The 288358-nt window shown below is 44.4% G+C and overlaps 1 protein-coding gene across 4 annotated transcripts; it reads left to right on the forward strand.

Annotated features, from left to right (window-relative positions):
* The first annotated feature begins 20557 nt into the window (after window positions 1-20557).
* On the forward strand, window positions 20558-198012 carry TNC (tenascin C). 4 transcript variants are annotated; one of them, XM_078641997.1, is made up of 25 exons: window positions 20558-20846; window positions 88800-89385; window positions 111952-113265; window positions 117127-117390; window positions 117968-118083; window positions 118808-118961; window positions 127749-128012; window positions 131068-131253; window positions 133537-133626; window positions 133732-133995; window positions 137632-137904; window positions 145865-146137; window positions 147783-148055; window positions 153725-153997; window positions 163788-163910; window positions 167447-167590; window positions 169780-169899; window positions 177118-177261; window positions 179169-179299; window positions 183672-183804; window positions 186381-186532; window positions 187277-187373; window positions 189774-189935; window positions 193702-193865; window positions 195474-197947. In XM_078641997.1, exons 2-25 carry the CDS (start codon window positions 88908-88910, stop codon window positions 195582-195584), a joined length of 5703 nt encoding a protein of 1900 aa, XP_078498123.1. In that variant the 5' UTR covers window positions 20558-20846; window positions 88800-88907; the 3' UTR covers window positions 195585-197947. The 4 variants fall into 4 exon arrangements, with proteins under 4 accessions (XP_078498123.1, XP_078498120.1, XP_078498121.1 ...); XM_078641994.1 differs by lacking the exon at window positions 147783-148055 and having other exon boundaries at window positions 195474-198012; XM_078641995.1 differs by lacking the exons at window positions 137632-137904; window positions 145865-146137; window positions 147783-148055 and having other exon boundaries at window positions 195474-198012.
* Window positions 198013-288358: the final 90346 nt, after the last annotated feature.

Genomic DNA, 288358 nt, shown 5'->3' on the forward strand with positions numbered 1-288358 from the left:
ACTTAATAGTTATAGGCCGCTGTAATGTTATAAAGATGCAGTTTCTGCCCAAGATTTTATATTTATTCCGTACGATTCCTTTATTATTTACTAATAAGTGGTTTAAGGAAATAGAGGGGATTTGGAATCGCTTCATATGGGCCAAGGGCAGAACTCGAAGATCCATAAAGATGCTGGCACTATCTAAAGAACGGGGGGGCCTTGCAGTACCTGACTTTAAGACATATTATTTTGCCTCAGTTCTTCAGTATTGCAAAGGACTTCTCGTGGGAATATGAAAGACATATGGAGGGGTAATGCTGGCATTCCGGATATATATGATCTGCTGGTTTTGGACTCTAATAAGGGACTTCTTACATTCAAGGAGCTAAACTTCTATAAAAGAACGAAGTTCAAGGTGTTGGGTGCGGTCATTTCAGTTTGGTCAATTATCCAGAAGAAAATTAAATTAGGGAGAATGAACTTCTATACCCCTTTATATATGAATAAACTTCTCCCAGATGTATTTCATGATCAAGTGATGAGGCGGTGGGATAATCTCGGGGTCGGAACAATTGGAGACATTATAGATCAATCAGGGTTAATAACATTTGTAAGGGCGCAACAGCTATACAATTTGGATCGAAGAGATTTCTTTAAATACTTACAGATAAGATCAGTCCTGCAGAGAAAACAAGCAGGTAACTGTAAGTTTACTAGGGTAGACTTGATGGAACTTGTTCAAGATGAGGAGGGATGTTCAATCTCTCAACTTTATGGTGCATTATGCCTGTATAACGAGGATGATAGAGTAAAGGTATTTGATAAATGGAGAACTAAATTAAATCTAGTCGGGAATGAGGGTGAAAAATCGCTTAGGTTAGGAAACACTATCTTAAAGGTTGCAAATCTGCAGGCACAATACGACAAGACTTTATATGAACTATATTATACACCGCATAGAATAGCCCGCTGGGGGGGAACGAGTGGGATCCTCTGCCCAAGATGTCAGAATATGGAGGCAGACATGATACACATGTTTGCGGCTTGCACTAAACTAGATCCCTTTAAACAGGCTATGGAAGAATTCTTTAAAGAGGAATTGGAGATTTCTATTAAATTAACTAATGAGATTATGGTCCTGGGGGTGGCAAAGGAGGGGCAGGATGTACCCCATCAAGAATTTTTGTTTATTGCAATGACGCTGAGCCGGCTTTGTATTGCAACGTTATGGAAAGACTCTAATCCTCCTTCGTTTCAACAATGGCTATCAAAATTATTAGCTATCTATACTCTAGAGAAAGCTTTATATGAAAAAAAAGGCTTGAATGCAAAACAGCTTGGGAAACGGATATGGGCCCCGGTTGAAAAATGGAAACTTAAATTAGAGGGGTATTAAAAGTGAATAGACTCATGCTCATTTTGATAGGATTAAAATTGGCAGTGTTAAAATTGCTCAGATCTTTCAACTCTTCTTTCTTGGAAACTGTACTCAAATTATGTTTTGCATCTCGGTTGTTACTTCATGTGACTAAGCTTTAATTGAATTATTTCTGTTGTATTAGATATAGATGTCAAAGTAATTAATTGTTTATACTTTGTTTTTTCTGATGATGAATAATAAAAATATTTAAAAAAAAAAAAAAAGAGGACTGTGCTTGTGGTGCTGTGCTCGAGGAATAGTCATCCCTAATCCCCAGACAGAAGGAGTGACTCCAACAGTCAGTTGAATGATTTCCTATTACAGCTACAGGGCCACAAATGCTGAAGAAGCCTGCCTTGGCGAGTTAGTAGCCAAGATTGTCTCACCGCGTCTGACCTCCAAAGTGCAGCCTATATCCCATTATATCCTATGGAATTTATATTTTGGCGGATGGGTTATCTGTCACCATTGTGTTAGAGCATGGGTACTCTCAAACTTTCTGTCGGGGGCCAAAATTACAGAGTGGTTTGTGGCCGAGGGCTGTACCGGTAGGGGTGGGGTCAGTGGGGGGCGGGGTCAGTGGGGGCAGGCAGATGGGGAGCGGGGCTAAAGTAAAAAAAAAATCAAACCTGGTCCAAAAGAGACAATGCGACAATGCTGTACTTCAAAAGCAGATGTAACTACTAAGAGCACATTTTGATAATACATTTTTATTAGCAGACAATAGCAATCCTAAGAGGCATTGCCAACTTCAACACACTTTGACCCCTATTCCATCAGTCTCTCTCTCTCTCCTCTCTCTGTCAGTCAGTCTCTCTCTCTCTCTTTCAGTCACTCTCACTCTTTCTGTCAGTCTCTCATTCAGTCAGTCTCTCTGTCAGTCAGTTTCTCTCAAAGTCTCTCTGTCAGTCAGTCTCTCTCTGTCAGTCAGTCTCCCTCTCTCTGTCAGTCTGTCTCTCAGTCAGTCAGTCTCTCTCTCTCTGGCAGTCAGTCTCTCTCTCAGTCGGTCAGTCAGTCTCTCTCTCTCTCTCTCTCTCTCAGTCAGTCAGTCTCTCTCTCTAAGTCAGTCTCTCTCTCAGTCAGTCAGTCTCTCTCCCTCTCTCTGTCAGTCAGTCTCTCTCTCGCTCTCTATCAGTAAATCTCTCTCTCAGTCACTCAGTCAGTCTCTCTCTCAGTCAGTCTCTCTCAGTCAGTCAGTCAATTTCTCTCTTAGTCAATCATTCTCTCTCTCGCAGGAAATCTCTCTCTTTCTGTCAGTCAGTCTGTAGTGTAGTTCCTATTTTCCCAATAGGCTCTGCGCATTGGAATAGTACCTACAGCAGTAAAGGCCTAGGCCAGACGTTAACTAGGTCTACTACTGTCGATACTAGACTTAATTTTTGGGTTTGCCAGCTAAGCTCAGAGTTCGCTAGAAACTTTCTCGAATGTTCAAGGAAGGATTAACTCCCCTGATTAGACAAGAAGGGATTTAGTTTCTGACAACCATAGAACATGACAACTTTGCTCTCCCCTAATCAAGAGTCAATCTCAAGAGTCGTGTGAGCACAAGGCAATTATTTTACTCAGTCAGTACGTGCATTCTTAGTCTCATCAGAATGTAGAGAAAAGGAAGAGACGGGCGTGTTCAATAAAAGATGTTATTTATTGATCAGTCTCTTTTCTCGTACAAGAGAAATGGATCGATATTATTGCAATACTTATAGTTAAGTAAAGTGCATACATTAAAAGCAATAGTATAAAATAATACTGTAAAAACATTGATATGGTTTCTGAGCCATATGATGCTTTAAGATGATTAAAATATATTTACATACATATATACATTTGACTAAACGTACTCAACTGGTGTTTCTAAATACGCCTACCCCGTGTACCTGACCTAAGTCTAATACGTGGGCGGGAATAGAAAGTTACAGTTTAAGTTAAGTTTGTTTTTGCCAAGTGAATAACTAAAGAATTCTCTGTGAGGGGTTATTCAGTTCTGTACCTGGAATTTAGGATGGATGAGGAATGGTATCTCTTTCTCTGCTCTCGATATTCCAGGCTGCCTGCGAGGGCTACCCGGAAGCGCCGGTGCTGGGTCTCTCGGTTTGAGATAGCAGCGCGTCTCTCAGCGCGTCAGGAAGGCGGGGCTGCTGCCTGCGGGGTCTGCTTCTGCTCTCGGCTTCGGCAAGTATGGCTGCTCCGTCTTGTCACCACGCGTGTGTTTGCATAGGGCAAGGTCGGCAATATTTATACCTTAAAGGTGCCGGGATTGACGTAAGGATGGACATAGGTACGTCAATAAAGATGTCATACGACTTGCTCGTTAGCACATTCTTTACTAAAGTTCTCTGTGAAATCAAAACAATGGCCGCACGGATTATCCAGGTTGTCATAGGTTTGATTTGTTATGAGAACGTCGTATGCCTTATCAGGGGCTGGAGGAATGTCGCTTGTCTAATTAGATCTCAAGCGTTATGACCTAATCAGATAACACGTTCCTGTGCCGTAGTGTGACTGCGTCAGATAATGGTATCTGCATCATGGGGGATTTCTTGCCTCATGGGCTGGCTGTTAGTTAACTAGCTAGGTAGTTTAACCAGAATAGGGTCAGGAATAGGGGGATTGATTCAGAACCTATAGAAATACACGACACCCACTCCACGCTAACTATGGTCATATCTACTAATCTATGCATAGTATAACATAGTACAACATACTATAGAGTATAGTGTATACCTTACCACCCCAAAATACATAAATGCATTTTGAAATTTTCAAATATACTGAAAAATTGCAGTCATATATATTGTATGCACTTAAGCTATGAATTAAATGCAAAAGTAAACACGCATTGTTATGCATTATTGCTTGTTGGTATATGAGAAATACACATGAAATGGCTCTTAATATGGCTATACAGAAAAAAAGTCGAAACCATTTCATCACATAAAATATATTGTGAACATACCAGCGGGCAGCTAAAGTCTATATAAAGTCTATAAAGTATCTAAAAAATAGAAATCTTAGTTCTCTAGGAATAGTTTCTTACTTTAAGCAGAAGATCAGTGTCCCGGAAAAAAAATATATAGAAAAATATTTTATGGGCTTGCTGAAAAAAATTGCTGTCCGTGAACTGGATTGTAATTGTTCATGTGACTTTATTTTTAAAGTTGAAGGCCGGATTCAGGGAACGCCGTGTGCGAGTTTACTCAAAAGTCTCTATTTCTGTTCCGGAGAGAACATCATATCATTCAGGCTTTCGAAAAAACTGTCAACAGCTTCATGGGAAAGTTCCACTAAGTCGGAAATAGGGGTAACCATGCATTCATGCGCATGATTGTCTGCATTGACATTCTGATTTGCCTTGCTGACAGAAGGTCGTACCTGTTCGATGCTGCTTTCATATTGAACTTCACTACTCCTCAATCGTAGTGGTGAAGATTCCAGGAATGCCGTCATCAGAATTGGCAGCCTTTGAGGGCAGCACAAAGCGTGAACCTTGGTAGGAACCAGCAGTGTATCTGCATCCACCGGCGCATCCGATTGTAGCGTCAGACAGGTGTCTAACACGCATTCTTCTCCGCATAGCAGACACCTTAGTACAGGTAAAACACACCTTTGCCACATTGGTCGAAATGATAGAAACCAAGTCATGTTCAGGTCTCTAAGCCGGGAGAGTCCCAGGATTTTTGATATCCGGTCCCGGTATCCAATGGCTAGGATCGTTTCTTCCATTGTCGTGAGAGTTTGTTCTGTGACATGGGTTGCCATAACGAAAAATAAGGACTAGGAATAGGATTCCTGCAATTAGTCCCAGGATCAAGGGAAGTCCGCCAAAAATCGAATGGACGAAATCTGGAAAAATACCCAGTATGGCTTTGAATGGTGTTAATGCCATCGAAAATACTGTCTTAAATACCTTTGAGACCCCTGTGGTATCAGAAATATTTAAGATTTCGCTCAGGATTTCCGCGAAATGTACGGGGGAATTAGTTGATAATAATGTATGTATCTCTGCAGTCGTCCTTGCGACTTGTAGATCATACGTTTCTTTTGATGACGTGAGCCTTGTAGGCGTCTGAAGAAGCACTGTTTTCATTCTGCTTAAAGTGTCTATTCGAATAGAAGTAATTTTCAAACCGGGCCATGCCCTTGCCTCCCTGTCTGGAAAGGAGCTGGGGAACAAAGAACGTCCACAGCACTTGACCTTCGCCGTCGTAGTGACGAGATAAGGAGTCCCGGGCATAAGACTACAACATCTGCGGTCTACAATAAGAATGTAACTCCCATTATAGAGTCTTTGAAAGAATGGTTCTATTTCAGTTGCAGGTGCGCCTTGCTGGTGACATGAAAGGTTGTATGAATTCCCTTCACAGGCTCCGTGCAAACTAATACCGTTACACAGAAGCGTGCCGCTTAGTGACATAGCACAATTGTTGCCACTAAGAAACACTTTCTGTCCTTTGTTACTGACACATGCATGTGAATAGGGCAGGTTCCAAGTTGTTTTAAGGTACCCCTTTCCCAATTTCTCGTACATGCCAGCCTGTATATATTTTTGGCAGTATTGAAACCTGAAGGTTGAGATTGGAATATTTATGATTCCGTGGATTATCCATTCACTGACAGGTCGTTCTGACATTGTCAACGGTAATCTTTCTAGTTTTTCAATGCTCAAGATTGTATAATCAGCACCCTTCTGCGCCATACCGATTTGTCTATCAGTAAGGTTAAAGATTTGGAATAGTGACGTTGTGTTGATTAAACGCCAAGGCACATAGCCAGAACGCAGATTTTGTAACGTCCAGCCAAGCTGTACAATAGAACGCAATTGTGACTGACCATGTTGTAATAACAGTAAGTCTTGCGATAATATATCGATTGCTGAAGACACAATGCTGTCCAATGAAAAAATTCTGGAGGACAGAGTCATTAACCCATTGTCCACTACAGAAAGTGATTTTTCCAAATTAATACGGTCAATTTCCCGTATTCTTTCTGCTGTTTCAATTTGAGTAACCTTCCAGGCCTCATTGTATGCTACATATACAGAGGCTGCTATGAAACGCTTTTGACGCTGTTTGCGTGGTCCCAGTATGAAATCACGCAAGTCAGCACCATCAGTAAGTAAAGTTAGGTGTTGCTTAATTTCAGGCAGTGTGGAAGACTGTAGCCATTGAAGGCATAATTTACCCACACTGTAGGTTGTTATTATCCCTGGGTGATGTCTTTGGGGATATCTAGGGTCTGGCCTGGTCATTTTGAAACCCTGTGTTTTATTCAGGAATCTATCTTGACAGTTATTTGTATCTGTGGGCCAGATCAACCATTGTTTCCAATCAGGATGTGTTCTGTTTTGGTTAAGTATATGGTTTATGTCTATTTCTTCATCTGTATCAGAGTTATTGCTAAACATTGTTGGCTTTGGAATAGACGGGTTATTTAAATTTTTGATTTTGGCTAAGCCAAGACAGGTGGTTTGTTGAACAGTGTCATTTAAAAATATCATTTGTTCTGGGATCATGCAGGCTCTAAACAAAGCTTCTATACCCTGTACTTGCCATTCTTTTGTACCCCAAACACTTTTCAAATCAACATTTTTGTCCCAATAATCGAATCCAAAAGTATTCATTTTTTCAAAGAATGAATCAGAATAAATCAATTTTGTGTTGGTTATCATGGTTTTGGTCCCTGTATTGTTTGACAATTTATAATAAAATGTTTCAGCATTACTAGTGTTAAAACCTTGAAAGTATGAATATTTGTCATAAACGGTTCTAGAGCTCCCTTTTGGAGGTGTAGCACAATGTTCCCATTGATTAAAATTTAAAACATTTCTAGGTTGTGCAGATTTATGCAAGAAATGGTTACCATAGTGGTTATAGCAATACATACGATCATAATTTGTAGAACCTTGCAAATAATCATGTTTTGTAAATTTAGCAGACATTACTAAGTCAGACATCATATTGTTTATACTTTCAAAGTCCCAATCATCAGCAAATGAGTTTGGTTTTGCAAAGTCACTCAAAGAGATCTTAATTTGGTGTGGATATTTCAGGATCTCGACCGGACCATAAATTTCATAGTCAGTGTTGTCCCAGGCTACCCCACCAGGTATTGGAATTGCTGTGAAGTTGGCTGAAGAAAGTTCTGAAGAAAGTTCTCGTTTCTCGACGTGTGAAGATGTGTGTGGTTTGAGGACCAAGTTGATGTTCTGACTTGCTGTGTCCATTTTAGCATATTTTCCCTCAATGAAGCGTCCCAAAGTAAATACCATGATGAGCCAAAGTATGAGGATAAATGCACCAAAACCCACCCAAAATTCAATCCATGGAGAAATCAGATATGTTTCTTTTAGTTGTTTCAAAAGTTCCTTCGCTTTGTCTTTAAAGGATTTTGATGATGGCTGTGTCTTTTGTTCGTTGAAGCCTTCAGAGGAATCATCGAAGTTGATGAAGTAACCGGATGCAGTTCTGTCAATTGTTCCAATTGGTTCAGGATTTTTGATTTTTGCATTTTCACTTGGTACTTCAGTATAGATTGGTATGTCTCTGCTAAATGTCTTTATTTGGGTTTTCAGAGGTCTTAGTTCTATTGCATTGTTGCATAGTCCTTGTTGTTCTTCTGTAGGCGTTTCGAATGTGATGAGCCTCTTTGTTAGGACCTCTGTACTGGTAGCAAACCTTGGTGTTCTGCTACTTATTGGGAGTCCACTTGGCCTACTGTTTGTTATCGGCCACATGTTGTGGTTTTACCAGGTCGATGGATACAACTCGGTTCTCCTTTTTTCCAGCAAGTGGCGGTAGTACAACTGATCTTGTCCCGTTGACAGACAAGAAAGGAACTGCTTTTCTGTAAGAAGGCCCAAATTCCTTCTTTACCGCGATCTTCTCCCTGACTAGATCCCCGACTTTTGGAATCCAGACAGGTCTTGCTGGGACAGGTGGTGAATCTTCAGTGGTCGTTGGCTGTTGTTTCAACTGTATGTTGCTCAGGTTTTTTCTTGTTTTGTTTAAGTCCTGCAAAATAGCCAAACGGTCTTTGACATCAAAGCTTTTTTCTATTACCACTGAAGTCTGACTATCAAGGTCAGAGATCAACATCCTAGTTCCGAATAATAATTCGTACGGACTGAATCCCTTCAGAGAATTTCTTGGCAAGTTATTTAGACTACGTTGGACACTTATTAGATGTTTGACCCACCCAGCTCCCGAACCTAATATCCTTTCTATTATAGATTGCTTTCTGTCTTGGTTTTTTCTTTACACCATCCCATACCCTCAGGAAGGAAGTGAGAAGATTCCCGCTGGGCTGTGCTCATTTGGCCATTCTTTCCCCCCCCAGGCTGGATTGCCTGAGAAAAAGAAAAAAATGGTCGAACGTAGCATGCTCTTAGCGTATATGCCATTTAGACTCGCAAATCTTGTATAATAGTACGGACGTCAGCCGAGTGCTGTGGATCTACATTATAAGTGGAAACTAGCCTGTATATGTTAATCGCAAGCCATTCTTTTTGCTGGTAATATTATCTGCCTTGATTCGACGAGGTATTAAACTGCTTCTCTCCCCTCTGCGATCTCTGTTGCAGTTTGGGCAGTTTTTTACAAACATGGTGTAGTGCAGGCTCATGCCTGGCCACCAGTACCGTGATTGTAATTCTTCCAGAGAATCTTTTAATTTAAGGTGTCTGTGACCCTCGCCCATGTGTGCGTCTGCGATTAACAACTTTCTCCTGTCCATGTTTGGAATCACTCTATCCCCCACTCCAGGGATTCGAGCAAAAGGGACGGAGTTTGCATCGATTATGTATGTATAATTGAGTGGATAGTTGATCGGTAACGCTGAGCAGTCGCCTTTTGATGACGTTTTCACCGCCAGCAATGTTTCACCGTCAATGTATTTTAATGTACGCTTTTTTCGATCTACGGGAGCCGATTTAGTGGCTGCCGCTGCGGCTGTCTCAGCCAATGAATTCCCCACAACGTGAACGCCATCACGTTGATGACTCAGTGAGTGAGTCACGTGAGTCTTTGGTAGTTCTTTCTTCAAAAGAGCTACTTGTTCCCAGAGAAGTCTCTGCTTTATTGGTGCATCTGTGTCATCTTTGTAACCGTTCTGAATCCATGTCTGCAAATCCTTGTTATATGCTTTGACGCAGAAATATGAATCTGACACTATAAGTGTCGGGAATTCGCGATCCGCATTATCTAGCGCCATTTTCAAAGCTATTATTTCAGTTTGCAGTTCTGAATTAGTTTCTACTGAGTGTGATTTTGTTAATAGAGGTCTTAGTTTACCTCCGCGCCACACTTCTTTTGTAATCTCACATGTGGGATTGTATGTATGTTCTCCCCAAACGGAGGGTTGAGCATGTCCGTCTGTATAGATTACACAGGCGTAATGTCGTAGAGGCAGAATGTCGATTGGCAGAGGATACGTCTTTTCATATTTTAGATTTTCCAATTCTTCTAGTTCTGGATCAAAGTAGTAGTATACTTTGTCCGTTGTGATTGAATTCACCCATTGTATCCATTCCGGATTCAATGTTGTTGTTGGTAAATTACACGGTGTTGTTAGTGCCTCGAAGGCTGATTCAGCTGTTCTGACTGTGATATGTCTACCGTCAGCTATGTCTTTTTCTCTAGCTATTGCGGTTTGAACTGCTTGAACAATTTTTCCTTTGTTGCTGAATCTCTGTTCAGCTTTTGTGTACAAGTGTGATTTGAATGCAATTGGTACCTTTTCTCCCTCATTAGAGGTCAGGTATGTGAATCCGCATCTCCCTGGGATGACTCGGATCACAAGGTTGCGTGTATTATCACGTGTTTCTAATTTTGTCTTAATTAGCATGTCTGTTTGTAAGGATCTCAAAATGTCTGTGTGTGTTTGAGTCCAACTGGATCTTTTAAAATCTGGTTTAATTAGATCGTAAAGGGGTTTGACCCTTTCTGCGTAATTTGCAATGTAAGTTCTTCCGAAATTTAGGAAGCCTAGAATTGACTGTAGGTTTTTTAGTGTTTTAGGAGCTTGGATTACGGCACATTTCTCTAGGAAATTGTCTGCCAGGCTTTTGCCTTCACTTGATAACTCATATCCTAAGAATAGGACTGTCAGATGGGCAATTCTGGATTTTTTGAAGTTGAATTTGTAACCCTCTGCAGCGAAACCAAGTATTATGGTGTTCACTCTTTTCAAGTGAGTCTCCAAGTCATCATCTGTTAAGTAAATGTCATTGACATAAGATAATGCTTCATCATCATATTGTTGTAGTAATTCTGTTACTCTCGCTGAGAATACCCCCGGGCTGTTCTTGTACCCCTGGGCTAACCGACAGAATTGTTTTTGAGTGCCATTTACTGAGAAAGCTGTTAAATATCTGCTCTCTGGTGCTATGTTTTGACAAAAGAATCCGTTGGAGATGTCCAAGGTAGTTTTGTATTTTTTGCGCACTATGTTATTCATTAGTGCAGCACTGTGTGAGTTTTGCACTGCAAAAGTTTTGCAACATGTGTTAAGGTGTCGGTAATCCAAAACTAGACGATATGAATTGTCTGGTTTGGAGACCGGAAACAAAGGATTGTTCATTTGTGAGGTGCAAGTTTCAATCACCCCCTGGTATTCTAGCTGATCTAGTATTTCATTTACTTGTTTTTTAGCTTCTTGCTTAATTGGGTACTGCCTTTGTGCAGTAGGTTGTGATTTTAACTGGATTTTGTGAGGAGGAGAATCCTCATCCCATCCTACATGATTTTTGTATAAAGCAGGTGCTAAGGCCACTGCCCACTTTCTAGCAAGTGTGTATTTTTTATGAATCGGGATTTGATTCGAGAAGGCAGGCATAATTACTTCTTCGCCGTGAGGGCACTCCCTGACAAACTCTGGTGGCCAGTCTTTTTCAGCTAAAAGGATGTCATAACCCTTTGAGAGGTTATCCCAAAATAGTCCCCTTATTTTCCTAGTCTTATCTCCCTCTATACGTAATGTTATCTCATATATTTTGTGGGGCTTGCTAACTCTGGTATCTGCAGTTTTCACTTGAAGGTATTCATTCGTGTCCACTGTCTCCAGATGATTCATAAGGACTTTGCGAGCTATGCTCACCTCTGCTGCGCTGTCTAGCATTGTCTGAGCCCACTCTCCGTTTTTCAGTTGTGTCCTCAGTATTCTCGGCATTGTTAACTACCTTGATACTGGCTACCTTCTTTTTTGGAAATTGTGATTTCTTTTTCAGTTGAGCAGGTTCCTTGTCTTTGGACTTGGCGTGCTCTTCTGATCGTCCTCTTCTTTCCGATTTCTGCGAGGAATTCTGAAAAGATTGAGAGGGACGTGTATCAATGTCTTGATATCTATCAGGTTTTTTAATATTATCCCTATTTCTAAGGTTATATCTATTCCCAGAGGGTTCACTCTGGGGTGACCTTTGTCTCGGGTTCGGAGATTTCTCTCTTCGCCTAGGAGACCTTCCTCTGGACTGGAATTTCTTTTCTTTAGGATTGGATTGTTTGTTCCCATCCCAGTTCTTTTTTTGTGAATTATTATTATTATTAAAAAACATTTTTTCTGGACTTGTAGTCAGTTGCGGTTTTACTGGTATTCCACCTAGACTATCTCTGCCTAGTTCTTCGTAGGATTTTTCTATGATTCTGGCAATTTCAGCTGGTTGGTCTGCTATATCTGTCTCTTTTAACCTCTGGCGGATCGCCACGTTTGCTGCTTCACCTTTTATGTTGGCTAGTAATATAGCCGAGACCTGCTTGAAGTCTTTTAGTAATTTCATACCAAGAGTTAAAGCAGGTTCTGGACCGTATTCATCTTGAATTTGTTTTAGCACATCTGGTATTACCGAAATGGATGGAACACCGTGCGTTTTCGTGTAGATGGAAGCAAAGACTGTACCCCAAGTGTCACAGTCCTCAATGTGTGGTGCGATTCCCATTGGGAGACATATAGTCAGAATCCTGTGTTTTTCTAATGGGGTGGTGTCAGGAAACACCGCCTCTATTTGGGTAATTTTCTGTGCCAACCAGAATGGTATTTGTTCCCGTTTTGCTGGGACTTTACCTAGGCAGGATTGGATGTTCTGTGGTGTAATTTTATTTGTGTTCCCCTGGTGAGGGGTCAGCTGTGGAAGTTTAATCGCTGGCTGAATTGTTGAAGTCCGCATTACATACTGAACTAATTGTCTGTGAATTTTTAGTAGTTGTTTTAGCTGTATTAACAGCTCTGCTGCAGGCATTCTTTCGATGTCTGGATGTGGTGTGTATCCGGCTAGGACCGGCCACGTTGCTCCTGGTCTTCCTAAAGGACCGAGCCTTGTAATGTGATTGTTATGTATTAGTGCGCCATCAAATAAGAGCAAATGCTCTTGGAATTTGAGTGGTACTTCCACCTCCTCGAAAGGAATGTACTCATTAGGAGGTTCCTCTACTTTGTAATAGTGGAAGTACTTTGTTATAGTATTAGCTGCTGGAAAATGTATCCATGTATAGTATACCTCTGTCTGCCGATATTCGTGTGCCTCAATTACGAATATGACTCTAGGTGTCAGTCCATTTTCTATAAGTTTTAAGGTTATAGATCTCCTTTTGGCGACCTGGATGAGTATTATATCCGGGTCTGCTGTTTGCATGGTAGCATCAGCATCTGCTATTTCAGTAGCTAATCTAGTAACCTCTCGTTCTTCATCGCTGTCCATTTTGCTGACAGGATGGGATTATGTTTATTTGCAGATCAGGTTTCTTTATGGAAACAGAGATTAGATGCACAATATTTTGGAACTGTTTTATCCTTCAACGTTGACTAGACCAAGAACCATACATAGGAGTTCCCTCCTGCGAGGTTTTGGAGGATATAATAACCTTTCACCCACTCCAGACGTCTTTGGAGTATTTGGGAAAAGGGGTCTGAGTGAGAAAGCACGACTGAGTTACTCTAAATGTCTTACGTTAGTTTTATCGCCCTTTCCAAACGCGTTGGGCGCCATGTAGTGTAGTTCCTATTTTCCCAATAGGCTCTGCGCATTGGAATAGTACCTACAGCAGTAAAGGCCTAGGCCAGACGTTAACTAGGTCTACTACTGTCGATACTAGACTTAATTTTTGGGTTTGCCAGCTAAGCTCAGAGTTCGCTAGAAACTTTCTCGAATGTTCAAGGAAGGATTAACTCCCCTGATTAGACAAGAAGGGATTTAGTTTCTGACAACCATAGAACATGACAACTTTGCTCTCCCCTAATCAAGAGTCAATCTCAAGAGTCGTGTGAGCACAAGGCAATTATTTTACTCAGTCAGTACGTGCATTCTTAGTCTCATCAGAATGTAGAGAAAAGGAAGAGACGGGCGTGTTCAATAAAAGATGTTATTTATTGATCAGTCTCTTTTCTCGTACAAGAGAAATGGATCGATATTATTGCAATACTTATAGTTAAGTAAAGTGCATACATTAAAAGCAATAGTATAAAATAATACTGTAAAAACATTGATATGGTTTCTGAGCCATATGATGCTTTAAGATGATTAAAATATATTTACATACATATATACATTTGACTAAACGTACTCAACTGGTGTTTCTAAATACGCCTACCCCGTGTACCTGACCTAAGTCTAATACGTGGGCGGGAATAGAAAGTTACAGTTTAAGTTAAGTTTGTTTTTGCCAAGTGAATAACTAAAGAATTCTCTGTGAGGGGTTATTCAGTTCTGTACCTGGAATTTAGGATGGATGAGGAATGGTATCTCTTTCTCTGCTCTCGATATTCCAGGCTGCCTGCGAGGGCTACCCGGAAGCGCCGGTGCTGGGTCTCTCGGTTTGAGATAGCAGCGCGTCTCTCAGCGCGTCAGGAAGGCGGGGCTGCTGCCTGCGGGGTCTGCTTCTGCTCTCGGCTTCGGCAAGTATGGCTGCTCCGTCTTGTCACCACGCGTGTGTTTGCATAGGGCAAGGTCGGCAATATTTATACCTTAAAGGTGCCGGGATTGACGTAAGGATGGACATAGGTACGTCCATAAAGATGTCATACGACTTGCTCGTTAGCACATTCTTTACTAAAGTTCTCTGTGAAATCAAAACAATGGCCGAACGGATTATCCAGGTTGTCATAGGTTTGATTTGTTATGAGAACGTCGTATGCCTTATCAGGGGCTGGAGGAATGTCGCTTGTCTAATTAGATCTCAAGCGTTATGACCTAATCAGATAACACGTTCCTGTGCCGTAGTGTGACTGCGTCAGATAACGGTATCTGCATCATGGGGGATTTCTTGCCTCATGGGCTGGCTATTAGTTAACTAGCTAGGTAGTTTAACCAGAATAGGGTCAGGAATAGGGGGATCGATTCAGAACCTATAGAAATACACGACAAGTCTCGCTCCCAGGCAGTCAGTCTCTTTCTGTCAGTCAGCCTCTCTCTGCCAGTCAGTCTCTCTCTGTCAGTCTCTCTCTCAGTCAGTCAGTCTCTCTCTCTCTCTGTCAATCGCTTTCCCTCTCAGTCAGTCAGTCTCTGTCAGTCAGTCAGTCAGTGTCTCTCTCTCTGTCAGTCTCTCTCTCAGTCAGTCAGTCAGTCTCTCTGTCAGCCAGTCTCTCTCTCAGTCAGTCTCTCTATCTCTGTCAATCTCTCTCTCTCTCAGTCAGTCAGTCTCTCCTAGTCAGTCAGTCTCTCTACCTCAGCCAGTCAGTCTCTCTCTACCTGAGTCAGTCACTCTCTCTCTCTTGGTCAGTCAGTCTCTTGGTCAGTCAGTCTCTCTAAGTCAGTCAGTCTCTCTCTGTGTCAGTCTTGCTCTCTCTCTCTCTCTCCCTGTCAGTCAGTCAGTCTTTCTCTCTCAGTCAGTCTCTCTTTCTCTTAGTCAGTCTCTCTCTCTCAGTCAGTCTCTCTCTCTCAGGCAGTCTCTCAGTCAGTCAGTCTCTCTCTACTCTCTCTCCTCTTTCTCCACTCTCTCTCTCTTGTCTTTCTCTCCCCACTCTCTCTCTCTGGGGGGTCCATGGGTGCATTACCTGCAAGGTGCACGAGCCGACAAAGTAGTCTCTCTCTGTCAGTCAATCTCTCTCTCAGTCAGTCCATCAGTCTCTCTCTCTAGGTCAGTCAGTCTCTCTTAGTCAGTAATTCTCTTTCTCGCAGGCAATCTCTCTTTCTGTCAGTCAGTCTCTCTCTGTCAATCACTCTCTCTGTCAATCTCTTTCCCTCTCAGTCAGTCAGTCTCTGTCAGTCAGTTAGTGTCTCTCTCTCTCTGTCAGTCTCTCTCTCAGTCAGTCAGTCAGTCTCTCTGTCAGCCAGTCTCTCTCTCAGTCAGTCTCTCTCTCTCTGTCAATCTCTCTCTCTCTCAGTCAGTCTCTCTTAGTCAGTCTCTCTATACCTGAGTCAGCCACTCTCTCTCTCTTGGTCAGTCAGTCTCTTGGTCAGTCAGTGTCTCTAAGTCAGTCAGTCTCTCTCTCTGTCAGTCTTGCTCTCTCTCACTCTCTGTCAGTCAGTCAGTCTTTCTCTCTCAGTCAGGCTCTCTCTCTTAGTCAGTCTCTCTCTCAGTCAGTCTCTTTCTCTCTCAGGCAGTCTCTCAGTCAGTCTCTCTCTACTCTCTCTCCTCTCTCTCCACTCTCTCTCTCTCTTGTCTTTCTCTCCCCACTCTCTCTCTCTCTCTCTCTGGGGGGTCCATGGGTACATTACCTGCAAGGTGCACGAGCCGCCAAAGTAGTCTCTCTCTGTCAGTCAATCTCTCTCTCAGTCAGTGTCTCTCTCTAAGTCAGTCAGTCTCTCTTAGTCAGTCATTCTCTCCCTCTCGCAGGCAATCTCTCTTTCTGTCAGTCAGTCTCTCTCCCTGGCAGTCAGTCTCTTTCTGTCAGTCAGTCTCTCTCTGTCAGTCAGTCTCTCTCTGTCAGTCTCTCTCTCTCTTTCAGTGACTCAATGTCTTTCTCTCTGTCAGTCTCTCTCTTAGTCAGTCAGCCTCTCTCTTTCTCTCTCTGTACATCTCACTCTGTCAATCTCTCTCCCTCTCAGTCAGTCTCTGTTAGTCAGTCAGTGTCTCTCTCTATCAGTCTCTCTCTCTCAGTCAGTCAGTCAGTCTGTCTGTCAGCCAGTCTCTCTCTTAGTCAGTCTCTCTCTCTCTGTCAATCTCTCTCTCTCAGTCAATCAGTCTCTCTCAGTCAGTCAGTCTCTCTACCTCAGCCAATCAGTCTCTCTCTACCTGAGTCAGTCACTCTCTCTCTCGGTCAGTCAGTCTCTCTAAGTCAGTCATTCAGTCTCTCTCTCTCTGTCAGTCTCGCTCTCTCTCTCTCTGTCAGTCAGTCAGTCTTTCTCTCTCAGTCAGTCTCTCTCTCTGAGTCAATCTCTCTCTTTCAGTCAGCCTCTCTCTGTCAGTCAGTCTCTCAGTAAGTCAGTCTCTCTCTACTCTCTCTCCTCTCTTTCTCCTCTCTCTCCTCTCTCTCTCTCTTGTCTTTCTCTCCCCGCTCTTTCTCTCTCTCTGGGGGGCCATGGGTACATTACCTGCAAGGTCTGTGGGCCGCCAAGGAAGGCCTGCTGGGCCGCCAGTGGCCCGAGGGCCGTACCATGAGTACCACGGTGTTAGAGTAACCTGTCCGCCAAGATCTAAGTCAGGCCCCAAGTCTTGATGCTCAAAAGTTGCACCTGAGTATGTTGGAGCTGGAAGAGTTGTCAGAGTGCATTTTGGTTGCCTAAGATGGACACTTGCCTCAGTTAAAGGGAACCACAGGTTTTCACTGCAACAGGAGACCAGTAGACCAGGGGCAAATGTTTTTTGGGTGGACTTCACCCAGACTTCGAACGACATTGATTTTTGTGGCCAAAGTTGCTTCACTGTGTTTGTGGACTGAGAAGTGGCCCCAAGAAGACTCCACCTTTGGATGTGTACCATCAGCATCCTTCAGCCTCTTCAGCACACTCCATCCCTTGCATCAGGACCACTCCATTGATGCCCTGGGCAGTTACCCCCAGGTAACTATCTTGCCAAGACTCATTGGCCCCTGTGACTTGCTCCCTGCTGGAGATGGTCACCCAGAGAAGGACGGAGTAGTCGTACACAACTTTGCAAATGTTTTCCAAGTAACCACTAACTACTGTAGCTGTCAATGCTTGTTTGTGATTCGAATGAACAGTGACTTATCATTTGCTTAATTATTTATATCTCACGATTCCTCTGATGAATTGTATTCATTTTGGTGTCTAAAAATTCAAGGATATAAAAGCTAGTTTTATAAATTGGTGTTGAACTTTCATTGTGTCCTATTTGTTTCTTGATCAACTGTTTTAATACTTGTAGATGGTTTGCACTTGTTCCTTCGACAAGCCTGACTGCTTGAAGTCACAGCTACCCAGGGTTGAGCTGAGGTTTTGCAAACGAGCCAAAACGGGTTTGTGAATGTATTACACGGTGAGGTTGTACAACCAATGGTGAGGTTGCACAACTAGATCACATCATAAATCGCTTTCGTCACACTAACCTATTGGATGAGCTGGTGCCAGGTAAATGAGCAGGTAATAAAGGAATAAAATGTCAGGCTGCTTCACAGCACGCAGCCATTGACTATGGGCATTCAGTCTCACCTCTTTCTTTCTCAAGTCTCTCTACTCACTAATTTCATCCCCTTCCCACCTCCCCCCCTGCATACACACACACTCATCACCCACACACACTCATCACCCCCAGCTGAGGGTGGTAACAAGCAATGGACACATATCTTGACTGTGACATCAGTGCACTAACACGTGGAGGAGATGCCAAGCTCCCTGAAGTGGTCGAAGGCACCATGTCAGCACTGTACAAACCCTCAGTGCCAGTCAATAACTGAAGAAGTGCATGTAAGGCAAACGTCTTCAAAGTGAGCAAGACTGTCTACTGAACATATCTCGTTAATATAACCACACTGCGCAGAGGAAGCCTGGATAAGGAAGGAATTTGTATTGCAGTTTTTCCCCAGTGAAAGTGGCTGCGGGGGGGCTGTGCGTCTGTGCCTCATTTTCTGGTTTTACTCTGCCTGGGTCGCTTTTGAAAGCTCGAGTTTGCTTTCCTTAAGGGTCTTCCTGGGCTGTGAGGGGGCTAAGGGGGAGTGGAGGCCGAGGCTCTTTTGATCTCTCTCCTATTCTTGTCAAGTGGTCGCCCCTCTGCATCTAGTAAGCAAAATATGATCACTTAAACTGCAACTACTCCTCTCTGTGGTGCGGGCTACCGACTGACGTCTCCAAGAGCCCCCGTGACCCACCCCGGCTCAGAGGGATGTCCAATAAAAGCAGGGTAGGATGACAGAAGTGTGTTTCACTGCCATATGCATAAGAGGAACTGTGTTTTTAATTATTTCCAGTGCACGCAGTGTATTTTGTTTTATGAATTGGTTCTGCCGTTTATATGCCGCTACTCCATCTTGGGGTGTCAAATGTCACAAGCAAAAATACAGTGAGAGCTCCCACACTGCCTGGCCCTGTGTGTGTATATTTAGTCGCCCAAGATGACATGTGTTTGATCAGACACAGCGCCGGTGGCTAGTGTGAAGCGGCTTGTGGCCTACTTTCCCGAGCAGACTTGACGCACATTATTTACCCCTGAAAGGTCCTGTTTCGTGTGCCACTGAGGGAGAGGAAGGCCCGTTTGACAGGAGGACAAAGGAAATCCGCCTTGGGTGAGTGTTCTGTGCGCGTGTGTGAGTTTGTGTCAAACGTGCATGCGTGTTTGCCTCAGTGCGTGTTTGCATCTGTGCGTGCTTTTTTAGGTGTTTGCATCTGTGTTAGCGTTGAGCGTGTGACTTGTGCCTGAATGTACGCGCGCATGTGTGTGTTTGCTTAGCGTGTTAGTGTGTATGCCTGACTGTGCTTGTGCCTGTGTCTTTGTGTACTTCGTTGTCATCATTTCCTTCTTATGCACTTTTTTTCCTGTAACCTCTGTACGTCATTGCTGTTCGATACAGCGGGTCAGCTAGTAATCTAATGCAAAGACATAGAACTACGAAGATAACCCGGGGGTGTGGTTGTGAAGTCATGGGATTCTAACCACCTGGTTGAACGCCCGATCTTGGCCACCCGCAGCGCCACCCTTTGATGCAGTGCGAGTTCAGCTGCTTGCAGGATCCGTGCATTGTAAGAGGCTGGTGGGCTGCGCTGTACGAGGGCCACCGTCCTTCCCCGAGCACCAAGCAGAGGGGATTCCGCCCCTGGAACAAAGGCTCGGTGCATCGAAGCCGCCTCCTCAGGGATAGTAAGCGCTAGATACAAATACAATTTCTTGCAGGCGCCTACTTAGATAAGGCGTCTTCTAGCAGCGCTCTGGAGCAATATTCAAATGGGAAGGGGTGTTGGCATATAACTAAGCATATTTACTTAGGGGAGAGGGTGTGGTGTAAGGGCCAGAGCTACCGACTCCCGAGCGTGTCTGCTCAACAGAATGTGATTCTGGGCAGATCACTTAATGTATCTAGTCTACAAAAAATGGAATGTGTCCTCGTGTAATGTAACCGGTGCTCATATAAAACGCGGCAATACCTTTGGGTCAACTTCGCGCTATATAAAAATGCAAATAATAATAATAACGTGAAATGTAAACCAATGACGTCAGTCCACAAGTACACTGGTGCTTTGTCCTCCTACTCACTCCGCGTGAGTTCTACACCCTTCCTCCTGTCTTTTTGCTTCACTTTTACTTCGTGGAAAATCAGACCTCCCGTGTTGCACTGAGCTTCCTTCTATAGGGATTAAATGAGTGTAGAACAAAAGGTGAGGTGTGTTAGTGCAACAGCGCTCCCAGCTTCGTGGCACTTGAGGGCGACGATAACTGGTTCACGTTCCTGATTTAAAATTCGTGATTTCAGCACCCATTACGAATAGTGTTCCAGCACCACTACTTTACACTGCCTCAGACAGAATGAAAAGCACGGCAGTCTATTTCCACAGGCACTGGTGCACCAAGCTCCAAAATGTATCCTAATTAATATTGAAAGGACATTACTGTGCAGCAGAGAACAGAAGGCATTCCCTCCGGCTGTGTCACCTCCTTGCAACTGACTCACTTGGGTCTTCCACAGGAACCCGGATTTCTGCAGCCTTACAAGGCCTTCCTTCTGTAAGTGAAACACTTTTGTGTGCCTGTCACTCTCCCCCTCTCCTTCTCCTTCCCTCTCCCTCCTTTCCCTCCCGCCTCCTCCCTCTGTCTCTTACAAGCCGGAGCAGCTCTAACAAGAGGTGGCTCCTCTAATGAAAAGCTGGCCTCTAGGCGTCCCATTACAAGGCAGCCAGGGAGACACGGGGCTCAAAGCGCGGCTATATAAGCCCTGCAGGGGCTGCCGTGCTCACCACACATTGCCTTAACATCAAGCAGCGCCCCTCGCGCTCGCCTCGCGCCCCCAGCCCTCGCGCGCACACCTTCCACTGGGAGGCAGCCGCCCTGAAGGACAGCGTCACCGCCAGCCTCCGCGAGCCAGGTGTGTGATGGAGCCTCGCGACAACAGGAGCTGAGTCGGGTGCACGTGCCAGGTAAGGCAGCGATCCCTGCATTCAATGGAATTGCCATAAGGGGGAGATTACCGAGCAGTTTAAATGTGCTCTATTTAACCGGCAATGTGCATTCAATGGAATTGCCATACGGTGAAGATAACCCAACAGTTTAAGTGTGCACTATTAATTCTAGTTTGCAGGTAGACGCTGCTTTGATCCAGTGAGCAGGTGGAGAGGCAACTAGAGGATAGGTTTTAGGTGGTCCACATTACTTTTGCTTAGTCCTTTTTTCATGTAGTGGTGTATACATTGCCTTTAAGAGTCAGACCACCTATTCACAGAGAGGTGAAGTAATTTGCCCAAGATCACACAGTTTATTCAAGTGGTGATTTTGGGATTATAACTCCCTTCTCTTTGCCTCGCAACCAAAACCTTAGCCACTTTTCATATCTTCTCCTGTTTCGACATCTCCACCCAGACACCTTTCAGCAGAGATGGGTTTAACAGCGCGTGCTTAGCCTGCGACATGAATCTTTTACAGAGCAGCGAGTGAGGTAACAGTAGCCTTGGGTTTCATTGCTCCTAATGAGCTTGTCTGTGTTCGTTACATGCCGGTGAGATGTGTTCCCCCTCCTCCCTTCAAGCATCTTCTGGTGAGGTGTACAGGGGATGCGTTAGCCTGCTATATTGGTCATGTGCCTCGATACCCTGTCTTTGTTGTTCCACGATGGTGTCAGTTCCTTGCACTTATTACTTGCACCTGTTGTTTTTCTTTAAACCTATAAACAAGGATGGGGGTCTATGTGGGTGGGAGGGGGTATTTTAAGTAATTCTTTGCTGCTATTAGAGAACAGCACGAGGCGCTGTCGAGTGACCTCCCTTTAGACAGGTGACAGTCCCCAGGCTCGGGGCTCCGTCTGCACAAACAGCTGCCCTGGCAACGACAAGTGCCACTTCAGCAAAGTGCAGCCGCGCGTCGAGCTCCGTTCAAGTGATGTTTTACTGTAGCCTGCCTGCTTGGCTGGCATACCTTGTATGGCGAGTCCTAGACAAGGGGTGCGGCGCGCAGAGGGGTTCTACCTGGGTCTTTAACGCACATTCACAAGGAGCTCTTAGGCGTCTTTGTTTGCGCTCGTGCGCGTGTGTGTGCACGCGCACTCACTTGCAGTGGACACTAGTATATTCAACTCTGGACCACAATATTTGTATTGGGTTTGAGTGTGCGGGAAGAGAACACGAAAGCTGCTCGTGTGTTAATACACACCCACGAACAATGGGATGGTCACTGGGTGAGCATGCTGGTGTATAGTGTGGTGTGGATGTGCAACTCGTGAGCTCACACTCATTATATGAGCTTTTAGATGCTTATTGTGTGAGCACCCTAATTAACAACGACCAGTGTGTCTCATACACTCAGTACAGACTCTTGAGTATGCACTGTGAGCAGGCACTCGCAATGGGCTATTTGATGGTCTTGGTGTGATTACACACTCGTTAGGTATTGTAGATTCCGAGCTTGTCAATAGACACTCGCTGCATGCCCTTGTATGTTGAGTGTGAACAAACACTCGTATGTGCTCCTGTGCGATCAGCGTGAACATGCAGTCACTACAGACTCGTGGGTGTGCAGGGTGTGAGCTCGCGTCCCGGTTGAGGAGCCTCTCGGGTGATAATGTGACCTCATGCTCGTGGAAACACGGATTTTGTATGTATGAGCGCACACTCTGGGGACACTGGGGAGTCAATGTGTGAGAACACACTCGTTAACAACAGTACATGTGTTTGTTCACACATCAATGACTCTAGGGGGATGTATGTATGCAGTGCTCACCCACAGGGGATTTGGGGGTGCTTTGTGTAAGAGCACGCACACGTGACAGCCACAGAGGAGTTCAGGTGTGAATGGCACGATTCAGGGCGTGTGAGAACGCACACATGAAGGGCATTGGGCTGCTGATTGTGTGAGTACACACTCCCCATGGTAGTTGTGAACTCACCGACTCATACATTGCACCAGGATACTCACTGGATGTGCATTCACTCACGAGAACCTAAGATAGCGCTCATACAACCGCACGCTCGGGGCACGGGGGGTGGGGGGGGCGGAGTGTTCGGTGCAAGTGACCGATGCTAGGCGGGGTTCACCCTCCTGTGAACAAAGGAATTATGATGAGCGCGTGAGCTTATACTCAGAAAGAATACTTCCTGGACGCAAAGCGAGTGAGAACAGCCTCATAGACAACCCCGGAACGCAGGTGTGTGCACAATCAGTCTAGATTTAATGATGGATGAGGGGAGTAGCCCCAGAGTCTCCACCTGTGTCAGCACACATCATTGACCCCTCGAATGATGCTTGGGGTGTGTTATTCTCACACTCACGCAAGATGTGTGTATGTATAGGCATTTATTAAACATCTCACCGTGCCACCGGTGTGAATATAATCTCTCCAACAATACAAGGAACTCCCTTACGAAAAACACAAGATGTGTGGTTCCTGGCACATGCTCTTGTGTAACCAGGGATGGCGAGTGTGTGCCCGTCTTAATCTAAGGCTAGAGCCTATTTAGTGTCAGCCAATGAACGGCTTGCGTCTTCTACCGCCCTGCGGCTGCAACGGATGAACCGTTTACTGCACACTGGTTAATACTCACACGCTTCCGCGTAATTGCTCCCTTCCTCACATTGCTACTAGTATTTCGGGTGGCGACTTGAAAGAATGCTCTGCACAATTATGGCAGGTCACGCACACCGCCTGTGCAGGCACACACTTGTTAAGAGTCCGAAGGCGGCATGCTGTAAGTGCACACACTCTTGAAACGCAAGTGTTGGATGCGTGCTAAAGAAGGATGCTATTATCTGAACCAGACAGAGCGCCATCTGCTTGGGTGAATGCTCGTGAACAGCCTTGGTGCACCAGGTGTGTGGGTCTGTGTGATGTATGTGTATGCCAGCGCGTGCCAACAATAAACATGCAGGGACTGTGTGCAAGCACTTCTGTGCAACCCAGGGAAAGTCAGATGCATGTACACGGACAAGGGGAACATTCTAGATGCGCGGTTGTGTGCGTGAGCACTGAGCACTGCACACAACATATACCTCTCTGGCGTTGCCAGATGTCCCCGCTGGAGGTCTGTGGTGCAGCTGCACACTACAGTAGCGTTGTTTGAACAGATGCGGTCCATCTCCTATGCCAGTGTGCTCTAAAGCGTTTCCTTTGCAAGAGTAACGTGGCACTACACTGTGTGTACCTTACATACTTTGCAACGTCGTCTGTCAGAAGACATTCATCATGTGTGGCACCCGTTCTGAATGATTTGCCAATAATTACAACGTTCTTGCCAACGTTTTATGATTAATAACCGCCCGCCCCTCCCCCACACACAATTACATTCACAGACGCGCGTATTTATTTAAAATGGAAAAAAATGTTTTTACAAGCGAAGCTGCAGCAGTTACTCGGAGCGGAACCCACTGTGTGGCAGGAGGGTCTTAACAAAGGCATGTGTGTGTGCAGCGGGAATTACTTCCAGAAGGCGCCCCCTGTCATGCGCGAAAATAGTACTCTGGGAATGTGCTTAGAGCAGAAACGCATTCCAGCAGGAGCGAGGCGCTAGAGTGCGGAGTGATGTCATTATCAAACGTCCTGTGAGGTGGTTGTAGAGGGGAAATCTTGCACTGCTATTGGGGAAATGAGTTTTAAGTTTTCACGAGGACGAAGCTCTTAAAACAGTCCCTACTTTCCTAGCGAGGAAGGCTGCTAATGTGGAAATATGTGTTTAATACGGCGAGGGCTAAATTACGAGAAACGCTTCCATGTGGCGTGGCAGGGGAGCGGGGTTCTAGCAGAAATTGGTTCCATACGAGCAGACCTTACAGGATGGATTAGTGAACTCTGCAGAGGCGGACTGCAGCGTTGCACCTACATTTACACCTACCGACCAGTGTGAAGAAAAAGCTTTGCCACCAACCGACCGTCCCCCAATGCAATGGGCAGTCGGCGCCAATATCATTTCCGCACCAGTCCGTCAATGTAGATAACTTTTACATTGCTCGAATGACGTAATAGGCCGTGCAGGTTAGACCCCACTGAGCCAACTGGACTCCAGGATACGGGCTATATTTCACAATTTATACCTTTCCCTCACTGCCCTGTTGATACCTTTCCCTCACTGCCCTGTTGATACCTTTCCCTCACTGCCCTGTTGTCTGAAGCCTTCTACTTAGTTTAACCGATCAGCCGTGGAAATATACTGTCTTATGTTGTGTGCTTTCTTGTGTACTACTGCAGGTCACTTCTCTAGTGAACCTTCGTGGAAGTCGAATCGTGCAGAAAAGCGAGTGTGCTCTGCTTAGCCATCGAAGCATCTCCCATCAATACCCACCATTAAACAACAAACCACCTCCACAATAGACATCGCATGCACGTAATCAATAAACCATTTTTAATAACGCTGTCTAGCTGCAACAGTTACAGCAAACACTACAAACTAACCCTGGGCTCCAAGGAGTAGCTGCTGCCCACCCGCAGAGCGCTTTAAACGCATCCCGAGGGGAGGCAAGCGCTATGAAACGATACGAGTGATTCCACTGAGGATGTGCCTCCCCTTTACACCGACGTTGTGTTCAGTTAGTTGAGCTGCAGACAAGGGCTGCCTCAACTCCTCCTCTGTGAAGGCCTCAGACACTGCAGGTCAGAGAGCTCCAGGTTGTAGACTATGCAGATGTGACAGCCTGGCTCAAGGTGTCTAGAAAGTGGTACCCGGAGGCAGAAAGCATCTCAGCACAGAAGATAAACTCAGAGGGTGTGGCTGGGGCGGGAGGAGGGAAGAGACACACAGGGAAGGCGTGGATAGTGTTAGGATGGAATGGTAGGGAAAGAAGGGGCAGAGTGTTGAGGGATGACAAGGATGGGATGTGGATGATGGGATGGGAGTGATGGGTGTGGAAGATGGAGAGCAGACCTGCCAAGGCCGATCCAAGGTTTATCTTGGAGTTTCAGGCATTTAATGCACCCCCTCTATCTCCAGGGTGGGTACTGTTTTAAAGCTGAACCTAATTTGACTGTAGAATGAGGAAACCTAAAAAAACCTCCCAAGCTTGAAACATTATACTTGAAAAGTATTGACAATGGTCGGACGAGAAAAACAGAGATATGAAAGGGCTGTACTTTCTCTTGCTCTGTGAAAAGGCAAAATATTTCAATAGAAAAGTGACTAAATGGTGCCGCCATGGGAATGCTATAGAAAAATCTGCAAGTTAAGCTGCGTTCTTCTCTTCAGGTCAGGTAAATTACATTGACATATCACATCTGTTCGATGTTTGCTTTCTGTGTGGGTGTGCTCCATGTGAAAGGGCACCTGCCTCTCACAGAGAAGTTAGACATTTGCTGAAGTGGGCGGATCCATTGCCCGTGCTAAGGTAGGTGAAAGAATAATGTGATTGACACAATATCGACCAATGGAGCAAGATGTCTAGCACAAAGGCCCTGGACGTATGCCTACTGCACATATACATTTAGGGAAATCTAAAGCTCCTGGCACACGCCAGACCTCATCATATTTTGAATGTCGCCACTGGAGCAATCACCAGCAGGGTCAAGGATTCACGTTTTCAATTTAAGTTATTTCGGCTGCTTGGGTAATGTCACATGGGAGGGCATTATATCTCCAGGGTTCCTAAACATCCGGGTGAGGAATTCAGTAGTGATAACGAAAACAAAGGTCAGAGTTCTCTCCCGGAAATGCTAATGGCTTCTGGCGTCCTATAGAGCCATTGTGAGGCAGCGGGGAATCCCACAAACTCACTCACCGTGTGACCTTGTAATGGGAGGAGGCGAGGCAATAACTCAGGGGCCGTCCTCTTCTGAATGGAGCTTCATAAAGAGTAGATAGTTCGGGCCCCTCCCCTGTCATTAAGCACAAGGCAGGCAGCGTGTGGCTGCGCCTCCCCGGACTCCTCCTTTCATCCGTGCTTTGTGTCCCTGTCACCCTGGAGAACATACGGTTCCGTTCTTTTCTCTCCTGGTGACACCACCCTGCAGGTGGTACCCTTGCTGTCCAACGCCCAAGGCCTAAGGGCGTTGTTGGTGGCAACTGTGTGTATTCGGGAAAGAACACTCTTGGGCCATGCATGAAACGGACACTGTTAACATGCACCACAGCGAGCAAACACAACTCTTTAAACAAGCATTGGCAAAGCCTATCGGTTTCCCCTATGCAAGAACCGTAGGCTTTGCCAATGTCTTTTAGCCATGCTGTACACCAGTGTGGCTGCTGTTCAGCATGACTAAGAGTTAGTAGATTAAGGAAGAGTTGCGTGGAATGGCGAACCTTTTAGTAGAGTGTTGTAGAGTGGAGGGGCAGAGAGTGTTGTGCATTGGAGTGACATAGTGTGCAGTTGCATATAGTGGCATACACTGGGGTGGCATAGAGTAGAGTGAACTGTTGCAGAGTGCATTGCCATAGAGTGTTGCAGAGTCTAGTGGTGTAGAGTGCTGTGGCATTGAGTGTAATACCGATGAATTCAACAGTATATAATGCAGCATCGTAGAATGCAGGGGCGTAGATTAGAAAGGTGCATAGTTGAGTGGAGTGGTGCAGAGTAGAGTAGCATAGGGTAGCGTAGCATAGAGTATATTGGCACAGAGTAGAGTGGTGCAGAGTGCAGTGGCGTAGAGTAGAATAGTGTGGAGTATAGTGGTGTAGAGTGGTGCAGACTGGAGCGAGGTAGAGTTGAGTGATGCAGAGGGCAGTGGTGCAGAGTAGAGTCGAGTGGCATTGAGTGCAGTGGCATAGGGTGTAAAATAGAGTTGAGTGGCATAAAGTACAGTGACATATAGCGGTGTAGAGTAGAGCAGCATAGGGTGCTGCAGAGTAGAGTATAGTGCCTTAGAGTGTAGTAGCATAGAGTGCAGCGGAGTAGTGTAGAGTGAAGCTGTGCAGAGTAGAGTGGCATAGAGGTCAGTGTTAGAGAGTGTAATTTTGCAGAGTAGAGTGGCAAAGTGCAGTGGTGTAGCCTGGGATAGAATTTTGTAGAGAGCAGTGGCGTAGAGCATATTGATGCTGAGTAGAGTGCAGTGGCATCGAGTACAGTGGTGCAGAGTGGAGTAGAGCGGCGTAGAGTGCAGTGGCATAGAGTAGATTGTTTCAGAGCAGAGGGAAGTAGCATAGGGTGGAGTTGTGCAGGGTAGAGTGCAATGGCGTAGAGTGTAATGACACAGAGTAAAGTGGTATAGAGTACAGTGGTATAGAATGCAGTGGTGCAGAGTAGATTGATGTGCCACACAGTGGATTGGCATAGAGTGCACAGGCATAGAGTTGAGTGTTACAGAGTAAAGTGCATTTTCATAGAGTGTATTGACATAGAGTGCAGTGGCATACAGTACAGTGTTACAGAGTGGCGTATAGTACAGGGGTGTAGAGTGGAATTGTGCAGAGTCGATTGATGTGGCCTAGAATGGAGTGGTGTAGATAGCAGAGGCGAAGAGTGCAGTGGTGTAGAGTAGAGTGGCGAAGAGTGCATTGGCATAGAGTAGAGTGGTACAGGGTAGAGTGGTGTGGCATTGAGAGGAGTATGCATGGTTTGGTAGTGCACTGCCATTACAGACAACACATTTACATTTGAAATGACCATTCAATTCGCACAGACATACAGTTTTACTAATAAAACTATGGAGTGGACAAACAAAAATGTTGTGAAATTGCATCATCTAGTGTAATGATTTGTTTTGATCCTATAAAGTATTTGTGTCCAACACACTTCAGAAATAACACTAAATGTGCTTCAATTGTGTTCTGAATTCTGATTTATTCTGAAATGCTTATACAGTTCATTTGAATGTTGTCATGTGCTAGCCAAACCTCTTTCCTAACCTCAGTATCAAGCAAGATTTGTCTCGTAAATCCTCTCACTTTGAAGTCAGAGAAAGAAAAGTAAACAAGCACAATTGAAAGATGCGCTTGACATTTGACTTTGATATTTGAGTGCACAGCAAATGTGACAAGTTCAGAACAAGATGTAAAGGTCTATTTACAGAAAGGGAGTTCGTAGAAGAATACAGTAAACATGGTTTAGGAAATGGGAGGGACGGACTAAATCTGGCGAGTCTAAAGCAAATAAAGCCAGCAAATCGAAAGCCAGAAAATGTTAGTTACTAACCACAAAGCCAATGGTAATCAATGGGCAGGATGCATTCCTAAATCAATTTTCTGAAAGTCCCCAAGATGTAGTTTGCAACCTAATAATGCACAGACTCATATGTAAGTTCTTCAGTTTGGCGAGCTCTGTACACAGGGCAAACACACTCTGAAAGCAAACAGCCAGTTTACCCGCAGTGCTTAATACTACAGTTAGCCCGTTCTAAGGGATCCCAACTTTGCTGTTTCATTCATTTGATGCATAAGGACCCTGGGAGATTTGCCCAGGATCCATCAATTTGTCAACTAGAAAATGTCAAGACTAAAAAGTGAGGTTTCCTGAATCTCCAGGATATCTCTCAGCTGCTAGATCACACATCACCCTGGTCTTAATATCTGTCACTTCTCCTGCATATGAGTCCTGATCCCATCATCTGTAACAAGCCATGATCACACTTCCTGCCCTACTCTACTGACTGCATCTCTGTCACTGAGCCATGCATAGAGCCCCTGATTCAAAGCTTTGGCAACATCACCTGTCTCTAAAACCCAACCATATCACCTGCTGCAAAGGTTGCACTACAGCTCCTGTCCTTGAATAGTGAACAGTGCTTACTTTGCCAAAACCAACTAATTAATAAATAAATAAACACTGGAGGTTTTTTTCATCCTTACTTTCGCCATTTTCACAGTTTCTCCATCGTTCTCCCCCTTCATTCTTCCTTTTATTCCTTTCGGTCTTTTGGTCAGATTCAAAGTCTAATGATGGAAAATAAGTCCTGGTTCTCAACTAGCAACCCCCAGCACAAACGAAGCACTGATTCTGACTGCATCTCATATCCTTGAGTTCTGGACACCCCCCTTTTCATGTGTTGAGCTCTTCTGGGTCTTATTCCTGGCATATGCTGACCTTGAGCTCCAGTTCACTTTCCCATTCCTGAGTCATATCCTCATCTCTGGTTCCATGAGTGCTGCCCACTTCTACTGTTCATGATTCCATCTCCTGCTCATAGCTTCTGACCATATCTACTGTCCATGGGTATTGTCCACCCCCCACGAGTCCTAGGCACGGCTCCTATCTATGGGCATTGAGCACATCTCCTGCACCAAAGCTGTTCCAATATTTCTTTTCCTGAACACATCTGATGATGCAGATACAGGCCACGTAGCATGCCCCGAGTAGTATCACGTGTCAGCTCCTAGAATCCATTTCTTCATGACATGTTCTGATCACCTGCCCACAGTTTTGAATACTTTGCATTTAGAGTCCAACTATTTCCTCTATTATGGATTCACTATGACATCTCCTCTTCCAGATCACTGACTCTGTCTGCGGTCCCAGGGTTTGTCCACATCTCCTGCTTCCCTAGCCCCAAGCCTTGACCATTGCCCCTTACCTAAGATTCTTAACACGTCTACTGTCACAGAGTCCTTTTGACATCTGCTATAAATATACCATGTTCTAAAGAGTCAAGGACACCCTGAAAGTCAGAGGGACCTAGGGTGGAAGTATCTATAACAAAAACAAAGGTCCCTTCCAAAACAAGTGCTATACCAACAAAAAAACACAGAAATGCAATGATGTCTATGTTTGTCAGCTCCAAAATAAACAAGTAATGTCGAGACACTTAAGTGTCTCGACTTTACTTGTTTATTTTGTAGTCTTTATGAGCAATGATACTTTGCAAATGTGGCTTATTGATTTGTTTTGTAGTTTTTAACCACTCAAATGTAATAGGCCCGAGGTTTGGAAATCTCATGATTTCCTTCGTTCTTTCTGTTCACTTATTTTTTCACTCTCATGGTTCATAAATATTGTTTGTTAAATTAAATAATTTCATCTCCATTTGGTGCTTACATTCGTAGACATAATTGTATTTATGTGTTTTACTATTTATATAGCACTTGCTTTGGAAGGGACCTATTTTCTTGTTGTAGATATCAATAAACCATGTCCACATATATTTGGGCCTGTTTCTGAAAACTGTGGACCTTGAGTCCACTGAAGCTTTTTGCCACAGGGCCCTGACATCAACTCACTCCTGTTTCTGAATATTGAGAACATCTACTCTTCTTGGGTCCTGATGTCTCAAAGTCCTGGCCACATCTTATGTCCCATGGTCTTGACCATATCTGCTGCCCTAGGGCCCTGGCCACATTTTCTGCCCTGCAGTCATGATGATATTCCCCACCCTTTAGTCTTAACTACATACCCCTTCTCACAGTCCTTACAATATCTCTTGTCCCAGAGTTCTAATGGTATCTCTGTACTGACCCAATACCACGTCTCATGCCTCCATTTTCTAACCTTATCTCCTGTGCTTGAGTCTTGATGGCATACTTTGCCACTGATCCATGACCGTATACCCTTCACAGAGTCCTGACATACTCTGGCTCTTTCTCCTGCCCACGTATCAGGTTCTCGATTCCTGACCAAAACCTGCATCCCAGAATCCTAATAACATCTACTGTCAATTAATTTTGATCCATGCCCCATCCCAGAGTCTGCACCAAACTGTCAGTCCCAGAGTCTGGAGCACCTCTTCTGTTTATGTGCCCTGTCCCAGAGTACTGACTGATGAATGGATGAATTGCTGGATGGAAGGAAGGGTATGTAGCAATATGTAGATCAGAGGACATATGTAGGGGTTGAATAGATGAATGGATGGATATATATATATATATATATATATATATATATATATATATATATATATATATATATATATATACACACACACACACACACACACACACACACAAACACAACACACACACTCACACACATGGCTTTTTTCTAATCTTTAGCTTAACTTCCTCCCCTGTCTGCTTCTGATAGATCTAGCGCTGGGACGTCTTGTTGCTGGGGCAGCCACGCGCTTTATACATGTAGTTAACATAACATATATATGTCCTTGTTTCTGAGTAAGATCCTGCACTCCACACCCAGTGAGCAGCGGTGGCCCCCTGCTTGCTCCTTCCAGGCTTGCTTACACAGTTACACTCATCATGCTGATTATCTGCCATTACCCGTTAACAGGAAGCCCCGCACTGAGCCTAGCTTCCATGATGGTTCCCAGACATGGTCAAGAGAGAAATAAACAGCAGGGGAAAATGAGACCCCACAGGTTCTCTGAGGAGCAGTTCATTAACTGAGAAAGAGCTGTGATGTGGGGCCTTCCACGGTTCGGCGAGGCTTGCTCCTTGGTGATTATATGAAGCCCATCTGGGTTGCGTTAAAGGTTAACGTGCTGATGCGTGCTGACTCTCCAATACCAATTGACAGTGTGGCGAATATCCACCCCTTTTCCACGACATGAATATAAAGCAACTAAATTGTAAACACTGGACAACAATCAACACAACACAGAGTAATGTTGCACATGCCCAATTGCACACACCTACATCAGCTGCATGCATGAGCAAGGCAATTCTTGTGATAAGTAACTATCTCTATAGTCTACTAATGTTTTCCCTATGACTTCGAGCTCTATGAAGAGAATGCTACTCAGAATACTCCTTAATATTTTTCCCGTCAACACAGTTGACCAAATTCTCCAGTCTCTTATTGTGAGTACTCTCAACACCTTTCTTTACAATGTTGCAAAATATCCTGCACTTGTGTTCCTTCTCGGCCATACTCCCCAGTCAACCTTCTTGTGTAAATCCAATCTCCTCCTCCCCTCTTTTTGTCTGCTAAAATGTTTGCCCCCCCCTCCATTTCTGAAAAAAATCCGTACATGCTTATGCATTCCATTTCCGTGTCTAACTAAGGTAGTACATGCCAGGGCTGGTGGGTGGGGTTGGGGGACACTTTTTCTTAGACTTGGAGGTGTTTGAGGCCCAGAGATAGCTGAAGATAGATCAAGAATGACCCCAAAATAATACATTTTGCAAAAGGAGGGTCCCAAAGAGAAACTGAGATGCTGTTCTGGTGATGATGCTTGAGCTGGAGTGGAGGGCTGAAAGGAATTTCTTCTCCCCACTATTTTAAAAATGGCAGGATGCAGAGAGCTCAAACCTTTGAGAAAAGTTACTAGGGGATGCAGTGGAAGCAGACAGAAAGGGAAATGCTTTTTCATTTAATTTTTTCATATTTTCGTTGAGGGAGTATTGATCCCAGATAAGTGGAACATTCTTTAAGAAACCCACAGATAGAAGGATACATTGACCATTTATTTGTTTTGCAGAGAGTAACATTGACATTTTAAAATCCAGTGCCTTTTCCTCCAACGTAGGATTTTCTTGTGCTTAATGTCTACCCACGTTCCTTCGAATGGTAGGTCTCCTGAGGGTCCCAAGGGTAAAGAATCCCCAAAAATCGATTTTACTAAATGAAGGAACATCCATGCTTGAACATTCCATCCTGTCTTTCGCTTTAGAGAATAGACATTTCCCACAGACCATGCTCAGTTATGGGCACTCTCAATGCCGGCCCTGACGGCAAGCCCTTGAGGGTGGGAGCCAATCGGAATTCATGCTTCTAAAAGAAAAAGAAGTGCAAAGCCTGTAATGCTACACAGTTGTGGGACCTTATGCAGGCTTTCTGTTATCAAACTTCACTAAGTTGTTGATGGAAATTGCGGCAAGAGAATTTATTTTTCTGCTCCCTCCTTACGTCATTCAATCTTGGGCCCCACCGACAGGAGTTTCCTCCCTCTGTCCTCCTTCATGAGGGTCTTTTTTTAATTTCTACAATATTGTTTTATTCCTGTGAACCATCAGTAATGAGGATAAGTTGCATATTCATGTTTACAGCTGGGAACAAATGGAGCCTGTGCTCACGCCATGCGCATTGTGTGTGGGGTAGGATTCCCTTGTGACGCTCAATGGGTTGATTCTTTCAGAGTTGACTCAGCCACCAAGGGCTTCCTCAGGCTCACAAACCACTGATTGTGCATCTGCTTCCACTGGGCCTCCGATGGGGCTAATCTCAGCTCCTGCCAAGTTATGAGAAACCCCGGCCGGAGCGGCGCAACGTGCGAACAGCCTAAGGACCTTTAGGTTTTATTATTTATTCTTGGAAAGCGGGGGTTAGTGCTGCCAAGTATGAATGCAGCCATCCATCACATATCAGTCCTCTGGAGTTCCTTTCTTGGGGGTAGTCAGGCCTTCCTCGAAGGACAAGGCCCCAGATTATAGAATTTGCAAAGAGAATTAAAGGGGATAGATTCCTGGAGACCCGAAATATTTTGAGGGGGGTGCAACGCTGATTTTGCATTTAAGGGTCCTGGTGGTAACCAAACGGTGAACCTCAGGACAAAAAAATCCTAACACTGAAAATCATAAATTATTCAAATCTTACTTTCAAGCCTTTGGCAGCCTACTATTAACACAAGGCTCAGAGAGACTTGTAGGGACCCATTGCTAACAATGCTGCAGTGGCACCTACACATGATGGGCCAGATTATGAGTCTGGAGGTTCATGGACTGCCAGGCTTGGGGGAGCGTGGCGGTGGAGTTCTCCTGACAGCCCTGTTATGAGTCGGGCGGTGGGACTGCCACAGCCCGCCACAGCCGTCAGGGAACTGCCATTCCTTGGCAGTGTTGCTGCAGTCAGGGGACCGCAATATGCTTGGCGGGACCGCCGCGGTACCGCCAAGCATATTACGCGTTTCATCGCCGCTGGCAGTGACATGAAGGCTCCTCCTCCATGAACACTGTGGCGGAGAGGAAGCAAAGGGGGCCCTTTAGGGCCCCCTGGTGCGTCCTCCGCATACGGATGCACACAGGGGGGGCAAAAAATGTTCACCAATGGGTGCATGCGCCCCAGTTCCTGCACGCAATGGACTTTACAGTCCATGCGTGCAGGAACTGTTTTTGGGGTACCTATTACAGTTCCCTTTTTCTGAGGCACTGCCGTAGGAACACCAAAACCCAGCCCGCCAGACAGGAGGAAACTCCTAATCTAGCGGCCGGTCTACCATGACGTTGGTGGTGCGGCGGCGGGGACCTGGCGTACCCTGCCAAAGCTATAATTGGGCCCAATGTCACCAGGGAAAGAACAAAACTATGACAACTCTAAAGGGGCACTGGACAAAAGGTGTAAAACAACTCAAGGAAAGCACAGGAAAAAGCTGTGCCTGGAGCTGAAAGAGTTTAATCTTAGTGGCAAAGGATATCTGAAAAAATAAATTCTTTGATATCACACTAGCGGCATAGCGGATATCTCAGCCACCAAGAAAGAGGATCTCTCGCAAACAAATATGTAACCAGACAGAGGGTCCAAGAATGAGAATATGCTTGTGTAGAACGACAAGCATTAATAATGACAATGATATCTCAAAGTTCTAGTATCATCAAATGAGATGCAAAGCAAGAGACACAGATTTTGGAGCAAGGAATGAGCATTAAGTAGGATGCAGTCCTGTGGACGTGCCCTTTGTTTTACATGAACCCAGTATCAGAGGCAACAGAAGACATGACAAATCATTGAAATATGGTGTTAAAGCACCTGGAAACTTTTAAAAACCTCGTAACAACCTACCATGTTTGTAGAGATGAAAACATATTTTTCAAGAATGCCAGGAAATGAGGTCCATTGATTATGCCTCAGGAGAAAACGAAATTTCCATGATTTAGAAAACTGAATAACTATGCCTATTTGCTATATATTCCTATATTAACTTACCTCTTCAATGCAGCACCAGGTAAGCTGCTAGCGAATATGACACAGAACAGGAAACATCTCTGTCTCCGGCTAAATCCAAAGCAGTTTTGAACAGTCCGATTGTTACTGTAACTATTACTGTTGGACTTAGGAAAGTCTTCTGGGATTCCTATATTTGTTTTGACAGTATTCAGTTGTAGGCTACCTTTGCTGAGACTTGGAAATTCCAAACTTAAGTCTCCAACTCCTGCCCCCCACCTTCCCAGGAAAAAAATGACTGTTCTTCCTGGCAGGAGCTTTTGGATCAGAACCTCTTATCTTTCCTGGGATAAAAGCCACAGTTTTTTCTCTCTGAGATGCCCAGAACATTTGCTTCTTATGACTCTCCCCAAACACTTCAAAGTAAAGCATAAGCATTGTAGCTTCCTGAAGTCTGCAGAAAAACTACAAAACCCACCAGAAGCACAGAACCTCATTTAATGAGCCTCCTGTCTTTTGCCGCCTCCAGTAGAATGGCCCAGGCGCGATTTCCCTGTGTCCTGTGGTTGCACAGTCATAGAGGAGACTGTGGTTCCATGTTTCCTTCCTCTGAGAACGAATGATGGTTGCAACAGACTTATTGTGCTCTGTTGCTGGTGTATCACTTCATATGCCATTGGGTAATAGTTTCGGGTCAGAAGTTGGGAATAGTTGATCCTTGTTTCAAACCTATTCTCAAGTGAGGATACCTGCTGGACCAATCCCGTTGTCCGGGGACTTCTAAAAAGCGGCAACAGCTAGTCATCCATGGCATGTATCTGAAAGACCTTTCCGTGATTAGAAATCCAGAGCATGTCTCCATGTTGCGCAATCAGCCCACCTCATTCCAGATCTTTTCAGCCTGACCATGAACACATGTTTCCCATCTTAAGTCCCAATTTCCCTTTATTCTCAAGTAAAGAGGCTGGAACTGCAGGGCGTGTCTGAAGGGAAAAAGTGCAATGACTCGAAGCGCCAGTGGGGTTTCCTAGGACATTAATCTCAACAGCAGTAAGTTAGCAGATGCCGGAGAAGCCCACATCGCTGCTGTTTCTGTGATTTGCACAGGGCTACTGTTTCATGGATCGTCCCATGCTAATGCCGCCCTAGAGACTGGCTGAGCATTGCTGCTGGATCCATTTCACCCTCTAAATGGAAAAGACATCACCTTGCCCTGTTCTTGACATATTTGAGGCATGCGAGGAGATGCCAGCAATAACTGACAGGAAAAAGTGGTTTCCAAGAAGTTATGGAAGGGCTGAGCTTAAATACTGTGGACAAAATTCTGGTGATTCCTCTCACACTTCATCATTTCATTTTCCATCTCTGAACTTACAAAGAAAGTTATAATACGAAGTACCAAGACAGGGCGGAATCCAGGGCTCAGATCTCACTAAGCCTGCTGGCTTACACATACTTACCAAAATATCGACAAACAGAAATATCGTATCCTTGATACTGTCAACAGAAATACCACCGCAACAGTCAACAATTGAAAATCTACACCAACTGGAAGGATATTTCTGAGAATGTTAGTTAGGAGATGATATTTATGTCAGACAATATTCTGTGTACGGTATTCTGACATGCAACCATATCTTGAATGAATATATGATGATACAACGAATTCCGTTGCAACGCATGCCTTTACCACGCATGCGTTACAACGGAATTCGTTTACCACGGATAAACTTTTCCTCGAATAATTGCGTGGTGACGTCATACGTCGTTAAGAGAAAACGGCATTTTTTTCCGATTTCTCTTTAACGACGCCGACGCCGACGTGACTTATGGTGAGTTGTTTTATTTGGGGGGGAGACCCCCCCAAGCCCCCCTTTTTTTCTTTTTACCTTTACCACATATGCCTTTACTACAAACATCGTAGTAAAGGTATGCGTGGTAAAGGCATTAGTGGTAACCACGCATGCGTTGTACTGCATGCGTGGTTAAAGATTTCGGGGAAACGGCTTCGTTGTAAAGGCCGTTTCCCATCTTGAATGGGGTCAGCTGTATAATATAGAAAGTCTAAAAATGTAAATAACAGGTAAACTGAGTTGGAACCATTCTGTTATTTGAATCTTTTAGACTGTAAGTTAGTTTAACCACTTCTGTAATTTCCTTCTGATTATATTCTTTTAAAATATAGTCAGACTGGGTGAACAGAGTCTCTTTTCTCTCCTGTGACATGTGATAACTTACTCATTCATTGTCCATGAATTCCTTCTTATGCTAATTTGCACCGCTCTAAGGATGTATAATTGATGTGCTGCATTCTGTCAGAACACAAAGTGTTGTGGGGCTCGTAGGTGGACTGTGTGTCCCTCCTATATTCCGCACATGTTGTGATGAGGCAAAGCTCTTCGATTGGAGTTCTGGCCTGATTATAAGAAACACTTTGTGGTGATTGGCCAAAGAGTGAACACGTTCTATTTCTCTCTGTACTCACCAAAGAAAGAGAAGAGGGGCACAAGAAGTCCCTTCCATGGCTGACAGACGATTGATAGACACAGGTTTCATGGGGCGCAAGTTCATTCAGCCACTACTTCATCCAGCCGGTGCTGGTTTCTAATTTGTTGCTCTCATACAAAGGGCCAGTCCTTTGCAGCACAAACCCTGTGAATTGACTAATCTCATGTGAATCTATCCCTCAGTCAACTCATTTTGTGAACTAATGCCTTCCATTATTTGCCTTGTTTTCTTGAGGATAATCTGAGGGATCCAGTAGCCAGGACGAGGAGGTTAAATAATTTGTTGTATCAGTTCTGGCCTTCAACACTAATAGAAAACAATACATTTGACCAATTGACGCAGGAGCTCTTCGAGCTCAAGCAGCGGGAATGATGCAGATGATGATATGGAGTATTCTGGGATGCAGTATGCAGGTTCTGTCAGCATGCAATGGAATCATACCCTACAACTAGCCAACATTCTGTTGCTTTCACAGAATTCAGTGCTTATTAATTTGAGTTTTTAAGCACTAAAAACCACCAAGTTGTAGCCTCAGAGAGCTTTGAGTGAGAAACATCAGTCCAACCATCGCACAACAGACATATAATTGACAATTAGAACCATGCATGCGATAACAAGACTGCAAAGTCTTTAAGAAGAGATGCCAGAGTCTGAGAATTGACCTTGATTTGTCATCAGGCCAGAGAAGAAGCATGACAAGAATGCAGTGAGCAGGTGGATATAGGTTAATTGTCTGTCTCCGTCTGTCTGCGAGAATAGGAACAATTTTAATAACTATTTGAATCTGAGAAAGTTACTTTCCATTCTTAGATGCATTGAGAGGGACTTCCATAGGGATGATACTTACACACGGAAGCCTCTTCCTCCAATATCCTGTGGCAGAATGGACAGTATGCTATGGTTTGCAGAGCTTAATCTTTTAGATGGAAGGTAAGGACCGAACACCTTAGTCAAGTAGTCAGAAAAATAGAGAGAGCTAGCACAATGCCCTATACCACCTTGTTTATGATAATTCAACAGAGAGCTCAAAAGGGGTGGGAGCAGTTGAACTATGGATTCTTAGCCTCTGGCAGTATTTGCAATAGTGCTTTCAATCTTTTTTCATCAACTCATTCCAACTCAGGCACAGAAGTGGGGACCTCACTTCAGATTCCGGAGCACATACCCATTGCACAATCCAAAAGCAACCCCAGACTTGTTTCAATGTCACAATGCTTCACAAGTTGGGTGTAGCTTACAGGGCAGATTTACAAAGGGCTTGTGTTGCCCTTGGACCACACAAAGTGGTGCAAGGCAACAAAAGCCTGTTAGGGGAATTTACTAAGCCACACAAAGCCACCCTGCGTGGCTCTACGTCGCTTAGTAAATCCAGGAAAATGCATGGTTGAGTAATTTGCTGCCTTGAGTTACTCTGCATTGGGAAGGCATTCCATGGGTGGGGCATGGGCATTCCCATGAAGGTATGCTTGCTTAGCTTGAAACTGTGTAAAATGGAGACTTTGTAATGTTTTTAATTAACTGCACAATACATTTTTATCTTTACCTTACCTTACAATGAAGGTATGTAGATGAGGAGTAAAGAATAGTAAACCTATATTTACTTATATATTCTTATCTTGCCAATTGAGTGGTAGTCGATATCAAATAGTCAATATTTTTTCACTTCAATAAATACAACTAGTCGCTATGGCTCACGTCTCCTTCACTTCCCCAGGTATGCAACTCAATAGACTGCTTTCACAGCCTATTTCTAAATAAATAAATGAAGTTTTAGCTGATGGGATGGACCTGTGGCCATGACCTGATGGTAACCTCCTTTAGCTGGGCTGTTGTACATAATGCATGGAACTTGATACTTTCAGATGGTGTTCGGTTTATGTGAGATGCGGCTTCTAAAGACTATTCTTTTGTAAGATGATGCTTTAGCATTCTGTTTCAGTGCAGGGATTCCCACCCTGTCCAATATTAATGACTCAGGTATACATTCAGAATGACAGCAGCACATGGTTATTGGGAGTAGTACACTAATTGATACATGGAAGAGACCTTCCCTCTTCAGTGCTTAATTTGTAAAAAAAATTAATAAATAAGTGCTAACCCCCTCATTAGGAGGCCAATGCATATTGTACCACCCATTGCCCCTGCCAGCATCACCAATGACAGAACCAACACAACTACTAACCATCGCACCCTACAAGTGTGACAATTTAGGCAATTCTAGGCCTCCAAAGTTTAAGAATGATTGGGCAGCAGGTAATAGTCACTTTTAATGTTTACTGAATTAATAAACAACTTTTATGTTCATCGGATATGTAGAAAAACATCGCCACGATGTCACAGACTACCCTGAGTGCTGGTGTTGACAATTATGCGCCGGTGCCCAACACCGGAAAACTCCGGCTCAGAACGAAAGAAGGCTGAGTACGTCTTCAAATTCATGACCTGCAGATCACCATACAATTTCAGCAGTGAGCACTCAACCAGCTAAGTCATCCAGTTGGTTATGTCCAAGGATTGAGCTGAAGTAATGTGTAATAAAAACACATTCACATGCCTAACATGTATGTCGCCACATGTTAATATATATCTTATAAGTCTATTGGTCGTCTCAAGAAAGGTGTAGATGACCTGAGGACGGTAGACATTGGTATCTACAGTGACATCTAAGGCTCCAGTTAAAGTCTGTAGTCGGCTGTAGGTCGTATGCAGACGAGGTGTTGAAGGCTCCAGCTGTAGAGTCTGTCTGTGTAGACGTGAGGGTCACCGCTTCGATTGCCAGTCATGTCACCAGATCCTCTAATCCTTCCGCCCCAGACAGATAGCGCGAATATGATGATAGTGCAAACTGTCTGTTTTGCATGTAGGAATGCAGGTAAGAATGAATATGCAAGGAAAGGACAGTTAAATCAAAATATTTTCAAATAATCACTTGTGGTCATGTAATATATGTAGAGAAACAACCGGTTATTACCTCTAAATATTAAAGTACGTTTAAAAGAGACAAACTGTCAAAAGAAAAAGCAGATAGCACCAGTTACAAGCGAGCACGGAGCTGTCAAAAACCTAGGGAACAGAGGTGTAAATGGCCAGTTGTCACATACAGTTTTATAACTGAAGCTCTTTCACATCTTACCATGAGAAGTTACGAAGACAGAATAGATCTCGGAAACACATGACTCGTATCTGGGCGGCGAAGCCAACGCCCCAGTGTGAACTTGTATGAGTCTTGCTTCATGTATGAAAACACAATGTATTTGTTGTATAGCATTTGGTAGGCCTTTAAACCAAATGCAGTGTTTCATATTAGCTCCTGTTCCTGTTCAGCGTCTTTATCATTCTCCAAAAAGAGGGCTGATCCATGCTCTCATGGCAGCCAATAATTCTTTGATCTGAGTTGGAGCCTAGTCTGATCTCTCCACCCCAGACACTAGACCATAAAACTAAGCCTGGGCAGAGTTCGCGGCGGAGTGCAGTAGATAAATGCCGTTCACTGTGATTTTTAGTGCCAGGTGCTTGTCTGCACTGTGCAATCATCGCAAACGGCACCATTCAAAGAGCAAGTGGGCGCTTCTTCCTTTCTGCAGCTCTTGCAGATTTTTTCTCAAACTGCAGCTTTCTCAACGTGAACGGAAGTTTTCTTAACGCAAGCGGTCGCAAGCTTACACGACCATTCGCAATGAGTAATCTGACCGCCTGCGTTGAGAAATCTCGTCGGGAGGTTGATTTTCCATGATCGTGCTTGCCAACTTGATGTTGACGATCAGAAACAAGGAAAAATCTCACTTGGAGGTGGGTTTTCCTCGCTCGCGCTTGCCAACTTGATGTTGCGAAAGTGAGCAATAGAAAAAAATCTGCATTACGAGGAACTTCGCAAGCTCCGCGTAATGCGGAGTTAGGAAAACTCCTCATATTATGCAAGCAAAGCAGAGTTCACCACCCAGACCTAGATAAAACAGGCTGCTTCGTGCTGTCTCAAGACCAACTTCTTTAAGAGAATGTTCGACTCCGGAATCACGTACTTGGTTTTCGCGTGAAACGCAGCCAATTCTGCTGGCCTTCTGCACTGTTGCACATTTTGGTGTGACTCTTGGGAGTCATTGATGGACTAAATCTAAATACAGCTCAAATAACATAACATAATCAATATAAGATGTTTTTATACTTTTAAAACACATTTTAATGTATTTTTATATAGCATCCACGTTATGGTGTCACCAGCAGCTTAGCAGGTTTAGGGTTCACCCAGTATAGTAACAAAGAGACACACTCACACACACATATAGGTATATAAATATATATATCATAATATATATGTGTATATATTTGTACATCTACACTGCATCTTACTGTAAACAAGATCTTGCTATATTGTAGAGTGTACTTTTCTATGTCGTTTGCATTTTTTTATTTATTCAAACTACAATGGTAGTAACATGATTAATTACACGTAATATTCTTACTTTCACATGTAAAGGACATGACCTATTTGGAAACTGTTGAAAAATAACTTATTTGCATTATATTATTACACATATTGCAACACAACCAATTTGATATGCAGGTCGACCTAATAAGGACGGTTTTCTGTGCCTATTGCAGTCCCATTAAAAATTAACCAACTACAGAAACATCTAATATGCACCTTTCTACACCAACTTCGAAAACATTACATCGGTTTGCCAAATCATGTATCCAGCGTCTTTTATTATGTAGTATTATACATCTCCTCAATGATGTATGTTAAGTCTTTTGTCTATGTTTATGGGTTATGCACTTAGTTCACATTTAAAATTGCGACAGGTAAAATGGCTTTGTTTGACAAAGCTGCACACAGCCGAAACGCGTCACCGGCCTATGATCTGAATAAAGCAGCTTTCAAAACAGCTTCAGAGAGCCGACTTCCCTTTCCTGAATCTGAAGGAGGAGTTATGCTTCCGGACAATGCAGTGTGGCACTTGTATCAATGAGCTGGCACATTTAAAAAAACCTTTTAGTTTGGACTCTATGAAAAGAAACCGAGGGCAAGGAAATAAGAATGGCACAGACTTTGTGGCACAGGAATTTAATGGTGACACATGGCTGTAACATGATGTTCTTGTGGGAGCTTCCCAAATATAGACCTTCGGGTTACCGTTTTGGAAGCATCCCTTTCTGGCATCTCCCACTCAACACCTGTTGTCATTCTCTGCTGCTGTGACTGGCGAAGGAGATTCTGCAACACTGGGCTCAGTTGATGAGAAGGAGTTATCCCAAGAATCCAGTACTCAAAGGGACTTTGCTTCGTTTAGGAAATGTATCTTGCAAGACATGATGGGGATGTTCTCAAGGAAAACCCCACATAAACTAACCTGCTTGGATATAGCCCAGCATCACAACTGTAGAATATTTCCGGAATAAGCCACATGGCATACATGGTTCAGAGCAGCAGAGGCTGTATGCAGTGAAACCACTAGGCCTCCAAGATGGCTAATGGAGAGAACCTTCTCCAATAAAACATCAGACTGCAGTGAGAGAGGGCGGGGCAGAATGAGGGATGTTTTACAAGTCTTATGAAAGGATCACACCTTTGAATATTCAGTACTTGGCAACCATGTGGGAATTTAGGCTTCAGGGCATTCTTTATCCAGGACTTGCATGAACTGGTTTTAAGGATTGAAACTGGCATCTTTGAGAGGTGTTCCCTTCTTGGGGAAACCCTTGTCTATGGCAGACTGACTGCCAGTGAAACAAACATTTGCAAAGCCAAAAGGTTTCGCCTTTGGGATCAATTGGCTTTGTCAAATGTTTTTTCCATGCTGGACTGCATCCCCAAAACAGCGTGGCGCAGCTAAATTAGAAAAAAAAGCCTATGATGCTACGCCTGCATCATTTTGTAAGCACTCGCAGAAAACATTTGTGTTCCTAAAAATATCGCCTGTGTTATTTTCATTTTAATTTGCTTATTAGAGTTGGATAGTCTAAAAAAAGAGCAAAAAATGCACAAACGTGTTTTTTGAAGTGCTGGTGAGGGGAGCAACATGAAGAGCGCGGGAGAGAGGGGAGGACCATGGAGGGTGCAGATGGGGGAAGCAATGCTGGAGGGTGAAAGCAAAATGGAGGAAGGGGGAAAGGCAAAAGGAGAGAAAGGAGGGTGTGAGTAGTGGAAGCTACATGGAGGGCGTGTTATGGGGAGGGGAAGCAATGGCTGAGAAGAGATGGGTGCTTATTTGGGGTAACAATACGAGGGATGTGGCGGAGAAGCAAAGTGTGAGAGAGCAACATAGAGTGGGTGGGGCCGAAGTATACGGATGAGGAAACAATAGGGGAGTACATGAGAGTGCACAAAACATAGATGGGGATGGGAAGAAGTGCATAGGTGACGGAGAGGACTCGAAGGAGTGAAGTACATGAAGAAGACAGCTGGAAACACATGCAAAAAGGGAACTCTCAAAGAGTTATTAGTGCAAAAAAAAGTGCTTAAGCTAGTGATGGAAGCATAGAAGTCAGCCACTCAAAAGAGATGGGAGGGAAAAACACAAGATTGACAATGGGGGACACAAATAAGAAGCATGCAAATTAGAATGATAGGAAAGCCAACGAAAGGTAAGCAGTCGGGGGGCTTCAAGCCCCTACATAGTTTTGATAAATCCACAGTATGTCTTGCAACATACAGCCCAGCATTGTCTAGAAGTTCCACCTAAAAGAGAACACACATGCCATGCAGAGAGGGCCACTCTTTAACAAGATCAAAAAAGTCCTATCCAAACAGTAAAAGAAAAGAGCTCTTATACATGTGTGCATGTGAAAAAGAGAAAAAGAAAATAATAATGCCGGTTTAAAGGTCATATATTATTGGAGGAATTGAAAACAAATGAAAACCAATTAGAAAAACATAAACAAGGGATTACTTTGACACTGGTCACCATCATAGGTTACTAGTGGCCAAATCCAGGTCAGATTTTGAGGATTACCGTTGACTATATGCAAGATTTCCTGTTAGATTCAATGTATCTCCATTAATCTATGGTTAAAAGGAAAGGATGTTGGCCCTGATCCAAGTACTTTATATTTGGACTCTATTGCTCTAAGGTGTACACGCTTTGCCAACAGAAATTCATTAAAGGGAGACTAATAGAATAGACTGCTGATTAATAAATAAATGCATACATTAATAACATAACATGCTCCTTTGCACTTTATGATTAATGGCAACGAGAGCTGCCAAGTCCATCCAATATGCCACGCTCCTCTTTGCTCTTTATAGAAATTAATTTCTGATTTTCTTTTAATTCCAAAATGTTGTTGCTCATTTGTGCATGAAAATGTTATTTTGTAACTCGGGTCATAACTGACATCAATGCAGATGAGAAGAACAGCTGCAAAATTCCAAATTACCATAACATCTTTCCCACCACAGAAGTCTGTATATCATCTGCTCAGCTATCTTATTCTTAATGAAAGAAGGACACATGAAGTCATTCACTCAACTCCAACTTCAAAGAGATCTCAGAATGGGACCTTGACTCAAGAGCTTTAACTGTGACCAGTGTAGGTAATTTGATCCCTTTCTCATCAATGGCCTAAAGAACAATGTCCAGTGTGCCAATGACCTCTGATGACTTGTCGACTGAAGTACAATGCACTGGTCCATCACTAACTACCAATTACATTCTCTTTACTTATGCCCGTTTTTATCCTAAATGCTGAAAAAAAAATGACAGGGCAACTTGAATGATGACAGAAGGAAAGTTAAATAATTTCCAGGATAGCAGCTAGTTTTCCACCATTGTAGAAAAACAAAGGAGGATAATCAGCCCATTGCCAGATGTTGTGACTAGTATAAACGGATGTATGACGTTACAACGCATACTTTTACATCGCATGCCTTTACAACGCGGTTTTTACATCGCATACCATTACAACGCAAGTGCTTTTAGGCGCTGGATAGTGATTTATTTAATTTACTATTCCAACTCCAGTCCGCGTGGATAGTAGGGAAGGTGTTGGATAGTATATTAAATAGATTCCCTATCCTAGAGCGCCCCCAAGTGCTATGCGTTGTAATGGTTTGTGTTGTAAAAGTTGCGTCGTAATGGTAGTGCGTTGTAAAAGTTTCGTTGTAAAGGATGTTTCCCGTATAAACTCATGGCTCCGCAGAATTTGACCGGTGCTGGCAGGCCAAGGGGGCTCCGAGCCGGGATCCCACCCCCTCCAACTCTAACCCAGACCACGACACAACAGAACGAGCTTGCCTTTTGGGTACACAAGGGTTGTCATTTCAAATGTGCTCAAAGTGAGCGGTTAAGATCACCGAAAGGGAAATGCTGAGGCCAAAATGCCCCGTGACTAAATATGTTTCTTGCTTCCGCAATTCAGGTCTGGCATAACTCGCAAATCACTTCACCAACTACTACCTCGCCCGCCTGCAAATTCTCTTGTCAGTCAGAAAGGCAGGGAATTCCAATCCAGATGCCTGTGTGATTGCCACGATCTCCTGCTCCCCAGTTTCAAGAGCAGGAAAGGGTTGGGGATTCACAGTTGCCCCCATCCTAACACCACGGCCCCGTAAACGGGCTGTGCTGCTTCATAGTTACCTCTCCATGTTCTCATAAATGATATGCATCTCGAGATAACACCTCTGGGTGCTCTTCTAAATAATTGTGTACCTGAGGAAAGGAGGAAAAAGTAAGGGGTTTATATACAAGTCCCTTGCACCATCTGTGCATCACTTTTTTTGACGCACCAGTGGCGCAGTGTGCTGGCCCATATTTACAAGGCCATGCAAAGTCAAGCTGCATGTCTTTTCATGGCCTTGTAAATATGGCCCCTTTTCACTCATCTCTTTGTGTGAAAGGGGCGTGACTTGGGTATTGCTTTGGGATGAGTGTCCCCACGCCATACCCAGGGATTCTGCAGCATTCCCAGATTTGCAACATTTTGTATACCTGGGAATGTGTCAGAATCCAACGCCTCTCCAGGGGAGGCGGATGGAGGCGCAACAAGGAGAAATACTTTTATTTCTCCTTGTTTTTTTCCTCTTTCTATGCGTGCTGCATTCTGCAGCACGCATAGAAAGCAGAAAACACCAACAATTATTGTTTTTGTGCAGGATGTGACTTCTTGCACAAACACAATCAACTCTGCTGTTTTAGTGCTAGCACAGGGATACGCCATTTGGCTGTAAATACAGCACATCCTCACGCTTTTAAAATGACGCTGCTGGGCGCCGCAAAATAGCTTGTGGCATCGCACTGTGTCATTTGCTTGTAAATGAGGCCCTAAGTCTAGCTGACATTACATGAATGCCTTATGGGAGTCGGACAGTAGCTTACCTTTCTTTAAGGAAATTCTCTTTTTATTAGCTCACTCTTATACAACCCAGTCCAGCTAAATTAAGGATTCTGGAATCTTTTCGGAAATGTAATCATATGGAGCCATCTTTGACCTTTTATTATAAACTCCAAGATCCTTCAGTTTTCCTGTCAATGACATATGGGGCCTCATTTATAAAAAGTGACGCATCGCTGCGTGAAAACAGCGATGCGTCACTTCTCATTGCGCCCTCCTTGTGACACCAATGATGCGTCATATTTAATGTATGCCGCATCATGTCGCAAGGAGTTACAGATACGTGAGTATTTCTGATGTATCTATGAGCGCAAAAGTGACGCATTGCTGGAGTGTGTCACAAAAGTGACGCAACTCCAGCAATGCGTCCTTTCACATGGGGCAAGCCCCATGTAAAAGGACCTGTGTCAGTCTTACGCCTGCTGTGAGGCAGGCGTAAGATTTTGATGCAACAGCGTCCTAGAAGTGACGCAGTGAAATCTCATAGATTTCACTGCGTCACTCCTACGTGGCTTTTTGCGGGGGAAAGCCCGCCCTGCATACATTATACCTGACGCCGGTAAAATGTAGCGCAGGCGTTTACAAAGTGACGCATCTGCTTAGATGCGTCACTTTGTAAATATGGTGTAAATATGGTGCAACAAAGCACATTTATTACGCTGCTGGTGCGTCACAAAAAGTGACGCGCCGGCAGCGTAAAAGTGACGCACGGCCTCATAAATGAGGCCCATGGTGCCTAGTGCTCAGCGCAAAAAAATATTTTAACAGCTGCGTTTTATAAATGCATTTTCATGTATTTATGAATCCATTCAACCTACCTTAACAAGTATGTACTATATGTGAAGTTGGTGCACAAACACAGAAATGCAGCCAGGCACGTGACAGGCAAGGTGCTGCAAGCCTCCTGACATTGCACAAGTGTTTGAATCCCTGATTCTTGGTTTCCTTACATCAGTCACTAGTCTGTCACTACATGCCTAGAGAGGCTTCCCATGTGTTGAAGAGGGATGCAGGGGGGGGGGGGGGGATAGTGGGTCATGGTGTCAAGAGAGGGTTAATAGGTGCGATAGACTTCTTCAGCGCGCTCTCTCACAGCTCAGCACGTTCATGGACCCCTGGAAATACAATTTCCCATTGACTGTCAGCGTCTTTTGAACCCCGCACATGCTGAGAATCAGCCCCGGCTGTCATTGGGGCTAGCAAAAACCCTTGCGACAGCCCCATAACCGGGGATTTATCATTGTGAGGCACGAGATGTACTTGAGTCGTCAATTTCCCAGTGAAAGTGTAGGACGCCCTGTGTCAGTCTGCCCCTGGCATACGTCAGGCATGACCATTTCTGCTTCATTAGACATTCTGTCCATATTTTAGAATATTTCCTCTCCGAGTCCTGCCCTTTTTTGGTTCCCCTTCTTGCCAGTTTCCTCGCTCGCATGTGCTCGTCTGCGGCCCAAGTTCTCTGCCGAATGCCTGTCAGTCTGGGAGGTTTCGTCGGTGAAACCGCAGGGTGGAAAGTGCCAGCGGTGCAGATGGAAAATCGGTTAGCGCCGGAAGTGCCTCTCAGCCGTTTTCCGTGCGTCTGTCCTCCCCCTGCAGCGCCTCGGCTGCGAGCGGATTCCTCCGCACCGCAGAGCGGGGCTCCCCAGAGTTATGGGGTAGATTCAGTGACCTGCCCGGGAGGGAGCCCGTATTTCTCCTTTTCTTTCAACACGATCCAGTTTCCAGACGTCCAGGCGAGGCAGCGGCCAAGATTCAAGGAGAAAGTTCCTTGCAGGGGGCAGGGCTCTGAAGAATGCCTTTCAAGCTCTGCCTTGTCTGCTGAAAATTCAAAGTTCCGCTTTAATGTGGTAATATTGTTTGGGGACAGAATATGATTTTTGACAAATTACGACACCCCAGACACATACATACATGATTACGCCTATTGGGACCAGCCACATCTGACAGAGGCTACACTCAGCAATGTGTACAGTACACATATCTATATGCACAGTATATTTTGTTTCAGTGTATAAACAGGGCAGGATTTTCTGATTATAGTTTCAAACTAGCCTCCTTTATGGATATGTCGTTTCCTACCAGTCTGTTCTTTTGCTCACCCTCTTTCACTCTCTCCATCCTTTTTATGTCTCCTATGTTATAGTGCTCCGCCTCTCTCGTGCCCTTTCACTGCCTCCCTCACCCTCTCTTTATAACTCTCTCTTTCTCTCCTGTTCTCCCTATTTATTTCTCTCTTTCTCTCTCTTCCTCTTTCCTGATTTGTCTTTCTGTATCTTTTGTCTAGCATAGTCCCTTCCCTTCTTTTCCTTTCCCTTCCTCCACTTGCACTCATACTCTCCTATTTTACCCCTCCTGCCTCGCTTCCTCCCCACTTATACTCTCTCATTTCACCCGTCCTGCCCACCTCCCTCCCTCTCTCCCCCCCACGTACACTCATACTCTCTCATTTGTCCCCCTCTTGTCTCCCTTCCTCCCTCCCCAAGTACACTCATACTCTCTCCCTTTACCCCTCCTGTCTCCCTCCCTCCCTCCCCACGTACACTCATACTCACTCATTTTACCCCCTCCTGTCTCCCTCCCCACGTACACTCATACTCTCATTTTACCCCCTCCTGTCTCCCTCCCCACGTACACTCATACTCTCATTTTACCCCCTCCTTTCTCCCTCCCTCCCTCCCCACGTACACTCATACTCTCTCATTCGACCCTCTCCTGTCTCCGACCCTCCCCACTTACACTCATACTCTCTCATTTTACCCCCTCCTGTCTCCCTCCCTCCCCACGTACACTCATACTCTCTTATTTTACCCCCTCCTGTCTTCCTCCCACCCCACGTACACTCATACTCTCTCATTTTACCCCCTCCTGTCTCCCTCCCCACGTACACTCACACTCTCTCATTTTACCCCCTCCTGTCTCCCTCCCTCCCCACGTACACTCATACTCTCTTATTTTACCCCCTCCTGTCTTCCTCCCACCCCACGTACACTCATACTCTCTCATTTTACCCCCTCCTGTCTCCCTCCCTCCCTCCCCACGTACACTCACACTCTCTCATGTGACCCCCTCCTGTCTCCCTCCCTCCCTCCCCACGTACACTCATACTCTCTCATGTGACCCCCTCCTGTCTCCCTCCCTCCCTCCCCACGTACACTCATACTCTCTCATTTTACCCCCTCCTGTCTCCCTCCCTCCCTCCCCACGTACACTCATACTCTCTCATTTTACCCCCCCTGTCTCCCTCCCCACATACACTCATACTCTCTCATTTTACCCCCTCCTTTCTCCCTCCCTCCCTCCCCACGTACACTATACTCTTTCATTCGACCCTCTCCTGTCTCCTCCCTCCCCACGTACACTCATACTCTGTCATTTGTCCCCCTCTTGTCTTCCTCCCTCCCTCCCCACGTACACTCATACTCTCTTATTTTACCCCCTCCTGTCTTCCTCCCACCCCACGTACACTCATACTCTCTCATTTTACCCCCTCCTGTCTCCCTCCCTCCCTCCCCACGTACACTCACACTCTCTCATGTGACCCCCTCCTGTCTCCCTCCCTCCCCACGTACACTCATACTCTCTCATGTGACCCCCTCCTGTCTCCCTCCCTCCCTCCCCACGTACACTCATACTCTCTCATTTTACCCCCTCCTGTCTCCCTCCCCACGTACACTCATACTCTCTCATTTTACCCCCTCCTGTCTCCCTCCCTCCCTCCCCACGTACACTCATACTCTCTCATTTTACCCCCCCTGTCTCCCTCCCCACATACACTCATACTCTCTCATTTTACCCCTTCCTTTCTCCCTCCCTCCCTCCCCACGTACACTATACTCTTTCATTCGACCCTCTCCTGTCTCCTCCCTCCCCAAGTACACTCATACTCTCTCATTTGTCCCCCTCTGGTCTTCCTCACTCTCTCCCCTCGTACTCTCTCATTTCCCGCCCACCTGCCCCTTCCTTTCCCCGGTCCTTGGCTCCCCGGGTACCAGTTGAGTTTGTTTTCGCAGGGAGCGCGCTCTCCTCTCTGCCTCCGGCAGTGATTGTCCCATCCGAGCCGGGACAGGGCCCAAGAAGCGAGCCCTGTGTACGGCGGAGGTGAGCCGACGCCAGCTCCCCAGTCCACGTGTCACCGCACATTCATGGAAACCATATGGCCGCATTCTCAGCCGTTCGGGAACAAAAACTACTTTTTTGGAAACAGAGATGAGAGCAAGTGACAGGTAGTCTGCCTCAATGGCTCTGTCTTCTTTCACACTTCTTTCCATCCTTCTCTTTATACCTTTGTGCTGGCCGCTTTTCAGTTTTATATTTCTTTCCCCTTTCTCTGGCATTCTTTTTGCCTCACATAATAAGAATATTTCCTGTTTACAGCGCTTAGAAAGCTTAAGTGCCTTCAGCAGGTTATGCGTATTTGTATAGCGCACAATACACGGGGGAGGGCAGGCAGGCGCTTAAAGGCAATTCACATTCCTTAATCCCTGAAAGATAAGGAGGTGAGATGCAGCAAGTGGTAAAAAGAGGCAGCAGTTTGATGACATAAGGCAGATGGAGGCAACGTGGGCTGAGGATAGGCTGCAGAGGAGGTACTGGTGCCAGTGCAGCTGGTGCCACGAGGAGAGGTACAGCAGCACAGACAGGCAGCACAGACACTGTGGCAGCATGGACATGGCAGCTGCAAGGATTTATGATTCAGGCTATCCTTCCAGTACAAAATCTATGCTAGACATCACACACACATCTTTGCACTATGGTGCAAAGGAGTGTGTGAGGCTAGGCAGGCTGTTTGTGCACCAGCACTGGAGAAGAGAGGCTAGCCATGGTTCTGCACAGATCTCCACCTAGCGCAACGCTGTGTAGCTTCTCGCACATTTCCCACTGTGCTCTCACACTAGTCACACTAACATACATTTAACACCTGTACCATCGCACCTTTTCCTCCACCAGCCCGTCACACTGTCATTTTTACCTAATATCGCTCTTTTTCTCCCCTCCTGTTTTTCCTGCTCCTTGTCACACACTCCCGGTCGCCCTTTTCTTCTCACTCTCTCTGACTTTTCTCCCTCTCATCTCTCACTCCAGGGGCGGCTCTAGGTTCATGGTGGAAGGGCGAGATTTTGATCGATACCTTATCACTATTGATCCAAACCTCGATCTGGTCGACTGAACCTTTGTTGCCTGTCTTTGAGGAAGTAAGTGCATCTATTTACCAAGCTAGTTCACCCAATAAAGGACTTCGCTCCCAAAGATCACAAACAACTTCTAGCTTTCAAAAGTTTATTGTAAGGATAGGATAAGCTGCAAATACAGGCATCTCAGAATGAGATTCACGAGATACACAGGTCCAACTACATACATGTGCTCTCTGAAAGCCCTCAGACGAGCAACGGAAATTACTAACACAAGTTCTAAGAATAATAAAGCTATCAGCATTGACGCATATCTCTCCTTCATTTAAGTTGGAGGAAAACGCACAGGTTAGGCTGTCCCTACCCTGCTCTAGATGGTATCCCTACTTAACCAAATCCCAACCTAACAAAGGTGTCAGCAGTGAATGACCCCCAAGGGAAGTCACTCACTCTAAGTCTCTTGGTGAAAACCTATAGTTCTCCAGTCATGACCCCTCTCTGCCTACCCATCCGCTCTCTAAAGGGTCCTCAGGTATCTGCTCTAACTCCACCCAAGGGTGCTGTCCCTAATACAAAACAGTCAACAACATTTGAGACGCCCCTCGCGAGACGCCCCTCACGTGGTGTAGCTTCTGGCTTTTTCCATGCTGCTTTGTGTTGGGCCTCATACGTTGGAGTTGACCTTGCTTCTCAGACTCTTCTCCGGCCCGCTGATACCCCTTAAACATTCCGGAACCCTCCTCCATGTCTGGGCCGTCTACTGAACAGACCTCTATTCATTTTATTTATAATTGGATTCCCCCTTTTCTCTTGCAGACAGACATCTGCAGCCAAGATCCCAACTCTCATAGACTTCCAAAAAGGTTCGCAACATTTCTTGGCCCAGACATGTACGTGTAAACCAACGTTAAAACATTTCAGGCCTACAATATTTCTCATAATGATTATAGCATTCAACTTCTTCATTAATTAAAGCATGTTAATACTCTTATTCTATTATTCAGTAAACACATCTATAAATCATGGCCCATTAATGCAATGACCAAAACATTAGTACAATCTATGTCGTGAAAAGAAACACCTTCCCCTTCCCTTCTAGCTCTGGCCCTGAGGCCTACCACATTCTGCGTTTAACCACATACCATCTTACATTTTAACAGCTACACGACATGGATTCAAGAATAATCACATCTAATAAAATCATATAGTGTCACACATTTCTGTATTAGTTCCACTTCTACTTAAATCTCTACATTAGCTACACATTCAGAATATAATTTCAGATACTATTAGCACTCATGGCATTTCTCCTCATGATTTGTGCTTACTACGGGTAAGTGTGATGCACTCATACATTTAGGTCAGTTTGCGCTCTCTCAGTTCCCCCCTTTGATGACCTCTCGGGGTCATCACTAACATTTAAACTGTAGTTATTGCTAGCATAACTTGTCTCTGCGCTTCCAGAGCCCTCAGACTCCTGTACTGATTATCTTGTATGGCAGCCAATCTCTGCAGCTGCTCTCTTTGGGCCCTTTCTGACCTTTTTGCTCTATACCATTTGAATACCCTCACCAATCCCCACACTATGATCCCACAGATCAATATTATGATGATAGGTTTCAGTATATACCACACAAAGCTTTTGCCTAAGGTGGAAATCCACCCTCCAACTTTACTCATTCCGTGGCCCACCTTTTCCCAGACATTTTCTCTACTCAAGTCTTCGATCTCCTTGTGAATACCAGTTATGTTCCTAATAACTTTCTCAAGGGGCTTTGAATTGTCTGGAATGTAAGTACAACATTCCTGGACCTTCAAAGCCTTACAGACTCCGCCCTCTTTTGCTAGTAGGACATCTAACGCAAGACGGTTCTGAAGAACCATAGCCCTTATCGATTGCATCTCTCCTTCTACCAGCATTAAGGACTGAGCAGTGCTGGCAGACAACCTGTCGACGACTGTTGCCAGTCGTCTAATTTTAACATCATTAAGGATTAGACCCAAAAGAGGGAACATAGCTCCAAAGACATCTCCAACCATTTCTGCATCTCCTACATCTCTCCTTCCCCTCGATGATGTCTTGCCCTCAATGATCTCTAAGTCTTGTGCATGATATATTTTGGGGAAGACAATTGCTAGGTAACATGATCCATACCAGTTGTCAGGTAGTCTCACGTAGGCATTTCTTCCACATACAAAATACACATTTGGAATCACTTGCATTCCCTTCAGGAAATCTTTAGTATAGTACTCTATATTGAAAGCATGTTCACAGTCGACTTCTCCCACGTATACATTTTCATAATACGTTTTGGCTCGGTGAAGACATAGCTTTCCTCTCTGCGTCTTATCTAAAGCTATTGGACCACTACTACCCTTTCTCTTGTGTGCCTTCTCTTCCTCGGTCCAATCAGTTTTCCATTGTCCTGATTTTTTCAAAATCTTTTGTCTCCTGTAACGATCATCCACCTGCCCTATGAACTTCTTCTCGACTTCTGACACTTTGCATGTCAGGTTATTTCTACGGGCATGTGAAGTATCTAAGGTAATCCAAGGAATGAAGAACTTGGCCAATCTGTCTTCACTTTTCCAGTAGTCCCATTTGTTCATCTGCTTATAATTTGGGACTTCTGGCAACACTGAATCATAGTTGGAGAAATAGTATTCAAAACTATCTCTCTCATAAAATATACTAAGCAATAAGCTACATGTAATGCCATATGTCAGCGGGAGGTGATGATATCTAATGCCTTCATCTACAGACGCCGGCAACTGCATGCAGACGTAACAGTCCTTAACCTCCATGGCATCCACGTATTCATATAAGAGTTTAGCATAAGCATTTGACCTAAAGTCTCCTTGGGACTCATCTACGTGTAACCTGCGGGCTTCTGCAGCTAATAACGCTTTCTCTTGAATGTTTTCCCTTTTCTCACCAGCAACAGTAGGTGTAAGCGTTTCTACAGATTTCACATCAGTTACCTTTGCCTCTTCCTCATGTCCCTTTACATAAGAAATTGTTACCACTAAAGCTATTAATATTATCACTCCTACTATTAGTGTACCTATTATACATTTAGCTCTGCGGTTCTGGGTGCCGGCTTCCATTTCGTCAGACAATATAGCTCTCTCTTATCTTGGCACAAAGTTCTTTTCTTCTCGTTCCTTTACAGTCTCTTTTTACTCTTTTTGTCTTTAGAATCCACACAACTGGAAGCTGACAACCTTCTTCGCAAAAGTCCTTTAACAGTTCAATAAAGACAACCCTAGCCCTTCTCCATCAACTCAAGGGAAGTTCCCTAAAATTCTCTGCTCCCTGGGCGCTAGGTAATCTTCTTTTTCTGCTCGCTTTATTTACAAAGTCCTTTTAACAGTCTACTATCAGGTTTGTGCCTGCAGCTTCGATAGCAAAGTTCAGTATTTCCAAACGAAGATTGTGCTCTTCATGTGCTGTTATCGTTGTACCAAAGTCGGGGAATTGCAATTCTGAGAGAAACATGTGTTTTAACTTGCTGAGGCGGGGAGGTCTGGGGAGCATGAATGTTAGTGACCCTTCTTGTTCGACTCCGGGTACCAACAGTCGTATTTCCACGGTGACGATGGGCTCAGAACTGGACACCACCACCGCTCGGATCCTCCCTGTCTCCTGTTTCACAGACATTTGTCGCCAGATATGTCCACTCAGGTGTGGAGTATCTTCTGTTAGGCACACGCACTCTTCTTGACCTTCTTCGGTCCGGTGCTTCAGCGCCCTGAGCACCTTCTTCCGGGTCTGAGTCTTCTGATATCGGAGGAAGGGTTACCTCTGGAGTTGACCTCAGGCTAGAGCTCCTTCTTTGCGGCCAATTAGCTTCTCCACGTGCCCTTCTACTCCTTCTCCTTCTTGTCTGTTCTCGCTCTCTGTCAGACCTGTCAGTGTCTGACTCGTACTCCCAGCTACTTTCTCCTTCTGTAGCGTCGTCTGTTTCGCTGTTGTACTGACCGTCCTCAGCTTGGTCAGACTCGTTCCCTGCTTCCGCTGGCACCTCTACAGCTTGGCTAGCCCCCTCTATGGCTTCTCGGTCCTCTGCTGGACGTCTATCCGAGAGAGGAGCTGTTTCTTCCCGAGGTGCTGGAACCCTTCGCGTATGTGACGCGTGGATCCAATTGGGCAGGCCTCCCACCTTCACAGCCGTGTTCGTGATCAGGATGATCTGGAAGGGCCCACGCCAACGAATATCCAAGCAGCTTCTTCTCACATGTTTTTTCACCAGGACCCAGTCCCCAGGATACAGGTCATGACACGGGCCCTGGCACGATGGAACCTCGGCAGCCTGCACCTGAAGGGACACAGAACGAATGGCGTCAGACAGCCCCTTACAATAGTCTAGGATCATATCATCTGTGATATTTAACAGTGCAGTAGTTGGGACAGATGGCAGCCTCATTGCTCTCCCCATTAACACCTCATGTGGTGACAACCCCGTTCTTCTGTCTGGGGTACTACGAAGGCTCATGAGGACCAATGGCAGGGCGTCAGGCCAACTCAGGGTCGTTGAGGAGCACACTTTTGCAATTCGGGCTTTGATCGTGCCATTGATCTGCTCCACAATTCCTGAGGCTTCTGGTCGGTAACTGCAATGCAACTTCTGATCGATATTCAGAGCTGCACAAATCATCTTCACAAGCTCGCTGTTAAAATGCGTTCCCCTATCTGATTCCAAAAAGGCCGGCACCCCGAAGCGCGGAATGAGTTCCCTAAGCAGTAACTTGGCCACTGTGAGGGTGTCGCACCTACGTGTAGGGTATGCCTCAACCCATCTGGAGAATACACAAACAACCACCAGGACATAGCGGAGGCGGTTGCACCTTGGCATTTCAATGAAATCTATCTGCATTCGATTGAATGGACCTCCAGACCTTCCTATGTGACTCAGTGCAACTGGTGTTCTTTTCCCTACGTTCAGCTGCTGACAGGTCACACAACGCTGGCACACTGCTTCTGCTGCTATTCTAAACTTAGGATTGTACCAAGTCTGTCTAAACACTCTCAGCATAGCATCTCTCCCTAAGTGTACGGGACCATGTATGAGTCTGGCCATTGGACTCACCATCTCATTGGGCAACACTGCTCTGCCGTCTGCTGAGACCCAAAAATGGGACTCACCCATTACACATCCTGCCTTTTCCCATGTTTCTTTTTCAGAATCAGGAGCATTTTCTTGCATGTTTGACAGTTCATCCCAAGTATCAACAGTTTCCAATATCATGGCTAATTCAGTTCTTACATTTATTCCACCCACTTCCACCTCTGTGAAAGAGTACCCTTGTTCCGCGCAATACCGCGCAACTTCATCAGCATATCTATTGCCTTTCGAAACGAAGTCCTCATTTCTGGTATGTGCGGTGCACTTTACAACTGCTATACCTGCTGGGCATTGCAACGCCTCTAACAACAGGCGCACAAACTCTCCATTGCGAATGGGAGAGCCTGAAGAGGTCATGAACCCTCTTTGAGACCATAACTGCCCGTAATCATGAACCACCCCATAACCATATTGGCTGTCGGTGTATATGGTGACTCGAATTTGATTGCTTGCCAAGCAAGCACGTGTCAAGGCAATAATCTCGGCTACCTGAGCGGAGTGTACTCCTTCCAGGCACCCAGCTTCCACAACTCCAGTAATTGTACAAACAGCATAAGCTGCTCTCAACTGCCCAACTTCGTCTCTTACACATGAGCCATCGACAAAGAAAATTTCGTCTGGGTCGGTCAGTGGCTCATCTACGATGTCGGGTCTGGGTTTGGTGCATAGTTCAGTCACATCGAGGCAGTCATGGTCTGTACATTCATCATCATCCTCGATATCATTTGGGAGTGGCATCAAGGTGGCAGGGTTCAAAACAGAGCATCTCTTGAGGGTCACATTCTCTGCAGCAAGAATAACTTGCTCATAGCGCGTGAGCCTGCTGTTGGTCAGATGCTGTGTTTTGGTCCTGGTCATCAACAGTTCAACAGAATGGGGCACGCACACCTCTAACGGGTGCCCCATGACGATATTTTCACATCTCTCAATGCTGACACCCGTTGCAGCAACGGATTTGAGACATCCGGGCAACGCTGCGGCTACTGGGTCTAAAGTAGCCGAAAAATAAGCAACTGGTCTGCGGGCATTCCCATGGATTTGGACTAACACAGACAACGCGCAACCTTCTCTCTCACAACAGTAAAGCAAAAATGGTTTATTGTAATCAGGCATTCCCAATGCCGGAGCACGACACAGGTCCTCTCGCAGCTGTAGGAATGCCATCAAACAGTCTTTGTCCCATGGTACCGGATCGCTCACCTCCTTGTGCGTCAGTTTTTGCAAGGGCTTTGCTTTCAGTGAAAAGTTCGCGATCCACTGTCGGCAATAACCCACCATCCCTAGGAACATCCTGACCTCTCTCTGTGTCTTAGGCGCATTCATTTTCATGATCGCCTCTATCCTGTCTGGTGACACCTTTCGTTTGCCTTTCTCTATTCTGTGTCCCAAGTACTGCACTTCTGTCAGGCAGTACTGCAATTTTCCCGGGGACACCTTGTGCCCATTGGCAGCTAGGTGATTTAACAAAGCAATAGAGTCCTCCCTGCAAGCTTCTTCTGTTTCTGACGCCACGAGGAGGTCGTCTATGTACTGGACCAGAACTGACTTCTGGGGCAGCACTAGACTTTCAAGATTTTTCTTCAAAAGCTGGTTAAAGATCGATGGGCTCTCTGTATACCCCTGAGGAATGCGACACCATGTTAGGACGCGATTTTCCAGCTTAAATGCGAAAAGAAAATGGCTTTCTTCGTCCAGAGGGATCGAAAAGAAAGCCTGACAAAGATCGATCACAGTGAACCACTCAGCTTGGAATGGAATCTGAAACAGTATCACTGATGGGTTCGGTACCACTGGACAACACGAAACGACTATGTTATTAATCTTTCGAAGGTCCTGCACTATCCTGAATTTCCCATTTGGTTTCTGCAGACCCATAATCGGGGAGTTGCATGGACTACCCACGATTTCTTTCAGTATTCCCTGTTTAATCATGGACTCGATCACGGGTTTTATGCCTGCAATCGTTTCTGGAGTCAATTTATATTGGGGTGTTCTTGGGAACTCAGCATGCGGTTTCACTACAATTTTCACTGGGTCCACCCCTTTGACCAATCCTATCTCTTCCCCAGTGAAATCCCATACTTCTGGTGCCACTGTCTCTCTCAAGTCCCAGGGGAGCTCATCTACTGTCAAAGTAGGGTACAGCTCCACGCATATTCTTGAGTTTGCAACTTTGAAGTCTGCGTCATCATCATTGGTCAATACCTCCACTCCCTGAGGTGTACAGTATATAGTACAATTCAATTTACACAACAGGTCTCTCCCTAGCAGACACACAGGACTTGAATCGCAAACCACAAACTGGTGCTCATCGCTGTACTTCCCTATTTTCACCTGTACCGGTTCTGTCAATTGGCTGGTTATTCTCCTGTTTGCGACCCCTACCACTTGTATGGTCTCTCCAGACATGGGCAGGTCTGGAACTGCAGCTGATCTGATCGTGGATCTAGTGGCTCCTGTGTCCACCAGAAATGTCGTAGGGCACCCTGCTACTTCCGCTTCGACATAGGGTCCCCTCTGATCCACCTCCAAGGCTGCCCCGAGGGTGCAGTCTTCTCTTTCCACTCTCTGTCCGGTTAATGGGTCCACATAATAGCACTCTTCTCCTTCTACAAACAGGGGCATTTGTCTATAGGTCTTACCCATAGTCCCTACTCGAGGAGGTTGCGGGAACTGGGCTCGGGGAGGAGCCCCCCCCCCTTTGAGCACCTTTCCCTGGTATGGCGTCACCCCTCTTGTAGGCGCGCTCTGGACCTCGTCCTCCTCTATCTCTTGTTCTCCTATCTCTACATTGTAGGGACACTCGCGTTTCCAATGCCCCACCTCGTTACACTGGTGGCACCTAGTCGTTTTCTTCAAGGCAGCTATGTCTATTCTGGGTCTAAAGGTGGAACTCTCCTCATTGCCCTTGTTCTGACTGTACTGCTTCTTTCCTCCTGTACCTGTTCCTTGCTGCTGTTGCTGCTGTCCCCCCTTTCCTGCTGCCTGCATCTGTACCACCATCAACTTTTCTTTTAGTTTCTTAGCCTTGGAGTCTATCTCATCACAGCAGTACCTGGCATACCTCAGTATTTCGTCTAGGGGTTTACTTTGCCAACAAATCGAGTGTTGCTGAATCATTAAACTAATATCCGGTCTCAGTCCCAGGACGAACTTGGACACGAATTGCCCTATGTCTTTTGGATCCATTACATCCAAGCCGCTATACTGTTTAAACGCCTTCAGCAATCTCTCGTAATATTCGTGGACGGTCTCTTTGGGTTCCTGTCTGGTTCGGTCTATTCTGACCCAATCTATGTCTTGCATTGGCACTTTCTCTTTCAGCCAAGTCATCACTCTCTCGAATTTTGCCATCACAATCTCGGACGGCCCATTAGTCTTAGCATCTCTCTCTGGCTCCGTTGTGGGCCACTCAGCGCTAACCTTGCATGCTGTCCACAGATCTCCTGGTACTACAATGTCAAACAGCGTGTTCAGATCTATCCATAGGACCTTTGAGATTTTTACAAATCTCTCGACTTGCTTGTACCACTCCACTGGGTTTTCCCGCAATTTGGGGAAGGAGGTGGTAAAAGCAGCTAAATCTCCCCTACTCCAAGGGACATGCACATAGTTCCCATTTGCGACTTCACGCAAAGGGTAAGCTTCTATTCCCTGCAGTCCTCCTGGTGTCATACCAAGCGTGCTTCTCCTGACGGTCCCTTTCTTGGACCACCTCTCTTCCCACTTATCTAGAGCCCTCCATGTCCTTATTCCAGTGATCAGTTCCCTTATGTGCGTTTTCAGCCCAATCGTTCTCCTCTCATCTAGGTCTCGATCTGTGTAATGTAGCCTGTGGTTACCCTGTAATGCTTTGGTTCTTGATAGGTCCACCATATATTTGCCTGCTAGTTCGACTAACTTCTCATGGATTGCTCTCGCTTTTCGAGTGATGTCCTTTGCCATATACAGTATTTCATCCTGTTCATACATTTCCATTCTTTCTAAAGGCAGGGTACCATCTATCATGTCATCCAGGTCTGACCTTAAGCTGGCGACATCGAGTCTCTTGGCTTTTATCTCAGCTCGCAATATGTCTTTCGAAGGGGGCTCACTAGTCTCCCTACCATCCCAACTTCGAGCTCTACGTTTGGGCTCGGGAGAGTTAATGAGTGCCTTCCCTTGCTCCCATCTCTCCAGGTCCCATGCTCGGCCATCCGATCTTGGAAGGTGATGGAACACGGGCCTGTTACCCCCACTCTTGCTCTGCCCACTCTCTTCTTCTTCTCTCCTTTCACCGTACTCCTCTCTGTTATTTTCCCTCTGGTCGCTACTCTCCCTTTGCCTAGTATCGCTCAGTATCCGATACGATCCTTCCTGGTTCCCCCTATTCCCTGGGCTGCGCTCATTTCCGTCATCACAGGGACTATGGTGCGACCTCTCACAACTCCCATTCAGTTCTCTGGTGCCGGGCACACAGTGTGGACACTTAAAGCTGTTTCTGTACTCTTGCGCTCTCCTCTCCTCTTCACTGAGTATTGGGCGCGCCACCCTCCCATTCCCGGGGCCCCCGTTTTCCAGGTCTGTTCTACCTCCACTCCGGGCCCAATGGGTGACTCCCCTACTATCTCTCTCTCTACAGTCCCACTCCGGGCTGCTCTCCCCAGCCCCGCAGTGAGTCCGAGCTCTGCTGTCCTGACTTTCCCTTTCAGCTTCTGCAGCTATGATGCTCTTGTGAGCCTCCACTGCCTCATCCCACTTCTTCATGTACTCATTTAGCTCTTGAAAGGATTTTCGTCCAGATCCCCTCAGATCCACTGGCCATCTAGGGCCCCCGGGATCCCCTCCTGGGTCCCCTGCTGTGTGCATCGGGGTGCTCCACTCTCTAGGTATCGGCATCTGACTTGGGGAATTAATCGTATCGTTCCTCCTTGCCGTCCCTGCTCTTTCTCTGTCCTTCCGTACCCGTTCTTCCCCTCTTGCTCTCTCTTGGTCATATATCGATATTATAGGACCTATGGTAACAGGTACCTGTAGTGCATCGGGTAATGCGTAGGATGTGGCGCTCTCCGTTTCCGGCGCTCTTTGTACCACAAACCTCCCGACTACCTGTTGCACCTGACTAGGCTGGGACAGCTCTTTCTTTGCCTCAGGATCCCACTCTGAACTGGGAAGCGGTCCATGCTCTCCTGCATTGCCCCCCTTTTCTCCTTCACTATGCTCGACCTCTCCCCCTGCTCTATTATACGGGGGTGGCCTGTCTGTCAATAATCTGTTTATCAGGCTATCCTCTGTTTTGCTCTCATCATCTTCTTCTAGGGGGCTTTTATTTCCGGGCACCTCTAACACTGGGTACAGTTTATTTACTTCCATGTTATGCACTCTCCATCTTTTAGCATCCGCATCCCACCTGGCATCCTGCACTGCCCTTACCGATCGTTTCACCCTTTCTTGTCGTCTGTTCATATTCTTTTCATGCGCTGCCCTAATCCATGCATCAAGAGCTTCAAACTGGGTCGGTCTAGGCAAGGGTCTCATTGAGGTCATGACTGATTTTAATCGATGTAACACCTCTAATCTGAACGTCCCGTACTTCGGGAACGTCAGTTCCTCATTTCCTTCCGTAATCTTACTCCACTCTGATATCCAAAGGATCGTATGCAACCCAACATTCACTGCCATGTAACGAGCCGGCGTACCCTCCGGCGGGGCTTCTTCCCCTTCTTCCGATCCCCGCTTCTCTTTTTTAAACACCGCTCTCAGCCATTTAAAACACTTCATAATTATGCGCACAATATCCAGCCTCGCTACTCTGTTTACTTCCTGATGACAATCCACCAATCCTGTCGCGGCTTTGCTAACTTGGCCTATCGCAGCGCGGTCTTTCTCCGGTCGGCCAATCACGTCGCGACACTTTCTGACGTCTTTGCTAGCTGGCCTATCACAGCGCGGTCTTTCTCCTGTCGGCCAATCACGTCGCGACACTTCCTGACGTCACTTTTCTCCGCTTCGCAGCAGCACCCCTCCTTTCTCAACTCGTCTCCCGGTCATGCATGCGTCCCATTCATACACCGAAAAATGACTACTTCCGACCAAGCGGTCACTTCCCTCGACTGTACGTCCACAGTCTATATGTAATTGTCAACACAACTGACGAAATGTCTATCGTCTCTCTGATAGGTTGCTTACACACACAGTAACCTCCGACCAGCGTCCGTTACTCACGCACTCACTCTTACGTTCCCCCTATCTCGGTCTTTCGGGTGATCAATGGTACCTCATGACCCCCTTCACACTAGTTAACAATTACTCTGGGTGTCCGATACACCCGAACCACTTAAGCTCTCCTTGAACTTAAGATTTCCACCGGTTGCGCGCGCTCACAACCTGTTCCACAGTCACTCTACAGACATTCAACTCCGCCAGACATTACAACATAGATACAATACAAAAACACCGCAATCTAACACGCATGACCCTTTATACTCACTCTCGACCGATACTGCTGCTTTTTCTGTCTCACGTCATCCGGATCTTCTTCGGCGGGCGGTTCTTCCGATCATCGATTTCTAGGGGCCTTGGGGTAAGCTAACCTGGCCTAGGTCACCGTCCTCAAGAAGGCAACCATCCTCTATAGCTACCAACTGGAAGGGCGAGATTTTGATCGATACCTTATCACTATTGATCCAAACCTCGATCTGGTCGACTGAACCTTTGTTGCCTGTCTTTGAGGAAGTAAGTGCATCTATTTACCAAGCTAGTTCACCCAATAAAGGACTTCGCTCCCAAAGATCACAAACAACTTCTAGCTTTCAAAAGTTTATTGTAAGGATAGGATAAGCTGCAAATACAGGCATCTCAGAATGAGATTCACGAGATACACAGGTCCAACTACATACATGTGCTCTCTGAAAGCCCTCAGACGAGCAACGGAAATTACTAACACAAGTTCTAAGAATAATAAAGCTATCAGCATTGACGCATATCTCTCCTTCATTTAAGTTGGAGGAAAACGCACAGGTTAGGCTGTCCCTACCCTGCTCTAGATGGTATCCCTACTTAACCAAATCCCAACCTAACAAAGGTGTCAGCAGTGAATGACCCCCAAGGGAAGTCACTCACTCTAAGTCTCTTGGTGAAAACCTATAGTTCTCCAGTCATGACCCCTCTCTGCCTACCCATCCGCTCTCTAAAGGGTCCTCAGGTATCTGCTCTAACTCCACCCAAGGGTGCTGTCCCTAATACAAAACAGTCAACAACATTTGAGACGCCCCTCGCGAGACGCCCCTCACGTGGTGTAGCTTCTGGCTTTTTCCATGCTGCTTTGTGTTGGGCCTCATACGTTGGAGTTGACCTTGCTTCTCAGACTCTTCTCCGGCCCGCTGATACCCCTTAAACATTCCGGAACCCTCCTCCATGTCTGGGCCGTCTACTGAACAGACCTCTATTCATTTTATTTATAATTGGATTCCCCCTTTTCTCTTGCAGACAGACATCTGCAGCCAAGATCCCAACTCTCATAGACTTCCAAAAAGGTTCGCAACATTTCTTGGCCCAGACATGTACGTGTAAACCAACGTTAAAACATTTCAGGCCTACAATATTTCTCATAATGATTATAGCATTCAACTTCTTCATTAATTAAAGCATGTTAATACTCTTATTCTATTATTCAGTAAACACATCTATAAATCATGGCCCATTAATGCAATGACCAAAACATTAGTACAATCTATGTCGTGAAAAGAAACACCTTCCCCTTCCCTTCTAGCTCTGGCCCTGAGGCCTACCACATTCTGCGTTTAACCACATACCATCTTACATTTTAACAGCTACACGACATGGATTCAAGAATAATCACATCTAATAAAATCATATAGTGTCACACATTTCTGTATTAGTTCCACTTCTACTTAAATCTCTACATTAGCTACACATTCAGAATATAATTTCAGATACTATTAGCACTCATGGCATTTCTCCTCATGATTTGTGCTTACTACGGGTAAGTGTGATGCACTCATACATTTAGGTCAGTTTGCACTCTCTCAATGGTGGCCCTGGGCAGACAGCGTAGGTAGGGGGGCCCGGAAGAGGGCCCTGGAAGAGGAGGCCCCGGAAGAGGCGTGGAGGCCAGTGAAGAGGAGGGGGGGTCAGGGTGTTTGCAAGTGGGACAGAGCCGGAGGCTGCTAAATCCCTGCCAGGGGCCACCACGCAAATATGTATCCATCCTCAGAGGATTATTATGTTAAGGATATATATTGGCGTGGTGGCCCCTGGGGTTTGGAGGCCCTGTGCAGGTGCACAGCTTGCACATGCCTAAGGCCGCCCCTGCTCACTCACTCCCTTTACCTCTTTCTATATCCTTTCACCCCATTCCTGCTCCTTCGGGCACTCTTATACTCCCTTCCTCTCTCCCTCTCTTCTCTCTCACTCCCCTCCACAGCAGTACAATCTCACATCTTCCTTCTATCCCATTTTCCATCACATGTGTAATTTTACTATCAACTATTCTAGAACATTCACTCACCTCTGTCACTAATGTTTTTGGTACAATATGTGCCTTCTCCGAATAAAACAATGATAGCAACTGCTTTATCCCAGACATAAATTAAAACTGGAATTTAACAGCTCAGAATGTCTCAGTATATCTATTGACTCTGAAGCAGCTGCACCTAGAGAACTATTTTTGTACCAAACTGCAACAAGGAATGAAAAAATAACCCTGTCCAGGGCTTCAAGCAGGCAAATATTAACACCCCTTCAATGTAAAGTACTCCTGGCCTCATTAAGAAAAAGTGTTGCGTTGCTGCAGTAAAACAGCAATGCAACACTTTTCAGTGCACCGTCCTTGCATCACCATGGATGCGCTGTATTTACTGTACGGCGCTCCATGTCGCAAGGATTGACTGATACGGCAGGAATTCTGATGTATCTGTCAGCACAAAAATGACGCATTGCTGGAGTGTGTCTGGAAACAAACGCAACTCCAGCAGTGTGTTGTTCACATGGGGTGAGCCCCATGTGAAGAGGCCTGTGTCACCCCTTATGCTTGCTTCAAGCAGGTGTAAGGATTTGATGTAGTAAGGCCGTAGAAGTGTCGTAGTGAAATCTCATAGATTTCACTGCTACACTTCTTTAAGCCTTTTCTCCGCTAGAATACCCACCATGAATACATTATACTTGATGCAGCTATAATATAGTGCAGGGGTTTACAAAGTGAGGCATATGCCTAGATGAGTCACTTTGTAAATATGGCTAAGTGCAGTGCATTTTTTTCGCCACCGCAGTGTCACAAAAAATGACCCAATGGCGGTGTAAGGGCCTCATAAATAAGGCCCTTCATATTCACTCCGGCTCAAAGCACTTTTTTGAGTTGCCAGTCATAATTTCAGCTCCAAAGTATGTACAACACAAATACCAGTGTCAGAAACACCTAATGCAACACTCTTGACCTGCACTTACTAGATAGACACACACCTTGAAGAGCAGAGCTATCCACCATTAAGCAGTTGACAAGAACTGTCCCCGTCTTTCAATAAGGCTGACATTTATTTTTATGGATTTCAAATGGCAACTATTACGCCGGTATCTTATTTATGACAGCGAACCATTGTTATGGCGTATATTCTGTCAGAGGTGAATTCAAGTCCACCGCAATGCGTAACCATCTATTAATCGAGTAAACGTAGATCCGTGGTGATGGTGCTTGGGACGTAAGACCTCAGAGAATCTTATTGAATATATTCTGTTAAAGAGAAGTCAGCACTTTCAATTTTAGCACCTGGGTATTTGAATTTCTAATGCTAATGGTTGGATTTAATGTATTCTTCAGCCCCATTGATTTATGACGCAGACTGCGAAACATCCCGCAGCTTTAATCATAGATTGGTGGGCTAATCCGCGCTAGCTGGTTGCCATGGTTACTTGGTATGCTTCTAAATATATATTGACATGCTGTTCAGCTTTGGTGCTGTGAGCGTGAAGATGTTGACCATGGAGGGGTACCCTGGTAACCGAAGTGGAGCCTGTGACGAGCTTGGCACGAGTCCACCAGTGGTTGCCATTTGCCCACCGCTTTATGAAAAGTCTTCAGCCCTCTGCCTTCTCAAAGCTTGCAGCCCCAATCTGAGGTCCATAAAGAAGAGAGTGAACAGTATGGAAAACTTTGGTCAGATGTTTCCCAAAATATAAATCTGTTTGGCGAATAGGTGCTTCACTTTGGCGACCCAGTTTTGGCTCTCCTGCCAACAGTGAATATGTATAGAGAGGCAACAGGAAACAAAGGGTAAGAACCATACATTAGAAAAGATCTGAATAATCATCGGAGACCACTTAAAAGTGAGTACCATTCTGCAGAAAACATTAACCGCAGTCTTCCATTGCTGTGAAAGACATCACCAGAGGAACGGATATTGTAAAATAAGATCAGCGAAGGAGCAGTGGAGGAAAGAAGATATGGCACCGAATGCCAAGAACTACAGGGGCGCATCGCTGCAACGTGGCCGAGTTAAAAAAAAAGAAGAGGCGGAAAGATGCCACTTCCCAAGAACCATTGAAAGTTTGAAAAATTGATATGTTAGATAAATGGAAGATCAACAGAGGGGACAAGGAAGGACTTGTCTCAAGTGTTCAAAAGAAAGTGTGCATGCATGCACACGAAAAAGAGCACAGTGCATAAACTGGGGAATCCTTGGCTGGGGTTTGGGAAAAAATAAACGAGTTCCGTGCATAAAATACAGAACTACGAGACTTTAGCCACATAACCTTGCCCTTGAGAATCAATGGAGTGAAAGATAGACATGATGAAGGAAATTCACAGTGAAATGTTAATGGCAAAGAAGGTAGACACTGACCTGATGAACTTTACCATTGTATTCCACTGCAGAGCCTATTCTTGGTTGTTTCTTGTGCCACTTACCAGGGGTTTATGGGCCCAGGCTCCATGAAGATGTCGTAAGAAAGCAAATACTACATTCTATAGCCAATGCCAGTGGTTGTATGACACAACTATGCATGCCTGAACCGCGCATTCCTTAACAACATAGTCGGAACAATTAATGTGTCTTAAGCATGCATTCCATCACCACACAAGTCTTTACAACTACTTGTCGTAGAGAAAGGGCTGGACTTTGGAACAGTATAATTTACTACCCTAATTCCAGCCCGCACAACAGTAGGGAAAGTATTGGACTTTAAAGTCCAATGCCGCTTTACCTAAGCCATGTTGTTGCATGGTAGAGAAATACACGGTAAAGATTAATTCGTTGCTGACTGTGTCGCAAAGGCAACCCGTGGTCCGGCCATCGTAATTGCTGTTTCCAAGGCCAGTGCTAGATCAACAGTGTGATTCCACTTGGCATCTGTTTGGTATGACACTTCATATCTGCTGCACGTGAAGTTTCTATCTCCTGCATCTCTACACGTGTAAAGACATGGACATAGTGTAGACTCTTTCCTATAGGCATAAAACTGTCCGGGTGACTGGAGAAAGGAGCATGTGGTCACAACCCACAGTCGCTTATGCAAAAACACTGCTGGTGTCTGTAGGCAGACTCCTTTACTCATATTGCTAGATTTGCAAGCTCAGAAACATGTATCAAAGCAGGATGATGATTGGTGTTGACCTGGATTTGAGATAATTGTAGTGGTTCTTTAATTAAATCCATTTCTGGAATCACTCACCACTTCAATCTCACAAATAACCAAGAACTCTGACCCTCTCAATCTCTAATCAATAAGTTTGAACCCTGGCCAGAACCTACTGAAGCAGCCTGAACGACAGCTACACTTAGCAGTTGCAAGACACAGCACATACTGTTCACTTCTCAAACTGCAGCTCATAAAGGAAAACATTAAATACATTTGCAAAGATGATATGTGTTCGGGTTCACTCTGTGAACAAAAAGGACAATATATACTGTGAGAATGCAAATCACCACACCGAATATGAAATGTCTCCATTATGCATGTCTATATATTCTTTACTACCTGCTCCGAGTCCTAGCAAGGTAATTGCAGCTTGCACAGCTCTCTAATGAACACAGTGTTGGGTTCTTGCTCTACAAAACTGCAAATTGAAAATAAATAAATACAAATCATTCATAATTTAATGAAAAATAAAATAAATAAACATCCTTGGCACTGGGTGGGAACTATGTCAGTAAATCTATTACTATATGTTCTTGTGCCATAGGGTATAGTGATCTAGCTAATGGAGTATATTCTGAATTAAAGGCAGTGGTGCTGGATCAATTTTCAGAGTAGGGGTGCTGCCTCAATGTTACAACACTGAAGTCATAGGGATTCTGAAAAATCTAAGCATCACAAATATTTCAAATGAGTCACATCCATTCAGTAGGAGAGTAGTAAATGTGTGGTATGTAGCCAGAGGTGCATTCTGGAGCACCCTGTTGCACATATAATACCATAGGATAATGCAGAACTACACCTTCATTTACAGACAGCTCATTTTCCATTGAAATGGACACCGGTAAAACTATAATGCGCACAAGCGATAATGTGCGGAAATCAGGTTTCAGAAAATATTATTTGCATATCACCAAGTAAAGTGTCTTGATTTGTTTTTATCCAATTCAAATCTTTGTTTCTTTCCACTTCAGAATTATACAGAAAAATGTGCTTCATTTGTGCTTTCCAACCTTCTTGTATGTTTAGATATATGTACAGTTAATTTACTGGTTTTTAAATGTTGTGTGTTGTGTGTCAACCTACACTTGATACTCCTTGTACCCTAGTAAGATTGTCAGTTCACTTCACAAAATCCTCTAACTGTGCACTCAGATAAAAAAAAGCAAGCACCAGTCTGTATGAAAGAATAGGCAGCAATGTTTCAGAGGACATAGTCTGACATTTGACCACTTTCTTTGAAGACACAACAAACGTGACAAGAGAAAGACAACATGTAAAGGCACCTTCTGTACTGCAGCATGGTACCCCATTCTTCCACCACCTATGATTAAAGGATATTTCAAGTCCCAGTCATTGGTTCTAGGACCAAGGTGTATCTTTCTATAAGAATATTTTTAATTAATGTTCATACTCAGAAGCAAGGGAAAGGTGGGAACCGACTCCAAATGTACTGCAACGTTATACATTTAGGGCATCAGCATGTAGTATGGAGAGAGAATAGAAGGAGAGGGTTTAAAGGACATCAAAGAGCTCCTTCAATGCAAGGAAAAAAGGCCTGCATGCTCTGGTTGAGTAGTAAAAGACGTCCATTGTTGGTGTGCAATGGACCGCTCAAGCCCTAGGCCTTGTTGCCACTGCACATCCTTTAATTATAAATAATAGCAGCACCTCTGAGTGCCTGAGGGTCTCAAAGTGTCTACATTTGACAAGACATTGTGTAGAGGATAGTAGAGGATAGGGTGCATAGCTAGAAATAAAACGACAAGACAAAGTTTATGTTTACACAGAACAATCTTGAGATTTTTGTTCTTTTCTGCTGAAGTACCATAGTAGGATATATGGAATACAGAAATATGCACCATGAAAGGGGCAATAATCTTTAGCACTGTGTTTGGCTCTACATCCAGAGATTTTAATGTTAGACAGAAGAGTTCAATTTGTTGAAGTTGAAACATATTTCATTTTGCAGAAAAAGACCCTCGCAAATGGATCTGGACATGAGTGTGTGCCCACAATGCCCCTTTATGTGCTTTATCAAAACAAAATTCAGGACACAGAGACTAAGTCATCTAGTACTGTATTGGCAGCTGCAACATTTTGCTCGAAGTGTGGACAGGCAATCAGATCACTCAGTACCAAGGTACGGAACTGACCAATAGTAGAAAAAGCTCCTTCTGCCTATCAGAAGGCCCTATTTTTGTAATGTTTCATTATCGTGGGAATCCTGCTGGACTCCCACATGTTCAACTGTCCGGATATACCTCTGTTTTTCTGTACATTAACCCCTTCATGCCCAACCGAGCCCCTCGTTAAATACTAATCGCTGGAAAAAAGAAGAACAGATTTACACCAAATTACAAAAAGTGTATTAGGAGTTATCTTTTTGCCAAATTTGGTGTAACTCAGCTCAGCCTTATTTTCTGTATCAGAGAGCAAAGTTTCCTAAGAGAACTAACATGGGAAATCACACTTTTTGGACGCCCCCTCCTCATTTTCATGGCCCCTGCTTTACAGATCAGAGCAAAACTGATGTGGATTAACCTTTTTGGAAAGGTTCATGCGGATTTGTTTAACGTGCTAAAGTTAAAAGCAAAACAAAAGACACTCGCCATATAGAAATTCTGACCTAACTATAACTACACAGTGATGATAGCCACTGTGTGATACATGCATTTAGTAAATTCATAAGGCCTTGGATAATGGCAGACCTAACAATACAATCCTGAGAAAGCAGTGATAGCTTAGATCAAGCCAGGCATGTGAGGCACGGTCAAGCTAAACATTTGCTCTCACCTTGCACCCAAACTGCAATGTTCACAGAATGCACATTGTGTCCCAACTTGGCTTTGGTACGCGTGAACGTTGGTGTCAAACAATGTTTCCTTGGTGACATCCTCTGAGGAATGTATAAGGCCTAGGTGTGTTTCTCCCAATGACCTCTAGTACCTAGATTTTGAGAGGGCAGAAGTTGTGTTCAGGTAGGCCAATGGAGAGCTCCAGGTTATGGATGGTGCCAAGTGGAAGATTAGAGCACGTGCTGACCATTGGATAAGCCTGGCATTGTTAGCCTGTCAGGAGGGTAATAAAACTGAGCAGTGAGGTATTTGCATTGGGCATAATAATATAGTCCATGGAATAGATGGAGGGCAAAATGGTGGTCCCCTATTTCACATATCATCACTTAAAGTTTTCCAGTGCATAGGGTGGTTAAAAGTTTCTTGCAACGGCTGGTAATAAAGAGGAGAAAGTAAAATGTATGTTTTTAGTCCTGCACAAAGTCACACTTGAGCAGGAAAACGTTGGAAGTAAAATTGTACAAGTGATCCTAATTTGGCAACAAAGATGTTATAACTCTGGTAAGTAAAGCAATATGCTACTTTTGTCTTGAGCAAGCAGTAATGCGGCCCAGACACATAAAAAAAGCAATGAAAAACAGAGTGCATGCAGTAAGCAGTGCGCCAACATCTTTTTTAAAGTCAATCCCTTCTGAATGTACCATAAACCTCCTAACCATGTGACATTCTAATCGAATCAGTATCCAGGGCTGCTTCTGAGCTTTTGCACCAACACCGCCCATTCATAATTTGTTTCCTCCTATTACCCGACTTACTTCTTAACACCTATTTCCTGCCATAGAGGCCAACATGGCGGAGAGTGCTTTGCCTCCTGGGAATACACAATAGACAGATTGGGAGTTATTTTATCGCGACTACAGGGAATACTATGCTGTAAAGTGGATCTTATGAACTAAGCGGGGACTTCAATCTTAGCCAAGACGAAGATGTCATGAGTTCCTCTATGAAGATGACAGCTTGGCCAGCTGGAGGCGGCATCTCCTGCCTCTCACTGAAGAGCGTGATTGGAAACATTCAGTGTGTCCAATTAGTGACATTTGTTTTGGTCTGATTCGTGCACATTATTCTGCAGGCTGCTGTCCAAACATGTTGCAGTTGGCGGGAGGATGCAGGGCAATTTCCATGCAGCTGAAGGGGATTAGATCCGTCAACCTTTGAGAGATGTAAGTGCTGCCCTGATCCTTCTCCAGCTTCATGCTGCTTTGTGGTGTCATCTTCCGCAAGCCTCCACAATGAGGCTGATCCTGGTCCAGGGGTCTTTCCCCGGGCACTTCTCTCCTCCTTGATTGGTAGATCTGCACACTATTGCTTGAAAAGGACTTAACTCGTCAGCCAGTGCTTGTTGTTCGGTCAGCGTGCCAGCTCTCAGCTTCTTAATGCAACGTTAAGCAGGAACATCAGAAGAAGAGTGGTCATCATTCTCATTTTTAATATTTTCATTGGGCATCTGTAAAGTGATAATACAAATTCTTAGCGTATAACTGCTAAATATCTTTTATTTGTGAGAGAAGTCAGTCACTAACTGTAGAATTTCCCATATTATTCCAAATCCGTCTTACTAAAGGGATGGTTATCTGCACTTTGCAAAGTTTTTGCTTGTTTCGCAAAAGTCAAACATTTAAAGTAAGATCATGAAGATGACATGTGAATGTTCCCAAATTTGCTCACCACTTGTCAAACGTCATAATAGCGCAGTCCATTGAACACTGTGTGACTGCTACTTCTTTGTGTTCTTACCCGAGAGTAGGGCTGGAGGCCAATCGAAATCTGCTAGTGTACAGCTCCTGTAAGAGCCTTAACAAAGAAGCCTTCAATCTGAAACACATGGAGACAAATGAGCAGCTCACTGTAGCTCACCACTGGATGGCTGTATGGATCAACTTTTTGAACAGGGATAAAAGAGAAGACCTCACTGTTTCTCAGCCATTGTTGGTTAAATGGATCAACTTTCCAAACATAATGCATAAATGGCAGCACTTTTATGTGTATAAATAAGATCATGAAGTCCTGTGATGTGTATTAAAACTAATAAAAAGGGGCTGAATACATGTGTGCTAGCAAGCACCTTTAGCATTCTATCAATATAACACCTATTTATTTGTATTTATTTATACCAAGTACATAACCACCTTATTTAGGCTACACCATACACTTTTTTTTGCTTCATTTTATTTTTGTGGTATATTCTTGAAGTACAGTTCGTTTAAAAAAAAGTACCAACTGTGCAAGCCTCCTAGGTGAGGTCAATTGGTTTTGCCAATGCTTGTTCGCTGTATGTGCCAGGGTAAACCACGTAGGGATCTCTCAAGAGTGACCAAGGCATCACATACCAGGACACTGACAGTACAGCAGGGGACCAGGCTCTGGTCATCTGTGCGTGCAAGCAAAGCAACTTGCCCTAGAGGGTCTAAGACTTCTCTCAAAAACATTGGCGCTGCAGCCTGCTCACAAGCAGGATCATCTCCAACTACAGGTGTATCTGAAGGGCCTTTATCTGCTCATGCACTAACGTTGACAGTGTGTGCATAGGTCAGTGCATTTTATTTTTAAAGTGGCACACATTCCTGCATCAATTCGTCATCTGTGGCATCATGGTCCAGTTGTACACATGAACGCCATCCAGAGACATTTTAAGGCATGGGCAAAGTGGACAATTACCCGGGGACCCCAGGTTCGAAGAGGACCCCCGAGAAGTAACATTTCTTTCACTCTCTCAACGCTGTCTATTTCTGTATGTCCACCTTTCTCCTCCCTGTCTACCTCTGTCTCTCAATGCCTATTGTAATACAAAGGATTTTGCGGGACCAGGCAAGGCATAGATTTTGATTTACCACATTTCTGAAAGTTTATTTGGCATCAAGCAAGCTTGAATTAGCCAAACATGGGTAATGAAATTCAAAGTTGTTCCGAACATGGGCCCCCGAAATCTGTCTTGCTGGGGGCCATCCTCCCTTCTAGGATTTTTGGCAGAGGTATCACTTCTGGGGCTGGGCAACATTTTCCCAACATTTTTGATGATATGAAAGATCACAAAACATATTCAAATTAGTCAAGTACAAAATTACTTGATTAATAAATAATACGGCACAGTGTTGCACCTGGTGATGTTTCGATATATGTTTCAATAAGAAAGATGTGTTGAGGAAGAAAAATAAGGTAGGAATGTATGAACGCAGCAGGGAGGAGAACATAAATGAGAGAGACACAGGGACCACCTGGCTAAACATTGTGAATTGTGATATCAGAAAGAGCGATCCCAGGGACTGAGGAGGCTGCACAGTGTCCAGACACATTTTAGCCAGACTTTGTGTTAGTGTTAAAAAGCAGAAAAATTGATGGGTAGGGATTAGGGAAAGGGGGCGAAGGGAGGGAGAGCAATAGAGAAGGATGAAAGAAGAAGACAGAAGGAAGAGGGTGAAGACGCAGAACAGGTAGAGATGGAAGGCCTATGTCGACCTGAAGGCATTCCTTCATGCACGTTTTACATATCTAGGCTGGGTAAGTGGTGGATATTTCAGAAACCTGAAGGTCACGTCATCCGCTGAAGAAAACATTTCCAATTAATGGATCAAGATTATATTTTCCAGAGCTCCTGAATATTTGACTCTCTTTAATCCATGCATAAATGATTCCACCAATATATCCAATTGTCCCTTAATCACAAACTAACAAGGTGTACAAGATATGCTTTTTCAGGCACCATCTTTCCCGCTATCTATACCCGTATTAAAACTTGAGGTGACACTGTGCACGACTCCGCAAACGGCCCCGACCTGTTCAATTCCCTGCACCTCAAAATCTACTTCATTAAAAATACTCCACCTCCTTCTACAAACTTTTCAATAATTATTTCCTCACACATAGGGCACACTTTATCTCTTAGCGCCGTGGTGCACCTTTAAAGAGGTGCACTGTGCGCAAACAGGTAAAGTGCGCCCTATTACAGTGAATGCGCTGCCTCCAGGGCAGCCGCAAACTGCTGCCACCCTGGGGACATTGCAATCAAGTGAAATATGGATGGCTGCTTCAAAGCTGCTCTGTGTTTCACAGAGCAGGCGGCAACCCAATTAGAGATCCCTTTGCCGGTGGCTGCGGTGGGTGACGGACGGTACCCACCTTCAAGGAGATGTCTGAGGGTCCAATGGACCGCCATTCCCCCCCTTCACTAGGTTGCCATCAGCAGAGTGCTGACTGTGCATCACTTTATGTGGCACGCTTTCAGTGCACCTCCTAGCAGCTTTTTTATGCCGTGTCCAAAGTATGGCACAGACTCAGAGGTAAAGGGATTGCCTCATTTGTATGAGGCCAAGCCCCCATACAAATAATTAAACGCCCACTAGAGAAAGCGATGCTGCTACGTATGTGCCTGCACTATCTGTATTACAGAAGGGGCTGCACAAGCGTCTGAAGACCCATTTGTAATACCAAAGTTCCCCGTGGCGTGAAACATTTTCCACAGAACGTTTGCCCATTTTTTCTTGATAAATCTTGATTCGTTCTTCCATTTCCTTGGCATTGAAAACAGACACACTGGGGCCATTGGATTTCAACCACCAAGGTAGCAACCTAGATCCAGGTTTGCGACCTCTTAACAATTCGAAAGGGGAACACCCCGTCACCGAATTGGGTGATGTGCGATATGTGAGCAAGGTGGCACTTAATGCTCTTTTCCAATTCAAATCGTTCCTGACCGCTAACTGAATAGATTCTTTGACCACTCTATTAAAGCGCTCGGTCTGGCCATTGGCTTGAGGATTATAATTGGAAACCCTCTTGTGAGATATGCCATGATCTTTAAAAAATGTTTCAATCTCAAGACTAGTAAACTGCGTTCCATTATCTGATATAACCTCAGAAGGGAGGCCCTCCCGACAGAAAACATTGTTAAGAAAGTCAATGACCTGCCTGGAGGTGATTCTTTCCACAATTTGGACCTCGACGTTCTACTGCGCAGTTGGAATTACAGTGCGCTCGCGTAAGTGGCCTTGAATACCACAACGTTTTCCCAAAGTCAAACGTTTATTCCTTAAGTTCACTTTCCCTTCATTTGAGTAGTCTTTTGTGTTTCCACACTAAAATATCAGCCGCGGGTGCCATCAAGTGCACAGACATAAACCGCCGCTGAGCAGAGACACGCAGAATGCTTGTGCTCGCACAATATTTAAACTGAGGCGAAGGTCCCACACTGCCGCAGGTGCTATCAAGGCACAAGGGGTTTTATTTTAAACCTGCCGCTGGCGCTTTCAGTGCGCATACATGAAATGAAATGTAAAGTCTTACTTTTTTGTCAGAACCGACGTGAATGCTGTTTCCTTTTTGAGCGTGAAGACTCGTTTCCTTCTAGGGTTGCTCCCGCTGTCGCCAGTATGTTGTAAAACATGAAGTATCCACACAAGGTTTAGTCTTCATCTGATAGGTTTATTTGTAGACAAGGAACAGCTTAGACAACCACCAACTGCCCAACAGGACAGTCCAGCTCCAACTGACCCATAACAGCGTATGAACATTCCACATTCTAGAAGCTTGCGTGCTGGGACACACGCAAGCAGCATACAACAGCGGGCACACACGCCTATTGTGCCCCCTGGGAGCTCTCTGTAACACAGCCCCTGATATGTCTCTAAATAACATGAAAGAGAAGCACAGCGCCTAGAGGCAGATTGAACCACAGTGCACACTACATGAATTCTGACCCTCACTCATTCAGGATAGAAAGGACAGCGACCCGCTAAAGATCAAACTAAACGGTAGACTAGAGAAGTGAAGGACAGAGGTGGTAGGTTGAGACAGTGTGGAATATGAGAAAGGAAGGCACAAACCGACACTAAAGAGAAAAGATAAGAAAATAGAGAAAGAGGTCGAGACTAACATTTAGAGAATCGATAGAAAAGGAACAGACGACATTTAAAGGACACGGAGAAAGGAGCCTGCAAGAGAGCAGCAATGCTGACAGGTATCAAAGGAATTGGATGGCCTTAAAGGGAAAAAAGGTTAAAAAAAACAGCAGGTAAAAATGGCAAGTGAATCTGAAGAGACAGGAAGAGAGGGGAGGAGGGTAAGGTTCATTGAGAAATCTCATCATAGCATTGGGAGGAAGAGGAGGAGGTCATGTGTAGATAGTGAGTGGTGCGAGCAAGACTGTCAGAAACGGGGTGAATTAATACTGAGGAACAGAGGGAAAGAGAGAGAGAGAGAATGACTGAGTGAAAGTGTGGCAGAGAGCCAGAAAAAGAGAGTGAGGAAAGGAAGAAAAAGGTGTCAGTGAGAAGTGACAAGGAGAGAGGCAAAATATAGTGGGAGAGAAAACATATGTCATAGTATGTGCTTGCACGCAATTGTTTGTGAAACAGAAACAGAAAACATGGAGAATGAGATATAACGTGGGAGAAAGAGAGCATGAGCAAGGAAGTAATGTGAAATAGAAATGGGTCGAAGACAAAATAGAGAGAGCTGTATGCAATCGAAAGAGAAAAAGAGGTAGTAGGGAAAATAAAAAATGAGTGTGTGAAAAAATGAGGAACATGTGCAAGTAAACTAGTGATGTGTGCATTTGCGGAGATTGAGAGACACAGAGAGGTTGTGTGAGAAACAGAAAAAATAAGAACTATATGACATTTTGGAGAAGTTAGAAGAGTGGAAGAGTAAGAGATAAGAAAGTCAATGGGAGATAAGAAAGACAAAAAGAGGAAAAGAGGGAGTGAGAGATACAGAGAGTAAACGAGAAAGCTACAATACAAGATGGCTAGAAACTGAGGGGAGAAAAACAGAACCAAAGAGAGCAAGTGAGCGAGGGGGGAAACAGAGAGCAAGATAGAAACAGAGAAAAAAGAGGCGAGAAATATAGTGGAAAAGAAACAAACAGAAAAAAGACCGAAGTGAGGAGTTGGTATAGTGAATGTGCACTTGGCTGGAGGCCTGGCCAGTGACAGGTGGGTTCTTTCGGGAGCTAACATGGATGCAAAAATAGAGCTCTTTTCCCTAATTCCTCATCTGTCAACACCCCATGTGTCCCTACTGTGGCCTATTCTCGGCGTGGCCACCTGGTCTCCGTCAAATGTGCCTGCCATCACGTTTTTCAGCTCTGAAATAATACAATGATTGTTCGGTATTTGCATTCCACAAAGGAGGTGTGGAGTTCTGCATTCAAAGCACCACAGATACCCCACAGGAGCAGGAAGAGGGCAGGTGGAGGTGCATCAGTCTTTACTTACTGGAAGCTCCATCATCAATTCAGGGCTCTCCCCATCTGCAGCTGCCCCACCCCTGAGAGCAGCCCCCTGGCTCAGGCTCCCACAGTAGCTGGGCAAACTCGGGGTCACCTTTATCACATGCTACTCAGATGCCTTTCTCCAAAACGCGTCCTTGACATCTGGCGAGGTCCAGGACTCTCGAGCATTCAAAGTTCTCAAGAGTAATAACTAATATAACACAAGAAGGGACACCAATGAAACAGTATAGAATATAACAATGCATCTGGAATGAGTGGACCACCAACAACACAAATAAAATAGCCTAATGGCTAACAAAGTAGTGGATAACCATCTGGGGTTTCCTCTAAGTCGTCAAGTCAACTCTCGTTGTGGTCGGATCAGCTCATATGGAGCTCTAATGTTTGCATAGTGCTTCCTCCCTCTATGTGGGGTCTCGAAACACTTATCAATGCAGGTAGAGGTGCAATTGCCTCTTTTGTTTTTATCGTTTGCATTTAATTCATTGGTATAGTTGTCCTTTTGCTGGGGGTGCTCTGTTGATGATGCAAAGTGCTTGGATTCTGGCTACAGGCAGCCAGTGGAGTTTTTGCAAACTGATCTGCAGAGATTTGACCAGACGTACTTAGAGTCCATGCTCTATAACTTCTCTCCAGTTGAGATATTTAACCAGCTACGAGTCCTATTTTCACCCAGCATCTAAATGCATGAGTATCACTCGTAATGAGTGAGATTTGAGGTATCTGGAGGCTTCCTAGGTTTTTGACTCTGGGGCGACTCATCACTTTTTACAGGCCCATGCCTATTGGACTGTTGGTTACCTGGACATGCCTGCCACCTAAGAGTCGCACAATCACCCAAAAGATAAACTGATGATTTTTCACCAACTTTAGCATTTCACCTGATCCACAAAAATGCTACCAGTGAATTGTGCGTAAATATGTTTGTGATGAACGATGTGATAAAAGCTTATCAAATCAGGAAAAAGTGAATCTTTTAGTGACAAAAGAAATCAAATTTAGAAAAGATAGAACACTTCCGTAATGAAAGTCAACAATCAAAATTCAGTGACAAAAATAAATCAGTGTTCGAGTTGGAAGTGTAAATCATTCTAAAACCTCTATATGGTTTGCACTGTGCTGTTTGGATGGGTTCAGAGAGTTGAGAATGTGTGGAATATTTATTCCCCATTAGTACTTGAAACAGAAGAGATAGTTCTCAGACAACTTGGCCTATAATTACAAAAATAAGGGTTACATGCAAGAAAGTTAGGAATAGCGATTTCCTAATTGTGATTTTTTTGCGAATCGTAATCAGGAAATTGCTATACCTAATATATGAAACTCTTTAGAGTTTCATTAATGATTTGTAGTGGGTCGCAAATAGACCATCCTCATGCATATTAATGAGTTAGGTTGTAGTTAGTGACCCACTACTATTCAATGTCATCAAAGGGATGGTGGCTTGCTGGGGTCATTAGATCACCATGTCTGTGATTGTTGTTAAATAAAGTAGTACATTTTTTTTCTAAATGCAGCCCATTTTCCTTTAGTAGTGGTCTGCAGGGGAACTGCCTGCTCTTAAAAAATATTTATTCAACCATTCTCAAAAGGGAAGAGGTCCCATTTCCAGATGGGTTACCACTAACTGTGAGTTGGTCGTATAGTGTGAATGTTTTGCGACTACATTTCAGTAGCAAAAAGATCGTAGTTACCAATGCGAATCGGTATTTGAAAGGGATGCCCCTTCCAAATACTGATTCGCAAGCTCAAATTGTGATTCAGTAACAGGTTACTGAATCGCAATTTAGGCTTTGTTCATCAGAAAAAAGGCATTTTGGGGTTCTCAAACGTCCTGATTCTGTGAATCAGGCCATTTGCGAATGTAATGTTTCATTCCTCTAGCGCTAAGTTCGGGAGTTCACGCAATTCAATGTCATATTGCGCTACGCATGTGGGCCTTTTCTATGGTAAGTAAATTGTTGCTATGTTTTGTGCTGCTTTGCGTCAGGTGAGCACCTGCACATATCTTTATTAAACACAGTCCTTGGACCTAATCATCAGACAGCAGTTCTCTATCTGGATCCTGCAGCACCATAAACTTAGGCATTTGTAAACAGAACTATCACCTAACATACCCAAATGTCACAATCACAGGGCTTACAAATCACACATAACCATCAGAGATCATGTTGACTTGCCCATCCTTCCCATTCCGCTTTCTTTTGTACTTTTGTATTTTTGTTTTTTCATTTTTTTTTAGGACGGCCCAGCAGTTGCAATATAATATCAGGATATTTATTTCATTATAGTATACTTTAACACTCTTAATATACCATTGGCAGCTATCATCTATCAACGGAAAAGCAAATGTTAACAAAATGGCTGCCACAGTGCGCATGAGCATGTATGTATACATTTACAAGCTGGGTTTTATTTTTGTGCATCATCGATGAGCACTGGCAAAGTCAAAACGTTTGCTAACATCTTTCCAGGACAAGACCTATTTGCTTTGCCAATATTTGTTTCATTTTCCTTCCGTCATTCTATCATTCGTGTGTGTTTAAACTATGTGCTCAGGTTAAAGTAATTGAAAGCAAAAAATGCTCTTTATATGAGTTTTTAAGTAAAGTATTATGCTGTGATATGAGTTAAAATTGAAAAGGATCTATACTATTCCATTATATTATATATCATGGTTATTTTTTCTGATAAGTAATTTTTGGTGTTACCGTAAGGCAGCCACGTTTATGCGGTAGCATGTTTTTTTTCCTTTTTCTTGCGTCTTATCTTTGTGGCATATGCGGTAAATGCAACACCTGCACCACAAAAAAATAATAATAACCATCGAACCATATAAGTGTAATATTTCCCTTTACAGAACAGCCTTCTTTGGGACAGTACGTATGACCTAGGCCGCAGAAACGAGTTCAAAGTGCAAAATAACTATTTTTTTATGTCTTGTGCGAACATTACATTCACTTCTAATCTCATGGCAGGCTGGTGTAGAAAGCTTGGGCCTCATTTATGAGAAATGACGCATCGTTGCGTGAAAGCAGCGATGCGTCACTTCTCAGTGCGCACTCCTTGCGTCATGATTGATGCGTCATATTTATAATATGACGCATCATGTCGCAAGGAGTTACAGATACGTCAGTATGTCTGACGTATCTGTAGGCGCAAAAGTGACGCATTGCTGGAGTGTGTCACAAAAGTGACACAACTTCAGCAATGTGTACTTTCACATGGGCACGTCCCATGTTGTTAGTGCCTGCGTCAGTCTTACGCCAGCCATGAAGCAGGCGTAAGATTTTGACGCATTAGCGGCCAAGAAATGGCGCAGTGAAATCTTATAGATTTCACTGCGTTACTTCCATCACACTTTCTTGTATCAAAACGCGCCCCCTTGCATACATTATACCTGGCGCAGGTATGATGTGGCGCAGGGGTTTACAAAGTGACGCATCTACCTAGGTGCGTCACTTTGTAAATATGGCGCAACAAGGCGCATTTTTTATGCCATTGGTGCGTCACAAAAAGTGACTCCCCGGTGGCGTAAAAGTACCACACAGCCTCATAAATGAGGCCCCAAGGCTTTCCTCCAAATGGCACGGGCCTTTGCCGTCGTGTGCGACGTTCATCCTCCCCGGGTTTGCACATACCTCACAGATGCTTTGCGAGGCCACAGATGGGCCTCTTATCTGATAAAGTCCCAAGCCAGGAATTTCACCTGAGCAGCCCTTCTGAATGGGGGCCCTGACTCCAGAGGCCGCTCAGTTCCTCCCTTTCTAATTAAATGGCAGAGCTCTGACAGGGTTGTCCTCTCCCCAGAGCCCACCCGAATGAACTTCTAGGGTTTGGGTTTCCCAAGCAGACCCTGTGTTCACGGGGTGGCCATGGGGAGGGCCCTGACAGCCTCTTTACTTGTAATTAGCCCAGGAGACGCGCCTTTGTTTCGGTAACTAGCTAAAAATGAAAGAGGGCGGGGCTTGGGGGAGTGCTGCTATGGAAACCTCCTCGTCAACGCTTTGATCGGAGTGAGAGCCGGCAAAAGGCCCTTCTTACCTCCACTACTGCTCTTTATTCGTGCCAGACCCCCGGGAAATGTGCCCTTTGTCGGGGGTGGGGGTCGAAGGAGGGGTACTCTGAACTAGCAGCTCACTTCCATGTTCTCGCTTCTAAAGGCCCCGATGCTGAGATGCAAAGCAACGCTCTGTGGTTTGGTTTGAGGTGCACTTCGCAATTTTTAATGAAGGAGCAGAGGTTAAACCAAGTACAAAGGACACGAAGCAAGGGCCCTCTTCAGCCCTCATTACCAGTGGCCTCTTATTTCCAGTAACATCTGATCATTTTTCCATGGAATTATCGTAAACTGAGAACCTCCTTTAAGTGACGGACAATCCAGCGTAGCAGACATCAGGGGGACGAAGCCAAAACTCAGCTGGAGGCCCGGAAGCCATCCAGGTGCCTATTGAAGGGGTGCACGGTCACAGTGCTTAATCTGTGTTTGTCATTGTCACTTGTATTTGAACACTGGCACTAACCTGCTGGAAGACTGCAAAAAAGGCCATGAGGGTTGCAAAAGGTAGACCACTGGTGCATGCTAGCAGTTTTCAGACAAGCTTAACCTCTTCCATGCTGGTGATGGAACCGCTCCGTCACCAGCCTCGATCGCACTGTGCTGGTGACGGAGCGGTTCCGTCACGGCCCGCTCGGCGCGCCTGCGCGGCACGTTCCATTGAGTGGGCGGGCTCGCTCGGTCACAAGCACAGCGCGCCCGAGGCTTGTGACGGAGCGATTCCGTCACGAGTAAGGGAGCGCCGCGCGACCCCCCTCCCCCCTAGCGCTGTGGCGGAATTGCCGCCGTAGCGAAGGTGTTAATGGGGAATAGGCTTAAAAGAAGGCCACTCTGCAATAGAATCGTCCCTTCTCAGAGAAACACTGGTCATTCATGGACCAAACTGTCGCAGGACTCAACATTTGGCGAGAGATCTGGCTCCTGCGCAAGCACAGGGCATGGGAGCTATACTCCTCCCCCGTAACGGCGACAACTCTGAGAGTCGGGTATGCCACAGCGACTCGCCTTGGTCTCACATCCTCGCCCCCTGATGTCCTCTCTGGTGGATATTCCAGATTTCACTCCGGGGTTTCCTTTCAGTAGACTTTTTCTCCATGCATATTTTCAAGTTCTCTGCTTATATCGATACATTTACCCGACTGAAGTTCTTTCTTCCTTTAGTTTCCCAAGTCTTGGCCCAACGAGACTGAAATATCAATGCATTCTTTGGATAAATAGCCTTTTATTGCTTACTGTTCTGGCTGCCAGCCTCCGGGATGTAGACATTCAGCTGTGTCTACCGTATACAAATGCTAACTTTTTTCTTGGCTACTGTGGACAGGTCTAATATGATATCTTGCCGATGTGAAACGTGAAAACCAAAATAAAAAGATTTATTCCATAAAAGAAGGCAACTGAGCAGAACAGAATCGTGCTACAAAGCTGACCCTCCCACCAGCACCTGTAAGCAGGACAGAAAACTAAGCGCGTAGGTTTAAGGAGAGGGTACCAGAATGCAGTGGTCAGCCCCTCAGTCACACAGCCCTGGTTACAAAAATGGCTTTGAGATGCCAAACGACACTGGTAGTGCCAATGTGCCCGAAATTCCAGTCCAACACTGGCAGGGTTGAAGAGGTTAAAGCACCGAGGAGACACAATGTAGCCTAAACCTGGCTTGAGGCAGTGGGGTGACAGGAACAGGTAGCAAATCAAGCCTGGGCACTAAAGGTGGGTCTTCTTAGAAGCAACATACTGCCAAAAACTGTTTATATGCAACAGAGCGACAGGAACTTTTTGTTCCTTCATCTTTATATGAATGAGGTGGTACTCATGGGGGACCCACATACGTGTGGGCACTTTCAAACGAAATGCCTATAAACTGGGGCTGTTTTCACTCCAGAAAGAGATTCCACGGAGGCAAAGGAGGGATGAATGGTGCAAGTGTTGGTCTAAAAGTTTATCTACTACTTCTGAGAAAAGGATGTCCCTTCAGGTAATGGTGTGTCTTTCATCTCATCTACATTTCCCGCTTTGAGCTGTGATTTTCTATTTGTATTCAATACAATTTGTGTGAACTGTTCCTAGTGAAACTAGAAGTGTAGCCCTCATTCATATAGAGCCAGTGATCTCAACTCCTAAGTAAGCAGGAGTGTGTCCCTGAATTAGAATGAAAACTTTTGATGTAATAAAACATGTTTACAATGCACACCTTTAGCTAGGTAAAATACACAGCAACGTAGTTGGTGAAAATAATGCACATTCCAACATTTGGAGCATGGAAAAGGGAAAATGTGGTCTTACTGTGCATTAAACATCTAGAGGTGCAGAACTGAGAGCCAGGCAGTAATGACACACCCAACAGTATACACCTTTACCAAGTGCAGTACTAACACACAAAATAATTAGTCAAGTGAGGACCTTACTTTGTTCTCAGGAGAAAATAGTCACTCTTCACCTGTTTAATTTTCATAAAATAATGATGTAGGAGAAGGGAGTAGCCAGAAAATTAAAATAGCCCCAGCTTTGAACTAAAGCACTGATGCCACCAAGCAAGTGAATCAAGTGAGCCAAACCCTCGCTAGAACAGCTTCATTGTCTTCTTCCATTCTTTCATCTATCCATTCATTCTTTCACAGTTCCATCCACCTGCTGATGTCCACTATTTCACCTCTGCATTCTGTCATCCATTTATTCTTTGATCCATCAATCACTTTCCCCATTCCATCCTTCCATCCATTCATTCATGCATTCGTTCATCCATCCATCTACACTCATCAATCCAATCTGCCATCAATCATCCATCCATCCATCAACCCATTCATTCATGCAATCTGCAATCCATCCACTCTGCCACCGATTGATACAACCATCCATCCATCCATCCACTTACTCTGTCATCCTTTTATCCTCTCTGCCATCCATCAGTTCATCCACTCTGCCATCCATCATCCATCCATATATCGATCCATCCATCTACCCAGTCTGTCATCCATCCTCCTATCCACCCACTCTGTCATTCATTCTTCCAATCTGGCATCCATCAATCCTTTCTGCAATCCATTCATCCTCCCACCGACTCTGCCATTCATCCACCGATTCATCCACTCTGCCATCCACCCATCCACTCTGCCATCCATTCATCCGCTCTGCCATTCACTCGTCCATCCATCCATCCACCCATCCACTCTGTGATGCCGTTTACACATGCCTCAACTCTGCCATATATCCATCCACTCTGCCATCCATCAATCTTCTCTGCAATCCATTCATCCTCTAACCGATTCTGCCATTCATCCACCGATTCATCCACTCTGCCATTCACCCATCCACTCTGCCATCCATCCATCAGTTCTGCCATTCACTCGCCCATCCATCCATCCATCCATCCATCCATCTACTCTGCCGTCCAGCCATCCATCCACTCTTCCATCCATCAACCCTATCATCCATCCACTCTGTCATCCATCCATCAACTCTGTGATCCATTCACTCATCTTTTCACCCACTCATCCACCCCTTTCTTCTGCAATCCTTTCACCTGTTCTTCACCTTTCCATTCAGTCATACATCCATCCATCCCTTTAGTATGCCATTCTTTCACCTGTCCATTCGCCTTTCATTCACTCATCCTTTCACGCACTCATTCACATTTCGCTGATCCACCCATTCATCCATACATCCTTCTTTTCACCCTTCCTTCCAATATTCCTTCTCTCTTTCCATGTTCTATTTACCAGAGTCGTTTTTCCTCGCTCCTTCTTGCCCTTCTGTTGACGCTATATTCCAGCCTAACAATGAGCCTTTGTCTGCCGAGCTGCAGACAGAAGAGGCTTAAAAAATAGCACCACCCCGCTGTAGCTGCTAAAGCGGGGGCGGTCGTTGACAATGCCCTGATGTAGGTAGGCTTATGGAGCGCTACAGGCTTTTGATAGTGGTGGTGTTTGCATGTCCTGCTCTTCCCCGGGCCACAGCCCTTCCACAGCCCTTCCACGGTTTCCCACCTTCCTGCCGATTCCTTTCAGATACTCTTTACTTCATGTTTAACTTTCCATGTAGTTGCTTATTTAGTTTTTATTCCACCGCGCCTTCCTAGGATGTCATATCATGTGTTTGTTGTACTGAAGTTCCCTACTTGAGATGTGATCTGGTGTCCTTCTCATCGAAGCAGTCATTGCTGCTCTGTCGTAGTGTCGTAAAAAAAGCCCCCCAGCTGCCCCAGCAGTGCGCTGGCCCTACCTACAGGTGGCCCCCTTCAGCACAGTACCCTGGCCTGAGAGCTCCTGAGTGAGTCCGGAGGGGGGGCTCCTCCATGTACTTTGCAGAGGGGATCCCTCAAGTTTCGTTACGCCGACCTCGCCTACCTCTGACATAGGTTCCTTTTAACCAAGGGCCGCTGGTGTCCTTTTCACGGTGGTGGTCACTTTTGGAAAGTTAACTGCAAGGGCTACAACGTTACTACTTCTACTCCTTGAAATAAATGAGTAAATCTGAATCTGGAACTTGAAACCAAAAGATCACTGATGCCTTGTGATCTACATGCCCCTTGTTCTCTCAGCTGGAGGGTAATAATCCAATGATTGCAATTTTGTATCCTCTGTAACAATCCTACAGAATTGTCAATGGTACTTGTGTCTGTGTAATGGTTCGGGCCATCTAACTCTGAGCACCTACTACTCTACTGTATTGTAATGTGTTTATTCCTGTTGTACACACTTCTATCTATTTTACATTCCCTTGGGATTTCTGCTTTACAAAATCATGCAAATATAAAAAATATGTAAATGCCAAAAGGCAGTTTTTAAATAACTACTGCTCTTCACTGCTCAGCATATTTTTTTCTAACTTGTTTTTTATTCAACAATCTCACAGTATGCAATGTAACAGGAAGGCCTACATATCGGATCCACGTAACCATAGCATTACATTCCAGTATAGTCAGTTATAAAATGGAAACGCGCATTACAGTAACCCAACAGTTGAGGCCCTGGCCCTCTGCAGCAGGTGACCCTGGAGGAAATCCCAACCATGTGTGTCAGAGCTATGATACGCATGTTGTGGTGTGAGAGTATGTTGCAGGATCATTGATTTAGCCATGGAAAACGTCAACAAGTCAACAATTAACAATGGTGGCAGCAGCAAACCAGCATATATTCATCCTCCCCAGGACATCCGTCCATGAGAAGGGGATGGGGGGGCAGGGACAATGAAACTGTTCAGCATATATTTGCCCAAATTCGTGTATTACATGATCTTTCTACCAATGCGTCTGTCTTTGGCTTTTTCTCTTCTCTTTGTCCCTCTCTTGCTCCATCAATCTTTCCTTCCCTGTCCACCTTCCTCTTGGTTTACATCTTTCCACTACTATCCATTGGTCTCTTTTATGGTACTTGTTTTTAAAAACAGATGATTTTTTTTTTGTTTCTACAGGAACATCTGCCTTAGGAGGAAAATCAAGATTCTTCCAAGGCCATCCACAAGATATATCTTCCATAGTGAGCTCAAAGGACATTCCACGTGAAGCCCTCTCAGGAAGTCATGGAGACCATGGGACGCTGCTCTCGTGTCCTAGCCTGCCTCACGCTCGCTCTGCTGTGCCACCACGCAGATGGCGGGCTCATTAAAAAGATCATCCGCCAGAAGCGGGAGAGCGGGTTGACCTCAAATGTGACACTGCCAGAGGACAACCAGCCTGTTGTGTTCAATCATGTCTACAACATTAACTTGCCCATGGGGTCCTTGTGTTCGGTGGACTTGGACCCAGAGTCTGGGGGTGCAGGTCAGAAGCCCATTTCAGTGCCAGGGAGCCAACAAGAGGAGCACAGCGTGGATGGGAATAACCAGATAGTCTTTACGCACCGTATCAACATCCCGCGGAGGGCTTGCGGCTGCGCGGCTGCTCCTGATATCAAAGACCTGCTGAGCCGACTAGAGGAGCTCGAGGGGCTGGTGTCCTCTCTACGGGAGCAGTGTACCAGTGGTGCTGGGTGCTGTGGTGGTAGCCTGACAGCTGAAGGTAAGATTAACAAAGAGTCTCATTGCTACCTGTTGGTCAAGGATGGTATTATTATACTTGTGTGTGTGTGTTGTGCTTGTATAGAAAACTTCCTTGTGGTGCTAATATGGCAAAACCAGGAAGTTTTATACAGGGGTAGAAATGACTGGAAGAACTGTTTTTCATTACAACTTTTTTCTTTAAATACATAATAATAATAATATTAATAATAATAATAATAATAAATAATAAGAGCAAATACTTTACAACTATTTTTATCATTCCGACTGTGCCATTTTTTTTGCAGTATAAGCATAATGTTGCAGTGACCTATGTTGAAATGTAATAATTAACTTGTTTCTTGCATCATGTAAACAGTCATATACTTCGAGCAAATATATTAAATCAAACCCGATCAGGGAGGGGCTACTACAGGCGGGGCCTATGCAGGTAAGAGCGGTGGAGCGGGCCGGTGGGAGAAGAGGAAGTCGACAATGATGAGGGAAACTTAAATAAAAAAGTGTTTTTCATTTTGTAAAAAGTTTCCCTTGTCTTCGTCTGTCGACTCCCCCCCATCCAGCCCCTCTACTGCCCACCTCACAGCTCTTACCTGCATGGACCGCACCTGGGCTACTATTCAGTCCCTCCCACTCCAGATTCTGTCTGTTAACACACTCCAACTGCTCTCCCCTAAACACACAATACACCAGTGGCGGCTTCTCCGCTAAGGAGTAGGAGCGTCACCCCACTGCTATTTCAGCAGTGCAAAAAATAAAATTATAATAACAGGATATTATTATAATTTTATTTTTCTATGTGGGAGTCGGGCGTGTCTGTGCTCTGACGTCAGAGCAGGGGAGGAGGGGTTTGCACTCCTCTAAGTGCACATGACGGTTTGGCCAGCCCTAGACCGTCATGCACACTTAGCATGTTCTCCATTCGGCTGTGTTGTGCAGCCCTCTTGAGAACATGCCCAGGCTCCCAAACACTGCCTGAGCATCCAAACAGGATGCTCAGGCCAATCACGATGCTGCTCCTGCAGCGTTGTGATTGGCTGGGCGAGTCCGGAAGCCTGGGTGCTTCTGCTGCTTCCAGCAGACCTTTCTTCCAGGACATAGGAGAGACGTGCGGCGGCGAGAGAAGCAGCATGGTGGAGAAGGTAAGTTAATTAAAACATTTTTTTATCAAACCATTCCCCTCTGCCCTTCCACCCCTGTTCCGAGGCAGCCGCCACTACAATACACTAATGGTCTGTCCGCGCAAGTATCCTCGCTTGTTACCCACAGGCCTCTGGTTAGCACTATCTTACTTTGCTGTTGTTGCTCTTCATCTTCTGGCTTCAGTCTGTATATAGTTGTATCAATCTATATTCCGGGTAAGAGAAGTAGCATCTTAATACCTCATAATAACACTACATTTTAACACAAACAATAAACATCCTTACAGTATACTTTTACCATTCATACATAGCCCCTGATTGCAGCTCGCCTGAATCTGGGTGCCTAGAAGATATTGCTTTAATTAATTCTCCAATAACAGTAGGAGTTCTATTCAGCTTTCTTCATAGGTTGACTGGCGCCTTGCCCCTGATGACGTTTGTCAACCACACTGGAATGGTCTTGCATTAATGTGTTTTTCTGCCATTTTTTACGGATATTTTGCACTAACGCCATAAGTAAATTTTTTTATATAAGAGCATCTAAAAAATGGGTTTATCTGTCCAAGACCATGACCTCAACATGACAATAACTTATACCACAGCCAATCAGTGCCAGGGCATGAGGAGTAATATGTTAGACTGAATAATACCACAACAATTGTTAAAAAAAGGTTTTGCAAATCCAATAGTTATCAGCTCTACGCGATTCATCTCTTAGTTTTGCAAATCGCCTTTAGCATTTGCATGCAATAACATGCATCAAAATATATGGGCACATTTAAAATCTTGCTTTGGGTTTCTTATTGCAAGATCCGACCCCAGACATTCTTCATTGCGCATATTAATGTGTTCATCGTGACGAGTGCTAACAACTACACCTGTACACATGCATTATGACGTGGGCATACAAATGCGCTACGACACTTAGGGGTCATTTTGATTTCCCAGTTTTAAGATGTCAGAAGGCAATAAAATAAATAACATTAGGATGTAGAAAAAGTGAAAATAAGTGCGCGCATGCATAGCAACGGAAGCAAGTCACCTGGTAGCACTAGGAGGGAGAGGTATGTGGACACAATGGACACAATGTCAGGGCACGGGGAGGGGAGGAAAAGAGAGCACCTAGGGTTGAGGGAAAAGGGAGCATGCAGAAAGAATCATCACATGCACTCATTTGGCGATGCAGTGCCGTAACCCATAGTTTACTACCCCCACCCTGCCCCTCCCCTTCCCCACTTCACCGCCCGACAGCACTCCCACGACCGTCTCCTCTGATGTTGAGTATCAATTTACTGCCTCATTTTGAGCTGAACAGTAACATGGCATCCACAAATGATTCTCCACTTTATTTACAGGCAGAGAAGAGATCTGTTTCTGACAATAAAACCACAACTGGCTCATTAGAAACATAATCCTGCCTGACATTCTCTGGATTATGTGGCTTCTAAAGGCCCACTAACATTAAGGCAGTTACTTCAACGCTGTATCCACCATTTCATTTCTGACCCAGAGCACCATTCACATCATGGTAATCCATGCAGAAGAAAACAACCAAAGACACCTACCTACACATCGGGAGACTTCTACCTCCAAGTCCAGACATTCATTCTTCATTTCCTTAAAATAAACCCACACTTTTTTGGGTTTCTCTTCGGAAACTGAAGAAAATACAGGCTGGTCCACCAAACCCAGATGGCATGTTAGGACATCCAACATTGTCAAGTTTTGCTGAAAGTGCCACCACCATGGTAACAGAAGTAGTTTCAGTGAGCAAACTGTTCCAAACATGTAGCGATTCCTAAATATTGTGGGTTAACTGTGGCTGGCATGCTTAGAGCAAAATTAACTATTGAGTCCCCTTGCTCACATAATCATGGTTCATTTCAGAAGTAAAAAGGGGTTAGATCATAGTGTTGTTCAAACTCACATACCACTTCAATATTTTGGATTTGTTGGGAGGAACTCCCTCTGGTAGTCATCCCAGTTTGGGCTCTTGTTCATGGCCTTACACTCGGGTGGCAAGACAAGATCTGTAAAACCTTCGACCTCACTGTGTATGCATCATGCCTAGAGTGAGAATGAAAATTTGCCTCACTGCAAATTGAATCCTCACAGTGTTTCAAGAAGGAGTACCCTTAAGAACAGAGAATGAATACCAGTCTCTGTGATCATTCAGCCATCAGCTGTAAAGGTGCATTGTTGCACCACAGCTGTATCAGCCACATCCAGACATACCCAACCAATGACGTCATTCTCCAATGGAGTCCATCAAACATCAGAAAGGTCATGCTAATCATTTTTACAAGACACTACATCTCCCCCTATGTTAAATAAAAATTTCAAATATTACATATATGCATTATAGTTCCTCGATGAGTCGTTGAGGTGCTCTTACCAATGTCCCAGATCTCGTCATGTGAGGTTGATGAGGCGTACTAGAGAGGCTTACCTCGGGTACAGGCAGAGGCAGGTGTATGAATTGGGCTCTTTGGACTCTCAGGAGAACATCTCTCACTTTGAACATCTAGAGCCGACAAACCTCTAGGCAGGTGCTTGGAATTTGATGAGTCTCTCGTGATGGACTTTCCGGGATGTTGATTGGTCACCATTTGTCCTTTGCTCGTCACAACCCTCAGTGGGTTAACATCAAACAGAGCTTCAGACGTGTGTTTCTGGTTTTTTTTTTTTTTACCAGGACCCGGTCTCCTTCCTTGAAAACTATGTCCCAACCACATTTTAGTTTGTCAGCACAGGTATTTATTTCGGACTTGTGAAAGGAATCTATTGTATGGATGAAGTCAGCATCTGCCGACCTATTAATGGTCCATTGTGGCAATTTTGTTCCTGTGGCTCACCAAAACATCAAGGTGGCACAGCTTTCACCTGTCATGGAATGGGGAGTTGACCTGTAAGCATAAAGGGCTGAAACCAAAGGTGACTTGAGGTCACTTCCTTCTAGTGCAGCACGCTGAACTACTCTCTTTAGGGTACCCATGAGTTGTTCGACAACACCATTTGCCTGTGGCCAGAGAGGTGCAATTTTCTGATGTTTAACATTCATATTAGTGGGAAAGTCCTTACTCTTGGCTATTGAAAGGTGGGCCGTTGTCAGACTTTAGAATGGAGGGAACACCCCATGTTGCAAACATTTAATTTAATTTCTCGATGACTTTGTCAAGTGGCATTGATGATAAGTCTACCACAAAGGGAAACCACGAGTTCTCATCAATGTTTACCATGAGATGATGTCAGTTGTTGAGGGTTCCAAAGAAATCAACTGCAATCTTCTCCCACACTTGCTTCTGAGATCAGAAATAACTCTTGGATGTTGTGTTGCTTTGGGTGATAAGCAGTTATACCAAATGACAGGCCTTTAATTCTCTTTCAATACTTTCATCAAGGTGAGGAAACCACAGTTGGTCTCGGAGAGCTCTCTTAGTGGCAACAATGCCACAATGACTCTTGTGTGCTAGTTCAATGACTTGTTGTCTCAGACTCTTGGGAATGACAATCATCAAATCTTGTAATATAATGCCTTCTTGAATAACAGAAAGTTCCTCTCTCACATTTTTGAACTTTTGACATTCAAAGTCATCCGTAAGAGGTTGAGTATGTTTCCTCTAGGATTGCCGTGCAATGAGGACCTTCAGGGCAAGCATATCTTGATCTTTGTTTGTAGCAACTAGAGTTTGTTCTACAGATGTAACTGCCGGTGTGCTTGACTTGACTTTGAAGTTAATATTTCTCTTAGTCACTTTAGACGCTGTACTGTGCCACTGCAATGGTACTCTTGAAAAATAGTCAGCGGGATTTTGATCTTTTCTTAGACTATGCAGAATAGTGTATTCATACTCTTGCAGTTGCAATATCCACCGCTCGATGCAAGGGTGCATCTTGGCTGTTGGATTTCCAAAAATGCGGAGCAACACCTGGCTAATAGTGACAAGGGTTAAGTGCTTTCCACACAGAAACACATGGAAGTGTTCACAAGCCTGCACTGCAGCTAGACTTTATTTCTCAGGTTGAGAATAAGCATGTTCGGTCTGCGACAGACTCCTGCTCGCATGAGCCACAATGTGTCTTGGAGCATTGTTGTGTCCAGTGTGCTGTGCAAGGATGGCATCCAAGTCCATCGGGATTGCATCTGCCACAATCTCAGTATGTAGTTCTGGATCAAAATAGGCCTTTTCAGTCATGTTCTCAATTGCATGTTTGATTTTCTTAAAGCTATGATCACATTTATGTGAGCACTATTACTGAGAGTTCGGTTTTGTTACATCTCTCAATGGGCACTGACTCTGGCAACATCACAAATGTACCTGGAACAGTAACTGGCCCTGCCAAGGAAAGAGTGCAGCATGGTGTCATCCTGTGGGGGACACATGCATGATAAAGCTTGCACTTTAGTCAGATCTGGTGTCATTCTCTTTTCTGAGAAAATATGCCAGAAGAGTTGGAGTTTTGTTTTGTGAAACTCACACTTTTTTTTGTTTAAAGTGTGACCTGTGTCAGCAAGTAAATGGCTTACTTCTATAAAGACTTTGTCATGTTCCTTTCGAGTGGCTCCAAATATCAGTATATCATCACTGTAATTAAAAGCATGTGTGACAGGCTGTATTATGCTTCAAATGACATCCTGAAAAACTTCTGCAGCTTACGACACCCCATGATGTAGTCTTTTATATCAGAACAAACCAACATGGGTTGAAAAGGTAGCAATGTACCTACAGTTTTCTTCTAGTTCGAGTTGATGATACCCCTTGTTCAGATCGAGGCGGGAAAATACTTTGGTGCCATTCAGCTGGGTAATCATGTCTGCAATGTGGGGACCTAGATTTCATTCTCTCTTGATTGCCTTGTTAGCTTGACACAAAGCAACACAAATATGCATAGCTTCCCCACTTTGGCACTACTGCTATGGGCAAAACCCATGGCAGTAGACCAGTAGAGCGTTCAATGATATCATGCTACAAAAGTGTTTAGAGTTCTTTCTCAACAGCTTCATGTAGATGGAAAGCAATTTGACGATGTCGTTGAGCAACAGGACAAATATCCTTATTAATGTGAAGCTGCATTTTTATTGTCTTAAGCTTTCCTAGTCCATGAAATAATGACGGAAGCTGACTTTCTATTTCTGTATGAGCATTCAAGTTATAATTGATAGAAATCAGTTGCATGTCAGCAGTAGTACTGAAACTGAGTAAGCATGCACTTGACAAAGTACCTTAAAGAATATGAATTGGTGCTTATACTTTCATCTTCCTGTGTCACATGGTTGCTACAAATGATCCTTGACTATGAAATGGTGCAGAAGCAGCCCACATGTATACATCTGTCTTTGACGGTGTGAGACAGGGCACCAGAGACAGTTTGTTGAATTTTTCTGCCAGCATGATGTTTATCAATGCACCACCGTCGTTGTTAAAAGGTATGGAGCAACCATTCACCCGTAGTGTGATCTAAGGGCACTGTCCAAATGAATATGGTTGTTTCACATGGCAATCTCTCATGGACTTGGACTCCTCTCTGCATGCAGCCAAACCTACATGTGCACATCGTTTAGTGGTTGACACCTTTATTGCACTGATATCTTCTTTACTGCAGCTCAATAATGATGTTGAAGAGCCTTTAGAAGACGCCTTTGATGAGGATCGACTTTGTTTAGTTTCCGCTTGCCTCAATTGATTTTACTGTTTGGCCTTGTGGGCATGACTAGAGTGCTTCTGGAATTTTCTGGCATCCATTTGCTCTTCTGGACGCGATATAGTCGGTTTCTCTTTCACTTTGCAAGCCGTTATGTAATGGTTTTCTTTCCTTCAGCCTTTGCATACTTTTCTAATGGCAAGAAAGTAACTTTGCACGGGAAGAAAAATCTACATCAGAAACACATCTTCTTTGTCCTCTGAGACATCACTTTATGGCATTTGACCTTGTGTCTCTGCTTACTTTTCATGTTCAATGTTGATTCGCTTTGGGCAATTTCAGCTTTGATATCAGCAGCTGGTCGATCTGCACATTCCTCTGCTCTCGCAGCTATGATTACCTTCTCTATGCAGAGTGTCTCTCTCAGCTTACTTCATCTGAACGAGTCAGACAGGCAACCATTGATGACTCTGAGACGTGTTGCTTCTTCATCATTGCATTCATTGACCTAGCAATGCTTGATGAGGGTATAGAGTCTTTCAACAAACTCATCCATCATTTCACCAGCTTGCTGCCTGCCTGGTTGAAAATGTACCTTTCATAGTCAATTTTCAGCATTGGATTGAACTTCGTTTCTAATGTCTTCTTACCTTGACCATAGGATATCTCATCAGCTTGGGGTATTTTCTTTATCTCTTCTTTCAATCCGTCACCTGTAACGTTTTTTAATTATTTGATGATATTTTTGTCTTCTGCTTCTAGCGCATCAATGAAATCATCTAATGTGTAAATCCATGCAGTCCACCTGGGGCCAATATTCTGCTTTTTGGCAGTATCAAATGGAAGCAGTGGTTCCAGGAAGGTGGCGGCACCATAGCCAGTGGTGGACCTTACTGGCATTGAGAGCAGGGCCCACTTCAGCGACATCTGCTGCCCACTTGGACCTGCCCCTCCTGTAAGCACTAGCTGGAGTGGCACCATGACTCCACATATGTCAATCATAGACTGCTTCACCTCTACTGAGGCGCACATGGCAATAACAAGCAGTTTGCTGAACCTTAGCAAACTCTCAGGGAGGGCAGTCTTGTTTCTTCGGGGCAAGTATCCCATCCCAGATGTAGCGTCTTCCCCAGCCTCGTAGCATGAAAATGACCACACCACACCTGGAGCTCTGTAGTGCATGTCTTTATTCTTCAGCTTCAATTCTGCAACAGTTAACTGATTGCACTGTGTCATAAACTTTATTACTACACCCAACCGATTATGTTATTCTCCTATGGAGTCCATCAGGGACCAGAGGGTTCCTGCTATTCATATTCACAAGACACTACACCAGGTATGCAAACCTTTCTAATTCTGGGATTGCGTGAAATCGATGGGTAGATGCACAGGAGCGCCCATGCTCCAAAGATGGAATGCCTCCCAGAACGAAATATAACGCAGTGCAGTGCGAGCTGCTGTTTTGCATTACATTTATTTACACAGTCATGTAATGCAGAGCAAATTGCCCTTTGCGTAGTGGCGCAGCTAGGCACTTTGCCGCCCTTGGAGGTCCCTGCCTTTGCCGCCTCGTGCTGATGAGCGGGGGATGCTGGCTCATGTAAGAGCGGGGGCAAGGCTGCTGCCCCCAAAACAGGTGCCGCCTGAGGTGGACTACTCCCCCCTCTTGCTATGCCACTGCTCTTGAATAATTTGTGGCTCATCCTTTGATACCCATCCTTTGTGATTAGTGTTCACTGACATCACCCCCTCCTATTTCCAGGTACGTATCAGAATGGTAATGTCTTCCCCTGATTCGTCCACATCAATTTGCTGTTTCCTGAGTCAATCAAATCAGCTTTTCTCTTTCCAGATATGCTACTGCATTTCTTGTTCCTTAACTTCCTGTTAGTTCTGGTACTTGTCTCCACTCCTTTCACTCTCACACTGCAATACACAAATTCCCAATTCCCTTTCATTGTTGCCGAACCTGATTACCTTGGATGTCATTTAAAAACTGACCAGGAAGGTGAATATAAACTTCAAGGCCAGAATGTGCACTAGAAAAAATAGCAGTTCCTTGAAACGTGTGAAGGTCTATTCTTTTTTATCCCAAATGTTGTCATTAATCCTTTGGGTAGCAGACGACGATAGGATACTTTGGGCATCCACTTCTTAACTGCTCTTTGAAAGAAATGGGGAGAAAGTAATTTTTTTTAACTCATCTTATATTTAGGTGCGTAATATATAGTGCCCACACCGCCAGCGCTCGCTCCACATTGTTTACCATAACACTTACATACCAAGGAAACTCACGAGACATATTTGTGGGAAAGCAGTGGTGCAGGTTTATTTCGCACAACAAGTAGCAGATAAGGTGGGTCATCTTACAGGCGATCCAATGCGGCAGCCCCTCGCTGACCCGCATGCCTAACGAGCCATCTTGCACGGCGAGTCGATGCTCTGACGGTGCAGTACATTATCACTTTATTTCGATCTACTCCCGCCCCCCCTGTCAGGGCGGAGCGATGAGGCACACCCCCGGTCGGTTCAGGCCCCCCGACCGCCCGAAGGACTAACGGGGCGCCGACGCTGTTTCCTGGAACCCCTTCGGCTCCAGGTTCTTGGCTCAGGCACCCCTACTGTGCCAGGCAGAGGTATTGACTGTATCCTTCTGCCGCAGAGGTACCCCTACTGTCCATCTGCTTCCAGATCGCCCTGTGACTCCGCCTGCAACATAAAACAAGACCATTAACAGTTCGCAACTTCGCCTGCCGCTGGGTCAGGGCTAGGGTGGGAACAGCGCAGAGCAGCCCAGGGAACGAGCGCGGCGGGAGAGACCGGGCAGCGTTGCTGTGCTCTCTATAAACCCCCTGGGAACGCCCACCCCGCCAGAGGGCGCCCTCCCATTGGCCGCGCCCTCCCATTGGTCATTAGCGAGGATGGCGGCTCAATAGACTAGCGCGCTGCAGTTCCTCTTGCGCGGCATGTGGTACTAAGACGCTGTCTCGCTCAGCTCCCCTTTGCGTCGCGCGGCCAGCGGCATAGTGCCCACACCGCCAGCGCTCGCTCCACATTGTTTACCATAACACTTACATACCAAGGAAACTCACGAGACATATTTGTGGGAAAGCAGTGGTGCAGGTTTATTTCGCACAACAAGTAGCAGATAAGGTGGGTCATCTTACAGGCGATCCAATGCGGCAGCCCCTCGCTGACCCGCATGCCTAACGAGCCATCTTGCACGGCGAGTCGATGCTCTGACGGTGCAGTACATTATCACTTTATTTCGATCTACTCCCGCCCCCCCTGTCAGGGCGGAGCGATGAGGCACACCCCCGGTCGGTTCAGGCCCCCCGACCGCCCGAAGGACTAACGGGGCGCCGACGCTGTTTCCTGGAACCCCTTCGGCTCCAGGTTCTTGGCTCAGGCACCTCTACTGTGCAAGGCAGAGGTATTGACTGTATCCTTCTGCCGCAGAGGTACCCCTACTGTCCATCTGCTTCCAGATCGCCCTGTACTCCGCCACAGCTCTGGAGGAGGCCCCCGTCGATGACAGAGCCCCCCCACCCACTTAGCTACTTCGCCTCGCTGTTTCGTACCACTTGTACATCCAGGAGGGATATGTTCACCCCCAGTCCAGACAAGCATTCCACCTATCCCCATTGCGTATTTGGGTGGCTCTTAACTCGAGCTCCCTTCGCCTGCCCAACTTCATAGGGGCACTGTCACTCCAGGGTTCTAAGCATTTATGATTACCCCAGTTTGAAATTTAACACTCAGGAATACGCTTTCTTGTTCTTCACAGACATTGTCCCTGTACGGTATGCCGCCTCCAATTGAACTTGGTTTCTCTTGTAACGTGCCCCTTGTCACTTCCCCCTTCTGTAAGGCACAGTTGGCTACCTCATGTATTTTGTTTACCTAGTGGCATTATTTACCCCCGCACGTCACATACGGGATCTATTACAGAGGCATCATTCACCTTGAACCCATCATTCCCGTCGTGACCCCTTGATTTAAGCCTTAAATACTAATCCACCTGGAGAAGTAGATCATCGTGCGCACCCAAGATGCCACAAAATACCAACCGTACTGCAGCTCATTGGAGTATGAAACAAAACAGGATTCGGCTGTCACATCGGCCAAACCTGGGGTACTAAAAAGACCTAATCCTCAAACTATAACCCCACCATGTTTGTCTGTAATTTCACCATGTTTCAATTCGACTTGTCCGACCTCTTTAATTTAGTATTTCAGCCCCAAACCTACCATATTTATAGGGAGATGCTTGCAGTTGACAATTCCTTTCATGCTAATGTTTCAGCATATAGCTAATAGGGGCATAAACTGCTGGGTATTGCTGTAGGTATTTTTAATGTCGACATTTGTGTTGAAGGCATTTTGTGCGTGAAATTACAACCCGATACCAGCAATGGTCTTCAACAAAATATATTGTATCTATTCTGTAAATAAACACAATCACAACAGCAGATTGTTGAAGGACAACAGCAAGATAAGGTGCTTGTATCAGTTCAATAAGTGCTATTTTGTATTCCCCTAGGTCTTAAAATACAACTCTGCGGTAGAATTGCGTACTGCTCCCTTCCTCCACTCTCTTAGGTACTTACAATCAGGCACTCTCTGCTCTAAAAAGTGATGTTCTGAAAGCAACCTGGAAAGAAATGTTCTGCCTGTTAGGTCACCCCCAATTGTCTCTGTGGTACACTGGTGCGGGGGATGGTTCTGGAAGCTCCAGACACCCAACATCTCCCTTTCTTGTGTTTTTCTTAGTCAGCAGACAAGCCAGCTAGGCGCCTGCTGTTGCTATCTTTATTACCTTGATGCCATAAGTTTTACTCTCCGCAAGGCCACTCAGCCCTTCACATTCTGAGAACTCCTTTGAGTCCCTTTTACTTTTAACATTTGTCGTGATTGAGATGTGCTTCATTCGTTTAAGCAACTAAGGTATAATTTCCCCACTTTCATACAAATTTAGTTTATTCGGGGGTTCAATCTAAATTGAAAGTGATCAGAGTCAGCAGACAAGCCAGCTATGCGCCTGCTGTTGCTATCTTTATTACCTTGATGCCATAAGTTTAACTCTCCGCGAAGCCACTCAGCCCTTCATCATTCTGAGAACTCCTTTGAGTCCCTTTTACTTAAGCAATGGTCAGTACCCTTGTTATGTCCAACACACAAAACGGCATAACGGTTATATAGTGATGTATAAAACATCGTTGGGAAGAAGAAACATCGTGCCTTGCTGGCAGATGCCAGGCAAAATATATGCTCAACGCCACCTATACCTTTGCAATAATCAGCAGCACCTGTTTGTTAATTAATAACGTGTTTGGCCTCCAGGCATGCGCCGCGAACGCAGAAGCCAGCCCTCTGATAAATATTCAGGCTTGTGGGTGATACCACTGTGTCAAGCCACGCCAGAGTTAATAAAGCCTGGGCACGAGGGATGTTAGAATGCCGACAAACCACCCCTTTAATTGTCTTGCTCTGGTCCCCCGCGGAACGGTCTAATTGTTTATTAATTAGAGGCTGCCAACACCGGTGAATTTCCTTTGTGGATCGAATGGAGCAGTCAAAACTCTTGACCCCACTACCTGAGCCCCTTCGTAGCGTGCCATTGGAATTCATTACCATCCCATCTAACAGGCGATGCCCTTTGTTACTCAGGCTCTCTAACCGGGCCCTGGCCACCCTAGGGGGCAAATTCATTTGCTGATATTGCATGCTGGTACCAAGTTTGCCCTCCCCGAGCCCCGCGCAAATAACCTCTCGTATATCGAGCAGTCTTCTACAATGTTCATTAGCGCAGTCTTAAAAAGTGCATTAGAGCTGTCTCACTAAATGCTCATTCATGCTAGTATTGCCTGACTCTGACTTAATTACAACAGACATATACTGTTGAGGCAACTGGGCCGTAGATGCAATTATTGTGGATTATTAAACGAGTTGTCAAAAACTTATGGACAGAATTTTGGGTTAACCTTAGCTGAATGCGCCCGGAGGATCCCCACAAAGTATTGGGAATGTGCGTGATGCAAACAGGGCCCACAAGCTGCGTACCCATGCGGACTAAATACTTGGGCTAAGTCATTGTAAATTTAGACTGCTTCTTAATATTCGGTTGGATGTCTCTGGCCTGCAAGCTGCCGACACCATGAGGATGTATAGCCTTCCCCTTGCCATGACCATGGCGAGCTAATGCGGACGCCGCAGAAAGAAATGTGGCATAATGATGCTAGCTGAAAGACAGCAACACGTATGGCTAACCCCAGATGAAATACCAAGTGGTTGCATAAAGCACAACCAACCAACACAGCGCAATCCTGCTCCTGCGCAAAAAACAAAACGGGACACTCATGCTGTAGCAACGCTGCACGGTGAAACTAACGTGTATCCCAGCCCTAGAGGATCCTATTCGAATACGGAAGGCAAACGAGTAGACAGCGACACTGTAAAATTAGTTAAATACATATAATAAAAACGAGGAATCTTAAGTTTAGAGAGTAGGTGGGTTTAATAAAACCTCATCCCATGAACAGCCAAGAGCAACTGACATGGTGAGAATTTTGAGACAAGCATATTCTCAGAACTTAGAATGTGAGTAGAGAACATTGAGCATTAAAGGGGAAGAGGCAAACATCACACATCTCCCTCTTATACAAAAAAGAAAATTAAAACATCAGAGCTCCTTCTTATATAAAAAAACAATTAAAACATCAGAGAAACAACAGAAAGCAGCTTCTCAAATAGAACTCAAACTTAAATATAATCTTTCAAATAAGATGGTGCTTTCCGTGCTCTTAGACTTCTCCTGGAAGGAAACGTAGACCTGTGAGAAGGAAAGTTAGTGCTTAAACGAGTACCAAAACACTGATTGTCATCAAAAGGAGAAACATCAGCATTAACAACAACAATTCGACTCTTATTCCATATTCTACCATCATCAGTTTTGACAGCATTTTTAAAAATCTTGACAACAGACCTAATGTCAGTGTACTTGGACCAAGGTTTACGTCCTACAGGGGTCTTTATTTTTACTAAATCAGCCACCTTGACCTCACATGAAGATACACGTTTCCTGAGATCAAAGTTAGTTTTTCTAACATCTTGTTTGAGAATTTCCTTAGTTCTCCAATCACTAACATCATTATCAACAAGACCCTTGTTAAGACACATCCACCCAGGACACAACAACGTGTTGGGAACCCTCCCTTTGAACAGCTCAAATGGAGACCTGCCAGTTGTAGAGTGGGGAGCAAAACGATAAACATTAATCCTGTCCTGCAAAGTAGACTTCCAATCTAACCCAGAGGAACGAGCAAGTTGTATAGACTCTTTCAGAGTCCTATTAACTCTCTCCACAGCACCATTTGTTTCAGGATGGTAAAGAGAACATCTTTTATGGTTAATATCACATTTCTTCAGAAAGTCAGTAAATATGGAAGAACAAAATTGAGGACCATTGTCAGATAGCAGACTGTTAGGAAAACTTTCCTTATTAAATATAGACTCTAAGAATTTGATGACAGAATTAGAAGTGATTTCCCTGACTGCAGAGACTTCAATCCATCTTGAGTATAAGTCAATTAAGACAATAAGATAAGGGGTATCAGAAACCCCAGAGAGAGGACCGAGAATGTCAATTGCAACCTCATCCCATGGATGAGCAGGTAACGCCCTCTTCACCATTGGCATTTGTCTTGTCTTTAAAATTTTGTCACTAGAGCAGCATTCTGGACATTCACGGACCAATCTCTCAATTTCTAAGTCCATGCCAGGCCACCAGAACTGCATGCGAAGAAACTCTTTAGTCTTGACTATGCCCAAATGACCACAATGAGCATGTGCCAGCAATTTATTCCTTAGTGAATAAGGAGGAACCAGCTTAGTTCCACGAGTTAACAGACCATCACTCACCGATAACTCATCAGCAACCAACAACCAAGGCTTGTCTAAACGAGAATTATTCTTCAAAGAAAGAATAACTTTTGAAATATCTTCATCCTTTTCCAACTCAGATCTCCATTCAGACTCGATAATGGCACCGTCAGTCACCTCACACACGTTTACAATATCTTCTGAATCACACACTTCATCTTGCTCTGAATTTTCATGGTCAACCAACCTAGATAAGCAATCTGCTGATTTATTCGCAACTCCAGGAATATATTCGACTTCAAAATCAAATTCCTGTAAGGAAACAATCCATCTTTTTATCCTAGAAGAGATTGCGTCTAAACCCTTTTTAGAAAAAACCTCCTTTAACGGTTTATGGTCAGATAAAACACAGATTTTTGTCCCCCAGATCAAATTTTTTAACTTTCTTAATGCCCAAAAAATTGCTAAAGACTCCTTTTCTATTACAGAGTAATTCAACTCCGATCCCCTGAGACAACGCGAAGAACAACATATCAAAGAATCTTTTCCATTTTTCTTTTGTACTAAGACTGCACCAAGTCCTTTGTCACTTGCGTCAGTGAACAACATAGTAGGCAGACCAGGGACAAAGGCATGAAGTGACGGTGCCTTATTCAATTCTTTCTTTAAGTTTAAAAACTCTGATTTGCAATCAGGTGACCAATTAAAAACAGAATTTTTTACTGTTAATTTTCTTAAGTTATGTGTTTTCTCTGCAAAATTAAAAATGAATTTTCCATAAAATTCTACCATACCCAAAAAGGAAAGAAGTTCCTCTTTGCAAGTGGGTTCCTTCACTTTATCAATAGTTTCCACTAATTCCATTTTTGGAAAAACTCCATTACATGTGATGCGATGACCCAGATAATTAACCTCTTGTACGCCAAATTTGCACTTCTCCCTTTTTAATGTCATGCCAGCACTTTCTAACCTTTTCAAGACCATAGAAACTCGAGTATCATGTTCATCAGCACTGCCACCATATATTAATAGATTATCTTGGTAGCACTTTACACCAATTAGCCCTCTCAAAATTCTTGACATGATCCTCTGAAAAACTGAGGCCGCAGAAACCAGGCCAAACGGCATTCTTTTGAACTTATAGGTACCCATCGGTGTAATAAAGGCAGTTAAGTCCTGGCATGAATCATCTAATTCTACCTGGTGGTAGGCAGAAGCGAGATCAAGGGTAGTAAAATATCTCGCTCCTTCTAAAGTGCAAATCATTTCATCGATGTTAGGAAGTGGGAACCTATCGACTACCACCTCCTTATTTAATGACCTCAAATCAATGCAAAGGCGAATATCACCTGTGGATTTCTTCGCTATTACAACAGGAGCAAGCCATTCTGTAGCTTCAACTGGGACAATGATGTTGCTATTGATAAGTTTATCTAATTCATCTTGTACTTTAGCCTGTTCTGAGAGGGGAATTCTCCTAACTTTAGCTACAACAGGGATAGCATTATCTTTCAATTTGATCAAATGTTTATACCCACGCAAACATCCTAGCTCATTTTTAAACACCTTTGGAGTTTTATTTGCTAAAGCAACAGATAAATTTACATCACTTGTAGTACTAGGAGAATCAGATATCTCTTGAACTTGAACTTGAGGAGAAGCATTGGGATCAAGTGTGACACCCAACTGTCGTTGATGTAACCAACCTAACAATGCATCTCCTCTTTTTGAAATATATACTTTTCCCACAATTATACGAGATCCCAGTTCAATTTCAGCCAAAAAGTATCCCAACATAGAGATTGGTTTTTCACTATAACCTAAAGGAACAATATCACATTTAAACATTTTTACGTTTCCTGCAAATAAATTATTAAACATTTCCTCATTTATTATAGTTATTTTTGAGCACGAATCAAATTTTAAGTTTATCATGTTATTCTCTACTTTGACCAGAAATGAAGGATGATCCGACTCACCATCATTCACCTCAAAACAAATTGATCTTACATGAGGCTGTGACCATCTTCTCCTAGGATTATCATTGCTTTGTGGCTTTGACCTGCAAAATCTAGCATAGTGACCCCTTTTATTACATATGTTACAAGTTGTTTTCAGAGCAGGACAAATAGGAGAATTAGCCAAATGATTAATTTGACCACATCTAAAACAAGAGAACCTAATATTCGAAGAGTTCATTTGTCTAAATGTTCTTTCATCAGGATTTGTCCCATCAGTTTTTTTAACTTGACAAATCGTTTCATCAACTTTTACTTCTTCTTTAGAGTCAGAAACAGAGGGTTTATCTTTCTCCTTTTTAAGTTCACCAACACATTTCGTCATGTGTTCGACTTGTTTAGCAATCTCAAGTACTTCTTCAAGAGGTGGTTCATCTTTTAACCAAAGTTCTTTTCTTATATCATCATGAGCACACCTTAAAACAAACTGATCACGAATTCTCTCATCAAGTGATTGACCAAAATTGCAAGAGGAAGCAAGTTTCCTTAAGGACGATACATAGTCTTCGACAGACTCATCTTTCTTTTGTTCTCTCAGGCCAAAATGGTATCTTTCCATTATTGTGCTGAGTCTAGGTAAGTAATGTCTATCTAGTTATACTATAGCAATCTCATATTCATTTAGATTTCTTTGTTCCGCAGCTGAAAGGTCAGGTAAATGCTCAAGAACGTCTTGCCCTTCTCCTCCTAGGCAATGTAATAAAAGTGAGTGTTTTCTCTCGGCACTGAGATTTGTTCCACATACTCTTGCATAGTTTGCAAAAATCTTTTTCCACTTTTTCCATTTCACATTCGGTTCACCAGGACTGACCAGAAAGAACGCTGACTGAGTAACATTTTGCATTTTGTGTACTTATATAATTCAATTTCCAGGTAAGTAATAGATACTTTGTTTAATAATGCCAAAAAAAAAAAGTTTTTTTTAAATTTTTTTTATTTTTTTTTAAAGTAGTCTTTCTCTTTTCACTTTCTTATATAACTCCAACCAAGTTTCAGTCTTTATGGTTTAATAGATAATGTAGACTGTTTGTTCAAGTGTTATTTATTCCTTTAGACTGTTTGTTCAAGTGTTATTTATTCCTTTGGCTATGAGATCATAATATTTCACGTTTTGGTAAATTAATTCAGGGAGTAGAATACTTCAATAAAAGAATAATTCTAATTTTAGAATGGTCCTTTGGCTAATGTTCCTTGTATTGTAAGATGTGTTCCAGAAGGATAGATTATTTTTTCTTGTGTTAAACAGAATCTGTTCACACGCTGTATTCCAATGCGCTTATTATGACGTGCAGAAACGCCACGTACTTGCAGAAATGGACCGCTCTGCGCTGGAACGCAACGCAGCTATGATATTGAAGCGCAGCGCACGTTCACCACACGTCAGCGTCTGACGTATATGCGCGTAGATCTGTTTTGAGTGTAGCGCGAGGCAAGTCTAGTGCGAGTAAAGCCGAAGAACGTTGATATTGCGCATTAATCAAAAGAAAGCTTTTCTTTTCGATTTATCGACTCTACTAGAAACCCTTGAGCTCTTTATGCCAATAATAGTCCTCCCGCTCGCCTCACCGCGTTTTTAGTGTGAAAATCAGCCGCTGGGAAGTCGACGCTTCTCTTTTCGTATTTCTGCCGCTGGAGGAGGAAGCGAGGTACTTTTCTTTGTTAAGTTGTTCAGGTTGAGGTGTTCAATCGTCGCCAGTGTAAAATTAGTTAAATGCATATAATAAAAACGAGGAATCTTAAGTTTAGAGAGTAGGTGGGTTTAATAAAACCTCATCCCATGAACAGCCAAGAGCAACTGACATGGTGAGAATTTTGAGACAAGCATATTCTCAGAACTTAGAATGTGAGTAGAGAACATTGAGCATTAAAGGGGAAGAGGCAAACATCACAGACACGTATGACTAACCCCAGATGAAATACCAAGTGGCTGCATAAAGCACAACCAACGAACCTGTGTTTTCTGGTGGCGCGAGGTTTCACCTTAACTTGCCCTTGCCACATGTTATCACAAAGACGCCGCGACCCATTGTCTTTCGGAAAAATTGAGCTACATAAAAAGAACATAGCCATTTTCATCGCCTTGCTCTGAGTGGGCTTTTTCAATGTTCGCCGCAACTTTTAACTAACTATTGCTCTGGAAGCAAAACAGGTACAGATCTGTTTTTCTGTCACTCGATATTTCAACTACCACTTTGAAAAACACCAATTTTTACTGACTCAAAGGAAGAAATAATTTAAATGTCGTCGCTCTTGGATGCACCGTGTAGGTTCATCAAATGCAATAGGAAAAAATACATATTTTTAGCCACCAAAAATTGGCATACAACATTAACGGATGCGCTAGGCGTTTATTGACATATCACTGCAGGAAAGCCTTTGCTAGTAGCGTATGAATACATTGAGGCTGGTTCCTAAAGGATGTATATAGACTTAACCCTGGTTTTCACCTGTAACAAGTGAAAAGTGGAAATTAGTGTAATTCACATCTGCCTCCCAAACAAACCCAGAAACAAGAGTAAGTGCTAGGATCTTACAATAAAAACGTGTTTAAAAGCTTAATTCTGCTGTTTCCAAGCACTTTAAATGACAGATGCTGCTACTACGAAATCTAATTGCACTGCACTTACCAACACCAGAAGGATATGCAGCACAACACGTCCCAGCTTCCCTGTGAATACACCCGTGTCAGATCGGAAACATACCTATGCCAACTCAAATGTAGGCCTCTTTGAACAATGTTCCAAAATACTGCAGCAGTAAAATGCACTAAGGCGGCACCCCAAGCTGATTGCTCGGGGGGGGGATTGTAACGAGGGACTGATACCTGCGATCAATTAAGCGCCAACCTAGTCCCACACCAAACGCTGCACCTCCCGGCACTAACCACACACCCGTAACACCCGACGAACCCTGAATGGATCGCACACCGGAAATTCGCCATTTACCACCAAGACAAGGCTCGAACTCCCTACGTCAATTCTGGAGACCGATGCCCAATCCCCTCCGCCACTGCGTTAACGCCTGAGCAACCTCCAGACAATTTCACACAAGTGGCCCGAAAACGCTATACACTTCTCTCCCGTAGGGACACGGACCACGCAGCTACACTTCCCCGGCGCATCACCGCAGACTCTCACCAGTGTCGATGTATCCAACGAAACCCCACAGCTCCCGCAGACAGTCCCACGAGCAGAGCACCATGAGTGCGTCATGCATCATTACCAAATGCTTTTGCCTGCCACGAAATACCCACCCAGCTCGCAACAGATTTTCCTGTCTAGAATTGTAATGCAACCGACAAAAGTAATTTGAACAAGAGGATAAGAACACTGTTCGCGGGGCGCAGCAAATTGGGGCTAGACGAAAGAGATAGAACACTGTTCACGGGGTGCAGCAAAATGGGGCTAGACTAGCGGACCATCACACATGCGCAGAGGACGCAAAACTGTAACCGAATAGCATCGTCCGTGAAATAAGATATGCATGCATTACTGACTCTCACCATCCAATCTCATTTCAAATGCAGTCAAACGAACGTCTGTCTGTAAACACAACTGCCGGCGGGTACTTCCACTCTTATGTGTGGAGCACAGAAACATGTTGCTCTGAAACGGCTAACATAGCTACAATGGCAGTTCACAGATGCGTGGGACAGCACGTTAAACAAAAGTTTGGTTGCGCCCGTGGTGGTCAACAGTACGGCAGTCAGGGACGTGCGACTCGGGGAGAAGTTGGAAAGTATAACAAACTTGGGTAACTATCCCCTGCCCGACCCCAGACCAGCACCCCAAAGACACACTTCGTGCCGGTCCACAAACATCCCTAAAAACCCGGGCCAAAACAAACGTGCAAACACGAAAATAACATCCGTCCACTCTACCCTCCACGCCTCTTCAGAACAAAGTGCCGATCACAAAAGGCCCGAGGGGCCATCCCCCAACTCACCGCAAAAGACACAACCCGGACCCGGACACACGAAGGCACTCCTTATTCTTCAAGTGCCCTCTAAGCTTTTCCTGCAAAATTGTAAGATTCCAAATCTATAGCGCCGAAGGTAACGAGCATCTGTCTGTTTAATAAAGTGCAATGGATCGATCAGTATGCAAGGTATGTCTTTCTCTTTTAGGTCTGAACCGCATGCTTATAGCCAACTGCGTAGGGCAACACTTTAAAATTGCCAGACTCTCACTTGAGTGCCCTTTTTATTGCTAATTTTAATATGCTATTTGTTCCGCCGTCCTGGACTAGGGAATCTCCTGCTATTCGCCTGAAGGGGCCGCTTCCTGCCATTGAGCGTAATTTACATGTGCCTGGAGTTAAAGTACACGCTCGCCGTCTCAGGCTGGAACCAAAGAAATCATTGAAAGCTGGCCCGCCACGGAGGGCTCACGTTCGGAGTCGAAAAGATTGCTGCATTAGGGCACGGACAATGGCACAGCGACCAAGTTCCGGCTGCCGGAGATCCCCGGGGACCAACTCTACATACCACCACGACGCCATCGGGCTCTCCCCGTCCCCTAGACCAGACAGTAACAAAACGCATACAAAAACCCGAGAAACGACCATCACCTGCATTCTCCACCCGCCGCCCCCAAGAACCGAGTATGCCTGGCGGCCTTGAACTATGTCGACCACATGTCTAGGTCTCGGCTCCCGGTCATGCTGGGCACAGTAAACTACACTCTCCGCCTTTATCAGTGAAAGATTTCCGCAATGCGTGGTCGGTTCAAACGACCCACTGTAACGCTGCTTAACATGTGAGGAGATCGGGTTGGCGCCACAATTCGGCCGCCTCCACCGTTCCTTTGTCTGTGGTGGGCGTACTCTGTTCGCATTCGGGCTTCAGCGGTTGGACCTGCCCTTTATCGAATATGATACCACGTATAACGCACTCAATAGCATAAATAACAAAAGCAAACAAGTCGTGGCCTGTGTGCTGCGGTCGGTGGCAGATAAGCTATCCACCGCAGCGGCACACCACGATTCATCTCACTCCCGCCATGTGGTAGCCACCACTTCCCGCAACCATCCACGCGAACCCAGCGACTGGCCGACACGGTCGCATTTAAACAGAGGAACCAGTTATCTGAAATCGGAACTCCTCAAAGCGAAAGGACGCACACACGTCTACCTAGGTCTGCGCAGGGAACACCGACACAACAAACACTGCCCGGCCCGCTCTCCCTCGGCCTCCTCGACCCAGCAAACCGCCACTCTGCATCGGAACAACGACCCGCGAAAGCCCACAAGCGGGCCCTGATCACCAGCACTAACCGCACACCCGACGAGGCAGACAAACCGACGCCAGACCAGCGATGCAGGCAGGCGCAGGACGGCCACACAGAGGCCGCGCCAGGAACAGCGCCTGAAGAACAACAGCGCAGAGCAGCCCAGGGAACGAGCGCGGCGGGAGAGACCGGGCAGCGTTGCTGTGCTCTCTATAAACCCCCTGGGAACGCCCACCCCGCCAGAGGGCGCCCTCCCATTGGCCGCGCCCTCCCATTGGTCATTAGCGAGGATGGCGGCTCAATAGACTAGCGCGCTGCAGTTCCTCTCGCGCGGCATGTGGTACTAAGACGCTGTCTCGCTCAGCTCCCCTTTGCGTCGCGCGGCCAGCGGCAAATATGGTCCCTTAAGAGCTCGCTACCCTTTCTCCCCCAGTGCATATACCGAAAAGAAGGTCGGGAAAGGGCAGGTGATAAGCAAAATCTGTACTCAACTGCAGGTGAGTAATCTGAGTCACATAGCATGGACATAATTGTAGAGTGAACAAAATATTTGTACTAGAAATCGAAAATGTGTATGATGTTTTAATATTAAACCCAGTAGACACTCTCACCCATTCTCTTCCCAGTAACAGATTGTTATCTATTCCTATTCCTATAGGTGCAGTGGATACAAAGCCTTACTGCAACGGGCGAGGAAATTATAGCACTGAGACCTGCAGCTGCATCTGTGAGCCTGGCTGGACAGGACCCAACTGTTCAGAATCAGAATGCCCAGGCCACTGCCACAACAGAGGCAAATGTGTCAATGGTAAATGTATCTGTGATGAAGGCTTCACTGGTGTTGACTGCAGTGAACTCACTTGCCCCGACGACTGCAACGATCAAGGAAGGTGTGTCAATGGCATCTGCGTATGCTTCGAAGGCTATGGTGGGGAGGACTGCAACCAGGAGATATGCCCAGTTGAATGCAGCGAGTTTGGAAAGTGTGTGAACGGGCAATGTGTCTGCGATGAAGGTTTCACTGGCGAAGACTGCAGTGAGTCGCGCTGCCCCAACAACTGCAACAATCGTGGGCGCTGTGTGGAGGATGAATGCGTCTGCGATGAAGGATTCACAGGAGATGACTGCAGTGAACTGATCTGTCCCAATGACTGCTTCGACCGAGGCCGTTGTGTCAATGGAGTCTGCTTCTGCGACGAGGGCTTCACAGGGGAGGACTGTGGTGAACTGACATGCCCGAACAATTGCAATAATCGTGGTCGCTGTGTGAATGGACTCTGCGTCTGTGATGATGGGTTCCAAGGAGATGACTGCAGTGAATTGCGATGTCCCAATGACTGCAATGACAGTGGCCGATGTGTCGATGGAAAATGTGTGTGCAAAGAAGACTTCATGGGTGAAGACTGTTCTGAATTGAGATGCCCCAATGACTGCAACAACCGCGGTCGATGTGTCAACGGCCAGTGCGTGTGTGACGAAGGCTTTATGGGGGAAGACTGTGGCGATTTAAGGTGCCCTGGTGACTGTGACAACCGTGGCCGATGTGTCAATGGCCAGTGCGTGTGCGATGAAGGCTACCGAGGTGAAGATTGTGGTGAGCTCAGATGCCCAGATGACTGCAACGACCGTGGTGTCTGTGTCAATGGTCAGTGCGTATGCAACGAAGGCTTCATGGGAGAAAACTGTGGTGAACTGCGGTGTCCAAACGACTGCAAGAACCGTGGCCGGTGTGTCAACGGACAGTGCATTTGTGATGACGGCTTCAAAGGTGAAGACTGCAGTGAGCTCCGGTGCCCGGATGACTGTAATGATCGTGGACGCTGTGTCAATGGACAATGCGTGTGCGATGAAGGTTTCACTGGAGAGAACTGTGACTCCTTGGCCTGCTTGAACAACTGCAATGACCGGGGCCTTTGCGTCAATGGCCAATGCGTCTGTGAAGAAGGCTTCTTGGGCGAAGACTGCTCTGAAGGTAGGTAACAGTTACTGTTCATTTCATGTTATTTGTATATTGAGCTACAACCATCATCATTATATACTCTTTTGAAGTGTTTAAGACAGGGAGGGCATCATTGCTTCATCTGGTGCACAGGCCAGTGCAGCAAATGGATAGACTGTTTCTTAGGGAAAGCCCATCCCTTCCTGGAGAAAAGGTTACTGCAATAATGCATGGCAGCGATTGATCGCCGTCTATCAGATATCCTTTCTTAGATAATTCAACTGCATAGATGTTAATGACATGTAATATTATAGTTGCCTATGTGCCTCTTTAACAGAAAGTCAGGATCATAATTCAATCTGACATCACAGAGAGCTCCGCATAGCTGCAATTAACTAAAGATGTAAAGAAATTTAGGAGACTCAGACAGGAACAAACTTTTTCCAAACTTCATTCATATAGTAACCTTTAACTTTCACGGTTAAGTCAATCTCTTTGTTCGCATCTATACCGATAAAGTAGATATTGATGCCTGCCAGGAGGAACCCCTTCCACAAGCACCTGTGGGCCAGAATATCACAGTGACCAGCAACACAATCTAATGAGAGTCCACTGTCAGTCATGGAGGTCACTTCCGGTGCTCTCTTGGCACTTGTCCATACTCACTCAAACCAGGAGGCTAGGTATAAAGAAACCACATAGGAGTAAAACACCTCTTCAATTTTACGAAGTAAACTGATCCGGTGTTACTTTCCAGATGCTTATTTTTACATATTACAAACTAGAAATCAGCTTTTGTATAATACCTGCTAATCAGTGTAGTTACCAGCCTTGCCTCTCAATTCTGGGGAGTGTAATGAGAAGCAAGCCCTGTTGTAAGTGCCACGAGACCTCCCCCAGGTAATTAACACATATTAAACACATTGCACAGCCCCGGCCTTTGGATATTGCAATAAAACAGCACATTCGACTAATAAAATAGCAGAACAGCGCTAGTAAATGACTACAGTTTGGGACAGAGCCAAGACAAAGCTGAACAAAGGGGATCTGTACAGAGCAAACTAACAGAGCTCTGGAAATGATCTGGTGCCTTGATTACACTTTATTGAAATAAACAAAACTGCTGTTCCTCCATCTACAAGTAAGTCAATCAGCTGCTAGAAGATTTTTAAAAACCACATTCATTATTGTTCTCCTGTGGACACAATGATGACGTCCTTGACATGTGGCTGTCAACATAGCTAACATGTTTTCAGATTGTCAGTACCATACCTGTGCTGTTGCAAGTCCGAATATTATGTGGTACATATCGACGTGCCAAAATATTGTAGCTTAAAAACCGAGGATATAACTAGTGTGAAGATCGGCATATGTAGGAAAGCATAGGTAATCTGTTCCTAACTCCTAGTCTGCATATCTTGAACATATACATTGTCGAGACACACATAGGTGTAGTAAAATATAGTAAATATACACTTTCCTTCACAATATTTTATTCCTCTTTTTTTTGGCTATAATGTTTTTCTTATCTTTAGAGTTTTATATAGCGCGAACTAGACCTGGTGGAATCAGAGCGCTTTACATGAGCACCAGTGGCATTACAGACGGACACATTCTTTTTTGTTAGGCACATCGAGATTAAGGGGCAGATTTATGTTAACTGGCGCATCCCCAGGGATGCGCCAGTTAATGTGCGCCACAGTGCGCCACAGCTCCGCCACCCATGGTGCGCCGCATTTACAATGCGGCACACCATGGGGCAAAAACGGCACAGATGCGTGACGCATCTGTGCCGTAAAGGTGGCGCATTGCTGGAGTTGTGTCGCAAGCGCGACGCAGCTCCAGCAAGGCTCGGGGGTGCCCCATCTTTACAATTATGCGTCAAGACCTACGCCTGCTTCAAGCAGGCGCAGGGTTTTGACGCAGCATTGGCCTGAAAGTGACTGAGTGAAATCTCATAGATTTCACTCAGCCACTTTTAGGAGGCGTTCCTGCGCAGGAACGCCCCCCCCCCTGCGCAGGAACGCCTCCTAATGGCGCAGGGCTTTACAACGTGACGCATCTCCTAGATGCGTCACGTTGTAAATAGGGGCCTCATAAATCTGCCCCTTAGTGATTTGCCTTAAATCACAAAATGTTGAGTTTACTTACCAAGATTCGAACCCGGGATCCCCAGCTTCGAGGTCGACAGCCCTAGCCATTAAGCCTCATCCTCTCCCCAAAGTTTTGGCAAGTAGCTGTTTCAAACTGAGTGTTCAGGTAGTGTACCTTCCTATGCTTCAAACACTTAATTACACTAGGTAACGAGCCAGATTTTCATGCTTATGTTGTTGACATGCAGTTCCATTCCACCAGATTTCATGTCGAGGTCTAGTCAAGCCTTAATCTGGCTTCCATGGCAACAGTATTTCTAGTTGTCAGATGGATGAGTACAAGCTGTTCTACATTTAGCATGGAAGAGGGAGATTCCTCCTAAAGGGATTGCAAGTGAGTACTCACACTCTGGCATCTCTTCCACTCACATCGGAAAGTCTCAGACTTGTTTTTATTGTGTTACAATGACAAATGTTTTCCCTCGCAATTGACTTGCTACAAGAAATTAATCATCTGCTCTTGCAATCGGACCTGACTGCTGGCGGTCACAATGGACAATGCATTAATCTTTAGGTGGGTGCACATTCTGCACAGTTGTCCAGAAATTTCCCTTTATTGATGTATCACACCGATTTTAGCCTCAGTGATAGTCCAATTTCGAACCTTGGCTGAGGTGTACAAATACATCCCACAATGCAGCGGAGAGAACAGAGATATACATATATACAAAGATGTGGTGCAGTTCTGCTCTCTCTTTGCATGGCAGCACTTTATTCTGCCATGCACCAACGCAAACACCCTTGCAACATAGTGCAAGGGTGTATGTGTTGTGGTCAGAAAAGTTTTTATGCCAGAAGGGACACCTTCCTGTACATAAATTATGATGAAAGGCAATATCTTCTTTGTATGTGTGCTGCAGAATGCAATGCAAAGGGGCACCCAACCCTTTAGTGGGCACCTGCTTAGCCCATGGCCAATGAATATTTGTTTGATATAGGAAGCTTGGGGCCCCTCATCACATTCTACAGGGGAGGGGTGCATCAATTTGCTTCTGACCACGAGGGTTATTTTGTAATGGTTTGCTTTATTGCACTGTAGTTTCTTTTTGCAATATTGCAATAATTTTTCGACCAATATGAGCCATTTATTGTATTTGGAGCTAGGGAATCAATGTTTATTTTTTCCCAACTTATGTAATTTATTATGCTAGCAAAACTCACTCCAGTACATGCAGCGATTGCCGCAAGCTGTCACTACAGAGTTCAAACAGCTTTCGGGGTTTACAGCTCCATCTAATAAATGAGACAATTAGTCCACAGCTTTCATCACAGTTTTTATTCATCACTGAAAAAAACAATAAAAAATAGAATACTTTTGCAACTTTTCTATATGATCTCAGCTCCGTCTAAACAAACAGCAGTGCTCTATGTCTGGGCACCTACCCTTTGAGCAGCGAATCGAGCCATCAGAGATACCAAGAATATATTGACTTATGTTACCCTCAAGTCACCTGTCCCATCTCATATGCTCAAAGACATTTCAGATAGCCATCCCCCAATATTACCATAAAAAGCATATACCATTTGTTTCCATATTTTGGGAATTTTTGAATAATTCCCTAATAGATGTGATTCAGGTCAGAATGTACTTGTTAGGCCTACTTTGCAAGGCTCAAATTCCATCACTGATACATAACAGCATATAACTTGGTCCCCCATTTGTAGCACCCTCCCCATGCAATTTAATGCCATATTTCAGTTATTACACCTTCTTTCTTTCTGTTATTTTTTCTTTTGTTAGTGTCCCCTCCAAAGGACCTGACAGTGACAGAAGTGACAACACAATCTGTAAATCTGGAGTGGGCGAACGAAATGAAAGTCACAGAATACCTTATCACCTACATCCCCACCAGCCCCGGTGGCCTTGAACTGGACTTCAGGGTGGCAGGAGACCAGACCACTGCCAAAATCCGAGAACTCGAGCCTGGCGTGGAGTATTATGTCCGAGTCTTTGCAATCCTAAGGAATCAGAAGAGTATTCCAGTCAGTGCCCGAGTTGCAACTCGTAAGTAAACATTGGCACTTTTCAAGGGGCGCCAGTTTTCAGACATGCCATGGGGTGGGCTTTGCTTTATTGTGCGGGAAGTGGGCAGTCACTTAGTCATCCAAAGCACCATAATTGATTTGGGGGAAATAATTTTGCAAAAGCACAATCCTTAAGGCAACATTTGGATAAGAATACATTACTCAGAGGGTGCTGTAAGGAGGGGACTGTGGTAAGGCACACATGATACCTACTATAGTACTTTGCTCTCCTTCATCCTCAAAGCACAGCTAGATGTTGAATGAAAGAGAAATAAAAACAAATATAACTCCAAGAGGCTGCAATGAGGTGATTACCACCTACTCTCTGTTAGTATGGCTCATGAACTATTACATAGTGTGTATCAAAATCTTTTACAGGGCTTTAATGCCGTCTATAAATTGTTTGCAGGCTGAATGACTAAGAGACACTTCTTCAAGCATCACTCTAGTGCAGATGTATTTACCCTCTGATCAACAAACACATTGATCTATTAGCAGACAGATTATTTTGAACTTCCCCGACAAATCCACCTGATCCCCTCCATTCTTTATTGCAGATCTGCCAACAACTGATGACTTGAGGTTCAAATCAGTCAAAGAGACATCAGTGGAGGTGGAGTGGGACCCTCTGGACATCTCCTTTGAAACTTGGGATCTCATTATACGTAACACGGTAAGTTCAGCGCCCCCTTTTTTGTTGAGATGGTAAATATGTTCAGGGCAAACACCATCCAAAATGGAAGTATTTATTAGATTTAGAACCAAGGGTGACTTCATTTTCTTTTATTTTATTTTGAGCTGACTGTAATCAGTCCTAAATGCAGCATGGACACAGTTGTTTGTATTGAGTGAACACACTGACCTTCCTGGACCTTGACCATAAGTTAGGAAAAAGGGGTGGTTCTCCCCCCCAAGAAAGAGCTTTTGGGGGGATGGTGCCACATGCTTTAGTTCAGCACTGTATAAGTGCATTGGGATACAATTCATACGTTTGTATATGAAGATGCGAAGAAAGAAACATGAAATGGGCCAGTTATTCAGGTTGTAGTAAAGTTCCAAGCAGCAGAAAGTCATGTACATGCCCCTATTAACATACAATGAAATTGTGTGTTGCTCCATCTATACTCTATTTAGAGCTGAATGAGTCCCTGAACATAGCCTTGTGTGGTCCTTCTTCCCGGGAGAGGAGTGGAGGATTCATCTGTCCCTTGGACAATCCAGCACTGGTTGAGACATGCCTTAAGGGGTAGATGTGTTCTCGATTACAATTTTCAGCATACTATGAAAGGATATCCTTAAAAATAAATATGACAAGAATTGCAAGAGAAGAGGGGCTGCTTATTCTACTATTTGCTTGAAATAGTGCGTGAGCTATTGAAGACTTTCAATCATTTCAGAAAGAAGAGGACGGAGAGATAAGGACAAGCCTGGTAAGGCCAGTGACATCCTATGTGCAACCAGGCTTAGTACCAGGCGCGACCTACAACTTTTCCATCCATGTTGTGAAGAACAACACCCGAGGACCTGGACTTTCCAAACTGACCACCACACGTAAGTGTCTCATATTACACCAGATTGTGCCAATAAGTAGAAACACATTCTGTGTAAGGGTGCCTAACCAGGGTAGCATCTATGTTCTCTAGTATTTCATTTTAAAATGCCCTGAGGTTCATGGAGGTCAAAGCATGTGAGTGGAAATATTAGAGTCATGGGATTAGATGGGAAAAGGAGGAAACGAGGTAGCCAGATTTTGTGATACCTAGTTTTTTTGACAGAGCAGTGCAGAAATGTAAATGTTGACTAAACTTGACTATGGTTGGTCTGAATCAGCCACGGCCCGTGGAAAGAGTTTCGGTGGGGCGGAGAGGCGGGGCGGGGGAGGGGCAGGGTAGGGGGTGCTAAAAACCAGAGTATGGATAATTGAAGGTAAGTAAACAATTTAATAAATAAAATGAATTTCGTAGCGCACCCTGCATCACATTTTGCGATGCAGGGCGCGCTACGAAATTCGTTTTATTAATTAAATTGTTTACTTACCTTCAATTATCCATACTCCGGTTTTTAGCAGTCCCCACCCTGCCCCTCTCCCACCCCGCCCTCTGCCCCACCGAAACACCCTCCACAGGCCGCGACTGGTCTGTATATCAGTCTTCTATCTACTAAGGGACACAGAGTTGGAAATGGCAACCAGGCAACCAATGTTGCAAGTCTGGTGAAAAGCAGGAAAAGACGGGCTCAAGCATATGAAGACAGAAGAAGCTGAACGATGAAATGATGGTTCCAAAAGAGAACAGAAAAGGATAAAGAATTAATCAGTGGTAGATGTCCACAGAAAGGTAGTTGGCAATTGACGACTTGGGGAATGAATGAACATGTAGGAGTGGTCAGAGAGTTGAGGAGACGTTAAAGACAATGTGGACAGAGGATGTATTAACTTGTAATCTTCATGATTATGGAGAGAATGGAGCAAAATAAACATAGAGGCAAGGTGGCTGTGAAGACCACCAGTATTTGAGGTGGATACTTAAGGCTACTTTGGTGTTAGTCAAAATTACAGAAGCATATTGAAAAGAGTTGGAATAAGTGATATGAGAATAAGAAATGGCAAGTCCATTAAAGGCAATAATCATCATGGCTGTAAACATAAATAATGAGATAGAGGTTGTATGGCGATATTTAGTGTAGAGATAATTGGCCCATGACTTTTGAGTGTGGGAATCACTGTTGTAGTGTGGACACCAAGTGGAAAAGTGGAGGAAAATAGAACTGGCTGAATAATCAGGATAAATGATGGTCGCAAGTATAGAAGAATAGAGTCAAGTATTTCAGTACATGTAATTGAAGGCAGGAACAGACATGTAAGGGGATTTAGAAAGTTCAAAAGATGGTGAGTGGATGGATAGAGAATTTGCAGACAACAAACAGTATCATGCAATTTTACTGATATATTTTATTTAATGCATTTTTATAAAGCGCGGACTTTACCCGAAGGTGTCAGATAATGTGGGTTGTACTGTTGAGGATGATATGGACAATCCAAAGTTGGAGAAGAAGAAGGTTCTAAATAAATATGAGAGAACAAAGGTAGAACAGATGGTGGTGTGAAAAGTCTGTCACAAAGCTCAGTACTGATCTGTGGTGACATCTGTGTCGACTTAAAAGTTGCAAGATGAAAACTCTGCAGGAGTCATTCTGCCTTTCATCCTTCTGATGATGTTTAAAGAGAGCACAATGCCATTTGATAGTTCCAAGACCTGTTACTTACAAAAGAGCAACACTCTGGTCGTAAGCACCCTCTAAGTACATGATTTTATTATTATTATTTCATTTATCAATGGATGCTTCCATGGTGGTGAGAAGTGTATCATTGAATACAGCCTCATGCAGGATTTGACAATGTATGAAGTTTTGATTAAATAGTAGAGTGATCTCAGAGGAATTGATAAGTTCTGGTGAACTAAGTTTGGTGATGGTCCTATGAATGAGTGTGTGATTCGCTAATTGACGAATCGTTAGGATAGACAACTGTATGAATTTTAGTCCTTATATAAGTGCAAGGGACAATGTTCACATTTGACGTGGTAAGTGAACGCTTAACCCCTCCCATGCTCATGACGAGCTCAGCTTGTCATGAGCCACGGTGGCCGTGTGCTCATGATGAGCTGAGCTCGTCATGACCGTTGCGCCGCGCCCACGCCGGGATAATTCCCCTGCTGTGTTGGGCGTTCCATTGGAACGGGCGTGGTCGTGACGAGCTCAGCTCGTCATGAGCACACGGCCACCGTGGCTCATGACGAGATGAGCTCGTCATGAGCACCGGGGCGCTGCGCACACCCCTCCTCCCCCTAGCACAGCGGGGGAATTAGCCCTGCAGGCAAGGGGTTAAAGCTTAAGCATCATAAGTTATGCTGAAAACATGTGTAACAAACCTACACCTCTGGGACCGATCTTTTAGCCGACAACTCTCCAGTGCCTTGTTGGACTGCGTCTCCTCCAATGAAATTAGAAGCATACCGAATCATTAACAACATCAGCACCACACAAGGGAACAGCTGCTGATCAAATGTTAAGTGTTAGGATGGGCTTGGGCCGAAGTCGTGCAGAGCTACTGCCATTCGGTCCACAAGTAGGGAAAAGAACCGTTCATGACCATTAGCTTCAGTACTACCACTGATGGTGGCAGCCATCCAGAGCTCTACTGCGCTGTAGGGAAGATCTTCCTAAGTCTTGCAGGGGATTGGCAGGAAGACTGGTTGCACCAGCAGCAGCGTGGCATGTAGTGGGGAGGAGCAAGAAAGCTCCAATGGGGAGATGCTAGCCGACAGTGAAGTGGCTGAGTTAAAGGGAGCATGTGAGATCACTTCTCGCATTAAGAGCTGCCTAGAAGTCAGGTTTCATCACTGAAGGACCCCTTTCCATACAAACATGCACATATGCTGGTTCTTAGGTGGGTTGCTACCCTGTCACCGCACTCCATCACATCAACAAAGAGCTCCTGTTCTATTGGAGGCAGAGCATGGCAATCATTCCCTTTATGGCCTGGCATATCATTCACTGCTGACAGCACCGGAGCTATACATTGTGAAAGACTCATCTGGGCCCTCATTCTATGGCCCTTTGGCACTTGGCTCCTACAGACTAAACAGAGAGATGTCTGCCCCCCTCCCCCTTCCTGGAGACGGCTACAAATCAGCGCCTGGAGGGGGGGGGGGCACACCAGGCAGTCTGCTAAAGCCATATTGCTTTTTTTTGTGGTGGGGGGGGGGGGGGTGCGTGCATTGGCGGGCTTCCTCGCGCATTACCCCCGGCAGCCGCAGACCCTCCCGCCCTCTCCCCCACAGGAGCCTTGGGAGATGAAAACCGATAACTCTGACAGCGCTGACTGCAGGGGGGGGGGGGGGGAGCCGGCCTTGAAAGGTTCATGTTTATCCAGGCAATGAATGTGACCACGTGCCCTCATGGGTGAACGGAGCATATCCTGCCGGTCTTCCTCTCCTCCAGCACCATCCATCTCGCGCCTCTTTCTATAAAGCCAACCTTTCCTCCTTCTCTTTCAGGTTTTCTCCTCTCCCTCAACGTCTCTGACATTTGCTTATTCCATTCTCTCCTGCGTGCAGCCAGCTCCATATCTTCCTTCTTTCACTTACACACCTGGTGCCGCTTTGTGTCCTTCACTTTGGCCGTATTTACACTCTGGCGGATGTTAACCTGGACTCTGTCACCTCAGTGGAGGACCGTCCGTCCCATTCAGACTGCAGAGATCTCTGTGGCATGAAGAGGGCCGTAGTAGCGGCTCCTGGAGGGATGCTGCGGGGCGGTGAGGCGGGGCGGGGGAAGGTCAGGGTGAGGGGTAGTAAACTCCAGCATGTGGCCCATCAGAGTTAGGTAAATAAATAAAACTAATTAAATTGTGCGCACTGTAACGCATTTGGCACTGCAGTGCGCGTAATTTAACTTGTTTCATATAAAGCGCAACTACTCACCCGTGAGGGTCTCAAGGCGCTGATGGGGGAGGGTCTGCGGTTCAGTCAAAGAGGTCCTTCCGGAATGCGGCAGCGATGGTGGTTGCCTGAGGTGCAGCGGCAGGGAGTTCCAGGTCTTCGCAGCAAGGTAGGAGAAGGATCTTCCTCCAGTTGTGGTCTTGCGGATCCGTGGGACGGAGCGGAGATGTCTGGTGGGAGTGCAGGAGGTGTGGCGGTGGTTGAGGTATGCAGGTTCGTCGTTGTGGTGGGCTTTGTAGGCGTACATAGGCAAGAACAATGATAGACATGAACAAGGAAAATGGCGGACATGGGAAAGGAAAATGGTGGACAAGGACAAGGAAAATGGTGGACATCGTTAAGAAGAATGTGCGATCGGTGTTAATATGTTCGGTTCACTGTCACTGTGACCTGGAGGCCCTTTAGCAGGCGGGCCACCGTATCAGTTTTACCCTGGCAGAGGCAGTTGTGCTTCGTCGGTGTATGTTGATGCTGCTTTGCTGAAAAATTCTAAACCCCCAGTCTCTGCCACCTCTCATCATTCAGCTCTTATCCCAATCTCTCCTCGCTTCTCTTACTGATGGGTTTTTACAAATCTTCTCCGTCACTCTGTCACTTCCTTATTTGTCTCCATTCTTCCATGAGCTGATTCTCCCTGCTCAATCTGACCCAACTGTCCAATTCTCTTACATTTATAGACCATCGCTTCAGTTCTTTCTCTTTTCTAATTCACTTTTCTTGATCCATCGCCACCCTCCCATCCACACTTCATGTCACATGAGGGAAACGACTGTGAGGCACTGAAGGCTTGCCTTGAGTGAGGTGCTTTAAAAGACTGTTCTGCACCACTCTTTCTCTTCCCCTCGTTCACATGCTAAGCCTCTGTGTGTGTGCGCATCTTATTGCATCTGTGTACCTCTGGGTGTGTGTTATGCGTACAGACTACTGTGTACATGAGCCTGTGTAGTATGTCTATGTTTGGTGGGTGTCTGTACACCTGTGCATTGCTATGTACGCGTGCAAATGAATGCACTTGTGAATATGCTCTGGTTGTGTTTACACGTGTGTGTGTGTGTGTGTGTGTGAAGGCACGTGTATATGTGCATGCGTCTGTGTGTATGTGTGTGCATTTGCGTCTGTGTGCATGTGTCTGCACTTGTGTTTATACACCTGTGTGTGCACGCATACTTCTGCATTTGTGTGTGCCTTTCGTTGTGTGTGTCTACTTTTTGCCTACATTGTCTGCACCCTAATATTCATTCATTTTAATATAAAGGTAACAGTGCTATTGTCATTTCAGACGTGCCCAACCCTCACTTGTGCACTGAAAGGTGTATCACACACTGACCATATAAGGGTGCAGCAGCTGCGCCAGGAGGCACTTTCATATATCTCATTTACGCGGTGATAGTCATTGTTCGGATGCCCCCGAAAGCAAGAAGGATGGGAATAAGATATAAGAATGATATTTATATGCAGACACACGTATTGTGATGCAGAGGTCAAGAAGCATTGTCCTAGGCAGGTGAATGATAACGACGCACCATCTGTAAGATGTTGCTACGAGATGGAGCTATAAAGTGAGAATAAAAAGCAATGAGGCCACTCAGAGAGGAACACCGACGGGTTTTCTAGGTCCCAGGTGTATGACACACAGATGAACACGTGACACAGCTCAGGGCTCTGCACTTCTTGTCATCTCATACGTGTTGAATGGCTTTTTCCACACGCGTGTGCCTCGAGCTCCTGTCTTAGCTCAGACTTATCAAGCACTCTGACCTCTGCGATGGAAAAGCGATAGATATTTTCAAGGGCAGCTCTGACAGGCAAGGTCAGGCTCGGAATCCTGAGGAGGCCGGGCAGATGTTGCCATAGAAGCCACGCCCCTGCAGAGCGGGCGAACCCGACAGCTGCACAGGGAACAGTGGGGTGTGGGCTCTTCTAAGAGATCCTTTTTAAAAATAAAAAAAATGGGGAACATTTTGCATTTTTCATAATTTTCTTTCTTTTCTGTAGTAGCTCTATGCATCTTCTAACAGAGCATAGATTGAAATGGATGTTAGAATGTTACTAGGTAGGGCTGGAACGTTAGCAGAGCCCCATGTTCTAGGTTCTCTGTTGGAACGTTAAGGTTCAAAGGAGTGGTCAGTTGCTGTTTAACCACGTGCTACCAGCAGCTCGTTACAGTGGTGCATGTCAATAAACTTACTTTGAGTAGATCTTCATGTTTTCGGCGTCCATTGATCACCACCCTTTCCCCTCGCTCATTCTCCCCTCACTCCTTAGTCCTGCTCGCTCATTTGTGTCTCGCTCCCTCTCCTCCTCCATTCTCTAACTATACGTCTTCGTTATCCTTTCTCACCCGTCTTTTTCCAGCTCTGTCCTCACCATCACTGTTCTTTGCCCTTTTGCTTCTGCTTTCTCCTTCCTGCCACTCTGTTCTCCCCCCGCCCCTCATTCTTGCCTCCATCACTCCAAAAATCCGACTGCATTGGGCGTGTGAGATAGTCCCAGGGCACAAATCCTAAAAAAGAAGTGGGGGGACGCTGACGTCACAGCAGGAAGTGACGTCACGAAAGGTGGCTTGCACCATCAGACTCATTGCCTCCCCTCGCTCACCCCTTAGATGCGATGGCATCGGAGAAGCCAGCGCGTGAGCAGCGTTCTGAATGAGCCCCGATCTCGCTCCAGAGAGGCCAAAGAGTGAATGTGTGGCTCCATTTGCTCCAGTTATTGAGCTCCCGATAAAATAAGCGGGGGGACGTTGCCCACCCGCCTGGTACCCCGACTCAAGCCCTGTATAGTCCTCTAGGTTGAACCAAGACCTGAGTTATCAAATCTCAATCAAAGGACTGAAAATGGTGGTAAAAAAACCTTGTGGTGAAAAGAATCAATGTGAGGGATGAGACAGCTACACTGTCAAAGTCAGAACTATCAAGGTGGTACATTGAACACCGTAATTGGGAAGTAGTAACATCTGTTGCTATTGGAGCTAGTTGCACTGAACAGCAAGGCAGGTGATAAGAAGAAGTAGGCAACAAAGTTTTATTGTTCTAATCAAAAGATTAAAATAAAAAGTATAAAACATCACCATCAGCACAAGTATCAGGTGATCAGTCAAAATCATACTATTTTAAAATCAAAGTATAAAAACAGTCAGCTTGGTTCTGGACACTCGAGTTCAATTCATAGTATAAGGCAATGTATTTAAATCCAAAATTGATGCTTTATAAGCCTGGCTTAACCATGTCATTCGCATTATTAATACACAGTTGTCCCTGACACTATAACAGTAGCAAGCAGATACTGTTTTATTAAATACAAGATTTTGGGGCATTGTGCAGAGATATATGGTTTGAAAAGAAAGTATAAGGGCAATTTGTTTAAGCCTAGATACAAATAAAAAATTGAATCAGAATATAAAAACAATGTACTTAAATTACAGAATTAATTATTTTTAAGCCTTGTCTAATAATATTATTAGCGTTATTCTTGCACTATTGTCCCTGACACTATTACAGTCTCAAGCAGCCTTTACAGTAGATCTTATTTGGCTTTCTAAGGGTCTATGGGAAATAATGTTTCTTGAATACGATAGTTTAGTGCAAATGCACAAAATATGAAGAGACAAATGATTTAAGATCAATGTATAAAATCAACTTGCTTAAAACTAGATACAAATGAATTTAAGTCAGGGTATGCAAATAAGTGCTGAAACCATGAGGATAATGCTTTATAAGCCTCGTCTAGAAATTTCATTAGCATTATTATTGTGCTATCTTTCCTAATACTAAAACAGTATCTAACAGCCTCCACGGTTGATCTTAATTTTGCCTAATTAAAAGTAGGGCACAATCATTTTTTTCTTAAATACAAGAGATTGGGGCAAATACATAAAACATGCAGAAGGGATTCAGTTGTGAGCCCACAAAGTCACCGAGCGGTTCTATCTTTGAATAATGGGTTCCATTTAAACTCAAATTCATGAATCAGGAAATAAACATTTCCTTTTAACATACCCAGACAAGTTTGACCCTAGATACTCTTGGATCTGAAAAGGTATCAAAGACTAAAAGAGGAGGCTTGTAGATGAGTAGGTGCTTGACCCCAGTGTGAATATCACCCATCAGAGGTGGTGAGGAATGTATGCTGGGTCTGTTTACTTCAGCAAAACCAATGCAACAGTGTCTTGTATTTGCAGAATACAGGCTGTTCAAATGTGATCCTGTGCAGCATATCAGTTATTTGTTATGGGCAATGTAAGTTGACAAATAAAGATGATAATTTCTCGTGATAGTTCGAAATCAAGGGCAGCTGTGTGCTTTATCTGCTAAAGTGTAAAATATCCTTACATCTCAGACTTGTTATAGGTGTTACAATGGATTGAAATGTGATAGGCACTCAGACAATGCTGAGCTTGTCACCATTTTAAGGTGCTGTGCAGAAGGCGGCACATATTCATTTGAGTAAAGACACTACACGTTATTGCAAGAATAGTTGCTTCATTTAGATGTACCCAAAGATGGTTTTCTCAGACAAGGCATATTTTCTTAATAGTACACGTGGCTGATGAAATGCAGCTACAGTGACCCAACCAGTCTCATTAAACAGGAGTCCCCTCCAAAACTGAGCACAGTCTCCTAGAGTGATTATACAAGCACTGGCTGGATATGATGTATACTGATAATGTATATTTCTTCTACTAAAATGAGTTTATATCAGGTGGCATTCTATGGTCAAATTTATAAAACACTTCGGGAAATATGCACTATCTGAGAAAACAATCTTCGGGTGCATTTTTTTGTCTTTGAAAGGTGGTTTTTTTTTTTTACAAATATCCCTGTTTGCTATGTCACAGGTCTGGATGCCCCAAGTCAGGTGGAGGTGAGAGACGTCACCGACTCAACCGCTTTGGTCACATGGTTCAGGCCGCTGGCACAAATTGATGGCGTTATCCTATCCTATGGGACAGGAAGTGAGGCACCCACCGTTGTGGAACTCTCTGAAGATGAAAGTCAGTACTCTCTAGGAAATCTGATCCCAGATACTGAGTATGAGGTGACACTGCTCTCACGTCGTGGGTTCATGAAAAGTGACCCAGTGACTGAGACCTTTACCACAGGTAAGAGTAGTTTACTGACTTTGTTGGATTAAGTATGTAAAGTAATGAATTGTTATTTTTTTGTGATTGAGTAATATAATCATTCTCTCTAAACAGATTTATTTTGCCTACAGTAATAGAGAAAGGCAAGGGAAAGCAACCTGATTAAGATTTTCACACTATGTGCAAAATATTTGGGGCCTGATTCACAAAGAGCCTCCACACCCTTGGCAGAGGCCCACAGTCAGATGGGAGTCTCCATGCTCGTAACAGAATTATTAAAAAAAACATAGTTGATGGACAGAATGTAGAACAATGTCATACATTCACCCCAGTACAAGGATCTGGGCCTAAATCCATCGTTTTTTTGCACTCCACACCAACAGAATTTCTGCCATGAGAAAATGCTTCACGTGTGACCCTTTGCCACGTGTGTGAAGGCATTTGTATGTGCATGCTTGTGTATGTTTTCGCGTCTGTATGCATGTGTCTATGGACTTGTGTTCATGCACCTGTGTATTCATGTGTGTAAGTGTACATGTACACCTTTGCATTTGTGTACATTTCGTAGTGAGTGTGTGATATTTTCATACATTGTCTGCACCATAACACTCAATGTACCCAAAGATGTTTTTCTCATTGCATAGATCCTGCCCGGGTGCAGAGACCTCGGGCCTCCATTAAGAGTGCTGAGGCCCTTTGTGAATCAGGCCCTAAGTAAATGGTGTCTAGAGAGGGAGGGGCGATTCACAAAAGTAAGCTGAGACAAAATCCTAACTTTACGGCTATCCGTATTCACAAAGGCCATTTAGGTGTAGTAAAGTTAGGATTTTGTCTCAGTTAAACTTAGGTTTTGCCATTAAGTTTAACTTAAGTAAAACTTAAGTTTAACTGAGACAAAATCCTAACTTTGCTACTCCTAAATGCCCTTTGTGAATACCGAAAGTCGTAAAGTTAGGATTTTGTCTCAGATTACTTTTGTGGATCGGGCCGGGACACTTTGTCCGCGATGCTTTTCTGTGTGTGCTGTGCATGGGACTCAAGCAGCACCTCACTGATGAGGCCCTGTGAGACCAAAATAATTCAACACTTGATTACTGTCTCTTGCATGGAGTAGTAGTTCAGATCAGACTGTTACAGTTGGCTCTGGGGTATGATTGGCATAAAGATGACCCTCTTCTGTAATAGTACATGTGAACAAATATTACCCAAGCTATGCTTATTAGTTTAAAAGATCTGGCAAAAGTGATTTAATCAAATATTAGCTTTTCTATTGCATGTCCCATAGCACTGACTTCTGGGGCTCCATGTAAACACGTGAACCAATAGTCACTGAACAACAGCATTGCTTTTGTATAATACTTGAAAATTATGGCAAAACTTTTTGCTCTCCTTTTGCATGGTGATGTAATCCATTCCTAGAATGCTGGTAGTCATTCCACAGCACAATCAGAGAGTAAAAGTGTCAGGCTTAAAACAAGCATGATACAGCAAGAGAAGTGCACCCAAGATAATGTCAATTCGGCAAAATCCAAGCAGTATTATGGGGCAGATTTACTTAGAATTCACGCAACACACTGGAGAATGGCCAGTTGCTGCACTGCATTGCATGAATGGGAGAGAGCTGAAGATACGGTGCTCTTCAGCTCTCTCCCTGCTGTGGCGCACTTGAGGCTGCCTATCATCATTGCTGGCACCCTTGAGCATGTTGCAAGGATGCCCGCATTACAGGCAGGATTGATTTGTGCAGGATGGCATACGTTCCGGAAGAAAACCAATCCAAAGAGGAAGTAACAAGGAGGAATACATCTATTTCTCCTCGTTATGCCTCACTGGGGAAGATGTAGCATTTTGATACATTACCAGGTTGACTACCTTTAGTAAATCTGGAAATGCGTCTGAATCCTGTGGTGGATGCATGGGAACGCCCATGCTCCATCCATGAAACACCTTCTCAACATAAAGTCACACAAGGCAATGCTATATGCTGCCTTGTGTTACTTTGTATTTACTAACCTTTTCAAAGCCACGCAAAGTGGCTTTAAGTGGCCTAGTAAATGCCAAAAAGGATTTTGCATCTGGGCTGCCTCACAAAAGTGAAGCAACCCCACTGCCAAACCTTACTAAATCTGCCCCTGAGTGTGAAGTTGATGAACACAGAGTTTGAACTGTTTTGCACATGAAAGAGTGGGCATTAGGGCAGGATTCCATCTCATTCATGGGTCAAACACTCTTGACAAGTGTAGCTGTTTGTGTGCACACACTGAAACTCTACTTCTCCCATCTCTTATGTTGTTCCTTATATGTCTATAAAGAGGGGGTCTGTGGCTTTTCGGTGGCATTCAATTTTCCATAATACATTATTAAAACTAAGGACCTCATTTGCAATGAATTGGCGTAAGGCAGCGCCGCTAGTCTTTTTACTGTGCTGCCCTACGACAATTTGAAAGGGCGGGAATGCACTATATGTACGAGATATGGTGTATTCCTCTCCTTTCTGCCTGTACTGGTGCACAATTTAATGTCTAACACCAATGCAGTCACCCTTGCATCATCTGCATTATTGGCAAGATTGTTTTTGTGCATTAAGTTACACCTTTCTGCACAAAAAACATTCATTGAGGCGTTTTCCTCTTTCTACGTGTGCTGCAAAATGCAGCACATGTAGAAAGAGGAAAAATTAGGAGAAATAAAGATATTTTTCCTCCTTACGCCTCCCCTTGGGAAGAGTACAGTTTTGACGCATTTCCAGGTTCACAGAACCTTGTAAATCTGGGAATGTGTCAAAACCCAAGGGTGTTGCATGGGAAAACCCTCCACAGTGCTCATAGACTTCCCCCTGATGTGCTGCGTTGCCTTACACCATATCTATGAGGCCATGAAAAGCCACACAGAGTGACTTTGCGTGGCCTCGTGGATATGGGTCTGCACTCTGCGCCATCAGAGCATCATAAAAAGTGGCGCACCTGCGGCGCAAGGGGCTTGCAAATAAGCCCCTAAGTCTATTGGGAAATGACTTACATTTAAAGATTTTGCAACAAAGTAATTTTTAAAAATATTACTTTTGTTTATATAGATTTGGATGCTCCAAAGGATCTGCGACGGGTGTCCCAGACTGACACTACCATTACCTTGGAGTGGAAGAACAGTCAAGCCAATGTTGATCTTTACAGGATCAAATTTGCCCCTCTCTCAAGTGGAGATCATGCTGAGATAACCGTGCCAAAGAGCAACCAGGCCACAACCAAAGTCACCCTCACAGGTAGGACTCAAGGTGGAAAGCTGAGAGATATTAATCAGCAGAGTCAAAGGAAATAGGTAAGCTGCGCTAACAGATACGGGGAAATGCAGACCAGAGAAATGATTATATGTCCACAAAAGTAGAATATCAAAATAGATCGAAATTATCATGAGAAGAGAATGGCAGAGGGATAAAGACTGACATAAGGAACAGTGGAAAGAAAAATGTTATGAGTGATGGAAGAAAGAACATGATATTACATTATGTAGGTCACTTCTGTACAAGTTATTTCTGCTTTCACACAGCCTCAATGAGCAAGGAGGAAAAGGAGAGGAATGGGATTGGCAAAGACAGGGAAGGAAGGCGACTACATACAATTTTCTGACTCTATTGGACTTATTTTTGGAAACAGTAAAGTATGAAAGTTTAAGTCATGGCTGTCTGAGCAAGAGTTGTAACCATTATGCCGTACTAGAACTTATTAACTGCATCAGTGGATTGTTACCGGTTGTCAAAGTCAATTGCTAAGTTGATAGTTAGAAAGATCAAAGTGGATATTCACAATAAATCCACAGACCGCACCTTATTACATTTACAACCGGAGTGAGCCTGTATGAGATTTTGCATCCTCATCTTCAATTACCCTTTGCTTCACTCTTCTCCTGGCCCTCTATCCAGTCTCTTTAATGCCATGTAGATATCACTGGTAATTTAATTAATGCCCCAAGAGGGCCTACTGTCAGAGCATAAGACCTGTCATCCCTCAAAATGTTGTTTGAAAATGAAATACCTTGAAAAAGCAAGAGACAAAAGGTATTCAGCAAACAGGAAAGTTTGTTTAGTTAAACAGAGCGGCCCGGAGAACAGTTACAGGCACAGGGTCTGAGGACTGTCTCAATCTACAATCGGTCTGCCACCTCTTTTATACAGTTCATCATAGGTAATAAAGACTTTCTGGAGATCAGTGTATGGTAAGGAATGTAAGTTGCTGCCTTAGGAGTCATAAATTAATTGTCCAATGGAGAGTACAGGTGGGCCTCGACCTTGCTCAGACAGAATGTGGCCAGTGGGTAACCTGTCCAGCTGTCCAGGTTATGTGTTTGTCTGCTGGCTACGTGCCACCCCACCTGTGACCTTATCAATCAGTGACCTCTGGTCTAGGTCTCAGAGTCTGCCGGACTACATTAATTTGCGAGTCGGGGTTTACGTGTAGTTCACGACGCGTGAATTCGGTAATAACGATGCAATTTCGTTCTCATAAATGATTGTATAGTTTTTCATATGAGCATCAACTTTTTCCATATTAACAAGAGTCGGATCCCTGCCTTATTGTGTTAGATCCAAAATTGCACTGAAGGTCTGTGCAATTTTCTTTCCTCCATGGGTCTCAACTCTTTCCACAGCATTGCTGTTCCTCTGTGAGAATGAGACCCTAAGAGCCTGCCTCCTGTCTTATGGTTTGCTTTGCCATTTGCCAGCCTGAAACATCATAAGGCCCAATTCTAATCTTAGAATTTTCAATCCTCTCTCCAGAACTGAGAAATCTCAGGGCCTAGTTTTCAGTTCAACAGGTGTTCAGATTTGGATACAAACAGGACATTAAGCTCAAACTGGGAATGTCATTACTAGATTCATCAGGTACTTCCCAGAATAAATTTGATGGATAAAACTCCACACATGTCATATTAACTTTCCGACCCATACGATATGGGTCTCTATTCTTCCAGAGACCTTGCTCTACTTCTGTCTAATGCATCCCCCTGGAGTACCCTCTCACTATCCACTCAGAACTTCCGGGCTTCCCTCCATGGACCCAGGGACCTTCGTTGCTCATAAAATGTAAATGTAAATGTAACTGCTTGTCCTTTTATCCCTTATGTATCCAGCCCCCCACGCTAAGTCTAATGTTTGCTACTTCTGATTCCTGTAAAGCGCTCCGATACCCTAACGGGTCAAGTTAGCACTCTATAAAAACTCAAAATAAAATACAATTATAAAAAATATATGGATGTATTATTCTAGCTCCCAACCTGGAACACCATAAGGCTTGACCCAGGTCTCGGTATTGTCTATTTAACTTGGTTGGCCGTAGGGTGCTCAATGTTGCTGTATGCTGCTAAAGTGGTATGAGAACAGGGGAAGAAGAGAAGAGAAGGCTGACATGGAAGGTGGAGGTGGTGAAAAGGGAGGCCTGGTATGGGAGAAAGGCACATAATTTTATGACGTGCAGATTGCCTGTGTAGAATGAGAGTGTAAAGTAACGTGAACCAAGTGTATCTAACCCCCCCCCCCTATCTACTTTAGATCTGAAGCCAGGAACTGAGTATGGCATTGGAGTCACTGCTGTGAAACAGGACCGAGAGAGTGGCCCGGCTACCATCAATGCTGCAACAGGTGAGACTCCATTTAAGAGCTACTGCTTTAGTTATGGGTTTCTTTTGGCCAAATTCCCCTAAAATGTGAAATTGAATTTAAAATGTGTGCCCCTTACCCCACCAGACCTAGACGCTCCAAAAGACCTTCAAGTCAGCGGGTCTTCGGAAAGCACTCTAGCCCTCCGCTGGAAACGGCCCCAGGCCAAATTTGAACGCTACCTCATCAGCTATATTTCTAATACCGGAAAGAAAAATGAAATGGAAGTGCCCGGAAATGTCAACACTTTTATTCTGACTGGTCTGGATGCTGGCACAGAATACAGCATCTCCATTGTAGCTGTGAAGGGCAGACACACGAGCAAGCCAGCTTCAGTGATTGGCTCTACGGGTGAGTACCGCCATCTTGAATATATGAAGAAGTCTTGTTTTAGGAGCCCACAGGAGGCAGTCTGGCCAAATAAGGTCTTCTTTAGAAGAAACCTCACAGCCAACATCAGTGCCTTTATTTGTACCTGTTTAGGTTGCTGCGTTTCAACAAAGCGTACACAGTGTACATTTCATCAGTAAAGAGTAAGCACTCCAGTCTTCCATTTAATTCCCTGAGATTTGATATGTTTAATTTCTTTATGACTATCTAATTTTTTTACACATGCCGGTCAAACGTCACCTGAAGGTGTAGCAGTTGTTAACAAAGCACACAGAAAAAACTGTAACAAAAACATAAAAAAAATATGGAATATATCTCTTTCTCTCTCTCTCTCTTTATATATATATATATATATATATATATATATATATATATATATATATATATATGTATACACACACACACACACACATATATATATATATATATATATATATACATACACACACACAATGCATATACTAAAATAAAAAACACTCACCTAGTGCTCTAGAAGGGTACCCATCAAAGCACATTCACTCAATACACTACAAAACTTTATGCAAAGTCCTTTGCTATTGGCATGCCCCTCATCAGCCATTTGCCCTGTAATCAGACATACCTTTCAGTAACAGGTACATTCCCAATATCAGGTACATCTGATTCTCAGAGATATACTGGCTTATCACGGCGTTCAGCTTACTATTCTCTAGCATGTCACATGTTTAGTATACAAGTGTTGGTGTGTAATATGCTATGCATTCTCCCAGTTTTGGGGAAGAGGCCATGATTCACGAGCGGTGAAGCCTCTAGTGCGTCATGTTGTTCCTCCCCTCCCTCAGCAATGGTAATAAACAGCATATTGCACTCAGCAGATCTGCATGTTTGGTTTACATCATGCTGTTGTTTTTATGTGCACTAGTTATGAACAAAGATGTGTAAATACAGCCAGAAACATGGGGTTAAATCTTTCACTGAGGCATAATCGCAATAACCAGCCTGTGAGTTTTTCTTCTTTAATTCGGTTCAAGCTTGGAATCTGGGGAACATTAAGTAAGGTAGTCTCAAGGCAGCTCTTCACTACTGATGTGGCAATAACTCTTCGTAGAAGTAAACATATGTGCAAATGTGCGTTTATTGAAATAACATGTTATATTAACACCTTTTATTTTCCTTGGCAAGACATGAATACAGTTCTCTTTCTTCTGTTCTTTAGAGTAACACATGTCTCAGATGTGCCCTGTTCTGCTCAGTGCATTGCTGCTCACATGAGATGTTTGTACTAGTTTCTCTTTGGGGTGTTACAATACATCAGTGTCCTTAATAGTTGCATTACAGGGGTTATCAGTGGGCTTCTGGCCTGCATAGGCCAATAGTGATGTATATCAAACTAAATGCACATATGATAATCAAGTAATCGCCCATTGAAACTTGGGTCTAGTAAATTGGAGTAATACATGTTAAAACTCCACTCCAACTTTAAGATAGCCAATAAAAGTCCACTAGTGGACCAGCGTATGCTGTATCTTTAGATCATGTTATTCCCATATTATCGCCCAAGCTACCTATCCACCCAACTGGAAGCCAGTCGTACTACTTTCAACCACAAGTCAGGCGTCCTCTCTTGTCCAATCTGCTTGAAATGCAGTGGCAAATCAGAGGTGAGAGGTCAGTTCTGATTGCTACACTGCCTAGCAGAAAAAGTGGAATTTTTCAAGCAATGCACACTGCACTGCTACTCACCAGAAAATCTATTTTCAGTCAATGCACAGAGCTAGAAGATGCTAAAATAGACTTATTGCAATTTTAACCTTTTTGTTACTTTCCCTTGTCCAATGCAATGGTTAAATTGCTGTTACTTTGCTTCGTGTGTTGAATACAATTTTGCGTTTTCCATCTAGATCTAAGTATTTCTGATGGTTAGAATCTTTGCTAAGCAACCGAATGATTGTAAGGGTGATACTGCAGTATATTACTAGTAGTCTGTCATAGAAGCGTTTATGTGCCTCAAATGGAGTAGTAAGCACTACATAAACGCAATCTGAATGCTTGTGCATAATTTAATAAATGACCACAGAGAGGTAATGTTAGTTGAAATTATAATCCCAAACGAGACATATGAGACAATAATATAAAAATATGCACACAGTATTACACTAGTATTCGTCTACAATATACTCCATTTGGCATGTTTTTAAAATAGCCTGCCACAGAGGATAACCTTAAGCACCACACAGCCATAAAAAAAGGATTCTTGAAATGCTGTTTTTCTCCATTGTCAAAAGGCATTTTGGAAATGCTACAAGACTAACAGACTTCATAAAACGCAGATGCATCCTTCGCGTTTGAGGTTTTGGAATGTGGAGATCTGCATGCAATAGTAGAATATCAGGGGAGACTAGTGCTACTCACCGCATTAGTCCACAGATTTACGGATTCATTTATGAGTCACTTTTTGTGCTTTCCGTGGCGCAGGAGCCTGCTCCATATTCACGAGGCATTACTCAGCCACGTTTTTTGGCTTAATGATGCCTCGTAAATATTGTTCTCTTTAACGCAGTTTTCTGCGCTAAAGGGGCATGCAATGGGTGCTGTTGGAGGTGTTCCCAACAGCATCCGTGTCTTTTTGACACTTCCCCAGATTGATGAGAAATCGTAACACCGAGGCAGCGCCAAAAAACATACACTTCCCCAGGGGAGGCATAAGGGAGGCACACAGAGAAGAAAACATCTTTATTTCTCATAATGTTTTCTTTTTCGATGTGTGCTGCATTCTGCAGCACATATAGAAAGAGGAAAAAGCGTCTTGTGATTGTTTTCGGGCAGGAATGTTCCATTCCTGCACAAAAACAATCAGTCCCGCAACGCAGGCACCCTTGCACCATGATGCATAGGTGCCGGCGCAGGGGAAAAGGACAGGAATACACTGCATCTGATAGAGTGCATTTCTGCCCTTTTCTTTTGTTGTAGGGCAGCACACCAGGAAGGCCTGCGGTGCTGCCATATGGCAAAATTTCATAAATGAGGCCCTTAGAGCTCTTTATCTATTGGAATGGGAATATGTGTTTTTCCCCCTCACTTCACTCGTTATATTCCAAAGCGCCCTTTGGAGGCCTAGACTGCATTGCACTTTATGTATTTCACTAATTCGTTCACTTATTTACCCTGTTGTAAAACAGACTCAAGTCATCAATAAGCAGGCAGTACCTTGATTTACGATGTCCTTCAACACCTAGGTAGCCATATTGCTACTGTGCTTACACGTAAGATTTATTCTTTAAAAATGTGTGAAGACACCTTGGCATTTGAGCGCTTTAGAAAAATCTTAATTATTAAATGTAAAATCTACTAGATCATGTGCAGAAAATATTTGCTACAAAATAATGGTACTCTCAATTTTTGTTCAGTGTCCTTTGTAAATATAAATAACATCTCAGTTGACAGGAGATGCAAAAGTCTAAATGGGTGATATTCCATATGATGGTGTGTAGTAGCCCAATGTAAAGATCTCTCCTTTCCAAAGTAAAGAATCATCCATGAGTTCCCACCAGAGTGTGTCCTTCTGCTTGCAAGTGTTTGTATTTAAAGACACTGACTGGCCTCTCTATCCTCATCCAGCAAGGGAACCCGAGCTGGGCAGTTTACAGGTGCCCGATGTGAGCTGGGATTCCTTAAGACTCGCCTGGAGTGTGGCCGATGGGGCCTATGAGATGTTTGTCATTCAGGTGCAGGACGCGGACCGCAAGGAGGAGCCTGTGACTCTCACGGTTGCAGGAAACAAGCGTTCTGTGGAGGTGCCTGGTCTAAAGTCCGCCACACCTTACGAAGTCACCCTGTATGGTGTGCTTCAGGGCTACAAGACCAAGCCTCTTTACACAGAGGTCACCACAGGTATCTTTTACCATTCCGCTTCCAGAGCACAGAAATGCTTTCCGGATGTCACTGCATTTCTGCTTCCACTCCTTGCAGGACAAATCTTCTCACTGCACCTTTCTTTTTTAGGACCACTTGCTCTTTGAATGCTGCTTCACAATGAGCATCTGCTATGCTTTTTTAATGTTTTTTTATTGTGAGCTGTGACTTTGATAAAATCGGAAACCAAACTCTAGAGTTGACATGGTATGCATTGACAAAAGCAGATTTCATGGCTAACTCCCACAAAATATCTCTGTGAGCTTGAGTCTTGGTTTCTTCTCTATTATGATAGTCAGCAAGTGTTATTAAAGATTGCGGGCCAGGTTTATCAATGTATTGGTTTGCCCTTGCATCATGCATAGTGTCACAAAGGCAACACAATACTTAAATCAGGTTTACCAAACAACGCAAGGCCGCATTGCATGGCCCCGCGTTGCTTGGAAAATCTAGAGTAACGCCTGGCATCTCAGGTCGGTGCCCTGCATTACTTTGCCCTGGAAAGGCATTCGATAGGTGGAGCCTGGGTGTTTCCACACATGCAACAATGTATTTTGGTGCAATCCAAAATTTACCCAGACTCATAAACCTGGGAATGCATCAAAATGCCATGACTTCCCAGGGGAGGAGCAACAAGGAGACATGTGTTGTTTTCTGTTTCTAAGTACTCTGCATACTGCAACACACTTAGAAAGAGAAAAAAGCCACTAAGGATTGTTTTTGTGTTGGAAGGTGTCCCTTTCTGCACCAAATCAAACCTGCCTGTAACACAGGCACCCTTTCATCATGGCACTCGGGTGCCTGAATTTGTGCTAGGCAGCACATGGTGCGCCAGTGCAAGGAGAGAGAAGGAATGAGCCATTTTATGGTAAGTAGGGCAGACTCCTGCCCTCTCTATTTGATGCAGTGCAACACAGCACAGCAAGCTGTCTTGCTGTCTTGTGCAGTGTCAAAGTATGATAAATTCTCAGCAGGTTTAATTCTCAGCAGGTACTGAGTCAATCTCCTGGAAAAGACTCCCACTATACAGTCGTTATCAGCACTAGTAGGACATCTTCCATTTCCACGAAAAAAATGGTCACGTGTCATGCATCTGATGGTGATTGTTGGGACGCAGGTTCTTTTAAATCATTACAGAGTTAGCACCCAGGATCAGCATGGAACACTAGACTGCACCTTCCTTTGCAAATTTTCCACCCGCTGAAAATGCAGAGTGGCATAAGAAATTAGCGTCTGCCTCTATTTTAGAAGCATTAATGTGCGTACAACCCCACTATATCACTTCCAGTACATCACATGTACACAATAGACTGTAAGATGAAGTTATAAAAACTATGTTTTTTAAAAATAGAGTGAACGTACGGAATAGATTGTGGGAGGTCTTACACCTTCAAAAGACTACGTAATGTCGGGCAGTATAGTGAAGGAGCTGGCGTGGCAGGCCTTGTAGTTTTAACTAATTTACAAACATAAAAACTTTGTTGTGCGGTATGTAATGGTAGTATTATATGAATGACCGCGGAGAAGGTACATTTTCAGCAAAATGTTCTCACTCAGAATTTTCCGAAATCGATTGGAAATTTGTGGGGAGGAATCAAAGTTTTCATGAAGGAATCTCGTGAATAAAAAACTATGTGTCCTGCCCTGCCATGCATAAAATCTGGAAGGCAATAATAACATTTATAATAATCTAAAATGGACCCGGTCTACAAAGCAATCCAGTAAATCTAATCTTGAGTGATCAAAACACTCAATTCAATTCAATTCAAGAATCTTTATTCGGTGATTAAAAAACACCATAAAAGCACATTTATATACACAAATAACAGTAAAACATTATTAAATACTAATTAAGATCCTTGTACATAATTGATACGCTAAAAAGAGTGCCAACATAGAGGCCATATAAATACAGATCACAATATTTCATTCCTCTCCCCTCGTCTTTCTTAAACGTATTGCGACTTTGATGAAGTTCAAAATGCTACACAAGGTTAAGGGGTCAGAGGCTTTTAACAAAAATACTAGGGCATCCCAGGCGTGTTCCTGTTGGGCTTTTTTTTAGAATATTTACAAGGAATCTACGCCTAGGCATGGAGAAATAGGGACAAAGCAAAACAAAGTGAAGGGAATCCTGCGGAGACCGGTTGTCGCAGCCGCAGGGACCCTTCTGCTCAATAGATGTAGTAAACCCGGCAGGTATAGCCAACATGAAGGGGAGCAGATTCAGTCTGAAACGGCACATTAAAAATCTGTCCTGTGCATTATGTAGAAGAAATAAGTAAGGTTCCATGCCCTCCACACTTTTTACCAGACCATGGGCCCGTACAGTCTTTTTCGCTCCTTCAGCCTCAGCTCGTCGTTGGGTTTCTTTCTCCAGAAATAGTTCCCCTACTCGCTTCTTGTGCTGTGCTGAAATAGCAGCTGGGTTCGTGAAAAGATTCCCCAACCCTAAATCCTCCAGGGTATTTTTCACGTGTTTGAGCCAGGGGATGCGCATTGAGTGGGTCCTACCTAAGCAGTCCAACAAAATTTCTCTGCTTAGGTGCGCCTCTGGATTTATCCATATTTTTAACCAGGCCACTATTGGCCTAAGTTTTAACAAATCTTCCAAATATGGCCTCCCTAGCTCCCTGTGGGCTATGATACCAGCCGTGCTGGGTGGCGTCCTCAGGATTGCTTTCAAATACCTATTTTCTTCCTGTTGGATTCTAGTCGTATTCACGAACCCCCAGACTTCTGCCCCATAAATTACTTTAGAGCATGTTATGGAGCCGTACAAATTCATCACCTGTTCCGGACTCCATCTACCCACCCTCCTTCCATATCCAGCTATCGCCCCGTTAGAGGCAATCAATTTCGTACAACGTTCTGCCACCAAGGGGGTGAATTGCAATGCACCGTCAAAAGTTACCCCGAGGTAGGAGAAAGTCTTAACCTGCTCCAAACTATGGGAACCGATTGTATAAACAAATTTAGAGGAGGGTTTTTTGCCTGCCAGGAGCACATAAGATTTCCCTAAGTTGACAAATAGGTCCAGGTTACTCATAAACTCTGCAAACCCCTCTATCAGTGTTTGTAGGCCTCGAGGTGTTCTTGCCAATAAAACCGCATCATCTGCATAAAGCAGGACGGGGATATGCCGCGGCCCCACCCTTGGACAATCTACCTTTAGACCCAGAAGAAACTGCTCAAGGTTATTGATATAAAGGGAGAACAAAAAAGGGGCAAGTATACAGCCTTGTCTGACTCCACTCCTACATGGAAAGGAGTCAGACAGTCCTCCCTCCCTGTTAAACCTAACCTTGGCCGTGGTGTCACTATGCAGTTCCCTCAATATGGTAATTAGGCCACTCTCTATCCCCATACCTGACATCATCTCCCACAACTTTCCTCTGTTGACGTGATCGAATGCTGCTGCCAGATCCATGAATCCCATATAGATGGGTTCATCACTGGCCAAAGTATACGTGGCAGTCAGCATATATAGGTTCAGGCACTGATCACTAGTGGACCTCCCTGTCCTAAACCCATACTGGGTGTCCGAGAAGATGTTGTTCTCTTCGGACCATTCGGTCAATCTATTCAGGATTGCCCTTCCCAAAAGTTTGGCTGAAACGTCAATTAGGGAGATGGGCCGGTAACACTTCGGGTCATCCCTATTGCCCTTTTTAAAAATTGGTACAATGATCGCTTTAGACCAGGACGGCGGAAGCCCACAGATAATAGCGGTGTTTAGGACCCTGGTCATCAAAGGAGCCCATAGATCAGTATTACTAAGGAACAGGTCAGGGGGAATTCCATCTGGGCCCGGAGCTTTATTTTTAGTAAGACCCTCCATCCCTGTACTGATCTCCTTAAGAGAGAATGTGACTAACGGGACCTGTCTTGGGGCTACCGGTGGTTCCACATGGGTGCCCGAGTCATAATTGTATAAACCCCTAAAGTGGCTTACCCATTGCTCCGGAAGAATATTAGTCCCTATCTCCGGAGAATCATTTTCTAAAAAGGTCGGTTTATTGATGATTCTCCAGAACCCCGCTAGATCTTTTCTTTCTCCAGCTTCTCTCAGATCTGCCCATGCTTCTGCCTGTAGGGCAAGTTTCCTCCTTTTAATCTCTTTTTTATACTTTTGCCTACTGGCCCTAATAGTCTGTGGATCCCGTGGTTTCATCTTGAGGGAACATTTCAGTTCCCTCAGTGCCTTAGAGCAATCTCTGTCAAACCAACGGGGATTTACCTGATTACGTATGGGCGCACTAGACCTCAATAGTTCATCCACTAGGTTAGCAATGCGATCGAACGCTTCCAAGACCCTTGGACCCTGTATTTCTAGATCTAAACAGTCGTTAATGGCCACTAGGCCCTTGTCGCCCAATGTTTTATAAAACTGTGCCCCATCAATTTTAGACCACTTCAATCTCCTGCCTTGATCAGTGGCCCTTTCCTCAATTAGACAGCGAGGTTTAAATCCCGTACCCACCTTATAAAATAGCGTTAAGATGAGCGGGTTATGGTCGCTAAAACTGCTCCACTCTATCCCTACACTGATTATTTTATTGATTAATGCTCTCGAGACCAAGATATAATCTATAATAGATGCACAGCCCCTCCCCTTAAAAGTTGGTGGGAGCGTGCCATCCGACTGTGGGTTTATCATGTTAATGGTGTGCTCTAGGTCGTACTTAAGCCGAAGCAACCTAAGAGCCAACCCAGTTGGCGTGTGAATAAAATGCGGCCCCTTCTCAATCGGGCATTGTGCCCAGTCTGTATTTACCTTAATCAGTGCCGGACAGAGGTGACAGTTAAAGTCTCCTACCAAAAGTAGCCCAAAGGATGGCCCTTTGCTCTGCGATTTAATTTCTTGACCCAGCCTATTATCAAGTTCCGCCAGTAGGGGGGAATGGGTATTTAAAGTCTCACTATTATAAAAGTTAAAAACCGACAATTTCAGCCCCCTACCAGAAAACCGAGCTGCCTGTATTCCATGTGAGTTCCATTCTGGGGACGACCAGGTACCTGGGAGGGATAAATCTACATAAACAGCTAAACCACCCATTGCTCTCCCAGAACTAGATTTCCGAGCGGGAACAAAGAAACACTTGTAGCCCTGGAGGTGATAATTGTTCACCACAGCCCATGTCTCCTGTAAGCATATAACATTAAATTTCCTGATAAAATCAACCCACTCCTTATTATTAAATATGCCTGCTAAGCCCGCTACATTCCAAGAAATAATCCTCACATCCTCTCCACCTAATGCTGCACCCCCCTCGCTCATTGGTCCTATCTCCTGCAGCACCCCTTGCATGGTCCCCCCACCACCTCCCAGCAAGCTATCCACAGTCATACCCTTGTTATCAAAGAGCATAGGTTCCTCCGCCCTAACTATTTGAGTTTGCTGGGCCATATGTCTATGCACCTCCGGTATTTCTGCTTGGGCACCCTTTTCTGTATTCTCCTTAGGGGCCTTCTCTGTTTGTCAATCCACCCCCTCTAAGTCGTTTAGACAATTAAATCGATTATAAGTAGGGAAAAGTGGTGTCGGTCTGCCAAGTAGTGGCCTAGGTTGAAATGCCTGGTGTCTCCCCCTTCTTCCAACCCTCTCCCATCCATCATTATATGGGAGTGGGTGGGATGGACCTGGGGCAATAGGAAAGAAGAAGGACACACGAAGGGTTTGGATGGTAGATTCCCTTGATATATTTTCCCCTTGACATATATGCGACACCGTACCCTTGTCCCTAAAACTCACCAATAAACAGTCCCCAGGGATGGATTTCTGAGTTCTCCCCACCCATGGGACCCTTCTTACCATTATAATTTCATTATTAAGGTGTCTCGGGAGGGGTCTGTTTCTGTTTAGCCACTTAATTACCCTAGTTTTTAGGGCACAAAAATCCTCAACTTCTCCTTCCTCAAGTAGCGGGACCCCTGCCATGACTACAGTAAGGTCATTAGTCTCAGGTGGTAGGTTAGGCCGACGAGGTCTTGCAGGGGGCTTTTTTTGGTAGACCGGGATGTTATTGTCTATTGGGTGAGCCGGAGGTACTAATACAGGGGTGGGATTAAGTGTGTTAGATTGGAGTGAGTTGGAAGCTACAGGATTTAGTGTTAAGGGTTGTTGAGGAACTACCCCATTTACAGCATGTGGTGGAGCTGGAGCTGGGTTAACTACCCTGTGTCTCGGCCCTTGCGGGACTACAGTAGTGGTAATAGGTTCTAGATCGCTTTCCTGTCGACCAGCACGAGTTTTCAGACTTCCCAGTGTGGCCTCCAATATGGTTAGTCTGATCTCAATCTTTTTTATACTTTCGCTGATCGGGAGTAACAGCGACCTTAACAAGAATTCCAGGTTTCCCAGCGGCACGACAGAGAGGGGGACATTAACAATACTAGTTCCTATATCTTTAATCAAGGCGGGAACTGTGTTTTCCTGGGCATTAGAATTAGGGTTTGGCTCTGCCAGTGGTTTCACTATTGGTACAGGTTTTTTTAAGGATTTGCCAAAGTCCAGGTGTGAAGTCTTGGGTTTACTACCTCCCTGCGCACCCTTTGCCCTCCTCCTACGCTTTTTTGGGGGGGGTCCCAAAATTACTTGCGTGGTGACTACTTTCGGTTTATGATGCCTGTCCCTGTGAACTACGGGCGGTTGTGAGATTAAATCAATAGTCCCCCTAGCGGGGCTGGGGCTAATAGCTAGAGCAGTGCTCATAATTTCAACTGGGGAGGTGTTAATACGCTCCCTTAACAGGAGTGGAACATCCTCAATTCGTGTTGATTCCTCCCTAAATGTGATAGATTGTTCTCCCATAGGGGTGTTTTTCAGGTTATCCACTGATCGTCTTCGTTCCGCCCTTAATCTGGACAAATTCCCCTCTTTATCAGCCTCCCCCACAGCCCGTGAAAAATAATTTTCGAGTGTCCCAGTTTTCACTCCTCCCGGCTTCTGAGGGGTACTCTCCCTTGCCGGAGAAGGCATGATTATACTAAAAAAGGGTCAATTATGATACACAGAGCGGGTGTCACAAATTAATAATTCCAGGAAATACCTGCGCAGTCTGAGAAACCAAGAGAGTAGGCCCAGCCCGGCCTACTCCGGCCTGTGACGGCCTTGGACGGTCCCGCCCTTGTCCCGGGCTTCTCCCGGCGCTCCCGCGTGCTCCCGCACAGCGGGGGTTCAAGGAGCTTAATATAGTATAATACAACGTGAGTTAAGTGGTGGGAGGGGTCGGGGAGAGCGGCCCAGGTGTGTCTCGTCAGGCAGGCGGGCGCTCCTGGGATATGCAGTCCCAGTGCAGCGCGCGCACACACTCGCAGCCCCGGCAATTCAGCTTCCCTCGTTGTCCCCTTAGGCAAGTTGCAGGCGTCCCTCCTGACGCAGCGGGACCCGCGAAGCGGGTTCCGCAAGAAGTAGGCTGTGAGAGGAAATTCCAGCTAGGTCCAAACAAGGTTCGGCAAAACACTCAATGAGGAGCTTAATCCAGAATATTTGTTTATATTTCCTATAAGCATAAGGACTAACTAGCATAGTGTGCGAAGGAATTGGAGTCAATATTTAGTTCCAGTGAAGTACTTTAGGAAAGTGGAAATTGCTTTGTTTACATTCACTATGTCACAGATTCAACAGGATGGGTGCATGAGAATGTGTCTGCGAATTGATATAGCATGAGTCTGCAATCACCCCATTTTCCACAGCATGGCAGGGCTGCTCATAGGCTTGAGAATGCTTCTCACGCTGTTGCATTTTACTTTTCTTGGTACATTTTTTCCCCGCGTTTGGCTGTTTCACAGACCACACACTGCTGCTTTCCTGGATCCATTTTGTTAGCCTGCTTCCTGCCCAACGTTCGGCTACCTGTGCTGGCACCAGAGATCACCATAATTCAATTGCGTTGCTCCTCTTTCTTCCCAATTGACTACACTTTTGCATTTTCAGCGGAAGAACCAGAGGTGGAAGATATAACAGTTACCCATGTAACCCCCCAAAGCTTTGACTTATCATGGACGGCCACAGATGGAGCCTTCGAGAACTTTGTCATAGAAGTGATTGATTCTAACAGGTTACTGGATCCCACCGTGTTGAATGTCACAGGCGCCTTACGGAGGACGTCTATCTCAGGGCTTTTACCAAGCACTGATTACGTTGTCTACCTCTATGGGATAATACATGGCCTCCGCACACAGGCCATAAGTGCTTCTGTTACCACAGGTACATCCAGCAGCAAGTTACTAACCTCCATTATTCCTTATTTTTCTTTGCAGCGAATAACGTTTGTTCTTTTCCTTCAGTATGAGCCGCCAGTTGGTTGTTCTCAATCTCCATTGCCTCTTCTTGTTGCAAAGCAATGAGTAGCAGGCTGACCATTTATTCTATCGGTCATTGCCCCAGGGCCGGGTATTGAGGGAAGTGGGGATGGGCGCAAACAATTGAAGTCCCGTTTTAAACTTCTGCCTCTGGGTCTGGCTTCACAGGGGTTGATGGCAAAAGGGGAGTGAGGGAGTGTAAAGGAGAATGAGATGAGAGAGATTTGCGAGAGGAGAGAAACAAAAAGAAGCGAAAGAGAGAGCACAATAGTGAGATGAGAGAAAGAAAGAGAGAGTGAGAAAGAGAGAGAGAGAGATAATGAATGGAAGGAAAGTGAGAGAACAAAATCTGTGTTAATTAAAAAAAAATTGTCCAAACTACTTTTGGTTCCCAGTTGTTAATTTGAGCCAGTTACAACAACCCCGTTGTGATTCCGCATACCATTACTCCGCAAGTCAGAACAACGACTTGCGGAGGGGGGGGGGGCGCTAGATGTTGGAATAGTATAATTTACTAGTCCAACTCCAGTCTGTGCGGACACTAGGGAAGGTGTTGAATTTTAAATCCAACACCCCCTCCCCCTCTGCAAGTTGTTGTTCCAACTTGCGGAGTAATGGTAGGCGGAATCACAACGCGGTCGTTGTAACGACCGCGTAGTGATTCCCTGCGTTGAAAAAGTTTTGTGGTAAACGTTGTTTACCGTTAAGAATGTGTGTCCTTATCCCGCAGTCTTTTTCAACGTGTTTTATATATGAATACCCTTCTGGCAAACTCTGAAACTTACCTTAAGTCTTGTAAAAGGCATGACAAACTATAGGACACATGTTGGACATATGCTGCTAAAAACTTTTCTTGGTTAACATTCTAAAGAATGATGGGGATGTCAAAGGTTTAGCCTAAAATCTTCAGTGAAAAAATGGATCAACAGAGGAACATGTTTGGCACAGTAGGTCACAAAGTAAACTCAGTTGCCATCACCACATCTTTGAAGGGACGGTGAACTTTGAAAAGAAATGTCTTAAAAGAGTTCAGTCTCTCTTCTATTTGTCCAAGGTTGACTTCTTTAAAGGTACTTATACCTTTTTTGAAACTCTAATAGATAAAACATTCAGCACAGTGTCCATTTCAAGAGATTTTCTTCAGAACTGATAGTAAATTGGCAGTGTGCAGGCTTACGGTTCCCTTCTCTATCACTGTTTATTTATTTGATGACATTGTGGGAACATTTTAACAATGGCCTTTTGACAAGTCATCAGTCCTGGCTCACTTTATATTGATCTAGTCATTAGCTACTCAAAACTGAAGAAGCGTAAAAAAGATCAGAAGGAAACTGTTGCTGCTGCATTACACCTTACTTACCACCTGGCATGGTTCAAAGAAAGAAGTCAAGCGGAAAGCTTGAAAGATGAAAACGTGCCGTAAAACTTTCACAAAATGGATCCTGGGGCAATTGCAAAAAGGTGTGAGCTCTTGTCAAGCAAAACGGGAGGGGGCAAAGCACTTTATCATCATCTGACAATCTCCCACTTATTATTTACTATTCTTCTAGACGTCATGCCCACACTGGAAAATCTAACCATTTCTGGCTTAGCCCCTCATGGGTTCCAAGTGTCTTGGACAGCAGAAGACAATGCCTTTGATGGCTTTGTCTTAACCATGGTGGATTCTGGCCAGCTGCTGAGCCCCCAGGAGTTCCGACTGACAGGATCCCAGAGAAACACAACCCTTACAGGCCTAATTACTGGCATTGGCTATGACATCACTCTTTACGGCTTTGTCGGGGCGCTTCAGAGCAAACCATTAGATGCTGTGGCTGTAACAGGTATTTCTGTTCATGTGCTTCAATCTGTACTTCTTCATCTCCTTCCTTGGGCAGACTACTCCATCAGCCTCACTCAAACAGCATGTCCAGCTACCTTCAATGCATCATTCTCCATACTTCTCCTACTTTTGCCTAAGATTATTCTCTATAGCCACCAAAAAAATGATCAGCATGTGTGGGGACTAGTTGTTCAAGGGCCTGAAGCATGACAGCATGTCACTAATTGAACCATGTCTGCACTTAAGAGCCAAACTGATGCATCTCTGCACCCCTTAATATCTTACAATCTGTAGTAGCAACTGCGCATATGTAAGGTGGAGATGTTTCCTCACAATCATCATTAAACAGTGCAGCAGATACAGACTCTCTCCTGGTACTAAGGGGGAGGGAGGCCTGATTGTGTCGGGCATCACATGTTCTCAAAATATCCACTCCCTCCTGCAAGGTAAAGAGTTACCATATTGATCTTTTATATATAAATATCCTTTCATTTTATTTCCAAGATTTAATTTGCCCAAATCTATTTTAACAGCAACTGCACACAGGAGATTGAGATTCTTCTGTACATTCAATGATTGTGGTAGGGTTCAGGGACAGGAAAGCTGCCGAAGCATTTCCCTGGAGAACACATCTGGGCTGACCAGATAGAGGATGTTAATTTAATTTTCAATTTTCTCTCTACATTTCAATTGTGCAACATTTTTGCTATAAACATTTAAGCTTGGTTGGGATTAGGAAAGGGAGCAAGAAATGATTAGCAGTCATGATCAATGCTCTATTTTTAAGCAGTATACATGTATCACCTCGATAAAAGTTACTTCCCTTCCTAAACACCTTCTAGATCACCAGCAGTCTGCACGTGCCAATCTTGACCAATACTATTGCATTACTAGAGATAAATCTTCAAATATGCTTTGCACTGAAGTTTAGAATTTAAATAGATTCGGTTTCAAATACATTTGAGTTATATGTCCCTTTAGAAAATTGCTCAATTCCACTTTCAATAACAGCCCCATTCACATCCAAATCTGCACAATTTGACCATTAAAACTATTAACAGTACATTTTGTAGCATGAGGACTCGAACAACATATATGTTGCTTAATTTAAAGTTGAGGACCTTTAAAGTAGGCCCGTACTAAATTTGATTCAAGCCGTCAAACTAGAGTAATTTCCATACTTTCTGATTACTCTTGTTACGTGAAATTCCCGAAATTACACTATTACAAATTGTTACATAATTGTGTGCTGCTAGTAGTAAAACTTTACCACACACACAAGGGAACAATAGAAAAACAGTATGCTAGCATCTGTTGTTCACTGTTCTTTTTCCTGTACTTACATTTCCAACAAGAAATGCATCCACACCTATAAAGTGAATGCAGGAAGGCATGTCATGTTAAAATGCAGAGCTAAGTGCCTGTTTTGCATTTCACATAATTAGGCATAATTTCACTCAGTTTCTCTGAAATTTCTCATAATTACACAATCGCAAATTACATGAATTGTGCACACCAGGGGCCTCATTTATGAAAAGTGACGCATCGCTGCGTGAAAACAGCGATGTGTCACTTTTCACTGCGCTCTCCCTGCGACACTAATGATGCGTCATATTTACAGTATGACGCATCATGTCGCAAGGAGTTCCAGATACGTCAGTATTTCTGACGTATCTGTAGGCGCAAAAGTGAAGCATTGCTGGAGTTTGTCACAAAAGTGACGCAACTCCAGCAATGTGTACTTTCACATGGGGCAAGCCCCATGTGAAAGGGCCTGCGTCAGTCTTACGCCTGCCATGAGGCAGGCGTTAGATTTTGACGCATTAGCGTCCAAGAAATGGCGCAGTGAAATCTTATAGATTTCATTGCGTCACTTCTATGACTCTTTCTTGCGACAAAACGCCCCCCTTGCATACATTATACCTGGCGCAGGTATAATGTGGCGCAGGGGTTTACAAAGTGACGCATCTACCTAGCGTCACTTTGTAAACATGGTGCATTAAGGCACATTTTTTACTCCACTGGTGCGTCACTAAAAGTGACGCACCAGCGGCGTAGAAGTGACGCAAGGGCTCATAAATGAGCCCCCAGTTCTTTAGACCCATAAATAGGAGCAAAAGCCCTCTGGTGCAAATAACTTGAGTGCTGGTTATTGAGCGTTTCTGCCCTTGATTATGACATCAGTGATAAGCAATGGGGAATAACTTAAGCAAACAATTTTGCAGCTATTTCTCTCTGTTATTTTCCTTTGCGCACAATTTTGCATAGGGAATTGGCACCGGCTAAAATGTTGGTTCCTAAAGGGAGCAGTTACTAAAACTGTTTCAAATTCAATTGGTACCCATTTGAGCACTTAGTAATGCATTTTAATCCTCCATATTTGTATGAATCTGCTTCAAAGAGCATGATGTAAAATGGATGCAGTTTCTTGTAGTGTTATAGCTGTTCAAATCAGGACTATGACTTGTGACGTCATGTGCAGCTGACCCAGTGGTAGGTGGCAGGTTGTGGATTGCATATGCGGCACTGCTGCTCTGAAACAGAAGCCTTTAATTACAAGTAAAACACAACTTTAAAGCTAGAGAGAAACCTACCAATGCTTGCTGTTTATGGTCAAGCCTCACGGTGCTGGTAAATGCACATCACAGCACGTTGAGCATTCCTGTGCATAAACAACATGGAAAATAGCCAAAAGGACCTCTCTAGATGACCTACAATCCACACCAACACCACAAGATGGTACCTGCCACATCTCCTAGTTCAGACCACTAGTAAAACAAAAACATGTGTTCAGGAACCTCTCTTTGAAGTAAAAAAAAAACTAAATATAAAGCATTTGATTAGTAATAAAAAATGTTAGCAATAAAATCATAAATCGAACTAATTTTCATCACTACAGAAAATATTGATCTTGAAGTGTTGCCATAGTCATAGTTTGTGAACACCAAAACCTTGGTTAACTTACATAAAATTGTTAATTTACCCCGGTGAATCAGGCCCCACATCTTTAAGACTAACTAACAGTGGGGCATATTACCAAGCAATAGCGATTATCGCTATTGCTTGGTTAGAGACAAAAATGTATCGCCGACCTGCGGCAATTTTTTATCGCAGATAAACCTTGGTATTACCAAGGTTTATCGCAAATGCGATAAAAATGCATGAATATCGCTGAAAAGTCAGCGATATTCAGGCATTACCGAACTAATGCTCTTAGCCATGTTATCCACATCCCATTGGATAACATGGCTAAGAACTGCTCAGGGCAGGTGTTAGCTTTTGGAGATATTCGCGCTTAATGCGAATATCTCCAAAAGTTGGTAATAGGAGATAGCGATGTTAGCGACTGTTTCCAGTCGCTAACATCTTGGCACGCCCACTTTGCATGTCATAAGTGATAAATTTCTCTGACATGCAAAGTGGGGCCCAAGATGGTCGCTATCTCCTATTAGCTGTCGCTAACTGGTGTTAGCGACAGCTAGGTAATAGGGAGATAATTTTATCTCCGCTTTCTTGGCTTTTAAAGCCAACAAAGCGGAGATAAACCCCCTTGATAATCTGCCCCAAAGTTTTTAGGTTTCCAAAATATTTTCATAGGTTGACCAGATGAATGTCCCACTTCTATTCTTGTTACAGAGTTATTCAACTTCTGTTTACTTGAAATTGAGAGGGTGCATGTTCCAAATGCAGCTGTTGATAAATAACCCAAAGAGGATACTAGTTATAGCCCCCTTGGGTGGTTTACAACCATTACAACGAAACTTTTACCACGCAGTGCTGTTACAACGCAGGTTTTACTACGCATACCATTACAACGCATTACACTGGGGGCGCTCTAGGATAGGGAATAAGTTTAATTTACTATCCAACACCTTCCCTACTATCCACGGGGACTGGAGTTGGAATAGTAAATTAAACTATTCACTATCCAGCACCCCCAAGTGTAATGCGTTGTAATGGTATGCGTAGTAAAACCTGTGTTGTAACAGCATGCGTGGTAAAAGCATGCGTTGTAACGTCATACATTCCCTTGGGTCAGCCATAAGAAGCATCTGTTTACAAGACTTCAGTCTAATTTCAAGCCCTTACACACAATGGTCAGTCCTGTGCCAATCTGATTAGGCCTGACTGGGCCAAGTCTGAATACTAGATAACTAATATGTAGAAAAGTTCCATTGAAGGGAATGAAATGGCCCATGGACTTTTTAAATTTGAGTATTCTACCCTCAGTGCGTGGAATGTTCTAATAGCCCTGTAGCCCTTCTTGTTCTAAACATCACACAGATGTATTATATTGGCCAGCACATATACCATTCTGTAGTATTGTTCTACAATGCAGAAAAGTAAACACATTCTTCTACCAATCACTGAAGCTTTGGAGCAAAGGGAAGGGTCGGATTTTCTTTTTGGTGGAACGAAGATGATTCTACCCTTCACGTTGCACCTTTGCTGTTGGATATATCTTACACTTTTCTCTCCCTACCCTACTTGGATGACAATTCCTCCTCAAAGTTTGAAGCAGTTCACAGAGGAAGACTGTCAAAGTAAGGAAAACGTTCATATAAAGGTAATAGATAAGTGAGGAAAGGTTAATATGACAAAATGGCGTACACATACGAGAAACCTTTTAAGCCAGTAAATGTCACAATAAAGTGTAAAGAGGTCAGGTAGCATTTCCTGATATACCCCATGCTTTCTAACCAGGGCCACCAGAAAAATTTTATTTTCCGTATAATTATGGATTAGCCACACATGCCACATCATCCATTGTATCCTGCACAAGCTGCAGGTTTCAACACCCAAAACATACTTAGCTCAAACAGATTAAAAGTTACTAAAACATGGCGAAACATGTTGCTGTGCAGTGGAAGGCTTTTTGCAAAGGTTGCTGGGTCCCCTTACTGTTGCTTATTCAAGTATCTGGATGCGAAACTGGTAATATGGGGGGAGATCTTTACCCAGATGGTGTAAACTTATGTACAAATTAAATTAAATAGGAAGTAATACTAGTACAAAATGTGTTGCATTATGCATCCTAATTTTCCTTTTCTGCTGCATTATTTATTCAACTCTACTGCATAGTTTGATCCTCCCCTACAATATAATTCCTGTGACCCTGTCTATAGTGCTGTGGCATAACTTCCTAACAGCTGGAAAGCACAATATGTTTAGCTGTGGAGTCTGAACCTCCAGCTCTCTCACACTGACTGATGATTTATCACTCAGTCCAGAAGCTCTGAGCATGTTCCAAATGTTCCCCTTTGCCAAGAAAGGAGCACAGGAGAGAAACTCTTGCCAAACCACGTGACTCTGCATTTGGAAGAGAGAGTAACATATCCGCCCCCCTGCTGCTGCATGTTGTTAATAGCACTTTGGTTTCAATTCTCGTGACAGATTCATAAGACTGTCTGTCTCCAGTGAAAGAGTCAGTGAATTAATCATCTTTTCCAGCCTACTCTTTTTGCATGGAAGACTAGAAGGGTGCGACCAGAAATGTCTTTTTAATTGCTTTGGTGTCGAAATTGCAAACATCTTCAAAACTTTTTTTTTCAGTGTTGCGAATATATTAAATGTCTTTGGAGCCATTTCTTTTTTTTATGAAGCAAAACTGCACAGGTCTTAACATGTCAACACTGTTTCCCTCCCCACATCACAACATGGCCGACTTAGACGCCGAACCTGAAGTCGACAACCTTCTGGTTTCTGATACCACGGAGGAAGGTTTCCGTCTGTCCTGGACTGCGGACGGAGGGGTCTTTGACAGCTTCATCCTAAAAATCAGGGACAGCAAGAGAAGGTTCGATCCACTGGATCTGGAGGTCCCTGGGCCGGATCGCACCACCACCATCACAGGCTTGCGCGATGGCACTGAGTATGAGGTTGAACTCTATGGAGTTGCAAGCGGACAACGATCTGGGCCGATAAATGCTATAGCTACCACAGGTATCAGGACTGCACCTGAGAGCATGAAGGGGCATCCGGAGGGGCACCTCACTTTTTCCCGCTTGCTCGCTCACGGCCTGGGGGGGGTCTAATGAAGTCTAAACACAACTTTCTCTTTCTAGGTTTTATTTTAGTGTTTCATCACGCTTTCTTCCTGGCTGTGTCACCTTTGCTTTTCTCTAGGTGCAGTTGGTTGGAACAACATCACATTTATGTGACTACACCAAGGGTCACTATTTCAGAGTTATCATCATGTGGTGCATTGTGCTAAAATAGGAAGACACTGGTGGGGACACCCTAGGGGAGAAGGACAGGTACCACCTCTTTTAGAGCGTTTCTTTAGCCCCAAATCCGATAAGTCCAAAGCGCATAGGGTTTGTGCTCTGAAAACCTTATTTTTGGACTCACTGAAGCAGGATGTAATTCCCCTAAACAGAATTTACAAATAAAATGTGTTTCTTCAGCAAATCGTTTATATGAACAAATGGAATACTTAGACTAACATTAGATGTGCAGCTGGCAAGTTAATACAAAGAATAGAATTACATTTAATGAAATCAAAGAGAAAACGTCTGTGCGCTTGCACACACATAGACGTGCATACACACACATGTATAGTTGAAACATAGTATATTTTTGTGTACATCCTCCGTGAAGCAAATTAGAGGCTGTTTTTAATAACATTCGAAGTGCTAGAGACAATGGCTTCTTTTATCAGAGAGAGAATTAAGGTAAAATGCCAAGTACGTGACGATACAGAAAAAAATGGAGAAATAAGGGAAAAGAGCATAGAAAATCGATTGTGTTGATGTGCAGATTTCCAAAGCATACTTCTGCACTGAACGTTCTCTGGGGCATTGCCATGAGATAATTGCCCACCACTCTGGATAGACACCCAATGGTTAAGAGGTCGTTACATATTGAGGGCAAAGGGTAATTATCTCAAGGATAATGTCCCTGAACCTTCATTAATGCTAATGCTACATCCTTCGTTGGACCTGCAGTGGCTTAGAGAAGGACCAAGAAGAAAATATGTGGGCAACACGTTGTAATTGGATATTCATACATCACAAGCATCAGAGTTTTGAGAAGCTGAAATTTCTTACCAGTTAAAATATTCTGAGCTATTTGAGGGTCAAAAGATTCTGTTAGTAACCAATCACAAAATCCTTGTAAAATATCTCAGAATTCTTCCACCGTGTGCAAAATCTTGTTGATATGTTTCATCTTACTCCAGATTGTGGAAGAGAGTAAAGGCAATGCCTACTCTTCCAAGACCATATGTACGTTTTCGCCGGGTGATTCTGGGTACAGCGAATGTCTACATGTGTTATATTCCCCTACAGAGATGGTTGGATGGTACCTTCTGTGGAAAGTTTACTTAAATTAGCACCAATATTTGTACATTTTACACAGACATTTGCACCAACTAAACTGTGCAAAATTAACTTTGCACCAGTCAGTTCAAAGGCCCGATCTTTATACATCGCGGTCAGTGCATATTATGGCTAGGCATGTTGCCTAAATAAACTGTAGGATTCATGTTGGCTTTCAGAATGGCCAATAAATATTTAAATCATCACCAATGAAATTAAGTATAAGTAAATTCACCTTATACATATTCATTTTGCATATCCTGAATACCTGATTGAATGCTATTATTGCATTGGTCGTTGAGCACAGCCCTAATGGAAAGGTTGTTATTGCAGTGAGTTGGTGAAAATGTTGGTGCAATACTGATCTACGCTGGAGAAGATTTGTTAAATCTGGTCCCTAGTCTTCATTCTCGCCTCAGAACATTGTTCGCAGGAAAAGTTGTGATGCTGGTGCGGGCCACATCAGACACCCGAACCCCTTAGGTGACAGCGGAAGACTGGGGAGATTTAAGAGTCTGTGAGTTTTCAAAGACAGTGTTAAAAATGCAGACTTTGGTGGATAACTGACAGCAACATCAGCACATAACTTCTACTCCAAATGAGAAGCAGGCATTGTGCCAGAATCTCACTGCATTCCGAGGTCTGGCACCGCCATCCGCTCCAGAGAAGGAGCCTTAACCACAACCACATTTGACTAGTAAACATCTGTCATACCGACAACTATATCAGAACTCAGATAATCAGATGTGTGGTTGAGATATGATCATGAAGCTCATTAAGATCATAGACTATAAAATACCAGTTGCGCGTGAGGCGGCAATTTTAGAAATGAAGAGTAACGGCTCACAGGCAGGGCTGGCTTTCAGTGACAGGAAGAAATTGAATTCCTTTTGGAGTGCCTTAATGTACTTTGACTTTTGACTTTCTCGCTATTTGCTCCTCAATTTCAAAGCTTTTCATTTGAGCAGTTATGTCTTCCTCCTAGCATTTTTGTGGTTAGGTGGTCTTACTCCTGACTGAGGTGTACCATGTTCCTGCACGTAAAGCTTTTTCTGTGATGGTGGTCTTACTCCTGAATGTAAAGGATTTTTTTCTGTGCTTGACTTAGCAGGGGCCCAATCTTGAATCTAAATGTTTCCCTGTGGTTTGGCTTTACTCCTGACTTGAGTGTCTCTAGGTCCTTGGTGTTAAGTTTGTTCGGCATTTAGTCATGTCTTCCTCCTAAGTTACGTGTGCCTTACTCCTGTAATAAGTCACACTTATGCACAAGAAGTCTTTCTGGGTTGGCCACATGAGGTTCGTCAAAGGGATGGAAGGATCTAATTTAGAAGGAGAGGCAAATAGCAGAATTCTGCACTGAGCATTATCTGGACACATTGAAAGGATCTCTTGATTATTTTACGGGACAATGTTCACCTTCTGGCACCTCGTACCGTGTGCACCGCGTGGAACAAGAAGCTATGGTCAGGGTAGGGCGAGTGCCATTTTGACCTTGGGCCTTTGTTAGGGATGCCGCCAGGTAAAGGGTTAGATGTTCAGAGGCAGATGCGTCTTCACTGGTGTAAGCCCAGCCCTTCTCCGTTTCTAAAAAGAGTGGGTGAACTACAAACTTGGTAGGGCAAGTGAGCGGCTGATTTACGGTGGGGCTCTTCCTCCACCAGACTCCAGATGACCCCCAGAATAATGCATAGATGCCTAGTGCAATAACACATTTGTGATTGAACGATCTCAATAACTGGAGAATTTTATGATCATTATGAAAGAAACATTATTTAAAATCAATTGAACAAACACACTCTGTCATCATTTGGCACAATATGTTCGGCATCCAGTAAGTATTCCTTGAACATGTTCTTTAGATGAAATATACTGTACTCAAATACACATTTTCTCCATATTATGAATCATAAAGGTATGACCTTCCACCAATTAATGATATTTTTATATTTAAACACATATATAAAACTCTGGGAAAATCAAAAGTCCAAAAATGTGGGAAAAGTGATATGTAATTGGCTTATGGCTGCCTCTATGCTAAATTTCTTTTTAAATTTAAACCAGTAGTCAGGTTCAGCTCTGTCAAGTGACCTGCATTATCTTAGCCAAACTAAAGTCACCATACTCATCTTAACATTAATTGAAAAACAGGAGCATGTGCAAAAAAGCATGTATCACTCAAATTGATGGGTCTCTAAAGTGAGCTTTTGGGTATAACGCTGGTATAACTGCTTAGATGTCTCACAGGCAGTTTTGGTTAGGTGAGTATTCCACAGTCAACCAAAGTGTGGATGCAAATTTTGAGTTTCTTAATCATCTAGCCTGCTCCTCTGCCCCTCAATGTCTGCAGCTAAGAGATAGGATTGGAACTTAAGTTGTCTAGTTCAACAGGTTTGGCAACAGAGCAGTGCCTTTGTGGACTAGCCACTGACCACTACACTTTTACAGCTGAATAACCAACAGCCCTGCCTACTATCAAAGGCTGTTTAACTGCTTTATAAACTTATCCTACATTTGAAATAATTTTCCTTGAACCAGTTCAAGCTGGGTTCAGTGGAGTCAGTAGAAGACCGCTGAACAGATATAAGAATATGACCCACAATTTTAGCATTCACTTCTCCAGCGGTGCTTGACTGACATGATCAGAAATGCATCTCTCATTCTTTCTCCACCTGCACTGTATGTTACAGAGCATCATTTACTCCCCTTATTTTGATTCTGTTGACCATTTAGGGGGTGTAAATAAAGCTGTATTTTTTAAGAAGGCATAAATCCAGATCTTGCATTTATTCCGCATGCATGGTCTGTGTTTCACGTTTTGCTTTTCAGGACAAAGAGGTGTGCTCTCTTCTTGAGGTTGTGAGTGTGGGATGTTCAAAAGGATCTGAGAAAGTGCGGAATAACTCTGTACCACTTTAAACATGGAAGGCTATTTTCCTAACTTAAGGCTGGGATAACACTATTCGCCTGTTTGTTTTAAGCATGGTAGTCTTCTTATATCAAAAGATTGTCCAGCATTCAGACATGTTACAAGACTTATATTTCCCTAACATTTTCTGGTGAAGTAGGAAATGTTGCAAATGAATGTAGCATTCAGGAAGAGTTGCCGTAAAGTGGTGAATGCTACGAATAGGTCCAAGGTGTGCAAGAGTAGTGACACCACCTTATCCAATACCTGCCCAGAAGTTGGCATATGTGACGTCACTAACCTTCTGCATATCCCACCGAAGTATGTCATACACTTTGAATGTGGAGATTGTTTGTGTAATATTCGATCCTGAAACAAATGTCTCCTTTGATGCAATCACCCCAGGACATCTATCCAGCTCATGCCGCTGTGGCCTTAGCCAAGGTCCATTAAACAGCTGACATAGGCTGTCGTGTGGCTCAGGCCTCCGACTCCACATTTGACCTTTTCTCACTTTTGATTGTTTCACACAATGCTCATCAGTCTAGTTGTTGCCTCCTTGTTGTTGAGCTCCAGTCCTAAGCCCTGTGAGTAAGCCTTCACAAGGGCGGGTGTCGCCCGGAGGGGTTGCTCGTGATTACAGGCTGTCTGTGGTGTTCTGTGCTTCCTGCTGCACGTTCCCCTCTTCACTAATCGGCCTCTTGGCTTCTTTTCTTTCATGTATGTTAACGACCTTCATTACACGTGCCGCGTCATCCTCCACAGCTGCTGCTAGCCTGGTCTTGATGTCAGGTTTGCCTCACACGCTGCTCCTTTCCCAAGGCAGAAGCAATTACATTGTTCCTTCTTATGCGATGGGGGCCCCCGGGGACTTCTCATATTAATCTCACACGCATTGCACACCTTCGCCTCATGCTAGTAGCTTCTTCGTTTTTGCGCCCCCTTTCGTCTACGGCTCACCTGTGTGTCTCACCTTTAGGGTTGTGCTTCATTCCCTCTGCCAGTGTTCATTGATTTCTACAGCTCACCTACATTTTTTTTTTAATTTCAAAATATTTTTATTGAAAGTAAATTTTCGCTTCACACTCGTTGTACCTGAAATCACAATTCAGTGCCCCAGAGCACCTTCTTCCATCCCTAACTCCTCCTAATATAGGTTTACCTCAAGTTCCCTGCCGATTTTCAGACTCATTGTCATCTGTTAAGTTTGTTACATGTTTACCCCGCTGCACCTTTGTTATACACTCAGTACTGTCAGAGGACTTTTACCTGACATAATTTCTGTCTGAGTCTATTTTTCTTATCTTCATTAATTCTTCATTTCTCCCTCTCTGCCACTTACTGTCCTCTGGTTCACTTTAATGTTACAAATTCTGCTTTCTGGTGAACTTCCACCTCACATGCATTTCTCTGCTATGTGCTTGACCACTTACTTCACTCATAATTTCTATGAATTATTTGAAATTACTCTCCTGTGCTTTCTTCTCACACATTGGATCCTATGTTCATGCTTATCTTTCACTAGTACACAATTACCCATCACTCTCTATCACTGCTTCCCTTTCTTTACTTAACAAGGCACAGGTGTACACTCTCCTTTCACCTGTGTTTAGATGTTCCCATCTCCTTTATTCACAAACACTTCATCTTACCACCCTTCCTTCTTCACAAGCATTTCTCTCAGTGCACGTTCTCCCTGTACCAACACTCATTGCTTCACATTTCTCAATATTTCTCATTGTGTCTGGGCGTGCACCTTCCTTCTTATTAAATTTCACAGCTTTTTCTATGTTACACATACCTTTCCAGTGCCCTCCATTCACATTCCTCACATCAACTAACATTTACTCATGCCATTCACTGGTAAACAGTGCTTCCTGTGTGCACACACATCCACAAGCACACAATTGTACAATTTTATCTTTATAACATCACTATATATATACCCGCCATCCATAGTGAACCATCATCCTTATTTTATAAAGTCTGCCTCCCCTCAGATGTATGTTTTACATAAACACACCTACCTACCTCTGCCATTTGATCTTAAACTTTCTCCCTTTCCCACAGCGCAATCACAACACTTCCTCGACTCAGCTCACTTTCATGCACCATCCCTCATTCCTCTGCCGCACCAACCCTTTCAGCACAGAGAAGAACACACATGGACAGAGTGCACACATGCATGTGCGTGCTCTCTCTCAGACACACACATGCACCCATGCACACACACAATCCTGAAGTAATAATAATATAATCCACATTTGTAAAGCACGAACAATCACTCGAAAGGGTCTCTAGGCGCTGGGGGCCATCAGGAAGATTAAGCAAGCAATTGCCCAGAGTCACATGGTGCTGAGCTAACCTGCCACCGGCGCTGGGGATCGAACCGTGATCACCAGATTCTAGCGTCAGTCCCCCTGGCTACGGCGCCACACCTCACCCAAGTATACATTAGTCCTTCTCTCAAGGTCACTGTCTCAGTGGATCTATAGCCCTTCACTTACACACACTCCTTCAGTGTGTGCACCCCCCACACACAAACAGTGCCCGCTTCACAACCACTAGATCAGTGGCGGGAGGTCTTGCAAAAGGTGCGGATAGGTAGCAAACAGCTGTAGGTCACCAATGATAGGTGTTGACAAATATCGGCAAAAGGCCACAATGACTGCCTCTTTATTGACACATGGACAGTGCTCTGTACCTCACTGAAACGTCACACAACCCTCACTTGCACTGACCCTCTCACTGCTCCTTCACAATGGTCAATGATGAACATTGGTTCAGGCTTGCTTCAAACTACCACTAAAGATCCCAAATATCACATAGCGAGAACAACCAGAGCAATTCAAGCCAAGAGATCACCTGTGAGGGAACTCCCTCGCTCTTCTACGGCCACACTGTCACCGCAGTCTATGTGCCAGGACCCATCATGTTACCTTGGGTTATGTTCAGCGCTAATGGCCATTATGATATTACAACAGGCTTTGGTGCTGTCAGAGAACAGAGCATTGTCTTTACATATTATCTTATCCATTACGTGACACAGGTACATTTTTTCTGTCGCTACAGACTAAGAGTACTTACATGCTTCTTATATCATACCTGTGCCAATCCAGGAGGGCGGATGGGTGAGCTCATGGTTTGCCACTGGCCTCTGTGCTCTATAGAGATAAAGTGCGAAAACTGGCAGGGTCAAACACAGATCTCTCATCCTTAAGAGGTCAATACATTGAGTTCCATTGGAAAATATTAACACCTGTCACTTACAGTGCTATGCAACAGAAGTAAATGCTGTAAAATGTGTCATATGTAGAACAGTCCAATATTAGGATAGCTAAGTAGATGTTTGTGCAAAAATATTCTAGAAAGATAACCCACTGGGCTTAACTTTCCAGAGGTACACGGGGCACTCATGCACTGTGATTGAATCACAAGTACAGGTCAGCCACACAAACCTTATTCACCATTCTTGCTGTTCACTACAGTCTTTAAAATTAAAGACTCTACGGTATCGGCCATTTTGTAATGACAGAGCTACACAAGGATACACATATATGGCGTGTTGTCAATTAAAACAAATATGCTCGAGCTTTTAACAGCATCTACCATTCTTTTTAAAAGATATAGTAGCTTCATGTACCCTGGCCACATCACGTCAAACATCAATCTTGTTGGATTTGTTATTCTTTCACTCGAAACGAAGATATTTCTAAATGAAGTCTTGTGACCTAGCCAACTCTCTGCAATAATAAAGCACACTTTAGTGCTCCTATGTAATTTGTCTGTCGTTTTTGGCACACATATTCAAAGAGAAAATAAATCAGAAAGTTCACCAAATGTGTCCTTCACAAAACTGAAATAATTTACAGTCCTCTAGGGAGGGGAATAATTGTAAGATTTTTCTCTTTGCCATGGTTTGTTCAAGCAAGCTTTTCCCTCTCCTCCAATGGCCAGGCATGCAGGCTTGAGAGATGCACGTCTCTTTGTCTCCTGCTTTCCAGTCCATTTCACTCCTTAGCTTTTCACAGCACTGGCACTTGGCCACCAACCCTTTCAATGTGGCTTGTTTGGTTTTGTCACTCTTTGCTAATGGACTTTTCCTGCGTGGTCTATTCATTTTGAACAACCTTAAGGCTTGTTTTGCTTGAATTGGGTCCTTCAAGAGTTGGATTAAGAAAAACTCAGAAGAATGACGTAGGACAGGAGGAAAACATCTCACATGTGAAAAGCTTGAGGAAGAAGATTAACTGCCTGTCAACCAAGCCTATTTAGTTAACTCATCACGACAGCCCTAACCAGTAGCCAATGAAACTAGATCTCCATGCATTTACACCCAAAAATGTATTATCATTCAAGTTGTACCTCGCCTCCCACCGGGTGCTATGCTGGTCCAAGTGTTCAAAGTGATAAGCCTTCTTTCGGCTATTCTTCCTACTGGGCTAAGTGAGGATCTTATGTAAAAGGAGAAAACAGTACTCCATCCTTGAACACATATATGGCCATAGGGTACGAGGACATCACTACCATCTTAGCTCCCTTCTGGAAATTGCATTCCTACCCCAAGATAAGAAGTAGTGTGATCTCAGTCTATGTCAAGATGTTATGCTAGTTAAAGGTTTTAAGCTGCCCTAAGTTTACCCCAAAGCGCTGAGGAGGAAACCAATGTAGATGGTGAGAAGAACAATTGTTGCAGGACACAGCTTTTTTTCCCCGGAGTTTTATATAGCGCAAACTTGACCCAAAGGTATCAGAATCAGAGCGCTTTACATGAGCACCAGTTGTGTTACACAAGGACACATTCATTTTTGTTAGAGAGACTCGAACCAGGTTCCCCAGATTTGAGATCGACCGCCTTAGTCGTTAGGCCACATCCTCTACCCGGCTAATCTCACACATCTCTCCTGCATCCAATACCAATTCTTAGCAGAGAGAGAAGGAAAACATATCTTGCTCTTACCACACATTTGAAGTTCATCCATCTTTCAGCAGTGATACCTTTTCTTCTATCAATTTGCATCACATCCAGCATCAACTCTTTTCAAGGGGAGTGAAGTAAAGTCTGCACTTCACGTCGTAATAGAGGAAAATTGTCTGAGAATGCCCAACACACTTCGTCTTCTCAATACCATGTATTGCTGGGAGTTATCCTGACTTCATTCAGATCGTTACACTATGGTGGTAAAAATAGCGGTTAAGTACCCCATTGCATGGTTTTGGAAAGTGTTATTTTATTCAAGTGTGCCTGCACACCCTAAGTGAATGATTGCAATTTCATATTACCATTTTCTTGTCCCCAGCGAAGAAAATGGTAATACACCTCCAGACTTCTTTTATGTAACTTATAATTGAGGCAAATATCTAGAAAAAAATTTGACACTCTACTCATAGGAATCCATATATTAACAACGCCTTACGCCTTACCCATCAAAGACGAGTGGGTGCCTATGGACTGTTGACAAAGTGCATGAACAATATGAATTAATTACATTACTTTTATTATCCACAGCTGTTGGAGCTCCAAAAGGACTTTTATTCTCTGATATCACCGAAACCTCTGCCACTGTTAGCTGGACTGCCCCACAGACACGAGTTGACAGCTTCAAGATCACCTATGTCCCAAAAAGTGGAGGTAAGATGAAAAGCATTTGACGCAGAGGTATCACCAAAGCTGTGTTCGCCTGCCAAGTGGATGCTGATATTGAATTCCATGACAGGTCTAATAATTGAAAGATGGCAAACACTTAGGCTTGATGGGAAGTTCCCTATTGCTGACTAACCGCTTGCAAGAAAGTGAATATCTTATGGGTCACTGTTTGTTAACTCTTTACAGCAGGATAGCTGCGACCAGTTTTCTGACAAAGGTGGTTAAAATGCTGCCTGTGGAATCTGTGCAAACATAATCATCATTACAGGTCTGAGTCCCAACAATGGTGACTCGGGGCCTGATTCACAGAACTAACTTAAGACAAAATCCTAAACTTACTACCATTATGGTATTCACAGAAGGCACTTACCCATTTTGGTATTCACAGAAGGCACTTACTCATTTTGGTATTCACAGAAGTTAGGAGTCCTAACTTTGGGACTCCTAAATGCCTTCTGTGTATACTGAAAGTCTTAAAGTTAGGATTTTTCGCAGTGTAGGAGTCCAAAAGTTAGGAGTCCTAACTTTACTACTCCTAAACTGAGAAAAATCCTAACTTTAAGACTTTCGGTATTCAGAGAATGCATTTAGGAGTCCTAAAGTTAGGACTCCTAACTTCTGTGAATACCGAAATGAGTAAGTACCTTCTGTGAATATCAAAATGAGTAAGTGCCTTCTGTGAATACCAAAATGGTAGTACATTTAGGATTTTGTATTAAGTTAGTTCTGTGAATCGGGCACTCAGGGTTTAATTATTCTGAAGTTGATAACATGAGGAATCATATACCTATCATGTTGGTTTTGAGATGAGTTAAAATGTATTCTATTTGTAGAAAGCAAAAAGGTGTTGGTTGAATTATTCTCAGTCACTAATAGACACTCTGGGCTGAATTTAAGTCCATCATATGTTTGCCCCTTGCCACTCCAGACAAGATCCATCCACCCTCATTCAAAGCTACCCAAAATTCTCAAGACAGGGTCCCCTCCGAACTGGAAACAAGCAGGCACAGACCAGTTTCGGCCAAACTTGTCCTTGTTGGTAAAATGCAGGAGTTTCCTACGCCATAGTGGCATGGGACCCACGCCTGTGCATACCAGTCGCATTTGGGGCAGTGAACATGAAAAAACAAAAAGGAAATTGATGGAATACTGAAATTAATCTCAGCTTCAGGCAGTTACTGTATCTTGCTTGTCAGTCCATGAAGTTTTGCCCAGGGTGGCCATTTCATCCCAGAATCAATGGGAACAGTTCAGACTAGACTGCCAGACCCAGTTCCCTCTTAAGAAGAAAACAATAAACCTAGACTGGTTTCAGCTGATGTGATCATCGCCAGTAAGATGCTGCTTGGTTTCTATTGCACTATGACATGAGATCCACAAGCTTGCGTACTCATCATGATTAAGGCATTGCATTGGGATTACAAAGAGATTAGGAGCTATTTGCTTAAATTAATCCTGGCCACTAATAATTACCCTGCATTGAATTCCAGTCCATCTGTGTTCTTCCACTCTATGCCACTCCTTACAAGAACCAGTCATATGCAAATCAGAGTTGGTCCTGCTGCAAAAAGAATAATCCAGCACTAACTCCAGGGACAGGTCCCTACTGAACAGTAAATAAGCCACCCCAGACCAGTTTCGGCCTACTTGGGCTTTGTCACTAAGGTGCAGCTTCTTTCCTATGGCACAATGAGAACAGGAAATTACTCTGGGCCCAAAACCAGACCATCATTTTTTTTGTCCACTTTACCACTACAGACAATAACTACCTATCTGTGATACGCAACGATTCTGATAATATTGGGCAGTTTTCTGAAATCCTAACTACAGACCTCCGAAAGAGGCGAGTGTTTTCATGGGGTGTCATATCAGGGAGATGTACGTTGTTACAACGCATGCTTTTACCACGCATGCTTTTACAACGCAGGTTTTTCAACGCAAGTCGTTACAACGACTTGCGTTAGGGGGTGCTGGATAGTAATAGTTTAATTTACTATTCCAACTCCAGTCCCCGTGGATAGTAGGGAAGGTGTTGGATAGTAAATCAAATTATTACCTATCCTAGAGCGCCCCCCAGCGCAATTCGTTGTAATGACTTGCGTTGAAAAACCTGCGTTGTAAAGGCACTGCGTGGTATAAGTTGCGTCGTAAAGGATGTTTCCCTATCAGGGTGTTAAATGCATTGTGTCATTAGTGTGATCATGCGATTGTGCTTGAAGTGTGCTGGAAGATTTAAGCAGGGAGAACCCAGAAACTGAACATTAGCCAGACAAATTTGTTGATTGATTGTTAGACCAACTAATTGGCTGATTACGTCAATAATACAATTATAATTTAAATGAAAAAGAGAATGTATATATTAAATTAAGCAAAATGTTGTTTCTTAATGCACAATAATTGGCACTGTACACCTGTGGAGCTTCATTAGTTTTTGAACAATGAGGTGGACAGTTTTTGAGAAATGGCGTGGACAGGCTGGCAGTTCTCTTTTTCGCAGCTCTATCCGAGACCACATTCTTGTGCTTCATCATGGGAATTTGCAAGCTCTGGATGTGTTTAGAGACATAAGACACACTGCCAGGGAAATACAGCAAGTTACACACACACAGTCCCAATGTGAATATGTACTTCCAGACATTTTATAAAATGTTCACGATTGAGAAAATATTGTGCGTCCATTGTGGAGTTTTTGTAGCTCAATATGTACTGATAGGGGCTAAAGCTTTAATAGTCTATATAGGGCTTCACTGACACAAATGGAGGAATATATTGGCCATGATGGTGTTACAAATATGTCTGCCTAAAGAGAAAGATTGGGCAAACAAATTTTCCTTTCATTTTAGGAGTATATGAAGATTCTCTAGTCATTATTCTTGGGCAGGCTTCTCAGTTTTCAAATTTAGAATTTTTAGCCACATAGTGGACCCACAATACTAGTTAGTTGCGCACACATATAATGTGGACCAGAAATAAAGGCGAGGGCACATAAATAGAATAATGGAAAATAAATAGCGTTGGCACTCAAATTCTAGTCCAGTAAAGTCATCAGCACATGCATTTGCTGAATGCCCTTATCACTTTCCAAAGCTGACCACTGAGCTTATGCAGATTTACACCGTCACAAAACAGATTCAGAAATTAAGTAGGAGAGATCTATCAGGCTCATATATTAAATAAAATAAACTCTCCACAAAAATATTTCTTCAAAAATATAGCTTTATATAAAGTAATGCCTCCTCTTTTAAACACGTGTCTTTTAATGCTGCTCTGAGTAAATCAGGTTTTACATTTCATAAATATAGTTTTAATTTTATTATTCAGTGGAGGAATAACTATATCTTGCTATACAATGTTTGGTAATGCTCAGTCAGTTTGTGATAACACCTCATTTTCACACACAATTTTATTATCACAGGCAAATTCTTATTGTTGAAAAGCTATTGTTATTTTATTAAATGGTGCCATGTTTGCTGAAGAGTGAACTGTCTCTTCACGTTTTTGTTTGTTCTGTATTATCAAAGGTGTTCCACAGACTGTGACGGTGGATGGAACCAAGACGCGAACCACTCTACTGAAACTTACTCCAGGTGTTGAGTATATTGTCACTGTTGTTTCAGTCAAAGCACTGGATGAAAGTGGACCAATCTCAGGACCTCTGACAACAGGTAAGGTGCAGATGTTAATTATACATATTAGATCTAGAATATAAACACAAGTGAAGTTCCTAGTGGTTCTCCTGCATGCAGAAAGTGAGAAAGTTTCAAAATTCTAATTAATAATGTAAGATAGGTTTGCAAGCGTAAACATGGGTTGATATGGAACCCCTTGCACATTCTGTTTTTAAAATAGAACCAATATACTAAGTATATCTTGCTGCATTTCCTCAAATGATTCCAGTAAGAAATAAAATCACAATAGCTCTGAGTCATTTGATAGTGGTAAATACAATAATATCGAGTTGCTTTGCTGTTTTACTACCCATGAGGAACATTAACTCTGATCTGTATGATACAATGTGTAATTCATGTGTTTCATTAATGTACACAAGCTTGGTGGAAATGATGCATTAAGTGATTGTACAGAGGATGAAGGCCATATCAATTTGTGAGGTCTATTCCTTTCCCTGACTCTCTCTCCAGAGCGCGGGGACATGCCGGTAGGCGTCACCAGGCGCTTTACAAACCCCTTTAATAATAAATAATAATAATAATTGTCTGCATGGAAAGATTTGCACCTGGAAGTATGCAGATTACAGCCGATTTGCAGAGATTTGGCATATTGATGCCAAGTTAAAGGTATATCACTTGAGTATTGAGTTTTAAATACTGTAGCCAAGATGACAAATACTAAAATATTGTGAAGGTAGGTACATTTAAGTAAATATATATTACAGTAGTAAGGTAAATGAGTGTGGAGTTAAGTAAAGTACATCAACTCTTAAATATGTATATGTACCTTCACAATATTGTAGTAGTCAATATGATACTTTGGTAACATGGTATTTTTGTGTTTGATATTCTGAAATGCAACCTAATTTAGACCATGGTTTCTGATAGTGGGTACCCAAAGGCTATATGCACTCCATTGAGACAGCTAAGGTCCTGATTACGATGTAGGTCAGAGTTGCCTCCAACCGACACCGTTTCAGTGAAGGAACCGCCCATAATAATGGAATCCCATTCATCCCCATGTGCAAGTGAAGCCATCACACATCATTGATGTCTCAAATTCAGGTGTGTTTCTCAATCAGTGTGAGAGTATCATTCAGCCTGACTAACTTCCAAAGACCAGGAGCTGTAGCTTAACAACTTCCTTTATCACTTTCATACCGAACTGGATAGCTGAGTAGAACCATGGTCTGGGAGTGTGGACCTTTCCACTGAGCTGACTATGAGCATGGAACAAACAGTCAAACGGCACATATGAAATAGAGGTTCAACAAAATATTTTACAGCAGTACCCCCTACAATCTTAAAGGTATCTGACATTAAATGGCAGAGTAGGTCAAACACACCTGTAATATTTGCTCAATGGGTTAGTGAGATTTACATTTTATTTTATATTTTCAGTGATTTTTAAAGTTCATACTTTTAGCATTTGCATGCCCATTTGGTGTGAAACTTCTAGAGGCAAAGAGATACATGTGTAGTGGGTTATGGTAGGGAATCTTGAAGCCAGAATCTCGATGGGTCACAATATCATCACCAGAATACCAGAATAATGGAGAACACAATATCCAAGAGTAAGTGTGCAAAGGGAGGTATGGATTCACTATCTTTAAGTCCATATATACGTCCCTTGAAGATATATATATAGATGTGTGTATGTGTATCACCAAGACATGTATATGTGGAGTCAGGTTTAGAAAATCTTTAAAAACGTACCTATCAATGGACATGATATTGTCACCCATGGACACTCTGGCATCAATATTCCCAACCCACACCCGTGTGGTGTTGATAGCAGATTTCTCCAAGAAACAGAAAGGTATTGTTTACTTTATGAATTTTCGAATAACCTGTAATAGAGCAGTGCACTACACATTTATGATGCTTGCACTTATGAGAAATCTTTGCCTCAGTGTGCTTTGATTAATAGATTAATAGTGCTATAAAGGAAACAAGAAATGAAATTAATGTGATGAGACTTATTATTGTCCACTGGTTTAAGGAGGTTCAATAGTATGAATTGTAGAGTTTCAGGGGCCATTACAGCTTAACCCAGATACTTGGTTAGCATATCTAACATTTCATGGGGTGCGATTTCTAAGAAATGCAAAGCATCTTAGTTTATAGTTGTTTTGTCCTTGTTGATGTAATTCATGGAAATAAAGACACTATGGTCTTCTTTGTAGCCCTGGACAGTCCATCCGGCCTGAAAGCTGTGAACATCACAGAGACTGACGCCATAGCCCTATGGCAACCATCCATTGCCTCAGTCGATAACTATGTACTTTCGTATGCTGCTGATAACGGTAAGTGAAAGTGATATTTAAATTTCAATGCCAGATTTTTAATTCTTCCTGACTGTTATGGGTCAGAAGCTAGTGCGGATTTCAGAGCCACTGTTAGCATTTTTATACTTATATTATTGATTACTATATTGCACTCATTACAAGTTTCTAAATGGAACGGTCTGAGATTGGTCAATGAATCATGAACCAACCCAGAGTGCTTTTGAGGGTCTATCACTGACGTACACTCATCTTTCAACACATTTATCAGTGGTTGAATCTTTAGGAATATACCTTTATGTCACTCCTTTTGTATAATACAGATGTAATCTCCATTTGATATGGATTCTGAAGAAGAGGAAACTTTATGTGAGGTTGAAAAAGAGTAAGAAACCAGTGTCAGCTGTATTTTAGAGTGAAATAGAACAAATGTTAGAATTTATAAAACAGATTTAAAGAGACCATATTCAGCATTCCTGCTTGTGCACACTTATTTTCTCTCCTCCGCCCTACACTTGTTGTTTTCAGTTATATGTGCATTAGTTGTAGCTTTCATGTTATCATTATGGACATAGCAATGTCCCAGCATTCATTTCAATGTTCTCTTAATACTATCACTGTACACTTGTATATAGCGGCCCCCTAACTACAAATTACTCTCTGACTGAATGTTTAAAATGCTTCTACTTCAATTTCACACTTCAAAAAAAATACTACTGTACTCTTTCACAATCATTTAACTTTACTTGTTATATTTGATCTGAGTATTTTATGTGTCATATTTTCAAGCTCATAGGTAGTTCTTACTACACGGTCTCAGCGGCGTCACTAGGGGGGTGCGGGGGGTGCGGACCGCACCGGGTGTCACCCCTATCATGGGGTGACACCAATCAGCCTCACCTCTGTTCTGCTGCTGAGTACGAGTCTACTTACACTTTATTATGGTGCAAGTGCATGGTGCGCATCTGCCTATAATACAAATTAAAATACTGCAGTCAGTGCAGTTTACGTCGCCACGCACGCACACACCACCTATAGCTGTGATGTGATGAATAATGATGCGATGCACGACCGTTTATGGGTCCCAGGGCCGTCAATATTTAGCGCTACCAATGACGGCCCTGGGACAGCCCCCGCGCGCTTTGTTCTTCTGACGTGTTACGGCGTTTGCGCGCCTGCACCACGTCTGTGGAGAGTCTCTGCAAGGCCTGGAGTGCGTGCGCTGCTAGAAAAGTGTCACCTCTGTCGGTGTTTGACATCGCGAGTAGTGCACCGTCGTCTCCCCTTCATCCGGTAATGGGTCCGGAGGCCGAGGTAAGAGAAAGATAATTTATATGACGTTTAGAAAAGTGGCACACAATCGCATGGACTAGATGTCTTCATCTTCTCCTATTTCATGGGAACCCGCCAGAAGCTGTGAGGACCTGTCTCCTTTGACTTGCAAACCAAAAGTACTGCTTTTCGGCTGTAAAGTTCAGGCTGATTTGCAGGGCCGGAGAAGCGACTGATCCTCCAAATGCGAGGCAGAGAGAGGCTTGTTTTTCTGGACTCTCAGTCCTGTCGAGCTGAGTGAGTAAGTAAACTATGTCTCGCTCTCCTGCAGGCCCGGGGTGTTTCCTAGAAGCCAGTGGAGGAAAAAGAGATCGTGCTGCGTGATGTTGGAGGGGGACATGATCAAACCCGAACAAACACACAGGACAATCTCGCCTATTTTCTCTTGCACTACAATACTAGGAAATGCCCCCGATGCTGCCATTGCATCCGTTTCAGCGACAGAGATGCGCTGGGGCTGCCCTCGCCGGTCCTCCTCCGCCCCCTGGTGAGGGTCTCGAGTGCCGCTTCTGAACACAGCTGTGTTTTTGGTACTACCCATGCATGCAGCTAGTTCAATCTAATTTCAAAGCATGTGGGCCCTTGAGGTACACGTTTCTGCATGTTTGTGTATCACTCTTGGCAAAAAGAATGGCGTCAGCAGTACAGCAAGGGTCATCCATGAGAGCGAGCCCTCTGTCCCAAAACGAGGACCCCACAAAGCTCTGTACGCGGCCGCTTTGACCAGTTGTGTTGCTTTGCCCAGGGTGGTTTGGTATAGAATCAGTGCACGGGTTCCTTTGAGTGCTGATTATGCTAGTAGGTTAAGTCAATATTCAACAGTGTAAGATTTCCAGAACTGGGTCTGTTTTTGTCGAAACCTGTGTGCTGCAGTTATGCACTTGAGGCATAGCCTTTTAAATCAGTGGACGAAAATGAAGGCCTTGAACTGGAAGGGTGGTAACATTCCACTTGAGGTGTTAGTCTGTATTTTTCTCCGCTGCCCTCGATGTTATGCCTTATGCGCTGAAGTGTACTGTTGGTAATCCTTAGTTAATAGTCACCACCCCGCGAAAACCTGTCCCAAGATGGTTTTGAACGCAGAACGATGCTGTAAACACGTCTGGAGAGAAAGACAATTTTATTTTTCTGATTGCGTTTCTTGATTTTTTTTCAGTTGTGTAGTGTGAACAAGGTTCATTGGGGGGTCAGAACGTTTTTCTTAGCATTTTGTTAGTAGATGTAAAATAGTAGCAAAGGCAAATAGACAAATTGAAGTTATTTCAAGGTAACAATATCGTAAACAAAAGGAACAAAAGATGCTAAAAAATGTAATTGAAGGAGGGACATAGGAGTATTCCCAGAGAAATGGTATAGTGCATACATATAAATTGTATGTATATTATAAAAAAATAAATGAAACAAACCTCACTTTTTAAAATAAAGGCTAAAATAACCTATTGCTCCATCTTAAGGAAGGAAGAGATAGCAAATTTCTGATTTCTCATCTTAATAGCTTGATATTGTTGAATGAAGGTAAAAAGAAATTCTCTTGTGAACTTCCATAATGCTCGCGAATACTGCATTTGCTACTACCCTAAGCAGTTTTCTGCGTGTGGCTATTTAAGTTAAAATATTGACTTTTAACTTGTTTTGAGAAAAAATAAAAGCTTCCTACCATCCTTCCTGTTTTAAAATCACACAGAAACTGTTTTTAAAGTTGACTCGTGAGCACATGCACATACGTTTCCAGCACCAATTGGAATTCTCAATAAAATATTGGCAGTTTGTAGGGGATTTTATTTTTATTTTTTTTACTTTGGAATTAGGTGCAGGCCAGTCTGCGCCTCCTCTATCTACACTTTGTATAGTTAAATGATGTGTTTTTAAATCATATTATTATAATCCCTGGAGATGAATCTACTGTATTTAGATGGATCTAGCGGTAAGGTCTACACTACAAAATAGTAGTCACTTTTTCAGGCTGGTGCTCAAATCTAGAGTATAGTAAGTACTTTCTAATCTAATTCTTAGCAAATACCTTGCCAAATCCTCCTGCAGCTGGTAGGGACGGTTTTGTGTCTTATTCACAAGGGCATTGGAAGTCTTTGAAGGGAGACATACTTTAGGATACGTCTGCCTCTTCCCAGGATTAAAGATGTGATGGCCATGTTCAAAACTGAGCTACAGGGACAAGAAGGTAGATGAGCACCAGAGAGCATGTGAAAAGGAAAGAGAGAGGAATAAGGAAAGAAAAACATGGGAGAAGGGTAACGGGGACACCAATAAATATTGGGAGACAAGAAAGAGAATTTAAGCAGAAAGTAATGTGACATAGAATATTTGAAATCTTGGGATACGAGCATTGGCAAAGCCAATAGGCTTGGTTTATGAATGAAAGTGCCTATTTTGTTACTGATGGGTTTAGACAGTTGACATGTCCTCATATATGCACTCTGCCACTCATATTTAAACTCATGCATTCATTCAACCATCCACTGACTCATTAGTGCATTCTCCCTCTGTTATAGCTGTGATAAAACACATACACTCCTCAAGATATAAAATATAAATTAAAAAGGATACAAGCAGAAAAAAGAAAACATGCTGCTTTCTAAACCCAGCAGGCATATGCTGACAATAACAAAACTAAATATACCAACAGTTGTCCATCTTGCAAAGGTAATGAACATATCCTATCATTTTTTAAAGCTCTGGCATGGCCACAGACAGAAGAAGGTTGACAGAAAGGCCCTCTGTATCTATAGCTTTTTACATTGATAGATTTTTGTATTCAAATTTTTTTAATTACAAGACAGACAGCTAAGCCAGGCAGGTCTTCCGGAGACATACTAACAAGAAATATTACAGTGGAAATTTTAGACCCCTAGGGTTGTCAGGGGGGCAAACAACACCAAAATCATTCCTCTATCAAGATAATCTGTGAGATTTTATCTGACAAAATAGCCATCTATAGGCTTTATTACAGAGTATTAACATTGCACCATGAAATTCCTATTGGGTGTAACGTATGCCTTACACAATCAATATGTCAGACTTACCGCGGGAAGCTAGGGCTGATGGCGAATCTAACAATGTGTGTGAATTATGAGTGCACAAACCATAGATTGCTTAAAAACAACAAGAAAATGGCGCCTTCTTAAAACACTGCTGGCATAGTTCCTTCGCCAAAACACATAACATTTCAGAGCCGGAGGGGGGGGGCGAGGCAGAGCAGATTTTTGGTATGGACGAAAGGCTTCCTATCTTAGATCTCACTGGACGTGCTCCTTGTTGTTTTTGAAGCCCACTGGGGTATTAGTACAGTGCCCCCTCACCAGTCTAAGGGAGACAGGCAGCTAGCTGGTGGCAGCTATGACTAGTGAGTGGAACAGGGGGGCTTATTTACAATCCCCTTGCGTGTCACTTTTAATATGGAAAAAAGTGGCGGACTGGTGGCGCAAGGGGCTTGTAAATAAAATAAGCCCCAGGGTTTTTACTGGTATCCTTGGTATCTTCAGGAGAGGAGTCAGTTGACATCCACTCTTTAAAATATGCTAGACTCTCCCTTAACTAGTCATTTCCCCTTAACTAGCTTCGTTCAGTACCATGTATGTATGCTTTATTTGTAACAAGTGCCTTCTTCTAACTCACGCTGTGTTCTTTTGTGGTGTTAGCTGGTGAGTCAGAATAAGTTGAGGTTTATCTCCAGGTTGCCTTCTGATTTTGTCTCCCCCCACACAGAGTCCCTCTACAGTGCCCTGACTCCCATCTTGGAGAATCCACACTCATCCCTAGCTAGACGTGAGTCCTTCCAGAGGACACAGTACCTAAACCTGTTTATGCTTCTTACAGACTTGTCTGTAGCTCTGCAGAACTTTGATCAACTGATGGTTGATGTAACTGTTATGTCTTCCCTTAAACTCACGTTATGTGACCTGGCCATCTTTGGTCCTGCAATGACAACCACATCAAAAACCCATCAAATTATGTATTGGATAGGATGTGTGCATTGTTATGTTACGTGAATTTGTAGAGCGTGGCTAATCACCTGATTGAAGTATCACAAGCCCAGGGATGTCTCCGAGTCCTACCTCGACATATATGTGAGGTATTAACGTGAAGGAGATGGGGAAGTAAGAGTTCAAAAGGATTTGTTTGAGTTCTCATTTTTAGAAGCTGCAAGACAGAGTTTAGTCCAGAATGTAGGTGGGATAGAATTCCAGACTCTATGTGCACAGCTTGAGAAGGTCTATATCGAGTTTTAGTTTTTTGAAGACCACTGTGTCAAGAAGCAAAGTGTCAGAGCTGGTGAGCTGTAGAGAGTCCTCTTCCCCTGCAGTTTCGATGTTTGGATCAGGAACATACTGCCATTATTGGCTGCTACAACACAATTACTACCGTGCTGGTGCCTTCCCCTACCAAGAAATGGCAGTGAAGTGGGAAATGCCACCAGTCAGAAACACTCCTTGGTGCTGCACACGATTCCTACAGATAGTTGAAAAAATGCAGGTTGAGGTTTGTGTTTCACATTACCCCATGCTTCAGGGAGCTTAGTCAAGAACCTGGATGGCTTGCAGGGCACAGTCAATCAGCAGATTGTAACATGCTCAGTCTTTGGCCAGGCAGGTTGGAAGTGCAGTGCAGCAGAGGTGAGGCCGTATCAGGAGAGACCTCAGTGGTAGTTCTACAGGAGTAGTGCTCTTTAACATACTCTTACATGCCTTTGTTAGCCAGTCCAGAAATGTCCAACTCCCAAATAGTAAACACACTGTCCTTACTGTTTGTGCTAATTGTGTTGAATACTCCCACAGTGTTCCCATTTATTCCACTTTTTAGATGTTTTGAGGACAATTAACAAACTCGTGTCATAGTGCCTAAACAAATTCAACAGAAGCACTACTTTATGCACTCCAAATGCATTTGTGAATAGGCCTTCTAACGTCTGCCTTGCTTGTCCTCTTTCTGTGCTAAGTTGGTGTTGGCAAACCTTTGCCCAAGGGATACAATGACTTCTCTCCGAGTGTGCATGTGCCGGTTATATGTCCATGCAGGTGGGCATCTTGCATAGGCCTACATGGTCTCTGTTTCACTCTACTATCTTGAGTAGACACTATGCGGCTGTAAGTCATTGCCAAATATGGGACGTAAATTTACAAACGTTACTAAGGATTCTGTATGGTCCTGTTATTTGCCATATGTGTCCACTGGCGGACTCGGAGCGGAGGAGGTCCATGCGGTAAGTCGTGAGGGGGTGACACCATGAGTTACCCGCACCGGGTGACACCAACCCTAGTGACGCCACTGCACGGTCTAGAGACATAAATGATATATTTTAGAAATCAATTAAGAGTTTTCAAAGCACACATTTTGGGGAATTAGATGAGTAAAGTAAACTTAGTAAGGTATGTTGACATGCTGAGAGATTTGTATCCTAAATAGTGCATATTAATATAGAGAGTTCGAAATAGGCTATGAGAGGGCTTCAGCTGCAGATGAATAAACGTTTTCTGGGAAATAAAGCGATAAAAGTGAAATACATACAACTAACCAAATCGAACTAATACTTAATGAGGAAAACACCTTAACCATAATATAGGACTAAACACATATACGCACACACACCACATCACTTTGAGAAACATTATTCAGAAACTTTAATTTTTGTAGCTCGCTTTGTTGAGCCTAAGCAATTACCCTAAATACCCAAGTGTTTAATGGAAACTGCCTTAACATGCAATGTTCTGTGTTTTATAAATTGGTGAACTTTTCTGCATTTTAATGAAATACGCACCCTGCTCATGAATACATCACCTGAATATGTGAATTTCTATTTTTAAATCCACATGCTATATTTTGTCCCACTGATTGAAATGTTAAGAGTCCTGTGAAGTTATAACAATTCTCTTTACTATTCTTGCCGTTTAGATCCAGAAACAACTGAGACCATCTCTGGTAACAACGTTGAAAGTGATATTACTGGTCTCCAGCCTTCAACACAATATACATTGACAATCTATGCTGTCAGAGGGTCACAGAAGAGTGCAACACTGTCTACCAAATTCACTACAGGTACAGTCCCCATGAACTATTATTTTGTTGGTGCACCGATACCATACTGTATATACAAAACACCTAAACACTTCACTCACCACTTAAACACAGTCCTTGTTCAGGGGTTTGGATGTTTCAGTTTGCTATACCTAGTAAATAACAGATTGTCCATACAACCTTATTATATACTTTACCTCAAGCATAAGTATATATATTTTAAACAGCTTTTCTTCTTAAAATCCTCTGGGCTTCACACTTGAAATGCTCTTAAACAATTGTGTCTATATACAAAGTTTTCCTGCAGTCTCGGTGTGTACCAAACCCCAGGGCCTGATTGAGGACTGAGTCGGAATGGGAAATGATCAGGTTTGTGGATTGCCTATGCAGTTGGGAAGGAATGGAAGTGGTAATTCTGCCAGCAGATTCTTCACTGACAGAGAATTCTCCCTCAGAGGACTTAGGCCCACCTCCTCAAGTCAGAGAATTTTTAATTACTGCCTAACTCTAATTCATGCCTTGAGCCATTAGTACGCAAGAGGATATTTTACACAAAATCATGTTTACCAATACATTATACAGTTTCCATATATGAATCCTATTAAAAGATTGACACAAAAGTGTGATCCATTTATTTTTATTCATGTGGCTTTCCTCTGTGGATGAAAAGCAACAATGTTATTGTATGTATAAGTCTGAAACCAAGTCACATCTGGATGTGCTGTAACAAATATGCGTGAATATTTTCATGGCAAGTTGCATCAAATTGAAATCTTAGTGCTTGAGACTATCACCCATTTACTTCAAATTTATACTCATGCACATCTCTTGTCCCACTCTTGAAGATCTGCAGCAGAAAAATCCCTCAAAAAAGGTCACCAAGTCATTATAGGTTTACAGGGAATACCACAGCATTCTCTATGGTTACTAGTCAAGCTTCAGATGTACCAGTAGAATTGAAATCACATTAATCGGCAATTTAAGGCACCTTGCTGGATGGTGGCCAACTATCTGCATTGATATTTATCTCTTCAAGACATTAAGTTCATGCTGAATAGTTCTGTGATTGAATGAGTGTACCAAGAACTGCCCTGAAATAGTTTTAGTCTTTCCTCTTGACCTCAGTCATCAAAAAACTATCTTCAATTCCCTCTTTATGAAGAAGATGAAGGGATCTTACCAATTTGAGCTTCTATTCGAAAAACCAAGGCTACATGTCTCCTAAAATCCCTCAGTTGGCCTCTTGTAGCGCTTTGAGATCAATACAAAATTATTTCTACCTATCAGATATCTACTGGTTCATTTAGACCCTTGTAGTCAAATCACCAGGCCTGCTGAGGCACTGGACTTCACTCCGCTTTCAGAGAATCGTCTGAAATATTTTGAGATTCCCCACCTGCCTGAAGCGTATCTCACTTTCATTGAAACATTTGCCTTCCTACAACAATGAGCGTTGCCCTCTATTCACAAATGTTACTCTATTGAGAAACTTGCTCGCTCAAACCAGACAAACTGACATATTTTAACATTCTTAAACCATGAGGAAATAAAGAGCCTTATGGTGGATGCACTGCCACATGACTTCTTTTTGCAAAACGCTCCATTAAAGAAGTGGTAGCTTTTTAACACATATAAAACAGTGACTAATTAAAGAGTTTTGATGAAAGGTCCCTTAAGAATGCATAGTGGGTAGGTGTATCCTCTTTGTGTTATGACAGAAGCTTCCATCTGTTGATTAAAAATGATCTCATATTAGTCATGACCAATATTATAAGTACCATAATACCTGTCTCTTTACCAGCATAGAGTAAAATTGGAGTTTTGTGCACTACAACTGTGTGCTTTCCTTTTCAGATCATCTGACTTAATATTATGTCTTTATTTTGTGCTGCATTGCCATAATTATTGAAAATATTTCCTTTTCATAGCCCTTGATGCACCTCGAGAACTTGCTGCAAGCGAAATTCAGTCCGAAACAGCACTGCTGACCTGGAGACCCCCACGCTCTATTATCACTGGGTTCATATTAATGTACCAGTCTGCGGACGGAACCCTCAAGGTATGATATTGGACTCTCCAGATATATACACATGCAGGAATGTATGTCCATAAATGTAAGCTCACATTCATCTCTCATTGCTTCTCAACGTACTTAACCTCTTCCTACGGTTAACTCTCCTAAGAGTAGTTGTACATAAGAATCTACTCCATAAATTAAATATATACTAGAGTTTTCAGTTTGGATATTTGTTTGGACACGTATATCCAGTTGGACATGCAAACCGCAATGTATTGCTATATAGCTACTTCACCTTTTTTTGCTCCTTTCAATGCTCTCCCACCACATGTGCAAACTAGGAAGCAGAATACTCCACTTAGTACACCTGGAGACAAGAGTACTGATTCTTGGTTCCCTAGCTGATCTCTTTTCTATTCAGTTTCTGAATATATTTAAAATCAGGGAGAAAAGAAACAGCTGTAGCCATAAGGGGCAGTACAGGGAAAAAGGTGGTTTCTGATAATGGTGATCATAAGCCCTAGTGGGTGTGCAGTCATATTATCGAGTTTTTAATTTCGATTGGACAGAATATCGAGTAAAAAATATAGAATGGACAAAATATCGACTAGACATAATATAGACAACAAAAACATCGATTAGAAAAAATTAATATCGAATAGAATGGACATAATATCGAATCAAAAATATAGATTGGACATAATATCGAATCAAAAATATAGAATGGACATAATATCGACTAGACATAATATAGACAACAAAAATATCGAATTTAAGGTAAGTTAATATTAATTTTTATTTTTTGTGTAATATAAGTCTGTAGCGGGTTGTGGGTTTATAGGGGAATAGGGTGGGAAGTAATTTAATTATAATTAATTAAATATGTTAATTTATTTATTGATATTTATTTAGAATTAATTGTTAATTAATTATTAATTGGTAATTAATTAATATATAATTGGTAATTAATTATAATTGATTAATTGATAAATATTTTAATTTTAGTAATTTACTTTCTGTAGCGGGTTGTGGGTTTATAGGGGAATAGGGTGGGAAGTAATTTAATTATAATTAATTAAATATGTTAATTTATTGATATTTATTTGAATTAATTGTTAATTAATTATTAATTGGTAATTAATTAAAATATAATTGTTAATTAATTATAATTGATTAATTGATAAATATTTTAATTTTAGTAATTTATTTTCTATAGCGGGTTGTGGGTTTATAGGGGAATAGGGTGGGAAGTAATTTAATTATAATTAATTAAATATGTTAATTTATTTATTGTTAATTGTTTGGAATTAATTGTAAATTAAATAATAATTGGTAATTAATTAAAATATAATTGGTAATTAATTATAATTGATTAATTGATAAACATGTTAATTTCATTAATTTATTTTCTGTAGTGGGTTGTGGGTTAATAGGGGAATAGGGTGGGAAGTAATTTAATTATAGTTAATTAAATATGTCATTTAATTTTTTGGTATTTATTTAGAATTAATTGTTAATTAATTTTTAATTGGTCATTAATTAAAATATAATTGGTGATTAAAATTAATTGATTCATTTATAAATAGTAAATTAATGTATTATTAATAGGTAAGTAATTAGTATTAGTAGGTAATTTTTATAATTACATAATTTTAATTTGTATTTATAAATAATTATTTAATATATTTTAAACAATTGTAAAATATTTTAATTAATTTGTAATTGGTGTTACTATTTATGTTATTTATATTTATATATGATGTATTTACTTTCCCTACTATTGCACTCACTGGAGTTGGAATAGTAATTTTAACCCCTACGCTATCCAACTCTTTCCCTACTGTTGCACTCTGTGGAGTTGGAATAGTAATTTTTACCCCTTCGCTATCCAACTCTTTCCCTACTGTTGCACCCACTGGAGTGGGAATAGTAACTTTAACCCCTACGCTATCCAACGCTTTCCCTACTGTTGCACTCTCTGGAGTGGGAATAGTAATTTTTACCCCTACGCTATCCAACTCTTTCCCTACTGCTGCACTCTCTGGAGTTGGAATAGTAATTTTAACCCCTACGCTATCCAACGCTTTCACTACTGTTGCACTCTCTGGAGTCGGAATAGTAATTTTTACCCCTACGCTATCCAACTCATTCCCTAATGTTGCACTCTCTGGAGTGGGAATAGTAATTTTTACCCCTACGCTATCCCACGTTTTCCCTACTGTTGCACTGTCTGGAGTGGGATTAGTAATTTTTACCCCTACGCTATCCAACGCTTTCCATACTGTTGCACTCTCTGGAGTGGGAATAGTAATTTTTACCCCTACGCTAGCCAACGCTTTCCCTACTGTTGCACTCGCTGGAGTGGGAATAGTAATTTTTACCCCTACGCTATCCAACTCTTTCCCTACTGTTGCACTCTCTGGAGTGGGAATAGTAATTTTAACCCCTACTCTATCCAACGCTTTCCCTACTGTTGCACTCTCTGGAGTGGGAATAGTAATTTTTACCCCTACGCTATCCAACGTTTTCCCTACTGTTGCACTCTCTGTAGTGGGAATAGTCATTTTTACCCCTTTGCTATCCAACTCTTTCCCTACTGTTGCACTCTCTGGAGTGGGAATAGTAACTTTCACCCCTACTCTATCCAACGCTTTCACTACTGTTGCACTCTCTGGAGTCGTGATAGTAATTTTTACCCCTACGCTATCCAACTCTTTCCCTACTGTTGCACTCTCTGGAGTTGGAATAGTAATTTTAACCCCTACGCTATCCAACGGTTTCCCTACTGTTGCACTCTCTGGAGTGGGAATAGTAATTTTTACCCCTACGCTATCCTACGCTTTCCCTACTGTTGCACTCTCTGGAGTGGGAATAGTAATTTTTACCCCTACACTATCCAACGCTTTCCCTACTGTTGCACTCGTTGGAGTGGGAATAGTAATTTTTACCCCTACGCTATCCAACTCTTTCCCTACAGTTGCACCCACTGGAGTCGGAATAGTAACTTTAACCCCTCCGCTATTCAGCGCTTTCCATACTGTTGCACTCTCTGGAGTCTGTATAGTAATTTTAACCCCTACGCTATCCAACGGTTTCCCTACTGTTGCACTCTCTGGAGTGGGAATAGTAATTTTTACCCCTACGCTATCCAACGCTTTACATACTGTTGCACTCTCTGGAGTGGGAATAGTAATTTTTACCCCTACACTATCCAACGCTTTCCCTACTGTTGCACTCGTTGGAGTGGGAATAGTAATTTTTACCCCTACGCTATCTAACTCTTTCCCTACAGTTGCACCCACTGGAGTCGGAATAGTAACTTTAACCCCTCCGCTATCCAGCGCTTTCCATACTGTTGCACTCTCTGGAGTCTGAATAGTAATTTTTACCCCTACGCTATCCAACTCTTTCCCTACTGTTGCACTCTCTGGAGTGTGAATAGTAATTTTTACCCCTACGCTATCCAACGTTTTCCCTACTGTTGCGCTCTCTGGAGTGGGAATAGTAATTTTTACCCCTACGCTATCCAGCGCTTCCCCTACTGTTGCACTCGCTGGAGTCGTTACAGTAAATTTAAACCTCTTGCTATCCTACGGTAAAAATATTGTATATGTTTTGTTAATAATATGTATATATATATATATATATATATATGTATTAAAAATATATATTTTTAACGTTATATTAATTAAATGTTACGTTTATTTAAGTATTTTAAATAAGTTAAAATTAATTTTATTTATCATTATATTACTTTTAAATTACTTTTAAGATATTTAAAAAATTCGATATTTTGACAGTCTATATTTTTTACACTCGATATTTTGGAGTCGATATTTTTGTACTTACCTGTTTGAAGATAGGAAGTCGATATTTTGGCAGTCGATATTTTTAACTCGATATTTTGTCATCTCGATTTTTTGACTGTCGATATTCTGTCAGTGATCCGCCCTAGTGTGCCTTACTGAGTAGGTCAAATATACGTTCCTCAATACCAACTTTGTTCATTGTTAGAGCACACTTACATGGAGCAAAAGTTCATGTTCTTCCCTTAACAATCGAGACTTTTAAACATAGGGACATTTATGTAAGTTTAAGTCAATCCGTTTTTAAATAAACCTTCTAATGTTGCTTAAAAACGAGCAAAATATTTGACTTGTATTTAAACCTCTTGTAAGCAGGTTTTTACCTACGGTTTACCAAAATGTAGCAGTAATGGACCCTACTAAAGCATGAATATTTCAGAAAAACTGTTATGAATTTGCAGAAATATGACAATTGGAAAATTCTCTGGATTTTAAGTAAAGGTGCACTATCACTTGGTGAAAGAATGTATGGTGAACTTGCACATATCTTATTAAGATGACAATACATACTGAATGTTCTCCCATCTTTAACTTTTTTCCAACAACAGGAGGTCATCCTCGGACCCGACATGACTTCCTACAATCTGGTAGATCTCAGCTCATCCACTCAGTACACTGCGAGGTTGCTGGCAATGAATGGAGATGTGAGGAGCAAGACCATCCAAACAGTCTTCACCACAAGTGAGTTCAGCCTCTACGACCTTCCATCAAGGAGCATAGTCTAAGACAGTCAATTACACCAATGTTACACTCTTTTAATATTACACAGGTTCCCAACTCCTTTATGATCAAGTTCTGATGTGCAACAGAAACATTGGGCCCGATTCACAGAACTAACTTAAGACAAAACCCTAAACTTACTACTTTTAGTATTCACAGAAGTTAGGATTTTGTCTTAAGTTTGTCTTAATACAGACTTAAGACAGACTTAAGTTAGGATTTTGTCTTAAGTCTGTCTTAAGTCTGTTTTAAGACAAACTTAAGACAAAATCCTAACTTCTGTGAATACCAAAAGTAGTAAGTTTAGGATTTTGTCTTAAGTTAGTTCTGTGAATCGGGCCCATTGTCTCAACAGTCAATTCCAGTGCCATCACAGTCCTTTAATATTACACAGGTTTCCAACTTCTTTATGATCAAGTTCTGTCATGCAACAGAAACATTGTCTAAAACAGTCAATTCCACCACTTCCACACTCATTTAATATCACACATGTTCCCAACTCCTTTATGATCAAGTTCTGTCATGCAATAGAAACGTTGTCTACAACAGTCAATTCCCCCGCTTTCACATTCGTTAAATATCAGACAGGTTCCAAACTCCTTTATGATCAAGTTCTGGCATGCAACAGAAGCATCGTCTACAACAGTCAGTTCCACCGCTTTCACACTCATTTAGTGTCACACAGGTTCCCTACTTCTCTATGATCAAGTTGCATGCAAACACATACAAACTTAGAACCAGATCCGTGTTTTTTGTATTCAGGAACACATATTTTACTACTTTTATTCGCTCTCACTCATAAACCATGAATTTATGTATCACTTATTTTCTTACATGCTGTCTGAGACAAACGATGTTGGATGCTTATTTATTTTCCTCACATAAGCAAAACTTTTGATAGCTATGGGCTTTCATTCAAAGTTTGATGTGTGTACAAATACATAAAATGAGCTTTGTGCTCATAGAAAGATGTACTCCCTGAAGATTTCATGTGAGTAAATCTCCTCACAGTTGCGGGAAGTGACAGCTAAGTGGGCATTCGAGGGCTAAAATGCCCTGTAGGTGTTAGCACACCCACAAACGTAAACATTGGTATACATTCTCTGTTGCGGGATTGTCCAGCAATGGTACATTGAGTAGCCTAGGAGCTAAAAGGGAATCTACCAACAATTTTATGTATTAGCACTTTGCAAAAGTTTTCTACCTATACTAAGATCTGATGTCAACATTAGCATGACCTTGCAGATGGAAGTGAATGAGTGCAGAATCTCCACTCAAACGCCACATCTCCTTCATGATGCTGACTCCTTTATTTTGTCTAGCCTGAACACATGTAGGTAGAGCAAGAGGTTCAAGTGGCATACCGTCTTCATGCTCTGAGTATCATTCTGTTAAGCGTGGTACACCAGAAATGACATCACAGGTGCAGCACCTCAACCATGAAATTCCACCAAGGGTGCATTCTGAAAGGAGATGTGCACTGTATGCAAACAATGAGACCAACCCCGCTTAGTCCAGATAAACCAGTGATCCCACACATCCAAAATATGTCTCTAGACCCCTCCACTGTACCATACCCATCTATTGAGCCAGCAAGTGGAGTCCAGCTTTGCCACAGATCGAGTTAGCACTTTGTGGTTCAGTGCCAGGCACCTCATTATCCATTCTTAAGAAGATTTAGAGAGCACTTTAGGCTCAGTGTTTTCCATGCAGTATTAATGCTGGCCCATGAAAAGGTTGCGTAGCAACAGGTGCATGTGAGCGAGTGGAATTTCTACGGATCATTTACAATGGAAGGCAGTTAACAGGTCACGTAGTATCTCAGATTGCAATGGACATCTACTAACGAGTTTTCCTTCCAACCTTCTCCTCCCATGTGCGCAATATTTGTACACAAGTTTCTGAAATAAGAAATAGAACATCTATGGTTGTTTGGATATAAGCACCAGATCTACTGATTATCGATTACAATATAGAATATAGCATTTAAAACATACCTTTTTGTGAATAAATATAATAGTGTGATGCAGATACAACTGGCATGCGAAACCATAAGGGTTGGTTAATGAATGTCTATCTATCTATCTATCTATCTATCTATCTATCTATCTATCTATCTATCTATCTATCTATCTATCTATCTATCTATCTATCCATCCATCCATCCATCCATCCATCCATCCATCCATCCATCCATCCATCCATCCACCCACCCCTCCATCCATCCATCCATCCATCCATCCATCCATCCATCCATCCATCCATCCATCCATCCATCCATCCATCCATCCATCCATCCATCCATCCATCTATCTATCTATCTATCTATCTATCTATCTATCTATCCTCCATCCACCTGCCTGGCTCTCAGAGAGAAGCAGTAGTACAAAGATGCATATGTGGTGGCAACTTCACAGTCTCTTGTTCTCACACATCATGATTTGGAGAGGAAGAGATAAGTGAGATGAATAAAAGCTCCTGCTAAGTGTTTATGTGAATGACGCATTCATAAACTCCTCTTCTCCCTTTGTGTACAGCTGGCCTGCTCTATCCATTCCCCAAGGACTGTTCACAAGCGCTGCTGAATGGAGAAACAGCATCTGGCCTGTACACCATCTATTTGAATGGAGACAAGGATAAGCCTCAGCAGGTGTACTGTGACATGTCTGAAGATGGTGGAGGATGGATTGTGAGTATTGCTTATGATCTTGTGAACCGACCTATATAAATGCTGACTTCTCATCGTCCCCTCTGCCTAAAATAATTAAAAACCTGGCATTTTACGGGTCCTTGAGTCCTTCTGTGACTCTCCGCTGGTAGTAGGGGACCTTTTCGTAGCATCTAGAAGCCCAGTTCTGGGTGTTAGTGCACTCTTTAAATTTTCATGACAGGACATTCCTTCAGAAATAGGCAACAAGTCATGATGATCTGAATACAAATAGGGTGAATTGGCAAATGCAGTGATCTGAAAAACGCTGTCAGACTTTAGTTTTTCAAATACAATATAGTTAAATTCTCCTAGTGACCTGTGAATGAAATTAATGGAAGCTCTGGAATGCACACGTTTCATCGGCGTCAAATACAGTTATATTGAATGTTACGCCTGCCCCATATCGTGGAGTCAAGCATTAGAGATTCATGAAGATAAAAATAGCAAAATGATTGTAATTGTCCACTAGTATGAGACCGGGCATCCTTTTAACAATTCGTTTTTATGATTATGAACATATGAGATTGTAATAAATAGGATTAGACGACATCCCGATATTAAATGTTTTCTTCATTTTGTCTTCTAATAAAACCCAATGTATATAGTGTTATCCTATGAAAGTCTACCTCGTATGTGAAAACTTAAAGAAACTGGGAGGATTCACCCTCTAATGCACCAGCTTCTGTCCCTTCACGTTTAATGCTATGTTTGTTGTGTCTTCAGGTGTTTTTGAGACGTGTTGATGGAAAAGAAGACTTTTACAGGAACTGGAAAACCTATGCCGCAGGATTTGGAGACCCCACAAAGGAGTTCTTCTTGGGTAATTGACAAGCATGGTTTACAATAAAAAAACTCCCCTCTACAGTTTGTTTAACAGTTGCTTTGCCTACAGTAGGTGACTGCATTGAAGGAGTATTTATTCGACTATCACCTCAACGGTGAAAACCTGTTGAGTGCATAAAGACCCAAAATGCTATGGGCCTCATTTATGAGAAATGTGTGTCACTTCTCAGTGCGCACTCCTTGCGTCATGATTGATGCGTCATATTTATAATATGACGCATCATGTCGCAAGGAGTTATAGATACGTCAGTAGTTCTGACGTATCTGTAGGCGCAAAAGTGACGCATTGCTGGAGTGTGTCACAAAAGTGACGCAACTCCAGCAATGTGTCCTTTCACATGGGAAAGTCCCATGTTGTTAGTGCCTGCGTCAGCCTTGCGCCTGCCATGAAGTAGGCGTAAGATTTTGACGCATTAGCGGCCAAGAAATGGCACAGTGAAATCATATAGATTTCACTGCGTCACTTCCCTGACCCTTTCTTGCGTCAAAACGCCCCCCCTTGCATACATTATACCTGGCGCAGGTCTAATATGGCGCAGGGGTTTACAAAGTGACGCATCTACCTAGATGCATCACTTTGTAAATATGGCGCAACAAGGCGCATTTTTTATGCCACTGGTGCGTCACAAAAAGTGACGCACCAGCAGCGTAAAAGTGACGCACAGCCTCATAAATGACACCCTATGGGTCTCATTATGTAACAAGCACACTTTTCATATTAGCACTGCGGAGGACCTTAACTAGGGACACTGGGCACTAGCAGGGCAGCAAGCCCTATAACATATAATGCACTGTCCCCACAGCAGCCGCAAAATCGTGCTGCCCTCACAACAGCACTTTTGTGAAAGATAGACTGGCTGATGGAAGCAGTGCAGGCAGCACTTTTAAGTGGGACAGAGATCCCCCCTACTGAGAAGTGCAGCCAATCACTGCAAGGGGATGTCGGGGTCGGTGAGGTCATGGGACTTTCTAAATCCCATCAAGAGGGACGTCCTTTGCACCTCTTTGTCGTGCACAGTTAGTGCACCTTTTTACTGTCTCTGCAAGTGCACCCATAATATGGCGTGGACACAGAGGCAAAGTGTTTCCCTCACTTGAATGGGGCCACCTCTCCATTCAAATAAATAAAGGCCCCTTTGGGATAGAGACAGCTCTCTATGTGCACTGTCTACACAAAAGGTGCCACACAAGTGTCTCCGGCCACTTTTGTAAAATCACAAGCATCAAGTCTGCTGGGTTTCAGGGAGAGAACGAGTAAACTGATGCTCAGAAATACGTAATGGGAGGAATACATGATGAAGAATGAGATCACTGAGACTAAAGAAATGCAACATATTTGAAAGTTCATATTGAAGCTTGCCTTCTCCACAGCTTAGTGCATTGTCCTTATGTTTAAAGTAATAAAAGGCTCCAACCTCCTATTAATCATCGAAAACTGGTGAATGTTGAGGATTCAATGCCACCTTGTTGGTCACCCACTATGCCACCTTCTTAGTGTGAACTTGCAATCTTCTTAGAGAATTATAGAAGTATGAACATGATATTTAAAAGCAACTTATTAATATTTAAGGGGTGTCTACTCATATTGTGTTTCCATGCCAGATGCAAAAGATATACCTAGAACTTTGGAAAGGCTTACATTATGTCAATGTTGAAAGTAAGAGGGACCTCCTGTCACAATAATGCTCCCTCATTCCCTCTTCCAAGCTCTTGCATGGGACCATCTCTGCTGCAATACAACACACTGAAAGGGGCTTAATGGCTTCAACCTAAGTAATCTCTTTCCTAGGATCTCAAAATAATAAAAGAGACCTCACTCATGGAAGTCCAAAACTATTCTTCCCCTAAATGCCTAAAAATAAAATAAAACTTATGGCAAACATTGTTTGGTGTTCAGCACCTTTATCGGTGCCTCAGTGGAATCAATACTTCTTACCCCTTTTCTGGTCTTTGATGTCCTTTGAAAAGTAAAATATGGAATACCTTACTTGCGTCTCTCATACATTTTAGAGACCTCATTGTCATTCCATGAATGATCACAATTACAGCATAGCAGCCCTTCTTCCTGGTAGGTTATTTAGATACCTTGCTGATCAGCTACAAAAAATAGCATAACTTAAAGTCAGGCTGAAGCAGCATATAACAACCAGATGACTGTGGATAACCTAAACAAACAGACTCGTTCTTTTCTTTGAGACATAGGGTCCCCACATCTAAAAGAGCTAGGAAACCCAAGGGAAAGGAGACAAAATAATGAGTTTTGTTAAACCTCAGAGAATGTTAATGTATTGACATGTCAATATATTATAGGCAGTCACAAAGAATAGCACATTTTGAAATATGCTTACCCTGCATTATTTTTTTTTCTTCTCGGCAGGTCTGGATAACCTCCATCAAATCACATCCCAGGGACAGTATGAGCTGCGTGTAGATCTCAGAGATGGCGCTGAGACAGCCTATGCAGTGTATGACAAGTTCGTTGTTGGAGATTCCAAGTCTCGCTATAGACTCAAGGTCGATGGATATACTGGAACAGCAGGTATGGGTAGCCATATCTTTAAAACCTTTTTTAAAGCATATCAGACAGAGGGTATCCAGTTGCAGATCCCTCGCTACTGCCTAAACTAAAGATCACAAGATAATACATAAGTTTAAGGTGCAAGTCCCTATTGGAAACTTGTAGGAAAATATTAGATGATCTCTGGTAAGATAAACTGAACTCTATGAAATAGTGGCCTGTTTATGTCCTTGTAATCTGCGATGAACTATTTTAATCACATTTATTTAACAGAGATGACAAATAGGTAATTGGTTGGTAAATACTGATGATAGTTCAAGAATGAGATTTCAGAATGGGGGAAGCAAGCAAAGGATGAAATTGATTTGAGTGTTATAGCAAGCGATAAAGGAGAATGCGTTTTCAAAATGCACCGATGAGGGGAGAATAAAAGCAATTTAGAATTTTGAGAGTCAACAAGCATGTGGGCCATATTGTACATCAGAAAGGGACTTGTGCACTTTGTCATGTAACCTGAAGAGAAACTGTCAGGTGATAAAAGTATATCATGGTAATAGAAACCACTCTATCAAAGAGGGTGTGTCCCCCTAAAAGGAGAAAGGAACCACCCTGCTGAAAATAAGATGAAACACAAATGACTGGATGCAGGCATCTCACTGGTAATAACAAATTCACTGGACAGTCTATTTTGAAGAAAATGAGGGCAACTCAAATCAGTGTTTGTTGGGTATTAGCAAACACTGGAGATCATGCTGGCGTAGATTTCCTATCTGTGTTCACCTTCCTCGCTCCCTGATAAGAGCATAGCTAACATTAGTGAGTCTGATGCAACGGCATTTAAGTACAAGGCTTTGAAGGGGTCACGGAACCATATTTTTGATTAGGGACCTGAAGTATTGGGTTTGGTTAGGGAATTACCTTCACAATCCTAACAGATATAAAAATTCAAAGATAACCGCAGATCCAGTAGTCATCCATCATGTGGTTCCTTCCAATAAACAAAAAAATTGTTGGACAGCATCCAGCATTTTTTGTGGCCATACACCAAACCTTAATCTATTTTTTGCTTTGTAGAAACACACTCTCAAATTAGAAGTTTGTGTGTGAAAAAAACAACAAAGTTCTCCCATGATGTGGGTGTAATTTATTTTTCTGTACCTAACTACCATGTGTGTCCTACCAGTGACACACAGGAAAAAAATTAAATACACTGTCCACCTTACATAGGTTGGGTTGTGTAATGTCCTTACTCCAACGGCTCCTACTCCGTCTGGCCATTGGAGGGCATCTTCTGTCAATGTAGTCAATTGGGGCTCAAACCACTGAAAATTTAAGATTAACATGTCTCAAAATGATATGGGTAAACCAAGGATTTAGAGGACAAGGTATTCCGTCACCTTTGCAGTAGAGTATTTTGTCCACCAAACTCTACAATGGGCCCTAGGTTTCCGATTGTAGGGCAGGATACCGAAGCCAGAATATTGATGGGTCACAATAATATGACCAGCATATTGAGGGACAAAATATCAAAGAGGTGAATATAGGGAGGTATAGATTTACTATAACTCCACATCTACGTACCTATCATAGATCACTAACGTATGTTTATGTGGAGCTAGATATAGGTAATCTATACAAACGGTTTATTCAATATCCTGACCTACACCTGGTTTGCTAGTCAAATAAAATTGGGACATTTTCCTTACTTATAGTTAGGTCCATAGCATCCCTTTTGGTATGCCACAGAATTCAATAAGGCTAATTGAGAAGTGAGGGAGATTGTCTCTGTACACCTGAACGTCTAATTATTCTAAACACCCTAAGGATTGAATTTCAGTAGCAAAATGCAAGCTGGCAAGATCAATCGGAAGGTGGAAAGGACAATATCAGAAGTAAGGGTTAAATAGTAGTGTAAACACCACAGAAGAGAGGAGAAAAAGGGTACAAAGAGTGACTATTGGACAGAGTGGTGATTCGAGTCTTCAGCAGAAGCGAGAGGGGAGAGAGGTAGAGAGAAGGAACAGTATGGCATGAGGGAGGAGAGAGTTTGTTGGCAAGTATTTTAAGGGGGAACATCTGCAGAAGATGGATTACAGAAAGGAGACAGAACTGTAAGACAGAGAGGTAACAGGGAATAGGAAGATTTGCACATGAGAAGATGATTAGGAAGGAAGAGATGCATAAGGAGAAAAGGGATGGGACAGTGAGAGCTGCAGATAGAAAGTAAGTAGCATGCATAGAAAGTGGGATAAGGAGAGGTGATAATCCAGACCATACACTGAAAACGTTAGGGTTGACCATGCTTGTAAATTCAAAATGGAATATTAATGTTAATGAGATGTTAAGGACTTGGGTGAATACTATGCGATATTTTAAATTGCTTATTTCTAAAGCACTGAGTGACTTTTGGCTGAATGAAATGTTAAGAAGTTCCAGCGGTGTTATTGTAATAGTAGTTGAGATGTGCTTCTGTGATCCTCAATGGTCCTGACAGAGTGAAAGCCATTAGGACATCTTTCTGTGGGAGGCACTGGGGCCAAGTGTCTGTGACAAGTATTTGGGGTGGAGCATCTGTTACGTAGGCCAATACTGGAGAATGTGTTACTATGATACATTTCAGAGTCCTATCTACTAAAGGTATTTAGAAGAGCAGGAAGGGTTTCAAGGGTCATACAGTTCTAGTAGGCATCCTATCACTTTTTAAAGCAGAAAATGTCAGCCTACTCTGAACCAGGGAGTAAAGAGGGAATATTGTCACTTTACTTAAGGATAGAAATTATTCCTTCACGTGGAGACAAATATCAGTTAGACCTACAAGAGAAGATTAAAGAAGGCTTAAATCGAGATCAAAAGTGAAATTTCAAAATATAGGGTCATGTTATGTGTCAAATATTAAGGATGTTTAAGAGAATGTGGAGATTTAATAGCGATGGGAGAAGATGCAACCAATCAAGCTAGTACATGTAGTTGGTCAGAGATCAAAAATGTTCAATCAGTCTAATCACAAATTTCATCATAGAAACTTCATCATAGAAAAACAGGTGAAAGAGCTAATACACAGTAGAAAAGGAGACAGATAGATTGGGGATACAAATGTGACAAAGAAAACATGCTTAAGGGATAAAAGATGATTTCAGATATGTTGAATTAACCTGAATAAATATGAAATCACATAAAAATATATAGAAGAGGCAAAATGACAGGTTACGGAGGAAGTGATTACCATTAGTAAAGAAATAGAAACCAGATAACAGCATAACCAGTCTGAGGAAAGATAAATATAGAGAGAAAGTAAAAATATTTAAAGTACAGAACCGTAAAGGCAGCGACAGAAAAACCAAACATGAAATGTAAAAGAAGTACTAAAATGCATTTAAAAAAATTAATTCGAAAGAAAAAAATCTCTAACATGACTAGAGTGACCTGGTCCAAATTATAGGAGCAGTCCAGGATATGCAGAGCAAAGAAAAAAGGCCATGTGATGAGAACAGGAGAGGGGACTGAAGAAAAGCACATCTAGTAATAGATATGAAAACAGATTATAAGTTAGGAAAAACAACAGTGAGAAAAGATGAATAGGTAATTCTTTCAAGAGTGTTGTCTAGGCTTCTGTGTTTGGGAGTGAATGAATAGGTGCTGGGTTCACAAATATCCCATCTCTTTTTAGCACTTACTTTCTAGTCTGTCTCCTTGTTGAGCAGGTACAAAGTTGTCCACCAGTGAAACCTGTTCTTTGAATTATAGATATTATGTTTTCTACTTGACTGAAAAATTTCATTATATACAGGTGACTCCATGACTTACCACAATGGGCGCTCTTTCTCCACATTCGACAAGGACAATGATTCCGCCATTACCAATTGTGCCTTGTCATACAAGGGAGCCTTCTGGTACAAAAACTGTCACAGAGTCAATTTGATGGGCAGATATGGTGACAACAGCCATAGTCAGGTAAGTCCTTACAAATCACATAGTTTTTTAAAAACATAAATTGATACCAGCTTACAATTACCCATCAGAGAAAAACTTTGAAAATGTTCCAACTTCAAGCAAAATGTCTGTCATCAGCGAATTCTTCTAAGAGTTTCAGTAGGAAGAAATTTGCAATGATGCAGTTTTTCCCTCTTAAAGAGGTGCTTCCAGGTCAGGTGCAAATTGTAGCTCCTTCAATTGCATTACTTCTTGCTAGAGTGGGAAGTGTTGGTGGTTGAATGACAAGAAGATAAATTAAACATTCCAAATAGTTCAGTTTTCTATCAGTTCCTAGAGAGAAATTAAGTTTGATTGCCGAAACAGACCACCAAGGCTATGTGGCCTTCTGCTCACTTCTACTTCTACTACCACAAAATGCATCTCTTCACTTGTTCCATACCCTTTTAAATTCTAATATAGTTTTTGATCTTGGCATATCTGCCAAGATGTTGTTTGACGTGTTCAACCACAGAATTCTTTTTGCAAATCTACTAAGTGTACACAATCTTACCACATGTTCTTTGCCTTAGTACATAAAGTAACCTAAAGAGTCTTCACTCTTTACCATTATGTATATTTGTGATGTATTTAATTGTGTGTAAAACCTACATTTTTGTCCTCAAAATTGTATATATTCAGATCCTAGCGCTATGCCTCATAATGTCTATGGTAGAGATCACATTCCATTCTGGGAACCACAAATATTCTCCTACTTTGTACTGCTTCCTGGCAGTTGTAGTCAAATGTTTTGTGCTCTTTTCAACACAAACATCAACCTCCATATTGTACTTCACATGGTGTTAAATTCTTTAAGAGTGTTTACCAAACCAAAGAGCCTTAGAATAGTAGATGAAGGTGCTGTTAAAAATTCAGAATTGTTTCCAACCTCTATGCGGTGGAAGAGTGTGGATAAATTTGACAGACACCAGTCCCGCAAATTATTCATCTCTTGTTAGACCAATCGTTGTGAGCTACGCTACATGAACTCTATGTTCCACTTATTTATGTTTAATTTTAGTGTACATGTTTCATTTACATATTCTATGTAAAGTGATCTATGCAGTTCTGCCTGAAGTGGCGTTTTTAAGGGCAAAGGACATTGCAAAATCTAAACAGACAACAGTTAGCACTGTCAGATAAAGCAATTTCAATAGATGCCCAGTGTCACAAATAAGGTAAATAACTCTGAATGTATATTATGAAGCTAAATCATTCTAACAAAGCTTATATGATCTATCATATTTAAAATTTCTCTAAATGATGTAATCTTTCATGTGATCCTATCAAAGTCTACACTCTTAAATTGAAGCTAAACAATTTATTGTTGCAAAAGACTGTTGTGCTTCCTGTTTTTGGGAAGAAAATCAAAATGTGCTCTTCTCTAGCTATTCAAGAGCATCTACAGTAATGGCTGACAAATTTCCTAACACATCCTTATAGCTTCCTAATAGTTCGGAAAGTTTCCATCCATAAAGGAAATATGGAAACTATTGTTTTTTGAACAATTAGTGATTGACGACCCTCTTATGATAATGCACATCTACTTGGATTAGGCTGCTTTACTGACTGCCACTGTGTCTCTTACAGGGTGTAAACTGGTTCCATTGGAAAGGACATGAGTATTCCATTCAATTTGCTGAAATGAAGTTGAGGCCTGTCAGTTTCCGGAATTTGGAAGGCAGAAGAAGGAGAGCATAATCTTCATCCTTGGAGAAGAATGGGAAGGGGATGTTCTGGGAATGTCACAAGGGGCATCAATTTACCAAAGTTTTCGAACCACAGGCCCACTGTGGTGGCAATACCAGCCCAACTGCAAGCCCTAGTAAACCACAGCAGCTAACCGTGAAGAAAGCAGTGCTTACTGCCCATGGTCAAATACACACCAAAGACAAATATACTCCCTGAATGGTTCCATTTTGGCAGAAAGCCTCAGATTCTGAGGTTCAGGCATGTCGTCCTCTTGGGTGGCTGGGAGGGTGGGAGAAGGGAGTGGGTATTTGTACAGTGGTAGTTTGTTTTAGAACCAGCCATATTTTAAACAACCTTTGTATAATTATTATTATTATTTTTATTGGTGGTGAGAGATGTTTGGTTCCTGTGGAGACTTCTTTTGTGTTAATGTACCACAGAGGATGGGGAGGGAAAAATTTGCTTTCACACAGAGCATTAAAATTATATTGTTACTGTTACAAGACATGGTAATAATAAAATGTGGGTTCTCGTTGAGTAGGGTTGCCGAGGGTCCAATATAGGAAAGGGCTGTACCAGGCTGAGCTTAAGTATCCTATGTTGTCACAATGCACCCAAACACACAGATTAATATGATACAAAATGATATAATTGGTAAATTAACTAACTACATTTATAAATCTCTAAAAGAGGATACTGGAAGATTTTGAAGGCCTATAGTGTGGCCTGTTTCAGGACTACTCTGTGATATGTTAACCGAAACAGGTGCCTCATTTTCTGTTCTAAATAAATTGCATGGCACCAGGAGGACTTTGTCTTCCTCTAATCATTGCAGGCTGAATTCACAAAGGTGCTCCTCTGTAAGTCAGAAATTTGCTTTGTTGAATTACACAATGTTTGGGGCAAATTGTTGACTTGTATGATATTCACAGAGAATCTCAGGATTAGTCCTGCAAATCTTGGACAGTCATTGATTTCCAGAAGTATGGATATGCACAAATATTTCCTTATGTAAAGTTATTACCAGGTGTACAGTTTACACATGGAAATTGAATGCAAATGCGCATTAGCTCATTTAATTTATTTTCTCTCCATGGCAACATGTTTTTTTTAATAGAGAAACTTCTTCCCTCACTCCACCATCAAATATACTGACTTTCCATTCCTGTTTCTATCTCTGGATCTTTACAAGGGAATCCGTTTTCTTGAGTTTCATGAGTTTGAAACTACCTTCAAAGTTCTGAAGAATACTTACAAATATATAATCTTGTGGGAATTCACCAACTGTTACAGGCTGACCCAAGCAGGAATGCCCACAAACACCTCTCTCTCAGTGCTTTTTCAAATATGTATATTTCACAAACTGATGGAATTTGATTATTCCTACATTTAATTTATTAAGGTAAAATTCCACTCTTCCTGATTCTGTGAACCAGAACTTTGATTTGGCTATCACCAATAATGTTTTGAGCACCTGAGTTGAACTTAGGTGTCTCTCTATCCACTAACCCTCTGTTCACTATATCTTTAACAAGCAAGCCTGCACCTTGCACTCTAATCATCCGGTACAAATACCTGTCTTTTTGAGTTGAAGACTTGGTAATCCTTCCCATGCTTATTCTACAACCACTACCTCCCCACACAGAAAGTATCTCTCAATTTGAACATTACCTGGCTCTTTTATCCAAAAGACCTGCACTGCCCTAAACGTGGAAAGACAACTTATGATTGTAATTGTTTGGTATTTTCTGTTTTCTTTTTTTGGTTTTGTAAAAGCACAATTTACTATTTAAACTAATCTGTTAATACTCTTTATAAAAGGAGATGTGTGCAAAAGCGGAAGGAATAAGGGTCAGGTGACAGTGATAAAAGGCACTATATGCACATTTTCTGACAGCTATTTGTTGAGGTAAGAAGAAACGGAAGGTAGTTTTCTATAATAGAAAACAGACATCTTTCGATTAAAGGGCAATTGCTCCTTCTTGTAAACAATTGCTCTATTGTTTTCAAATAAAAACGAAACTAATTTTTCTAATCATTGTTTTTATATGTAATTTAATGTTTTTTAAAGAAGGGTTTGTAGAATGTACATACCTAAAGTAGTTGTACCCAAGTGACTGCCAGGTTTTTGCCTTTTTCCCCAGCTGCCTTTGCTTGCCCAGCTCTCCATGCAGATCAGACCTCTGGGTACACAAAGTCATGACGTTTCATATGTAGCCAGAACCTCTCCAAATAGATAACAATCACTAACCAAAAGAGAGAAAAAATCAAAATTTGAAAAAGTTCCCAAACCACTGAAACTGAATGTAAATGAAGGGGTCATTTGTAAAAAAATAAAAATTATAATAAAATAAACTAAAAAAACGGAATAATGCCTTTCTTAGTTTTTGTGTATATGCTACTCGTAACAAATACAATAAAATAATTTTTGGTTGGATGTTTGCCTTTTTTCTTACGAATGTGAAAAGCAGAAGCAGATTTCTAATTGTTCGACCAGGGTTTCTGTGTCTTGGCTTGGTCTTCATTAATGTGTACAAAAAAAGGGGGACCAGAGTTCTTGTCCAGACACTATTTGCAACCACAGCCAAAACCTCCTCATTATAAGAGGAATCAGTGTCAAAGTTCAATGATCAGCCTTTCACGTGGAGGATTGCCCATCCTTGTGCCCTCAACAGGAAAATTCCCTGGGAAAATACTATTTACTAAAGTTCAAGTTCAAGTTCAAGAATTTGTATAGCGCACTACTCACCCAGAGGGTCTCAAGGCGCTTGAGGGAGGGGGTGTGCATTACTTATCGAATAGCCAGGTTTTTAGTTGCTTTCTGAATGAGAGGTGGTTCTGTGTAAGGCGGAGGTGAGTGGGGAGGGAATTCCAGGTTTTGGCCGCTAAGTAGGAGAAGGATCTTCCTCCCATGGTGGACCTATGGATGCGCGGAATTGCGGCGAGGGCTAGATTGGATGATCGTAGTTGGCGGGTGGGTGTGTAGAAGGACAGTCGTGTGTTGAGGCATTCGGGTCCTAGGTCGTATAGGGCCTTGTGTGCGTGGGTGAGGAGGCGGAATGTTATTCTCTTGTTGACGGGAAGCCAGTGGAGGTCTTTCAGGTGACCGGAAATGTGAGCTTGACAGGGGATGTCCAATATGAGTCTGGCTGAGGCGTTTTGGATGCGTTGGAGTTTTTTCTGTAGTTTGGCTGTGGTTCCGGCGTAAAGGGTATTTCCATAATCCAGTCGGCTGGTGACCAGAGCTTGGGTGACTGTCTTTCTTGTTTCGGTGGGGATCCAACGGAAGATTTTTTTGAGCATGCGTAGGATGTTGAAGCATGAAGATGATACGGCGTTGGCTTGTCTGGTCATCGAGAGGGAGGAGTCTAGGATGAAGCCCAGGTTGCGTGCATGATCTGTAGGTATGGGTGCTGTACCCAGGGCCGGTGGCCACCATGAGTCGTCCCAGGCAGATGGGAATGATCCTAAGATGAGGACTTCCGTTTTGTCCGAGTTTAGTTTTAGACGGCTGTTCTTCATCCATTCGGCTACTTCTTTCATTCCTTCGTGTAGATTGGTTTTGGCAGGTGTTTGGGTCTTTGGTGAGGGAGAGGATCAGCTGGGTGTCGTCTGCATAGGAGATGATGTTGAGGTTGTGTTGACGCGCGATGGATGCGAGGGGACTCATGTAAACGTTTAAGAGGGTGGGACTGAGTGATGATCCTTGTGGTACGCCGCAGATGACTTCGGTGGCCTCTGATTTGAATGGGGGGAGGCCGACTCTCTGGGTTCTTCCGGCGAGGAACGAGATGATCCAGTCCAGAGCTTTTCCTTGTATTCCGACGTTGTTGAGGCGTTGAATAAGGGTGCTATGACATACTGTGTCGAAGGCGGCCGAGAGGTCAAGTAGGATGAGGGCAACTGTTTCTCCGTTGTCCAGTAGCGTTCGGATGTCGTCTGTAGCAGCGATGAGGGCGGTTTTGGTGCTGTGTTTGGCTCGGAAGCCGGACTGTGAGGGGTCGAGGGAATTGTTGGCTTCGAGGAAGGCGGCGAGCTGGCTATTGACGGCTTTCTCAATGACTTTGGCAGGGAATGGGAGGAGTGAGATGGGGCGGTAGTTCTTGAGTTCAGAGGGATCTGCTGTGGGTTTCTTCAGAAGGGCGCTGAGTTCGGCATGTTTCCAGCTTTCTGGGAAGGTGGCGGAGTTGAAGGAGCAGTTGATGACATCGCGGAGATGGGGTGCGATGATGGAGTCTGCTTTGTTGAAAATGTGGTGGGGGCATGGGTCGGTTGGCGATCCTGAGTGGATGGAGTTCATCAGGCGGATGGTGTCTTCCGTAGTGATTGGGTTCCAGGCGCAAAGGTTGTGAGGGTGCTGTTTTGGTTCGAAGGTGGGTAGAGTGGACTGTTCTTCGGGCTGGTTTTCAAAGCTGTTATGTATGTCGGCGATTTTGTTGTGGAAGAAAGAGGATAAAGAGTCGCAGAGGTCTTGTGAGGGAGTGATGTCGTTGGTGCCGGCGGTGGGGTTGGTAAATTCTTTGACGATGTTGAATAGTTCCTTGCTGTTGTGGGCGTTATTGTCAAGTCGATCCTTGAATGCTGATTTCTTGGTGGATCGGATCAATTGGTGGTGTTTGCGGGTGGCGTTCTTAAAGGTGGTCAGGTTGTCAGTGGTAGGGTTTTTTCTCCAGGTTTTCTCGAGAGTACGACAAAACTTCTTGGATTTCTTAAGGTCGTCGTTGAACCAGGGGGCCTTTTTGCTACCTTGTTTGATCTGGTGGTTTTTCAAGGGTGCTAATTCGTTAGCGCTGTGGGTGATCCAATGTGTGAGTTTGGTGGCGGCTTTGTTTGGGTCCGATGACATGGCAGGAGGGTGTTGGTTAAGCGAAGTGAAGAGTTGATCGGTAGTGATTTTGTTCCAGTTTCTTCGAGGAATAGGTTGTGGGGGGTTGTGGGTCAAGGTTTTTTTGTAACTGAAGTGGACGCAGCTGTGGTCCATCCAATGATCCGTACTAAGATTTACCGAAATATTTGCCTCACAAAAGCGATGCAAAGCGATGCTACATCTTTTATTAACCTATTTACTTTCCAGCGTAACGCCTGTTTTAGGCTGGAGAATCACTTGAAAGTAATACAAAGCAGCATATACCATTGCTTTGCATTACTTAGTGCCAAGGGGCATACCGTAGGTGGTGCATGGGCGTTCCCATGAAACCACCTAAGGATTCTGATGCTCAACCCTATTTACTTCAAAAAGTAGACTAGGTTTAGTGTCAGAAAATAGCGGCCTTTTTAGATAGGCTCTAGGAAGGAGAAATGCTTTTTTTCTTCCCTATTTTCCGACTTTGCATGTGTGCTGCACTGTACATCACACATTCAAAGTGGTAAAATGTTTAAAGTTAGTCTATGCATAGTATTTTGTACTGGAAGGGTACCCTTTGTACAAAACCTATTCGAGACTCTCGGAGACACCCTTGCACTATGGTGAAAAGGTGTGTCCGTGTCGCATGGCTGCACATTTCTGCACCGACTTTAGGGAGAGGGGAGGAGAGCGCCATATTTCTGTAAATGTGGTGCTCTTCCTGCTCTCCCCTTCTCATGCAGCGCAGCATTTGAGGCTGCTGCACTGCGCTGTGTAAGAAACTGGTAAATCTGGCCTCAAGAATCCCTGTGGTTCTACGTATTTCGCACGTTACAATTCATAGGAAAGTGACACTTTAACAATGCCTATGCCTTTGAAGAAAAAGCCACATTTTGGGTCTTAAGGGATCTACAAGTAGCTCAAAGACAATACAGTTATACCAAATAGACATAACAATAATTTTGCAACATGAACCATTGAAAACTAGAGATAACTAAATGTTAAGCTTCAAACTCTCACATACATCTGACCACATGATACAAGAAAAAAATATAAAAATAGTGACCATATAATGAAGCATTTTGGGCCAGCAGTCACCATTCATGAGTTCCTCAGACCCCTCGGTGGTCGAAACATAAATTAAAATGTTGATTTTTAACAAGCACACTTTTCAATGTCCAGCTTCTACGCAGCGGATCAATGCACATCAAGTGAATCTAAAATAGTCTTAAGCCTCAATACTATTGCTAGAGGTAAGCAACTTGTTTTTACAATTAGTGGACTCAGCTCCATTAGTTTTAGCACATATCTGCTCTTTTGGGGGCAGATGTATCGAGCGTTTTTTTTGTCGCAAACGCTGCAAATCGCAAAATAGCAGCGTTTGCGACAAAAAAACGTGAAATGCGATGTATGAAAAAATCGCATCACAAAATTAAGGAATTGCAAAATTTGCGATTCCTTACTTTTGCGCTACCATTTAAGGAATCGCCAAAAGTGATTCCTTAAATGGTATGTAAGAAACAAGAAAGTTTTGCGAATTCACACTAAGAAATCGCAAATTACCACCAACTTGTAGTTGGTGGTAATTTGCGAATTCTTTTTGCACTTTGCAATTTGTAAAGGTGGCATGTGACGCTCATACATGCCCTTAGGGCATGTATGTACGCCATATGCACACACATGTCAATTTTAGGGGGTGCAGCAGGGTGTCCTTAAGATATCCTTGCACCCTTGAAATTATTCTCAATTTGCGAAATAGCAAATTGCGAATCGCAAATTGAGAATAATTTCCCATTCCTTCCTATGGGCCTCCTGGCCCATAGAAATGAATGAATAAGGAATTTTAAGAAATCGCAAAAAAATTGCGAATTTCTACATGCATACCATTTTGCAATTCTCAAATAGCGATTCCTTAAAAATCGCTATTTGAGATTCGCAAAAGGGTATCTTGATACATCTGACCCTCAGTCAGTCGCAAATGTTATGCAAATCATTCTTGGCCTCACCCTAAAAAAGAGTTGTCTTAGTAACATCAAGTAGAGAGGATTGAAGCTTTTTCCAATAAACGATTTTCTTATAAACAGAGAATGCGATTATTTACAGTTTAAGACTGCTTTCTCAAAGCACAGTACTACGTATTACAGCCCTTTTGTAGAATTCAAAGAGCCATTTAAACCAATCAAAACACCATCTAGCACTGCTGCTGACAGCCTCGGTCAAGACGATATTGACCAACTGGAAAGACACAGCGAAAGCCACCTTCAAAGCCTGGTTTAACTGGGTCATTTTCCTGCGGGGGGCTGACAACATAACAACCAACAACCTACCGAACACAGGGAAGAAAAGCGAAATGTGGCTCTCGCTGGACAACTACCTGTCCTCACACAAGCCACCCTGAACGCTAGAGAGACAACCGGGAAATAAGCCCCAAGCAAGATGAGAGACCACTGAATAGACTACTAAGCTCGCCTACCTTGTTTAACTAGCTGAGCCTCTCTACTCTCCTTACTCTCTTTCTCTATACCTCTCTCTCCACGGCACCAGGGGAACGAAAAGACATTTGGACAATCAGCAAGGGGGAAGGGGGAACGCCAAAGAAACGGAAGAAGAAGCAAGAAGAAAAGGGACAAACGGCTGCAAATGATTACTTAACCCCCCCCCCCCCCCCCCCCGCCTGGGGTCCTTTTCCTTTGTCTTCAGTTATCTCCCATGTATATCCTGTATATCCTCTGCACCATGTAAATATAATTTTCAATAAAAATTTACTGAAATAAAAAAAAACGTATATAAAATCCCCACACTGCCTGCCTCTAAGATATTTCCTACAATAAAAAGCAGATTTTCAATTTCACTCGCAGCATTTGCCTATTAGCTCCATTGGTGAGTGTTGCTGAAACTCCTCTGAATTCAGAATGGTTGGAATTCTGTTTCTGGCGAGAGTGGTATTAGACACAGGAACACAAAATACAGGAAGGTATATTAAATGTCGCACTCTAACAGATTTGCCATGAAATAAAAATGAACCTAAGTCTACTGTGCAGTCACTTTCGTTTATGATGATAACAACCACGGCTGCCTGCTGAGCTGGCTATAACTGTATGAACAGTAGAAAACGAGAAACATCTGGCTCTGAACCAGTGTAAAATAATGCGATCCAGATTTCAAAACAGCTGTTGTAGGAACTCAATATGAGTGGTGGTTTCATCGCCTTCAAAATCAAGCATCTTGGTTGATGCAGCACTCATCCTGTCGTTAGTACATTAACAGTATTAACACCTAGCGCAGCAACAGCGCTCTTACACTATCACTTTACATTGTATGTTTAATGCCTACATTCTTCAGTTCAACTCATTGTAAAGTTTATAACAGGTTGTGCAAAATGTCAGTGCTTCACTTTCATACACTCTATGGAGCCTACTTAAAAATGTTGTAAATTTCATGAACTTTCTTTATTAAATCTCAGTAAAAACAGGACAGCAGCTTAGTTCATGTATAAAAATATTATGCAAACGTTATTGCATGGAACAAGTGTTGGTGGAACATTCAAGATGTCAAGTCATCTGTGCAAAAGAGAATCCTCAACTATCAATTTTGCAAACACTTTTGCGCACTAATCAGGTTGGACATGATAGCCATTTTGTCACAGGTACATTCAAACCCATATTACTCCTGATCGCAAATTTCAGGATTCATTATTACAGAATTGAGAATTAGCTCATTTCACATCAGCCTTTATGCTCCACATTAAAACGTTTTCCATTTGGAGGAATTCCTATGCTCTCCTGAAAAACTGAAGGTACTTGGCAGCGTCTGATACCCTACATTATGATTTTTTAAGATAATTTTAGGACTAATGGCCCAAGTGCAGATAAGATGGAAGTAGGAAGGGTGTGAACTTGACATCCAAGGAGGACAAAGCCCCATCCTTTCCTTCAAATAAACATCTCTGCCACACAGGACCAAAGTGAGAATCTGGGAATCAGCAAGAGAATGTAGTTATTGTCATGGACAGTGGAGGTGCAGTATTGAAATGTGGCACTGTGCCAAAACAGAAAGAGGTTGTGAAACATGGTGACAGTATCTGGTGATTGCAGATAGGCCTGAGGCGCACTTGAAGGAGGTTGTTGGAGATATGAAGATTGTTGGGAAAGATGTTCTAGGTCCAGTGCAAGGACTGCAAGGATGCCTTGAGCCAGGCTTCTATGTGCCAGGACATTAGCAGAATTTCTCAGTGTCCGGGTTGTGGTGCATTTTTAGTGGTATATGTGGTTTGCAGAGTTTACAGAGCGAAACTGAAGGTTGGTAATGGGGTGCATTGGTAAAACTGTGTGTACATATATATGCTTTGTGTGTGGGTGTACGTGATTGTGTGCGCACGTGTTTGCATGTGTGTGTACATGCACATTTTTGTGTGCGTGTTTGTTCCTGCTGCTGGAATCACAGGACTTCGAGGTTGCTGTCATTGTGGAGCACAGTATGTGATGTGAAAAGGGCTCGAGAGCTAAACCTTAGAGTTTTGGTTGTTATTAAGACACAACATAATAACTGAAATATCTCACTATTTGAAAACCAGTTTACCAATAGTTCAGAGTTGAAGGCACATGCTTTGATTTTTACAACTTGGGCAGTCCAAAGGTACCCACCATTACAGTCTTCAAGCGGCGGACATCATCCGCCATTTTGAGATTAATTATACATTGATTTACCACAAAATCTAAAATTCAGCTTTTGTTGGCTTAAGCTGTGAAAACAATTTGATAAGTTGGAAGAAAAGCAGAAACACACATTTTGTTCGCACTTAACTGCGTGAGACTACAGGTCTGACATAGGAACAGATGCTATAAACAACAATTGTTTTATTGGTAGAGCTTTTTGTAGACAGAAACCCCTAGTACAACTCTAGAGTGTTGAAGGAAGTTAAGAAGTGCTCCAAGAACCGTGTGTTGGTCCCAAACCAAATCTGACATGCGTACAAAAGTGTGTCAACGCGGAGAAGCAGAGGAAGAGCTATGCTAGGTGGACCATGTGGTGCAACATGAAGCAAGAGAGAGTCTGAAACCCTACATAAAGTAAACTTAACATTTTGGTTTGAATGCCTCAGAAAAAGGGGAACTGACCAATGAAAAAGAAGTGACACAATTTTGCACTATCTTATAGACTTAGTTCAAAGTATAGGTGTGATTAAAGAAAAATGTTATTTGTCCGGGTGAAAGACACTTATATAGACCACGGTTCATCACCAGTGAAGAAGCCCCAATCAAAAAATAGAGAGACAAACAGCAGGAAGATGTTATTACAACATAGTTGGTTGATTGATGCCCGTTACGTTCTTTACAGATTGCCCCTCCTGGTAAAGATGAGGGCATTACCCCTAAACTCTGACTGAGAAGATCACACTCACTGAATAGGGAAATATGAGCCACCTGAAAGAACAAAGGGGCATATTATCAAGGGGGTTTATCTCCGCTTTTTTGGCTTTAAAAGCCAAGAAAGCGGAGATAAAATTATCTCCCTATTACCTAGCTGTCGCTAACACCAGTTAGCGACAGCTAGTAGGAGATAGCGACCATCTTGGGCCCCGCTTGGCATGTCAGTGAAATTTATCACTAATGACATGCAAAGTGGGCGTGCCAAGATGTTAGCGACTGGAAACAGTCGTTAACATCGCTATCTCCTATTACCAACTTTTGGAGATATTCGCGCTGAGTGAATATCTCCAAATGCTAACACCTGCCCCATAGCAGTTATTAGCCATGTTATCCAATGGTAGGTGGATAACATGGCTAAGAGCATTAGCTCGGTAATGCATGAATATCGCTGACTTTTCAGCGATATTCATGCATTTCGGCCGATTGCTACCGCTTAGGAGATAAACCTTGTTAATAGCAAGGTTCCTAAGCGATAAAAATCGCCGCAGCACGGCGATAAAAATATTGCCGCTAAGCCAACATAGCGATAATTATCGCTAGTTGTTGGTAATATGCCCCAAAGAGTCTAGTGCAGAAACTACACCGGCAGAGGCAATCACTTGTTTCCTACTATCAGACAGTGTGAAAGGTCAGGTTTCTGAAAAAGGGACGAAAAAATCAAAAGAACCAGACTGAAGAAGTGGAACAGAGACCCCAAAGTGAATCACAGAGCTTCTACAGTCCTCTCGAAGGATAGGGGCCTGGGGGCTGCCAGCAGCAGGGATACAAGGTGAGGATACAGAAGACAGCACCTGGTTACAGACCAAGGCAAATAGAACAGATCAGGGAGCTGTGCTCTGGATAGTGTCTTGGCAAAGCATTGAACTTTAAATAAACGCAGGCCGAAAGACTAAGACAGAACCTTGCCCTGGACGTTAGATCCTGATGAAAACAATCCGGATAGTGCACAAAGGAGCACTTTCAGAAAGGCATATTTATTGCAGCTGCAGCACATCGTCTGCATAAGCTTACTTGGATGACTCATTGTATATTTGAGCACTAGAGGACCACAAACTCCTTCTCGAATGCATACATTTGGTGCATGTAAATATTCAGGTGATAGAAGGTCATTGGAATTGATCAGATCTCCATACTGGCATCAAACTGTCTGATTTAGCAAGAAAGGGGAAAGCCTCTCAAAAGTTAATGTACCGAGAATAATAAACATACATTAGGCTATGCAATATTCTGTCACACGAGGCCAGACCATGGTCCATAAGGCAACCAATCTGCCAGTTATAAAGAAAGTGTTGGCAGATGTTGATTCATAACATTGATTCATATCACTCTGCCTCTAAAGATGCTGAATTTCAGCACACTGGTAGCAAGCAGAGAGTCAGTGATGCTCTCTTGTAAGAGTCTGTAGATGTCTCTACCAAAGCCAGGAGAGACTACCAGAAAAATAAGTAGTCTTTCTTAATCTCTCTGAAATCTTGGTGGAAAGCAACCAGTACTCAGCTAAGTCAAAGACAGGCTGCTGTGGGGAGTGTTGACAATAAGTACATGCTGGCACTTGAGTTGCATGAACCTAGTTGGGAAGGATTGGAGTGCTGCACATAGGTGAGAGTAGGTGGAGCGATACATGTGTATATGGGTTAGTGGGCAACTAGTAATTCTATTGTGTGGGGAAATGATTCTTATCATAATGAGTATTCAGATTCTTACTCAATTGCAAGAGTAGCGGAACAGTACTGATGTTAATGAATATATTGTTACAGAGTCTGAGCACACATTTAGAAATGGTCTACCTTTAGATTTTACCTTCTTGTACTTTTAGGTCCCGAGTCTAGTGACACCCTGGCTCCTGGTATGCCTCTGTCTCACAGTAACCTGCAAATCCATAAACTCTGGATGTAGGCACATCGGACACATTATGGGCCAGCAACCAAGGCAACGGTTTTGAAGCACACACACTGTTTATCCAGAATGAGAAAGTTAGGACTGAGTATCCCACTCAAAAAAAGAGAATCATTTGATCTAAAAAATCATGTTGGCTAATCTGAATGTTCAGTGGAAGATGTAAAGTTATAGATAAAAGTCAAAATAAGACTTCAGAGCAAAAAAGTCACTGTCACCTTTGAGAAGCAGATGAGCAGAATTAGTAAGACAAACTGAACAAAAAATGGTCTTAGAGCTAGAGTCAGAAAGCAGGAGCTGAACAGCAAGAAGAAATAAGCTAACACAACACTGCAGAGCCAGTAGCCAATCAAAAGACAGAACCAATCTCAGAACCAGGTACCATAGAGGCAGAGAGTAAGAAACAAAAAAACTGTAGAAAACTTGAGAAAAGTAGTCAGAAGAATAAAAAAATGTGTTTAAAGGACATTGGGGAAAATCATGACTTACAAAAAAAGAAAGTGACCCATAAGTACCAAAACATCTAGAAAAACATATGGAAAAACGTTGGCGTGTAGTGTTGGATCAACATCTATTAAAGAGGTCTGTGCAAATTCCCTAATCAGTAGACAATAAGCAGTTGCAAACGCAATAAGTCTCAGCTTAAAAAGGCCAAGCTATTGGCCTATCCAATGTTTATTGCCCTGGCAAATGAACTGATACGCCAAGACATATGCACACATATTGCTGGCAGTCTTGGAATGTAGTTCCTATGAATATAACCGCATCCTAAGATGGCATAATATATTGTTACGCATTTGTATGCAAGCATGTGTGTGCTCTGTGGCACATGAACCATGACACATGTGCATATGACCTTCCTGAAACAACCATATACATGCAGTTTTAATGAACCATTCTAACGTGGTTAACAGCCACGTGACAACAGTAAATTAAAATTTTAAAAGAAAGAGAGCAAAGGCGCACGAGCAGTGTGCAAAAGGGCGAGAATGGTCCACCAGCACTACTGCTGTGCCCAGGTACAAATGAATAAAGAAATAAATAGCTACATTTAAAAAGAAAATATGAACCCATGGGATATAGGGAGCTGTACAAGGAGTGGGGCAGGGAGTTGTGAAAAGAATGCACTAAGGCGGGTGGGATGCACTTATAAAAAATAAAAAAGAAAGGGAGCAAGGAAACACATGCACTTCCGCAGAGCACCCATACTCAAATGAAAAAGTGTCCCTAAAATATGCTGTGGAAGGATACAACTCATCCAATCAGAACACTATGAGAGTGAAATGCTACTGGGCGGGATGAGCACAAGAATAGGGAAGACAACCAGCAACGAACGAGCAGACAACTGAGGTAGAAAACAAAGCCATCTAATCAGGAGCAAGTGGCTCACCCAAGCCCACTCAATGTTTATGCTATGTATTGGGAATAAAAAGTCTGTCTAGGGACAGCTAAAGCCGCCTAGACTTAAACGTGGGTTCACCGTTCTTTTTAAACTGGATAAAGTGCTCAAATCTCCCCAGGAGAGTCAGCCACAGGCTTACAAATGTCTCATTGTGATCAGAGTTTCCCAGGACCAGACCAGCCATCGTGCCTTTCTGGTATTTTCCCATTGGGCTCGTGGCTAGGGGGCTGCAATTAGAGGATGATGTGTTGCCGTGACCAAACCATGCCTCAGTGGACCAATTCAATTAATGGCCTCCTGCAGTGAGGGGCTTGTTTAAATATTGTTCCAGGGCTGATTTTGTTTGCAGTCCAGCCCTGGTGTTCCAGAAGCTCTGCTAGAAGCTTGTAATTCAGGGCAGAAACTGAAAATAATGGTTTCACTTTACAATCTTTCTGGAAAGTCATGTTTTCTAAGAGCCTGCTTGTCAGGCTTTCATACGCTGCACAGTGTAGAATCTTCATTGGTACTGGTCCTTGATGATCTTAAACTTCTGAGAAGTGAGGACTCCCAGGACGCCCTTGATCTTTCAGACACTTCGACATGGTGGCGCAGAACATCCTCCATTCCTGGTTTTCAGCGTTTGGCATCCCAGGTCTTAGCCTGGATTGCATATATCGCTGAATGCACACACACTTTCCATATCCTCCTTTCAGATTCTCTTTCCACAGGCCTCTCTCTCAGCCTGGCCCTTTTTAATGAATATGTTACACCCCTTCCCAGCCTCACCAGCCCCTTTGGTTTTTCTCAGGTGATGTATGACGATGACATCCGAATGTTTCTATGTCTGGATTAATCTATTTCTGATTCCTGCACCAAGTCACGTCTCCCTGTTTCTCTGCTCTGTTCGTGTGGATTAGGCATAACGCTTTTTACTGAATTTCTAGTCATATGCAAAGACCCTTCCATTTGTTCAGCAGATTGGTGGACCAGAGACTTGGCCCCGGATCCCATACATGTCTATGAAGTCCACAACTTGAAACACCTCACTGTTTTGATCACTCAGTCCCTCTCACTGTATGAATAAACAAAGTGTCTTCAAATTGCTTATCACCACCTGAGACTGCTTCACATCATATCACTCCTTTCTTATCTACACCCCAGGGGGAACTCAGACTGATAAAACACCACAGCAAACAACTGGAGCGCAAGTGGAAAAGGAGATAGATTCATACAGGGACAAGTTTAAATCCACCCAGACACGCTACAACCAAATGATCAGGATCTCTAAACACGCTGCTCTGGCGGACCGCATTAATGGCAACACTAATGGAAGCAAATAAATCTTCACCATTGTGATAGATTTCACCTTGTCAGAGGCCATCTCCGGCTCGATCACCCCTTTACAAGAGCTCTGCAACAATCGTTCCCAATTCTTCAGCAACTTCAACCTGTCACTGACCCCAACAGAGCTCGCCAAACACCTGATGATCTTATCTGAAGAATCAATGATAACCACATGGCCTGTCAAGAAGCCACCATAAATCTTGTCTGCTCTGGGGCCCTATCATACCCCTTCCTCCACCACACCAACTCCAGAGGACTGCAACCCATTTGCACGATGCTCCGACTCATTTTGAATACCTCCACCTCTTTCGCGACCTTCCCAGATGCTTGGAAACATGCAACTGTCCTCCCATTGCTGAAGAAGCCCATCACAGATCTTTAAATGCTCACTAACTACAGATCTTAGAGAAAATCTTCAACCGAAACCTCACCAAATTCCTCAATGACCACCTACTCCTCGACACCACTCAGTCAGGTTTTAGACTCAACCACAGTATGGAACCAGCCGTCATCACTGCTGTGGATGAAATCCTAATGACTCTGGACAGAGTAGATACAGCAGCACTCATCATCCTGGACCTCTCTACAGCTTTGACACGGTCTCTCACCCCAACCTCAATCAATGTCTGCAAGACATCGGAATACAAGAACACGCACTCCAATGGATCTGCTCCTTCCTGACTAGAAGATCCCAGTCAGTTAGCCTGGCACCGTACACCTTGTACAATAACTGGAGAGTTCTACATGGATTCTACCAGAGCCAGACCTTCTTCAATTTATACATGATCCTCTGATGGGCCAGCATTATCCACACTCACATCAATGTCCTCTCCTACACAGAAATTATGCGACTCATTCTCTCCCTCACAGACAAGAAGTCCAATACCCGGATCAAGTTCAGTGCCTGCATGCTTCAAATCACGCACTGGATGAAGACCAACTATCTAAAGCTGAACACCAACAAGACAGAAAATCATGAGCTTTGGAAAGAGCGCTTCACCGTGGGACTCCACCTGGTGGCCAACAGAGCTTGTGCGAACACTTACACCCACCACCCACACCAAAATCCTCTGACTCGTCATCGACATCAAACTTGACATGAAAGCCAAACTGTCTCACCCGTCCATACCCTGATGATGCAGAGAAAGATTTTCAAATGGCTCCCATTCAGCAGCGGTGAACACCGTCACCCACACCCAGGTCACAAGTAAGCTAGATTACAGGAACACACTCTATGCTGGGATCAGCAACAAAGCTCTCCAGAAGGCTACAGACCATTCAGAACTCAGCAGCCAGAATCACTCTCAACCTTCCACACTGCACTCATTTCTCACCACACCTGAAGGAGCTCTACTGGATCCATATACACAAACGAGTACAACTCAAACTCCACACTTTCAAGGCTCTATATAACACGGACACAGTATACCTTAACAATTGCCTCTGCTTTGACAAACAATCCAGACACCTTCCCTCATCTGTTCTCCTACTTGCACATATCGCACGGATAAGGAAATCCAGATGTGGAGGTCAACCCTTCTCTTACATGCTCCTAAAGTGTGGAACGACCTGCCACTACACAATAGGAGCCTCCTCCTCACTTCTTGAATTCTGCAAGACATAGAAGTCCTGGATTTTCAAGTCATCCCCTGGGCCCTAGGTTTGGCTAGGCTCACACCTGCTCTGCACCAGGATACCCTCCCTCTTGATGGTGACTCTACAAATCTGCAAGCCATAACATAGCAACATTTCTAACATTATTCAGGAACCTGAGGTTATGACATGGCAGCTGTGACATGGGTTGCTGAATGTTTTAAATGGTTGTGAGACTAGGGGCCCGATGTAGGTAATTCTTATTTACCACTTCTTAAATACCGAATTTTACCGATTCGGTATTTAAGAAGTGGTAAATATGAAGGGGGAGATGTAGGTATTTCCAGATGTGGAAATACCGAATCGTTAAGATTCGGTATTTACCGAATCTGGAAATACCGAATCAGTATTTCCTATTGATTCCTATGGGCTGTGAAGCCCATAGGAATCAATGGGCAATACCGATTCTGTAATTACAGAATCGGCAAACACCGATTTTAGCAAGGGTGCAGGGGGTGTCACTTTGACACCCTCTGGCACCCCAAAAATAGGCATGTGCGCCATGTGGCACACAGACATGCCCTAAGGGCATGTCTGTCTGTCACATGGCTAGGTGTGCATGCACACATGTGCATGCACACTTGAATTCGGTATTTTAACACCCAATTGGATTGGGTGTTAAAATACCGAATTTGTAGGGCCTTTGGGACTCTGAAGAGTCCCACCTACATCTGAGATTTACCGAATCGGTAAAAATACCGATTCGGTATTTTACAGAATCGGTAAATTTACCGAATCGGTAAATTTACCGATTCTGTAAAATTGTGCTCCTACATGCCAAATCTGTAATACCGGTCGGTAACGGCCGAAAATACCGATTTTCGGCCGTTACCGACCGACCTACAACTGGCCCTGAGTCTCTAAGAACCTGCAATGCTGTGAAAGTCAGAAGGTGAGCAGTTGCCTGAGAGGTGGCAGAGAGAAGACAGACTGTGGAAACATGTGTATGGGCTCACATTCGGATTGCCTAAGAAGGGGCTGGCAACTGAGTGCGTTTTAAAAAAGGTCGGATATTCCAAGTAATAATTTATTCCGGTTGATAATCCTCCTTTATAAAAAGTTATAGAGTGGCAATATCCTCAGGGAGAGGTGGTCAATTGGCCCTATGCTCAACTCTTATGGTCGACATGTTTCTTGCTTAGTGGTTGGTTATACCGTAGCAATTCTTCAGGACCTTAACTGTGACAATGTGAATTGTGTGTGTGTATGTATCTACACTGAATGGTGTAATTCAATGTTGACTACCATCCAGGGGGCACTACCATAGTACTCTGCTGTAGTGCAAGGCTAAAGACGTCCCTGTGTTTGGCGAGGTGCCTCAGCCGATGGCGTTCCTGGTGCGGCGAGCGGGGGTAGGCGTTCCAGCGAGGCTCCACCAACGGCAAGGGCACCTACGTTGGAGGCGCTCTTGAAAACTCCCCGCACCAGCTGAGGCACCTCGCCAAACACAGGGAGGTCTTCAGCCTGGCACTACAGCAGAGTACTATGGTAGTGCCCCCTGGATGGTAGTCAACATTGAATTACACCATTCAGTGTAGATACTGATACATTACCAACCGGAATAAATTATTACTTGGAATATCCGACCTTTTTAAAAACGCACTCACTGCACCACACTATGGGGTTGATTATGATTGCGTTTTTTCCGCATCCTCCGGGCCGGCGGAAGCCACCGCCGGCCCGGAGGATGCGGAAAAACCGCTGCGGAGCCTCCAAAGACCCACCGCCAAATTAGGATGGCTGGTTGGTCTGGAATTCCGTCCGCAGCTTTTCCGCCGCGGTCGCCTCCCGACCGCGGCGGAAAAGCTCTAACATGGCTGGCGGTGTCTATCAGACACCGCCAGCCATATTAGGATGGTGGTGAATACATGCTTTTCAGCGGCGGCTTTTCCGCCGTGGAAAAGCATACGGACTTTCACTTCGGGGGCCCGTTGCGGGCCCCCTGGGTGAAACGGGTGTGGGGGGTGCACATGGGGGTACCTATGGTACCCCCCTGCATTTGCATGCACAAAGTGGCAGGCACTGCGCAGTGCCTGCTGCTTTGTGCATGCAAATGCGATGCATGCATTTTTAACATTGCGGCGGGTGCAGCTTGAAGCTGCATCCGCCGCAATGTTAAAGATAGAGGATGTGACCGCCACCCTGGCGGTCACATCCTAATCTGCTCGGAGGGAATGCAGCAGCCCATGCGGACGTTCCCTCCTCCTCAGGGGTCGCGGACGGACTCAAGTCCGTTCACGATCCTAATCGGCCCCTATATCTACACCTTCCTGACCCACACACCCGCACTTCATCATACGGCAAAAGGAACAAAGATCTCCGATAAAGAGCTCTTTCGCGGGTGCCCGTTGGGCATTGCAGCGCCGGCCCAACGAGGAGCAGGTCCAAATGATGAAGCATGACACCTAGCTTGCTGGGTGTGTGAGGACCCTAGTTCCGCAAAAGCGGGATCCCCAAATCCCTCTCTCTTTTTCCTCCTGCTCCCTAGAACATCACTGTCACCACCACTGACTAGCTGGTGTTTGGCATACACATCGCTAAACTTATAGACACTATCTCTAGAGGAACAGTATCCAATTCTATTGTTCACATGAATTTGGCCATACCAGTTATGGTCCGTCTACCTCATCTGGATCATTCACACATAAAAGCAGTAACTGACCTCTGAGCACAAACTGTTCAGCACCTCCCACGAATTTTCTGATTCACTTACAGTGTAGCATGATCACGTTAGTGCCAAGTTGTTGGTGGTGTGAATGGTGGTGTTGGTGTGTGTCGGCAGGAGGCTAGAGAAAACGGATTAAAAGCAGTTCAGTCTGAATCACTGGAGTTAAGTAAGAGTGACATTGCTGTATGCATGACTTTAATGCAGACAGCTCCGTGCGCCCCTCTGAAAATTAGTTGCCCTGGGCCTACCCCCAGCTCGTCCATGCCAAAAGCTGGCCCTGCTTTTGACCCATCTCTAATGAAGTTCAGGGTGTGGGGAGAAAAGGAGAATTGTGTTGATCTTAATCTCTTCACCGGTAGTAGCGGCTGCTACCAGACAGAGGTGGGGAGGGCATGTGGGGGCGCGGAGGAGGGGATGAAAAATAATAATAAGGACTTACCTGAAAAGGATGGATGGCTGCCTCTCCTCCGTCCTCTTCATTTTCCAGTCCCACTCCCAGCAGAAGGAAGCTCCTGGGCAGCGGCTCTCCTGAGCCAATCACAATGCTGCACTGCTTGTTGTGATTGGCTCCCCATAGCCAATAACAACGCTGTGATGCAGCATTGTGATTGGCCTGAGCGCCATGGTTCAAAGCTCAGACGGGTACAGGGAGTGTTTGCATATTCCTCACAAAGCTGTCTAATGCAGCCTGGTGGGGAACATGCTAAAAATGCATGACTGCTTGACCGGCCCAAGAGGGCTGGCCAAGCAGTCATGCGCACTTAGGGAGTGAAAATCACTTCTCCCCCTGCCCAACCCCACCGCCCGCCCCACGAGCCACTGACTTTCATAGGAAAAATACAATGATAACAACAACATGTTATTATCATTGTCTTTTTCCTTTGAAGCAGTGGGAAGAAACTCTTTCGTCTTAGCGGAGGAGCTGCCACTGTTCACCGGCCTTCATCATAGAGGCTGAAGATGACCCTACATTCAGGAACATACTGATGACCCTCCTCTTACAGCAATCCTTTCCTGCTGCAAATACTGAAAGTCTTCTCTCCTGGCCATTTTTAGGGCTCGGGCCTACGTCACCACGAAGTGGGGCAGGGCTTCCGAGCTCTTATGTTAGAAAAAAAAAAAAATCAGAAAGGGGTCCGGGCTGCCACATTCCAGAAAGCGCGCGGTTTTTGCGTGTGGTATTTTGCCATGTGCATGGTAATTGGTCCAGGCAAGGCTGTGTTTAAGTAAGGCAGCATCTGATTTCAAGCAGCAAGTTTATTTACATGGAAAGTCGGAAGTAACTTGGAGCTGCATCATTTAACACCGGACAACTCTTTATGCCTTTCAAATGTACATCAGTGTAATTATACGGGTCACTGATTAGACAACATGCAGAATCTGGGACATATAATTATTTTAAATAGCATGTAAATCGAGTCTTTAACTTTGGCTAAGTCTTTTTATTATTAGCAGGCATTTTGGGTAATGTAGTGCGAGAGATAGCAAGGAGCAATCAGGGCGCTACAGGAAGTCATCGTGCCGCGTCAATGGGAGGGATAAATTGGGAGGAGGAATGACAGGTGGGTTTCATCAGCCGGCGAGGGTGGAACATCGTGGAAGTCTCCTTCGGGGATGTAGAGAGAGATACGGCCGTTTTTCAAGCAGGTATGTGAGATATTGAGGGCACGTTCAATAGAAAGAATGGATGTTAGTACGTTATTCCATATGAGGGATTTATTTCACCATGTTGATATGCAGAAACTGTTTGTAACGTGAGATGCACGATATGAAATGTTAAGAACAACGGCAGGCAGGGAGTTTGGGAGTATCGATGTATAGTCAGCCACAGGAAGGGTGCATCTTGTAAAGGGAGTGACGGCAATGAAACCACGAGTTTTAATTTTGTAGGGAGGGGTGTGGGCAAAGCGTTCGAAGACTTTTTGGGTTGCGAGGTGATGAGGTGTATGCAAAGTTAATTGACACCACAGACCAGGACTCACTAATTTAAGCAAACAATACACGTAAGGAACAGTGTAAATGCCCAGCAGCATGAGTAATCTGATAGTTTGAACCTGTTTTTCGATAAGTAAACAATTGATTAACCAGTAAAAGGTAGATGTACAGAGGTGTAATGTATGTTTAATATGTGTTTAATTGATTTTCCAGTTACCCCTGACGAAGGGCCCTCTGAGGCCCGAAATGCATTGGGTTTGCAATAAACTGCTTTTTCATGAAATCTGCTTCAGCACGTATTTTTGATAGAAGAGGTTCGGATGGCCCATCAGAAGTATGAGAAACAGTGAAAATTGGCATTTACTTGCATGTGGTCTATAAAAGGTCAACAAAGAAAAGTGATTGAAGATGCGACAAACTGGTTTAAAAATGGTTAAAATGATGATTTATGGACGATATCACTGCAAAGGCAGCAGCGATTGTGCCAAGGTTGGGGACACTATCCAGTGTCCCAATATTGTGATTTACGGTACCACGTGCCACTGGGGCTGGGCACGTTATCCTTGCGCACGCATTGTGTAATTGAAGGATTAACACGAGTAACTGGAAGCATGAAGGAGTGCATCCCACCCATGAATGATGTTTATAAGTAAGGCAGCACGCCATAGGGCTTTGGAATTTTTTCAATGTCCACTTCCTGCATAAAGTGTTCGGACACGCGCAGAAGAATACATAAATCCTCAATTACCAGCTGTCCAAGGTGCCGGTAATTGAAGGCAGATGGTGCTGGGAGTGTGTGCACTGCTGTGTTTTTTTCCCTTGAGCTCTGTGTGCGCGCCGGCCAGCAATGTAGAGAATTACATGCATCAGATCTTGTTTTTTTAAACAATTGCGATCGCGAAAGTGATCTCTTTCTGTGCTGCTTGTTTAAACAATTGCGATTGCAAAAGTGATGCTTTCTGTGCTGCTTGTTTAAACAATTGCGATTGCGAAAGTGATGCTTTCTGTGCTGCTTGTTTTTCGTATGTAATCTTGTTCTTCTACGAACTCGATGGTAGCGGAGTATCCCATCCTCACCCTCTAGGTCACTTCATTAATTTTCCACGAGTCCGCCGTGTCTGGTGGCGAGTGCAGAGTGGTACTGCAGAGTGCAGAGTGGTAGTGCAGAGTGCAGAGTGGTAGTGCAGAGTGGTAGTGCAGAGTGGTAGTGCAGAGTGGTAGTGCAGTTTGGTAGTGCAGAGTGCAGAGTGGTAGTGCAGAGTGCAGAGTGGTAGTGCAGAGCGGTAGTGCAGAGTGGTAGTGCAGAGTGGTAGTGCAGAGTGCAGAGGGGTAGCGCAGATTGGTAGTGCAGAGTGCAGAGTGGTAGTGCAGAGTGGTAGTGCAGAGTGGTAGTGCAGAGTGGTAGTGCAGAGTGGTAGTGCAGAGTGGTAGTGCAGAGTGCAGAGTGGTAGTGCAGAGTGCAGAGTGGTAGTGCAGAGTGGTAGTGCAGAGTGCAGAGTGGTAGTGCAGAGTGCAGAGAGGTAGTGCAGAGTTCAGAGTGAGAGTGCAGAGTGCAGTTTGGTAGTGCAGAGTGCAGATTGGTATTGCAGAGTGCAGAGTGGTATTGCAGAGTGCAGAGTGGTATTGCAGAGTGCAGAGTGGTAGTGCAGAGTGGTAGTGCAGAGTGGTAGTGCAGAGTGCAGAGTGGTAGTGCAGAGTGGTAGTGCAGAGTGGTAGTGCAGAGTGGTAGTGCAGAGTGGTAGTACAGAGTGCAGTTTGAGAGTGCAGAGTGCAGAGTGGTAGTGCAGAGTGGTAGTGCAGAGTGGTAGTGCAGAGTGGTAGTGCGGAGTGGTAGTGCAGAGTGCAGAGTGGTAGTGCAGAGTGGTAGTGCAGAGCGGTAGTGCAGAGGGCAGAGTGGTAGTGCAGAGTGGTAGTGCAGAGTGCAGAGTGGTAGTGCAGAATGCAGAGTGGTAGTGCAGAGTGCAGAGTGGTAGTGCAGAGTGCAGAGTGGTAGTGCAGAGTGGTAGTGCAGAGTGCAGAGTGGTAGTGCAGAGTGCAGAGTGGTAGTGCAGAGTGGTAGTGCAGAGTGCAGAGTGAGAGTGGTATTGCAGAGTGGTAGTGCAGAGTGCAGAGTGCAGAGTGGTAGTGCAGAGTGGTAGTGCAGAGTGGTAGTGCAGAGTGGTAGTGCAGAGGGCAGAGTGGTAGTGCAGAGTGGTAGTGCAGAGTGCAGAGTGGTAGTGCAGAGTGGTAGTGCAGAGTGCAGAGTGGTAGTGCAGAGTGCAGAGTGGTAGTGCAGAGTGCAGAGTGGTAGTGCAGAGTGCAGAGTGGTAGTGCAGAGTGGTAGTGCAGAGTGCAGAGTGGTAGTGCAGAGTGCAGAGTGGTAGTGCAGAGTGCAGAGTGGTAGTGCAGAGTGCAGAGTGGTAGTGCAGAGTGCAGAGTGGTAGTGCAGAGTGGTAGTGCAGAGTGCAGAGTGGTAGTGCAGAGTGCAGAGTGGTAGTGCAGAGTGCAGAGTGGTAGTGCAGAGTGGTAGTGCAGAGTGGTAGTGCAGAGTGCAGAGTGGTAGTGCAGAGTGGTAGTGCAGAGTGGTAGTGCAGAGTGCAGAGTGGTAGTGCAGAGTGCAGAGTGGTAGTGCAGAGTGCAGAGTGGTAGTGCAGAGTGCAGAGCGGTAGTGCAGAGTGGTAGTGCAGAGTGCAGAGTGGTAGTGCAGAGTGCAGAGTGGTAGTGCAGAGTGGTAGTGCAGAGTGCAGAGTGAGAGTGGTATTGCAGAGTGGTAGTGCAGAGTGCAGAGTGCAGAGTGGTAGTGCAGAGTGGTAGTGCAGAGTGGTAGTGCAGAGGGCAGAGTGGTAGTGCAGAGTGGTAGTGCAGAGTGCAGAGTGGTAGTGCAGAGTGGTAGTGCAGAGTGCAGAGTGGTAGTGCAGAGTGCAGAGTGGTAGTGCAGAGTGCAGAGTGGTAGTGCAGAGTGCAGAGTGGTAGTGCAGAGTGGTAGTGCAGAGTGGTAGTGCAGAGTGGAGAGTGCAGAGTGGTAGTGCAGAGTGATAGTGCAGAGTGCAGAGTGGTAGTGCAGAGTGGTAGTGCAGAGTGGTAGTGCAGAGTGGTAGTGCAGAGTGCAGAGTGGTAGTGCAGAGTGCAGAGTGGTAGTGCACAGTGCAGAGTGGTAGTGCAGAGTGGTAGTGCAGAGTGGTAGTGCAGAGTGCAGAGTGGTAGTGCAGAGTGGTAGTGCAGAGTGCAGAGTGGTAGTGCAGAGTGCAGAGTGGTAGTGCAGAGTGGTAGTGCAGAGTGGTAGTGCAGAGTGCAGAGTGGTAGTGCAGAGTGGTAGTGCAGAGTGCAGAGTGGTAGTGCAGAGTGCAGAGTGGTAGTGCAGAGTGCAGAGTGGTAGTGCAGAGTGGTAGTGCAGAGTGGTAGTGCAGAGTGCAAAGTGGTAGTGCAGAGTGGTAGTGCAGAGTGGTAGTGCAGAGTGCAGAGTGGTAGTGCAGAGTGGTAGTGCAGAGTGGTAGTGCAGAGTGGTAGTGCAGAGTGCAGAGTGGTAGTGCAGAGTGCAGAGTGGTAGTGCAGAGTGGTAGTGCAGAGTGCAGAGTAAAAGTGCAGTTTGAGAGTGCAGAGTGGTAGTGCAGAGTGCAGAGTGGTAGTGCAGAGTGCAGAGTGCAGAGTGGTAGTGCAGAGTGCAGAGTGGTAGTGCAGAGTGGTAGTGCAGAGTGCAGAGTGGTAGTGCAGAGTGCAGAGTGGTAGTGCAGAGTGCAGAGTGGTAGTGCAGAGTGGTAGTGCAGAGTGGTAGTGCAGAGTGCAGAGTGGTAGTGCAGAGTGGTAGTGCAAAGTGGTAGTGCAGAGTGGTAGTGCAGAGTGGTAGTGCAGAGTGGTAGTGCAGAGTGGTAGTGCAGAGTGGTAGTGCAGAGTGGTAGTGCAGAGTGATAGTGCAGAGTGGTAGTGCAGAGTGCAGAGTGGTAGTGCAGAGTGGTAGTGCAGAGTGGTAGTGCAGAGTGGTAGTGCAGAGTGCAGAGTGGTAGTGCAGAGTGGTAGTGCAGAGTGCAGAGTGGTAGTGCAGAGTGCAGAGTGGTAGTGCAGAATGGTAGTGCAGAGTGGTAGTGCAGAGTGGTAGTGCAGAGTGGTAGTGCAGAGTGGTAGTGCAGAGTGCAGAGTGGTAGTGCAGAGTGGTAGTGCAGAGTGCAGAGTGGTAGTGCAGAGTGCAGAGTGGTAGTGCAGAGTGGTAGTGCAGAGTGCAGATTGGTAGTGCAGAGTGCAGATTGGTAGTGCAGAGTGCAGATTGGTAGTGCAGAGTGCAGATTGGTGGTGCAGATTGGTAGTGCAGAGTGCAGATTGGTAGTGCAGAGTGCAGATTGGTAGTGCAGAGTGGTAGTGCAAAGTGCAGAGTGGTAGTGCAAAGTGCAGAGTGGCAGTGCAGAGTGGTAGTGCAAAGTGCAGAGTGGTAGTGCAGAGTGGTAGTGCAGAGTGCAGAGTGGTAGTGCAGAGTGGTAGTGCAGAGTGGTAGTGCAGAGTGGTAGTGCAGAGTGGTAGTGCAGAGTGCAGAGTGGTAGTGCAAAGTGGTAGTGCAGAGTGGTAGTGCAGAGTGGTAGTGCAGAGTGGTAGTGCAGAGTGGTAGTTCAGAGTGGTAGTGCAGAGTGGTAGTGCAGATTGAGAGTGCAGAGTGGTAGTGCAGAGTGCAGAGTGGTAGTGCAGAGTGCAGAGTGGTAGTGCAGAGTGCAGAGTGGTAGTGCAGAGTGCAGATTGGTAGTGCAGAGTGCAGATTGGTAGTGCAGAGTGCTGATTGGTAGTGCAGAGTGGTAGTGCAGAGTGCAGATTGAGAGTGCAGAGTGCAGAGTGGTAGTGCAGAGTGCAAAGTGGTAGTGCAGAGTGGTAGTGCAGAGTGCAGAGTGGTAGTGCAGAGTGCAGATTGAGAGTGCAGAGTGCAGAGTGGTAGTGCAGAGTGCAGAGTGGTAGTGCAGAGTGCAAGTGCAGAGTGGTAGTGCAGAGTTATAGTGCAGAGTGCAAGTGCAGAGTGGTAGTGCAGAGTGCAGAGTGGTAGTGCAGAGTGGTAGTGCAGAGTGCAGAGTGGTAGTGCAGAGTGCAGAGTGGTAGTGCAGAGTGCAGATTGGTAGTGCAGAGTGCAGAGTGGTAGTGCAGAGTGCAGAGTGGTAGTGCAGATTGCAGAGTGGTAGTGCAGAGTGCAGATTGGTAGTGCAGAGTGCAGAGTGGTAGTGCAGAGTGCAGAGTGGTAGTGCAGAGTGCAGAGTCATAGTGCAGAGTGCAGATTGGTAGTGCAGAGTGCAGAGTGGTAGTGCAGAGTGCAGATTGGTAGTGCAGAGTGCAGATTGAGAGTGCAGAGTGCCTAAAACACATTGCCATTTACAATGACATTATCTCTAACTTAAAACAAACCCGAGCCCTAATGCATTCCTAATGCTTGTTATCCTGTTCTTTCAGAATCAGCCAACCGCTACTGGTATCATGCCAAAAATACGATGTATAAACTCAATGACTGAATTAAAAATAAAAACACAAACATGGAATGAACGCTGTAAAGAGCTGGGCTTGGTTAAATGGTTGGCCTGTCAGTAAAGATACTGAAATAATTTTCTCAAGAGATTTAAATGCCATTGTGATGCACAATCGGAATGTATGAAAAATTGTGTGGCAACAGTTCGCATTCTAGGAGTATTCTGGAGGCCTTTATGCAGTGTGCATCTTGTCTGCTGGAAAATGTTATATCTAGTTCTTTAGGGTATTTACAAAGGGGGCAGTTGTAGGTAAATCAGAGAACAAAGCTGAAGACGGTGCACATCATGCGTTTAAGACAGTAATTGTCCTGAAAGCACTGATGAAGAAACAGAAGTCTTTCACTGAGTAAATTGATTTTTGTTTTTATAAATTGGTATTTGGGAGCATTGAAATTCAGTTAGAAACTAGAACTATGTTCTAATCTTCTAATCACAATGGTTCACCATTTCGCACTTTGCGTTTGCACCCTAAAGGTGTCAGGCTGCTGCTATAAATAGAACTGCTGGCACCTCACACACTGAAGGCTTTGTATATTCATCCCTCTGAACGTGTAACTGATCAAGATTAAGCTGATGCGACAAGCATTTATTACACTGACAACCGTGCCCTCTGACTGACGGGATGCATGATGGGAGACTCCCGAGCACAAGGATGTTTACACAGCTGCATTGTGAGGGAGATAGCCTTAAAGCGAGGGCCTCAGACCCAGTCTGGCCAACCCCCTGATGACCCCCGAAGAAATGTCAAGGTTGGACTTTGGTTATGCTCTGGAGCTCGTTTTCAGACTCCTCGTGGAGGTTAAATGTCATCTGTCTTTCATGAGTGATTTGAAGAAATCCTTGATTAAACTGTCCTTTTTCTGCTGCACAGTTCAAAGGCTGTCTGTCCTATCTCATCACTGGGCCGGGGCTCAATTTTCCATTATTTTTCTAGAATTTGATAAAATGTCACATTACACAAACAATGCAAAATCTCACAAATTATGCCAGCGTGAAATGTTTCACACTTTTTGCTGCTGAGGGCTGGGTCTAGTAGAAAATGTCATGTGGGAGACAGAATAATGCAGAAAATGTGTCACAAGAGAAGTTTCATTTCTCGAACCCATCTTCTTGCCAGTATCTCAAGTGACTTTTGAGTGCTAGGTATGTCCATGTGTTCAGTTTTCACTTCAGATACCCCAAAAGGCATTTCACATAATTTATGTCATATTTCATATAATTTCCTAACATATTGCGCACTTTAGGGGAAAAAAGAACCAACTTAGCACTACTCTACTCTCTTCCGTAAAGGCAGAGCCGCACTGGGAAACCAAAAGCAATCCAGCTCAAGTCAGCTCCGCTCCATTTCTCTTCTCACCTTATCGCTCTCTTCCCATCCATTCATACATTCTCTCTCTTGCACTGTTCTCTCCTTTCTCTTCTCCCTCTCTGATCTCTTTCTTTCTGCCTAAAACACGACTGCGAGGAGCGAAGCGCGAACATGCAGATGCTCTATCAACAAGTATAAATGCACAAAATATTGGTGAGTTTGTCTGTAAAAACACAAAACGTTTTTCTCAAAGATTTTAGGCACAAACATGCCCGGGTACAAAAACGTAAAAAGGTAGCTATCTAATGTCCACTTACTAAGACCAGTCTTGTGATTTTTTTGTAGAAAAGCATTATTGTTATTTGATGTAAATGTATGTGTCCATTCTTTATGTCTTCATACCATTTAGATGGGACAACTGTAAGGAAACAAGGGAGTATACGCCGCAGATGAAGTATACCACATACCAAGATAGATATTTTATTAAAAACACAGAATAAGAAAAAAGAAAGCCTGTTAATAGATGTTGAGATTAGCTCTGCTTTTGTGCTACTACATGGAATGAAACAAAGACTATGGGAGGTGTCCATACCCATGAACCCTCCCTCCATACCCTCACCCTTGAAAATCCTTTTAGTGTGCACCTGTTCAAATTGTCTTAGTTCTTTCAGCATTCCCTCCTTATAAGCATGCTCTCCACCCTGTTAGGTAGCTCCTTGTTTTATGCCCGTTTGGCCAACTTCCTGATCTGCTATGCCACTTCTCTCCGCCTAAAGGCATAGCTTGAGATCTCTCACACTCAAGTGTCTTGGTGACCATGTTTGTGCACAGCCTATAAAGACCTCATCCAAATTCCTGCACCTCCCTTGGCTTCAGCCTCTACTCAGAGAGGTCCATGTTCCGCTCTTGCCCGTGTCAAGCCCCTTTCTCCTCTTCACTCTTACCTTCAACACCGCTCCTGGCCCTCAAATGTTTCCTCTGCTCCAGCCACGAATCCAACACATCATCCTGGAAAAGAAAGCAAGAAAAAGACAATCAAGGTGACAAGAAAGAAAGGCACCGCACATGCTCAAGGTCAGTACACTTGGATGCTGGTAGACTTCCATAATATTGTTGCTGGTCAGCTTTTTATTTTTTATTTTGCAGAAACAAACTACATAGTCCTGGCTTATTCTGGAAATGATCTAGGGCCCTGACATGCAGGGAGTTTTCTCCCTGCGGTCTTGCACCCATTGATTTTTTTTTCTTGCCCAGGCTTGCCATATCCCGTGTGATGATCACAGGCAGGTAAAATATGCATCATGTATGCATCATGAGGTCTGCCCCAAATGGTGAGATGTTTCGATGCATAGATGAGGTGGCCCTCTGGTGGATCTGTCACAAGGCCAGAGATTCCCAACGGGGGGACCTGCTGAAGCTTTGCCATTGAAAACCCTAGCGAATCCCCCACCTCTAAATAAGGTGTGGGGGTGCCAGCCCGTGCTAGGGAAGACATAGGGGTGCGCCATATTCTTGTGCATTTGGAAAATGTCAGAACAAGGTGCTGCCAAATTTGACGTGGCTCCAAACTACAACTTTTATTGTAAATATGCCCCCTTTGTTTTCAATACTTTCAAGATGGTCACCATGTTGCATTACGCATGATGCAAAGTGATGAAGCAAGGCAACAGCCAGCTGGACAGAAAACATTTCCTCCAATGCTCTCCAGACTCTCAAGACGACCTCGATGGACATTTTGAGTTCTGGAAAACAGTTGAATTCAGAAAAAACAACTAAATGCTTTATGCATGTGTGGGGTCATGTATTAATTAATAATTTGTAAGGCTATAGTTGCAGATTTGCCTAGATAGTCCAGTGATTCAACTGCTCTTTTTATATATCTTGGTAATCTGTATATTGATTTGCATTTTAATTATCCATGACCCTGCCTGGTGAAAAAATAAAATAAATGATCAAATCAATAAAAATGGATTAAATAAAATGAAACCACAAACGAAAAACGTGAATTTATAATAAAGGGAAGTAAAAGCAAAGAATATAAAAAAAGGGGCAATAGAAATTGAAAGTACGAAAAAACGAAGAAGTAAAGAAATCTAATTAGTGAGATACATTGCTGTGTGAAAGTCACAAGGACCATGGTTTAGAGAGGAAGGACCCACGAACAACGTGTATTTTGTGATATCAGTTGCAGTCTATGGCTCTGGTCTATTTAAGTATATGTTCAGATTCTCAAGGTGCGTACTCTACCTGAAAAAGTCCAGATTGTTCCAAACTGATTACTTTTGAAATATGTAAACAAATTAACATGAGGAATTTGATATGTGTCTATTTGTTTGGCAGTTCTTAAACTATTCTCCTGATAGGCTGCTCTGCGTCTGAAGACTTTAAGAGGCTGGAGACAACAGCCAGTAATGAAAGGGTTAGAGAAAGGCATGACATTTGATTTGCAATGGAAATTAAACCATGGTGTTCCTGCCAAAGCCATTCTTTCTGAATTTTCAAAAGCATGCTGACAGCTTGTTTGGATCTGTTCAGCAGCCAAAGACCAGAAATTAGCAGAGCTTTACATCAAAATGCACACAGGAAAAATAATTTATATGAAATTGGCACCATATTGCAACATAATTGAAAATGATTTGAAAAGCCAGTCTTGACAAATGGTTCTGGCTGTACAATGCTTGTTTCGACAGCTTTATATACAGGAAATAAATTTGCTCCATTTTAAGTGGTGACAATGATTACTCTCCAGTGTGATACAAATAAAATTGTAAATTTTGCTTACATGAGATCCAGGCGAATAAGCTATAATAACACATATTTAGCGTTTGAAGAGGAACAAGTAACAAGTATTGGATGTATTACAGTGCTTAGGTGGTCTTTTCCCTGATGCAGATGATGTTTACCTATTCCCATGAACGATGCTAGGCCGTGGAGTTCAGGTTCATCAAATTTAAGACTTTATCTTAAATCCACTGGAATGTAACTTTATCTAAATCCAAATAACTCAACAAGAAAGCTGGGTTCAGAGCATTAAAAATAAACGTTTTAACGCTGGCCTAATATACCTTAGACTTGGCCTACTGGACATTGATCTACAAATGCTACTTATCAACTCCCCTCTGAGAGCATCTTGTTCCAAAGGACTACATTTGAAAGGATTCCTTTAAAAATGCTAAGAGACCTTGCTGCCTCGCAATCACCACCCTGAATATTTTAATATTGTGATTTGAAGGAGACCAGACAGAAACATGTTGGATACAAAAGCACTTCTTTGGCCATGCCTCAGGCAGTATATTTAAGCATGACTTGAAAACTTTAAAATAAATGATCAAGAATTATGCTGACCCAATGCGTTTCAATAAAACATATAAGCAAGGTTCTCAAATGTTAAAGTATAGGAATTTGCAACAACACAGCATTTGTTTAATTGACCGTAAATGTGTTGATGAGCCGATGAAATTCCCTAAACTGGACACGGTATATATTTACTGGCTATGGAACTGAACGACTATATTGCATTGTCTTATATTGTTACGTATATTTATAGTGTTAGACCCCGGTTCCTGGGCACCAGGGCTCTCACGGTTTACAGAGCTCCAATTGTATCAACTGGAGTGTTCCCCACTGGTGTCCTAGCGCTTCAGTACTAGTGGACCCAAAACTGGATAACCAAGTACTCCTTTCCAGCACTTGACTCTCTCAGGGTAGCGAGACATAGCAGTCCAAGACTTACTCAAGGAGGTGAGGTGGGGTTAGACATTCAGAATGCAGTGCACACAGCACTACGAACTGATAAAATCAATGTCCAGTCAGTGCTTTACTTTTTATAAAGGAAATGTTCTTTAATACACACACGAGAATTATACTACACATAAAACTAGGATAAACAGTATAAACCAGATGCCTCTACAACTTTCTGGGCCAGAGTTCTTACCCCAAACATTATTATAGCACCTAGATGCTAAGCACTATAAAACAGAGTTAACATGAAGACACGCGATTAGCATTGCATCTTAAGACCATGTTGCACAGGGCTGCTCTCCTTCGCTAGAGCCTTGATACCAATCTTTGGATTGAAAGGATTTCGTTTCAGCAAATGATGTGAAGCCAAAGGTTCTTGATCATCCCCAAAACACCCACCCAAATAAACAAAAGTGCCCTCTCATCCTGAGTGAGGTCACTGCTCTAGTGTCACACAGTGATCCCAGGTGCCTGAAGGTCTTGGCACAGTTTCTTGGAGTCCCACTAGTCCAGTATCCACTGGCTACCTGTCGGAGGGTAGTGCTGGACAGAGTGCCAGTTCACCCTCGTACCACCAGATATCACAAAAAGAAAGATGGGGGGCCTGTTTCACTGAACTCTATTCCCTAGCTATGGCATGTACAGGTCCCACAGTGCAGGGGTAGAGTTTAGGGAAAGAGATCTCACCTTCAAGGACTGGGATCAAGCTTCCCCTTCTCTGGTTCCCTTGATGTGCTGCAAGCTTCCTTTCCTCACCTGCTCCCTTGGTGTGCTGCAAGCTTCCATTCTTCCTTGTGCAGCTGTCTGCAATTTCCTTGTTTAAAGCTCCAGTTCAACAAGTCTTACAGAAACAGCTGGTCCTGACACATTCTTTTGCAGCAGTATTCATCAGCCAAAGAGAGAACGTCCCCATTTTCCAGATGCAGTGAGCAAGTGTCATATCTTGCCTTCACACCATGGGTCATGGCTGGCTTCCTTTGGATGGACCTGGTGTGGCCGCCTCTTTAGTCATAGAGAAATCTTGAGCCAGAGCTGACAACACAGGCCAGACTTTTGTCACCTCTGATTGATAGGCTGATCCAATTGGAGAGTCTGCTACGTTTGCATCCTGATTACACCTCCAATCACAAAACATTCATGGTGGGTTCAGTGCCTGACCAAAGCATGCACAGGTGACCTACTGCCTCCCTTGGACCAACTAGTGTTATTCCCTAAAAATGAATTCTAATTATCTCCAGACCAGGAGACACTGACCGGGGGGAGGGGACCTCTTAGCAGAATTAGTGCAGCTAAACCCAGATAGGAGTTGAGTGTCTACCCCAGCACACCAGACCTCTCCAAGAAATTGGGGAGGGGCACAGGGGCAGCTGGGATGTCCAGCTGAACAGCTTGCATTTCACATGATGGCTCAACTCATCATCCCTCCCCAGTACACCTACTGGCTCTCAAACACACATCAGGTAGACAAAGGCAGCAGGACCCCAGGCAAGGGATAGAATGCACAGACTTGATCAGGAGGGTGGCTAGTGACTTGCCACTCCTGGCCATATATTTATTGCTGCCACCAGTGACAGTCTACCCCAACCTGGGTAAAGAAGGCAGTAGCCACTCTTTGAAAAATAGGGGTGCACAAGGCAAGCCCCCTTGACCTCAGAGCCAAGCTCTAGGGTCTTAATCCATGTAAACAGGGAGACCCTCAGTGGACATGTATGATTGTAATGCTCACTGAAGTAGGGATCTAGAAACCATACAGTAGCTTTTGAGTGACTTGGCTGGAGATTAGCATAAGGAAGGGGAAGCACTCTCTCCAGAGACATGCAGAAGACTTCCCATTCCAACTTATAGTGTACTTTCACTATCATGAACAAGGTTTTCTGAAAGCAATAACTCACAGAACATGCGTAGTGACAGTTGTTAACAAAACTCATAAGCTAATGTTGTGACGCCGCTCACTGACTGTCAGCTGCCATTAAATGTCTAAAAGTGCTCCTTATTTCCACAGCAGAAAATGTACTGCCATTTACAAAGAAAGAAGTGTGAAGTTCAGTTTAGGAGAAAGTGGACAAGCACCTCATAGTGTATAGTAGAGCCTCCCTCTACTCGGCGTGTTCAAAGAAGGAAGATGCCAAGGCATAAAGAGTCCGGCACACTGCCTGCTTCCTAATGCTGCACTGAAAAGGGAAACTGCCAAAGATATGACAAACCTTGATCTTGCCTACCTCTGTATGGAAAATCCGAAGGAGAAAATCTACAAGCATTGGAAAGTAGGTGACACTTCCTAAATGACCACAGCGTTGCCTCGGGCAAGAAGAAAAACGAGAGGAAATACATTAAATAGCAAAGTACATTTCAGCCTCAGAAGGTACAAATCGAAAGGGCACCAGTTTTTAATTTAAAAAAATCTACAACCGATAGTTACAGGAACAAAAACTACTGTTGAATATAAAACAGATTTCACCAACATTCATGGTACATAAGTAACATAAAATTATAAATGGATAGACATCAATTGCCATGAATTACTGGAATGTTTGTCACCCTAGGGCTCTGAGTGACATAGAGAACCCATGATGCTTTTTTGTTGTCTAATATGGTTACTCAGAATCTCTCAGTGGTAACTGCATAGATTGCAACTCTGCATTTTTCAATATACCATTTTCCAAATCTGTTTTACATGTAACTGATCCTAATATTTTTTGGCAACAAATACAAACTGGTGTGTTTCATTTTGTAGTCCAGATTCTGTGTTTGTCATTCTTTGTGTCTTCAACAAACAAGACACCAAAGGGCAGGTTTAATAATATTCGACACAACACAACGCAACATGACAACTTGCTGTCCTGTGTCAAATGGAGAGGCAGGAAAGGGCCAGGGGGCCTATTATCAAGGTGGGCGATAAGAGATTATCGCCGCTTTAGCGACCGTTTTCGGCCGCTAAGCGGCGATAATTCTATCGCCCAATTAGCAAGTTGTCGCTAACAGTAGTTAGCGACAGCTTTTAGGCGATAGCGAGCGGTTTGGGGCCTGCTTTGCATGTCAGCGATATTTATCGCTAATGACATGCAAAGTGGGCATACCCAACCAGTTTGCGACTGTAAGCAGTCGCTAACGTCGCTATCGCCTATTAGCAAGGCAGGCGTAGAGATGGAAATATTCGCGCTGCACAGACTTAGTTCTTAGCCATAATATCCAATGGAGGGGGATATTATGGCTAAGACCCTATTGGCGTTAATGCGTTATCGCTGTATTCTCAGCGATATTCATGCATTTTGCCACTATCGGCGTATATTTTATCGCTTTAGAGATAAACGTTGCTAATAGCACGTTATCTCTGCGATATTATCCGGCGATGTTGGCAATAAAAAAAACTCGCTAAGCCCATTTAGCGATAAATATCGCTAGTTGTTGGTAATATGCCCCCATAACTCCTAAAATATGGCTCATTCCTGTTCTCCCCAAAATGAAACAAATGATGGGCAGAATGTAAAACAATGTCATACATTCACCCCAGTACAGAGATCTGGGCCTAAACCCATCACCATGCCATTCAAGTTTGAACCTAGCAATCTGCAAATCAGTCTTGACCAGGTCCTCCCTGGTCTGGAAACAAACATCCTATGACCAGTTTCGGGGTTTCACCCCTCGTCAGCCAGGATAGCTTAACTCTAGTGGCATGGGAAGCACAGGACCGACGTCTGGGCATACCGGTCCCACTTTGGGTGCCAAATGCAAAAAGAACAGTTGATGGACAGAATGCAGAACAATGTCATATATTCACCGCAGTACAGAGATGTGGGCCTAAATCCATAGTTTTTTTTGCTCATAATGCCATTCCAGTTTGAGCCCTGTTCTCCCTATGTGCTGGTGCACTTGTGGCTGCCAATGTAGGCACCCATGCACAATGGTGTAAAAGTGTGTGTGTTACAGCCAATTTGGTTTTTCTGTGCACAGGAAAGGTTACCTTCCTGCACAAAGATAAAGGCATTTTTCTTTATTCCTGTAGTTACAGAATGCACCACAGGTAGAAAGAGGAAATAACGACGAGAAATAAGCATATTTTTCCTCATTACCCCCTCCTAGTCATCCGATCATGAGCAAGGGGTGTAAAAAAGGTCAGGGACAACCAATATTTGCCCGGCGGTATTGCCTCTTTAACCCACAAAATATTAATCAATGAAGAGGCAGGCGCTGGAGACTGGAAGGCAGGAAACAAGGTTTTATTCTCTCCGGAGGAGAACACATCAGTTCGGACAGCCAGTATCGTCACGAGGTGCTCTAACCGCATCTCTGAGGCCTGGCCTCTTATACACAGGTTTATGATTTTTATTGCAGGTAACACATTCTTGCAATGCTTTGAAGTATGAAAGGACATCCTCGGAATCTCCCCTTCAGGCCCGTTCCCACACACATTTACAGTTGAAGTCCCCACCCCGGTCACAACAGGTGATGATTATCGCGCAGCTGGACATTCCGCCGATTCACGGAATGTGGGGGGTTGATCGGATCTCATAGGGTGGGGGCTTTGATCGACTCGAGGGTCCTTTAATGGGGGAGGCTTCCTACTGTACGGGGGGGGCAATAAACAGTATCCGCAGAGCCAGGTGGCGGCCTGGGAACGAGGAAGACAAACGGGCACACAGGAAAAAGGGGTTTGTATCAAAGGGCCTGGGACCATGAAAGGAATGAAGGGAGGTGTCGCGCTGGGAACAGGATGGGATTCCGGGGCAGAGCTGCGCTGAAGAGGGGTTTACGACCCAAGGCATGTGAGAGCGGGGGGGTTGTCAGCGTGCGGGGGGATGTGAGGGCGAAGGGCTGTGCTGGGGGCCAGTGGCGTGCAGAGGGTGGTTCTGATCGAGGCACCTAAAATGGCGGGTGCGTATGACAAAAAGTGTGGCATCAGGGGAAAAGGCAAGATGGCACAGATAATGTCTACCAAACCGTACTAATTTTCCACAGTCCTCCCTTTAACATTCCCAAGACATCTTGCTGGCCTATTTCCTATCCATGTCTACTGTGGCGGTCATAAGTAAAGAAGTAGGAACCCAGGTGAAGGAGCTATAAACATTACATTTAAAATCTTTCATCTTAGGAGGCGGGCCTATCGATAAGCTCGTTTGCAGGAAAGTCATAGTAATGCAATATCGGACAAAAACGATTCTGTAGTGAGAGCGTTGGGTACATTTCATAGATGCTTATAGTCATTCGGAATATGAACTGATAGGTTATTACATATGTAAGTTCTTTTCGTATTCGGTTGGAGCATAATCAATACAATGGTGGCTGGGAGAGAAATGAGACGTAGTAAAAACGATAATCAGGGGTGTCATTGTTCGAAGGGGAAGTCTTATTGTCATGGACGATTATTAGTGAGTTCTCAGCATTCTTTGTCGTCTTCTGTTGGCACTGTGGAGCACCGGCGGTGGAGCTATGTGTCCAGCTCTATTCTAGGTCCCGCGTTGCAGGGCATGACCTTTTCCTCGCTTTCCTGGTCAAAAAGGTCCTTTTCGCCCTGTGTCCTTTCGAGTCGATTGTCAAAGAGTTCAGGTGGAAGAAGGGGGTGTGTGAGTAGTCCTTAGGGTAGGTCGGAGGAAAAGGGGATGGAGCAGGGCCAGACCGGGAACAGACCAGGGGGACGGAAAATTTTAGGTAGGCGGGCCCATGACCGAGTTCAGAGAGCGGGGACCTTTCGGCACATGTCGATCATCGAGCAGGGGCATCAGGTCGGCCCTTTCGGAAACAGTGCCTCGTCCTGCGACTCCTTACTGTTGCGGTCTCGCCTTGGCCAATGTCGCAGATGTTCCACGATCTGCAGTCAGGCCGCGTGCTCCCACATCCGGTCTCTCTCTCCTCCGACAGTGGTACCCTTAAATGAGTTTGAAAAGACAGTCTTTAGAGAAATGGCAGAGGAAGGTAATCACATAAGTCTATTTCTCTCCCAGCTCCAAGCAACTGAGAAACATCCGTTACATTGGGGTTTACAACCAACATATAAATAATTGATGATGGGCTTGCTGGATTTCCTATAACGTTCCTTCGTAACTATTTCTTTGGTGTTTGTTGGTGTTACATTCATTGTCGTGGTACAAGATCTGGTACCTATTCATTGCATTTTGTTTATTACACTCACGTCAGTTCTTCTGGCAGAGACCCACTTTCCTAGTACGAGCCTTACGAAGCTATACCGTTCTCCAGGGCTTTGTATTTTACAAAAAAGTGCAATGTGCTATCACCATGGTCTGATAGGTATCTCTCTGAGGAACGAACATAGGCTAAACAATTTTCCATTCTATCAATGCATCCTACCTTTCAGCTAAACATTTTACTTTTAACAGGGTTTATTGCAACAATTTCTTCATTTCGGTCTAATCTTAGCTTTGCAAACATCATTCTAATTCCTACATAGTCTCTTACAACCTGACTACTTCATTAAAAACCGGGGTCTTATGGAAAACAGCTAGGAACATAGCAAACTGGGGTGAGGGACTATCGTCTTGCTTTGTGTCATGAGGGCGTTATCTAGCAGAAGGCCACAGTTCAGTTGGTAAGCGTTCAGTGACATTTCTCGAATTCTAAACTCTGTAGCTTGCTCATCAACAAATCATTTCTAGGAACAACGGCTGGCCTGTGTTAGTTGTAAGTCGACCCATCTCTTATAACCGGGGGTGAGGGACATTTTTTTAAACTCTCGTCCGGGGCAGCTGATACAAAACTGGGGGCGTTCTGGGAAGATGGGGATGTTTCGATCACTTTTACTGTTTGGGTATTGAGACAATTCGGGACGGGGAAGGTCGCGTTATCTGAGGCATTTTTTTTATCATAGAAGCCACTGACATGTAGTTCCCTTATTACGGGTCAGATTAGGGAACCTCAGTCGTCTTACCTGTCCTTTCCTTTTTGGCCAATTCTAGGTTTCATCAATATTTAGCAGAAAGGAGAGGTAGTGACACGGCATCAAGGTGATTTTATTTAAGACAAATTTGTGCAAATACTTGCGGTATTTGGAGCCAATTGGGTGGTGCACCAGGGGTGGCGGTTTGCCAATTAGGTGCTAGTAGTTCAGAAGAGTGAGAGTGTGGAGGAGAGAGAGAGAGAGAGAGAGAGAGAGAGAGAGAGAGAGAGAGAGAGAGAGAGAGAGAGAGAGAGAGAGAGAGAGAGAGAGAGAGAGAGAGAGAGAGAGAGAGAGAGAGAGAGAGAGAGAGAGAGAGAGAGATGTGCAACAATAGGCTAAATAGTACACGTGCGACATGGGGAGTGGCCGTGTATTAAGATAGGCTATTCAGCGCATTACACAACATGAGACATTACGGGTCTGTGTTAGAATTTCGAAAGCATGCAGTTTGGGACGGACGAGCATTAGGCCGGGTACAAGGGACATGCATTGAGTAAAAGGCACCATTGTGTCGCACTTCTCGCACTCTCGGTCCTTTGACTAGTTAAGTCAACGCTTCAGTCGCATAAAAACATTTTCTCATAGTTTCAGACATACGTGACATGTGCTCATTCACGCAACACGGATTAGGAGTGATCGTGTTTCATCATATCATACAACTTATTGGCTCTTTCGTTACAAGAGTAGTTTGTGGGTGTCCTTAGGTGCCACCTTGCAGCGTTAGTCCGCTTCATGTATCAGACATGGCGAGGCTTCAGATCTTCACCATACCTCAGTCGTGATTCCAATGTAACCTGTAGAGGGAGGAAAAGAGGGGAAGGGGGGGGACAACATTCGAGCATATCAAATGCATGGACACGAAAGTCCTTTACTTACCACATACTCGTCTTATCTCCTCGGGATAGAATCCCTGGGGTCTTGGTTTCTGAAGCCAGGGGGGGGGGGCAGTGTGTCCTTATAGGCCGTGTGTAGGGAAACGTTAAAAATCAGAGGCGCTTAGTGCGAAGTATCTAGTTTGTAGATGTATCTAGCTATCGGGGTCCTTAAATCTTTTCCAACGCTGTGATGTTCTAAGGCATATCAGCTCTTCGGCCAACTCTGTTCCCTAGTACCTTTGAGTGCCGTACCTTTATAACATTCTATCATTTACACTGCTTCACTTTACCCGTCCTCAGAAGTCGAGGTCCTTCTCCATGCGTTAGTTCCTGAGCCAGTCGCATATTCGGAGGCAGAGTATCGTGCCTTAGATTTGATCCTCCATCCGGGGCTGAGCAACCATCTTCTAATAACCTTAAAAAGAGAACAAAGCAGGGCGCACAGAAAAACTCTCCCGCTGATCCCACATTTTACAAAAGCATGCAATACCTGTTCATAGTTTGGAAAACCTTTATTTGCACAATCGTTCAGCATGTAGATATGAGAGTGCAATCGTATTTGGCCGGACACGGCGATGGCTGAAGCACGTACAGTAAGGAGGGGTTATTTTGCAGCATTAAAGCATTTAAAAGGGTTTATTTAGTCATGTGCAGGAAACTAAAAAGGTCTATCAATAGGTGAGGGATCAGGGGCATTCATTTCATAATTGGAAGCACAGTCAGACTAGTTGCAATCAAATTTCCTAAATGCATACCGTGGGCGTGTGTCACAAGCGAGGTTATGTATCAGTTGCAATAATATCATAATAAATCGTACATTGAAACCAACATTTTTTCACGGGATCCTTTTACATGTTCGTCAAGTGAACCCTCCCTCTTTTTCGTCAAGTGTACAAAGGATCATATACATATCTCAGAACATCAAGTCTTATTAGCAAAAAAACACCACGAGGTGTTCGTAAGTTCTTATTGACACCGGCGCCATTTTGGGCGGGGCCGGGTTAGTCCGGAAGTAGCATCAGGGACAAAATGTTTCCCACAACCGGCGGTTGGACCAGAGTCCCTTTCGGCAGTTCAAAAAACTCGTGCTAACAGAAGGGGTGGCTATGTCGTGGTTATTTCGTTAGCGACCAAGGCAGTTGTTCCTCACCGGAAGCCTGCAGGGGCCGAGGGCTCCTGGGACTTTTTGTAGAATCTTCAAGGCTGTGGGGATGCTGTCGGAGGTGGGGGCTCGTGCCCCGGTGGGCAAGCGTCCGAGTTACATTGCTGGTCAAAGTTACTCTAGCGGCCTAGACCTGCCTTCCAGGGGGCCCAGACGCCATTTTGAGACCCCGCAGCAGCCGCCCTTCGTCGAGTCTGCAAGAGTGGAAGAGACCTTTTGGGGTGAAAAAAATGGAACACCGTGCCGTAGGAGCAGGACATTCGGCTAGGGTGCAGCTGTGACGCCCCCACCTGGGGGGGCGAGGGAGACTCGTTCGCGCCACCTCCCTCTCCCAGTGCACCCCACGCCGCCCATTTTCACGGGCATGCATGATGGCCCCCCCACATCCCGTGCTCCACAAGTACACCTGAGGGCCATCGTATGTCTTGTGCTGCGCAAGTATGGTCGCCGCCATCCTATGTCCTGTGCTGCGGAAGTATGGCCGGCGGCCGTTGCATGTCCTGTGCTGCGGAAGTATGGCCGCCTGCGGTGCATGTCCTGTGCTGCGGAAGTATGGCCGCCGCGGTTGGAGGATTTCGGCGCCGGGCCGGGGCTGGCAAACCTCCTATCCGGGGAGGTGGGAGAGGCTCGTTCGCGTCGCCTCTCCCTCCCAGCCCACCCTGTACCAATTCTTCAGCGGAGGTATTTGTGATGGCCGGACCAGGAGATACGAGGGAGGGGGTCATCTGCATCCGCCCCCTCCCTACTCGAGGCCCGGGGGACGCCACCCCAGGAAGAAGAGGATGGGAAGGCCATTTCATGCCGGGCCCGTGGTGCCTCCTGGACATCCCACTGGTGATCTTTTCGATCGATGGCTGTCAGCAGGCCCCGCCCCACACGTGCTGTGTGTTTCACCTTCCGGATGGGCGTGACCGGTGACCTGCGGCATTTCGGGAACTTCCGGAGTGGGGGTAGGTATTTTGTTTGGACAGGCATGTCTGGGTAATGGGGAGTTGTCTATGCAGGCCTGTAATTGCTCCTTTTTCATCGAGTGGGGGGGGCAACAGAGAGTAATCAGTCCCATTGCACTCGGAGTTTGAGTTCATTAATGGAATGTATACTAATCTGTCCGAGACTACTCTGTGTATTGTTTCTGTAGGTTATCCGAAAAGGGTGGTTTTTGTTTTCGGGAACAGTAGCGGTAGTACGGGGTTCGTCACCGGGTAACTTAGAGCTAGACTGGGTTTCCCGTCTTAGCGTTGTTCGATCTATGAGGACTCAAACATGTCGCTGAAATCGGTCTGGCAAAATCTGTGCCATCGGGCATAATCAAACGTGGTGGTTCTATCTGGCCTGTCCGTGTCAGTCTGATTCATCTTTGTCTCACGCCTTTTCCCTTCCTGCCGGCCTGTTATTTCTGTCGGCCCTCTGCTCTTACCCTTGTTCAGTAGAGTCGGGCATTGGGCTTTCCAGTGCCCGGAATATTTACAAAAAGCACATTGGTTTTGCCCTAAGTCTGGTCGTCCTGCGCGTAGTGTCGGGGGATTACTTTCGGGTCGTTGTGTCTTGGGGTTGTCCTGCGTTTACTCCTTGGAATCGTGTTGCCGCTATCCCTTCCTTTTGCCTACCAGATGCTTGGAAGGTTGTCTGTCGCGTTTCTTTACCTACTCTGACTTCGTCTCTTTTCTTTCGTTGCATTGCTTCTTTGCGCCACATACCGAGACTGTCGAGCATAATAGGCGTTGTCTTACTACTACAAAGGGCTATTTCTAACGTTTCTATTTTATCAAGATCGAAGGATCCTATCAGTGGCCACTGTTTCTCTTGATTTTCTTTGGTATACTTGTGCCACAGCTTACTATAGGCTATGGTAACTAATCCATACTTTGTGAACATGTCTTTATTAGGGGTGCCTTCCAGCGGAGCTAGATGGTCCACCTCTAATAAACGGTCCGGGCTGAACCAACTACCAATCAGTGGGGAGAAGACAGACATGACGGCTCACAACGAGGACAAAAGGTCAGCACTGCCTATCTTATCACTGCGTGCAAAGACTAGACAGAATATTTCTATTCTACGTTGTTTGCAGGCAGTGAATACCTCATGAACCAATATCAAACAGTCAATATTCGGTCAATCAAACAATCAGTGGGGAGAATAAGTAGGCCCGCAAAAGGTCTGCGTCCTCTACCCTTTCACTATCTGCAAAGAGGAACCTGTTCTTTCCTGTTTGCAGACAAAGAATCTCCAGAAAACAATCCGCGAACAGTAGTTCGGGGTCAAAAACAATTAATCAGTGTGGGAGAGGGAAATCTCCCGAGAGTTCAAACAATCAATCAGTGGGGGAGAAAGATAGGCACGATGGCTGCGTTACCTATCCTTCACTGTTTGCAAAGAGAGAGAGCCTGTTGTTTCTCCGTTTGCAGACAGTGAATCTCCAAACAAGTCAACAAAGAGTAATACTAGTATTTTCCGAACAATCAAACAATCATTTCGCAATTCGTCGTGTTTACACGACCTTACCCGGACCGTATGGACAGTTTCTTGTCTTCCGAATCCAGCGCCCGATTGTCCTCTTTTCCTCGTATTCCTCGCGGCACTCCTGATGGTTCCCAGTCAGGACCGTAGATCACTCGAGAGAGGTCTGTTCGGAACCAGTGAAGTTCGGATGATCGGCTGCCAGACGAGGGTCTATTGGGCAGGAGCTCTCCCGATCGTTGCAGTCGTTCACTCTGTCGTCAGGACCTCTCCCACTGGATCCACGTGTCGCTGATGGGCCCCACGCTTGGGACGCCAATTGTAAAAAAGGTCAGGGACAACCAATATTTGCCCGGCGGTATTGCCTCTTTAACCCACAAAATATTAATCAATGAAGAGGCAGGCGCTGGAGACTGGAAGGCAGGAAACAAGGTTTTATTCTCTCCGGAGGAGAACACATCAGTTCGGACAGCCAGTATCGTCACGAGGTGCTCTAACCGCATCTCTGAGGCCTGGCCTCTTATACACAGGTTTATGATTTTTATTGCAGGTAACACATTCTTGCAATGCTTTGAAGTATGAAAGGACATCCTCGGAATCTCCCCTTCAGGCCCATTCCCACACACATTTACAGTTGAAGTCCCCACCCCGGTCACAACAGGTGATGATTATCGCGCAGCTGGACATTCCGCCGATTCACGGAATGTGTGGGGTTGATCGGATCTCATAGGGTGGGGGCTTTGATCGACTCGAGGGTCCTTTAATGGGGGAGGCTTCCTACTGTACGGGGGGGGGCAATAAACAGTATCCGCAGAGCCAGGTGGCGGCCTGGGAACGAGAAAGACAAACGGGCACACAGGAAAAAGGGGTTTGTATCAAAGGGCCTGGGACCATGAAAGGAATGAAGGGAGGTGTCGCGCTGGGAACAGGATGGGATTCCGGGGCAGAGCTGCGCTGAAGAGGGGTTTACGACCCAAGGCATGTGAGAGCGGGGGGGTTGTCAGCGTGCGGGGGGATGTGAGGGCGAAGGGCTGTGCTGGGGGCCAGTGGCGTGCAGAGGGTGGTTCTGATCGAGGCACCTAAAATGGCGGGTGCGTATGACAAAAAGTGTGGCATCAGGGGAAAAGACAAGATGGCGCAGATAATGTTTACCAAACCGTACTAATTTTCCACAGGGGTCGATCAAAGCCCACACTAAGTAGAATTATATGGAGTGCTGTCTGTGATGATGGTGAGGTACAAATTAAGTGCCAAAGCATCCCTGACTTCTGGCCTACGACAAATTACTTTGTATTGTATTGTATTGTATTGTAATTGCATTTATATAGCGCTTACTATCCCTGGCGAGGCGTCAAAGCGCTTTTTCCGCGGGTAGCACGCCACTCCGGGACCCATAGAGGATTAGTGTTGAATTAGTATAGTGAAACATGCAAGTACATTTTAAGTGGTGGATAGGTTAGTCAGTTATTTGGATATGGAATGATAGCAGAAGGATACTGGAGGACAAAGGTTTGTATTTATTTATCGCTTGTTGACGCACGCTATTCCGGAAGCCTATAAAGGATTAGTGGCGAATTAATATGGTGAAATATGAGGTAATTTCAGTGGTGGATATTAGTCTGTTACTTGGAGTGAGAAGGATAGCAGAGGGATAAAAGGGGAAGAAAGATTAGCATTCATAAAGCACTTGTTACCCCTGATGGGTGTTGAAGCGCTTTTCTGGCGAGTAGCACGCCACTCCAGAACCCATAAAGGATTTGTGTTTAAAGTTAGTATAGTATAAATATGAAGTAATTTGAGTAGTAGATATGTTATTCAGTTATTTGGGCAGTATATTAGTATAGTTAAATATGGAATTTGAGAAGTGAACATGTTAGTCTGTTAATTTTGATTCAAAAGGATAGTGAGTTTTTTTTTTTTTTTAGGTTTTAGCAGTAGGAAGAGAAATGAGAAAACGGGCAGTATTTCTGGCCCTAGTCCCGACCAGTCTCGAACAGGCTCAAACAGGCAACTACCCTTGTCCTCTCCGCCCTTAGCCTCGATGCTTGGCTGAGACGCACTAACCCTGACCTCATGTAGCCTTAGTAATCAGCTAACCCCTTCAGCCAATGGGAACCCTAGCCCTAACACTATCCAATCAGAACACTAGACCTAAAATCTAGAACCAATAGGAGACCAGGACCTTACTGCCAATGTTAGCTCTAGTTCAAGCACCCAATCAGTTAGAAAACCCTGATCTCTACATCCAATACAGGCCTTATCCCTACGAGGAGTCCAAACCCAAGTCCAAGCATCCAATGGTACAGCTAGCCCTAGTCCCTACTTCCAATAGAAATCCTAACCCTAGCCCTAGTCCCAACCCTACAATGATTGAATCACAGATCCAGAAACCAATCAGAACCCTAAAATATCCAACCAATGAGGACATTAACCCTAACCCAATAGAAACACCAGATACAACCACCAATCAGTGTACACATGTGCCAACCACTAGCAGACCATATAAGGTCCCTGCGACCTCAGCCAAGGTTTGCTGGCCAGGGAGTTGGAAGTTGCTTCTCCTGTTCAGAATCTCCTAGGAGGCTCAATCCACACTTTGGACTTCTTCAGGAAAAGGCTTCATTAACTCGAAATCTAACAATACTGTTTGAAAAAAACTTTACTCCCCCTGCTGGCCAAAAAATGAAGTGCACAGGCCCCAGTAAATACAGTTTAAACAGCTCACAGAAGCATTATCTGATGTAGAATAGCCCTGTTGCTGGGGGGGGGGGGGGCAGGGGGTCTGGCCTCACTGGCTTGTGAACACAAAATGGTGGCTGGGGGTGCACTGTTTTAACACACAGGTCTTAGCACAGAACAAAGAAGAAATTTGGAGGGAAAACAGATTTGTCACCAAGGAATGAGAGGGACAAACTACAGAGGTTGGACTGCAAATCCCACAATTCAACACGTTAAATGCAAGCAATCATGGGCAGGGAAAACCACAAGTTTAAAACACAAAACAGGTGATAAAATATGCAGTCACAGGCAGGTCAAAACTGCAATTTTAAACTGTAACAGCCACATGCAAAGACAGTAATCACAGAAAGGGAAAATCGTTTTTTAAACAACTTTTGTTTTGGGAAGAGACAGCACTAGTATGTCTCCTTACCACTTCCCGGACTTTGCTCACTGAAATCTGGGGCACAGGTAGGCTGCAATTCACAAGATGGAGGAGAATGATTTGGGGTGCACCCAGCAAGGCCTTGAGGGGCCTGGGCAGGTGTGAGAAGAGGGCTCAGACTTGCCTGGTAGCTGAATAGCCAATGGTCTGCTGGCAAAGTGCACAGGCCCCAGTAAATACAGTTTAAACAGCTCACAGAAGCACCCACAGATGTAGAATATCCCTGTTGCTGGGGGGGAGGGGGAGGCAGGGGGCCTGGCCTCACTGGCTTGTGAACACAAAATGGTGGCTTGGGGTGCACTGTTTTAACACACAGGTCTTAGCACAGGGGGCTGAGGAGCTACTTCTCCTTTTCAGAATCTCCTAGGAGACAGACAGGCTCAATCCACACTTTGGACTTCTTCATGAAAAGGCTTCACCAACTCGAAATCTAACAATACTGTTTGAATAAAACTATACTCCCCCTGCTGGCCAAAAACGAAGTGCACAGGCCCCAGTAAATACAGTATAAACAGCTCACAGAAGCACCCTCTGATGTAGAATATACCTGTTGCTGGGCGAAGGGGAGGCACGGGGGATGGCCTCACTGGCTTGTGAACACAAAATGGTGGCTGGGGGTGCACTGTTTTAACACACTGGTCTTAGCACGGAGCAAAGGAGAAATTTGGAGGGAAAACGGATTTGTCACCAAGATATGAGAGGGACAAACTACAGAGGTTGGACTGCAAATCCCACAGTTCAACACGTTAAATGCAAGCAACCATGGGCAGGGAAAACCACAAGTTTAAAACACAAAACAGGTGATAAAATATGCAATCACATGCAGGTCAAACTGCAATTGTAAACTGTAACAACCACATGCAAAGACAGTAATCACAGAAAGGGAAAATCTTTTTTTTTAAACAACTTTTGTTTTGGGAAGAGATAGCACTAGTCTTTCTCCTTACCACTTCCTGGACTCTGCTCACTGTAATCTGGGGCTAGGTAGGCTGCAATTCACAAGATGGAGGAGAATGATTTGGGGTGCACCCAGCAAGGCCTTAAGGGGCCTGGGCAGGTGTGAGAGGGGGGCTCAGACTTGCCTGATAGCTGAATAGCTAATGGTCTGCTGGCCTGGGGTTGGGGGCTGGGGAGCTGCTTCTCCTGTTCACAATCTCCTAGGAGACAGACAGGCTCAATCCACACTTTGGACTTCTGCAGGAAAAGGCTTCACTAACTCGAAATCTAACAATACTGTTTGAATAAAACTTTATTCCCCCTGCTGGACAAAAAATGAAGTGCACAGGCCCCAGTAAATACAGTTTAAACAGCTAACAGAAGCACCCACAGATGTAGAATATCCCTGTTGCTGGGGGGAGGGGGAGGCAGGGGGCCTGGCCTCACTTGCTTGTGAACACAAAATGGTGGCTGGGGGTGCACTGTTTTAACACACAGGTCTTAGCACGGAGAAAAGGAGAAATTTGTAGGGAAACAGATTTGTCACCAAGGAATGAGAGGGACAAACTACAGAGGTTGGACTGCAAATCTCACTATTCAACACGTTAAATGCAAGCAATCATGGGCAGGGAAAACCACAAGTTTAAAACAGTACACAACTCCATTTTAAATATATAACCTCAAAAATAGTGTCAGTGTAGTTTTCAAAGTACATTAAGTGTCCCCAAGTGTAGGTTTTGCGGCAATTATCCTGTGTGGTTGGCCTACGTGCAGCCTCAAATGTCCATTACATCCTGGCGATGCACAGGTTGAACCTTGAACAATGCCGCCTGGAGGCTCCACGATGCGCTACTTACTGCTGAATGGCTGTGTTTGAACGGAGTTCCTTCCACACCCTACAAATCCTAATCAACCGGGCATTTTTTTCAATGCCACCTAAATTGAAATCCATAGAAGTTGAAAAAAGGGTCAGGTCAACTAGGAGTGTGCGAAATTTCCGTAATTTGCTTTAGCAAATGTGCAGAATTTTGGCAAAATTATGCAAGATGGCACAAAATCTAAATGTGTCATTTTGTGCTATATTTTAGGTTGCAATGCGCCTTTGCGTCATTTTTTGATATAAGGCTATATTTTAAAAAACACTGTGAACAACATGTGTTAATGTTAGATTGTTCACGTGCATTCATGCCAAATATTTACCTCAAATGAAGAATTTTTGCAGTAACTTTTTCATGCAAATTGCTTTTAATTTCGGCAAGCAGTGTGATAGCAAAATTTGGGCTATTTTGTCTAAAAATTGCAATGGAGAATTCCCGAAATTACCCGTATTACTCTAGGGTGATCTACATTTCTTTCATACCAATATTCTACACATAATATTGAGACATCCCAGACGAAACAGAAACTTGTGCTGAACAGTTGACAGCCGAATTACAGTCAGCCCCCTCCAAGCAGCAGCAGCCTGTAGAGCTGCATGACCTTTAAAGTAACAGAGGAGCCTGTATCAGACTTGTACCTTTAACTACTGCCTCAATGGCCATTGTAGCCTTCTGTATGGTCTCACCCCAAAGGCTCAATTGGTTATCCACTATAGAATCAAATACCCAAAGACAATGGACATAAAGCAGGGTCCACATCCAAGTGAAGCCCCAAACAGTGCCTACAGAGTCAGGGGAACAGTGATACTTTTTTTTTTAAAGGGCCAGAAAGTATGATCAACTAGCCTCCTTCGGGTGTGGAGTAGGCATTTTGAGGTAATCAAAGTTTGAGTCTTAGATTCAACATTGGTGCATTGTAATAATATATGTTTCAATGTGTTTGGTTAAGTCGAGCATTCGAGACCTGTTGTATATACTTTAATATATACTTATATGTGTATGTACTTTGTGGGCTCTGGAGATCAGCCCTAGTACTTGTCTGTTTCTGCATAGGGACTTTTTTTTCTGTTCAACTACCTCAATTTAACTGTCTTGATAGAAAACGACCACAAGAGGTCAGTAAAACACCAGAGTTGCTTTCTGCTGAGAGACATTCTTTTTTAAAATTTCCTGGCAACTGCCTCTATTTAACTTTCTTGATAGAAAATGACCAGCAGAGGTCAGAAAAATACAAGAATCACTTTAGCATTCTCTAGATTCCAGGCCATAGAAATTGTCTTTCACGAGCACCCATACACAATAATATTTTTTTCAAATCTTGTATTTTCAGTGATATGACCACCGAAGGCCTTATTTTATTTTAAAAACAAAGCTTTGCACTATACCATTTCCTGCTGAAAGGCAATATTCCCCTTCATGTTTTCCCGTACCTGGCATGTCACGCAGTTTGGGGCTTACCTTCCCTCCATGTTAAAGAACAGTAGATGTTTCAGCACCTAGGCTAATGTGCTGCATAGCTAAAAACATATAAGGTCCCAAAGGCGAGACCGAATGCATTGTAAATGCTTGTTTTTAAGTTTCCTGTTTTTGAACACTAGGGATGTGCTAATACAGAGCTCACACTGTCAATGCATGGCTGAGACAGAGAAATCTCACTAGACTTTGAATTTGTGACACATGAACCATGCACAGATCTCTACTGTCGGTGGATTAACCCACTGTAAGAAATTGGGTTGCTGATTGAGGGGGATGAAATCCTACTCAAGCAGGAGCCACAATCTTTCTCACACTGAAGTCAGAATCAAACCTGTGCTCAACCCTGGGAAGCTTGGCGCAGAGCAGACAGACTTAACTCAGAGGCAATGTGTAAAGTATTTGATGTTCCACATGCCACGCTTTATTTTTTTCTAGATGCCCCTGATGAAGGGTTGTCCCGAAATGCATTGGGTTTTTTATTAAAGCGTGGCATGTGGAACATCAAATACTCCTGCGTATTTTGTGAAAAACTGCGAATGTTTAAGAAAAACGAGTAAAATGGATTGAATAAACTAAGGATACAAAAATGAAGTAAAGGAAGTGAAAAGTGGAGTAAATAAGGAGCTAAATATGAATTTGGTTCATTGGATTCGTTTGGCTGTGATGCTTGGAAGTGAAACCACGTGGTTCCTTCGTGTTCGGCTTTATGATTGCAGCGCGATTGGGCGGAGCGCTAAACAAGCATGCACGCCTTCACAAGATGAAATGAAGATACATTAAAATTAAAATGAAAAGTTGAATTGGATAAATTGGGAGTGCATCTCACCACCTCTGTCCCATATTTATGAATGAACCTTCCGTCCTAACCGGCGAGATTGCACCCAGGCTGAAAATGGAATATTAAATAGGAATGAAAAGAGAGATCAGTATACAAGATCAATTACGCAGGATTGTTGTTTCTTTACCATGCACGAGCACAACTACAGAGACTTAACTACTCATTCACAGATGTTGCGGACACTATTTTTATGGGCATATTTTACTTGTTTGTTATCACATCATTTTACCCCTATTACGTTTAATGAATCGTTGAACAGCTGAGGCGCTATCTATTTAACCGAGTGTTATGCATGTTGAAGGGTTTGAGGATAAGCAAAGCGTAATGGATGAAAGTAAATGCATTTTAGACATTCCCAAAGGATTCTGGGACATGGAGTGTGTTAGTACAAAATAATGAGTGCATCAGTTGAAAATTCGGTCCACATTTTAGAAAGCATTCCATGACACGTGACAGATCACTTGAGGAGAAGGAGGGATTTAAAAGGGAAGAAAAGAAACGGCAAACCTTTTACAAGATATGACACCGCATTAGGTTTTGACAAGCTTGTGAAACACATGTCACGGTAAGCATTGTGGAGTTTGTATGAAACTTGTGCAATAACAGCAGTTATTAGTATTAAGTAAAGAGGGAGGCACGAATGCGTTTCTATCTGATGTTATTCCGGCACAGAGATAAAATGAAGCTTTTGGAGGTTAACACAGGGTCATGAGGGATCAAGCAATTGGGAATGCTTTGACTGGAGACTTATGTAGCGCGGGCGCAACGTGTTGATCAGACTATGGTTAATATTAAGGTGGGAGAATGTAATAGCATTGTAACGTTATACTCATTCAAGTGCTTAAACTAGTGTAATTTAAAATGAGTGGTTTACAGTTTTTTGCATTGTATTAGTTGTGACAACTGACTGATGGTTTTTAAATGATTTTTTTCTAGATACCCCTGATGAAGGGTTGTCCCGAAATGCATTGGGTTTTTTAATAAAGCGTGGCATGTGGAACATCAAATACTCCTGCGTATTTTGTGAAAAACTGCGAATGTTTAAGAAAAACGAGTAAAATGGATTGAATAAACTAAGGATACAAAAATGAAGTAAAGGAAGTGAAAAGTGGAGTAAATAAGGAGCTAAATATGAATTTGGTTCATTGGATTCGTTTGGCTGTGCTGTTTGGAAGTGAAACCACGTGGTTCCTTCGTGTTCGGCTTTATGATTGCAGCGCGATTGGGCGGAGCGCTAAACAAGCATGCACGCCTTCACAAGATGAAATGAAGATACATTAAAATTAAAATGAAAAGTTGAATTGGATAAATTGGGAGTGCATCTCACCACCTCTGTCCCATATTCATAAAGTATTTATGTAACACTTCAAACACTAACACAGTCAAAACACAATACTAAAGGATACCACACCAGTTTAGAAAAATTGAGTATTTTTTATTCAAATAAAGCCAGACCAAAACAACACAAATCTAAAGAGTAGAACCGGAGATACACAGGTTTAAAGATTTCAGTGAAAATAGCGCAAAAAACACAAAGCACCAATTGTGGATATATGGACGTGCCCGTACAGCAAAAAGTCATAAGTTCAGTCCGACTGCTATGGAGCATGGACTGGCTACTTGTACTCAGTTAGGCCAGCAGAACAAAGCACATTAGGTTCTGGTTGCAGAGTGTTGCGAGGTCCCATGCTACGCATGCATGGAGCAGCCGAGGAGATGCATCGGTTCCAAGGAGCTGTGGGGCTGTGATGCGAAGCCCTGCATCGTCATCAAGAAACCCATCGATGTATTGCGATTTGAAGTCCGGTGTTCGGTTGCGTTGCGCAGTCACGGTGATGTGTTGGTTGGGAGGAGCTGTGAGGAACAATGTGAGAACCTGGTTTGTTGTTGAGGCTGCTACCAATGACAGATTTCGCAAAGCAAGTGACTGTGTTAGGAAATCTTCGCACAGGTGGTGGTTCTGATATGGGCTTTGAGGTTGGTGTGGAGTCGTTTGCATCATGTGAATCCTCACAGTAGAGACGATGCATCAGTTCTGCTAGGGTTTGAGCTGCATAGCAAAGGAGATGTGTCAGGTCTGCTGGGTCCACAGACAGGCTTGCAAACCACCTTCATGCCCACTTCTAAGGGTCCAAGACTGGGATGGCACCACTTGGCAGGGTAGGACTCACAGATAGTAGAATCAAGCTGCTGGCTTCAAGGTTGTTGGAGCCTTCTGTCCCTGAGGCTCTAGTAAGGAGGCCAGTCAACTAGCCATTGGAGTCACTTTGGGGTTCTGGGTTCAACAGGTGCTGGTCCAGTCCTTCTCACCTAGACAAGAGGGCAGCAGGCAGAAGGTCAGCACACTAGGGCAGCAGTTCCTTGAGAGCAGCAGTCCAGCAGAGTGGTAGCCTTTTCAGCAGCACAGCAGTCTTTGTTCCTGGCAGAGTATGCACAGGTCCAGAAGTGTACTGAAGAGGGGGTTTCTGAGGTGCAATATTTATAACTGGAACCTTTCCTCTGAAAGGTGGGAGAAGCTTCTAGAGGTTTCTCTTTGAAGTCCACAGGCATCTAGCCTTCCCTGTCCTGGCTCCACACTAACTACAGGGGGTGTGCAGCCCTTTGTGATGAGACAGGACATAGCCTAGCCTACTCAAATGTACATGGGGCTCTGCCCAGCTCTGCTCCCCATCCTGCCAGTGATAGCACATTCAGGCACACCTGAGCTCTCTAAAATCTGACTTTACCATGAGAGAGGATTTTTCATTAAAATTCCAAAGACATGAAATATGCACGGGTTACCTGTTCCCATTTGGAAATTACAGCATATTAACTGTAATAAGGTAACTCCAATGTTATCCTATGGGAGAAGCAGACCTTGCGGTAGTGAAAAACTGCAGGACACTTACTCTTCACTTACAGGACTAAAACTAAAAAGTGCATATTCTACTTTTTTTAATATACAGCACCCTGTCATCTCGGCTGACAGGGCCTACACTATGGGTGAGCTATGTATAATAAAAGGAAGGTTTGGGCATGGCAAAAGGTTTTTTTGCCAGGTTGAAAATGAAGTTAAAAACTGCACTCACAGGTTGCATTGACAGGGCAGACACATGTTTAAAGAGCTACTTAAGTGGGTGGCAGAATCAGTGCTGCAGGCGCAGCAGTAGCATCTAATTTACAGATGCTAGGCACATGTACAAGGGACTTACAAGTAAATTAAATAGGCCAATTGGGTGGAAGCCAATTCTACCATGTTTAAGGAAGAGAGCACAAGCATTTTAGTACTGGTTAGCAGTGGTAAAGTGCACAGGGTCCTAAGGCCAGCAAACACAAAATCAGTCAAAGGTGGAGTGTAAAGGCAAAAATGTTTGTGTGCGACCCTGCAGAGAGAGCCAGGTCCAACACCCACCTATCTATCTTGTTATGATTGACACATGGGAACAAAAAGCCATGAACAAGTCTCTTCAGTTGGTGCATTATCATGCTGAGCTTACTCACGAGGATTATAATGTGTGACTGGCAGCATACACTTAGGTTTCTTCATTATATTTGAGTACCCACTGCATTTTTGTATGGGGTACAGAAAATTTCTGGGTACATGAAGATTTTTTCCAAATGGTTTATTGGTAAATTACCCCATTGGAAAATCTATCTTTTCAAGCATCCAGTGACACTGTGAACCATGCAAGCAGGGGAGAGGATAGATGTGCTGTTTTCCCTCTCTCTCAGAATCTGCCTAACTCATCGCCCAGCCAAATTGTTGAGCCCTCACTCTCCAGGAAGTTGCTCTGCAAATGGACTTATTTAATTTCAAATACCTGCAGTGACTGCTGTTGATAAAACCAATTCTTTGCTGAAATGCCTTGATCTTAATAAACGAAAAGCCAGATTTCTGAATATGTTTTAGTTTAAAATTCCATAAGGTAGAGATCAGAACTGTCATCAAAGGAATTCTTTCCATCAAAGGGCGATGGCAGATTCTTGGCTTGTGACTCCGATGTAGGCCCGAGACAACGTCCATCAAAGAGTATCGACTTATCCACACAGTGGGTGCCTGGAGCCACACGTCTCAATGCTACAATAGAGAGATCCAATCTGTGCCTTAAAATCCAAGCTGAAAAAGTCTGCTAGGATGGCCCTGGAACCAAGAGACAGCTCTCTGGGTCATTGGAGACCACAGAGGGCAGGGAGACCCTTTCATTCTAATGGACTCGATATTTCAGGATTTTAAACAGAAATTCAATGGAAATATAACCGTGTGACAAAAAGCATGTCTTAGGAGTCCTTTTCAGCAGTACTCCAGGTGAGGTTTATTCGGCATAATCAATGCAACTGATGTAAACATTTTTGGCTTGATTGCTTCTATTCATATATTACTTGGCTCTTCTTGCTACTGGCAAAGGGTGATGGAGTCTACAATTTGCCCTATCCTTTGAAATATCAACTCTCTGAATTTGGACTAATGTACCCATGAGTCAAACAGTTATAGACAAATGCAAGGATATCTCAGAGAGAATTGACATGATTGACTACAACAGCAATCCTATGCCTTCCACCTCACTAAATGTGCACCTATGGGGTCACCAGCAGCAGTGACACCTCACAGTCCACGACCCCCACTGTAGCATGGCCACTACTCATATTCAGCCACACATTTTTTGCGACTGTGCTTTTAGACAGAGAAAATTGCTAAAGACTGGTTGTGATGCAATCAAACCATGTTCTTTCCAGTCCCCCATATGTAATGTAATGTAATGTAATGTAAAAAGAACTTATAAAGCGCAGCTAACACCTGGCGGTTTCTTGGCGCTGAAGCATAAAGAAAACAGACAGCATCCTTCAATCCATCCAACATCCATCTCTGCAGAAATTGTTGTCAGATCAGTGTACATTTGGGAATCATTACAAGCTCCTGAGGCAGACAATATGGATTCTGGTGACTGGTATTGCTGATTGTCAGAACCTCTATAAAAGCCAATGGGCAAGCAGGAGCTACCAGGCCCATCCGAAGGGGTTGAGGCCTTTTACTCCTGATGTCCTGTGGCCCAATTTACTCTGGAGCCTGAGCAAATGGGCCAACAATCCCTTCAGCATTTGATCATCAGTAGTAGAATGGTTAGAGCAGTCCAAATATTCTCAGGGGAAGTAGGGGGTGGGGGAGAGGGTGAAGGGGGTACAGGGAGGGTAAACTCAGGCTCACAACTCAAAATATGTTCAGTAGCAGGAATAAATGATTATCCAGTCAAATAGGTGTTTTTATGGAAAGATTGAGCATTTATAAACAAACACAAAATGAAATAAGGCATACACAAACAATACACATAGCCTCCTGAAGCCAGGGCTCCTGTGTTCAATCATAAGGTCTCTAAGTCCCACTTCCCTCTCAATAGTAGTAGTTGTTATTCCCCATTCAGGTTAAATCCCAATATTGGTACAAGTCACAGGAGTCACACTTCGCCTCTGATAAAGTCAAAATTGTTCCAGTGCTTGAAGTGCCATGAGTCAGAACAATTTTTTCCACAATATTCCGGCCCAGTGATCGGTTTTACCCGCTCCTGCAAGAATTCCTCAATCGGAGTCTTCGCGGGGAGTGGCAGCAGCTGCTGGGGGTGAGTAGCACTCAACGCTTTGCAGGGGCAGCAGGTCGGGTGTCCATAACGCTTCTTACGAGGAGACAGTAAGTTACTCTGATACTTCCCACAGGTGGGGGTAGGTTGCTTCAGTTCTAATGCTCAGTCGGGGCTCGGGCCTGCACGGGTCACCACGACAGAATCTCCTTTTGGCAATGGCTTGAAGCAGGCAGTGTTCTGAGGTTCCGTAAAAATTATTATGACGTTTTGGGCATTACCGAATATGGACGAGTTTGGTATCTACGAACCGTAAATGGTGAGTTCGATAAGTGTACGCATTTTCGCTACACTACCTGATAGGGTTCGCCTAATATTACGTGTTCTTCATCTGAACCCTCGGGTTCCATTTTAGATACGGCACCCATTTTGTTTCTTGCCCTCACGTAGTCAGCGAGCAGGTAACTATTCGCCTCCTGACCTTCTTTTTCCCAAGCCTTGCGAAAGACGCATATTCCTTTCATGCGTCTTTATGGCCGGAGGAATGACACAGCGAAGGCAGATGGCTCAGCTTGAGGGTAATCTGGTCGTGCCGGTCTATTGTGACAGCCGTACAGGCGATAGGATTCAACTCTTTGATCCTACGATCATGCTTCCGATATTACCCTCACACTCTTTCCTCTACACGTGTCTGACTTCCTTGCAGCTGCTCTTGTCTCTTCTTCTTGGTCATTTACAACTCTAATGGGGGTGCCTAATGGTGGGAAGATGTGCTTTTACAGTTGGGAACCGGCATTGCTACTGTAATTATGTTCCGGGATTCTGAAAACATGAAAGCGACCCTTTTGAAGTTTACTGTGGGAACTGGATTGTAATCTTTTGTTCGCATGTTGTGCAAAGGCAACATTTTGTATAAAAGAGAGCGACCTACATATGCAATTTGAAGCAGACTCGCAGAACCTACATGCCGATGTACTTCTAATGACTCTTGTTTCCCTGCAGTAAATAAACGCTGATCTTTGACGCCCAAGGAAGTGTCCCGTGTCTCTGTCACTTGTGCGCCGAAACAGGTATCCCATGAAGGTTATAGGTGTTGTTCCCTGGCACCGCTGGTTCCTTTAAAAGTCCAGTCCTTCAGTTGGCACCCAACGTGGGGCGACATCAGCGGTACCGGTCCAAAGCCTGACGATCGTGAGGAACTTCGTGTGAAATCTCCGAGGGAAAGTGCACCCCGCTTCATCGATCCTGTTGTCGAAATAAGTGGCCCGAAGATTTTCCCTGCGAAGATTCCCGCCTCCTGACGGCTACGACGGACCGATGCCCTGACTGTCGACCTGTCTTCGACGCCCGGCGCAGACCTTACGTACAAGCGAGACGATAGACGGGCCTTCCTGGTGACGCCATTGAAGTTCTGAGTTAAGTATTTGTGGGTCGCTCCCAGTCCTTAGTGGTTGTTCTAGCTTCTTGAAGCTTTGTTGTAGCTTATTAAAGCTTTGTTGTTGTAGCTCATTGAAGCTTTGTTGTAGCTTTTTAAGGCTTTGTTGTATTGCATGGTTCCATTGCATTTGTGATTCTTAGTTGTGGTTCTTAGTATTTATTTGACAGTTGCAATTGCCAAAAACCGAGGGTTTTGTCTTACACGAAGATTTAGCACTTCGGTAACCCTTGAAGTTTGATACTAGGTTAGTGTGCACGATGCCTAGCCATAGTGGTTTGTTTGGTATCTTCAAATGTTGCGCAATGGATTCCCGGTTGGAGGACTCGTGTCCGATACCTCCAGTTGGAACTCCGATATATGAGCTCTACAGTCGACATGGTGTGGGCCCTATTATATATAATGAATACTGGGTCCGTTACACGAAAAAAGACGGTGTCATTAGTTGGCCACCACATGGAAGTTTTGAACTTACGATTTTAGATAATCTTGAAGCTAAATTATTTCAAAAGAAAGCTAGGCCAGCTATGTTTGATTCTTTTCGGCTGTGGCGTAAAGAGGCCAAGCAGAAAGAAATCAAACAGCTTAAAAAGGATCGAAGAGAAGGGTTTGTTCCGATAATGCAAGTTGTACAACAATGTAAGCGAGAAAAAGAAGAAAAAGAAATGGAAGTTGCCACTAGACTACATCATATGAGTGTAGATAAATGTTATCCGGTTTTACCGACTGGTCTAGATAAAAAAGAAGAAGATTCGAAGGAGGATTCCTTGTTAGCGTATTTGATGAAATCGCCACCTCCTTATGCACAGGGTGCTACGGCTCCTGTAGCTCCTCCTGTAGTTCCTCCCGTTGTTCCTCCCGTTGTTCCAGTGGCTGCGGGTCCGCCCGTCGTTAATCCTACGTTTGTCCCACCACTTCTCCCTGTCCCTACTGCCCCTGTACCTGTACCTCCTCAATCTGTTATTTCTGTTACCCCGACTACCTTGTCTGTTTCTACTATGCCTTCCTTCGCTTCTAATGTTGTTGCTCCTGCTCTTCTTTCTTCTTCTCCTTCTGTTCGTAATCGTATCCCTAACACTGTTGCTACCCTTTATTCACCGCTTTCTGGTCAGTTATTCCCGTCTGATCTTTCCAAAACTCCCCAGAGACGGAGCCAGATCCCTAGTGGAAGGGAAAAAGAGACATTAGTGACTATGGCACATAGATGGATAAGACACCCTGCTAACTACACTCCACGTGTGGTCTTCGACACGTTTTCTCAGTTTAATGAGCCTACGCAGAGATTCGTGTTCGAAGAAATGTGTAACTTTGTGAGGGAAGAATGGTATAACGATGATCTAGATAACGTACCGCCCGATATAACTGAACTCCAGAGTCACTTTTCGAACGGTATGATTGTAGGGGGTGATGTACGACGTGCCTTGGAACGTTTGTTAGCGTTCAGATCCACAGTGCATTCTCGAGTGTCATTTGATGATGCCACTGAGAATTGGAAAGCGGCTCCTGGTCAGTATCCTATGAGAGAGCTTCCGCCACTTTGGGTGCCTGGTGATCCGCAAGCTAACCCTGCGGTTTTACCGCATTTTCGAAGAGTGTGGATACACCTCCCATGGAAACGATCGGAAGTTTTGCAAGTGAAGCAATCCTTGCCTGATCCGTGTAAGAATCCGGCTGGTTATTATAAGGAGCTATCCCAATTGGTGGAAGCTTCTGTTATGAACCTTGCCGACATCGACATGTTGTTTGGTAATGTTGTACCACAACCAGTTTGGGCGAAAATTCGTCAAGCAAACCACGCAAATGAGTTAGGTGGTGATTGGGCTGCACTGATAGCGGCTGATGCATTGCAAGTCGGTGGGGCTAAGCCTGAGCAGTTGATCTTGGATTTACCTCAGAAAATCATTACGCTCATGAAAACTCTCATGCCAGCGATGACTGGGATAAGTTATCAGCTTGTAAGCAAAAGAAAGACGAGAGTGTCTCGGATTTCTTCACAAGGTTTGAGGAAGCGTTTGTCGACCACAGCGGTCAGGACATGGGCGCTGAGGGAGGCCAGCGGTTATTTGTCGACAAGTTTGTGTCGAATTTGTTGCCTGAACTATGCAACAAATTGAAGAAATCAGAAAGCGCATGGGCGGTTTCAACCACTGCACAGATATTAGCAACGGCTCAATACTATGAGAATAGGGAAAAGGAAGAAAGTGATCGTGTAGATAAGAAAACGAAGGAGCTCAAAACGAAGGTTTTGTTGCAGCAAGCGTATCCTCCACGATCAAACCAAAATGATTCACAACAGCAGTATCGACCGCGAGCACAGCCCGATAGGATGCAGCCGCGTTCTGACAACTCTGACTATAGATCTTCACTTGGGTATAATCAGTGCGCATATTGTAGAAGAGAGGGACACATAAAATATGATTGTCCTGCTTTACGTGACCGTCTAAATGGTGCGTCAACACGAGGAAACCGTGGTGGTGGTCCTCAACAGGCATCACGAGGTAGAGGTCGCGGTGCCCCCCAAAATCAAATTGAGCGACTTCAAAATCCATTAGATACGAATAATTGTTTTGACCAGCGAAATGCGGGGTCAGTTCGATCTGCACAATATAATGTGGACGATTACTACGTGGAACATGAGACTGTTGCAAATGACCATTACTAGGACAGCCACGACAAAGAGAGGGAGTAGTATCAGTTCCGGTTGATCAGAGTGGACCTTACGTTGCAGTGGCTACATCGGGCGTAGTTGAGCCTTTTCTGTTAGACACTGGTGCGACGAAAAGTTCCATCATGCATTCGAAACTCCCTGGCTCACCTTTGTCTGGCTTAACGAACGTTTCCGTTGGATTCTCTGGCGCCCCTGTTAGCAACCCCGTCTCTAGTCCTTTGCCCCTTACGATTGGCCCTCGTGAGCTGGAGGCTCCGCTGATTCTATCTACCGGCTGTGGTGAGAATCTTTTGGGCTTGGATTTGTTAAAACGGTTGTATGCGACTTTGTATTGCTCTCCTGAAGGAGTGGAGCTTACATTAGGTCGGAGAGTGATCTCTCCTATGTACTTGTCGATCGATAAATTCCCACCGGAATTGAGTTCCCTTCCTGCGTCTCTATGGGCCACAGGTCCCAATGATGTGGGTCTGTTAGACATTCCACCTTATGTGATTCAATTGAAACCAAATGTGCGATTACCACGTTTACCTCAATATCGTATCTCTCTTGATGGTGAGCGAGCGCTGTTAGCAATCGTTCATGATCTAATTAAGAAAGGTGTTGTTGAAGAAACTCGTGGAAACATGTGTAATAGCCCTGTATTGCCTATTTTGAAACGAACTGACCCATCCAAACCTCCTGCGTATCGTTTCGTAATAGATTTGAGAGAAGTAAATAAAATAGTGATTCCACAATTTCCCGTGGTCCCTGATATCACGGCCTTATTAACAATGATTCCGGCCTCTGCCTCCTGGTTCACGGTGATCGATCTAAAGAATGCTTTCTTTAGTATCCCGATTGCTGAGGAAAGCAGAGACCTATTCGGATTCGCATTAGGTGGTCGCAGTTTTAGGCTAAAACGCGCTCCACAGGGCTACTGTGAGAGTCCGTCAATCTACAGTCAAGCACTTAAAAGTCAGCTTGATGCCTTTGTTTTACCGACGGGTGCGGCTTTGATTCAATACGTTGACGACCTGCTAGTGGCAGCTGATACAGAAGCTATTTGCAAAACGACTACAGTATCATTATTGCATTATCTACATGACTTACATCACAAGGTATCACCTTCTAAGCTACAATATTGTTGTCAAGAAGTTACCTATTTAGGTCACTTATTGTCAAAAGAAGGGAGAAGGTTGACCCCAGAGAGAATCGCAGCGATTTCCCGAATGACTGCGCCAAAAATCCAGAGAGATGTTCGTGCCTTTTTAGGTATTACGTCCTACTGCAGACAATGGATTCCAAATTTTTCATTGTTGGCGAAACCATTGATAGCCCTTACGTGCAAGGATGTTTCATCTCCTTTGCCTTGGACTGAAGAGTGTCAGAAAGGTTTTTCTGAATTGCGTGATGCGTTGTGTTCGGCTCCTGTGTTGGGTACTCCTGACTACAGTAAGCCGTTTACACTATACGTTCACGAGAGGGATGGTTATGCATTGAGTGTTCTGACACAACCTTTTGGTGGCAAACAACGCCCATGCGCCTATTTTTCTTCGACTTTAGACCCAGTAGCTAGAGCCTTGCCAAGTTGTTTGAGAGCAACAGCGGCAGCTGCGGCGTCCATTCGACAGTCCGCAGGTCTGGTCATGGATAATATGCTTACGGTGATGGTCCCGCATGCAGTTGACACTCTTTTGAACCGAACGAAGACTCAACATTTGACGAGCGCAAGATTGTCTGGATATGAGTTAACGTTACTGGTCAGTCATATACGGATAAAACGATGTAATGTGTTGAATCCAGCAACATTGCTGCCGACCGACACGGAGTCAAGTGGTGAAGCACTACATGACTGTTATCTAAGAACTGAAGAGGAAACAAAGGGTCGTATTGACCTAAAAGATACTCCATTGGTAGATCCCGATGGTACTTTGTATGTGGATGGTTCCTGTTTTAAGTTGCCGAATGGTGATGTGACGACTGCGTATGCTGTAGTAACATTGAGTACGGTTGTAGAAAGCGCAAGATTGGGTCAGAATTCGGCTCAAGCTGCTGAGCTGATCGCCTTGACAAGAGCGTGTGTGTTGTCTAAAGATAAACGGGTGAATGTGTTTACAGATAGCCAGTATGCGTTTGGTGTGGCCCATAGTTTTGGGCGATTGTGGAGAGAAAGAGGATTCCTTACGTCGCATGGCACGAAGATTCAGCATGGTCAGCTTGTGAATGACCTTCTAGATGCACTCACATTGCCTAAACAGGTGGCCGTAATCAAATGTAGTGCGCATCAGAAAGTGACGGATGATGTGGGTCGTGGTAATGCGTTTGCTGATGAGACGGCTAAAGAGACAGCTAAAGATTTGACGAATCGAATGTATGTTACGAGTTCAGTGAGATGGCCAACGGAGACTAGTATGTGCGAAGACACGATTGAGAGTGTGAAGGGAATACAGAATGAAGCCACTGAGACGGAAAAGACTAAATGGAAAGAGCACGGGAAGGCTGGATGAGAACGGATGTTGGGTTGATTTGTCAGAAAAACAGAGATGGATGTTACCAGATGCGTATGTGCTCGCTGTTGTTACAATGGCCCATGGTACAGCACACATAAGCACAAAAGGCATATGCAAGTTGTTGTCTCATGTATGGAAGAATGATGGGATTACTAAGTGTGCAGAGAGAGTGGTTAAGAATTGTATGGTGTGTTTGATGCACAATCCCGGTAAGGGCACTCCCACTCCACCTGGCCATTTTGCCCCTCCTACGTACCCTTTCGAAGTTATCCAGTTGGACTTCATCCACATGGAGAGATGCAACAACTTGAAATACGTGTTGGTTGTGGTATGTGCATTCTCCAGATGGATTGAGGCTTACCCCCTTAAGGATAATACTGCCTTATCCACGGCAAAAATTTTGCTCAAGGAGTATTTTCCCCGATATGGAATGCCTCGGGTTGTATGGTCAGACAACGGAAGTGAGTTCGTGGGAAGTGTGATGAAGAGTGTGTGTCGTGGCCTCGGTATTAATCAAAAATTTCATAGTGCCAATCATCCACAATCAGCGGGCTTGGTGGAAGGATACAATGGCACCCTAAAACTAAAATTGGCTAAAATTCAGGCAACAACTGGTTTATCATGGCCCGACGCTTTGTCCCTAGCTCTCCTATCGACCAGGGCAACTGTACACTCACGAGTAGGGCTTAGCCCATACGAGATTGTGTTCGGTCATCCTGCTAATATATGGGGAGTCCCAAGGCCTAAGGAGTTTGATAGAATCGAATATCCAATGTTGATTGATTATCTTCATGATCTGACTGCTAAATTGAGTTTGATTCATCAACAGGTCTTTGAGGCTCTGCCGTCACAAACAGAGGGTCCTGGTCATCGGCTCCAACCCGGGGACTGGATCCTTGTCCGTAATTTCGGCCGAACACGGAACCTTGAGCCGAGATTCGTGGGACCATACCAGGTGCAACTAGCAACGAGGACAGCAGTTCGGCTGGAGGGACGGAAGCACTGGGTACATGCTACCCACACCAAGAAGGTCCCGCTTCCTTTGCCGTCGGACACCTGGATGAGAAGAGGTTTTACTTCATCTAAAACCAATGTTCCACAACGTTTTGTCCCATTCAGCGAAGCTCAGCTTGTCTCTGACACACTTGTTGATCCCCCTCAAACAATTTCCTTTCCGTCAACCCTGGAAAATTCGAGTGCTGAACAGTCATCTGAACAATCGGACACTCATTTGCAGTCCAATCCACTATTTGAAGATCAGACTCGCCCTGGGAGCAGCCGATACTTTCTTCGTCCACGTACAAGAAACTAATAAAAAGATTTTTATTTTTAGGTTTCACACTTGCCCTGAACATAGTGGACATTGTATATTGTATATTTTTTTTCCTTTTCGTACAGCCAAGAACATTATAATAAATTGAATGTTCAATTTAGCTAGAACCTATCATCCAGGTTGGCCGTAGGGCCGTGCGGGTACTTCCTTCTGTTTAGCAGCTATCGACACTAGGTCGGTTTCTTTTGTCGATTTCTGGGAACTCCTGGGAATTGATAATCGCTACTCAGAACGAAGTGCGTCAAGAACGTCGCGGACGGTCGTTAGGGGATGGAATCGTCATTGTCTGAGCTGTCGAAAAGAGAGAAAATGTCGGCGCAAAGATCTGCATTAGATAAAATGTTTCGTACAAAATGGTTTTTGCTACAGGTTTTCATATTGTTCCTGACTATATCTATGTTACTGGTAGGGGGAGTATATTTTGGGTCCCAATTCTTACTGCCTTCTACTATACCTACTCTTCCATCTCATGATCTAAATTTCGTTTCAACTGTCTCTCCACATTCCTTTCATCTTCTGCCTCAACACGAACAAGCCAGACGTGCAGAATTTAGAAACAACTCCTTTATTCAACTCTTGCATCAGCATCAGTTAGTGGTAAACACTACCAATTGTTGGGTGTGTGGGTTAATGCCACATACCATGGATAAGGGTATTCCGTACTTGGTGCTGCCTTATAGTTCCCAAGGGTCAGCTCGAGCATTGCAAACTATGTTCCGTAGCGCACTAGATTCCTACCCCCATCGAGAACCACGCTCAGCAAACTTTGGTCCTGGCCCGTACCACAAGACTCTGGCGAGAGCTATTGCTGATTTAGATAGAGATATTTTTGACGCATCACTTATCCCAGAGGAGGAGGTGCAAGCATATAAGGAACTAAGTGAGGCTGAGTATAGTGTATCATGGGTGATAGGCAGCTTAAAAGCTCATCACCGATATGGATTGTACCTCACCTTGGTAACTTCTGCCTGAAAGGTCTCGGTCGAAATCCGAGAGCTCAGTTTGGGGAGAGTGCGTGTACTGAGACATATGTCTTACCAACGCTCTCATCCCCTGTCTTCCTAACTGCCAAGGGTACCTATTTTGTATGTTATGATCGAGCCTATACGTGGTTACCTCATGACTTCTCGGGTACCTGCTACATTGCAAATCTTTTGCCTCCGACTTTCACTGTGGCCTCAGATTATCACAGAACTAGAGTTGTGAGAGGTGTTGTCAACAAAGAAGATACTGCCGGTCAAGAAGCAGGAGACTTCTTTAAGGGTTTCCTACCGTTTTGGGGCCCTATGGTCAATAGCAGGAACCTGAGGCAGTTAACTCGTGTAGTAGAATCAACTGCCAACATAACTGCAAGTGCCCTTGGTAATTTGACAGCCGAGCTTCAGGCGGATAGACTGATGACGTTACAGAACCGTATGGTTCTAGACGTTGTTCTAGCAGATAGAGGTGGTGTGTGTAAGGTCATCCATTCGAGCTGCTGCATATTCATACCTGATAACGCTCCAACGGTTTATCAAGCCATCTCTAAGTTGCACAAAATTTCGGAGTCCATACACGTGGACGAAGGAAATTGGACGCTTCTGGGATGGTTTTGGGGCCTGATATCGACTTGGGGTTGGAAGATTCTGATGATCATAGGGGTTGTTGTGACGTTTCTATTCACATGTTGTCTTTGTGTGCAATGTGGTCCTGCCTTATGTGGCCTTTGTGCTACATCGTGTATAAGACAGCCAGTTGTCACCAAAGAGGCATTGATGGATAGAATAATGTATCAGCAGCATCTAAATGATCTGATGAATATCGAAATCGATTATGATTCCGACTAGTGCTTGCCTACATGAGGGCAAAAGGAGCGTCTGAGGTTCCGTAAAAATTATTACGATGTTTTGGGCATTACCGAATATGGACGAGTTTGGTATCTACGAACCGTAAATGGTGAGTTCGATAATTGTACGCATTTTCGCTACACTACCTGATAGGGTTCGCCTAATATTACGTGTTCTTCATCTGAACCCTCGGGTTCCATTTTAGATACGGCACCCATTTCGTTTCTTGCCCTCACGTAGTCAGCGAGCAGGTAACTATTCGCCTCCTGACCTTCTGTTTCCCAAGCCTTGCGAAAGACGCATATTCCTTTCATGCGTCTTTATGGCCGGAGGAATGACACAGCGAAGGCAGATGGCTCAGCTTGAGGGTAATCTGGTCGTGCCGGTCTATTGTGACAGCCGTACAGGCGATAGGATTCAACTCTTTGATCCTACGATCATGCTTCCGATATTACCCTCACACTCTTTCCTCTACACGTGTCTGACTTCCTTGCAGCTGCTCTTGTCTCTTCTTCTTGGTCATTTACAACTCTAATGGGGGTGCCTAATGGTGGGAAGATGTGCTTTTACAGTTGGGAACCGGCATTGCTACTGTAATTATGTTCCGGGATTCTGAAAACATGAAAGCGACCCTTTTGAAGTTTACTGTGGGAACTGGATTGTAATCTTTTGTTCGCATGTTGTGCAAAGGCAACATTTTGTATAAAAGAGAGCGACCTACATATGCAATTTGAAGCAGACTCGCAGAACCTACATGCCGATGTACTTCTAATGACTCTTGTTTCCCTGCAGTAAATAAACGCTGATCTTTGACGCCCAAGGAAGTGTCCCGTGTCTCTGTCACTTGTGCGCCGAAACAGGTATCCCATGAAGGTTATAGGTGTTGTTCCCTGGCACCGCTGGTTCTTTTAAAAGTCCAGTCCTTCAGTTCCATGTCTTTTCTGGTGGCTCCCCCTTGCATGCTGGGTTACTGACTTTACTCCGTACATGGGCTATGGACTGAGCAGTACAGCAGTGAACTTCACGGTGGCCTACGCAGGCATCAGGAGTCCCCAGCATCACTCCATACATTGGGTCTGATCTACATGACAGTAATCATATGGGGTCGCCGACTTAAACCTGCACAATTGCAGTGACATGATTGGTGAGGCAGACGATTCTTTATACCCTTTTACAGTGCTCCGCTTGCTAGGATCACCACCTAAACCTCGCTCCTTCTAACTCTCTCCTCTTGTTTACAGGGCACACTGGTCTTGGCAAGCAGGCAGTCGCTGGAGCTTTAGGCTCCAGTGTCAGGTAGTGTTGGTTATCCCTGGGTGATATCCGCTCATTCACTTGGGAGACTGCCAGGCCTTAGTTCCCAAGCCTTGGTCACAGACAGAATTCTTGCAGAGCTTCTCCCCTTTACACAGCCCAACTGACTGCTTGACAGTTAACTATTTTGGGGGTCTCAAGCTCCCTTTCCTATCGTACATTTCTAGACACCAAATGCCATTATGGTATGAGTCTTTGAAAATTGTCATTTCCAGTGACAGCTCCCTGAATCAAAGACCACCCATTGGAGTGTACTACAGAGCCTCGCTCTCCTTTCTTCAGAGTGCGTCCCACCCAGCTCACAGAAATCCCAACAAACCTGCCCAGGGGAATTTCTCTACCTCCTTAGGATTCTCCCATCAGCCCTGGGTCTCTGAAATTGGAGCCCAGATTTGTTCATGTATTTTACCATTCACAGGCACACATACACACAGCACATGAATACAACAACACTCGTGCTACACAGTGCTAAATATAAATTTGAAGTAGGCCAAGGGTGTATTAAGCACAGAGCAGCAGAACTTTACATGAGTGAGCCTGTAGGCCTCACTCCACTGATACAGGTTAAAAGACCTGATGACTTGTACGAATCACTGATGTATGCTGCCACCACCGTGCTCATGATACTTAACTCTTGAAAAAAGCACTAGCCTTTCGCCACTAAGAGGGTAGCACTTTGGGTACCTCTCCAAAATCCATGAAACAGGTTTATGTCATGGCACACACACAGGATCTGCGTTAGCCAGTGACAATAAAAATCAGCACCAGGGATCCAGACATCATTGCAGCAGGGGCACTTAGTGCAGGATTACACATCTGTCACCATGGGAGGGCCTTTCAGTCCTAAAACCAATACTCTGAACAGGCTTGGTGTCATAATTTTGAAATGGCCCCATTCTTACTACCATTACCAAATAACTCTGTTTCACACAAATATGAACCGGAGGATTCAGATTACCTGCGAAGATAGAGACATGCATGGGGGACATATGTGTGTGTAAATGTATAGGAGTTTGAAGAGCACAAACCTCACTAAAGAGCAATGGAGCTCTGACAAGGGTAGACACCTTAAGATATGATTCTGGGTTGCTTGTGCCCAGGTTAATGCTTGCTATCCAAAATGCATTTTGCAAAATGTACCCATAAATATATGCACCTTGTCAAAAATGCGGAGATCTGTTGCACACGGGAAACATCCTTTACAACGCAACTTTTACCACGCAGTGCCTTTACGATGCAACTTTTACAACGCAAACCATTACAATGCATTGTGCTGGGGGGCTCTCTAGGATAGGGAATAAGTTTAATTTACTATCCAACACCTTCCCTAGTGTCCACAGGGACTGGAGTTGGAATAGTAAATTAAACTATTCACTATCCAGCACCCCAAAGCGCTATGCGTTGTAAAGGTTTGCGTTGTAAAAACTGCGCTGTAAAGGCATGCGTGGTAAAAGCATGCGTTGTAATGTCATACATCCGTTGCTCACTCATTGTTCTGATGTATTTTCAAACTTCTTTAGGCCTTTGATGAGACTTGCTGCAGCACGAGGTAAGTTCCTAACTCAGACAGGAGCGGCCCGTGCAGGTAAGATCGGTGGGGTGGTCAGGCCGGGCTGGGGGGTATTCGACAGTCAACCACGAGGGAAAATGTAATAAATAATTCATTTTCCCTTGTTGTCGTCGTCTGTCGAAATCCCCCCCACCCGACCCTACCGTCCACCGATCTTACCTGCATGGGCCGCAGCTGAACTTAGAGCCTAGTGTCTGAGCATGAGAGGAAGGAACAGACAGATACTTTGTAGGAGGTAGAGGGTGAGGAAGAGCAGCAGCAGTGGTAACATCCAATACAACCGAAGAATGTATCTGGTGTTGTGCTTACAAAGTAATATTCAGACAGCTGGATGTTCAATGGTGGTGAATCTACTGTGTGAAGATGTAGAATTTTCTGAAGCTGTGTCTCTTCATCTTTATTCTGAATTGCAGAAGTATTCGTGCAATTCTCCATATGAGCCTGCATAACTTTCCTTTCCTTCCATAATGCTCAGAATTTGCATATATTCGTCAATATGAAATGTTGTTAAAGTTTTAGCTATGATGCATATGTTTGAGGAGAAAAGACCCATGATCATACCTCAAGTGATTTCGATCTCTGCTGGAGAGTTGAAGACACGGGGTGGGTGAAATTGCATAATATTTTCCCACAAAATCCTGTATAATTTTTGTAATATGATAGTTTAGGGTGAGATGTGGTTTCTAGATGTATCAACACGAGACTTATTCAAACAGAGTATGTTTCTTAACAACAGTGTCGTCATGAACTAGTTTTGCCAAGGGCAGAAAACTGACTTAATTTGCATAATGTGGAGTTTCAAGAAAGTTTGCTACTTTCAGAAACCAAAATTGCAGGAATTTTCTGAGTTTCATCTGCATAAGCGATTTTTTTTCTAGGTCTAGCTGTTTGTTCCAATTAATGCATCTTGTCAATAAAAACAGGTAAGCGATACCTGGGTAACTGGTTACATTACAAATAGCAAGACCACAGTCCATATATTCATCACAAATATACACCACCTGAACAAGGTGCAAGCGGTGTAGTGCATGATGAAACATATAAAACCACCTAACAATAGTGCACATTGTCGTTTTATAAAATATTCCAGTTCTTTGTAAAAAAAAAAAGGGTGACAGTATAAGGGTCGCTGTGATGGTAGTTTAGGAAGGCTTCCAATCCTCTTCATCATCTAGAAACATTCCCTAGGTATGTGGGTCCCTTGGTCCACGTACTTAATAAAAATGGTACCATGGTTACAACCATCTCTGTGCCTAAGGAGCAACTAACCCTAACCCAGAGACATTTCATGCCTCACTGTATCACGCACTAGTCCACAAAGAGGATGTGGCCTAACGGCCAGAGGTGCCAACTTTGGAGCTGGGGCACCGGGTTCGAGTCTTGGCATCGGCTTAACATCCTGTGATGGGCAAATCACTTAAATTTCCGTGCCTACCAAAAATTAATGTCTCCTTGTGTAACGTAACTGGTGCTCATGTAAAGGGCTGCAGTACCTTCGGGTCGACTTCCCACTATATAAAGTACAAAACAAGAGCAAAATATGGTCTAATTCTAAGGTTATTTTGCTTCATCAATTTTGAACGGTTAGGACTAGAGGCTTCAAAGTATCACCATTGTCGTAATGTTTACTTTTTAATTTATCTGCATCAACCTCCACACTACCACGGGCCACTCTTTGACGGTCTGACTACACTCCCCTGGAGAGTCAGCAAAGCTTTAGAGTCCCAGCTTAACGCAGACCAATGACCTGACACCCATGTCAGTGGGGAACATATGCATTCCCAACTTAGTTATTGCTAGATTTTAACTAAAGCTTCGCAGTTCAGCTAAATTGCTTGCTTCGTGAGTAAATGTGTTCACATGCCTGTTCAAAGATCAGACTAGTGGATGTTCACATAATGTAAAATGATCAGACTAAGTGGGTGTGAGCTCAGAAAGATCACCGATTACTACCTACAGAGATCATTAGCCTCCAGAATCCAGGTGGTGGATTAAAATAAGTGGAAGAGACAGAAGACAGCACACCCAAGATTCCATACACTTGGTACCATATACTTGCCATCTGTTTGCTACACTAACACAGGGTTCCTCTTATGCCCTTCAGCCATACAACAACACAGAAGGTAGTGTTGGTGTCCTTGTTAGCAAAAGCATCGAAGAGTATTAGGCGGCAGGAATCAATCAATCAATCAGTACATTTGTAGAGCGCACTACTCACCCGAGAGGGTCTCAAGGGCGCTGAGGGGTGGGGGGGGGGAAGGGGAGGTAGTGCCGCTACTGCTCGAAGAGCCAGGTCTTGAGGTGTTTCCTGAATGTGAGGTGGTCCTGGGTCAGTCGTAGGTGGGTGGGGAGGGAGTTCCACGTCTTGGCCGCCAGGTAGGAGAATGATCTTCCTACGGTGGAGGTTCTGCGGATCCGTGGGACGGTGGTGAGGGCGAGGCTGGCGGAGCGGAGTTTGCGTGCTGGAGTGTAGAACGTGAGGCGGTTGTTGAGGTATTCGGGACCTATGTCGTGGAGGTACCCCCCATGTGCACCCCCCACCCTCACCCCCGCAAGGCGACCGGGGCGGAAAAGCGGCAGATGGTATTTCCGTCCGCCGAGGTCCCCTCTGCCAAACTAATATGGCGGGGGGGGGAAACTAGTGTGGATGTCGGGCGGATTGCCCCCGCCAGGCTGGCGGTGGCGATGTCGGGCAATCCGCCCGACATCATAATGGGCCCCATTGTTCTTACTTCCATTGGACTATCATTTGTTATGGATCTTTTTTTGTGCAAATGTTCCTGAATATGTGATCATTCCTGTTTTCTACTCATACCTGATGTCGATTTTGCATTTATGTCCTTCCTCCCATCCCTTCATGTGTGTAAGGCTACCTCAGGGTCACATTTAGGGTCCTGACCACACAAGAACACTTCTCCAGCTCAATCACCCGGCCCTATCTGGTTTAAGATGTAAGAAGCCCAGACCTCACTTGCTCTGGACTTACATTTGCAAAGATGGGTTAAATTAATGTGTGATATTTTCAGAACAGGATACAGTCACTTGGTGACACCGCCTGATTCCAATCTTTTAAGAACGGAACTACGTGTCCCATAATGCAATTTTGATGTTGGCTGAAATTCCGAGTAATGTCTGAAGGTGTCACCCAATCATTTCTTCAATTTATCTAATTAATTGACCATTACTAGTAATTGCCTCTACTCGTGCTAAACTGTCACTGCTAAAGCATGTGAATATCACACACAAACACCCACGAAACATGGAAATGTCACACATAAACAGTCTCAACACTTTGCACCTATGGAAAGTGTGGAGAGTGGAAGGGGAGTGAGAAAAGTCAGAGAAAGAGCTGGAGTGGAAGCAGAGAATGGGAATGGAGAAGTGGGAAATACTAAGACAGGTCAGAGAAAGAGGAGAGAAGCCCGGAGGCAGCGTAGAAGAGTCGGAGTGGGGATAAGTTAGAGACAGGCACCGGTAGAGGAGGAAGCAGGACTGTCGGATGAGACAGACACAATTTGGATGAAGGGGAAGCCGTGCAGAGAGGCCACTTTCAGTCTGAGTGTCTCTATTGCAAAAGGACGCAAAGTGCGGGATAGACTGTGGGATCCGGGGAGAGACAGCCGGGGCAGTGTACAGAGTGCCTGCGCCGGAGTGGAGAGACTGCCGGAGCAGTACAGACTGTGATAGCTCTAGCGGGACAGAGACTGTGCCTGGAGCGGCACACAGGCTATTAGAGCCGACAAGAGCCTCCTGGACAGAGCGAGTCCCTGGAACCGCCACACAAGAGAGAGACGCAGGAAGCAAGAGGTGAGGACATATTCTGGTGCACGGGTGTGAACAGCCCTGTGAACCGTAAAGAGATGAGACGCGAAAAATAGATGAGCGATCCTTCGCCCAAAAGGCTAGTGCCACAGAGGCCCATGGGAGTCAGTGACCTTGAACTCCAGGGAGTCAGTGACACTGGGGCCCAGAGATGAGTAAAAAAACAGAGCCCAAAGGGTGAGGCGAGGAGCGATAGAGCTGTCTCCTAAGTGACACACTCGGGAACAGATGGACAGAAGGGGTAACCAGCACTGTGGGCTGAGGCGTCTGTGTTCCCCGAGTGGTGCGGGACAAGGCGGCTCGAGGGCTGAATGACACCGCGCTCGAGGGGGCAGCAGTAAGTTTGACAAAGTCAAATTATTAATGTGAATTAGTACTTTGCTGCTCGCTATAGTACACCGTGTTTTGTGGCAGTGGTGGAATTCATTCATAAGTTCTACATGTACTCTCTTCCTGGAGTGAGAACGCGAACAGCTTCTCGGCGCTAGCACTGGAGATGGAACTTTACGGCAAGCTTCCATACTGAGAGGTACACTCTAAGGGACAGCGATGAGGTTTGGGAGACTAGAACGCTAATTAGCATACCGGAGTATTCCATCAGGTCAGACCTGCTGGATAGAAAGGTGCACCATATGGTACTCGCTCTGTCACACCAACCCCTGCGAGTGCAGAGAAGCATGCGGCACTACAGTATTTCCGGCGTGTAGAGCATCAGAACAGGCCTCTGAAGGGAAGCATTATGCAGGTTTGTGTGTTTGCTCACCATTCGTTCCACAGTGCTCGGATCTCCGGGCGGTCGGTCGTGTTACTCCATTGTGTAATACTGACGTCTGAGCTATTTCTGTGGCTGGAACGAGACACCGCTCACCGGAAGCAGCGGATATGCGGGTTGGATGGATTAGAGGTGTTGTCAGTCTGGCGGCCGCAGCACGGGTGAGGTTCCGTGAGAATCGTCATGATGTTCTGGGCATGATCGAATATGGGCAAGTATGGTATCTATGAACCGTAAATGACGAGTTTAGTAAGTTTACGTGTTTTCGCAACACTACTTGGCAGGGTTCGCCTTATTCACGCGTTTCTTCATCTGAACCCTCGGGTTCCATTTTAGATACGGCATCCATTTTGTTTCTTGCCCTCACGTAGTTAGCTATCAGGCAACTGTCCGCGTCATGACCCTTAGTTCCCAAGCCTTACGGAAGACGCATGTTCCTTTCATGCGTCTTTTATGACCAGGGGAATGATACTGCAAAGGCAGATGGCTCCGCTCGAGGGTAATCTTGCCGTGCCGGTCTATTGTTTCAGCCGTGCATGTGCTAGGACCGAATCCTTTGATCCTGTGATCATGCTTCTGATATTACCCTCACACTCTTTTCTCTACTGTTGTCTGTCTTCCTTGCAGCTGTTCTTGTCTCCTTTTGCTTTGCTCGTTTACAACTAGAATGGAATGTGCCTAACGGTGAGAAGATGTGCTTTTACAGTTGGGAACCGGCAATGTTACTGTAATTATGTTCCGGGTTTCAGTAAGCCCTTTTGAAGTTTATTGTGGGAACTAAGTTGTAACCTTTTGTTCGTATGCTGTACAAAGACGAAAATGTGTATAAAAGGAGCGATCCACATTTACAATTTGAAGCAGACTCTCAGAACCTACACTCTGTTGTACTTCTTGTGACTTTTGCCTCCCTGCAGTAATAGACGCTGATCTTTGACGCCGAAGGAAGTGTCCCGTGTCTCTGTCATTTGTGCGCCAGAACGGGTAACCCACGAAGGTTTCAGGTGTTGTTCCCTGGCACCGCTGGACCTTAAATAGTCCAGTCCTTCAGTTGGCGCCCAACGTGGGGCGACATCGGCGGTACCGGTCCAAAGCCTGACGATTGTGAGGAACTTCGTGTGAAATCTCCGAGGGAAGGTGCACCCCGCTTCATCGATCCTGTTGTCGAAATAAGTGGTCCGAAGATTTTTCCCGCGAAGATTCCCGCCTCCTGACGGCTGCGACGGACCGATGCCCTGACTGTCGACCTGTTTTCGCCGCCTGGCGTAGTCCTTTCGTACGGCGAGACGATAGACGGGCATTCCTGGTGACGCCATTGTACTCTCAGTTAAGTATTTGTGGGGCGCTCCCAGTATCCTTGGTTGTTGTTGAAGCTTAGTTGTTTGCATGGTTCCATTGCACTTGTGGTTCTTAGTTGTTGGTTCTTAGTTGTTATTTGACAGTTGCAATTGCCAAAAACCGAGGGTTTTGTCTTTCACGAAGATTTAGCGCTTCGATAACCCTTGAAGTTTGATACTTGGTTAGTGAGCAAGATGCCTAGCCGTAGTGGTTTCTTTGGTTTCTTTAAATGTTATAACACAGATTCCCGGTTGGAGGACTCGTGTCCGATACCTCCAGTTGGAACTCCAATTTATGAGCTCTATAGTCGACATGGTGTAGGCCCTATTATATATAATGAATATTGGGTTCGTTATACGAAAAACAATGGTGACCTTAGTTGGCCACCACATGGAAGTTTTGAAATTACGATTTTGGATAATCTTGAAGCTAAATTGTTTAAAAAGAAAGCTAGGCCCGCTATGTTTGATTCCTTTCGGTTATGGCGTAAAGAGGCCAAGCAGAAAGAAATCAAACAGCTTAAGAAAAATAAAAAAGTAGGTATCATTACGATGATGCAAGGTGCAGAACAGTACCAGCGAGATAAAGCAGAAAAAGAAATAGAAGTTTCTACTAGACTGCATCACATGAGGATAGACAAATGTTACCCGGTTTTATCAACCAGTCTTGATAAGAAAGAAGAGGACTCGAAGGAGGATCCTCTGTTAGCGTATTTGATGAAATCGCCACCTCCTTATGCACAGGGTGCTACAGCCCCTGTAGTTCCTCCTGTAGTTCCTCCTGTCGTTCCAGCGGCTGCTGGTCAGCCTGTTGTTGGTCCTGCGTTTGTCCCACCACCTGGTCCTATTCCTACTGCTCCTTTGCCTGTACCTCCTCAGTCCATTGTTCCTGTTACCTCAGCTGTCCCGGCTACCTCTGCTGTCCCTACGTTCACTTCTAATGTTGTTGCTCCTGTTCTTCTGTCTCCTTCTGTTCGTAATCGTATCCCTAATACTGTCGCTACTCTTTACTCCCCACTTTCTGGATCGTTATTTCGATCCGATGTCTCTGAAACTCCTCAGAGGCGAAGTCAAATCCCTGGTGGAAGGGAGAGTGCCACGTTGGTAACTATGGCGCGTAGATGGATAAGACACCCTGCTAACTACCCCCCGCGCATGGTCTTTGATACATTCTCTCAGTTTAATGAGCCCACTCAGAGATTCGTGTTTGAAGAAATGTGTAACTTTTTGAGAGAAGAATGGTATAATGATGATTTAGATAATGTACCGCCCGATATGACTGAACTTCAGAGTCAATTTTCGAACGGTATGATTGTAGGTGGAGATGTACGACGTGCGCTAGAGCGATTGTAAGCCCTTAGATCCACAGTGCATTCTCGTGTGTCATTTGATGATGACACCGATAATACGAAAACGAACTCTGGTCAGTATCCTATGAGAAAGGTTCCGCCAGTATGGATGCCAGGTGATGCTAATGCTAATCCTGTGATTCTTCCATACTTCCAAAGAGTTTGGATACACCTCCCATGGAAGCGATCAGAAGTTTTGCAGGTGAAACAATCTTTGCCTGATCCACGCAAGAATCCGGCAGGTTATTATAAGGAGTTATCCCAACTGGTGGACGCTTCTATTATGAACCTTGCTGACATCGACATGCTGTTTGGAAATGTCGTACCACAACCGATTTGGGCAAAAATTCGCCAAGAGAATCATTTAGTTGAGTTAGGTGGTGACTGGGCTACACTAATAGCGGCTGATGGACGACAAATTGGTGGGGCTAAGCCCGAGCAGTTAATTATGGAGCTACCCCAGAAAATCATTACACTTATGAAAACGCTCATGCCAGCGATGAGGGTGAATTGGGATAAATTATCGGCTTGCAAGTAAAAGAAAGACGAGAGTGTCTCTGATTTCTTTACTAGATTCGAGGAGGCATTTGTGGATCATAGTGGACAGGACATGAGCATCGAAGGTGGTCAACGGTTATTTGTTCACAAGTTTGTGTTAAATTTGTTGCCTGAGCTATGCAACAAATTGAAGAATTCGGAAAGTGCATGGGCTGTTTCAAACACTGCACAGATATTAGCTACGGCTCAATATTATGAGAATAGGGAAAAGGAAGAAAGTGATCGTTCAGACAAGAAAACGAAGGAGCTCAAAACAAAGGTTTTGTTGCAGCAGGCATATCCTCCACGTTCAAATCAAAATGATTTACAACAGCAGTATCGACCACGAGCCCAGTCCACTAGGATGCAGTCGCGCTCTGACTCCTCTGACTTTAGATCTACGCTTGGGTATAATCAGTGTGCATATTGTAGGAGAGAGGGCCATATAAAATTCGATTGTCCCGCTTTACGTGATCGTTATAATAATGTTTCGGCTCGGGGAGGTCGTGGTGGTCCTCAACAGGCCTCTCGAGGTAGAGGTCGAGGTTTCGTTCAAAATCATGAGCGCTCTACTGTTTCATCGGACGCAAATAATTGTTTCGACCAGCGAAATGTGGGGTCCGATAAATCTGCACAGTACCATGTGGACGACTATTACGTTGAGCATGAGATTGTTGCAGACGACCGTTACTAGGACAGCCATCGACAAAGAGAGGGAGTAGTGTCAGTTCCGGTTGATCAGAGAGGGCCTTACGTCGCGGTTGCCACATCTGGCGTAGTTGAGCCTTTTCTGTTGGACACTGGTGCAGCAAAAAGTTCCATCATGCATTCCAAACTCCCTGGCGCACCTTTGTCTGGCTTAACGAATGTTTCCATTGGATTCTCTGGCGCCCCTGTTAGCAATCCTGTCTCTAGCCCTTTGTCCCTTGCGATTGGTACTCGTGAGCTGGAGGCTCCATTGATTCTATCCACTGGGTGTGGTGAGAATCTTTTGGGTCTGGATTTGTTAAAACGGTTATATGCGACTTTGTATTGCTCTCCTGAAGGAGTGGAGCTTACGTTAGGTCAGAGGGTTATCTCTCCTATGTACCTATCAATGGATAAGTTCCCACCGGAATTGAGTTCTCTTCCTGCGTCTTTATGGGCAACAGGTCCCAATGATGTGGGCCTGTTAAACATTCCACCCTATGTGGCCCAGTTGAAAACGAATGTTCGATTACCGCGTGTACCTCAGTATCGTATCTCTCTTGATGGTGAGCGAGCGCTATTAGCGATCGTTTATGACCTAATTAAGAAGGATGTTATTGAAGAAACTCGGGGAAATGTGTGTAATAGTCCTGTGTTACCCATTTTGAAACGAACAGATCCATCTAAGCCTCCTGTGTACCGTTTTATAATCGATTTGAGAGAAGTGAATAAAATCGTGATCCCACAGTTTCCTGTGGTGCCTGATATCACGGCCTTGCTGACCCTGATTCCAGCTTCTGCCTCCTGGTTCACGGTGATCGACCTAAAGAATGCTTTCTTTAGTATTCCGATCGCTGAGGAAAGCAGAGACCTATTCGGATTCTCATTAGGAGGTCGCAGTTTTAGATTTAAACGCGCACCACAGGGCTATTGTGAGAGTCCATCGATCTACAGTCAAGCCCTTAAAAGTCAACTTGACGCATTCGTGTTGCCGACGGGTGCGGCTTTGATTCAGTATGTTGACGACTTGTTGGTAGCTGCTGATACAGAAATTATTTGCAGAACTGCTTCAGTATCGTTGTTGCAACATTTATGTGACTTACATCACAAAGTGTCACCTTCTAAGCTGCAATATTGTTGTCAAGAAGTAACCTACTTAGGTCACTTATTATCAAAAGAAGGGAGAAGGTTGACCCCAGAAAGAATAGCAGCGATTGCTCGAATGACTGTGCCAAAAACTCAGAGAGATGTACGTGCCTTTCTAGGTATTACATCATACTGCAGACAATGGATTCCGAATTTTTCCTTATTGGCGAAACCATTGTTAGCTCTTACGTGCAAGGATGTTCCGACTCCTTTGCCTTGGACTGAAGAGTGTCAGAAAGGTTTTTCTGAATTACGTGATGCGTTGTGTTCGGCTCCTGTGTTAGGTACCCCTGACTACAGTAAGCCGTTTACACTATACGTTCGCGAGAGGGATGGTTGTCCGTTGAGTGTCTTGACGCAACAATTTGGCGACAAACAACGTCCATGTGCATATTTCTCTTCGACCTTAGACCCAGTGGCTAGAGCATTGCCAAGTTGTTTAAGAGCAACAGCGGCAGCTGCGGTGTCTATTCGTCAGTCCGCAGGTCTAGTCATGGATAATATGCTTACGGTGATGGTCCCACATGCAGTCGACACTCTTTTGAACCGGACAAAAACTCAGCACCTGACGAGTGCAAGGTTGTCTGGCTATGAGTTGACACTTTTGGCAAGTCATATTAGGATAAAACGTTGCAATGTGTTGAACCCAGCAACATTGTTGCCGATCAGCATGGAATCAGGTGATGTAGCACCACATGATTGCTACTTAAGAACTGAAGAAGAGACGAAAGGTCGTATTGACCTGAAAAACACTCCATTGGTAGATCCCGATGGTACTTTGTATGTTGATGGTTCATGCTTTAAGTTGCCGAATGGTGATGTAACGAATGCGTATGCTGTAGTGACATTGAGTACGATTGTGGAAACTGCGAGATTGAGTCAGAATTCGGCCCAAGCAGCTGAATTGATTGCGTTGACAAGAGCGTGTGTGTTATCTAGAGGAAAGCGGGTGAATGTGTTTACCGATAGTCAGTATGCATTTGGCGTAGCGCATAGTTTTGGTCGATTGTGGAGAGAAAGAGGATTCTTTACGTCGCATGGCACGAAGATTCAGCATGGATAGCTCGTGAATGACCTTTTAGATGCACTTACATTGCCTAAGCAGGTGGCCATAATTAAATGTAGTGCGCATCGGAAAGTGACAGATGATGTGGGCCGTGGTAATGCGTTTGCGGATGAGACTGCAAAGGAGACAGCCAGAGATCTGACAAATCGAATGTATGTTACGAGCTCAGTGAGATGGGCAGCGGAGACTAGCATGTGTGAAGACACAGTTGAAAGTGTGAAGGAAATACAGAATGAGGCCACTGAGATGGAAAAGACTCAGTGGAAAGAAAGCACGGGGAAGTTAGACGAGAATGGATGTTGGGTTGACTTGTCAGAAAAACAGAGATGGATGTTACCGGATGCATATGTGCTTGCTGTTGTTACAATGGCTCATGGCACAGCACATATTAGCGCGAAAGGCATATGCAAGTTGTTGTCTCCTGTATGGAAGAATGATGGGATTACTAAGTGTGCGGAGAGAGTGGTTAAGAACTGCATGGTATGTTTGATGTATAATCCTGGTAAGGGCACCCCCACTCCACCTGGCCACTTTGCTCCCCCTACATGTCCCTTTGAAGTTATCCAATTGGATTTCATCCATATGGAGAGATGCAATAATCTGAAATATGTTCTAGTTGTGGTTCGTGCGTTCTCCAGATGGATTGAAGCCTACCCTCTTATGGATAATACTGCCCTGTCAACAGCAAAAATCCTGCTCAATGAATATTTCCCTAGGTATGGAATGCCACGGATTGTATGGTCAGATAACGGAAGTGAGTTTGTGGGAAGTGTGATGAAGAGTGTGTGTCGTGGCCTAGGCATAGTCCAAAAATTTCATAGCGCTAATCATCCTCAGTCGGCAGGTTTGGTGGAAGGATATAATGGCACCCTGAAACTGAAACTTGCCAAAATCCAGGCAACGACTGGTTTATCGTGGCCGGATGCTTTGCCTTTAGCTCTCTTATCGACCAGGGCAACTGTGCACTCTCGAGTAGTACTTAGCCCATATGAGATTGTGTTCGGCCGCCCTGCGAATATTTGGGGAGTTCCGAGGCCTAAGGAGTTTAACAGAATTGAATATCCAATGTTGATTGACTATCTTTATGATCTGACTGCTAAATTGAGTTTGATTCATCAACAGGTCTCTGAAGCTTTACCGGCACAAACTGAGGGACCTGGTCATCGGCTCCAACCAGGTGACTGGGTGCTTACCCGGAACTTTGGACGAAAACGAAACCTTGAGCCGAGGTTTGTGGGCCCCCACCAGGTGTTACTGGCAACAAGGACGGCGGTTCGACGGAAAGGCAGAAAACATTGGGTGCATGCCACCCACACCAAGAAAGTTCCATTTCCTTTGCCAGCAGATGCATGGATCAAGAAAGGAATCGCCTCGACAGAGACCAGTACGGTCCCGGGTTTTATACCATTCAGTAATGCCCAGCTTGTAGAGACCAATTTAGCGCAATCAGACATCCCTGTTGAATCGACAGAAACTTCACCTACGTCATCACTAGTGGAAAGTTCAAGTCCTGGATTATTACCTGAGCAATCGAATACTGCTTTGCCATCTGAACCGTTGTTTGAGGAACAGACTCAACCCGGAAGACATCGATATTTTCTTCGATCACACAATAAAGACAAATACATTTTTTTATTATTTTTTGATTTTACATTACCCCATCACATTGGCCTTGAATATTGTGGACATTTTTATATTATGTGTACCTGTTGGAAACCGGCTATTTCGGGTAGGCTAAGGCTGATGCCAAAGCCAGGCAGAAACACCATTCCAGTCAGGGCAAGGAAGTCACACGCCAAGATAACCCCTGCTCGCCCTCTAGGTAGCATGGCGCGGGCAGTCTAGGCTAAACTCGGAGGCGATGTGTAAAGCATTTGCGTCAGCGCACGACAGCAACAACATTCTAGGCACACCACAAAAGAGACTCCACACAAGGTTATATTAAAATAACTTTTGTATTGTCAAAACATATCAGATAGAAGTCACACATGTACATTGTGCCAACTGGCACGGCAATATTCACAAGGGATTATTTACAAGACAGGGCCACATGGGCCACTGTCTGAATCAACACTTTGCAGATATAGAAATACTTGTCAGAGATTAGAATAAAAGTATATAAACTTCACTGTAACACAAAGTATCAGTTATAGATCACATCCAGTAACTACTGGGGACAGGTAAGTACCACCTACGCAACCCTAAACTCCTTGGGAGACTGTCACGCAGGGGACCAGGACCTCACTAGGACCACCTGTACTAAAAGAACAACCACCTAAGTATCACACAGCATTTAGGGGTCTAAGAAAGAACACATTACCCATGATGTATGAAACACATTCAGAGGAGTAGTAAAGGTAAACCACCTAAGTATCACACAGCATTTAGGGGTCTAAGAGAGAACACATTACCCATGATGCACAGATATACATTCAGAGGAGTAGTAAAGAGAAACACATGATGTATAAACCTACACATTCAGCGGTGTTAAGAATAAAGCACATGATGCAATAAAATTACATTCAGAGGTACCAGAATAATACAGTAGCGCAATAGTCACATGATGTCTAAAAACATTCAGAGGTGCAGGAATAAGACATGATGCAAGAAATCACATTCAGAGGTGCAAGAACCATACAATTGCGCAAAACCTACATAAGCCACCACCTGTGGCAGTCCCTAGGCCAACTGGCCTGGTTGGGGCTAGAACGCCCTGAGTCTCAATGTCAGGGGCCTAAACGATGCAGGGGCCCACTACTTGCTGGGCCCCGGGGAACACTCACAAGGGCCTAAACGTTGCAGCTGGCACTAAGTGTTGCGCAGCTGTGACTGGCCTGGCACCACTGTGCCCTCGCTGTCCCACACAGGGACACTCTCTCCAACTTGCGCCTAAACGGTGCAGCTGCCCACTAATTGCTGGACAGCTGGAGAATCATCAAAACTGCGCCAGGGCCCTCACTGGCCCTCAGGCGCAAACTGCGCCAAACTGTAGGAGCCACACAGGCTCTGGGCAACACTATACAGACGTTGGAGCCACACAGGCTCTGGGCATCACATGCCCCTCCTGCGGGGGCCACACAGGCTCTGCAGGAAATGCCCCCATGTTGGAGCCACACAGGCTCTGCGTCGCGTTGGGGCGACCCGCTGCCAACCGTGGCCACCCTTGAAGCCCTCGGGGCTTCCTCCTGCCGATGCACACGCTCGCACTACTGGGGGCGGGGAGTCCCTCTCGGGGGACTCAGCACACAATGCCCCACGATGCGACTGCTGGGCTGGCCACCCTATGCCCCGCAGCCTATCTGGGGCTTCATCCTACGTTGGAGTGACCCGCTGCTAACCGGGGCCGCCCTTCCCGCACCACCGTCTCTCCGTGGGAGCGGTCCACTGCCATTCGGGACCGCTCTGGACCTGGTGTCCCCCCACCGGCACCGCCAGCAGCCTCACGGAGCCCCCAGCCCTCTCACTCACCGGGCTGTCTTCGGCGGGGCTCCTCTGCTGGGCTCTCCTTCGCCGGCGCTGCTCTCCCGGCTCCTCTCCTCGGCCGGACTTCCTATCTCTGCAGGGCTCCCTCGGCACACGGGAGCCCTGCCAACCGGCCGCCTCGTCTCCCTGGGGCTCCCTCAGCCGAGAGGAGCCCCGTCCACCGCCGCCATCTCCCGCGCCTTCTTCCTCTTCTTCCCGCCGACTGCGGGGCGGGACTTCCGGCTGGCCGCGACAGGATTGGCCGGTCGGCCGACCACTTCCGGGTCGCTGCGGGCAGCGCAGCGGCCCTCCTCTTTAGGCAGGCAGGCGGGGAACCACGATCCGAGGGGTGGCACCCTCGCTACGAACAGCACCCCATCAAAGTTGAAGCGCTATTAAGCGCTTGGGGCCAAGTAGCGCTGGGAAGACAAATAAAGCGCTCTCCCGCGCTTGGGCAATAAAGCGCTCCAAAGCGCTAGAAAAATAGGCAAAGCGCTCCTAAGCGCTAGAACCCAGGCAGAGCGCTCCCAGGCACTCAGGGGGAGGCTCAGCGCCTCCAGGCACTAGGAATACAGTTCCAGCGCTCTCCCTACGAGAATGCAGCTCCTCCATGCTGCCAAGGGTCCCAGAGCTTCCCAGGGGTAAAGCCAAGTCCCCCCTCAGCCCAGGCAAGGCAGAGGGGTCCCCCAGGAGTCCAGGCAACCAGGGGCTGGGCAGCGCCCACCCCTGCTAGATTCAAGTCCAGAAACCAAGAACAAGACAAGAACATTTTGGAAGGGGCAGAGCCCCTTCTTATACACAGGAAAAGGCTTTGAAGTCATTTGAAGTCTTTGTGTGAGGGAGCCCTAATCTCTGGGTGTATCAGGTTTCCCTCTCCTGTCAGCCTCAGAACAGAGGTGACAGGGGGCCATCAGGAGGGAGAGCCATCAGGGGTGGGCTGCCAGGCACGGCACGGCACCACCAGAGCTCTTTCCACTCCTCCCTAACAGCAGATGGGGGCCTTTCATCTACGGCTTGACTCAGACCCCCTCCTCCAGGGCCTGGCAGACCCCATCCTACTCAAACAGACAGTCCATCCACCAGCAGGCCCAAGCTCATCAGCCAATCACGTGCCAGCAGACTCACTACACAATTATGCCAACTTCTAAAAGTGGCGCTTCTAGACTACACACAGCCATGCCGCATACACCATTCTGCAGCATTCATTCTCACGAGTTCATACATATCAAACTCGCCCCTGCACTCCCCACGCATCAGGAATCTACCATGGGCACACAGATTCCCCATTCATTCCTATGGGAGGGCAGGTCGCTCACCATCCATACACAGAGAGCATACGCACTTTACACTGTACCACAGTGAAAAAGTGCGCAGAGGCCTACAATCACCAATCCAGGTTCCAAAAACAGGCTAGGAAAAAGCAAAAAGTCACGGGGTAAACCTGCCCAAAGGAATGGGTCCAACACATCCCCCTTCCAGCCAAAACGCAGGGTAGACCAATCACTACACTGATGGTCTTCAATGCTTTGGGCGACAAAACCCACGGACACGGGCCTGCACGGCAGGGACCTTCCAGTTTTTCGCCACTCTGAACCCACATAGATTTCCCTCACCAAAAGCTCTCTGGCACAACTAGGATACCCCACTGGTACACACTAGTCATCCACAGCCAGGACCCGGCCCTAGGCCATCCAAAGATCACAGGTCCTAACCAATCCACAGAGTGGGGGCAGAAGCCCCTGGCACACAATAGCCAATCTCCACTCTCTCTCTCAGGGTAGCTACACTACCACTGATCCTACAACCTAGGGACCACACCCTCAGGCTGACTAGAGGTCACGGGCAAGAAGGCCCCATCCTACCTCTACTCCACCAATGTTAGAACTGGGGGTCTCCAGTTGGCAGAGGTAAGTACCTTAGACCAAGCAGGGACCCTTGCTTCCAGTCAGGGTGAAGGAATAACCCTCACAGGGAAGCACTCACCAGAACACAACTCTCCTACCAGATCAGGACCTCACTCCGTCACTGGTCTACCACCTGGAAACGATTCCACTTCTGAGGTACAAAGCACACAGCACAGTCCCTCTTCAAGCAGGTGGGGGGACACAGCACACAGCAAAGCCCCCTTTCTCTCTACCTTAGTGGAAACAACAAACTGCAGGTGGGCCCAAGAACACACAGCAAGGGCAGCCCCCTCGGTCTCTTCAGCTGATCCACTTTGGTAGAGTACCTCTTGACCTAGAAGTTTCCTAATCTCCCAACCTAGGATTTACACCCTTAAGTTGCACCGGGGTCAGAAGTACACCGTCCTTCTGCACCCCCTTCCAGTTCCATGATCACAGGCACAGTATGTCTCAGGCTAGACAGAGCACACGCCAGCGGCGTAGCAGCGACACACTCTCCTCCAGTACTCCCTATCACAGGATGATTCTCAGTATGTTCCAGGCTAGACAGAGCACACGCCAGCGGCGTATCAGCAACACACTTTCCTCCCACCGGGGTCAGAAGTAAGGACACCTTCCCTCTTCACCCCCCTCCAGAGTTCTGCACCCTCCCACCTGGGAGCGGTACCCCTGGAAGCCAACAACCGGTCAGGACACTGACTACGGATGCCCTTCCCTCCAGGTCAGGCTGAACCTGAACCTGGCCTCCCCCCTCCTCGGGGAACGACCTCCAGAGGCCCCAAAAAAAATGGTCAAGCACTCTAGACGGTCAAATGCTCAGTGAACTAGGACTTCTGCACCCTCCACTTAGGACCGGTACTGCCCAACACTAGGACCGCCGGAGTTCTGGTTACAGACATTCCCCGTCCTCTAGACACAGGAAGATCCTCTTCAAATGACTTGTAAGTACAGCCTAGGCCCCTGACCTGGCGCTCCCTTAGGGAACCCTCCAGGCCCCGAGACAGGGTTTCGGGCCACCGTGGGACACACCGTCCCACACTCACTCCACCTCCACTGAGACAGGACGCGAGCCCCTACACCCCTACCATACTAATGGGACCAAGCTGGGCTACACATGAGCCTCTTCACCTACACAGGATCATCAGATACACAAGCCACTACTTTTAGAATCACTCCCTAATGTCTCTGCACGACATCCAGCACACCGCCAGACATCCACCTCACGTGCAAGCTCCTTAAAAAAAAAACTCACACAACTCCTCCAGTTCAACACAGCACTCATCCACACAATCCCCCTCCAGACTGGTGAGACAGTTCCTCACTGCCTCCGACTCTCAACCTGTCACCCTCTTACTGAGCACACCAGGCACCATACTCTGGGAAATGGGAATGGGAATTCGCGCACTGGACACATTTACGCTGCCACCACTGGATCCTACCATACTGGGGGATCCAGACACACACACTACACTCAGGGAATAACCACCCTCCTGAGCAAGCAATTTCTCCTCCACCCTCCCTCTCTTCCATCTACCCACACAGGGACAGGAATAGGAGTTGGACACTGGACCCAGCAAGGGATTCCTAATCTATGGGAACCTCCCCTCTCTACTGGCGTCCCGCCCTGTCATTTTCTCTCATCTGCCACTAAACATAAAGCGCAGGAACACCATCTGAAAATGACACTTTTGAGGAAAAACAAAATCAAAAACAATAATCCCAAATATGTGACTATCTGAAAAACGCAGAGTTTTTGTAATGTAGCCAGTTGTCGCTATGGCACTGGGCAAACGCAAGTCCAAATCCGCACCGCTGACCCACCAATGTTGGAAACCGGCTATTTCGGGTAGGCTAAGGCTGATGCCAAAGCCAGGCAGAAACCACCATTCCAGTCAGGGCAAGGAAGTCACACGCCAAGATAACCCCTGCTCGCCCTCTAGGTAGCATGGCGCGGGCAGTCTAGGCTAAACTCGGAGGCGATGTGTAAAGCATTTGCGTCAGCGCACGACAGCAACAACATTCTAGGCACACCACAAAAGAGACTCCACACAAGGTTATATTAAAATAACTTTTGTATTGTCAAAACATATCAGATAGAAGTCACACATGTACATTGTGCCAACTGGCACGGCAATATTCACAAGGGATTATTTACAAGACAGGGCCACATGGGCCACTGTCTGAATCAACACTTTGCAGATATAGAAATACTTGTCAGAGATTAGAATAAAAGTATATAAACTTCACTGTAACACAAAGTATCAGTTATAGATCACATCCAGTAACTACTGGGGACAGGTAAGTACCACCTACGCAACCCTAAACTCCTTGGGAGACTGTCACGCAGGGGACCAGGACCTCACTAGGACCACCTGTACTAAAAGAACAACCACCTAAGTATCACACAGCATTTAGGGGTCTAAGAAAGAACACATTACCCATGATGTATGAAACACATTCAGAGGAGTAGTAAAGGTAAACCACCTAAGTATCACACAGCATTTAGGGGTCTAAGAGAGAACACATTATCCATGATGCATAGATATACATTCAGAGGAGTAGTAAAGAGAAACACATGATGTATAAACCTACACATTCAGCGGTGTTAAGAATAAAGCACATGATGCAATAAAATTACATTCAGAGGTACCAGAATAATACAGTAGCGCAATAGTCACATGATGTCTAAAAACATTCAGAGGTGCAGGAATAAGACATGATGCAAGAAATCACATTCAGAGGTGCAAGAACCATACAATTGCGCAAAACCTACATAAGCCACCACCTGTGGCAGTCCCTAGGCCAACTGGCCTGGTTGGGGCTAGAACGCCCTGAGTCTCAATGTCAGGGGCCTAAACGATGCAGGGGCCCACTACTTGCTGGGCCCCGGGGAACACTCACAAGGGCCTTAAAGTTGCAGCTGGCACTAAGTGCTGCGCAGCTGTGACTGGCCTGGCACCACTGTGCCCTCGCTGTCCCACACAGGGACTCTCTCTCCAACTTGCGCCTAAACGGTGCAGCTGCCCACTAATTGCTGGACAGCTGGAGAATCATCAAAACTGCGCCAGGGCCCTCACTGGCCCTCAGGCGCAAACTGCGCCAAACTGTAGGAGCCACACAGGCTCTGGGCAACACTATACAGACGTTGGAGCCACACAGGCTCTGGGCATCACATGCCCCCCCTGCGGGGGCCACACAGGCTCTGCAGGCAATGCCCCCATGTTGGAGCCACACAGGCTCTGCGTCGCGTTGGGGCGACCCGCTGCCAACCGGGGCCGCCCTTGAAGCCCTCGGGGCTTCCTCCTGACGATGCACGCGCTCGCACTACTGGGGGCGGGGAGTCCCTCTCGGGGGACTCAGCACACAATGCCCCACAATGCGACCGCTGGGCTGGCCACCCTATGCCCCGCAGCCTATCTGGGGCTTCATCCTACGTTGGGGTGACCCGCTGCTAACCGGGGCCGCCCTTCCCGCACCACCGTCTCTCCGTGGGAGCGGTCCACTGCCATTCGGGACCGCTCTGGACCTGGTGTCCCCCCACCGGCACCGCTAGCAGCCTCACGGAGCCCCCAGCCCTCTCACTCACCGGGCTCTCTTCGGCGGGGCTCCTCTGCTGGGCTCTCCTTCGCCGGCGCTGCTCTCCCGGCTCCTCTCCTCGGCCGGACTTCCTGTCTCTGCAGGGCTCCCTCGGCACACGGGAGCCCTGCCAACCGGCCGCCTCGTCTCCCTGGGGCTCCCTCAGCCGAGAGGAGCCCCGTCCACCGCCGCCATCTCCCGCGCCTTCTTCCTCTTCTTCCCGCCGACTGCGGGGCGGGACTTCCGGCCAGCCGCGACAGGATTGGCCGGCCGGCCGACCACTTCCGGGTCGCTGCGGGCCGCGCAGCGGCCCTCCTCTTTAGGCAGGCAGGCGGGGAACCACGATCTGAGGGGTGGCACCCTCGCTACGAACAGCACCCCATCAAAGTTGAAGCGCTATTAAGCGCTTGGGGCCAAGTAGCGCTGGGAAGACAAATAAAGCGCTCTCCCGCGCTTGGGCAATAAAGCGCTCCAAAGTGCTAGAAAAATAGGCAAAGCGCTCCTAAGCGCTAGAACCCAGGCAGAGCGCTCCCAGGCGCTCAGGGGGAGGCTCAGCGCCTCCAGGCACTAGGAATACAGTTCCAGCGCTCTCCATACGAGAATGCAGCTCCTCCATGCTGCCAAGGGTCCCAGAGCTTCCCAGGGGTAAAGCCAAGTCCCCCCTCAGCCCAGGCAAGGCAGAGGGGTCCCCCAGGAGTCCAGGCAACCAGGGGCTGGGCAGCGCCCACCCCTGCTAGATCCAAGTCCAGAAACCAAGAACAAGACAAGAACATTTTGGAAGGGGCAGAGCCCCTTCTTATACACAGAAAAGGCATTGAAGTCATTTGAAGTCTTTGTGTGAGGGAGCCCTAATCTCTGGTTGTATCTGGTTTCCCTCTCCTGTCAGCCTCAGGTCAGAGGTGACAGGGGGCCATCAGGAGGGAGAGCCATCAGGGGTGGGCTGCCAGGCACGGCACGGCACCACCAGAGCTCTTTCCACTCCTCCCTAACAGCAGATGGGGGCCTTTCATCTACGGCTTGACTCAGAACCCCTCCTCCAGGGCCTGGCAGACCCCATCCTACTCAAACAGACAGTCCATCCACCAGCAGGCCCAAGCTCATCAGCCAATCACGTGCCAGCAGACTCACTACACAATTATGCCAACTTCTAAAAGTGGCGCTTCTAGACTACACACAGCAATGCCGCATACACCATTCTGCAGCATTCATTCTCACGAGTTCATACATATCAAACTCGCCCCTGCACTCCCCACGCATCAGGAATCTACCATGGGCACACAGATTCCCCATTCATTCCTATGGGAGGGCAGGTCGCTCACCATCCATACACAGAGAGCATATGCACTTTACACTGTACCACAGTGAAAAAGTGCGCAGAGGCCTACAATCACCAATCTAGGTTCCAAAAACAGGCTAGGAAAAAGCAAAAAGTCACGGGGTAAACCTGCCCAAAGGACCGGGTCCAACAGTACCCTTTTCTTTTCGTGCAGCTAAAAGACTTATACTAAATTGAATGCTCAATTCATTTAAAACCTATCATCTGGGTTGGCCGTAGGGCCATGCGGGTACTTCCTTCTGTTTAGCAGTTATTGACACTAGGTCGATTTCTTTTGTCGATTTCTGGGAACTCCTGGGAATTGATAATCGCTACTCAGAACGAAGTGCGTCAAGAACGTCACGGACGGTTTTTAGAGGATGGAATTTACCATGCTGACGAAAAGAGAGGAAATGTCGGCGCAAAGATCTAAATTACATAAGGTGTTTCGTACAAAATGTTTTTTGTTTCAGATTTTTATGTTGTTCCTAACTGTTTCTATGCTACTGGTGGGTGGAGTATACTTTGGGATTCAATTATTATTGCCTTCCATTTCGCCTACTCCTCCTTCACATGATTTGAATCTTGCTTCCACTATTTCTCCACATTCTTTTCATCTTCTGCCTCAACATGAACAAGTCAGACGTGCGGAATTTATGAATAATTCCTTTGTTCAACTCCTGCATCAGCATCAGTTGGTGATGAATACTACCAACTGTTGGGTGTGTGGGTTAATGCCACATACCATGGATAAGGGTATTCCGTATTTGGTTCTTCCTTATAGCTCCCAAGGGTCGGCTCGGGCATTCCAAACTATGTTCCGTAGTGCACTAGATTCCTACCCCCATCGAGAACCACGCTCAGTAAACCTTGGTCCTGGCCCGTACCACAAGTCTTTGGCGATAGCTATTGCTGATTTAGATAGAGACATTTTTGATGCATCGCTTATCCCAGAGGAGGAGGTGCGAGCATATAAGGATCTGAGTGAGATTGAGTATAGTGTCTCAGTGGGTGATAGACAGCTTAAGAGCTCGTCTCCGATTTGGATCGTACCTCACCTTGGTCACTTCTGTCTGCAAGGTCTTGGTCAAAATCCGAGAGCTCAGTTTGGGAATTGTGCTTGTACTGAGACGTATGTCTTACCGATGCTCTCTTCCCCTGTCTTTTTGACTGCCAAGGGTACTTATTTTGTGTGTTACGATCGTGCTTATACATGGTTGCCTCGTGATTTCTCAGGCACCTGTTATATCGCGAATCTTCTACCACCGACTTTCACTGTCGCCTCAGACTATCACAAGACTAGAGTTGTGAGAGGCGTTATTAGTAGAGAGGATACTGCTGGTCAAGAGGCAGGAGACTTCTTTAAGGGTTTCCTAGCGTTTTGGGGTCCTATGGTTAATAGTAGGAACTTGAGACAGCTGACTCGTGTGGTTGAATCAACTGCTAATATCACTGCAAGCGCCCTTGGTAACCTGACAGCAGAGCTTCAAGCGGATAGACTTATGACGCTACAGAACCGTATGGTTCTAGACGTTGTACTAGCAGATAGAGGTGGTGTGTGTAAGGTCATCCATTCGAGTCGTTGCATTTTTATACCTGATAATGCTCCAACTGTCTATCAAGCCATCTCAAAGTTGCATAAAATCTCAGAGTCCATACACGTGGACGAGGGAGATTGGACGCTTCTAGGATGGTTTTGGGGCCTAATGTCGACCTGGGGTTGGAAGATTCTGATGATTATAGGGATTGTTGTGACGTTTCTGTTCACGTGTTGTCTTTGTGTGCAGTGTGGTCCTGCCTTATGTGGCCTTTGTGCTACTACGTGTATAAGAAGGCCATCTGTTACCAGAGAGACATTGATGGATAGGATAATGTTCCAGCAACACCTGAATGATCTGATGAATATTGAAATCGATTCTGATTTCGACTAGTGCTTGCCTACATGAGGGCAAAAGGAGCGTCTGAGGTTCCGTGAGAATCGTCATGATGTTCTGGGCATGATCGAATATGGGCAAGTATGGTATATATGAACCGTAAATGACGAGTTTAGTAAGTGTACGTGTTTTCGCTACACTACTTGGCAGGGTTCGCCTTATTTACGCGTTTCTTCATCTGAACCCTCGGGTTCCATTTTAGATACAGCATCCATTTTGTTTCTTGGCCTCACGTAGTTAGCTAGCAGGCAACTGTCCGCGTCATGACTCTTAGTTCCCAAGCCTTACGGAAGACGCATGTTCCTTTCATGCGTCTTTTATGATCAGCGGAATGACACTGCAAAGGCAGATGGCTCCGCTCGAGGGTAATCTTGCCGTGCCGGTCTATTGTTTCAGCCGTGCATGTGCTAGGACCGAATCCTTTGATCCTGTGATCATGCTTCCGATATTACCCTCACACTCTTTTCTCTACTGTTGTCTGTCTTCCTTGCAGCTGTTCTTGTCTCCTTTTGCTTTGCTCGTTTACAACTAGATGGTATGTGCCTAACGGTGAGAAGATGTGCTTTTACAGTTGGGAACCGGCAATGTTACTGTAATTATGTTCCGGGTTTCAGTAAGCCCTTTTGAAGTTTATTGTGGGAACTAAGCTGTAACCTTTTGTTCGTATGCTGTACAAAGACGAAAATGTGTATAAAAGGAGCGATCCACATTTACAATTTGAAGCAGACTCTCAGAACCTACACTCTGTTGTACTTCTTGTGACTTTTGCCTCCCTGCAGTAATAAACGCTGATCTTTGATGCCGAAGGAAGTGTCCCGTGTCTCTGTCATTTGTGCGCCAGAACGGGTAACCCACGAAGGTTTCAGGTGTTGTTCCCTGGCACCGCTGGACCTTAAATAGTCCAGTCCTTCAGTTCCTTCACGGGGACTACCACCGATGCAAAGGCTGCCTACCGACGAGGAAGCAACAGGTATAACTACGAGAAGCCGCTGTGATGAAAAGAAGCAATTTGCAAGATTGTTGCTGCAGCTTGCTTCAAAAATAAAATAAAATATCACCTGTCGGTTTGAAAGATGTGACGTTGCCAAGAGCATATACTTTGAAGAGCACAGCCTCAACGAAGACAAAGAAGCTTTTTAAAAAGTGCTGGTGTGATGAAGGCTCTGAGCGAAACCGAAACCTGTTGTGGGGCGGGACTTCCATCTTCTGAAGCCCGCACCCACGGAGTGGCTGGCCCAGAGAGGAGCAGTGGTGACGCGGGGCTCCCATGCCCGAGGGAGAGCCCTGCGGAGGCTGCAGAGTCCGGAATGGTGCCGATGCGGTGAGTGGGGTTAGTTGTACAGAGGGGGGG

This window comes from Lissotriton helveticus, chromosome 5_1, assembly GCF_964261635.1.
Source record: "Lissotriton helveticus chromosome 5_1, aLisHel1.1, whole genome shotgun sequence".
Lineage (NCBI taxonomy): Eukaryota > Metazoa > Chordata > Amphibia > Caudata > Salamandridae > Lissotriton > Lissotriton helveticus.

Coding starts and splice junctions, on each gene's coding strand:
- TNC (XM_078641997.1), top strand. CDS start 88,908: ATGGAGACCATGGGACGCTGCTCTCGTGTCCTAGCCTGCCTCACGCTC. Junction 89,386..111,951: donor TGGTAGCCTGACAGCTGAAG/GTAAGATTAACA, acceptor CTATTCCTATAG/GTGCAGTGGATACAAAGCCT. Junction 163,911..167,446: donor CTATGTCCCAAAAAGTGGAG/GTAAGATGAAAA, acceptor GTATTATCAAAG/GTGTTCCACAGACTGTGACG.